Source organism: Pelobates fuscus, chromosome 9 (genome assembly GCF_036172605.1).
Source record: "Pelobates fuscus isolate aPelFus1 chromosome 9, aPelFus1.pri, whole genome shotgun sequence".
In the NCBI taxonomy this organism is placed as follows: Eukaryota; Metazoa; Chordata; class Amphibia; order Anura; family Pelobatidae; genus Pelobates; species Pelobates fuscus.
Window position 1 is genome coordinate 64,438,820 of NC_086325.1, and position 288,358 is coordinate 64,727,177.

Consider the following 288,358-nt stretch of genomic DNA (forward strand, 5'->3'; position numbering starts at 1 on the left):
GATGCATTGTTCTTGTTCTGAATTACTAATTGTTATTAGGAAATCACCTAACATTTCCTTGGTCTGCCCCACCCATGGTAACTCCGCACTTACACCTCTATAATTAAAGGGACACTATAGTCACCAGAACAACTACATCTTATTGAATTTGTTCTGGTGAGTAGAATCATTACCTTCAGGCTTTTTGCTGTATACACTGTCTTTTCATAGAAAATGCAGTGTTTACATTACAGCCTAGTGATAACTTCACTGGCCACTTTTCAGATGGCTGTTAGAGATCTTTCATGGGTCATGGCTGCCTAAAATGCATCCAAACATTCAGTATCTCCTCCCTCTGCATGCAGACACTGAACTTTCCTCATATAAATGCATCTCTATGAGGAGATGCTGATTGGCCAGGGCTGTGTTTGAATTATGCTGATCTGCCTCCTTGTCAGTCTCAGCCAATCCTATGGGGAAGCATTGTGATTGGATCAGGTCATTCTTTCTGCTGATGTCAGCAGACCGCTTGTTTTTCTGAGTCTAACAGCATGCAGAGTTACAGCTTCAGGCTTGAATACAGTAAGAATTTTACTAAATTTATGGAGGCATGAGGGGCCCAGGGGGCTAGATGGTGGTTTAAACACTATAGGGTTAGGAATACATGTTTGTGTTCCTGACCCTATAGTGATCATTTAAAGGGTCCCTCCTTGTCTATTTGAAATGTTGGAAGGTGTGTTATTAAATTATTATTTTAAACATTTGCCTGCTGGCAGCTTGTGCTACAATTGGGCATATATTACAGATTTATGTAGGTTCAACCACAAAAAGCATTTATTTTTCCCGTTTGAAGGTCACCAGATTTGTTCAGAGTGAATGTGGTTAACATTCCCTGTTTGGTAAATATGTGAATCCTCTATTTTACATACAATTCACATCACATTTTCAGTCAACAGGTCAACTAGAATTTAACTGCATTTTCCCCACCTGTTACCAAATCAATTACCTGGCAGTTGGGGTTGTGGAAAAAATGTGCTTAAAATAAGACTGAACTTGATTAAACGCTTGAGAGCCAGTCCATTTTTCAGATGCACACCACTGTGTGTACCGTAAAAGTGTACCCTTTAATTCAGAGATGTTTGTACTATAATGTTATCGAGATTTAAACACACGACAATTCCCAGGCAACCATGAACAATACAACAAGGTTTATAAGCAAACAAAAACATAGCAACTATCTATATCTACACACGTTTGTGTTTCACAGAATGTTATCACTTCCATAGTGTGACTATTCGTGTGTGCGTAATACAATCTATAAGCTGAGCCATTAGAACACTTTTATACAACACTCTGGACTCCAACACGAATTTAGCACATTTTATAGGCCTTGCTGTGTGTTTCTCCATGTTTAAATCTACTTAGTTTTAGTAAAAAACAAAGAAATGATCTGCTCATTTCTGTAGTATAGCCCCAACCCATGGACCATGCATCCCCTCTTCAGAAAACGCCTTCCTGATTCAAAGGTAAACGCTGCAGTGATTGCCCTAGAACCAAATCACTGGCCTCTTTTTTTTTTACCTGAATAGCACTACAAGACTGTGCTAAGGGAAAAGGGGTAGATAGTAAAAGAACAAGGGACGACAAGTTATGTAGGCAACTTCGAATGAGGTTGCTTTGTGAAACTATAAGGCAGGGCGAAGGAGGGGCAGGTTATGCTGCAGAAAGATACAAAACGGATTGTTGTTGTTTTTTTTGGCTTAGTATTTTTTTTTTCTTTTTTTTTCCCTAAACAAAATTAAAGATATTTAAACAGGAAAGAAAATACAGCATGTTGGGTTGTTGCCCAGAGTGTTCATGTATTCCTTAATCAGTAAATACTTCCAGTAACATGTCTTTAAACTAAAATAAATGTGTTTAGAAATCAGCCTGTGTGAATAAGATACATTTCTTATTGTTATTAATTGCATAAATTGTTATTTTACACCTCAAATTTCTCAGAACAGCCCGCCCCTGGCCACGCCCACACACCTCTTTGTCCATTTGAAATTTTGGAAGGTATGTTGGTGATTAGCAAATAAAGATGTAGCCTCTTATGATGTCATCCCTGTTTCTATCAAACTGAGAAACTTTTGGGCAATTTTACAATAGATGGGGCTTCCAAGTGTTTACTGCCTGCCCCGCCCCGCCGCTCCAGATCCAATACTGTGCAAACGACACTCTGCATCATCTGTACAAAGTTCTCTAAAGTAAGCAGGTCAGCCATGTTTAAGTTAATAGATCATAAAATAGTGCATTGGCCAATTTACCATTTGATGATATTTAGCAAGTTCCGATCTCGACTCTGTCAGTAATCAACCCATATGTGTTTACTTGTAAACCACCCATCTTACATAAAACAGCAACTTTGCAAGAAGACTAAACATGAATTTTATAATTCACTGAAATACAGGTACTATAACATCATGGGGTTTATTTACTAAGCAGTGAGTTGCAAAAAGTGGTTGTAAAAACTGGTTCAGAGTAAAATCTGGGATTTGTGTATCATATCTTGACATTATTCACCATTTGGAGAACAAAACCTCTCCCTCTCGACTTGTTGGAATAGAACGCTAATAAGCTATGAGTCTTGACACATTCAATGAACTAAAAATGGTGTTGTAAATATATGAATTAATTACTCCAGTGCAGTAACTAGTACTACGAGGGGCAATAAACCAGTTTACACTCATATTGGCATATTGACTAAACATCAAATTGTAGGGGACTGAGAACTTAATTTGCTTAAAGGGACACTATAGTCACCTGAACAACTTTAGCTTAATGAAGCAGTTTTGGTGTATAGAACATACCCCTGCAGCCTCACTGCTCAATCCTCTGCCATTTAGGAGTTAAATCCCTTTGTTTATGAACCCTAGTCACACCTCCCTGCATGTGACTTGCACAGCCTTCCATAAACACTTCCTGTAAAGAGAGCCCTATTTAGGCTTTCTTTATTGCAATTTCTATTTGTTTAAGATTTTCTTATCCCCTGCTATGTTAATAGCTTGCTAGACCCTGCAAGAGCCTCCTGTATGTGATTAAAGTTCAATTTAGAGATTGAGATACAGTTATTTAACCCCTTAAGACCGGAGGGCGTACTATTACGTCCTTTTAAAAGCGGCTCTAAACGCAGCCGGACGTAATAGTACGCCCTCCGGTTTTTAGTAACTTACCCGGTCGCTGGCGGTCCCACGCCGGCGATCGCGGTTCGGGGGACTCCCAGGGAGCCCCCCGCGGCACGTCCGCCCTCCAGGAGCCCTCCCGGCCATGTGAGAGTGAGGTCCTTGCGAGGACCTCACAATCACATGGCCGGTATAGCTGCCTGCTGCATTGCCAGCAGGGGGACCAACTGTAATGACAGTTGGTCCCCCTGCTGGCTGAAAATCAAATAAAAATGTTTTAAAACAGTGTAAAAATAAATAAATTATATACTTAGATCATATATATATATTATATATATATGATCTAAGTATATATATACACATATACACACATACACATACACCGTCTAGGTGTATTTTAATATTAATATATATATAATTATATATATATATATTAATATCAAATTACACGTAGACTGATACTGATTAAATATATATATAATTATTGTTATATATATATTTATAAATAATATAAAAAAAATTAATATGTAAATACATAAAAAAATTAAATAAAAAAAATAATTAAAAATAAAATATTAAAAAATATATAGATGTGTTTTATTTCGTTCTAACTGTATTCTGATATTAATATATATATATTTATATCAAAATACACTTATAACGAAATAATATATATATCTATATACATAAATATATACGTATATATCACTATATATATACCTATATATAAATAAAAATATAAAAAAAAAATATATATATATATACGTATATATACACATATGTATATATATACATATATTAATTCTACACATATATTTATGTAATAATTTTACATAATTAGGTATCCTAATTAATTACAATTAGCGGGACCTGCCTGACCACCCATGCCGAAAGTATAGGGAATTTAATTTGCTAGCACTATATTTAACCCTATAACTTTCCAAGACACCAAAAAACCTGTACATGGGGGGTACTGTTTTACTCGGGAGACTTCGCTGAACACAAATATTAGTGTTTCAAAACAGTAAAATGTATTACAACCATGATATCGCCAGTAAAAGTGACGTTTTTTGCATTTTTCACGCACAAACAGCACTTACAGGGACGATATTATTGCTGCAATACTTTTTACTGTTTTGAAACACAAATATTTGTGTTCAGCGAAGTCTCCTGAGTACAACAGTACCCCTCATGTACAGGTTTTATGGTGTTTTCAAAAATTACAGCGTCAAATATAAGGCTTGTGTTTAATTTTTTTCACATTAAAATTCGCCAGATTGCTTACGTTGCCTTTATGACCCTATGGTAGCCCAAGAATGAAAATTACCCCTATGATGGCATACCATTTGCAATAGTAGACAACCAAAGGTATTGCAAATGGGGTATGTCCAGTCTTTTTTAGCAGCCACTTAGTCACAAACACTGGCCAAAATTGGCGTTTTTTGCATTTTTCACACACAAACAAATACAAACGCTAACTTTGGCCAGTGTTTGTGACCAAATGGCTACTAAAAAAGACTGGACATCGCTTATTTGCAATACCTTGGGTCGTCTACTATTGCAAATGGTATGCCATTATGGGTGTAAATTTATTTCCTGGGCTACTATACAGTCTCAAAGGCAACGTAACCAATCTGGCGAATTTCAATTTCAAATGTAACACGCTATATTTGACCCTGTAACTTCCCAAAACACCATAAAACCTGTACATAGGGGGTACTGTTTTACACGTGAGACTTTGCTGAATACAAATATGTGTATTTTATTGCAGTAAAAGCAAACAGTATTATGACATTGACAGTTAAAATGTCATGAAGAACGAAAAAAATCAAAAAAAATCTTATTTTCTCCCATTTTTTTCATATTAAATTATGTTTCATAGCTAAATATTTGATATTAAATGAAAGCCCTGTTTCCCCTGAATAAAATGATATATAATAAGGGGGGGTGCATTTAATATGAAAGAGGTGAATTACGGTTGGACAGACATATAGCGCAAATGCCAGGTTTTGTTTACGTTTTGTTTCGTTCACAACTTGTACATTTGGCTGCGGTGTTAAGGGGTTAAGGTAAATTACATCTGTTTGAAAGTGAAACCAGTTTGTTTTTTTCATGCAGGCTCTGTCAATCATAGCCAGGGGAGGTGTGGCTAGGGCTGCATAAACAGAAACAAAGTTATTTAACTCCTAAATGACAGTGAATTGAGCAGTGAAATTGCAGGGGAATAATCTATACACTAAAACTGCTTTATTTAGCTAAAGTAATTTAGGTGACTATAGTGTTCCTTTAAGTTAGTCAAAAAAAATTATAATTTTGGAAAACTCTCCAAACAAGTCAACAAGTCACAGACAGGTTATTTTAGAGATTAAACCCCCAGTGTCAGCAAGGCAATATAGCGTCAAGTAAAGCCTAATGTTACCAATCCAATCACTTCCCAACTAACTGCTCCAAGCTGGGACTGAAGGAGAGTTAGAAAAGTATTCAAAAATGTTTGAATTCACTTACTTTTAGCCTCGGTTATGTTACTGAGATTTTCATTTGCTACAATTTGGAATTTAGTGAATAAACTCCTTAATCATCTTAGATGTGTAGAGTTCAAATGGACAGTGTTCATGTAGTTCATGCCGAGTACTGAATAAGCACATTTTTGGCAGATTTCCATAATAAAAAATTACCTAACTATTACCAATTACCCAAATATTGTATCTGAAATAAATATTTACATAGACCGCTCATAATGTGTTCCTCTGCATTTTTGTCCTGTCTCCCAGCATTTCCCCTGGATAATAGAATTGGTTCCACAATCCTACACACCTATAAACATATAGTGGGATTAGCTGGTTAGATTGGAGATGCACAGTGATTAATTAAATAGGGACTCCAGGTCCCACAGGCTATAGCTGCAACGTGTACGTAAGGTTACAGTTAGGAATTCTGGGAGTTTTTTTTTTTGTTTTATTTATATTTTGTTTTATAACTAACAATACTTACTAAAGTGAGAATTCAAAGTTAATTTCAAATTTAAGGCCAAAGTAGTTTAACTGACGTATAGCTGACAGACCGTTTTTCCAGTTTAGCTATTCTACCATATATTTAAAATTTACTATGAATTATCAGTTTAGTAAATAAACCATGTTAGGCTTTCTATTAAGCTTTACCCTTACTTCTCCTCCCTCTCAACCTGCTGTTTCTGTTGCTCAGCAAACTCTGCTGTACTCCAGCGGTCAGTATATTTGAGAAGTTGCTTAATTCTTGATGTAGACAATTGGATTTCGATTTTTTATTTACGCTATGCAAATTGTGCATATTGATTTTAATTGTCACCTACATACACAGCCATTTATATATTTTAATGTTGCCTTTTTCCACACCATGCTGTTTGTATTTCCTTTTCTTTACAATAAAACCAAATTTAACATTCAAAGTGCTTTTGAAATCTAAGGCCAAAATAGCCGAATTGGAAAAATTCTCAAATCAGCTATGCTTCCAGTTTGGCCTTAAAATGTAAACTTGCTATTTTAATTCCCAACAATTCTCACTTTATTGAATAACAAGTTTAACGTGTAACTCTGCATGTGTTCTTTTCTGAAATTGGATTCCTAAATCATTTTTTCCTTCAGATTATTGATAATAAATTGGATTGGTATACCCACTACCTTTAGATATCACTATGGTGATCTCTTGTGCTGCTACAGTTCTAAAACAATACAAGCTTACTGTCAGGATTTGTTCTAGTGGGTAAACAATGACATATCTTGAAATGTTTTAATCAGTTACAGGGCTAACATTGTTGTCAGATCCAACATAATTTCCTGGTGAAAAAAAATGTCTTGCATTATGTGGAATTGAGATGCATGGAAGAACAATCAATTCATCAGAAAAGAAGGGATCCCAATTAAAATGCCCGAGTTTTCTCCTGTAACGACTAATGAATTGGACAAAGTACAAAAGTAGATGCCCATCGGTATGCAGTTATGTGTCAAGGAGCCCATTGTGAATTTGATAACTCTATCTGTGGCCAGGCATATGAATACAAATTATAAACAATTAAAATGATGAACTGCTAGCCCAAAACATAAGTCCTACATACATCTACAGCGCTACAGAATTTGTTGGCGCTTTATAAATAATAATAATAATAATGATATTATTAATATTAAATTAATTAGTTTAATAGTGTTCAAGTACCGATAGCACTATCCTTTATGGCATTAAGATAATTTTATTTTTATTTTATTTTATTTTTAAAACATCAACTGTCTAAATGTTAGTTAGTTGCAAATGTTTCATGCAAATCGTGAGATTTTATGCACATTAACTCAAAGGAAGGTAACATTACCTACATCTATAGGGAGCAATTCTGGGGCAAAGTTCTATGGTTTCCATGGTGACTGTTCTACCTTTAGAACTTTGCACTAGAGCTGCTCTTTCTTATTAAATCATGTTAGAAAATGATGAGCAGAGGTGGGTATGATCTTCTACTGTGACTATGCAGTTAGTGTTAGCAAAGACTAAACCCCATAAATAACTAAACTAATCCATAGGACATATTTAACCTGGTGCTCTCTATGTGTTACTACATACAAAGATCAGGAGAAGAGACTTACTGTGTGCAGTCAGCTCCAAGACCTGGGATGCAATGATTACCAGAGGCAGGAGAGTAAAATAAGCATGTGTATTGGCACTGTGTGACTGACCCCTACTGGTCGAATTGGATACAACACCAACAGCTGTATTTCGTATTATTCCAGAAGAATTACTAGGGGTCAAAGTGTCAGATTTAGCATCAGATGATAAAGCATCCAGAAAGTAAATAAGCCTGTGAACGTCCATCATTTGTTGCAAACCTCATACAGAAACTTAGAAGAGGCTTGATTTTCCCAAGCAAGCATTGACAGACCACTGTTTTTTTCCATTAGACATGAAAGACCACTCAGAATGACCCATTAGAAAGTTTCTACTAAATGAACAAGTAGCTTCATTCATGTGTTTTCATGAATTAATGTGGCTGCTGTATACATTCTCTCCTTTAAAGCTAGAGTGAGCTCGAGCAATCTACTTCCACTCCCATCTAACCACCCTGCAAGAATTTATAATATAGCAAATGATACAATAAATGGGAGGCTACATTAGGTCAAATCAGTGTAAAATATATAATTTTCACAATTCTGCGACTATATGGACCAAGACAGAATTCTGCACTGTCAAAGACTGAAAAGGACAGACATTCACTGATGGTAACCTTGGCACCCACATTTTGATCATATTTCACATGATCCTCCTCCAGCCTTTTGGCACAAACCACATTTAAAGAAATTCAATTTGTAAATAGTGGTTGACCTTTTAAGACAGAGACTCAGATAATGTCAATGACATTATCTTGGTAACCCATTTTTCAAATGCATAAAAAGCTCAGTGACCCATTCACCAGTTTTACGATGGCATACATTAAATAACACTGTCATTAGACTCTTGTCAGTGTCATATAAGCCCCTGCAATTCTGAGGAAGTCAGTGTTGCAACAATAAATAAAGTGATAAATACGTATTCCATATACATTGTTAACACAATATATCATAAAGATACATGATTTGTACCATGTAAAATATAAAGATATACTCACTTTCCCTCCTTTAAGAGCCATTTTATGGGTGTTGCTGTTCATGTAACACCCACCTCTTGGCCATCCTCTGCTCCACCTCTATTCTTCTTTGATTTGCCCTGCATGGGATGAAATCTCATTAATGACATCAGCATGCTGGCTTCGTTGCCAACGTTGGAACGGAGTGACATCAGGTCACTCTGTTCCTATACGCTAGCCGGTGCTAGAAGCATTGACTGGACAGCTAGGAAAATATATATTTTTTAAATAGTTTTTTTTTCTCTAATCTATCCACTTGATAGCAAATCTGCTAGCACAATGTATAGATAAATATCGTGCTCAATATAATGAACATACATTGTCTGGGGCATGAGCGGTGCCCTTTATGTTGGCAGTTGCATGTGATCTGACAGCCATGATTCCCCTGCTCTGATCAGCTTCATTGGCAAAAGTAAAAGCGATCTATGGCCCATTGTTGCCTTCTGAAATCTAAATGCAGGGGATAAACCGGTTACTGTTTTTAGAAGTCCCTAGTTGGTTCTGATTAAATTAAAGTGTAGACTAGAGGCTTCTGAATTTTTTAATCCAAGGTCACCTGAATGTGATGCACCCCATGAAACTGCCTCAGCACTTTCCTTCCTCCATCTCTGCTTGTGATACAGTTCACAGAATTCGTAAACTTGACATGAAGATTTAAGCCAAGTGTTGATTTTGGTAGCTGGCCCTGATTTTACTGTAACTCACGCCATGGGAAAACACATACTCAATGGTATCCAACATAGAGTTCTGAGACCCACAATGGATCAATGTCATGTTCCCCACCAGGATCTATCACCATGCCACAAACTGATCTTTAGGCAGTCAGTGGGGGATACTTGGCATCATGCAGATTTTTTTTAACCCCTTAAGGACACATGACATGTGTGATATGTCATGATTCCCTTTTATTCCAGAAGTTTGGTCCTTAAGAGGTTAAAGGGGTGTACATAGCTTTGAAACATATTATGTCCTTACTCTTCACTTAAATGGTTAATATTTGAAAGATATTTTGTCCAAGAGATCTCAGAACGGTGACGTCCTGCTTCTGTGGCTGTAATGAAATTCTAGGTCTGCTGTTTCAGATTAGCGTGCCTAACAAAACCAGCACACAGAATATTTTCCTGCTCTTGTTTATACAGAGAGGAAACAAGAAACAAAATATATTGAACAATATGTGATTAATGAGATCCTGCCTAAAAAAAACAAAAACCAGTGGAACGCAATAGTTATACGTGAGCAAGCAGCTCTTGTGTTAATATAAAGTCCATTTACCCATGACCTGCTAATTATTAGGCGTCAGCCCTCAAATGAAACATTTATTATACATCTTGTGAAACATGCTTGGTTCCTGTGGAATATATGGGTACGATAGATTAGTGCATTAGATGTAGATAGATAAATGGATAATTCCTTACTCAAAATGAACACTCTTGGCACTATAACTACTTCAGTGAGCTGTAGTAATTATGGTGTCCGGATGTTCTGGTGCTGCCTGAATGTAAGTAGTAAACCATTTGCTAACGGTTTAAGTACTTACCTGCGGTCCGCCAGGCATTGGTCTCTTCCTGTATGGAGAGCCAGATGCTACTGCATGGAGCTTCATTAGCTATTCTAAGCTAAATCTTGCTATGCAAGGCTGACTCGTTGGCTGAAAGCATTAGATCAAGGGTGGGCAATCTGCGGCCCTCCAGATGTTTTGGACTACATCTCCCATAATGCTCTTAGGGTCATAATGCTAGCAAAGCATCAAGGGAGATGTAGTCCAAAACATCTGGAGGGCCGCAGATTGCCCACCCCTGCATTAGATGATTACTCTCAGCCAATGAGCTAAGACCTGTACCAGTGGGCTTAGCTTAAGGAGAGAGCTTCTGTGTCTCATAGATAAGACAACTTTTACCAAGTGGACCCCAGGTAAATTGTCAAACTGTTAGCAAATGGTGTGACTGTCATGGAACGTCTGGCACCATAACCCCAACACCATCACAGTGGTGGAGTCATCAAGTGATTCTTAAAGGGACACTATAGTCACCAGAACAACTACAGATTATTGAATTTGTTCTGGTGAGTAGAATCATTACCTTCAGGCTTTTTGCTGTAAACACTGTATTTTCAGAGAAAATGCAGTGTTTACATTACAGCCTAGTGATAACTTCACTGGCCACTCCCAGATAGCTGTTAGAGATCCTTCCTGGGTCATGGCTGCCTAAAATGCATCCAAACATTCAGTGTCTCCTCCCTCTGCATGCAGACACTGAACTTTCCTCATAGAGATTCATTGATCCAATTCATCTCTATGAGGAGATGCTGATTGGCCAGGGCTCTGTTTGAATCATGCTGGCTCTGCCCCTGATCTGCATCTTTGTCAGTCTCAGCCAATCCTATCAGGAAGCACTGTGATTGGATCAGGCTACCACTTCTCATGATGTCAGCAGACTGCTTGTTTTTCTGAGACAAACAGCATGCAGAGTTACAGCTTCAGGCTTGAATACAGTAAGATTTTGCTATATTTATGGATGGATAAGAGGCCCACGGGGGCTAGATGGTGGTTTTAACACTATAGGGTCAGGAATACATTTTGTGTTCCTGACCCTATAGTGATCATTTAAGGTTTTCTTTTTTTTTTTTTAATAACACTTTTTTAATGGAATCAATAAAAGCAGGAATCCAAAAGATAATCTGATTTCAGCTTTTCTGTGTCTTTGAAACAATGTTCATCCATTCATCTGAGAGTGGAATTTAAAAAGTTATCCAACTATTGTTGACTTCATTCTGTAAAGCTAAAACAATTAGTCAGTTATAAATAAAAGCATCCTTTGAATAGTCCTGTATCTGAGTTTTTATAGAAAAGGGGGGTTTTAGCTGTTCATAAACATCCAAATATTATCCAGCCAGAAGTTTACTCTCTATTGAATTACTCTGAATATAAGCCAGTTCATGTGGAAAAAAAATAAAAAAAGGTTCATTGTAGAGAAACCGTGCCATTGCAGTGCTGTCCAAAACAATGGATGCTGTTCCCATAGAGAATACATCAACATTTTTCATTTATATACACTGCTCAAAAAAAATTAAGGGAACACTTAAACAACACAATGTAACTCCAAGTCAATCACACTTCTGTTGAATCAAACTGTCCACTTAGGAAGCAACACTGAGTGACAATCAATTTCACATGCTGTTGTGCAAATGGGATAGACAACAGGTGGAAATTATAGGCAATTAGCAAGACACCCCCAATAAAGGAGTGGTTCTGCAGGTGGTGACCACAGACCACTTCTCAGTTACTATGCTTCCTGGCTGATGTTTTGGTCACTTTTGAATGCTGGCGGTGCTTTCACGCTAGAGGTAGCATGAGACGGAGTCTACAACCCACACAAGTGGCTCAGGTAGTGCAGCTCAGCCAGGATGGCACATCAATGCGAGCTGTGGCAAGAAGGTTTGCTGTGTCTGTCAGCGTAGTGTCCAGAGCATGGAGGCGCTACCAGGAGACAGGCCAGTACATCAGGAGACATGGAGGAGGCCGTAGGAGGGCAACAACCCAGCAGCAGGACCGCTACCTCCGCCTTTGTGCAAGGAGGAACAGGATGAACACTGCCAGAGCCCTGCAAAATGACCTCCAGCAGGCCACAAATGTACATGTGTCTGCTCAAAAGGTCAGAAACAGACTCCATGAGGGTGGTATGAGGGCCCGACGTCCACAGCCCAACACCGTGCAGGATGTTTGGCATTTGCCAGAGAACACCAAGATTGGCGAATTCGCCACTAGCTGCACTGTGCTCTTCACAGATGAAAGCGGGTTCACACTGAGCACATGTGACAGATGTGACAGAGTCTGGAAACGCCGTGGAGAACGTTCTGCTGCCTGCAACATCCTCCAGCATGACCAGTTTGGCAGTGGGTCAGTAATGGTGTGGGGTGGCATTTTCTTGGGGGGCCGCACAGCCCTCCATGTGCTCGCCAGTGGTAGCCTGACTGCCATTAGGTACCGAGATGAGATCCTCAGACCCCTTGTGAGACCATATGCTGGTGCGGTTGGCCCTGGGTTCTTCCTAATGCAAAACAATGCTAGACCTCATGTGGCTGGAGTGTGTCAGCAGTTCCTGCAAGACGAAGGCATTGATGCTATGGACTGGCCCGCCCGTTCCCCAAACCTGAAGCCAATTGAGCACATCTGGGACATCATGTCTCGCTCCATCCACCGACGTCACGTTGCACCACAGACTGTCCAGGAGTTGGCAGATGCTTTAGTCCAGGTCTGGGAGGAGATCCCTCAGGAGACCACCCGCCACCTCATCAGGAGCATGCACAGGCGTTGTAGGGACTGGGAGGTCATACAGGCACGTGGCAACCACACACACTACTGAGCCTCATTTTGACTTGTTTTAAGGACATTACATCAAAGTTGGATCAGCCTGTAGTGTGTTTTTTCACTTTAATTTTGAGTGTGACTCCAAATCCAGACCTCCATTGGTTGAAAAATTTGATTTCCATTTTTTAATTTTTGTGTGATTTTATTGTCAGCACATTCAACTATGTAAAGAACAAAGTATTTCAGAAGAATATTTAATTCATTCAAATCTAAGATGTGTTATTTTTGTGTTCCCTTTATTTTTCTGAGCAGTGTATTTGAATTTCCCCCTCCCATGTCGTGATGGGGCAGCTGTTGGTGGAATTGTTGCAGTGAGGTTGTAAGTGTTTGCATTATAAGTTTACATTCCTAATTACACCCATAGCTACACCCACTGGAACGCGTCTGAGAAACAGTGAAAAAAAGCTTGGCAACCCAAACAGGGTTATTCTGTAAACTGTCATTCAAAATTAACTTAAAATGTTAGACCAAAATATCTAAACTGGAGACATTCTCCAATCAAGCAGCTATTATGTCCTAAAATTAAAAAAATCACTTAAAATTCTCGACAATTCACACTGTAGTGAATAATGCTGGCAGTGTGCAGGAACTATAGATAGGTCAGCTGTGGCTGTGTGAAGGGGCTTTTATTCCAAGGCCCACCCTGTACAGCAGCATAACTCACGATTTTCATGTGAATTTGAAGGGATGCAAAAATCTGTGGTCCAATCTGGAAAGTGGGCGGAACGTTACAGAGAAGGTGCTTGACTGCTTGGCATGAACGCATACCAGCCTGACGGACATCGTCCTGGCAAGTCCCACTCAGAGCAAGCTATACAAAGAGCGATCTTTGCAAGGTATTAGTTTCCTCAGTACAGGACGAGAACACCTACCCACCTGCGAATACTTTACTGGCTGGAGACAGAGATCAATAATGTCTCTGGATATGGAACACCCAGGAACAAAATCCAAAATCAGATCATCCCACCCAAATCAGGACAGTTTGGACGATTGTAGCAGTATACTCTCTTACCCCACTAGCTCCATGTAGACACTGGAGATATTGTAAATGTAAAGTGTAACTCTTAAAGAGAGTTATGGGAGTTACATCAGACAACAAATTGAAGGCATGTGGACTCCCCACTTGTATATTTATCAACCTATTAAGTACCTCCAGCATTTACAACACTTTAAATCCCATGGTTTTCAACTCATGTGCCACATCCTACACACTTGTTTTCCTTAAATTGTCACTCCAGACAACTAAAGCACTTTAACTAGCTGAAATGCTTTATGTGTTAAGAGTGTGTCCTCTTTTTTTAATTTTACAAAAAGTGCAGATTTCAATAGAAATTGGCACTTTTATAAATAAACCTTGTTACACCCACCTGACTGTCAGTCAGACAACCAGTCCTGTTACTTCCTGGTTTGGTTAGCTCAGTGGAGCTAAACTCAAGAGGCAGCAATTGCCCAGAGCACCCACCTTTCAAAGACTTCTCATTGAGCTGCATTGGGAAGTCTGTGATTGGACAGCCACAAAGTTTGGGGCGGGGTTAGGAGAGGAGGGTTTTCAAAGGCTGCAGATAGGAGATCTGCAAGTTTCCAAGCAGTTTAAGATATACTCCCAATGTAAAAATGTACATTTAAACACATGCATGTTTTTATTGGGGTATATCTACTAAACTGTGAGTTTTGCTTTCTTTTGTATTTGGTCAGTGGAATGTCCCTTTAAGCCAACTAACAGTTTGTCACAAATAAAGTGAATTCAGTGGTTAAAAATGTGTTTTGGGTTTTTAAATATGTTTCAGCGTTCCCTTCTGGGAATTAATTAAGTCCAATAAGTCAGTTTGGCTAGAAGTTTGTATATATTGCTATTAAGGCTTCGAATAAATGTGACATTTATAAGCTGCTACTGAAGAGAACGTGAAATAAAAACAGTACGTGTGACTTTTTCTCTCATTGAAGTGTTGGAAAACACTGTTGAAACCTTCCATTAATGCATTAGTTCCATTAGCTCAACTCAAATGGCTGTTTTACAGTTATTCACTAAAGTGTGAATTGATTCACAGTGAAGAATTAAATTAGAATTATAGCTGACTATTTTGCCTAATTCAGCTATTATTAATTATTTGAATTATACATTTTAAATTCACTTTGAATTTGCAGCAATTTACACCGTACAGGTAGAGTTCAAAGTGAATTTCAAATTTAAGGTCAAAATAGTCAAAGCAAAAAAAAAACAAATGTAAGTCAGCTATGCTTTCAATTTGGCTACTTTGGTCTTAAATTCGAAATTTACTTTGAATTTTCACTTTAGTTAATAGCCTTGCAAGTTGCCGGAACTGTCCCGGCAGAGTGAATTACCCGTGACAGATTCCAACTTGCCAGGACTGTCCCAGCAAAAACAGGACAGTTGGCAGTTGTCAATAGTCTTGTCCGGTTTATTTACTAAAGTGTGAATTACTCAGAGTGCAAAGTGAATTCAAAGTGATATTTATATATTTGGGCAAGATTAGTTGGAAAACTAAATCTGCAGTGGTCAGAAGATTCATTTTAAAAGCTAAAGGTAATTAATGAGAACATTTTCAGTGTTACTCCAATATAAATAGAAACTCTACTTTAAACTATACACTTGGGTTTATTCACAACTTTATTAATTTCAAAAATAACATATAAAAAGGGTAAGTAGCTAAACTGTATATACAGCTGCTACGGAGATTTTTTTCCCCCCAATATATCTTCCAATATAGCCATGTTAGTCTAAATTTTTCAATCCCCTTGGTAATTCTTCACAATTAGTGGTTTATTAAAAAAAAACACAAAAAAAACCCTACCGTGTCTTGGCAGAAAATGCACATATAAGGCTTACCAGCTCAGTGTGTGGTTAACGTGTTGATACAAGACTAAGAGATATTCTTACACATAACAGCGCAGAACACATGATGCGTATAGAATTATTGTACTAAGTAACAGGAGAACTGAGAGAATGGCCTTCCTAGCCTATTCATTTCATACAATTCAGGTGACTAACAATCTCCACTGCAGATTACATCAGATTCAAAGAATTGAACAAATACTTAACCAAATATGAACAAACATGTCACTTGAACTCTCGTAAATCCTTCTCGAGATTTCTTAGGAACCCGTTTCTTGTTATCATTTCCTCAAACTTATAAATAGATCTTATTTGTAGTCACAGGATTGGTATCTGCTAAGTGTGGGTGACATAAAAACACAACCCCCCACTATCCCCTCCCCCCCTCCCCCCCCCCCAACAAAAAGCAACAACAAATGAAGTCAGAAATAGTCAGCAACCTGGACAAATTCTCAAAATAACTTGTCGGCAGATACAACTATCCATTGTAAAGAGAGGAGCAGGAGAGCATTGTTCTCATTGGAACACTAACGGGAATATTCACTGAAGTGAGAATTCATAGTGATTTTCAAATTTCAGGACAACATAGCCAAACTGAAAAAATTCTCTGTCAGCTATGTTTCCATTTTGACTACTCTGGCCTTTGAAATGCACTTTGAATTCTCGTTTTGGTAAATAATCCTGCAGGAGGTAGTTTATCTTGGGATTTGACTAGAAAAGGCAGAATGTCCTTGTTCGTTGAAGTTATTGCAAGGATAAAAGTTTGTGTTCCCCCCCCTCTACACATGGATCCCAACTGGAAGCAGGATCCACCACATAGCAGACACTTCAAAGAACTTGAGGACGTCCCGCCTGCTTAGTCAGGTCGGTCCCATCAAGTGTGATATCGACAGGCCAGTCAGCACTGTGTGTTCTACCTAAAAAGGCAGAATAGGAGTCTTTGCTGTATCTCTTATTATCATGTTCACTCTACTTCTTATGATCACTTTTTACCATCTTTCTGGAAGACTATTTCACTCTATGATTGGATGAACCAGGACAAGGTTAGCATAGGGGCTATTGGAGTGGTAGCTCCAGGCCCATGTTTTGAAATAGACCATAAACAGCTACAATATAAATGTTCACTTGTTTTCCAGTTTATCAATTAACTGTGAAATAGATTGCTGCCATTACAATAGCACTCCACTCATTGTGTATCAGGACAGTCACTGTAACGTATTAATAGATATCAACTTGTAGGTGTACAGTTTGTACTGTGCATGTTGGCCAAGTTTCTTGATCTGTGTGCAACCTTAAAGCCAGATCTGCTACACTGCAATCACACAAGTGGGAACGTTTGGAGGCCATTGCAATATGACATGCATATAGTCCATAACAGCTACATTCTTTAAAAACATCTGGTGTCTCTATATGAGTAAAGGGACATATTGGCATCAAAACAACTCTAACTTAATTATGTAGTTTTGGTGTATAAATCATGCCCCTGCAGTCTCACTGCTCAATTCTCTGCATTTAGGAATGAAATTACTTTGCTTTTACAGCCTTAGTTACCCCCGCCCCCGCATGTAATATGCACAGCTTTCCTAAAGACTTCCTGTAAAGTAAGGTCTAATTTTTTATTAGCAGCACGATATATAGAGCAGGCTATACTGCTCGATGACAGCGTATGGGTGGTATAATCCCCACCTATGGATTCTTTATGCTTCTTTCTTAAGTTCTAAACATCAATGTAGTCAGGTAAAGATAAAAAAGTATTATCTACTTGAAGAAGCCTTTTTAGGTGAAACACGTTTAGATACTATTTTTATATATACATATATTGTAATAACGGAACTATTTTTGGCACCATATATTCTGACTGTCATATTCCTTTTTTATTAGATTTTATTATTTCCTTCTTCTTCTTTTCTTATCTTTACCTGACTACATTGATGTTTAGAACTTAAGAAAGAAGCATAAAGAATCCATAGGTGGGGATTATACCACCCATACGCTGTCATCGAGCAGTATAGCCTGCTCTATATATCGTGAGTACGTTTTTATCTCCTAATATTGTTTTATTTATAAAACAGAGAGCACTATATTTTATTCTTTTTTACTTTTTGGCTGTATTATACCAACGCTGGACCTCTGACTCATTTGATATACCTATCTACCAGCGCCACTTCACACATCCTTGAGTGGGGATTATTCCACTTCACGCATTCAATATCAGAGCTGGATTTTAGCTCTGAAAAGTGTGAGTAATATTTATTACTATTATCCTATTATTGGGTATCATTTACATACTGTACCATTGGAGTCCTGTTTTTTCCTTTCTTTCTTATATGTTCTTCTGAACTACAAGCACATATCTGTGAAGACCCACCCCATTCTCAAGTGCCTTACACATTCGAGAGGATTGTATCATTTTGGACTTACGTAAAGTTTTCTGGACTTATATCTATTATTTTACTATTTTATTGTTTTTAGGCTCACCCTTGTTTTCTGTTACCTTTGTATTCAATTTACTATTAGGGGATTAGAGGGAACTCCCCTTCCATGTTAAGGTGTGCAGCCGGTTATTAAGCTTTATATATCTTTCTGTGGCAGTTTAGCGCTGACTCTTCTTCCTGTTTTTTCTTAGTCACATGGATGGAAACAAGAGTGAATTAAAAGGACACACTATACACCCAGACCACTTCAGCTGATTGAAGTGGTATGGGTGCATATTCCCAGGGCCCTTAATCCAGCAAAGGTAATTATTGCAGTGATTAATTAACTGTGATAATTACCTTTATGGGCTAACTCCACCTCTTGTGGCTGTCTACCAGACAGCCACTAGAGGGACTTCCTGGTTGCTAGGCGACCTTTGGTTGCCTAACTGAGGCTGGACATCCTCCAGCTATGCATGAGGATACCCAGCATCAACCGAAACCCCATAGGAAAAAATTGTATGCACATTAGTTCCCCCCGTTGGCTGATGGCGGAGGAAGAGAAGAGGCAGACCTGAGCAAGTGCCAAGGGACATCGACATTGGACTGAGGTAAGTGGCAGGGAGGGAGGCACTATAGGGAGATATAGTGCCAGGCACCATAGTTTTCCTTTAACTCCTAAATGGCAGAGAATTGTGCAGTGAGACTACATGGGCATGATCTATACACTAAAACTACTTCATTAAGCTAAAATTATCTTGATGCCTATCGTATCCCTTTAATATTAGTATTTACTTATTATACCCTTCTTTAAAAATCATCTTAACTGCAATAACTCAACACAACACGCTATATACTGAATAGACCCATGTTGCTTCCACTACAAAAGATACAAAGAAAGACATTCACTTCATAGACACTCCATTACAGTGTTGCGCAAATAAAGAAACATGAAAGATATGACCTGCCATTCTGTAAGTCCAGACAAGGACGGGACACTCTAGGTCAGTCACATGACAAATGGCTAATATTATCCTCAACTCATAATATCCTTGTCTTCATCTGCAGACGAAAGGTCTGGTAGTGGATTTTCCATGAGTTAAATTACAAGCTATTAAGTCTGCAATTCCCAGGTGGAAATTTTGTTCCCTTTTTAGACAAGAGCTGATGTCTTATCTACACCTATCTTTCAGCACTGAGATAAAGCCTGATAGAATATAAGCAGCTCTGTCAATGATTGACCTAAGCTCCTGTTGTACTATGGGTGTGCCATTTGTCCCCGTCTCTTTCTCCATGTTAACTTTGTTCAAACCTTTTCTTTGCTAGCCACATTTTAAACCAATAAAGTAAATAAAAATTGGGTTGGTCCAGTTGGTAATATTTATCTAGTTCAGATTATGGATTTATATTACTTTGTAAATCCTCAGGGAGTTCAGATTAACAAATTAACCAGTGTCAAAAACACTATTGAAATTGACCACCATCTCTCTGCTAGCTATTCTACCCATATCCAAGCTCAATTAACATCCCATGCATGTCATCATGGCCAGATGAGAAGACAGAATTGCAATACGGTGGGCATGTGAGCATAACTGGTGATGTCCGCAGTCAAAGTCCCTGCAATCCCAGTAAATATGCACCCCAGGAAGGCAGGTAGCTCCAAAAGGCAGCCAGTATGGATTGCCCACTCAGAGTGCAGCAGAATCATTCTCATACGTACAGGAATACCCTGGTAAATTCTAACGCAGGTACAAGCATGTTTAAATGAGTTCTTGCACTGCGTTATATTGGGTCTTTTCGCTTGTGTTCCCAAAGGTTAGACACGAGATTAAAAAATATGTTGGGACAGGAAACCAAAATTAAGACCATCCCACCAGATTTGGGATAATTTGTTGGTTATTGGAAGCATGTGAGAACACAGTTTGTATGACATTTTTTTTCCATAGCTGCAAGTTTTTAGTTGTTTTTCGGGCATTTTGATTTTAGACTTTCAGAGACGTGTTCTCTAAAGTGTGAATGGTCAGGAATTCAAAAAGAATTGCTAATTTTGGGCAAAAAGTCTGAACTGGAATATTTCCAGTGAGGCTATTGGGGCTGAAAAATAGAAATTCACTTTGAATTCCAGACTGTTCACATTTTAGTGATTAACCATAGCTGGCAGCAATGGGAGTTATGGATGTTGATGCAAGGAGGTGGGGTGGACAAGGAAGGGCAGAGACAATGCACAACAAGACTGCTCATCAAGTAGTTGGATCTGTCCAAAAAGGGGGCATGCCAGCCTGCTATTACTGACAATCTGTAAGTAGAGCTGGATTACAAAGTCTGGTCACCTAATGGGTCTGTCTGAGTTTGGAGCTCAGCTTTGATTGGGCCCTGCACAGCCCTATGCCTCATCACTCCTAACAGCGTTGTGGTCTGTAGCAATACCTTGATGACAAAGAGATCCACAGCCGGCGCTATAAGTCATTGAGTGATCATTCATACCACAAGGGTGTTCTTAAATCAGCCTGTACCTGATATTGGTACAGACAACTGAGCTCCCCCAATGGACCAGCTGGGAAGGGAAGCATAAAAGGGACACACAACAAACAGCCACACTCAAACTGGCCTACACGCACACACAATTCAGCTACCACACACAACACTCAGCCAGCACATGCAGACACACTCAGCCTTCCTCCATACAACTCTCACCCTTCTCCGCACACAACACCTAGCCACCACTTGTACAGCATACAGAAACAGAGACCAGGGGTTTTAGGAGGGAGCCCCAAGTTGTCACCCTCCCTAGAGACCTGGACAATCTTAAACAGGCTCTGCCTTTCTGGCCAGTCATTCTCAAGGTTGTCCATGGTTAGAGTGCTGCTAAAGATCTCTAAAATGTCTGGTGACTCTGGTGTTACTTTGGCAGCTTGAGCAGATCTACTGATGTTCTCCCGCTGCTCTGATTGGGGCAATTTCCCTGGTGTCCCCTGTTGCCGGACACCAGGAAACATACCCAGGATGACAGGTCAGGAGTCTGAACAGTCCAGCCGAACCCGGGACACTTGGGAGGTATCAATAACCATGATAGCCAATACCCCATAGCAGTGACATCATTGGGTCAAGGCTGAGCTAATAGACACAGTGATTGTTTACAATTTGTTCCAGGTAAAGGTAGCAGAATTATGGACAGCAAGGCATTTTGCATCAGAATTTATGCAAGCAGCATAACTAACAAAGCAGTTGGTGTGAACTCATGTTATTTCACAGAGCAATAAATGTCTTTCAACAACTGCTTTTATCTTTACCATCTTGTTATCAGCTGTTCTGTCCATCCAACTCCCTGTAGCCATACTTTCCATGGTGTAACCCCGTCTATTACATACACTTAGCACCTTTCTATTTCAGTACCTGAACTAAAACTGCCATTAATCCTATATCCCAGCCCACCAGCCCCTCTCTTACATTGCAGTCTGTACCTACTGCATAGTCTGCTTTATTTAATGTAATTCTCAACCAGCACAGAAGGCAATGATTGGCTGAGAGTACCGTTAGTAGATTAACATTAAACTGGGGGACAACGCCCAAGCACTCTACAGCGAGCAGTACTGGTTATTTTGGTTAGAGTGCCCCTTTAAAGCAGATCTTTGCCAAAAACATGTACAGAGTCCAGAAGTGACAGAATTCCCCACAATTCATATATCTGTTAGATGGTGGAACCCGGTTGGACACCAGAAGGGGTACAGGTAAATAGCTCAACCTCTTCCACTCTCTCACTATCATTCCGTCTCCTGCCATGCCACACACTCCATAACAGGTATCACAGGCGTCTATTGCATATGTCATAGGAGGAATTGCAAGCAGCCATTACCATCAACTTAATTGTCATTCATTCTATTTCTTAAATACTAAATGTTTATAACAAACTAGTATCTACTTTGTTTCACGTGTATATTTTTACAGGCCTGAAATTTCAGTGAACTCAGTAGATCAATTTTATTTTTTATTAAGCATCTAGTTTACGTCTATTTTTTATTTATTTTTTTAAGATGCCAAAATGGTGTGCCAACAGCCCATGCTATCTACGTTAAATCACAGAAAAATAAAAGAAACCACAGTTTATAATCCAACTGATTCTGGCTTTGGAACATCCTAATTATTTATACATTGTTTTGCCTTCCTGGAAAACTTTGTGAAACTGGAGAAATAGAGTTATGTAAAAATAAAAAGCACAACAAACCCTGAGTTTGGCAGGATTTGGATTAGTTGTCAGGGTTTGCACAAAACAAGCAGGAAACTATATAGGGTCTGATATTTATTAATAGACTAAAACGCATGTTATAAGCAAGTTATAAACATTTATTGTAGGAGAAACAACACTTCTCAAGAAATTACACCACTGAATAACAAATATTACTTGCGCTAACCTGTTTCTACTGAAGTATAATAAACTTTTATAAGTTGACGTCACAACAAATCCTGGCTCTGGAATTGAAGATGATTGGCTGCAACACCATCATGTGACTGGAGATTTCATTTGAGAGCGTCATTTAAAAATGGATACCTTCTGGAGCAACACACACAGCCAAGTGAGGAAGCTCAATTCGAGTGAATCGCGTATTGGCATTGAAAAATAAGGACTGAGTGTTTTTATACTTATTTATTTGTTTTACCATGACTGCAGACCACTTACATTCCCGTTGCCCCCCAATAGCGACAAGACACCTGAGTATTGGATAAGGGCAACGGCCACAGCTTTATTATTCCAACATATCAACTCAGCCAGCTTTATATCACCACCTGTCGGCTGTTGGGGTGACTACCCAACAGACAGATATACCGGATAATTCCAAGAGTCCGTACAGTCTGCCTTCTGCCATCAGCCCTGGCAGCTGCGACTCCCCAAAGCCTTGTCTTGCATTACCTTCGCCACTGCGCTGCCGACCCTGATCTCTATTTGTCGGCATCGCGCCCCCCGCAGACAGCGCCGTTTCAATCCCTCCTTGGATACCCACGTTAAATATATCCAGCCCAATAGGATTCAAATGAACCCCATCTGCCCTCATTAAACTCCGATTGTCCCCTTCCAATTCCGTGTGTCAAACTGACACACCGCCAAGGCATCGAACAAACCTTGAAATCGCAACATTAAACTTCCGCCTAGCCCTCTCCAACCCTTTTGCATGCGGCAAGGCTTGCCAGCAAGGACGGGGGACAATCTCTGACCACACCAAACAACACTCTGCAAATAATGCCATGCACCGAGCCAAGTCCCGCCGTACATCGTGTATTAAATCCACCGTCCTTACCCTCCCTAGGTCATTACCCCCTGCATGGATTACAATGACCACTGACCCAGACACAAACCTGCTGAGAGAAACGCACTCTGGGTAGATTTGGCACCATGACAGACCCCGGATACCCCTCCAAGAACCCTTGCTAACTCGGCTGGGATCCCCAAATTTCGACCATAGGAATGTGACTCTGCCCGTCGAGCTGCCCAATAGATGAAAGAGTGTCCTACAATCCAAACATACCAGGAAGAACACCCTAAAACAGAGGAAAAGTTACAGTAAATGAGGCCGCACGTACAGCTGATACCTACGAGATGACCATCTACCCAAGCTCTGTGACCCCGAATATCCCTAAACACTAGCCTGAGTGGCTGCTCCGATCCTAAATGAATGAGGAGAGAAACCGGTTGGATCCCGACCACAATACTGCAATGCCTTACCCAGCATCGATGCAAACTGAAAACGCATCAACGGAGACCCATCCGCATGAACCAGCAAAGCCACAGACGACTGCCGAATGGACAGATACTGACCAAACAGCCACACCCGGCACAACACCCCACCAGTACGCCCCACCCGCAACCACATGCCCCTTGCTGACTGATCTGTCTTAGACCTACGAATATGCAAGTCCACAAACATATCAGACCAGCGGACATCCGACAGCAGTAAAGGGGGAATTGCCTGCCGGGAAGGGGCCACCAGCTCCCCCACCCGAAGCGCACCAAAGAAGCAAAAAGAGAATGCCACCTGAAACAGCAGACACTCTCCTGGTGATACACAGACGTCCGGAAGAGCCGCCAGCAATTGACCCAGCAAGTCGAAGGAGATTGGCCAACGTCTGTCCGGACCTCTCCGACTCCTCCAACCACGCATAACCCTCTGTAAGCAAAACTCCCTGGTGATGTCCCTCCATCCCAAAAAACGAAACAGGAAAGACAGGGCAGACAATGCCTTGTCTGCCGCCGAACAAGACCTACCACTAGCGAGTAACGCATCCAGATACTTTAAAGTGATCTCCACCCAGGTCGCATCAGACAACAGCCGCACTGACCCATCCACCAAAGCCAACCAACCTACCCATACCGACCTGTATGCCTTCCAAGTAGGGGCAGACAAGGAGTCCGACACCAAGGACATCAAGCCTCCGAAATTAGGTCCCATAAGTAGGAAGGGCAGCGAAGACCCTCGCGATCCGCTTCTGGAGCCGACTCCCGAAACCGGTACCACTGAAACCGAGAAAGAGAGTCATCTACCACGTTCAGCTCCCCCGGTACATGCCGGGCCTGCATCCACACATTACATTGCAAACTAAGCAACACCAGATGTCACAAGAGAGCCAAAACAGGAGGAGACGCAGAAGACGATCGGTTAATCACATGGACAACACTCATATTGTCCGTGTGAAAAACCACCACCCGATCCCGCAGGTCCTCACCCCACAATGCCAGAGCCACCACTATGGGGAAAAGTTCCAGGAAGGTAAGGTTACGCATAACGTCTAACTCACGCCATTCTGGAGGCCACTCCGCTGCACACCACTTGCCCCTAAAGAAGGCCCCAAACCCGACTGAACCAGACGCATCAGTGAAGAGATTCAACTCAGAATTCGACACCGCTTCTTGCAACCAGCACGACCGCCCATTATATTTGCCTAGGAAGGAACTCCATACCTGTAAGTCCGCCCACAGCTTGGCCGTGACTCTGATGTAATGGTGTGGCTCCCTGATACCAACCATCGCCAACGACAAGCGTCGACAGAAAGCCCGACCCATGACAGCATTGATGGAGAGTGAGAACAGGAGCCAGGCACAGCATATCCTCCCAAGCTGGTGTAGTGCCCGTCCGGGCTGTTGCGGTCGGACGAGATTGTGTAAAACTGGAAACACACTAAAAATAAAGAATTATAGGGGCGTGGCCTGACTGTAGGAGCGAGCGGTCGCACTAACCGAGAGCTCCGGGCTACAAACGAAGAAATCTGGGGAATACAACTAAAGAAAGATCCCCAACTATTCACAAAAACCCTCTGAACACGCCCAACACTATGGGGCGGAAAACAAAGAAAACGATCATGGCAAAACCTACTCCAGGACTCACAATCGGAGACATGTGGAGACAAGCTCGAGGCCCAAGTGCGTCCAATATGGCGGCGCTCCATGGAGGCTGTTCGGATTTCGGGTGACACAGCCATCATGGGACCCCACAACTGTTTAATTGAACACGGGGAGAGAGACAAGGGAAGGTGACAACAAACAAACCACCACCATCACCGCACAAGAAACACAGATATCGTTTTTTCATTCTGTTAACCCTTCAAATACCCATATTATTATTGTACACACACACACATATCTCCCTGCGCATACCTCCTTATGACATGGTACCCCTAACTTAGGGACCTTAGAATCCCACTATGCACGTAACCACCCTCACTCAATCTCTAACCACCATCAGAGAATAGTTGATGCAGTCATCGCTACTGTGGTAACATTGATCCCCCCTATTGTTCCTGAAAGCTTGCTGACATACCTTTCCATAGAGTTACGCCTCGGCGTAGACAAATGCATGTTAATTTTTTAAATTTTTACTTGTTATAAAAATGTTACTCTAGCCTACCACGAGCATAGCCAAAACGTAAATTTAGTTTACTTACTTAATCGTACTGCTACACACCTAAGCGGATGTTCTTAACTTGTATAATGTCAAAACCTTAAAATGTGCCTGCTCTTTTTGTGCCCCGCACTCTGAATGTAAGAAAAGCTGGAGGACTGCTCTTGGGGCACCTCTGCTTTGCCTGCGATCTATACATGCACAACAAAAATAAAGAATTAAAAAAAAAAAAAGAAAGCCCGACCCATAGGTAGTACGCGACAAGCGAACGCTAGATGACCAAGCAACACCTGTAACGTTCTGAGCTGGACCTTCCTAGCCCCTTTCACCAGATCTACCATCCTCAACAGAACCACTAATTTTTCGTCGGGCAGGCGAAAAATCATGCGAATCGAGTCGATTTCTTTACCAAGAAACAACAATCTGGTAAGCGGCCCTTCTGTCTTCCCACAAACAAAAAATCATCGAGATAATGCGTAACCGACGCAATACCTGAGAACTGAACAACTACCCATTCCAAAAACGAAGCAAGCATTTCGAAATAGGAACAGGAAATTGCACAACCCATGGGAAGGCACATGTCATAAAAATATGACCCTTGAAACTGACAACCCAGAAGGTGAAAACATTCCGGGTGAACCAGCAATAACCGGAAGGCCGATTCAATATCAGATTTTGTCATGAGTGCCCCATCTCCAGCTTTTCTAACCAGCGACAGAGCCCGATCAAAAGAGGCATACTGGACCCTGCTGAACTCTCTGTCAATGTCATCATTCACTGAACTCCCAGCCAGGTAGGACAAGTGATGAATCATCTGAAAAGAGCCAAAAAAAACAAAGGGGATCCAAAAACCCATGGAAAACACTTCCCCCAGCACCACCGTGTCGTGGCGTCTAGAGTAAAGCTGGAGTCTTCCCCCTTTGCCTTGTCGTCCCGCCCCCCCACCTTAGGCACATGCTGCCTCGCCTTCTTAAAGCAGCGCATTGCGGGGTGAGCCCCTCCACAATGCGAGCACTCATGCCTAAACCGGCAGGAGGAGTACCACCTGCAGTGGCTCTCATTAAAGAGCCAGCACACTCCTTTTTTTGAACCAGCCGGTTGCTCCTGAAAAGGGGGAAGGATGACTGGGAGTCATTATCAGCAGCCATAGGCTACCATCCTGGGTACTAAAATCTAACCCGGGACACGCCGCCATCTTTTGGCATAACTGCTGGTCATACCGGTACCAGCTCTGCCCGCCATAAACCTTATATGCACCCCAAATAAGGTCTAGATAGCCGAACAAGGAAGGCGCCCGCTCCGGAAAACTCCTGGTTAGGATACTAGCGAACATGGCAAAACCTTGCAACCAATTCCCAAACGTCCGTGGGAGTTGCTTGCTCTTCTCCGTGTCCTGGGGATGCCACGACGTGGCCTATCCACGGAGTCCTTCTCAGGAGGGACCAGCGAGAGGAAATCTATAAACTCTCCCTTTAAAATCTTATCACATGTCTCGACTGCCCAAAGGAGACAATTCACAGCCGGGTAGAGGAGGGCAGAACACCCCTCCCCATGCCGGCATTGCTGGGGACTGCACCCCCAGGCCCCTATGTGTCTCGCTGTGCGCAGTGGGTGGCAACCTAGCTACAACCTCCCTATGGGTCTTGCTGCGCGCAGTGGGTGGCAACCTATGACCTCCCTAAGCAGGCGCAGCAAGTCCCCTTGATCCTGATGTGAACCCCCTGCCACGCCCTGCCCCCCAGCTAGGCTACCCCAAGCGCTAGCGCAGGCCAACTCACCGCTGACAGGAGCTGTCACGTTAGCCGGCTCTCCAGGGCAGTCGCCACAATCTCCCTGTTGGTCCTGCTCATCTGAGTCATGTGATCCTGACTCCGACTCCTGTGGGTCAGCTAGCATCCGGCCGGTCCGCCAGTTGCTGGGTCCACTACCAGCTGGGCTGCTGGTAGTGACCATTCTCCGTCTTCCTTCTGGGCCTTCATCAGCCAGGGGCCGGCCCCCGCCACATTGCCTCTCTGGTGCCTCCTGTCCCATGCTGCAGCTCCCTCCTGGCTCTCCCAAGGCTCCAGGCACCGAATTTCCCTCACTTTTGGGTTCCGCGATGTATGCGCACGTGACGTCATCACGTGCGCGCCGCCCTTCACTGCCGGCGTAACCACGCTCCGTACAGCCGTCCTGCGTGATCGCGTCATTTCCGGTGCGGCCAAAAAAAGAAGGGGGACTCCTTGAGTGCTCTTCCCACGCTCCACCATCTTGGGCCCGACTCACCGACATCCTTGCAGCCCGCGGCCGCCACCTGGCAGCCCGCGGCCGCCTCCTGGTAGCCCGGGATCCACCGCTCACCACGCCATCAACGATCCTGGAGATTCTCCTGACCGGACCAGCCGCCTCACCGCCACCTCGTCTCAATGGGCTCGGGGAAAGACGAGTAGGAGTCCTAGACCGCCAAGGCCTCCTACCACTCGCCAGTGATGGGCTCTCTGCCTCCTGCAGGTCCTCTCCTCTCACCTCCTGGGGTAAACCGGCCATCACCTCAGCCAGAGAGCCAGCTCCATGAGAAGAAAGGTAAGCCTGCAGCATCCCAATCAGGGCATCCTTAGACACTGCAGCCATCTTAAGAAATCAGCAATCAGGTAAGACAATCCACTCCTCACAAAGCTGTTCCAGCCTTCTTTCTAGGAATGGTTAGTACCCTCCTCTTGCACACATACTTATACTGTCCCCATATTGCCACAATTGTATCCCCATAAATCCACACCCCTTACCAGGGCCGGACTGACCCACCGGGATACCGGGAAATTTCCCGGTGGGCCGCGGCACCTGGGGCTGGGCTGACAGCCCTAATCATTGATTAGCCTCCTGTGATCCCGGCCGGCCATGTGTGAGCTGTGCAGCCGCACAGAGCCCCATGGGAGCAAGGCGGCCGGCACAGCTCAGACATGGCCGGCCGGGATCATTTAAAAAAAATAAATTGCGGTGGGGGCGGAGCCTGCTGTGTGGCGGGTGCGGAGCTTGCTGTGCGGCGGAGGCGGAGCTTGCTGTGCGGCCGGGGCCTGATTAATGCGGCATGGGAAGCAGGAAGGAGTCCCTGCTTCCCCAACACCCTGCCTCCAGGAGCTCCAAGCAGGAGGTAAGAAGCAGGTCAGTGTGTATGTGTGTGACTGCCTGTAAGTGTGTGTGTGTGTATGTGACTGTCTGCCTCTGTGTGTGTGTGTGTGTGTGTGACTGTATGCCTGTGTGTGTGTAACTGTGTGTGTGTGTGTGAGTGTGTGACTGTGTGTGTGTGTGACTGCCTGCGTGTGTGTGTGACTGTCTGCGTGTGTGTGTGTCTAACTGTGTGTGTGTGACTGTCTGCCTGTGTGTGTGTAACTGTGTGTGTAACTGTGTGTGTGTGAGACTGTGTGTGTGTGACTGCCTGCCTGTGTGTGTGTGTGTGTTAGACTGTCTGCCTGTGTGTGTGTGACTGTGTGTATGTGACTGTCTGCGTGTGTGTGACGGTCTGCCTGTGTGTGTGGCTGTCTGCCTATCTCTGTATGTGTGGATGTTTGCCTCGGTGTCAGTGACTGTCTGCCTTTGTGTGTGTGCGCATCTGCTAGTGAGTGAGCGAGCTTCTGTGTGTGTGTGTGTGTGTGTGCGCGCATCTGCTAGTGAGGGAGCCTGCGCCTGCTAGTGAGTTTGTGTGTGTCAGTGAGCTTGTCTGTAGTGAATCTGTGTGTTAGCGAGCTCTTCTGTAGGGAGCATGTGTGTGTCAATGGGCTTGTCTGTAGGGAGAGTGTGTGTGCATCAGTGAACTTGTCTGTAGTGAGTGTGTGTGTGCGACAGTGAGCTTGTCTGTAGTAAGCTTGTGTGTATCAGAGTTTGTCTGTACTAAATTTGTGTGTGTGTCATTGAGATTGTCTGTCAATGAGCCTATTTGTGTGCATCAGTAAGATTGTCTGTGTCTGTGTGTGAGTATACTTTACTGTATAATTTAATTACCCTGAAAGAACTAATGTTTTGAATTAGAAGAAGAAATGTATCAGTAATATATATATATATATATTGTGACAAAAGTACTCCTTTCCCTTGGTACCTTGTCCTGGGATTGGGATGTTACACACAGTCTTTTCAGGCTTTAGAGACACTTCACACGCTGGATGAGGTAAATTAACTTGCTCTTTTATTGAGGTTCCAAAATAAATGCACAGTAAGGTATAAAGGTAACAAAAATATATCAAACAAAAGCCTTGCTCTTCTGAGCACTAACTAAACAAAATAATTAGCTAACTGGGTTGGATGGCTTGTCCATTTCCCAACATAAACATAAACATAAACAACCTTACTGTTTCAGGTTTTCAGCTCTCTGTTTCCACTCACAGAAACCAAACACAATCTCCCTCCTTCCTTGGCAGGGGAGTACTTAATAGCACTGGTAATTGACAATCCTTTTCAGGTGAGTTAGATTAGGATTCAAACTCTGGAACTGGACTTCTCACCTGTAGGTTACAAGCAACTTCCAAAATGTGGCCCACCCTACTGGCTCACCCTACTCTCCAGGTGCTCCACCCCAGGGCCCAAATATACACATATTTAAAGTGCAACATTCATTATAACATACCACATTTCCCTGGGGCTAATTACACAAAGTAAGAACCTTGCAAAATCTGGGGAGGTATATAGGTTCCTTCCAGCACAATTCCTTGCTTTCGGTCACAATATATATATACAGGGCCGCCATCAGGGCATTACAACCATAACAGTTGTCATGGGCCCGGCGGTCCTGGGGGGCCCGGACTGCTCAGGTCATCCCAGGCCCCACATTAGCTATGTGCACACATATATAGCGATTAACGCTATATATGTGTGCACTGCGGGCCCCCCGCTACCTGTATTCTGCAGGGGGCCCAGCACATTTGAAATATACTGCCCAGCTACTCTGCTCTGTTGAAGTCTCGCGAGCGACACGATCGTCAGAGCGTTGCCACGGGTTACCATGGCAACGCTCCGCACGGCTCGCAAGACTTCTACAGAGCAGAGTAGCTGGGCAGTATATTTCAAGTGTGCTGTGCCCCCTGCAGAATACAGGTAGCGGGGGGCTGCACCATGCCTCAGGACCTCTGGCTCCAGGGCTCCAGCCAATGTGATCTCCCCCCTCCATGGCCACAGGTGAGATACAGGGAGGGGGGAATAAAACATTACTATTAATGGATGGAAAAAAAAATGTAGGCTTTTCCCCACACATTTTGCAGCCCCATACATTTACACACACTATTCACTAACATTTACACACACTATTCACTAACATTTACACACACTATACACTAACATTTACACACATTATACACTAACATATACACACACTATTCACTAAAATTTACACACACTACATCCTTACACAAACATACACTCTGCAGTCACTACACACACACACTACATCCACTATACAAACACACTATCTGCATTCACTATACACATCGCATTTAATACACACAAACACTACATCCACTACACAAACACACACACACACACACACACACACACTCTGCATTCACTATAAACACACACTCTGCATCTAATATACACCTCATACATTACACAAATGTACAATCTGCATCCACTATACACACTGCATCCGTTAAACACACACCACATCCACTACACACATTTTACATCCACTATACACACACTAGAATCAATACATACTGCATCCCTGTGGGCTGACTCGGGGGTGGGGGGGCAGCTCTTTGGGCGGACTCGGGTGCAGGCACCGGGGGGCCCAGACCTTGAGCTGTGTCAGGGGCCCCAAAATTTCTGATGGCAGCCCTGTATATATATATATATATATATATATATATATATATATATATATATATATGCTGTTGTACCTTGCACTCAGGCTTCAAAGTTGTGTGGCCGGATGCATCACCAGGGCTCCAGTATCCCGGCAATTGAAACAGTTGGCTGCAGTGGCGTACATACCAGGGTCGCAGGGGTCGCGGCTGCGACCGGGCCCGGCCCACCAGGGGGCCCGGCCGCCCTGCGACCCAGGTATGTACCCACAGGGCCAGCCTCTTCTGCTGGGAGGTCCAGGAGCCGGCCACCTCCGGGCCCCCCGAGGCTGGCCCTGCTGTCACCCGGCTGGCTGTCGGGCGCGCGAGGGAGCACTGTCCCCTGGGTGCTCCCTCTTCAGCTCCCTCGCGCACCGCACTGAAACCGGAGCCGGAAGATGACGTCATCTTCCGGCTCCGGCATCAGTACGCGGCGCGCGAGGGAGCTGAAGAGGGAACACCCAGGGGACAGTGCTCCCTCGCGCGCCCAACAGCCAGCCGGGTGACAGCAGGGCCAGCAACACCACTGGACCCCAGGGAATTCCCCCAGCTCTCCCACAGGTAAGGAGGCTGGGGGGATTAAATAATAAAAAAAAAAGTTTGAGTGTGTTAGTGTGAGTGTGTGTGTTAGTGAGTGTGTGTGTTAGTGAGTGTGTGTGTTAGTGTTAGTGAGTGTGCGTGTTAGTGTTAGTGAGTGTGTTAGTGAGTGTGTGTGTTAGTGAGTGTGTTAGTGTTAGTGAGTGTGTGTGTTAGTGAGTGTGTGAGTGTGTGTGTTAGTGAGTGTGTTAGTGAGTGTGTGAGTGTGTGTTAGTGAGTGTGTGTGTTAGTGAGTGTGTGTGTTAGTCAGTGTGTTAGTGAGTGTGTGTGTTAGTGTTAGTGAGTGTGTGTGTTAGTGAGTGTGTGTGTTAGTCAGTGTGTTAGTGAGTGTGTGTGTTAGTGTTAGTGAGTGTGTGTGTTAGTGTTAGTGAGTGTGTGTTAGTGAGTGTGTGTTAGTGAGTGTGTTAGTGTTAGTGAGTGTGTGTGTTAGTGAGTGTGTTAGTGAGTGTGTGTGTTAGTCAGTGTGTTAGTGAGTGTGTGTGTGTTAGTGTAAGTGAGTGTGTGTTAGTGAGTGTGTGTGTTAGTGAGTGTGTGTGTTAGAGTGTGTGTGTTAGTGTTAGTGTGTGTTATTGTTAGAGTGTGTGTGTTAGTGAGTGTGTTAGTGTTAGTGAGTGTGTGTTTTAGTGAGTGTGTTAGTGAGTGTGTTAGTGTTAGTGAGTGTGTGTGTTAGTGAGTGTGTTAGTGTTAGTGAGTGTGTTAGTGAGTGTGTGTGTTAGTGTTAGAGTGTGTGTGTTAGTGTTAGTGAGTGTGTGTGTTAGTGTGTGTGTGTTAGTGTGTGTGTCTGTTACTGAGTATGTTTGTGTGCGTCTGTCACTGAGTGTGTGTCTGTCAGTAAATGTGCGCGTCTGTTCATGAGAGTGTGTGTGTGTGTCTTAAGCACATACCTTTCTCCAGCGCCGGACTCCCTTAACGCTGGGGATCTCTCCGTCCCCATCCGCCTCTCAGCTCCGAATGCACATGCGTGGCAAGAGCCACGCACGCATTCAAACCGCCCATAGGAAAGCATTACTCAATGCTTTCCTATGGACGTTCAGCGTCTTCTCACTGTGATTTTCACAGTGAGAATCGCAGAAAATCCTCTAGCGGCAGTCAATGAGACAGCCACTAGAGGCTGGATTAACCCTCAGTGAAACATAGCAGTTTCTCTGAAACTGCTATGTTTTCAGCTGCAGGGTTAAAACTAGAGAGACCTGGCACCCAGACCATTTCATTGAGCTGATGTGATCTGGGTGTCTGTAGTGGTCCTTTAAGTGTATGTGTTTATGCATGCACTGGCATACATACCGTGGTCGCACGGGTCGCAGCCCTGCGACCAGGTGCCCGCCGCCATGTGTTGCGGCCCCAGCCTGCGCAGAGTACGCGCTCGCGCGGGGGGAGGGGCCCGGATCAGTTTTCGCACCCATGGGTTGTGTGTACGCCACTGGTTGGCTGCACTCTCGGATTTCCTTAAAACTTAACTTTTATTGAAATATTTAAGAGAAGATCAACGTTTCAGTCCCTCTTGTGGACTTTCATCATGATCCTGATGAAAGTCCACAAGAGGGACTGAAACGTTGATCTTCTCTTAAATATTTCAATAAAAGTTAAGTTTTAAGGAAATCCGAGAGTGCAGCCAACTATTTCAATTGCATATATATATATATATATATATATATATATATATATATACACCCTACATAGCACAATGACTTATGGGGCTGGCATAGATTTTTTTCCAGGGCTGCTTCGTATCCCCAGTCCGGCCCTGCCCCTTACTGTGTGGCAGCAGTCATGCCTCCCCTTCCTTACAGTACAGGGGATCCCTATATTTTGACAATACATTTGTATAATCAACTTCACACAGTTCCGGTTCTATATGATTCCCAGCTTCAGAAGGGATCCATTTGAGGTTTTGTCATCCCTGAATTAGGCAACAGGCATTCAATTCCAGAGCCAGGATTTATGGGCTCTGAATAAGGTGAGCTTAAGACATTTTTAAGCCTGGGTATAAAAGAAGACACAATACTGTACCATTGGAGTTTTTCCTCTTTCTTTTTTTGTTTAATATATCTACAAACAGGAGATTCACTCGATGGATGGTGGTATGCTACCATAAAGGCATAACGGCGTTGATTACAGAGCCAGTAACTACAGGCTGTGGTGCATGTGAGTGGATCTTATCATTTATTATCTCCAATTCCACATATATTACCATCTGCACTATGTTTGTTTTTGTCTCCTTCTTTTACATATTCACTGCATACCCGTGATATACCAATGTACTGAGGGTAAATATAAAAGCACTAGCACTTTTTTAAGCTCTCCACTTTTTCACTTTTTGTCACATTTATAAAAACTTAAAAATACCCCAAAACATAATAAAAGCATAAAATAACCCCATCCAAACAAAAGGGAATAAAAGTGTAGCTAGAGCTGGCTTTCCGTTCAGCTGGATGGATTGGCGATGGTGCTCCGTAGCGGCTTGCACCTGGTCGGCTTCGTGAAGGGTACCCAATTGCTCCTTGTTGGATTCAAACTTGGGTACGACTGAGGGAACCTTTGCGTGATAGTAGGGGGCCGTTGTCCATGTTAGAGGGGGCAACCCTGGTCGAATCCATGCAGCTTTGTTCCTGCTCTGGGTAGTCTCGTGGATAGTGCCCAAACTGCTTGCACCTGTGGCACTGTACCCCACTGCGGGACGGGTATCTGGGTGCCTGCGAGTTGGAGGACTCCCCCCCACCCCCCCGTGGTAGTTGTGGTGCAGTGTGGGTCATCCGGGGCCTGAGCATTGGTCTGAGGATAGGTTGTTACTGCTTGTGAGCAGGATAGTAGTGGCCTGCTGCCTGTGCTGGGGAAGGTGACCCTGTTCAAATCCCTGAAGCTTGGCTCGATCTTTAAGCACAGTTCCTCTGGTAGTGTACAACACTGTACTCCGATGCATGCTGGGTGTCGGGGTGCTGGTGAGTTGGGGTTGTGCCAGGGGCGGACTGACCGGTCGGGCACTTCGGACATGGTCCGAGGGCCCGGCCGGGAGGGGGGCCCGCCATCAGGGGGCCCGGCCGCCCCTTTAAATGCTGCAGCCGCCTGAGCGCTCTCTTACGAGCCTCAGGCGGCTGCAGCTTTTCACCTCCCCTCCCCTGTAGCGTGGCCGTGGTGCCGGCCGGAGTGATAGGAAGGTGCACACTGAGTGTGCACCTTCCTGTCAGTCCGGCCGGGTACAGGAAACAGAAACTCCTGTTCCGCGCGGAACAGGAGTTTCTGTTTCCTGTACCCGGCCGGACTGACAGGAAGGTGCACACTCAGTGTGCACCTTCCTATCACTCCGGCCGGGCACCGCGTACCGCACAGCAGCTCGGCCACGCTACAGGTGGAGGGGGGGTGGGGGGTGGGGCAAAATGAGAAAGGGAGGGGAGGGGGGGGGGCGCAAAATGAGAAAGGGAGGGGAGGGGGGGGGGCAAAAAGAGAAAGGGAGGGGAGGGGGGGCAAAAAGAGAAAGGGAGGGGGGCAAAAGGAGAAAGGGAGGGGGGCAAAAAGAGAAAGGGAGGGGGGGCAAAAAGAGAAAAGGAGGGGAGGGGAGGGAAGAGAGGGGAGGGGGGGCAAAAAGAGAAAGGGAGGGGAGGGGGGGCAGAAAGAGAAAGGGAGGGAGGGCAAAAAGAGAAAGGGAGGGGAGGGGGGCAAAAAGAGAAAGGGAGGGGGGCAAAAAGAGAAAGGGAGGGGAGGGGGCAAAAAGAGTAAGGGGGGGCAAAAAGAGAAGGGGAGGGGAGGTGGGGGGCAAAAAGAGAAAGGGAGGGGATGGGGCAAAAAGAGAGAGGGAGGGGAGGGGGGGCAAAAGGAGAAAGGGAGGGGGGCAAAAGGAGAAAGGGAGGGGGGCAAAAGGAGAAAGGGAGGGGGGCAAAAAGAGAAAAGGAGGGGAGGGGAGGGAAGAGGGGAGGGGAGGGAAGAGGGGAGGGGAGGGAAGAGGGGGGGGTAAAAAGAGAAAGGGAGGGGAGGGGGGGCAAAAAGAGAAAGGGAGGGGAGGGGGGCAAAAAGAGAAAAGGAGGGGGGGGCAAAAAGAGAAAGGGAGGGGGGGGCAAAAAGAGAAAGGGAGGGGAGGGGGGCAAAAAGAGAAAGGGAGGGGAGGGGGGCAAAAAGAGAAAGGGGGGTAAAAAGAGAGAGGGGGTAAGAATAGAGAGGGAGGGGGGTAAGAAGAGAGGGAGGGGGGTAAAAAGAGAGGGAGGGGGGTAAAAAGAGAGGAGGGGGAGTAAGAAGAGAGGGGGAGTAAGAAGGGGTTAAGAAGAGGGGGGAGTAAGAAGGGGGTAAGAAGAGGGGGAGGGGGGAGTAAGAAGAGGGGGGAGGGGGTAAGAAGAGGGGGGAGGGGGGTAAGAAGAGGGGGAGGGGGGTAAGAAGAGATGAGGGGGGTAAGAAGAGAGGGGGCGGGGGTAAGAAGAGGGGGAGGGGGAGTAAGAAGAGGGGGAGGGGGTAAGAAGAGGGGGGAGTAAGAAGAGGGATGAGTAAGAAGAGGTGGGAGTAAGAAGAGGGGGAGGGGGGTAAGAAGAGGGGTAGGGGGGAGTAAGAGGAGGGCAATTGCCCCCTCCCCTGTCCGCAGGCACCGTGCGGGCAGCCGGCAGGGGAGGGAGGAAGAGAGGACCCGGGAGCTCAGCCTGCATCTCCTCTGGGTCCTTCTTGCGCGAGCACAGATCGTTGCCGCGCTTACCACGGCAACGTTACGGCTCCGGCGAAAGTAAACTCTACCCCTGGAGCTACGGGCTAGAGTTCACTCTCAACACTGTGGTTGCAGTGGTGAGAGTGAACTCTAGCCCCATAAACACACTACCCCCACACACCATACACATTCACACACTGCCCCCACACACACCATACACATTTACACACATTGCCTCACACACACACATACACTGCCCACCCATACACACACAGCCCCCATACTAACATTGCCACACACATACACAGCCCCCCCACACACTATACACATTCACACACTACACCCCCTCACACACACTGCACCCCTTACACATTGCACCACTGCTCCTATACCCTACTACAGCCTCATATCCCAGCAGACCCCAGGTAAGTTGTCAAACTGTTCTTAAACGGTTTGACTACTTACTCTGGGAGAGGGGCCCGGCCCTCCTGGCACCATAACGACTACACAGAGCAGTAGTGGTTATTGTACATGGATTATTTCTTTCAATAATCTCCAAGTGCCCCAGTAGCCAGCAAGCCAGCCAGCCCACAGGCCAGCCAGCCCACAGGCCGGCCAGCCAGCCCACAGGCCGGCCAGCCAGCCAGCCCACAGGCTGGCCAGTAGCCAGCCAGCCCACAGGCCACCAGTTAGGCTTACAGCCAGCAAGCCCACAGCCTGCCAACCGCAGCCAGCAAGCCACAGCCAGCAAGCCAACAGCCTGCTAGCCGCAGCCAGCAAGCCCACAGCCTGCCGGCAGTAGCCAGCAAGCCCACAGCCTGCCAGCAAGCCCACAGCCTGCCAGCCGCAGCCAGTAAGCCCACAGCCTTCCAGCAAGCCCACAGACTGCCGGCCAACAACAGTAATTAAGGTAAGAGGAGCCAACTTGGCCTAGGTATCAGCGAGCTATGTTGTGTTGCTATATTGTGAATAGGAACCAGAGTGTTGGAGAGACCCCCCTCCAGGCCCCATTAGACTCTATTGTAGTCTCTAATGGGACCTGGCGGAAATTCTTTCTAACACACTCTCTAAAGGACACTGAGATAGCCTCTGCTAGAATACTCTCCCCCTCCATGGCCCATTAGCCCTCAATTGTAGTCTCTACTGGGGCCTGGAGGCGACTGTTTCCAGCAGGGACACTGAGATGGCCTCTGTTAGAAAGACCCCCTTCCAAGCCTATTAGACTCCATTGTAGTCTCTAATAGGGCCTGGAGGGGATTCTTTCTAACACACTCTCTAAAGGACACTGAGATAGCCTCTGCTAGAAAGACCCCCCTCCATGGCCCATTAGCCCTCAATTGTAGTCTCTAGTGGGGCCTTGAAGGAATTATTGCACTTTTGTTCCTTGTGTCTAAAGATTGTGTAGGGTGTGGCTGGAGGCGGTGCATGGAGGTGGGACATGGGTGGCGCTTGCTGTGGAGTATGGGTGGGGCCTGTAAGGGAGCCCTTGATTTATTTTGCCCGGGGGCCCTGAGGGTTCTCAGTCCGCCCCTGGGTTGTGCACTTGAGATTGCTGTACTGCTTGGGTCACTGCTTCCTGGTTTGATGCTGAGGGGTCTGGGCATTGGCCTGATACTGGGTCACTGCTTCCTGCGAGTGTCCTGGTATTCATCAGCTTGGCGGACAGCTTTGGTCAGGGTAGTGGGTTTTCTATCTCTTACCCACTCTTGTACTTCTGGGTTGAGCCCGTCAGCTGCGGGATCTCCTCTTCAGTGTTGGCTTGGCTGGCTTGGAACCATGCTAGGGCTGCTCACTGCATGAGAGTCTTTCTCCTGTCATCTCCTGAAAGCGTCTCCTGTATGCTTCGGGAGTAATGGCATATCTCGCCAAGATTACCTCCTTCACCCTAACATAGTCTGTACTTTCTTCATCTGGGACGGCTCTGTACGCCTCAACTGCTCTGCCTGACAGTTTACCAGCCAAGATGCGCACCCAAAGTCTTGCAGGAACCTATCTATATCTTCCTCTGTTTCTACAAACTGTTTAATTGCATCATGGGGAATCCCTGTCTTTACCTCCAGTGTCTGTGTGGTAGCTGACAATCTTTCCAGGGAGCGCTGTTCTGCTAATCAAAGTTGGTTCTCCCGTTCCACCTGTGCGGACATGTAGGCATCTACTTGTGCAAGAGTCATTGTGATGATCTCCATCAGGGGGTTCTCTCTGTAGAAAGCTAGCCGGCATTTCACTTCCCTATTAAATTTAGTCTCCATAGTTGCAGGTGTAATGCTGCGGGACTGGTCTTCCTCTGTTAGCTCTGCTATCAGCATTGCCTTTGTTTTATTGCTGGCTATCTGTCCTCTTCTCTGTGAGGTTTGTATCCCGCTGCTTGCCACCAATTGTGACGGAGCGCCAGTACTCCGACCGAGTACCTCCGCCATGTCTGCTTCCTCGTAGCGATCAGGGCTACCCTGGAGCACTTCATATCCAGTCACTGAGGCATGACTGGGATTACTGAGGGCCGTTTGTCACCCTGGACCAGGCTAATGTGCTTACAGCCCTGGACATGCTTTAAAGGGACACTATAGTCACCTGAACAACTTTAGCTTAATGAAGCAGTTTTGGTGTATAGAACATGCCCCTGCAGCCTCACTGCTCAATCCTCTGCCATTTAGGAGTTAAATCCCTTTGTTTATGAACTCTAGTCACACCTCCCTGCATGTGACTTGCACAGCCTTCCATAAACACTTCCTGTAAAGAGAGCCCTATTTAGGCTTTCTTTATTGCAAGTTCTGTTTAATTAAGATTTTCTTATCCCCTGCTATGTTAATAGCTTGCTAGACCATGCAAGAGCATCCTGTATGTGATTAAAGTTCAATTTAGAGATTGAGATACAATTATTTAAGGTAAATTACATCTGTTTGAAAGTGAAACCAGTTTTTTTTTCATGCAGGCTCTGTCAATCATAGCCAGGGGAGGTGTGGCTAGGGCTGCATAAACAGAAACAAAGTGATTTAACTCCTAAATGGCAGTGAATTGAGCAGTGAAATTGCAGGGGAATGATCTATACACTAAAACTGCTTTATTCAGCTAAAGTAATTTAGGTGACTATAGTGTTCCTTTAAATCATCAGATTATTTCCCTCTCCCCAAACACCAGACGACACATGGTGAAGGCTAAAACACCTACTGCCTTTACTAGACATAGCACACATATTTTAAACCCACAACAGCCTCATTTACATACAATAGTGCACAGAGTAATATAGTACAAGGAAGGGTGGGGCCTCATCTTGGGCCCAGATTGATGACCTGGAAAAATTCAGTTTAAAAAATAAATAAATACAAATTGGAGATTTTGTAGGATTGTCAGCATTGAGTTAAATTTAGTAAATCAATTGCCAGCATAATTTACCATTTAATGAGTAAGCAATACAGACTATAAGCACAATACGCATGTGACGAGACTGATTCCGTTGTGGTTTCCCTTACGAATATATTTAGTATTTTCTATGTCTATGATACACATAACCCTAACACAAGAATGCAGACTATGTAAGCAATATATTTAGATTTGCCTGAAGAATGTTGGAATGAAAATCTAAATTCCTCTGGTTGAGCTATTTAAATTGTTGTGGAATAAGTGACCCTTGTGAACTTGCTCCAGACAGCCCACAAATAGCTGCTAGACTTACTAATCCTGGGCAGACAACTCCCAGCCATAACACGGAATATTATCTTCCCCCAGCATGTGTGTGTAACACAATCTCACTGCATTACTGGGGAGGGGGAGACACTTAGTAAATGCTTTTGATATCTGCTGCATCGGATCACAGTGGAAGGTGTGAGGATTTACTAAACAGTTATTTGGGAAATTAGCTTCTTACTTAACTTCAAAATGCATGGAAATGTTTAGAATCTGACAATTTCATCAAATGAAACGTGTCCATCTGGGGCACAAGAGACTCCCATCCATCCTGCGTGTATTGGAATTGGAAGGTGAACGGTTATTCTCTAACATAGCCCACATTATAAGAGGTGAATCATTTACACTTGGGGAACAAACAAGCTCCTAGGAACCAGTTCATGTGCAGAAGATATATTCCAATACTCTATTGGAAGAGGGAATAACAGATAATAAAATGAATTGCTTTCCCTGACACCTGGGATCTGTCACTATGCCCCCAACAAACACTTAAAGGACCACTATAGTGCCAGGAAAACAAACACGTTTTCCAGGCAGTATAGGGTCTCTAGGTCCCCCCCACCCTCAGGGTCCCACTCCCGCCGGGCTGAAGGGGGAGGAAGGGGTTAATCACTAACCATTCTCCAGTGCCGGGCTCCCTCGGCGCTGGGGAAATCTCCCTCTTCCCAAGTCAAGGCTGAATGCGCATGCGCAGCAAGAGCCGCACTCGCATTCAATCAGTCCATAGGAAAGCATTTCTCAATGCTTTGCTATGGACGTTGGCATCTTCTCACTGTGATTTTCACACTGAGAAGCGCGGAAGCACCTCTAGCGGCTGTCAATGAGACAGCCACTAGAGGCTGGATTAACCCTAATGTAAACATAGCAGTTTCTCTGAAACTGCTATGTTTACAGATGCAGGGTTAACCCTAGATGGACCTGGCACCCAGAACACTTCATTAAGCTGAAGTGGTCTGGGTGCCTATAGTGGTGTAAGTGTTTTATGTGTGAAGAGTTTGTCCTCTTTTTTCATTTTTACACAAAGTACAGATTTCAATAGAAATTGGCACTTATTTAAATGAATCTTGTAAAACCCTCTTGTCTGTCAATCAGACAGTAGTTCCTGTTACTTCTTGCATGTTTAGCTCAGTTAGAACTAACCACAGGCAATTACCCAGAGCACCTGCCTAGCGAAGATTTCTCATTGAGCTGCACTGGGAAGTCTGTGATTGGACAGTCACAGAAAGTCTGGATAAAGGTAGAAGGGGAGGGCTTGCAAGGGCTGCAGACAAGAGATCTGTAGGTTTAGAAAGCAGTTTTTAGATATACCCTAAATGAGAAACAAAAAGCATAACTAAATACATGTATGTTTTCATAGGGGTATATCTACTAAGCATTGTTTTTGTGTTTGGGTAGTAGTGATTCTTTATTGTGGAGACGTATAGGATAAACAGTGGTGCTGTTCTGGCTGCAAAGTGTAATATTTTGAGAACTATTGTGTTGGTTTCCATGGCGATTGCTCTTTATTTAGCTCTTTACCCCAAGGTACCACCTGTTTCTGCCTTGATAAATATCCCTTTATAATCTATTTATTTTGGGATTCTACACATCTATAATAACATTAGTGACAATTGATAGTGCAGCCATGGATAATTAATGGCTCAATAGATGATGATGAGATTGGGGATTAAGAAGGGAATGATTAATGTACACCTAGATCATACTATTTAGATTTTAAAATAAAATAAAAATGATAACGACTCTCCTGGAGTTAAATACCTTGCAGAGATCATGATAAATTCTTATTCCAGAGTTGATACTTAGACGCACGCATATCTCCATTTTATTGTTAATGTCTGTATTCCCCTTCGTCTCGGATTACCTCATTTGAATAAAAATGGATAAAATATTTTGCAGACAGCTCTGGACAAAAAATATGCGGCTTGCTTTGCCAGAATAAAGTCCATTTCTAACTTGGGATATGGGAACGCAGCCTGAGCCGATGTGGAAAGACGTCTGGTGAAGCGAAATAACACAGCTGCCCTTCTGTATGCGGAGAAGACAGGACATTAGGACTTATTGACTAAACGTATATAGAGCCAAGTGGGACACCGAAAGCTGTGTGAGGTGAACCACCCTGTACTATATAATGGATAATGCAGATACGTGGGGTTTTTTTGTTTTTTGTTTTTGTTTTTCTTTTTTCTGGTAAGTCAAATTTTTGCAAATATTTAGCAAATTATTTCTGGAAAGAAAATATGCACATTATATATATATATATATTTTATATAGAGCTTGTTGTGTAAAACCGAAGAAAAGAAAAAATAAATAATGTTTACAGATCCGTAGTATGCATTTCACCGTTACAAAAATGGGAAGGATATTACATTATTAAAAGATTAAAAAATATTCTCAATACATACTCTAGTCAGGAAAATAAAATGTACATAGGAATTATCATATGTCTACCACAGGGGTATTTGTAAGGAAGTAACTGTTAATTTGGGGAATCCGGTCTGATAATGCGAGCAGAATTGTGGGTATAAACAAGCACATTAAATACAGCTATCTGCCAAATCCACGTTTTTAAGGATTTTGTGGTCTTCCATTTTAGTCTTCCTCCCGTCCCCCATTCTACAAGAGTACCTATCCTCCCATCCCACTACAGTCCCTGCCACCTACCTACTATTCACCTCTAAATAGTCCCCAACATCCCACTACAACCCTAATTCCTCTGCTATATACCCTTTCTCTCCACTACGTCCCCTGCCCCTCACTATGGCACCTCTATCTTCCCCACTACTATGCTCCCCACTATAGCCCATATATCCCCACGTCAGCCCCTGCCACGCAACTATAATCACTATCCACCCCACAAAATTCCCTAATGTCCCACAACATCTACAATTCCCCTATCTGTCCTATTACTATCCTCCCCACTATAGCCAATATCCTCTCCACTTTGGCCACAATATCCCTACTACAGCCCCTATCACTACACTATAACAACTACCACCCCCACTACAGCCCCAAATGCAACAAAACAGTCACATTCACACATGCAATCCTACATTCAGCATCCCCACAAACTGCCTCCACACAGATACACACACACTCATACCCTCTCCCAGCTCTGTCCCACTTATCATCCAACCACGTTACATTCACCAATCAATCATAATACAAACTAGTCATATAAATGTGTCAAATCTAATACTCCAAATGTGTGTGTGTATGTATGTGTGAATATATATATATATATATATATATATATATATATAGTGAAGTGGCATTGAGGATACTGGCCTTGGAGTTACAAGGAGGGTAAATCTGGCATTGGTAAGAAGGCGAGGGTTTGCAAAGGCAGCAGACAAGAGCAGGTTTTGCAAGCTGTTTTTACAAATGCAAATGGGGAAAAAAAAGATGCAAAATTAAAGGGATTCTATAGTGCAAGGAATACAACCTCCCCTCCCCCAGCATTGAAAGGGTTAAAAACACTTTCTGTACTCATCCGATTCCCGGACCTATTTCCGTTGGCGCTGGGTTGACGCTTTGCTTCCTCCTACGTCAACTGACGGGGATGGAGGCTAATGCAAGCGCGGCAAGCGTATTACTCCCTCGCCATATGAAATCATTGCTTCAATGCTTTCCTATAGGGATTTTACTGATGCTGGATGTCTGACAGCCACTAGAGGCAGTATTAGTTCTGCAATATAATTATTGCAGTTTCTCTAAAAATTACAATGATTTACATTGCAGGACTAAATGCGACTGGGACACTGCACTGCGACCACTTCACTAAGATTAAGTGGTCTGCGTGCCTTTAGTGTCCCTTTAAATACATGCAAGCTTTCATTTCATTAGTATATCTACTAATCAGCGGTTTTATTTTTATTTTTTTGTATATGGACGGGAAGTGTGCAGGTGTGAATACAGCAGTGACGTTGGCTCCTGCCGACTGAAGGGGTCCTGCCGAAGAAAGATGGCCATGCCCACGAAGGACGGTTTCGGGTAACCTGCTCCCCCTTACGACCATAGGAACACCAGAGGTGATGTCATCACCGTTGAGGATCTTTGCAAATTCTGTGAAGTCCCCAGATGGTGACAGCGCCACTAAGTCCTTGAGCTTCAATGAAAATTATTTGTTTAGTGCTATGTTTGTACACCTGCTACAGTACTATCATTAGGAGCTCAGAACAATTAACCGATTACTGATATTGGGTGAGTTTTGTATCTTTTTCAATTTTCCTTTTTCGTATGAGATAGCTTGAGAGGGACAAGAGAAAGGAGAACATAGAGACTGGAAAGAGGAAGAGACCTGACTCAGATCAATGGAGCTTAGATTTCTGACAGCCCAAGATGGTTTAGATGTAACAAGTTGAGTGAGGGACACATAGGCAGAGCAAGTTAGAAGGTGGTGGTCAGATAGAAGGGGGGGAGGTGGGGGACAAGGTTACTCTTTTCTCAACTTTACTTTGTATTTTCCTGGTTTGTTTTTCTTTTCCTTGTTAGTTTGTCTGGCGTATATCTCCACTAATTATTATGATAGAATGGGTATGTACGACTTGTTGGTACATGATTTTGAAGTTAACTCCATTATAGGATGTCTTTAACCCATTAAGGATCAAACTTCTGGAATAAAATGGAATCATGACATGTCCCACATATCATGTGTCCTTAAGGGGTTAAAAAAATCCTGTAATTTGAACTTTCCAGAAGAAGTGTTAATTGCATTTCAAAAGAACTTAGAAAAGGGGGGCGGAGCCTGGCACTGAACCGGACCAGACGCCATTTCTCCCAGCTGTGTTAATTTCAAACTAAATCTAAGTCTAATCTTGGCAACTATCTACCATCCGACCCTGCAAACACCAGATACTGCCGGGGGACACCCCACAGAATCCCCTGATGCCCTTCCAATACTCCCCGAAACACCTTAAGGTGAAACGCAAGACCGGGGCCTACTGCAGGCCCACAGACCGCGGCCTCGAGTACCTCTGGAGCAGGGATCTTGCTGGAGACGCAGTGGAGTGGTGGTCGCCACATACATCACCTGCCTATACACCCATGGGGCGCAGGAACCAGAAACCCTCAACAGGTAATGCTCCAGAACAGAGGGATATCGGAGCTATGCTCCAGCAGCACACTCCAGCCAAGATGGCAGTCGCCGAAAATCAAACTCCACCAGGGGCTCCCCACACAGCTGCACCTATCACACCTCAGACTCAGAGCCCACCAGAGAACATGCAGCAACAGCCCACAACTTCAGCAGGTACTACTGAGCCTGCAACCAAACAGGACCTCCAAATCCTATACACAATGCTGCAGGATATTCAAAGCCTCCTCACTACTGACCTGCCCATTCTAAAAACGTCTATACAACAACTGACAGGCAGAATAGAGACAACTGAAGCAGGTACTAAAGAGCTCTGCCAAGACACCTCTACCATGCAAGCATCTATACTCCACCTACAAGCAGCCCAACAGGCGCTCTCACTACAAGTAGCGGCGCAGGAAGACCGATACCGCTGCAACCACATAAAGATAAGGGGCATACCGACCACTGTCTCCCAGGAGGAACTACCACACTATGTGAGAAGGCTGCTGCCCTCGGTGCTACCGCGAAAAAAAATCACCATTGCTGGGCTATACCGCCTACCGCCGCCCACCACAACCACTTCTACAACGCCCGGCGACGTCATACTCCGCTGCGCACTGCCACAAGATAAGGGGCAAATAATGACAGCGGTAAGGCTTGCATTTGACCCCACTTGCATTTGAAGACGCGCAATTGTCCTTCTACCAGGACTTCTCCAAAGCCACACTTCAATGGCGAAAATCCATGAACCCGGTCACCACCCGACTACGGGCAGCAGGTGTATCCTACAGGTGGGGAACGCCACGAACCCAAAGGGTTCGTCTCACACAAAGGGACCGTACAAAAACTGACCACTGGGACTGATATTCCTGCATTCCTCGCAACACTGGACATAATGAATGCGACGACAGCCCCAGCGGGATTAAACCGCGCCCACGGATGGGACCCATCCAGCGTGGTACCATTTGTACCAAGGACTGCAGCCGACCATCCGCCTGACACCTGACTGGCAGGGAAGCCACCAGCTCCAACCCAAACCCATTGGAGAGACTCACCGATCCAGCGGCCTTAGGCTGCAAAGTTGTTAAGTTGTAACATTTTGATTTTGGTTCACAGTTATTGCCTTAGACTCACTCATACGAAGACACAAACACTGACCTGGGTCTCCTAGGAATAGAGAGACCAGGCTCACTATATCATGACCAGGCACCCTCGAAGCAATACCACATAAGGCCCAAGTCCGGTTCCATAAAGCCACTTATAACTCGCTACTGCACCGCAAACACCCCCCCCCCCCCGCTACCCTCCTTGGTTAGGGGCAACACCTCCACCACACGGCTAAGCCATGCACGAATGTAGCCAAAGGTAGTCACCCCCACCATAATGGAGGACAGCACACACTATATTGGCACCCAAGTGCAGGAAAACACACGATTTAACCCTAGACCCGTGCATGTTTCCAAACTTGCTCACACATGAGCGAACACGACCGACTTGTAAACCCCTACATTGCCTTAGGAACATGCACCACCCTCCCGGGGCTTGAACAGAAAACACCAATATACCATGTACCATACTCGCTAATAGCCCACTAGGGATCCACCCATGATAAACATAAACAAAAATGTGCATAATTACGATCACTATATATGTGTAACAAGTACAATATCACACTGTTTACTTTGCTAAAAATGTAAATTATACATCTCTGTAATGCAATGCACAACAAAAATAAAGAATTATATATATATATATATATATATATATATAAAAAAAAGAACTTAGAAAAATAGTTCCAAGGTGCAGAGATTGTCACAATAATAGTCACCACAACCCCACAAAAGAAAGCTTTACAACCAAATAAGGCAGGACCAGTCTCCGTCCCATACCATGTGTCAAGCTGTGATCCTTTATCACATAAGGTCGTCCCTTCCTGGCAGTACCTGGCTAATCACATTTTGGGCACTGTTTTCCTAGAGGCAATGTTATAATTTACACAGTTGTATCTAGGCATCAGTAAGGATGCACAGTGTGACATCTCAACAAAGATTGATTTTAGCCAATGGAATCACAAGCATTGCACCAAATACGTTTTTATTAGTTCCATGTGTGCTGGCCAAAAAAAAAAAGCACATTAAGATACAGCTCAGCTTTATTTGGCTTTCTACTATCTGTAAAATTCCAGAATGTCTAAAATTTTCAGTTTAATAGCAAACTTCATTGCTCTCCTTGTTCTTCAAAATACAACAAACTAAAATAATTCTAATGTGGGGGGAAAGTAGGCCTTTCACTAACAGGGTTATTCACAAAGTGAGAATGGTCAGGCATTTCAAATTTAAGGCCAAAATAGTCACACTGATAACATTATCCAAGTCCGCTATGCTTCCATTTGGATTATTTTGGAATTCCCAGCAATTATTACTTTAATAATTAACACTGTAAGTAGAGATTATTTTCTCTCTTTATTTCGCTCTGTCACAGCATTGCATCCCCTCAATTTGTTAGCGTTTTTTGGTGCAGCCTAAAGTGGGCCAATTACTACTATTAACCAGCCAGAATAGAGGATAAACGGTTTTACTTTCTTGTACTTTGCAGAATTCAATTTAGTCTGAAAAGCCTCATGTGAATCCATTTCAGTGGAGTGTTAGTGTGTGAATGTGAAGTGTCAGTATGTGAATGTGAAGTGCATTTATGTGAAGTTTCAGTATGTGAATGTGTGGTGCATTTCTGTCAAGTGTCAGTTTGTAAATGTGGTGTGAATTTCTATGAAATGTCAGTGTGTGAATGTGGGGTGCATTTAAGTGGAGTGTCAGTGTATGAATGTGAGGTGAATTTCAGTGGAGTGTCAGTGTGTGAATGTGGGGTGAATTTCAGTGGAGTGTCAGTGTGTGAATGTGGGGTGCATTTCAGTGGAGTGTCAGTGTATGAATGTGGGGTGCATTTCAGTGGAGTGTCAGTGTGTGAATGTGGGGTGCATTTCAGTGGAGTGTCAGTGTGTGAATGTGGGGTGCATTTCAGTGGAGTGTCAGTGTGTGAATGTGGGGTGCATTTCAGTGGAGTGTCAGTGTGTGAATGTGGGGTGCATTTCAGTGGAGTGTCAGTGTGTGAATGTGGGGTGCATTTCAGTGGAGTGTCAGTGTGTGAATGTGGGGTGAATTTCAGTGGAGTGTCAGTGTGTGAATGTGGGGTGCATTTCAGTGGAGTGTCAGTGTATGAATGTGGGGTGCATTTCAGTGGAGTGTCAGTGTGTGAATGTGGGGTGCATTTCAGTGGAGTGTCAGTGTGAATGTGGGGTGCATTTCAGTGGAGTGTCAGTGTGTGAATGTGGGGTGCATTTCAGTGGAGTGTCAGTGTGTGAGTGTGGGGTGCATTTCAGTGGAGTGTCAGTGTGTGAATGTGGGGTGCATTTCAGTGGAGTGTCAGTGTGTGAATGTGGGGTGCATTTCAGTGGAGTGTCAGTGTGTGAATGTGGGGTGAATTTCAGTGGAGTGTCAGTGTGTGAATGTGGGGTGCATTTCAGTGGAGTGTCAGTGTGTGAATGTGGGGTGCATTTCAGTGGAGTGTCAGTGTGTGAATGTGGGGTGCATTTCAGTGGAGTGTCAGTGTGTGAATGTGGGGTGCATTTCAGTGGAGTGTCAGTGTGTGAATGTGGGGTGCATTTCAGTGGAGTGTCAGTGTGTGAATGTGGGGTGCATTTCAGTGGAGTGTCAGTGTGTGAATGTGGGGTGCATTTCAGTGGAGTGTCAGTGTGTGAATGTGGGGTGCATTTCAGTGGAGTGTCAGTGTGTGAATGTGGGGTGCATTTCAGTGGAGTGTCAGTGTGTGAATGTGGGGTGCATTTCAGTGGAGTGTCAGTGTATGAATGTGAGGTGAATTTCTGTGTAGTGTCAGTTTGTCTGCTGTGTGCAGGCAGTATGGTAATTTGATGGGGTGTGTGGGGAAATATTTTTTTTCTATCGGCATTTTCCCCCTTATTGCTTCTCTCATAATTCCTTTAGTACCTTTCCACAATTTTTTTTCTTTTTCTGCCCCTCTGCTCCTTGCCAGTCGTAACTTAGTCACCAAAACAACATTAGCTTAATGAAGCAGTTTTGGTGTATATATCATGCCTCTGCAGTCCCCCTCCTCAATTCTCTGCCATTTAGGAGTTAAATCACTTTGTTTATGCAGCCCTAGTCACACCTCCCTGCATGTGACTTGCGTGACTCCTATATTATTTCCCCCCCTTTTTTTTTTAAATATATTAATATATTTTGTTGTGGTCGTCGTAATGAGTGCAACCCGATTCGGGACTTGTATATAATAAAAGGCTATTTCCCATGAGACAGTTTGTGTATGAAACTACTGTGATGCATCTGGACGGTTATCTCCGCCAATCAACAAGAGGGAAGACGCCATAATTCAGGATAGCAAGAGGGGGTTCTACAGGAAGTGACGCGGCGGTAAGTACTGCTGCATCACCTCCACAGCCTATAAGCTTACATGTCAATTTGCCCTAATTGAAGAAAACAAAGATGGCGTCTTGGGGGTTACGTTGCAACTGGTTCACATCACTTCCTTTTGAATCCATTATGTGTAGCATCTGTGGATGTAAACTCCCTGCAATACCGCATTAACGATTAGTTGCAGAGCGAGCGCAGCAGCCAATCATGGATATAAACATTATCGCTACCCAGGGATCTTACAAAAAAAAAAAGCATAAACAGAAGCAAATAGTAAATCTAATAGTAGTAATAAGCTCAAAAACACCTGTGAGGTATCCCCTGCACCTTTAAGCATTTAATACACAAACACATTAGGTGGAGCAAATAATATACTTCCCTCTCTGCATAGTACAACCAGCAATGCTGAAAAGATAGAGGGGTATATAATATTGCAGCTTCTCTTTTTAAAACATAAATATATGTGGATTTTATAAACCGCACTCACAAGAGTAGAGCCATATACTAGACCTGGCTCTGGTGTGGATATCCTTAGGATCTTTTCTGGGTGATCCAAATCCCAAAGCAGATAGTATGAAGATGATCCAATGTTCTCCTAGAAATGATAGGTTGCAGGAGACAGGTAGGGTAAACACATTTATTTCAATAAAATAGAAAATTGAGCTTAAAATAATGTCCAAATAGTAGTAGTACTACTGTGTCCATGTATTCCCTTATATACAGCTTGTAGATAGTTTTTGCTGTCTTTTTTCGGCCAGTGGAACGCATCCTGTCTGTCGGTGTGTTCTTCCTGTTACACTACGTCATATCCTGTCACGTGAGCGGAATCGGCACCCTTGGAACGCACTTTGCGTTTCATCCCTCTCTGTGGAATGGCTGAAATTACGAACGTGAAGGAAAGTCTCTAGTGGAACACACTATGCGTTCCACCTTCGTTTTTTCCCTTACTAGCTGTTGTGTATTAAAACTTAATTTCACATAAAACTAATAAAAAAAAAACTATTACAAATGTAATGCCCTAAATAACATAAAACAGAGAAACAAAAGATAAAACCTTTAAAGTTTGATATCCTTAAGTTATACCAACACCAACTAAGCATTGACGTTACTATTACTGCTCAGATGCCATCAACGTCATACAGTTAGAAGCAAAATTTTGTTAAAGTTTTTTTCTTTTTTTTGAATAGTATGAACTTTAATTTTCCTTTAATTTTAGTAGTGCATAGCAGAATAACATCTGCATGTAAAGACACAGTATTATCAATCAAAACTGGGTGAAAATTTTGTGAAGCATAAAAGGTGCCGAAACAGAACTGCACATTTTTATCTTTTATATCTAGAACAATACGAAACACTAGCTCAGTTTTAAAATAAAATGAATGAAATGAATAAAAGACGATGGCGTGGTTGAAAGATTATTGCAATTATGGGGTAGGATAGAATGATAATAGGTGAAGATTACATAAAATCCCTGCTGTTATCGTTAGCCCCGCTGTGGGAGTGTGCCGAATGTACTATAATTTTTTTTTTTTTTTTATTCTTTATTTTTGAGTGCAGGGTTAAATACAGTTGTATACATTGACTTGTTCGATACTACATATCATGTTATACATTTGGTACAGGTAGTCAAGAGGTACTGCACTTTTTTTAGTTTTTAAACAAGATAGGAACGTAGATAATACAGGATATGGCATAATTGTGATGTACAAGGTTTAAACAGTTGAGTGTCATTCTAGGCTAGTTTGTCTAATTTCTTGATGTTTTAGCTGTAACTGGCTCTGACATTGACATTTAAATGGTTAGTACTATGTCTTAACAATGTATGAGAAGTTGAGTAGCTAGATGATGATACATATGCTGAAACCGAGAAGGAGTTAAACCAAGATGATTACTGCAAATTTTTAACAGTTAAACAGAGAACACATTGCTGGCCTATCAACATTGACCCCCCCCAGGAGGCCCCTTTTGGAGTGGAAGGGGAAGGCATTATTAATAGAGGGCCGAAAATTAGTATGTCGGCCATCAGGGCTGCTGGTGTCATAGCAAAAAGGAAAAGGGGAAACCAGGGTTAACACAGCCTATCAGAGGTAAGACATCAGGGACAAGGCAAGTGGGCAGCAGGCATGAAAAATAAAAGATGGAGGGAGTGAGTACTTAGCCGGAATGTCACTTAGTAGACCGGCACTATGCCAAAGGTAAAGTCCCGGACACAATAGGTTTTGAGGCACCTGATAGTATTAGCTGTAGCAAGGCAACAGCTAACCTCACCCTGCAGTAATGATGTGATACTGTGATATTAGAGTCCATGCTGCAGGGGATGGTTGTTTTGCGCTGGGACGTGTTCATCAGACGCCTGTTGACGGGGTCTCGGTGGTTCCCGTGCACCTCGATCTGCCCGGCTGCAATGAGAGACAGCTGCTACTCTGCTCTGTCTCAGAGTGTATGTCTTTCCCGACCGCAGACACAGCACCACCCGGGATCTGCTTTTCTTGCTGCAGACTCCTCCATGCTTTCTGCCTCGTATTGTGCCGCTCTCAAACGGTTGCCGTTGGGGTCGGATAGCTGGGTCGTGCGGTCGGTACAGGGTTATCCCTGGTGTGGCGGGTACTTGTGGGATTCTCCCGCTTAATTTCTGCGATCCCCACCGCTTTGCTGTATTGTGTGTGCGAGGTGCTTGTCGGGTCCTCTTCCGCCATCTTGCGAGTTTGTTTGCTGCTGTTACAGGCTTTTGTGAGGCTTGTGATGGTTGTCGAGGTAAGTGGTTCCCGGCCGTTTTTTGGGCCCCTTGCTGCATTTTGTGCTCGTGCTTGAGCCAAAAGTCTGCAAAAATTCGGTCCAGATTGGACCTTGGGTCGTGTTGTGCTTCGCGGCTGTTTAGGGCCTGCGTGGTCACCGCCATCTTAGATTGGCTCCAAAGCTCTCTGGTTTGCCTTCCCAGGGTTTCTGCCGTGTTGGAAAGGGCTCTCTGGGGTGGACTGGGATCACCCCCACCAGTCCAAGGGGGGGGGGGGGGGGGTTGCGGGGTACCCGTTGGTAGCAGTAGGTCCCCGGGGAGCCCCAGGCTGGGAGGTCGGCCACCTCTCCCAGTCGGTGTCCACCGGGCCGTTTGCCCTCATAGGTATTGCTGGCTGTCTGGTGTCCTCTTACGGGCCGCATCACCGGTTCACCGCTGGGCTTGGTATCGGGATAGTCACTGGAAATCTTGCTTTTGTGCGTTTTATGGGAAAGAAATGCCATTTTAGCAGAGTCTGGTGAGGAGCTCCAGCTCGGCACGTCTTCCCTCCATAGCAGTCAGGCCCCGCCCCCCGTACTATAATTTTTTTAATGAGCATCTGAGTAAAACTTCCAGAGGGTCTCTCCACCATACATGTTAGTATAAAAAAATAAAATAAAAATAGGAGAAGAACAGCGCTACAGTAGTGATCACAGGGGAGAATAGAGCTGTACACGTGAAGGGAAGGGTAACCCTCAAACCCTTCAAAGAATGGAGAGAACAAGATACAACAAATACAGGGTGCGCTAACTAGGACAATGAGAGATAATAAACAAAAATCAGCAATAATATAAAGAGTCTCTTAAAGTACAGCGAAGACCTGGAGTGAATATTCTTCAGTTCTTGCTTTGAATCCTCAGTGGTAAATATGAAATACAAAAGCAAAAATAGAGACCAATAGTGCAAAACCGTTTTAGGAAAGCTGGATCACGAACAACATAGAAGTAGAGAAGTGCCCACTCACAATTTAAAGAGCTATGCCCAGCTCTAGGTAAAACAGCATACGGTGGTATTTAATACTCCCCACATGTAGGATATAACTGGACACTTGGAGGTGTATCCTCAAGACTTCTTACAGCATTCCAGATAAGCGTCAGCATATAAAATACATAAAAGGGGGAAAAACCCAATGGTGCAATAACGTAGGTTAACTACAACCACAGACAACACTGAGGTCCTAAGAGTGCCAACTTACAATATAACCAGCTCTGAGTAAAACAGCATACAGTGGTATTTAAACTCCCCACATGTAGGATATCATTCTAGCGATGCTTGCAGTGCCGGTCTTATGAAATAAAATCACAAGAGAGGGCCCATAGTGTTTACCGTATAAAAATTGCAGAGAAAGGTAAAATGAAATGTACTTACAGTGTTCATTGCAGCCACACTGCTCTATGAACCAGGCGTAGGGCATAGGGAGTGTACACTTGATAAAGCCTGTTTTTGGCGAAACGCGTTGTGTTTTTATAAGAATCCAATAAAAGTATTTTGCACACTTTTATTTGTTGCGGTTTTATCCTGGCTGATTTTTTATAATTTTAAAGATCCAGTACTACAAAAGAAATCCCTGGTGGGGATTATTCCACCTACGCCTGGTTCAAAGCAAGGACTGAAGAATATACACTCCAGGTCTTCGCTGTACTTTAAGAGACTCTTTATACATGTTAGTATGCATATACTCAAAGTGTGTGACATAAAAGGTGTAAAATATGTTTTTGTGCAGTTTCAAAAGGTGAAGTCAGAGTTCTCAAGGAGGATACCGCTTATTAAACGATACAGAGATTGCATGTGATATACTGTTCGATATGAACTGTTGGCTTACCCCATCTTCGCGTTTTTGATCCTGCTTGCTGATCCTAGAAGTCAGTCTTTAAGTCAAGAACAATTTAACATTTTACCTATTTTGTGACTGCAATCGCATTTATTTTAACATCGACTTCTGTATCAACAGTAGAAACAGAGGTGGGAAAGGCTAAACATGATGGGCCTGGGTCATATATATCCCATCACAATATATGGCCAATAAAACCAAATTTCTGTATGATTGGTTTGTATCGTAACAAACCAGCTTTAATTGGTTTTACTGGCAACAACCTGAATAAAGGTTAAGTTTAATTTTTTCACCTTTACCAAGACCTTGGAGTGCTATCATTATCTACAATTATATGTTATTGTGGACAAGCAACGGTCCCTAAAGAGAATTCCTACTGGAGAGCAGGCATATGGAAATGTTTTAAATATATATATTTATAAAAGTGCCCTATTGGGCATTACTGGCTAGGCCTACCCCTTTTAAACCCATAAAAAAAGACTTGAAAACTCACTTGTAAATCTAGAGCTGGGCTTAGCTCCTCTTGCTGCTTTTCTTCTGACATCATCAATAGCCTCATGTGGTCCAATCAAAGGCTCCTTATAACTGGCAATGAAAGAAGGATGGTGGTAGGGCAAAGATTCCCTTTGCTGTCGACCTGCCTGCAAGGGAGACGCTCTTGCTGTGCGCCCTGACAAAAGATGTAAATTTTGCACAGAACTGCCTGCAAGGGTAGAAGCGAAGGACGCCGACAATGACGGGTGTAAAATATGCCCTTAATTGATGGTCACGTCTACCAGCGGTGGAACTAGCGCCCAGCACAAAAGTGCAGATTTCTCTGTACTTGCAGTGTTTTTAGCAGAAATGCTGCACATACAAACTCCTACCACCATAACCACTTTAAATCACCTAGGTGGTTATGGTGGTTGGATTAACCCTTTAAGTGAAGCACAAAAAAATAAAAATAACCTTTTTTTCTGTAAGAGCACAATATTTATTTAAAAAAAAATTCCAACAGAAATCATTCATTTAATAAACAGTTTGTAAAACTAAACAATCACTGTACACAATACACCAAACAAGTCAGACTTTATACATTGGAGAAAATAAAAATGAAGTGTAAATGATTTAAGTGAAAGAGAGAGACACACATGGGGATCTGTTTTACTAAATGGCTAACTGTGATGCATTAATTATAAGAACTGACGTAACACTGACCAGATGGAGACATTTTCCCCACAATCTCCCATTTAGGGACTGAATCCATTTGTTTTATCACTTATGCTGTTGACAACATAAGCACTATAGTACCTAGTATTCCTGGCAGTTTAATGGATTGTATGAGATAAGACAAGCATGATCTCCAAAATTCCTGCATAGCAGGCAGTGAAAAAACACAGAAAAAGAGACACACACACAAAAATAAAACAATCTGCTTTTAAAATTAAAGCAGTCCTTCCGTTACAGTGATTATTATAAAATATTACACCAAATTTGAATTTCTAACCTGTCGGTCCTGTACCATTACCAGAAAGTAATAAGTTGTTGTTTTTTTTTTGGGGGGGGGGGGGGGGGGGGAAGGTTAGTAGATAACACTAGAAATAACAGGTATTTTATGCTTAACAGGCCTCTGACCCTACTCCAGTGTTCTCAGAATGTAAAGCAGCATACTTGTGCGTCATTAGTTCCAAAATACTGTGAAATCACAACCAGCAATATATCTGTACTGCAAAGACACAGCTCTAGAAGTCAGAATTATGGTATTCAAAAAGCAATCTTCCCTGGCTGAACCAGGACATGAGAGTATTTAAAGATGCCAGAGACGCTGTGATGCTCAAAAATAAAAGTTCACATGTTCTAGAATACAATAAAAACCAAACCAAAAGAAAACAGAACACATTTTAATTTTTGATACATTTAAAAAGGAAGCATCACTTGTACAGGTCTCCCTGCTAAATCTGTGGACTCTCTCATACATCTAGACACTTGGATTATAGAATATAAGCTCCAATCATATCACTGAATTATATAATTAATATCTTGGCTACTAAAGGAAGTTGCAGACATTCTGGCACTCATTAGATTTAACACTTAAGAAGAAGAAATGTTAGTCTGGTAAAAAAAAAAAAAAATTCCAAAAAAAATTTAAAAAAATTGATGCATCCATCAAATCCATGTGTAAAATAACACTCTGGGCACCAAGGAAGTGATTATGGTGCATAGAATTTCAAAGCTCTGTCTTGCTTTCTATTGTAAATCAATTTTTGAACAGTTTAACACAGAAATACTGTTCCCAGACTCCTGTCTTAGCCCAAAGCATTAGCTCAACCATCGAAGTGGCTTCTCTCTGACGCACCTTGATTGCTCAAGCCAATGCTTATACAGTGGAAATGCCATTGACTGGCACCTAGGAACACCACTTCCGTGTTAAATCATTGGTGCCAGGAACTTCAAGCACGATTACCATTTCATAAAAATGAAGTGGTTATGGTACCAAGTGATCCTTTAAAAGAGGTGTGGTTTGGGAGATTGATTATAAAACTGAGCTGTAAATATCTATTGCTTTAAGGGGTTTATTCACTGAACTTTCATGATCTGTAAAGAGAAATACAAAATTCAGGCTAAAAGATTCAAACTGTGGCAGAGTTGCAGAATTTTCACAAATATGTTTGTTTAAATATTGCAATTTGGTTTTCAATTCATTACAATTAGCTGTTTGGCAAATAAACTTCTATTAGTTTGGCACCTCCTTTGTTCACGCCATATTCCCTTTAGTCTCCTATGTAAAGGATTCATGTTACTACCGGTAAATCTCAACAAACACCGCTACTTGGCACATGGGTGGCCAACAGGCTGATCTCACCATCTGTTGGAACACTAACTCCCATGATGCTTTTCCAGCCTACAGGAGATCCCATCCCTGATTTAGGTCATTACTTTGCCAAACCTGAAAAAAAAAAGTGACAAGAAGCAGACAAAACATTTCATGTAAGACCCACTAAGCTGAGATCGGAAATGCATGTGTGAAATAATTGGCTTAATTAAAATATCTAGTTTTCAGCTAAACAGTCAAACAATGCAAACAATGACACTTGTGGATTGCAAAAAAATATATATATAAATAAAAATAATTATGGACAGGATCATTAAAAGACAATTTTGACAATATAATATATTGACTGAAAAAACAACAACCTACAGTGGTGGTGGTGTTAAAAAACAAAACAAAAAAACAACAACACTATGACATCTTAAACACTTCAGCTTGAAGTGCTTTAAACTGGCTCTTTCTTATTTTATAAAAGTGGAGATTTCACCACTTCTACACATGGCCCAAGTAACTCTTTCCTGCCTTCTTTACTCTTAGTGCTTGCTCAATTCTAAACACCATGCTTTTCATAGATGGATTCAATGCTTCTCTACGAGACTCTATGACAAGCATTCTACTGGAGCAGAGCAGCGATTGCTCCCAATGCCTCTCTGCGATACGTTTTGGCTAGGCCTGGGAGATCCTCACTAGGGGACGGAGAGGAGCTGCGACGAGATCCTCGCACTGTTTAGAGCTAAGTAACCTCAATTTTAGGACAATGGGCTTAATTCATGAATTAAAAACTCCATTATTAGGAATTTTCAATTCTGCAGTGTTTTGAAATATGATAACTGAAAGTTGTGATTATATCAAAGATGCATTGTACAAGATTCAAATGTAAAATGTGTCAGTTTGTTGATGGGTTTTAGGTTCAGTTTATAGAAAAGGATCACATTTTAAGAAATTGTTAAATATTTACATAAAAAAAAAAAAAAAAAGTGTAGGGAACATGCCTATTTTTACTTGTATTGTTCCAGGAGGCCAACTTTTAATAGCAGTAAAGAAATTGCCAATTCAGGACATGGGGTGGCATCGCTGCCAAGGGCAAATTTCCAGCACACAAACAGAAAACGCTAGGTAATTTTATCACTAAACTTCAAATTGTTGCTAATTAAATCCAAAGCTCTAAATTGATGGACTTTTAATGTTTCTATGTTCTAGTCAAGAAACACACACACTGAATTCTAACTTTATTTATAGCTCTGAAGAAAGTATGAAGGACACAAGAAGATTTCAACCAAACCCTGCGCATGTAAATGTTAAAGGGACAGTAAAACACAATACCCACTACAGCTTATTATTCTCATTATGTATACAGTGCTAACATATGCCACAATGCTTTTCAGTGGGGATAAATAATGCAGACACAGTAAGGGCCTATTCAATAAATATCTTGTTTGCTTAGGCAAATTTGTCTCATTTTAATCAGCTAGATTACCCTGCATCCAGTTGTTAAAATCCCTTTCAGGCTCAACAGACAAAATGCTAACCAAATCAAATGGATCTCCTTGCTGCAATAAGATTAATTTCAATTCAGATCAAATTAACTTAAATAGAATTCCAACCAAATTATATATATGAATGTCTCTACTATAAATAAATGCCTCTAATGTAAATGCAGATTGGGGTGGATGATTATACGGTTAGACATCCTTAAGAATTAAGAAGGTTTGGAGAAGCAGTAAAGTAGTTTAACATTAAGTAATATTTTTTAGACCAGGGGAATTGCAACCAAAATGCTAAATTGGGGGAACTAATCTATATAGGCAACTTGGTTGCAATTTGCCTGTAAATAGTCAAATCTGGTATGCAGAGATTTGGCAGATTTTAAGCAGACAACCGATTTGCAGATGAATGGAAGTGCAAATTCAGCTGAAATAACTCAATCTGCCTTTTGTGAATAGCCAAATCAGTTAAAAATGGTTGAATTGTGATAACTGAACGTCGTTCTGCAGAAAGTGTATAGACACCATGCAAACAGGTAAAGTCTTGACTGTGGTTAAGAGGAAATATACAACTGCTATTTCCTTTTTATTTTATTAATCCAGGTTAAAAGGAAAAGTCAAAAAGGAAAAAAAACATCTGGTGAGAAATACTCGTGCAATTTTGATGTTTGCACTCATTAGATCCAAACACCAAGTATAATCCAATGTTGACCGGAACAATCATGGACCTTAATTCAAGGCATATTAGTATATGATAAAAGACCAAGGTAAATGTCTCTTTTTTCCATAGCACATGTCCCCCCCCCCCAGCCCCCATCTGTCTAAAGCAGACGTCCTGAAAGAATAAAACACAGAGCATACAAAAGCTAGAATTATTATATACATAACTGAACTTGTCTTGAGGTAAGTTTATATAAAGCACATTTACTTATATGAATTACTGTTCCTTTCAATCAATGTAACTGCATGTGCTGCTTGGCGGGCTGGGGAAGCAATATGTGCATTTCATGGACACAGTCCGAGCTGAAGTTTTTGCAGTAAGTTGTAAAGCACATTAGAAAATCAGAGTGCATACAAAAATTACTTCAAAGACAAAGTGCATTCTACTTGCAAGCCAATAAGACATAAACACTGTCCATGGCACATAATCTTGCCCTTAAAAGATTATACCGGGGCATGGATTATCCAATTAATGACCGCTCTATAAAGTAGCTGATGTTTGAAGGGAACAATAGGAAACCTAATGTTGCATTTCACATAGACCAGTCTGTTGGGGGGAGCGTAGTCTGGAGATTATTCAAGCCTAAAAGTCTTGATCACCTTAATAATGCTGAACTATCCATTTGAGAATAAACAGCAAAGATGCTTGAAGAGTACCTATTGTGGGTACACAAACTTATGTTGAGTTAAAAAAATAAAAATGTAAAAAAATAAAAAGAGTATTACTTTTCAGCTGTACATTGTGTTAGCAGTATTTTCGAAACAGAATGAAATAAAAATAGTCGCTCTGGTCAGTTGTCAGTCAATTTCCAGCATACAGAGACAAGATCAAGAAGTGAAAGCAGGAGAACACTCCTACAGGCAGCTTTGCTACACAGCAACTACAAAACATTAGCTGTAGTTGCTGTGATTATTTCTCTAGCGAGCAATCTTTGCAGAGCTATACAGGAGACTGATATTACTTTGTTTGATGTGCTGGGAATCAGAGAGGCAGTGTGCTCTGAATTGGGAATTGATTAGAAACAGAGCCAAACTAGTGGGGGAGCAGACAGTAGATGGATAGTGGCAGTTACATAAGTGCAATACACAAACCTGGCATAATCATGGTAGAGTTGGCACTGGAGAATATGTCAGGATTAAAAAAAATTTAAGAATCAGAACAGACAGGTCCAGTTAAGCAAATAAAGGCAAATCTTGCACAAATAACAAAAGAAAGCAGTAATTTTACTCTTCGTGCAGGTATTGGATACTTAACCCCTTAAGGACACATGACATGTGTGACATGTCATGATTCCCTTTTATTCCAGAAGTTTGGTCCTTAAGGGGTTAAAGGGCACAGTTCATGTCCCAAAAAACTTGTGCTCATCAGATTGAGCATAAGATTTTATCTATACATTGTGCTAACAGTTTGGCTGGAAAATGTATAGATTTGGAGAAAAACCCATTTAAAAACATGCACGTAAAGGCATTGACTGACAAGGGAGGGCAGAAGAGACCTCCCAGAGGAGGTTTCTCTGCTCTCCTCCCATAGCAATCACAGCGCATGCACTGTGGTTGCTATGGAAACCCCGGTTAGGGAATATAGAAATGGAGTGACGTCACTTTACTACGTTTCGATGCCGACAATGAAGCCAGCATGCAGATGTCACAGATGAGATGTGCCCTACTTGGGGAGGTGTCCCAAGCAGGGCAAATCAGAGAAGAACAGAGGTGTAGCGGAGTACGGCCAGGAGGTTACGCCAGGAAGTGTAACACCACGACACGGCGTTGGAACAGAGGAAAAGTGAGTAAATCTTTCCCTTATACATTGAATATTTATGATATATGGTGTATGAAATGTATGGAAGCTACTTTCGGCAAGTCATTTTTTCCATTACAGGTTCACTTTAACACCATTTTACGGACGCCCACTTTTGTTACGTTTAATCCACACACAAAATAATGTAAAGGTTATACATGTGACAGGGATATCTGTGGAGATAAATGATTAAAGAAGAAAGAAACAATTTATAAGGGTTGTCCTTTCTTATATGGCCTATTTATATACGCACACACTATTCTACGACCTGTACAAATATATACAATATTAACAGATGCAGGAGTGGGTCAGTATCATACAAATAAGCTCTGAAGGATCGGAATGAACAGTCTCCTTTCATTTGCTTTGCAGATGGAAAATAAATACAAGGGGATTTCATAATCTCCACCATGGTATTGCAAAATTATTTTGTGTCATGAACGTGTAAAGAAAAACTTTGGAATGAAAAGTAATTTTTTCCCCCCCTTATTTTCCTTAAAACAATTTTTGGCTGGAAACACTGATTTATTTTTTTTTTTTTGTCTTCTATAAAGGCGGTAAAAAGTAAAAAAAAAAAAAAAAAAAAAGAAAACCACCCAAAAAAAATAAGCACAAGACAAGACAGACACATTCTGACTGTATGTGTTTCAGAAGAGAAGCCAGACAGGCTCTGTTTGAGAGAGAGGGGTGTCTAGGTTTCAAATCGGCTACCCATGGTTTGCCAATGGACGGAGTTAAATAGAGAGCACAAATTGCGACAGTGTGTTGCATATTAAATTTAAGACCCTTTGCCAGCAAGAGAGTTAAACATGGCCAATATTAACAAAATTACAATATATTATTTAAACCAGGTTTAGTCAACCAAAGGCTCTTCCACCACTGTGGAACAACAGCTCCCATCATGCTTTGACAAAGAATCATGGCTATTGTAGCCCAGGGCAAAATAATAATTAAACTGGTAATAAAGGGTTGTTATTTCACAACCACCTCAGAGCTACCATTGACTATACTTAAGCTAAACATTAACAAACTAAACACAAATATAAATGTTAAATTAACCCCACATAATATTTCAAGTAAAAGGAAAGTATACGAGGATAGACATGTTCATAATTATTGGAGATGTTGTGCAAATACTTTTTTTCGATGGCTTCACTTAAAGTGCAAATGGTTTGAAGAAAAAAAAATATTAAAAAAAAATATGAATTTGATCTTTAAAGTTGAGTCAAACAAAAGATATTCCTCCTATGCCATATAAACAGCATTTATATAGCTCAAACAAACAATCTTAGCCATGCATTAGGAAGTACAATATAGTGGCAAGATTAAATACACAAACGAAAACTCCATTGCCAACACAGCCAACCAGCCCAAAGACTCTACATAGGGCTAGGCCTCCTGGTGACTTGAAGGCTTACTGGGGGTTCACATTCCTCCATGACTAGACGTGTTCCTCTTATGATAAGTTCATGATCTCCACTAGCAAGCTCTCGATCAATTGCATCCTCCGAGCTGTTACCCACGCCCCTCCTTGAACTGTTGGAAGTTACAGGATCCGTGCTCACAGTGGAATCTCCATATGTTAAACTTATATCGCCATCATTCAAGATGAGATCCGAATCATCATCATCTTTCAACTGCTCCTGGTTCTAAAATAAAAAAAAAAAAAGATTGTACTGGTATCAATTGGAATTCATGTTTAAAGATCATCCTACCAAGTTGTAAACATGTAACATACAAACACTGTAAAGCATTCAAACATCAGGGTTGCAGGCCAAGCTTCCAATAAGCAAAACATCAGCTTTTTGTGCTTCTCGGCTTGAAAAACCAGCAGTAACTTAGTTAGTGTCAATATAGAACTTTCCAAAATTGGTCCCTATGCTTACTTACAAGAGTTTGCTCCATGTACAAGCTACACCCTCTTCCAGAAAGAATATGTAAACATCAGATTGTATTATAGGCACAATGTTACCAATCCCCACATATCTAAAGGAAACAGGGGGAGAGCCCCCTCACTTTACACACCACATCTGTATGTTAGACTACATCCTGCAGACTATAACTAGTCATTTCCCTCACTACTGGAAATGAGGTGGGCACAATGTGGATAGTATTGGGGCTGGTAGAAAGCTCAAAGAAGGTGACAAGATAACAGTGAAAAAAAAGTTTATAATCAAGTTACCAATTTAAGCCCAGTTTAATTCTGTCAGGCCAAAGATTTTGTGCAGAAATCACGTCAACAATAGCAATAGCCCTCATACATTTATACTTGGATGTGCAATTGAAAAATACACATTTGAGCTAGATTGCAATGATTAAGAAATGTAGAATTGAAGAGGGTTGTCATGGTGTGCAAACAGATTTATGAGAAACCAAGAATGCCAGTCTGTCTTTTGTGTTTTTTAAATTTCACATTTTGTTTTAACATGAATGTGTTTACCTCATAAGCTTGTGGACTTGTTAGGCATCTGGCAATTGGCCCACAGCAACTGGGAAGTGTTGCCGTAAGTGGTGGCCCACTGTGTGTCAAAAGAGGTTTGAGATAACTGTGCAACTTAAGGAAGAGTAAATAAATAAAACATACCATAGCAAAATCTTCTCTAGGAAGTAGAATCTAACTCTGTATCTTTGCATCACCCTAAATAGTGTCCCCCTCCCCCCGCCACACAGACACACCACCCTGTTACAACCTATACTCTGTATATCATAGATATGCACTTCCCAGCTAGTTTTATAGCTTGGTATCTCACTGTGTAACTATGTCCCGATCCCGTAAGACTATAAGCTTGTTTCGGAAGGAAAGTAGGTTTTTACTAAATGTACTTTACAGCTTTACAAGCAAAACAATAATGTATGAAAAAGCAACGATTTCACAAACTCTTGACTTATTTGCTGCAAACACTATTAACCGTTAAGGATACTTGTGATCAAAGTTGTACCACAATCTAAAAAGCCAGGCACTCTCTGTTTTCGTACTCCTACGTTCGTTTTCAGGAACCCCCTAAAAGTAAATGAAGGTTACGATTTTAAATCCTTTAATACATCTGATCTACACATTATTTTATTAATATTACAAACACAAATATACATATTCAACATATCTATATATTTTATAAATATATATATATATATATATATATATATATATATATATATATATATATATATATATATACACACACACATACACACACACACACATATATACTCAAAAGAATCCCCTTTGCTTCACAAAAGAATCAAGGATCTAAGGATAACAGATGCAAAATTGCAGATGCAAAATAGGTGTGTTAAGAGAGACATTCTAGGCACCATAACCACTTCTCATTGAAGTGGTTGGAGTGCCCAGAATCCCCTGGCACTGTCCCATGTTCAACAGTTTTTCAACAATTTCCCCATTTAATAGGGATCTCCAGTCCCTCTCTGCTTCTCAGGCAAATGCTTACACATTATTCCAAGCAGTGGTGGGTGGCACTGATAGGCTGAGAGCGTCACAAACTGGTATGGCTATAGTGGCATTATATCCCGCATTAGCCAGTGGGCAGAGCTACGGGCAGCCAAGGACTCTTATTCAGTGTCAAACTGATCGAGATTGATTTCATACTAAACAGTTGCATCAATGAGAAGAAGTGATTATCTTACCTAGTCTACCTTTAAGGATTTTATTACTGACACGGACATTTGTGTAAGTGATTTTGTTGAAGCAAAGAATGTCTATTTATTTTTTTAATTAAATTGTTGAAAGTGCTCCATCCCAAGAGCCAATGCCCAATTTAGATTTGTAGCTACAATGTGACTAGACTTTGCTTTCATAAAATAGCAGTGAGTACTGTGCTCTCCAAAGCCTATTTGTCCTCTGTACTATATTAGTACAATATTAACAGGGTTATTCACTAATATGAGTATGCAACGTAAATTTCAACCATAAGGCCAAACTAGCCAGATTCTGCAGTGAGCGTCCAGTATCCCAAATATGCTTCCACTTTGGCTTTACTGGCATGACAACACACCATGTATCAGGTAGTACAGGAAGAAATATTTTATTTGTGTTTGACCCTGGAGGCCTTATGAAGATTACTACATTAAATCATCATGCACACAAATATTTCAAGAGCTTAAAAATATATATTTTGTTCTTCCCCTGTGCAGAGTCAATAGCTCAAACTGCAAACACTGTTTGGAATGCTGTGATAATTTGGGATGTATACAATCCTAGCCTGTATCATGTTATGTAGCTCTGCTGGTATCTAGTGTGATTAAATCACAAAGCCTCAGGAGGGCAAATATGTGACATCTCAGAGTGCCACCCACACATCTGAAAAATAAAAGCATGTTTTACCAAGTTTTTACATTTCTCTGGAGTTAGATCACAAGTTATGTTTGTGTAATCACTCTGGAAAACAGATTTTGGGATAAACCTTTAGACGTAAACTCAAGTTTGAATTTTCTCACACAAATACCAGACAAACTCATCTCATCTATAGATATTTGTCACATTCCTAAACATTTGCCAAATGTCTGAGAAGAATGCAGAATATAAACTCAAATGTGAATTCTTTATTCTTTAATGTGACATTTTAAATATGCCAAATGTCTATGGAACACAAATGCCACAAGTCGGAAAACCATTAAACAATAGGGAATTTAAAATATATTATATAGATATTTACCATTTGGTCGTGGTCTGCATCTACACCCACCCTGAAAAAGAAACAGATTAGGTTATTTATATGTTCTAATGATATATGACACAAAACATAAACGGGTACTTCTTCCTAAAAATGCATCTGCTATTACCTTATTGTGCCTACAATTTTTCATTCAATGACAAAATAAGGCAGGTTCCTACAATCAGTCTAATCTTATTGTAGCAAGTATATTTTATATATGTCTTGTGTCACTGTGACAAAACATAGTGCACTATCCTTTGTTTGAGAATCGCAAAACGAATATAGATTTTTTTTAGTCCTTTGTATGAGGGCATTATTTCTATGGTGATCAATTGAAACACCAAAGGGGGGCGGAGCCTGACTAGCGAGCTCTGCATGAGCTCCTGCTGTACAGACTCAAACTATGCTGCTATCTCGGACTACAGTGCTGCGATTTCCTAGGCCTGAGAAATCACTACTGCCATGGACGCTTTGCAGAGACCCATACGCGGCATAGGGTGCAGACACCAGGCGGAGGTTTTCTCAAACCTACCACAGAGCTGTACTTAGATTCTTTTTTATAATTTCATACTCTGTGCTTTAATATCCCTGCTATTTGCATTTTTGTTTTTAATATTTTTATTGTTTTCATAATAGAAACGCATATATCAGAATGATTTGTGGTAAAGCAAGAAGTTGCCCACGCAGGGGCGTAAGCATCTGGAAATATAGGTGCAAACATTTTGTCGCTTACGCAGAAGCGGATTTGTCATAGCTTGTATAGAAAAACATAGTCAGCGAGGGCAAGTATGTGCACCAGGGATACAATGTAGCTTTACAGTTGCATGTTAGTGCGTATTATTTAACATAACCGAACATTACATAAGCCTACTACACATAGTGTAGTCAAAGTGTGTCACCATATATGCATATCTCAGAATGTTATTTCCATTGAAATCTGAGCATTACAACAATGTCAAGATAGTACATTTATTTAATAGCTATTTATGTCAGGTGATTCTATTCGTGATGTAGTTGGTAATGAACTGCAGTCGCCTAACATGTAGTAGTGACGCTGACCTTTATCTAACTGCACTTGATATGACAGCGTGTAAAAGAGCATTAAATGTAGGCTTATGCGGTCCACTTGCTTTATAGGATCCGTGCAAGCATTTAGGCACGTATGCTGTGTTCACGCAGTATAGACTTTTAAGCGTCTGGTGTTTTAGTTAATGTAATAAAAGGAGCGAGTACAGAAAAAATCTACACAGAAGTAAAAAATGTTCTTGCCTATAGCATGCAGTATAAATCCTATTCTTGTACCGTATTCGTCCTTGTATTAGGTGTATTTTTTTTTTCGGTGTACCTGGCGCTCAATGTGCGGCTGGGAGTATCTCAGTGGTTCGTGTACGCTGAGTATTGAGTATCTCTCGGTGCTGCTGTGTTGCAATCCTATTCTTGTACCGTATTCGTCCTTGTATCAGGTGTAGTTTTTTTGGGTGTACCATGGTGCTCAATGTGCAGCTGGGAGTATCTCAGTGGTTCGTGTGCGCTGGGTATTGAGTATCTCTCGGTGTTGCTGTGTTGCAGCCTGCTTGAATGTCTGGTTGTCTTTACGTGCAAGTGCCGTTTTTGTATCTCTGCCGCTAAGGCCTATTGTGTCAGCTCTTGGTGATAGCGTAGTGTGGCTCGTCTATTCGTGTGGCTGATTCGGTTCCTATGTGTTGTTTCCCGTTCGGTTATGCTGATGTCGTGTACTTATTGGTGTTCGGTATGTGGTGCCCTTTTTTGTTTGTAGTATCCCTTTGTGGTAGGTTTGTAGAGCGCTAGTTAGGTGTGTGTGTGTGTGTGTGTGTGTATGTATGTATGTATGTATGTGTGTGTGTGTGTGTGTGTGTGTGTCGTTACGAACTGTTAGGCTTGTGTCTCCTGTGTGCGTTCTTCTCTCCTATGCTAACTGCGGTGTCGTCCCTCTCTGCGTCTCGGTTGTCTGTGTGTCTATGTTGGGTCTTGTTTCTTGTGGCTCTGTGTAGGGTTGTGTTGTTCGTAAAGTGTCTCTCGTCTGTCCTGTTGAGCGGGGGTGGCCCGTTTAGGTCTTTCAGTCTCTTTTTGCTTCTGTGTCCATCTCGTGTGGTGTGTTAGTGGGTCAGGTCAGGGTTAGGTACGGGGAGGTGGGATTGGTGTTTGGGTGGGGGGTTATACGTGTTTCCTTCCCCTGCCCCCCTCCGCCGCACCCCTCCCGGTCTCCCAGCCGTCCTCTCCCCTCCCACGGCCCCTCCGGTTACTGCGGGGTCAGGCGTCGTTGAAAGTCGTTTGATGTGGTTATCCTCATCCAGTGAAACCAGCGTTTGGTGCATCGGTCTCTGTGTTTCGGGGTATTTGCCTTCATGTCCTCGTATTTCCTGGTGGTTTCTACCTCTTCCACCCATCTCGATATCGGGGGTATGTTTGCCTGCTTCCAATAGTTGGGGATAATTGCTTTGGCTGCGTTGAGCAATCGCGGTATTATGGATTTGCTGTATGTCTGCGTGGCCATGCTGGTATGATGGAGGAGAAATGCTGCCGGGGACCTTGGGAGCATCTCGTCCGTTACTTCGTGTATTATGTCTCCAACCGTGTCCCAAAATGGCTTTAGCCGTGTGCATGACCACCAGACATGCAGAAATGTGCCTGCTTCCTCCCCGCATCTCCAGCAGGTGTCTGGTATGTCTGGGTTCCTAACGTGCAGTGCCGTTGGTGTCAGATACCATCTTGTAGGAGTTTTCTTGTAGGCGAGCTGAGCTTGGCATTTTTTGTACCAGGGCGAAGCATTTGTCCCAGTCTGCTTCCGACATGGTCTCGTCTAGGTCTTCTGCCCAGTTCCGTATGCAGGGTGGTGCCAGTATGTATCTACTGGTGGTCAGTATTGTGTATATCTGTGAGATGGCTCGGGGAGTTTCCGTGGCTTGTGTGCAGAGGCGTTCGAATTGTCTATTTGCATTTTTGTCTCCTACTCTACGGTTGGAATTGCATGCTACCATTTAAGGGCATTATGCCCTCAATCTTTTTGTTAAGTTTATTCTTCTTGATACACATGCTTAAGATGCGCCTTGTTTAATTACATACATCACCTTACTCTGTCATGATTAGAGGGCTTTCTCTGATTTAAGCTTAAATCAGCACAGGAAAAATACTAGCTCAGTTTGATTCCTACAGTTTTATTCTTTTGACCTCTACACATGATGGCAATTAACTCCCAACAATACTGCAGTGAAACAACCTAGCATTACATTATATCACCTGAAACAAAAAAGCCTGAATAGTCCAAGTCTCAGCTTGTCTAATCTCAAGTGTAGTCCATAGCGATGTATGTGCTAGGCAGAATTTGTACAGTGAGGCATGTCTACTCAGCAAATCTTCTTATGGACATAACTACCTGTATAATCAATTAGTTGACATCACTCAGTGAAAGCTTATGCCTAATCTACTTTATCTTGTTTTATGTTACTTAATTTTCTTTAAAAATTGTGCAACGTATTTCCATGCCATGCACCAATATATATGATAATGATTGTCTGCTGATGCTGTCGTGGCATTGCAAACTTGGTTGTAACTACCCGCACTACAAAAATAAAGAATTTATTAAAAAAAACAAAACACCAAAGTGATGTGGGTGTTGTTCAGCCTAAAACATTGTACATGTCAGACTGTGTAGTCTGAGATTATTTAATGCATGATTTGTATGTAACTCTAAAAGGAACACTCCAATTAGCATAATCGGTAGAGAATGCTGTAGTATTAGTGGCTGTGGTGTCCTTCAAACAGAATGATATTACATCTCACCTGGTACCTAGAACGGTTTGACAAATTACTCTGGGAGGGCTGTAGTGTTCACAGAGTTTGGAGTGTTCTTTTAGATTTAGATTGCAAGCCTCATGAACACTATTGTTATGTCTGCATGTGTATTTGTAGATAAAATTATTTTTTGTGATATTACTCCTTTTTTCTCCCTACATTTTGGGAAATATACAGTATGAATTTACCTCTCAATGTTCTCTAGTTACCCAGGATGGAGCACAAGGAAAAAAACTTTTTTCTTTTCAAAAAAAGCACAATGGTAGCGCTTAAGATTTCAAAAGGTCGCTTAATTTTTGCTACCACACACTCTCCGTGTACAAAGATATAAGGTGACACCTAATGGCCAAATGTGGACAAGCATGGGTAGAATGAGATATATATATAGGTTTCTTTAATTAGATTATAAGTGATCCTTTAGAATACTCAATATGAAATGAATCAAGTGGAATGGATGCCGATCGTCCTGTCTGTGAGAATGAGCCAGTAAGAGAGTCCATACATTCTGGGTATGCCAAATGAACTAAAAAACAAGGACTTTTTGTTTAATGCATGGCACCAGCATGAAAGGTTTCAGTACTCTCCTTTACAGATGTTACAGAAGAGGGGGGCAGGAGGGGAGGTTGTTGCTTTTACAATGGAAGAAGTTTTTTTTTTTTGTCTCAAACTTCACCAGGTCCTCTCCACTGCCGGGCAGAGATTAAAAATCATAGAATAACAAACACGGTTTGTTTTGTTTGTTATTTTTCCTTTTTTGTGTAAGCTTACAAACTGAAGGTACCGTATTCACTCTAATCTAATGCGCATTCACATTTTGAAACCTGAAAGCAGAAAAAATTATAATTCAGGCGAATGTAATGCGCATTTGTACGAGGAGATACCGGGGGGTGGGTGTGAAATTCACATCGCGACATAAATGCAAAGTACAGCTTTACTGTACACAGAAACCAAGTCTTGCATTCCTGTCGCAGCAATGTGAATTTCGCCCCCGTGAATTTGCGTTGTATGTCTGTTGCATCTAATGTGCCACTTGTACTTGAATTTAATGCGACATCAAATCTAATGTTCATTAACATTTTAGAGACTTTATTTTGCTATTAAAGGAGCGCATTAGATTCGACTTAATATGGTAATTTGGTCACATTGGGCACATATAATGCAGTGTATAAAAGTATTGCTTGAAATCAGCTTGTTCAGTAAATAATAGACTACATTTACTTTTTAAAACCATACTTTTTGTTACAAAGGGAACTACAAAGTCTGTATATGTTAAGAACATGTGAACTATAAGAATTAGCTTACTGGGCGAACAACTGCCCAAATCAACATCATCATGTAGATAAAGGTTATGAAGATTAAATAATACAGTTAAAATATGTTTAAATTTCCATTTTTAATGGGGAGATTAACATAATTGTTTCCTTACCTTATATTTAAGCATGATAACATTGCTGTTGTGCCCCCACCAAATACCCAGACCGTGAAAAATACAATTAGAAGTGTTGTGGAGAACATCATTTGTCTTGCATAGGTGGCAGTGTCTCGAAACGCCAATGCAAAGGCCATTGCTCCACGTAACCCTAGAAATTAAACATTTTCAAATTAATGGATTTACATATTTGGCAACTGGATATTTAAAGGGATACTATAGGCATCAAAACAACTTTAGCTTAATGAAGCAGTTTTAGTGTATAGGTTATTCTCATGCAGTCTCACTGGCTCAATTCTTTGTAATTTAGGAGTTAAATCCCTTTTGTTTCTGTCCATGCAGCCGTTGCCACACCTCCACTGGCTGTGACTGATACAGCCTGAGTGAAACAAAATGGTTTAATTTCTAATCAGATGTTTACTTGCTTTAGAAGTTTTTTATCCTGTTCTAAATTGAACTTTAATCACACACGAGGCTTCTTCAGGATTACAAGGCTATTAACAGAGCAGGGACTAAGATTCTAAACAGAATGTGCAATAAAGGCAGTTTAAACATTAGATCTCTGTTTACAGGAAGTGTTTAGTGAGGTTGTGTTAGTCACATGCAGTGAGGTGTGACTGGTACTGCATAAACAAAGTGATTTAACTCCTAAATGGCAAAGAATTGAGCAGTGACACTGCAGGGGGCATGATCTATACACCAAAACTGCTTCATTAAGCTAAAGTTGTTTTGGCACCTATAATGTCCTTTAACTAAAAACTGGAGAAGGACCAAGATGTTTATGACAATGTGTGGGTGTTTTCTAGCAAGATGTTGAGGTACCAATTGTAAACCTTACCATAAAGGAAAATAAAGCACCATAACAACTTTAGTTTAATGACGCAGTTGTAAAATATAGGTCATCCTTCTGCAGTATCACAGCTCAATAATCTGCCATTTCGCTTTTTTTCTACAGTCCTAGCCACACCTCGTCTGGTTATGATTTACACAAAATTACACACAATTCTCCCTAAAGAGATCTATTTTGTAAGTTTCTGTTATTTCATAATGTGTTTAATTAGTTAGCATCTCTTACTCTTTTAATTGTGTGCTAGAGCCTGCTGCAGCCACTTGTGTGTGAATAAAGTTTGATTAAAAGAGTAAGAGATGGGAATTTCTAAAGAAAACACACTGTGCTGTAAGATTCTTTGAAAAATTAAACCTTTTCTTAATAGAGGCTGTGTGAGACACAGCAAGGGATGGTGTGACTACAGCTGCATAAACAAAGTGACTTGACTCCTAAATGGCAGAGAATGTAAGAGAGAAACTGCAAGGTGTGATCTACACAACAAAAACACAACTAGCTCTATACATAACCGAAGTAACATCAAAAACAAACAAAGATGAAGGTCATGCTAGTTATGACCTGACGTTTCAGGGCAGATAGGTTATCACTACATATTATTAATTGATTAGACTGATTTAAAAGTTACTTTTCCTCTGCGTAGGAAACGCAGTCACGTACATGCGACATACTATGTCTATTATGTCATCACTGTCTATTATTATTGGATTACTCTGTTACGAATGTTAGCTTTCCTCTGCGAAGGAAAAATCGTTCTTTACATACTTGCTGTATCAATAAAGATCTATTTCAAACAAAAACACTCCATCAAGCTAAAAGGTGTTCGAGCCAATATGGCTTTGAGCTGAAATGTACGCATTAAGTGAATGCAGGTCCCCTAAGATCCAAACCAAAGCTACACATGGAGTTAGTTTAAAGACTATTGGAAGCTAAAGGAGAGCTTCCAGCTAGATACATTTTAAAGGTATTTTTCCTGTTGACCTGTTCTTGTGTTTCCTCTTTATACCATCACTATATAACCGTGGCAATAGGTATTCAACATTGTGTGGAAAAAAACCTCAGATTCAGTAGATATGTAATTTCACTTGAAAATCTTCAGTAACGTAGTAACGAGTGAAAATGGTTACATTTCCAAGGCCTGTGTCAATTATTGTAGCTAAAAAAACAAAAAACAAAAAAAAATACCCTAGCAAGATCAATGAAGCATAAATTATGGCAAGCTGCATAGAATGTCACAGGACACAGGTAATGAAAATGGAGAGGAGATGAAATGATGCAAAGAATGATTGGCATAAGTATTATGGGGGGGGGGGGGGGCAGGTGTGCATGAAGTGGCAGTGGGATTGGGATAAAGAGAATCTCCAAAAAGATGGAATGAATAGGTGTCATCTGGGACTGCTGATTTTATTAAGGGCTACACACCTCTCTAGGTATTGGCCCAAGTGATGTGCACACAAATCATGTATATTTATTGGGATATGCAGTCTAAACCACTGTTTAGCATGATTATAGCCATGCCCGTATGGGTTTGTTCATTTAGTAAGGTTTACGGTCAATGCAGAAATTCTGAGAAACTCTCATTAACACTGTGTGCCACTTGCTCTTATACCTGCAAACATCATCATATGCTGGAAGTTTGCCCTAATTTTATTTCTCCGACCCAGATTAAGTAAAAAGGAAAGAGGGTAAATATTGGCTGCTCTTCCAAGAAACACAGCAATCTGGATAATAGAGGTTAAGGAAATACATACTTATTTTATTAAAAATATACATTCTAGTAGCATTGCTACATAAACTCAATATATGGGTCTCACACATGCCCGCTATATAGGGCAAACATTCAAACTGTGAAATGTTCATAAGATGTTACATAACATCTTTATAATCTATTCAGTGCCATTTCAGAAGGCATGTATACAATTTTATTCTATCTCGCAGCTCTGTATTAGTCCCACTGAGATGGACAGCAGAACGGACATCCTCTGCCAATATATACATGCCCAGGTCCCTACCTCCCCGAGTAGCAGCTACTTGTATTGTTAGAGGTTCAAGAGTATGCTGCAAGAAGTCCAGTTAATTTTTGCTGGACAGAGAGTTCTAAGAGATTAAAAAAAAAAAAAAAAAATCTAACAAAAACAATAAAAAAAAAAACACATATGAGGATCCTAATAGATGTGCCATGGGAGATGTTTGCCTACTTCCACTGCTACAAAAACAAACACAGAAGCAGAAATAGAGGAGAGATATACCAAACAAAAGTTGATTTAATCAAACCACTAGATCCACACACCAGTGGGACATTCCAAGGATGCCCCAGGGCTTACCCTATAATACAAATAGAAGAAAAAGATAGCACTTCTCATGTAAGTTTTTTTTTTTGTTTTGTTTATAATGGTCTGATGGTATAGGTATTAATTGATAAATGTATAATACAGCTTTTTTATTTTTGGGTCCATTATCTTACCACGTCCTTCCCATACTTTTATCAAGGTGGCATAGGAGTAGCCTCATAAGGCTTGTACCTTGGATTTCCTTCAGTTATATTATTTACCCTTAGTCTAACTATGGTTATTAGCATCTATACTGTTTAAATATCCAAGTGGCTATTCTCACACGTGAAGTGCTATCTCTTTCTTCTACTTCCACTGCTAGCAGTCAATTGACAGAAGCAGCAGGGACTTTAAATGTGTATATAGAATTTTGGTTTGTTTTTCTAAATTATTTGTGCAGACGCAAATAAAGCTGTATCACGTCATATAAAAGGATACGTAACAATGAACTGTGAATTCGAGGAAGGTAATGTCATCTTAAGTTTCTGGAGTCACCGAGTTCTCCAGAACCCCTTCATGGCATTATTTTCCCATAATACACAGTTCTCCGATATGGGTCCTATATGTACACATTAAAAATAGTGGTCTCTTTACCTATAATGTGACTTTTTTGTTTAGGTAGTGGCTGTAACAGGGTAATTTTAATAACCTGAGTGCAACCGGAAGGCGTTTTGCAGATACATTTTTTCACAACACTCCAAAACACAAAAGTTTGTGTCTCATTACATTGTTACCGTCAGGAAAAAGGATACAAAGGCACCAACAATAAATGTAGGATTGAAGATGTGATTCTGGAAAGTAAATAAAGCCAGACCCATATAGGAAAAAATGAAGTTTTCTGCCAAAAAATTCAAAAGCTCGAAGAGCTGAAAAGAAAAACAAGAGGCAATGATTAGTAAACGACAGTTTAGATGCTATTGACAGTTACATGTTAATAAAACAGGTTTTGGTACCATGCCATTTCACAGATATTGTGTATTCCACCCATTGGCACATCGTGAGACAATATAGCTACATTATTATCTCCATTTATATAGCGCCAACAGATTCCGTAGCGCTTTACAATATTATGAGAGGGGGATTTAACTATAAATAGGACAATTACAAGAAAACTTACAGGAATGATAGCTTGAAGAGGACCCTGCTCAAATGACCTTAACAGTCTATAGGAGGTGGGGTATAAAACACAACAGGACAGGAAATAGCAATCAAATAAGGTGGAGTAAAGCGGAGTTGGAGGAGAGAGTAGAGTGCTGCCCTTTAGGAGAGAGCAAGAGACAGGTATGTGAAGTAGAGGTTACTCTGGGAGGCCATAACTTTCCTAAAGAGATGGGTTTTAAGTCACTTCTTAAACGATTGGAAACTAGCGGAGAGTCTGATGGCGGTAGGCAGGCTATTCCATAGGAAGGGAGCCGCCTGCGACAAGTCTTGCAAGCGCGAGTCGGCAGTACGGGTGCGAGCAATGGACAGGAGAAGGTCACAGGCAGAGCAGAGAGACCGAGAAGGGGCATACCTATGGATCTGTAAGGAGATATAAGAGGGGCTAAGATTATTCAGTGCTTTATAGGTATGGGTTAGCACTTTGAATTGTCTCCTATAGTATACAGGAAGCCAATGTAAGGAATGAGGAGGGTGAGGTGTGAGAGGACCGACTAGAGAGGAAAATCAGTCTGGCGGTGGCATTCATTAGACTGTAGAGGGGCAATAAGGCTTTTGGGAAGACCAATCAGGAGAGGGTTACAATAATCCATGCGGGAAATTACTATAGCATGGACAAGCCCCTTGGTAGCATCTTGCGTAAGAAAGTGGCGGATGTGGGCTTTGTTTTTAAGTTGGATTTTACAGGATTTGGCAACATACTGGATGTGAGGCTCAAAGGTGAGGCCAGAGTCAAGTATGACGCCAAGACAGCGCGCTTGCAAGGATGGACTTATGTGGATACCACTGACTTGAAGGGAGAGCAAGAGAATAGGATCAGTATTAGGTGGAGGAAAGACAAGGAGTTCAGTTTTTAGAGAGATTGAGTTTCAGAAAGCGGGACAACATCCAGTCAGAGATGGAATAAAGTCAAGCAGTGACACGTTGCAGGACGGCAGGGAAGAGGTCCGGGGAGGAGAGATATATCTGGGTACCATCAGCGTACAGGCGGAAGTGGAATCCAAAAGAGGCCATAAGTTTGCCAAGAGAGGCAGTATAAAGAGAAGATAGAAGGGGATCAAGGACAGAGCCTTGGGGGACTCCAACCGAGTCAGGACAAGGGGAGGAGGTATCCTTGGAAAAGGAGACGCTGAATAAACGTTGGGAGAGATAAGAGGAAAACCACAAGAGGACAGTCACAGAGACCGAGCGATTGAAGAGTTTGAAGAAGGAGAACATGGTGTCAAAGGTAGCAGAGAGGTCAAGAAGAATTAGTATGGAGTAGTGGCCTGTGGATTTAGCTGCGATTAGGTCATTAGTAACTTTGATAAGAGCAGTCTCCGTAAAGTGGAGAGGGCGGAAGCCAGATTGAAGAGGGTCAAGGAGAGAGTTGGAATTGAGGAAACAAGACACGTCTTTCCAGAAGCTTTGAGGAAAAAGGGAGCAGGGATATGGGACGATAGTTAGAGGGGGAGGACGGGTCAAGATATGTTGGGTTTTTTTCAGGATAGGTACTACAGTGGCATGTTTAAGGTCAGCAGGGATGACACCAGAAGAGAGAGAGCAGTTGAAGATGTGTGTTAAGAAAAGCACAAGACAAGGGGAGAGAGCTATGAATCCTCACTCGATAACCCCATTTTTTTTTTAACATAAATAGACCAGAATCCTCACTCCATAACCCAATTTTTTAAAATCACACAAAATAATTCTCATCGGGAGAGCAGGGTTAACAAAATCATTAAACACTGTATTTTACGTCTTCTTTTAAAGAATGGAATGACTGACTTGTCAATCAATGAAATACTGACCGGTGCAGCCTGAGACTGGAGCTAAGCAGTCTACTGCTAGACAATATACAAGTAGACATACCTGTTTTGTTCTGAGTTGAGACTCTGTTGATAAGTTGTTATAGGTATAATGCGCCTGAGTAATGCCACAAAACAAAACTGCAACAACACCTGTAGACAGAGTCAATAATGGTTAATATCCTCTATCACCCATTTCCCAACACAGCAGAAGAAATTCTAACACACATAATACATAATGAGAACTATAATAATTAGGAAATACATATAGAGAGCAGTTTTTACCCAAAAGCATTCAAGGTTCTCAATGCATAGTTTCAGTCTCCTGAAATGACATTAATTTCAACAACCTTCAAAAGATGAAAGGCAAGAAATAAAACCAATGTCCAATAGGTTAAAACTGGTAGACAGGGGTAAAAAAAAAAAAAAGGTATGTGCATTAACCAATCGCACTCTCTGTGTCATTTAAAAAAACAAAAAACAAAAACACAAACACACTCTAAATGCATGACACCTCATTAAGCTGAAGTAGGTAATTTCTGCCCATACAGGAAATTCTAGTCTAAGATTCAACTGCTAAACTATTACAATTCTGTATCATTAGTTCCTTTTTTCAAATAGTATTTTACACTTTCATGATTGATGTACGACAATTTATTATGGGAAAAGCACTCACGGTATATGGAATGCCAGAACATAGTGTATACATGTCACTGTACAATTTTGCATTAAATTAAAAACACAAAACTAAATAGTACATTTAGCTCAGCATTGCTGCCGCCCAGGAGTAGTGGGAGCTTGAGCGCAGGACTTGATTTTGTGTATTTGCCTTTTGCATCACACAGCCATGTTACAGCCCACCCCATGTGTTTCCTATTAAGGGTTAGTAAGTATGTAGGGGTTTAGAAAAATACCCCTCTCTGTCTCATTAGAGATTTTCTTTTGCCTTAAGCTGAAGCAAGCAAGGTGAATTGTTAGTGAAGGACCCACCTAAGAGGTTTGCCTTGACTTGGTAGGTGGGCTTACACCTGATGGCCATTGGAGTGATACTAAAAATCTCCATTTGTTTAAATATGCATAGGGATCTGGAATAGTGCGCAAGTAACTTATTCTTTGGTTTTTATTAAGCTCAGCATACCTTTCAGCACTCCTAAAAATAATCCGGATAAGGAGTTGAATTTAAATTCAGGGTAGCAGCCTGGAATGCAGTTGAATCACAGATTTTAGCAATGCAATGTGTTATTATTGTATGTTGGTAATGCACGGACAGAAGATTGAATTCGCCATTAAACATATTTAGAACTAACATTTATTGTATTGTTGTTTGTTTTGTCGTGATTTTCTTAACTAAACCAAAACAATTTGAATAGAATCGTGTAATCCAGAGTGAGAAAATCTTGGAGAGTTGAATACTTTTTCAACTTTTGGTCATCTAATTTTTGATTGACCATTAATGTCCAAGCCTAACCTCACTCGCTGTGAGAGGGAGCATTGGAGATAAGTAAAGTATAACAGTCCCAAATCCCCAAACTTCCCAAACCCAAGTCCATGAAAATGTGGATTGCTAGGAAAAGAAATAATCTGGTCTTATTATGAAAAAATACCCTCGGTCCCTAAGGGTTTAGAGCAGAGAGGTGAGAAAATTAAATAAAAATGCATTGTACAGGGCAGCAGAAATGATTTAGCTTGCCTGCAGGTAAGAAAATAATATTTCCCCTCATACCTGTGTAACCACATGCCTCAGCAAGGAGAAAGGTGCTCCAGGACATCAAGAAGAACAGACCCGTCTCTAAAAGTGGAAACTCACGCAGTTTGGTGAACTTTGTGACGTAAAAGTTTGTCAAGGCTCATACAGAACACACATTTGTAAAATGAGTTTTAGTCTAAAACAACAGCCTAAGCACAAAAACACAATGAGGAACAAAACAAAAAAATAACTGATTATGTATGGCTATTAAATGTGTACATATTTATTTATTTATTTTAGAGATTTTGAACATTGTGTTTGCAAAATATATACATATATATTTTTATAGTTTTTTTTTTTTTTTTAGAGAATACACCCAGTGATTTAATACACAATGCAATACGTTTCTTGCATCTATTACTGAATGTTTGCCAACGTGGCCAAACTGGTCCATATGGTACATTTCTGTTTCTTAAAATAAAATTTGACAAAAAAAAAAAAATCTATAAATTCTAAATCTCTATTAATACCTTTTAAAAGAATCTTGAGAAGAGGGGGCGGGGCCGGGCCGCCGAGCTGAGCGGTCGCAGGACGGATCAGCTCCTGCTAAATTTGACCTTTTTAGCCTGTAAACCATGCTTTAGGAGGGAGTGAATGGTCCGCGACTGCGACCCCCGATGTCCTTGGGCTACCAGAGCTGAGGAGAGGCTTGCTCCTGCAGTTCTAGTCCCTCAGGGGAGAGGTCCCTGCGGCCACAGGCGAGACCTTACCTGGCAGTGAGTGGAGTGGACGGCCGCCGCACCACTATCCTGCCCACTGGAGCCCGACAAGCACAGATACTGCCGGCGGACCCGGTCCCGACTCCCCCCCCTCTGGACCGGGGGGGTGATCCCGGTCCTCACCCTGAAGCAGGACTCAGAAACACCACAGCGCACGCCCCAGGCCTAGATCCAAGATGGCGGAGGCCATGTGCGCAGACACAGAGCTGCAGAGCCTGATGCAGACACCACTTGGTCCGGCGCGCAAAGCAACGAGCACTACCCGACCTCGGATTAGACGGGCAGGGCAAAACCTAAACATGGGGCCGACCGCAGGAATAAGGAAGCGGACAACACATAAAGGACATTACCATAAAAGCTCTGGCAAGTATCGGAACAACCACCGACATCCACACCCGCGCAAACCCGCTGGCGGCACCGACCGGAAAAACAACACGTTGGATAGCAGCCTTAGACCTGGGCTATTTGGGTGCCCTGGCGAGACAGAGCTCCACCTTCTGGCTGTGAGGGAGAAGCTAAACGTGCCACCCAAAGAAGGGACTATCTACTTCAGCACGTGAGTGGCATCGGGTGAAGATTTTTGCAACCATAGGGACTCTTTTCACCACAGCTGAACATGGTCCTTAATCACACTCGTTTTGCATCCCCTGATTTGTGGTTCCCTGCAGCACTGTATTGTTTTGTTTTTCCATTATTGTCTCTGTCCTATCTCCGCAGTCTCCTAATACAAGCAAGACAAGTGCCCTGTGGGTAGTCAGACTACTGTCATGTCTCCCAAGCGTTTCATGTCACATAGGTGCAGCACTAGATTACCTAGATTACCTCTCATGTAGTCAGCCAGCGCAATGTATGTCTTATGTTAATTAGGTGAATGTACCTGCAATGTTAACTCTACTGTAACCCTTATCTCAAACTCGTAACCCACATTTGTAAAAAAGCTAGACTAAGCCAGTATCACACAAACTGACTGTTACTTGAAGTTGCTCAAAATTAGCTGAATAGAAATGCCAGCGATGTTACCTGAAGTTAAGAGACACATTCAGATGTTTAAACCCTCTATTGTTTATTGCTTGAAATACCTCTAAACAAAAATTGTGCTAGATTTCCCATGTACCCTTATACTGAAATGTGTATAATGCGTTGGAGGAATGCCTTTGGGGTACCTCACGACCATCTGTTATAAGCTTATGCACGACAAAAAATAAAGAAGTAAAAAAAAAAAAAAAAAAAAAAAAAAAAAGAATCTTGAGAAGAAGGGACTTTTAATGCTTTGCTAAGATTGTAAGTGTTAAAGGGAAACTCCAGTGCCAGGAAAACAATCAGTTTTTTTTCTGGCACTGCAGGTTCCCTCTCCTCCCTCCCACCCCCCAATCCCCGGTTGCTGAAGGGGTGAAAACCCCTTCAGTAACTTACCTGAGGCAGCGACGATGTCCCACGTCACTGCTTCTCCCTCCGCGCCACTCCTCCTTCTGACTGCTTGGCCGGTGGGCGAGAATGATCCCGCCCACCATCCGAGAGACCTAATGCACATGCGCGGCATTAGCACTCCCCATAGGAAAGCATTGAAAATGCATTTCAATGCTTTCCTATGGGGAAATGAGCGACGCTGGAGGACCTCACACAGCGTGAGGACGTCCAGCGACGCTCTGCACAGGTTCCTGTGCTAGGAACCAGGAAGTGCCCTCTACTGGCTGTCCAGTAGACAGCCACTAGAGGTGGAGTTAACCCTGCAAGGTAATTATTGCAGTTTATAAAAAACTGCAATAATTACACTTGCAGGGTTAAGAATAGTGGGAGTTGGCACCCAGACCACTCCAATGGGCAGAAGTGGTCTGGGTGCCTGAAGTGTCCCTTTAGGCTGCAAGAAGCAAAAGAGACACATTACACACGTAATATGTAGATAAAAGACCCCATTATATTACATAGATATAAATTTATGGAGAGAAGGATATCAATGCTGTAACCACTCCAGTAGCTGCTCCCATAGCGAACGATCCACTGAAGATCCCTAAGAATATTCCGACAGACTTGAGCATTGCGGTGATGTCAAATGTGTGAGTGTTTTCTCCAGCGGGACGATACGCTCCAATTGATCTGCAGGGAAAGATACATTTTAAAGAAAGTCTTCATGCCTCAAACATTGAAGATCTACTGTTACCGTTTATGTCAATCATTTAGCATATGCTAAACAGTAAAGGCTCTGATACTGCCTTGTATGTGCATGTCAGGGAGATCCATTCATAGAGCTAGAGGCTGAAAGGTCAAATTGGAATCCACGATTTTAAAAAGGAGATTATGATAATGGTAGGAAAGATGAACCCTTGAAAAGTTTGATAGACAAAAAAAAGTCTATTTGTTTAGCAGGATATAATCAAAGACAAAAAAAAAGGTTTTGTGGTCCCTAATAAACAAGCCATTCTTAGACCAGACTTCCTGCTTGGGGTATGTGCCATTTTGCTAAACTGTATGCACAATCACCTAGGGCAACAGGGAACTGAGATTATAGTTCACTAAAAATAATCTCAGATTTATCTCAGACTCCTCCTTGGTGTTTACTTGACAGTTCTAGCAAACCAGCCCAAGTAACAATTTCCATTGTATTGTCACAGACTCTGCTCCAGGAAAAACTCAGGTCTAGATGGGTGAAGAGAACAATTGTGTTTTTGGTTTCTTTTATAACTTATAATTAGCAAAGAGTACCTCCATTTTTCTCTAAGTATTCTCTATACACTAGATAAAAGGAGGAACAAGAGGTAAGTAAAAACAGGAGCCCCGGAAGGCCTGAGAGCTTTGGATCCAATGACACATATATTGTTTCATGCTTTCCTCTGAAGGAACACTGTATTACAGAGGGTGCTGAGATAAGACATCACATCCTGATACCATGTGTCAGAATGAAAGTAGAGCATCCCTGAGGGAAGACACACTGTGTTACACAGGGTGTTTCAATAAAACAAAAAAAAGCCTGGCAGTGTGTATCAGGATTAGAACACAACATACCATAGGGAAGACAGATCTGTGAAACTAGACAGAGAACGATGGCTCCTCCAGCTACACTGCCAGGGATTTTCTCAACAAAAGGAGTGGCTCACCATTTGGATATACATTCAATGGCTTTATTTTCTATCAAGTTATACACACTAAAGCAGGAAGAGGTACTGACCCACTCAACCTTCCAAATAAAACGTCAGCTCTCGTATTTCTGCACACCATAGAAATGAAATTTAGCTATGGTTTGGGCTATTGTTTATTTATTTTTTTACTTCTTATCAAACACCTCTCTCTCATATAATGATTTACATCATACACGAGGATGTCACCGCACAAAGTAAACCGGTTGATATCCCAGGACACCATGTGCACACACAGCATCATGGGAAAAACGATCCATAGGATGCACTCTTAAAAGAGTTCAGAACCAGGTGGTGAAGGCACCGCAAACAGAAAAAAATAATCTATCGAGCAATCACTTTCCTGGCATTTACACCACTGAATAAAACATGTAAACCCACCAATAACGTTTTAGTTTTTGCCATTTTTTTTCCATGTGATGCTTGAGTTTTCTTTTAAAATTTATATGAAAGAAAATGAGCAAATTTTATCACAATCCAGTTCAGACAATGCCAACATTGTAAGGAAGAAGGAGAAACAGAAACAACAGCAGATATATATCAAAGTGTTCTGAAAAATAGAGCTTAGGATTATTTTATTTTGATAGCATTTATTAAAATTATCTTTAAAGTTACTTTTTTTCTTAATAGTAAATTCCGACGGTTTTCACAGAAATTCCCATTTCAAAAGTCTGCCAAATTGAAAGTAGCAGAAAAATTGCGCTATGTTTTGCTGAAAAACTCGTAAATCCCCATAGTCAGTGAAAAAGTGGCATATATTTAAAAATGGCACATATTCAAATATGACATTTAGGGTGAAAACCAGATGAAACCAAAAATGTGCCAAAAAAAAAAAAAAAGACTGAAACTTGTCGGCAACACTTTGATAATAACAAAAAAATAAAACACTGAATCAACGAATAACAGGAACCAAGATGGAGGTGTACAGTTACTGGATAAAGAGATGTGGATTGTTACATTCCATTTAGTTTTTTCCAATAAAGGGATAAGTAAATATAATAGTACAAATCCTGGGAAGTGACCGATCCCCCTGAATGGCATCCACTGAAAAGGTGACGGCTGCTTTTTGAGGTTACAGCACTTATTGGTATCCTGGTTATTCTTAGAATAATTCCAAATACAACCACAAGTGTGGGAAAAACCACAGCAGCATGGATACAGTATATATTCCAAAATATGAGGCAGAAGTTTCAAAATAAATACAGTCAATCAATATAAGTAGGGAGGGGGAAACAAGTGACTTACGAGGACAATACTATGGCAACTGCATCGTTCAAGACACTTTCTCCAAACAGAAGGGCATACATGTCCACATCAACTTGAAGCTCATGGAATATAGCAAGAACAGTCACTGGAAACAGACAAAGAAATACACATGGGGTTAGCTGGTTTAAAATAGTCTTTGGATTTCTTCATAGGGCGAAATCTGTGGGTTTGTGGTAAAGAGAGGTTTTGACGTAGCTTTATATATTTTCCAGTTCTAATCACATGTCTCTGATATAAAACAATCTGGAGCCAGGGCTAAATTAAGAGGCGGGTTTCCAGATATTGTTTAAAACATGCTTTTGCTACCAGCAATTCTGAGTTACGTTTTCTTTTTAGAATTTGATACTTCACTCACAAATAAAGTGAATTTTTGTGAGTATAACCCTGAAAGAAATTCTATCTATTCTATGATCTATTTATAAAATAAAAATGGGGGGAAGGGAGGAGAGGCGTGGGCACTTGAAATCCATTTTTTTCCCCCCAAATAAACACATTTATACACATCATCTCATACAGTCTGCCTCGATCAGGGATCATAATAAATGCATGTACAATTTTAGTTAAAGTCACTGTTTAACAATTCTTGGCGGGCTCCTTATTTTAAAAGGTTACATCAAACACTATGACCACTACAGTGATTTAAAGTGTCAAACCCTTCTTTCTTAAAGCTGGAAGCTCCGGAGTTAAACTCAACAGTACAGCATTTAGTTTATTGACTGGACTCAATCAGCTGATCCTCTCAGCCAATGAGCTGGCCCTTCTCAACAGGGCTTATCTCAGGAAAGCTAAGGAGACACCCAATAGGAGCTTCCAGCTCTCACTTTTGGCTGCAAGAAGACAAGGAGCAGCATCCGGCGGACCTCCAGTAAGAAGTCATACCATTCCCCAGCAAGAAATCAAACCTTTAGAACAGTTTGACAACGCACATTGGGAGGGAGGGGTGGTGACAAAATACCATAACCACTAAAGCTCTCTGTAGTGGTGATGGTGCGTTGAGTCTTCCTTTAACACCTCAGCTACTGAAAAAACTCTGCAAAATATACTCATGCTTTATAAACAGCAGATACAAAACAAAGGGCACATTATAACAATCAGTGTAAAATTTGATCAGATAACAAGACCTGCTAAAAAGCCTTCTAGAGGATAATTAAAACCTGCTGTATATTAATGATGAGCGGAGTAGCACATTAACACACACCTGGGTCAGTTGCAGATATAATAGCACCAAAAAATAGGCAGTCTGTGAAGTAAAAATTTCCTGTGAGGGTTCCTGTCACCTGCATCAGTTTGACACAGCCATAAATGAGAGATCTGGGAAAGCAAGAGATGAAAACAGAATTTCAGGTGCGTTGCACTGTCCAGAAAACATGATTTACTTGCTCCCTCATATCACACATTTCTTTTCCAACTGCATTAAAGGAGCACTCCTAGAAGCATAGCAACTATAGCTGAAAGGGACACTGTAGGCACCAAGACCACTTCAGCTGATTGAAGTGGTCTGGGTGCAATGTCCCATATGTCACTTAACTCAGAGTATGTAATTATTGCAGTTTGAGAAACTGAAATAATTACCTTGCAAAGTTAAGTCCTCCTCTAGTGGCTGTCTACAAGCCAGCCCCCCTCTAGAAGGACTTCTGGGTGCTTCGATGACTTTTGGGCGTCTAAACGACACTGGACGTCCTCACGGTATACATGAGGACTTTCAGCGGCATCGGAATCCCCATAGAAAAGTATTTAGTAATGCTTTCCTATGGGGAAATCCTAATGCGAACACGGACATTGCCGCGCATGCGCAATAGATCTCCCCTGACAGCTGACTTCGGTGGGGGAGGAGCACGGGCGAAGCCTGACCCAGCACCAAGGAACATCGGCACTGGATTCAGGTAAGTGTCTGAAGAGATTTTAACCCTTTCAGCAACGTAGGATGGGGAGCAGGATTCTATAGTGCCAGGAAAACTGCTTTGTGATCCTGGCACTAGAGAATCCCTTTAATGCTAGAAAGTCTGCCATGCAAATGTACATTTTCTTTATTTGTAATTGCATCTTATGCAGCCTACATATACATACAGCATATTAACTAAAATTCCCAAAAGAATATACCTATTAATCTCAAATCGATAAGCCAGTTAAGACGTATGGTAAAAAAAAACCAGAGTACTCACCCTATAACGCAGCAGGATATTGCTGTGCCAAGAAATGCATAAGCGAGAATGGAGCCTAAATTTCTGAAGAAATGCCTCTAGAACACACAATGATCACACCCAGTTAGACATTCACTCCATCCAATAAAACAACAAACAAAATTACAATAATATTTGCATGTATCAAAAGGACATATATATATATATATATATATATATATAAATGTATTTAGTTTTTTGAAATCTTCAGTTGGTGTCTAAGCAATTCTGCATTATAGCCTTCATAGTCATTTGATACCACTTTAAGAATGAATTTGAAATGTAACCCTGGGACCCCACTGCTGAACTTGGAACAAAAAATACAAAACAAAAAAAAAAAAAACATGAGTGGCGGGAGTTTTATTTTTTTGTTTGTTTTTTGTTTTTAAATATGTTCATATTTTATTGTAGTGAAAAATTGCCTGTCCACTAAGCAGAATAGGCAAAACCCACAGATACTATATGTATGAAAATAAATAAAATAAAAATATATTAAAATAAAATTTATCAACAGCACGAAAAAAAATCTAACCCTCTGCATACAGCAGAATAAATCACGTTATTTCATTATGTTTTGGATTCAAGTACGTAGCTTATTTTGGACTTCAATAAAAAAACTTCCACATTTTAAAAACATATTTAAGCAATATTTAAATCTATTAAACTTGTACCTTTAACAGAACAGGTTTGAGCAATAAGGAACTACAAATACTGGAAGCAAAACAAGCAAAACGTTTGTGGTAATGAGTCATAAACCAAAATATCAAAATAGCATTTTCACCATATAAAAATCCATAACACTAAAAAGAGGAAGAGAATAGTTATGTGTAGAGAACGGAGGTGCAATACTTAGCTGTTGTAATAAAACAGACGCAAACACATCTCATGTAGCAATAACACTGATGGTGTATGAAGTTATATGGTTCAGAAGGCAAATATCTGAAGATGATGGAATTGTATTTCTAAGTCTTATTTCAAACAGTAAAAGCCACATGTAATTGATGGTTTTAACATATAATTTCCTTAGAACTCTCACTGGACGAGCTCTGGATGTGTTACACTATATACACTTAGATGTTTCAACAAATAAACTCAGCTTCCAGTTGCCACATATACTCTGACTAGAAATATACTAATATTAAAATTTTTGGTAACTACAATCTCCAACATTGAGAAACAGATAAGCAAAATATACAGGTACATGTAAAAAGAGGAAATAGAGTTTTATGGGAACAAGAACAATGTTCATGCAAACATACATCCAGCCCAGTAAGTAGGTATAATGACACAGAAGGTGAAAGAATAGTGTAATGTATCCAAAAGGACATCGCTAGATTAATATGTATGTCACATACTTTCGTAAACATATACATTAGACTAACAAGGTAGAGTCAGGTTGTTGAAGAACAAGGAATGTAGACAGATAGATGGGGTAAAACAGCTGTACAGAGACTAGTGGTTTAATTTTCAAATCAGATGTTCACTTGCTTTAGAAGTATTTATCTCCACCTCTGTACACTGAATTTTAATCACACACAGGATGTTTAGCAAGCCATTAACAGAGCAGGAGATATGACATTCTAAATTAAACAGACTGTGAAGTAAAGGAAGTGTAGATATTAGATCTCACTTTACAGGAAGTGTTTAGGAGGTGCACATTACATGCAGGAAGGTATGACAAGGGTTGCATAAACAAAGTAAACATTTTTTATTTCCTGACAATTCCCAGTTTAGTAAATAAACCTCGGTTTACATTCTATGTGGGATTTAAACATGGAGACCATTTCACCTACTTACCCTTTTCAAGCTATAACCAGCGTAAAATATAATGGGCGGAAGGAGAATATTGAAAAACACCTCGGTATCAAATGTAACCTGAAAATAAAGGAAGAAAGTACATTTTTGATTCAGATCTAATATGCTATTTTCTTAGAGTCAATAACACATTTAGAATAAAACACATACACTGAGTGGACATGTATAAAATTGTTATACAAGTGTTTTCATTAGAAAGGCAGAGTAATTGCAGCACTAGCCAATGTCAATACACTGGCACAAAAACAGGAAAATTGTCCAATATATTTTAGATGAATTTGTTGTTAGAGGCGGTTCCAAAAAGTTTTCCTGACATGGCACAAGACTTCCAAGAAAATAAAGATATAATACAAAAATAAACTGAAAAAACAAACAAAAATACCAATCCTCACAGGAACACTCTGGGAACCATAACAACCTAATTAAAAATAATTTGTTACGATGCCATGAGGTCCCTGGTGATGGCTCACCTTTAGGGGTTAAACGGCTTGTGAATGGTTTAACCCCAAAGGCTGTGTTCCAGCACTGGATTCTCTCTGCCCACTGTCCTTCAGTTTGCTGAAAAGCTTCAAAACGGAAGATTACGATTGATGCACTCAGCCGATCAATGACTCTCCATTCACAAAATGACTTGAGAAAGGTATGTATTTTTCTTAAGTCGTTTTTGTGAATAGGGACCCGCTGACTGTCTGAGAGTTTTTAAAGCTTCCCATCAAATGGATAGAAAAGGAGGAGAGAGATCTGGCACTGGAGCACAGACTTCGGGGTTAAATTGTTTGTGAATGGTGGTTTAACCTCTAAAAGTGAGCCAGGGACCTTATTTCGATGAAGATGTTCGGGCTTGTGTCAAGAAATAGAAACTGAAGTTATAAGAGATTCCTTAATTCCAATGTCCAAACAAATTATGTTTCCTCCCTTTAACTACATTTTAATTTTCCTATTTCCTCCTACAAAACACTCCCCTCCGTGCCCCCCCCCCCCCCCCTCTCGCTCTACGTAGATATGTTCTGCTCTTGCTTAGGAAATGTAAACTTTACACTATCAACCATAAACTCTAAACCCCAAATGGTCTGTATTTTCCTGTAATATTAACATTTATTACTTTTCCTCACTTAATTTGTAACTATTTATCATCAATATCAGTGTATACCTCTCTCAGCACAGTATTACAATAAGAACTAAATCATATTTGTTATGCAGGTTGTCAGCCTTGACTTTTCAACAAAAATAATATATATATATATACATACATACATATATATATATATATATATATATATATATATATATATATATATATATATATATATATATATATATATATATATATAAAAATTAAACACCAGGGGTTACTCCTTCGTAGGACCAACAGATTAGGAGTAAAAGAGGGACCATGATCCTTCACATGGAATAAAAAAATTGAAGCACTGTGCTGGCCACAAAAACACCATGCTCCAGCAATTTACAGAAAATCGTCACATCTTTACTAGCATCGGTTTTTGGGGGAGCGGGGGGGACAAAGCCTAATGCATTTCAGACCCAGAGGTCCTTACTCATAGAAAGGACGTATGAGTTTCTTTCCTATCCTAATGTTTCTAATACCCCACCTCCTATAGACTGCAAGCTCATTTGAGCAGGGTCCTCTTCAACCTATTATTCCTGTCAGTTTTCTTGTAATTGTCTTATTTATTGTTACATCCCCCCCCTCTCAAAATATTGTAAAGCGCTACGGAATCTGTTGGCGCTATATAAATGGCAATAATAATAATAATAATAATAATAATGAGTAAGGAAGACACTATAAGTAAGGACCTCTGGTTCTAAAACATGCTAGGCTTTGGCTCCCCCATGTGGTGCAGTTCCTCATGCTGATTATATTCCTACTAATAAAGCTGCAATGATTTGTATACTCTGCCGGAACATAGTGGTTTTGTGGTAACCAGCACAGTATTTTCTTCGTCTTCTATCTACCCATTAGAAGTAGTTTGGTGAAGTAGCTCAGTTTGTAGATTCCTTGACTACAAAGCCGGTTCAAAAATGCAAGGTCACAGGTTCAAATCCTGTCTGGGTCAACTCAGTCCTTCATCCTTCCGAGGTTGACAAAATGATTACCATTAATTGGGTAATAGTAACATTTATAACTATTTAGCGGACGATTTGGTTAATTCCGAGAGCGTGCTTTGAGTCCCACTGGAAGAAAGGCGCTAGATAAATACTAGTTATCTGCCATTTTTTTTTCTTTTATTCTACCTTCACATGGCTGTGCTGGAAAGGAGGACATTATTAATAGGTTACTCCATGCTCTGTGTTGGAGAAAAAGTCCAATCACTGGCTTTTCTCTTGAGAAGCTTGTGATTGGACCACGCAATGCCCTTGCTTATTTCAGATAGGGAGGGAGATTGGTGCTGGGATCTTCGTCCGGCTGGATTACAGCGCCGGGTGTCTTTATTTTGGGTGGGGGGTGCCTTTTAGAACGCCCAATATATTGTAAGCCCCCAAAGGCAAAGGTCGAAAGGGTTGGAGTAACCCTTGGATCTTGTGTATTCTTAACATATAGATTACAAAGAAGATACAGCGCATTCACTCATTCATTTACTAAGTAGCAACTTCAAAGCTCACAGAAATATAAAAAAAAAATAGATTTGACACCTGGGGAGGTGGGGGGCACCATTATTTACAAAACATGTTCACATGTCTTTGTAAAGACCATACAAACCCAGAGGCAAAACAAAAATTAGACTGTGAAGGATTTTTCATGTATTTGCCTGTGGGCCCTCAGTTAAACCTTCTCCCTGCTGTTTAAATGCCTGTATCTGTTCAGTTCAATATGTATGTACCACTTTAAGAACATTTTTCAAAAGTTGACAGTTGGCAGTTAACTCCTTGAGCCATTATTAAATTGGCAGTTGTCTCCCTGAATGGTGTTTCGTCTGGTTACTGGGGGATTTGGGATATTACCTTCTATACCAGCGGAGATCTGGGGATTTAATATTGCAGTCCCGTTACAACTGGTTGGCAGCGGCGGGATTTTCCCTTCTACTTCTGTTACAACAAGCTTTCCAAGCAGACACTGGGAACAGTGAATGGAAGGCTGGTACACCCTGCTTAAAAGAGATACACTGAAAGAGCTACTGGAAGCTCGTGGAAGGATTGCTAGCAACAAAACCAAGCAGGTCATTATAGCAGAGTTAATGGAGCTAGACCGAGAGAACTTGGTTGCAGCAATGCCAGCTGTACAAGAGATGGAGACACCAGTGATTCAGGAGGAGGAATCACCAGCCAACAAAGAAATGAGGGAGAAACTAGCATGGTTCGGTCCGAACCCAACGGCTGACATTATTCTGAAAGTAATGAGCCTTTTAGCGGAGGAGGCTAAACAAAAAAGAGACGCAGAGCTACAATTAAAACTGGCAGCGGTCCAGCAGGAAGCAGCACACTCCCCAAACAGTGAGTACAACACAGCGGATACAAAGAAAATTCCGTTCAGCGCTTTTAAAGCTTTTGACGAAAAAGACTGTGAGATTGATAACTATTTAGCAGATTTTGAGCGGCAATGTAACCTGCACCGGATAGCTAAGGAAGAATGGGTTTCAATATTGTCAGGAAAGCTGTCAGGCAAAGCCTCTGATGCTTTCCGGGCTGTACCAGAACAGGAGATCCATAGCTACGCCAGGGTTAAAGAAGCACTCCTGGCCCGTTATGCAGTAACCCCAGAGTCCTACCGACAGAAGTTCAGGGACTCACGCAAAACCGCTAAAGATTCCTACGTGGAATGGGCATGCCAGTTATCCCTGTCGGCCTCGAACTGGGTTAACAGTAGCCAGGCCGCCACCGCGGAGGAGATTTTGCAACTGATACTCCTGGAACAGTTTTACAACCATATCCAGGCGGATGTCAAAGACTGGGTGAGAGACCGCAGGCCCCTGTCTCTACCAGAGGCCGCCAAGTTGGCGGATGAGTATGCGGATACTCGCAAAACTAACCAAGTCGCACCACGGGTACAACCTCCAAAACCTTCAGTGCCATCACACCCACCAGCAGCCCGATACCAACCCCCTAACCGACCGGTGACTTCTAACTCTCGCTACCCACGACAGGATGTCAGCGAGCTACGTTGCTTCCGGTGCCGACAGCTGGGTCACATCCGACAGAATTGCCCCATGGTCAACCACACCAGGTCAAATTGGTCTCGACCTGTGTACCAGCAACCACCAGCAGCAGCCCATTGTGTAGATTCGACTTGGGGTCCCAAGGAGCTGGGTCAGGAAGAACCATTGGGCACCCTTTACGAAGCCCTCATGGTGCAATCCACCGTCACAGACAATCGGAAACACCATTGCCAACTGGTCATGGTTAACGGCAAGACAGCACGGGGATTAAGAGACAGTGGTGCGACCATCACGCTAGTACAACGACATCTCATTAACGCATCGGAGAAGCCGGGGAAATCAATTGCTGTGAGAGTGGCAGGGGGGGGAGTGTATCGCATTCCTACCACACAAGTACACCTGGACTGGGGTGCGGGAGCTGGCAAAGTTCAAGTGGGCGTAATGAAAGACTTACCCTCTGAAGTCGTGTTGGGCAATGACATTGGGCCCCTGACTTCGGCATTCGCCTCAACCACCGCTCAAGAGGCCCACGCAGTAACCACCAGAGCACAAAGTCGCGCTGCCGAGAGCCACCCGCTTCCTACTGAGACCCAGGTAAGCCAACCCGACCTACCCCTGACTATAGAACCCCTTCCCTGGGACACCCCAGAAGACTTTGGGCGGGAAGTGACCGGAGACCCTTCCCTCAGAAAGTATCGAGAGAAGGCCAGGCGGGGAATGGGGGGGTTAGAGAAGGAACAGTTTATCTGGGAAAAAGGCCGCTTGTACAGGCTCACTGAGACACGGGTTAACACACCTGGGCCTAGGCAAAAACGCCAGCTGGTAGTTCCACGGAAATACCGGCGGGAGTTATTGAGAATTGGGCACGACGTTCCTCTGGCAGGACACTTGGGAATACGCAGGACGGGATATCGGGTAACCCAGAACTTTTTCTGGCCTGGGGTATCCGATGACGTCCGGGCGTATTGCCAGACGTGCGAGATATGTCAACGCATAGGTAAGAAGGGAGACCACCCAAAGGCTAAACTGGTCTCCATGCCCAAAATTGAAGAACCGTTCACGAGGGTAGCCGTGGACATCATAGGACCCTTGGCCCAACCTAGCCGCTCCGGCAAACGTTATATCCTCACAGTGGTAGATTACGCCACCCGTTACCCCGAAGCGGTGGCCCTTTCTAACATACAGGCTGAGACGGTGGCAGATGCGCTAGTCCGGATATTCTCCCGAGTGGGCTTTCCCAAGGAGGTACTGTCCGACCAAGGTACACAGTTCACGGCCGAGGTAACCCAGCAGATATGGAAAGTCTGTGGAGTTAAATCCCTGACTAGTTCCCCATACCACCCCCAGACTAATGGCCTGTGTGAACGCTTCAACGGGACGCTAAAGCAAATGTTGAAGTCGTTCACGGGGGCGTACAAGGATTGGGAGCGGTTCCTTCCACACCTTCTCTTTGCCTACCGAGAGGTGCCGCAGGAATCAACCGGATTCTCACCCTTCGAACTCCTATATGGGAGGCGGGTGAGGGGGCCTTTAGATCTTATCAAGGACCACTGGGAGGGTCAGACGGAGATTGAGGGGACCCCGGTTGTACCTTATGTGCTGGAACTGCGGGACCGCATGGAGGAACTCGCCCAGGCGGTGCAGGGAAACCTCCGGGCGGCCCAGCAGCGTCAGAGGGTATGGTATGACCGACGGGCTAGGCACCGGAGCTTTCAGATCGGCCAAAAAGTCATGGTGCTAAGACCGGTCCGAACAGACAAGCTCCAGGCCGCCTGGCAGGGCCCCTACAAAGTTATAGGGCAGATATGCGACACCACCTACACCATAGCTAGCTGCGAGGATGAGGATGTGAAGCAAACCTTTCACATCAACATGCTTAAGGCCTATCAGGAACGGGCAGAGGAAGTGACCGCTATCTGTGCACCAGCAGGGGAAGACACAGAGACACTACCTCTTCCCGACCTATTGGGCAGCAACGAAGGGAGGACCCAGATAGAGAAAGTCCAACTAGGCGAACAGCTGGGACCACAAGAGAGGGCTCAAGCTGTCCGCTTGCTAGAAACCAAACAGGTCACATTCTCTCAGGAGCCTGGGTACACACTCCTAGCCGTCCACAAGGTGGAGACTCCAGGGCAAGCACCCCTGAGGCAGCCCCCTTACCGTATTCCGGAAGCAGTCCGAGAAGGGATGCGGAAGGAAATCGATGAGATGCTTCGGCTAGGGGTAATAGAACACTCGGAAAGTCCTTGGGCCTCGCCGGTAGTCCTAGTACCAAAGAAGGACGGGACAACCCGCTTCTGTGTGGATTACCGGCGACTCAACGACAAAACAGTTTCTGACGCCTATCCAATGCCGCGGATGGACGAACTGCTTGACCGTATCTCTGCAGGGAAGTATCTGACCACAATTGACCTATGTAAGGGATATTGGCAGATTCCCCTAGCAGAAGATGCCATACCCAAGTCTGCCTTCATCACCCCGTTCGGCCTATACCAATTCCGGGTTATGCCATTCGGGATGAAGAACGCCCCGGCCACCTTCCAACGGATGGTGGACCAATTACTGGGAGGTCTCCAGGACTACGCATGCGCCTACCTGGATGACATCGCCATCCATAGCGATACCTGGGAAGCGCACCTAGAACATGTAGGGGTAGTATTAGATAGGATAAAGGGGGCCGGGCTGACCTTGAAACCAGACAAATGTCATTTGGGTATGGCGGAGGTACTATATTTGGGCCACCGAGTAGGATGTGGTAAGCAACGGCCGGAGCCGGCTAAGATCGAGGCCGTTGCCAATTGGCCCACTCCCCAAACCAAGACACAAGTCATGGCTTTCTTGGGCACAGCCGGCTATTACAGACGCTTTGTACCAGACTATAGCGCCCTAGCCAAACCCCTGACCGACCTGACCAAAAAGAAGTTACCCCGACAAGTCCTGTGGTCCCCGGAATGCGAGGTGGCTTTCCAAGCACTAAAGAATGCTCTTGTTAATGCTCCAGTGTTGGTTACCCCAGATCCTAACAAAAGGTTTATTGTCCACACAGACGCTTCAATGTTTGGACTGGGGGCAGTACTAAGCCAGATCGGAGAGGATGGGGGAGAGCACCCGGTGGCATACCTGAGTCGGAAGTTGTTGCCAAGGGAGGTCAGTTATGCCACCATTGAGAAGGAGTGTTTGGCCTTGGTATGGGCACTCAAAAAACTCACACCCTATCTCTATGGCCGGGCCTTCACCCTCATCACGGATCACAATCCCCTAGTTTGGCTCAACCGGGTCTCAGGGGATAACGCCCGTTTGCTGCGCTGGAGCCTGGCGTTACAGCCCTATGACTTTACTATTCATTATCGCCCAGGCAAGCAAAACGAGAATGCTGATGGACTGTCGCGCCAAACGAACTTGGCCTCAGATTAAAAACTTTGGAAAGACCCGTCAACCCTATTGGACCAGGAAAGGTCCAACCGAGTTGCCGGAGCAGGGAGAAAAAGGGGGGCCATTGTGAAGGATTTTTCATGTATTTGCCTGTGGGCCCTCAGTTAAACCTTCTCCCTGCTGTTTAAATGCCTGTATCTGTTCAGTTCAATATGTATGTACCACTTTAAGAACATTTTTCAAAAGTTGACAGTTGGCAGTTAACTCCTTGAGCCATTATTAAATTGGCAGTTGTCTCCCTGAATGGTGTTTCGTCTGGTTACTGGGGGATTTGGGATATTACCTTCTATACCAGCGGAGATCTGGGGATTTAATATTGCAGTCCCGTTACATAGACCAAATGTATAAAGTTAAAGTTTAAAAAATTAGATACACCTGACCATCGTCCTTAAAGACATACAAACCAACACACCACCAGTGATACATATATCCGAGCATGTCCTGCATCTCAAGCTTAATTATGAGCGTTAACCCTAAAAGTACTTATACAAGTCTTTTGTATAGAGATTATCAGGACATTAAATTATTTAAAACATAAACTTTAATACATTCTCTGTTAACCAGGCTAGCGGTATTCCCGAGCGTGACTCGGGGTTAATTTTCGCTGCCAAAAGCGGTAACCCCGAGTCACGCTCGGGGTAGATAACAGAGCTGGCAGCGGAGTCTCCTTACCTTCTCCTTGCGATCCAGCTATGTCCCCGCGCTGTGATTGCCGGTGAGAGCCCCGGCGGATGCCTCCATCTGACTTCCTGGTTCCGTCTCTGTGAGCCGCAGAGGCTCATGGGGGCGGAACTGGGCGGGTAATTCAAATGTTTCAAGCATAAAAGTGACACACACACATAAAGTTAGGTGATACAGTGAAATCCTGTCAGATTACATTGTATCACCTCAGATTTGACACAGTATCACCTCAGATTTGAAATTTGATCATCCTACACTGCCCTTTTTGCTGTAATTTCTGCCCATAAAATAAATTTTTTACCATGGCATCAAAGCTTCACTTTAGCATCTCCAAAGCGGGTTTGGATCAGATGAGTGACAGCGGCACAGAGCCCCTCGCAGAATTGAGCGACTGCGATAGCGATTCGTGGCAAGATTCGTCATCCAACTCTGACAGTGACCAGAGAAGTGGCGACAGCGACGATTCTGCACCCGAGCTCAGTGATGTGCGCACTTGGTGCCTTATTGATTGCGGTATGGATGAGGTACCGCCGCCAAGATTTCCGTTTACTGGATCACCTGGGATGAAGGTAGACGTTGAGCACAATGATCCTTTGGCATACCTAAAATTATTTCTCACAGATGACGTCATTGAAAAGATTGTCACGGAGACAAATCGCTACAACGAGCAGCAGACAGCTACTCTGCATAGCAAGTTTTCCAGGAACAGAAAATGGGAACCGGTATATTATTTATTAGATTATAATTCATGATTTTATGTTTCGAACTTTATCACATCTGAGAGTACTTTTGGTCAGGTTTAAGAAAGTAATTACTGGCCTACAATACAGAACACCAAATTTCCATGCAAAAAAATGGTACCGCTTTTGGTACAAAATTCCTGACATAATCATACCGCCAGGGAGGTTAAAAACATTATGCTCAAAATCAGGAGTAAATAATAAATAAATAAGTATTTACAATACTATGTGTAGGCAGATAGAAAAGATTTGATTCCTCTTAGTGTGAACTAAATAATTATTAGCAGAGTGAGCTACAAGTAACAATTGTTTCTAACTTGAATCCCCGGAGAAAAAGCAAAAATAAATTATGGTTTGTTGGTAACAATGTTTCTTTTTATGTTATCACTCTATAAGAGCTTTTCTCATAAAATTGCCCAGGGGGAGACTCAATTGTTTTGGCTGAATGTGCATCTAAGACATTCCATATTTGCACACTTCAACCCTATTTCAAATCAGACGGTGTATACAAAAGGGACCCCACAAAAATAAATATTAATAAATCCCTCATAACCCTTTCTTGTGGGTACCCACTACGTCTTCAAATGTAAAACCAATCCAAAAATCAAGCTCTGTTTTATATTTCTGTACAACTGCAGAGATTATCTAAACTGTGACCCCAAATTCTATCGTTCGTGAAATTGAGCATAAGGTTTCTAAGAGAAGGTATTGTCCTTATAATTATCTCTATACAAAAGATTTGCAATTGCTGACCATTTTCTTACATCCAATAAAACAACTATACCGGAAAGAAGGATAAGATAAGTTTAGGTCTGCATCCTTTTCAACCTAGTTTTAGCATTGTTCTCTTCAGCTCTCTCTTTTTGATTCACATTATTTTCGGTTTTATATAGCAAAGCTCAGAAAATTGTTGGTAAATAAAACTCTGCGTTTGAAGTCTCCGCATTGACCGCAAATCTTTAGGCTTTGCAGCTTGTGCAATGAGTTCTCGTCAAATCAGAGAATCGCTCAGTTCAAGGGACAATCCGGGCACCAAAACATCTTAATTGGATTGTAGTTGTTGTGGTGCAAGGAGGTCCCCAGGCACCGGTTTACTTCAAGTGGTTAAACTATATCCTACAAGCTATTTCTGCCGCAGTCCTGGGCTTGAATCAGGAAGCCTTGGACTGGGTTTCGCTGACAGGTTGAGAACGTCAGTCATTAACACTGTGATTTTTCCATGTACCTGCTTATTTTACACTGTGCTAATCTGTGAATTGTTCCCCAGAGTCTGCCTTCCTTCTACTAACACCATGTTGAGCAGAGAGCTAGGAACAAGGCAAGGTGTAAGCAAGTCAAACGAAACATAAAATACTGCAGATCGAGGCAGTAAATACCAGTTTTGTGCTGGTAAAGGATTCCAGATGGAGCAAGATTTATTGTGAAGTTGAACCTTTAAAAGGCTGCTTATAGTAACTGCAACAGCTCTTGTGAGATCGGAAAGAGGAAAAACAGATTAAATACATTAGTGATTACTAATCTCATACAGTTTATTAACACATTGGCTGCAATAAAGAGGATCTGTTTCATTGTACATTCACCCCTAATGTACTTTCAATTAATTAAAAATCTATGCCATTTAAAGTGTACAGGGTTGTGTGTCAACTTGGAATGTTCTTACCTTATCCTAATCTGCCAAAAAAAATAAGCAGCTACATTAACTACATTGGAGTGAAACATGGAATGCTTGCCTTTGGCACCTGACATTACAGCCCTGACAAGCATTTGAAAGAAAGTATGGATAAACAATTATATAAAAATAAATACCTACCATCTGAGTCCTGAAGCAACTCGGTATAGTTAAAGTGACAGCAGCAATCAGAGCTTCACATTCTGGTCTATGGGGTCTGATCTACATCCTGTTCAATGGACTCTATGTGATAAGAATTTTATTCCCAGAAGGATTTCCACTCATAAAGTATGAGTGAAACTGCTCTATAAATGACAGCAGCCTTACTATCTTGTAAATTCAGAAATGTGCAGATCCGTCAACCGAGCATGCGCACAGTCACGGCTCAAACCTCTTTCTGGCCACACAACATTTTTACAAATTGCAAATAGACAATGGGTAACTAGGCTTCCAGCTCTCTCACACATTCGAGGGTGGAGGTCATAATATTGGTACAGCGATATGTACAAAATCACTACAATAATAAGCCACTCTGAAAGCCAAGACTACTTTCTGCATGATAATATAACACAAGCCATTTATCAGCTGATGCTGTAATAGTCATGGTAGGATATCACGTGACATGGGTGCTACTTCTTGCTCATAAACTGCATTGTAGCAGGGCTCTATGGCAGGAAAAATGTAGTCTTTTAACTGTAAAAATAATCAAAACCCTTTTCTGGGAAGCCCAGGCCCATGAATGCTTTCCACCACAATCCAGTAAGAATAATAGAACACAAAAAGACAAAATAAAAGCTTTAAAGGGACATGCATCCCTTTAAGAAAACTGTCTCATTCAAAAGCTTTAGCTGTGAATAAGACCGTTGCCTCACTCTGCAGGTTGAAAAAGCAGGTAAATATGATTTAAATATTTACTTGCTTTTTATTTCTTATGCTTTCCACACCCACTCCAGGGGATCACTGATCTACCAGGTGTCCTAGCCCAAGAAATGCTGGGAAAGTATATTGTGCATGTCTGACAGATTTATCTCTCAACCTTGCAACATCCTGACAGGGGGAGACGAGAGGGAGTCTGATCAGTGTAATTTATACAGAGCAGGCTCCAGTGTAGGGCAGAAGAAGCTCACCTAGCTGAGAGACGTGCCGAACAATGCAATCTGACTAACTTTATAGTAAATTTATAAATTTTTATTACATACTTTTCAAGTATTTCTTGCTTTATTTTGGTTTATGTGTTTATTTAAAGGTGTTTGCTTGCTGGTTTAAAAAAAAAAATAATAATTGTCAAGTAATGCACGTGCTTTTACCTTCAAATACAAGTAGTAAAAATGAAACTATAATAAAGAATGTTTACGAATTATGATATGTAATTCCGATCCTTCTCCATTAATGGTAGGACACCAGACATCCTGCTTTGACTTGAGAATAAAATGCAGTCAGCTGCATGTCCTTCAATTTGACAAGCAAGTCTGATCATGTCCTTTCATGAGAAGAAATGGTTGAGTCATACTGAGATGAAAATCTATGGACATTAATTACTGAAATGGCCATGGGAGGCTCTTCTCAATCAGTTAGTCATTGCTTGATTAAAACAAAATTGAGAGGTATAGTATTTACAGTTTTATTACAATAATCTCATCCCCACCAAAAACATATCCTCTTGAAATTAAAACTTCAGCAAATAAAAAAGTTAATTCACAGTGATCTGTAAAGTCACTAACCACAAAGTAATCTCTATCGTGGCACTTGTGAAACATTATGAATGGAGCTATCGGTAAGATGACACCAGCCACTACTTAAATTAACCTGGAATGCACTTTCAGTCATGTGACTGTACAGCAGAGTTTGACGGGATATGTTCAACTGTCTCATTAAAACTAGTGAGAACACCAGTGCTAACTGAAAGATATTCGCCTTATTTATGGTGCTGAAAGAGTTTGAAGCAGCAAATGGCAAAAATGTTGCAAATGCAGTAACTCCAAGTATTCTTTGCCTGTTTATATGCAATGTCTACAGAATACAATATAAATAAAATCCGTTACACCGTAGAGGATCCATTTAGATGTAGACTTTTAATAACAATCTAGATACATATTTTTCTTGATTACTTTAAAGCCATTAAGTAGAGTGCAACTCTGATGTGTAAACCTCATTCACTTGGGTTTTAAACGCAACTAATGAAAACAATTCACTGTTTTCAACCTTTGTAATATCTTGGATTTCCTTTCAGATACTAGATAAGCAGACCGCGCAGGTCACTGCAACAAAGAACTGCTTTTTTCAGGCTTACAGGTTTATCTAGAATCTCCATCACATTCTTGGCACTCCAATACAGTAGTTATGCAACTCCAGTCCATGGAGGTAAATGGGACATTGTTTTTTTATCGCTGCAGTACTGTGAGAAAATGTTGCTGGCTGCAAATTTTCTGTTCAGAGCATTTGTTCTCTTCGCTTTTCTTTCTACAGGGGTTTGTTAAACACTTGGAGTTAAACTGGAAGTCAAACGGGGCAATATTACGAGTGCATTTCTTACCTTCCGAAGCATTTCATTGTCCTGCACATTGTTGAGTTCCTTGGGACTGATTTCACCCTTCAAGGTATACTCATAGAATTTGCCGCTGACATTCATTATCAGAGTGGCAGGGCTGGTCTGCAGCTCACAGCTCTCAGTAACATTGTTCACGTCGCTGGGAACATGAATTCCGTATCGCAGTACCACGCCAACAATAAGACCTGGACAGTAAAAGACCACAACACAGATTAGCTATAAAATGTAGTTCAGAATCAAAAGCATTTTAGTGAAAAATCAGATGCCGAATTTCACAAATATTTGAATATTGTATTTACAAATTGTTTGTACATTAAATTATTTCTTCGCTAAACATGGAGAAAAATCTTGCTTTATTGGGGTTATTTTTGTGTTGATTTAAGCAAATTAGTCTGTTAGGAAGGTTGGCTGTAGTAGAATTAAAAGGAACAGAACAGTATTTCAGGTGGAAGGGGTTTTCAATCACACTTTTTCCCCACCATAACCTATCTGGATTTTGCTTCCCAAGCACTACCAAGCCTCAATAAGCAAACCAGTAACCAACCTCATGCTAAAGAGTTGCATTAACAACGAAAAAGCTGTCCATGAGTGGTTCACTGGTTTTGCATCTTTTCCTAAATTGTGTTCCAATCAGTTGTATACTGCAAACACAGATTAAAAGGAATCCATGTTTAAAATGGAATGAGGCAAAAATGTGATTCTTTGTTAAACTAATTTGCATATGCCCACCCAGAATCCTTTGCAGTTGTAACAGCACTGCAGAATTGGGATTTCTGTGGGAAAAGCAAGTCTTATTTTTTTTAAATATAGTTATAATAATCATGTTTGTGTTCACGGTCACACACAGATCACTACCCTTTGGGTTTTTGAATTATGATGATGCCTCATATTTGCCATTATTATTACCGCAGTTCTGTTTATTTACATACTTCAATTGGAGAAAATAGGTTAAAATGTGTTAGAATGTTTTGCCAGGGCCCAGTCTCAAAGGGATGACTCAGTGGAGACCACTTGTAAAATTAGGAGGCGGCTTTGAAGAAATTTGGGTTTTTATCTAATTACCCAGACTATATAGACTGTTTGGTTGCCAAGTTTATTTAATAACCACTATTCAGACAGCTAGCAAGTGCTGACAAAAGTAGATTCAACAATTGAGAGGGAAAAAAAAATAAAAAAATGAAGCACTTGACTGATGGATTGCAGCAATTGCAGTGTATGTACTGTATCTCTGCAATGCTTCTAAACAATATACATTTAAAGCGGCTGTTTCACCATCTGGGGTGGCCATATATTTCCTTGGCAGAGCTGCTTGCTGAGGCATTAATGCGATCATCCCCATACTGAAAAATGTCAGACACTGCCCTGAGGAGTAGACAGGGAGAAACAGCTGGCTACACACCCAGGGCTCTGGGCTGAATAAGAACAAATCTGTATCCACGTCTGGGAAACTTTGCTAGAAGGAATGCCTAATTTATAACAGACTCCCAGTGCCCTATGCAGAAGATAAGGTGGCAGTGGAAGAAGTGGCTTTTTCTCTGACAGTGACTACAATGATGGGTGGCGGCCTACATGCGGCCTTCCCAAAATGTCTGACAGCAATGCTGCACAGGCTCACCTTCATCTCAAGCAGCTGGGAAGCCGAATTCCTGCAAAGATTCGACAACATGTGCCTGCAGTATTGGAGAAGCTGGGAGGAGCGGCGAAAGCCACCTAAGAAGCCTGCACCCATGGTGCAACCTCCAGACAGAGCTCCGGTTCGAGAACCCAGAAGGATCATGTAACTACCAGAAGCCCACTCACAGGGAAGCAACACAGTCACCCAAACCTCTAAAGCCCCCTTCCAGAGACGGGGAGAGAAGCTTACAGACATGGGAAACTGGGCCCTGAAAACTGACAACTGCACGGCAACACAGGAGGCGAGAATTCTCTGTGGCATCAGCTTGTGTCCGGTCCGACCATTACGGGCATAGGCTGAGAGGACTATATTTAACTGGTCGGAAAATATATCCAGGCTAGGTACTTAAATTTAATTTGGTTGTTTGTCTTCCCCCCCGTAATTTTGACTTGAATTCATGCATTCTCTAAGCCCCCTCGCCCGACACCAATGTTGAGGTTTGAATATAAACCCGATATTTACACAGCTGGGTGGTCTTACTTCTCAGCATACGCTGGCATTGTTAATTCATGGCCATAAGGCACTTGGTCTGTTAGCCTACGCAACAAGTGATCATACCTTTTGTTTTACCCTGTTAATCCTTCTCAAGCCAGCACTAACAATGTATGTATTTTTAGTATGCATGCTTAGCACAAAATGTGTGTAGCCAGCTCATAGACTTAGGGTACCCTATCCAGCCATTTATCTAACGTGCATCATTAGTCTTGTAAACTCCATGCCTAGCTTACGCCATGTGGCATATTTTATTCTGCTATATTTTATGCATGCCAATTAATCTTCCCGTACGGAATTCACTCATTTGAGTGCATGTCTCTAGTTATATCTACAACCTGACATGTCTGAATAGTGTTCAAACATGTTGTTTAACTTGTTTATTATTAACATAATGTGCAACTTTTTCATATGCCGAGGCAATGAATCTGCATGTAGATATGAGAAACGCCTGTGAATGTTGTCGCGGCATCATAAGCCTGTTTGTTCCTCTTTGCACAACATAAATAAAGAATTTTAAAAAAGGGGGCTTTATATCCAATAAATGCTCATGGAGCTCACAAATAATGTTATACTTAAAGTGTATATTGCATAGTGTTCTTTATTACTGTGTCAATGTATGTGACATATCTGTACTGATCTATAAAATAACCACAAATAAATTTCCCTGTATACTGGCATCTGCGGCCTAGTTGCCTGTTCCAGCAGTGGAAGCATCTGATCCCAGGTCGTGGCAGAGCTGCTTGCGGAGGCATTAATCCTTCAGAATCCCCAAAACCTCCACCTCTGGTCTACACTGACTTGCTGACAGCCTCTATTTAGAACTTGGGTTGGCATCAGGCTGCTATCATCCCAATACTGCAAAATGGCGGACGCTGCCCTGAGGAGTAGACAAGGAGAAACAGCTGACTACACACCCAGAGCTCTGGGCTGAATTAGAACAAATCTGTACCCACGTCTGGGAAACCTTGCTAGAAGGAATGCCTAATTTATAACAGACTCCCAGTGCCCTATGCAGAAGATAAGGTAGCAGCGGAAGAAGTGGCTTTTTTATTTTTTTTTTAATAGGAGAAGTCCATTATTCGAGAGTTACAGCATAATTTACTAAACTGAGAATTCTAGGTAAACTTCAAATTTAAGGTTAAAATAGCAGGACTATGCATTCAGTTCAGCTACTCATGCCTTAAATTTGAAATTCACTTTCAATTCTCACTTTGGTAAATTACCTTGTTAATGAACACTCCATCATTAAAATATATATTTTCAATGTTAACATCCCTTCAACAAACCAGCCGAAAACAAACCAAGTAGCCCACAAAGGCTCATGGCAGCTTGATTCCTTTAAGAGGTGATAGTCCAGTGCTTGAACACAGGAACAAATCAGAGTGTGTGTTCTTATCTGAATGTTTTTATTAAATTAAACATTATAACATGCTATGGTAACAAGAATGCTATATTAACAAAAACAAAAACCACCAAACCGTAAAAAAACTAAAAGCAGGGTCCAAATTAATCAACTGAGTCTAGGACGTGTCCCCAGTGTATTGATGATGGGAAACCATTCTGATAGTTTCTCTACTCCCAAAGCACTGTACATCCTGATAGCGCCACTGCACTTGACATCATATGTAGGACATGTTAATTGTTAAAATAATTTGGCCTAGTTCAATGCACGCCTGATTTCATCCCAACCCATTCCGTCTAAAAACCACAGAATTTTTTCCGATGGTAATGTAACCTCGTTCAAGGACTTGTTGATAAGTCAGCTCACAAACACATGACTTCACTTGGAAAATTACACACACCAACGTAGCAACCTCGTGGAGCTTCACCTAATCTAAAATAAAAGAACTGCTTTGAATCTAAAAACATAAAGATATGATAAGCAGTAAATCAGGTGCAAAGTGAAGTTTGCTTTAGCCAAAAAGATAAATGAGATCCTAACAGAAGATAATAAAGTTGTTAATCTTGATAGACTTAAGATGGGTTATGCAACCAGCGGCTCAACTACAAATCCAGTCATCCTTAGTAGGCAACTATAAGTTGCCAAAATCTGCCCATATTCAAAATAAATCAGCAATTGAATGCTCTACACGATAAACCAACCCTTTAGAAATATGAAGTTTTAACCAGAGTTAAGACACACATGGCCTAAATTACTCGATAAAGACAGAGTTTCTGTCCAAACGTTGCTGCTATATTTTGGGTGCCAATTAAAGGACACATTAGGACATGTGTGCTTTTGGAACAGGCCTAAATTTCACACTGATTAAATAAATATTTAAATAGAAAAACAGAAATTCTACTTTTTAAATGTTAAATAAATTAAATTATATTGAATTGTGGAATACATTTTTGTGGGGGAAAAATTGGACAACATCAGATGCAGCAGCCACCTTACGTAGAGCGAAGACCCGATAAAACACCCTCTATTTCAATACATGTAAAATTAAGGTGGGCTATGCCTTTAAATACACTATAAACATTTATTACAGTGAGTAAAACTTATATATATATATATATATATATATATAAATAGATTAATAAATGTAGCTCTTACTTAGCTCTTTTGCTATAGAGATACATTTATTAATCAATTTATATATTTGTTTTACTCACTGTATTAAATGTTTATAATTTATTTAAAGGCATAGCCCACCTTAATTTTACAAATACAAAATATATATCTATAGTTTGTTTAGATTTACTGAAAAGGGATTTTAATAAAGATGTTCCACCACCACCAATATGAACCATGAACACAAATAATTATTAATTTGTGGGCTTATCACGTTACATAAACTTACGAATTTACCATATTCATGCCACAGCAAAAACTGATATTGCTCAGATAATGCAACATTTCTCCAGTCTTCCCCTAACTAGTATTGGTTTTCCTGTGCCCAATGTTGCCCAAGTTTCTTGTTATTTGCTAGCAGGCATGGAAAGGTTCCATGTGAAATCAGACATCAGAAAGACAGCCACAAGAAATGCTTCCATAGCTTCAACCGAGTGAAACTCTATTATAGCTAAAAATGACTCAAATGACAAAATTACTATGGGGAAAGAATCGGATTGGGTGAGATCATTAAGACTGTTAAACAGAGCAAAGGCCAGTGTGCAGAGCGATATAAGGAAAGCAAAACTTACCTTTTTAAACCCCTGCAAGGGGAGCTAAACACCTATAAACGTAGGAGGAAACACTATACGCAGGCATAGGGAACCTTCACACTCCAGATGTTTTGGACTACACCTCCCATGATGCTTTGCCAGCATTATGGGTTTCAGAGCATTAGTAGTGCACAACATCTCGAGTGCTGAAGGTTGCCTACCCCTGCACCATAGTACTAGAAATACATGTTTGTATTCCTAATGCCAGGAATTTTTCATTCATCTTCAGTTAAATCAAATTATTTGTTGCTAATCTCAAAAGCGTCACTGTGTAAAATTGTCACAATAGGCACCCAGGCCACTTCAGCTCATTGAAGTGGTCTGTGTGGAGTGTTCCATATCCCTTAACCCTAGTGGTAATTTTTGTAGTTTCTGAGAAACTGCAATAAAATTACCTGCTAGGGTTAACCCCTCCTCTAGTGGCTGTTTTTTTTAGTGACCTAAGCAACATTTTTTAATATCACCATGTTACCACTGAAAACATTTACACATTATCTCCCTTCTTTTTCTGATAGTAAAGTGGTGGAATTTTAACACCACGATAAATCTGATGGTCTTCTGAAATGGAAATTTCTGTGAAAAAAATACAATGAAAGTAATGATGGAACACTTTGATAATTATATCCTTGTATCCATTAGCTTTATTTATAATACAGAGAGGAGAAAGGGACTTGCAGTATGTCAGAGAAATTATGTTTTTCCCTTTAGAGTGTAACTCCTATAAATCTCAGGCGCCCTGTGACATGTATGTGGTAGTTCTTCGGTAACAAAGAGCCAAGTGTATGTATTTGTTTTTATAGATGTTATTGAGTGAGCATATGCATGCAGCACACCTGTACATCTGACTTTTACAACCGCTGTGATGACTGGAAACAATATCTGTATACCAGCTGTACAGCATGGTAGGGGTTAAACCAGTTTTACATTAAGAGTCCATTATACTATCACAATCAATAGTTATTTTTTTGGTCGCTATTGGCTTGAGCAATTATCTCTAGTGACAATTCCTGTCAGAAAAGCAAAATGTCAACAAGGGATCCTGAAACCATCCATAAACCATATGTCTACTCAATGGCATTATTCTCCCTAGATACAAGGCAAAATGAAAAGTATCCTCCCTTTACAGAGATTAAATAAAATGTTGATAAGGTTTTTATGTCACTACAAAATTATTAAACCAGACAGCAACACATGTTGTCTCCTGATTATTCCTTCATACTAACTGATATAAACAGGGTTACTCCCTACAGTGTAAATTGTTAAGTCAAAGTGAGCTTATTAGCTAGGCCAAAATAACACAACTGAAAAGACAGACACTATGCATGTTCAACAAATCATACTTTATAGAATAGATCTTACAGAAGTGTTAGACAGCCTGGCATGAGAGGGAGCACCCACTCTACACTACTCCCATAATTCTCAGGCAGCAAATGTCACATTGCTGCTATCTGTTGGGTCAGTTATGGCCAGGATCCCCAGTGCAGTGCAATATACTTTGTGGTTGGAGGTGCCAGTGAGCTCTCTGTAGGCAGTGTGAGCACATTTTGCCCAGTTGGTGCCAGGGCTGGCAGGCAGGGGTGTCCAGTGTGAGCCCACTGTTGGTGCCAGGGCTGGCAGACAGGGGTGTCCAGTGAGAGCCCGGTGTACACTTTGTGCCAGGGCAGGCATGGTGTGGGCACTCCAGGCTGGCATGGTATGGACACACTGGGCTGGCATGGTGTGGACTGGAATGTGTGGGCAGACAGGTCGGGCACGGTGGAGGGGCGCTCTGGGCTGGCATGGTATGGGGGGCACACTGGGCTGGCATGGTGGAGGGGCACACTGGGCTGGCATGGTGGAGGGGCACACTGGGCTGGCATGGTGGAGGGGCACACTGGGCTGGCATGGTGGAGGGGCACACTGGGCTGGCATGGTGGAGGGGCACACTGGGCTGGCATGGTATGGGGGGGGGGCACAGCTCACCGTAGATCGTGGCCAGGCCGGTCTCATGCAGGAAGCGGAACCTGCGGTGTTTGAAGAGCCAGATGGTGAGGATGGTGAGGGTGAGCAGCAGGATGAAGATGAGCAGGTTCACGGTGTCCTGACGGTGGCTGGCCTCCACCTGTTTCTCGGTCACGATCTCCTCCATGGCGCTGTCCTGAGCCCGGCTGGAGCCACCGAGTAAACACAGCACCGCCAGCAGCCACCGGGAGCCCAGCCTGTCTGTGCCGCACGCCGCCATGACGGGGCCGGTCTAACCGCTCCTCCAGCAGGATGCCGGGACAGGGTCAGAGAGCAGAGCTGGGACTTCCCGCCCATGCAGGGAGGATCCTCGGCTCCTGTCATTCACCCCTTCACTGCCGGACAGGCCTGAGCATCCTGTAACCAGGCAGGGATGGCCTAAAGGATCCCGGGGCAATAAGACTACATCTCCCATGATGCTTCTCCAGTCTCGCGATTGACAAAGCCTCATGGGAGTTGTAGTTCTTTCCCTGCTGGGCTCTATTTTTTCCAGACCCCTTATGTACAGAGTTGGTATCACTCACTCTGCTTCTGCTTCTTCTTCTTCTTCTTATTATTATTATTATTATTAGAATTAGGGAGTGACTGGTCTAACTTCCTCTATATTTGCATTTTGAGATTATTTAATTACATTCCGAGTAATATAAATGATTCAATTATTTTTATTGAAGAAAACTGGAAGCACCCATTAATGTTGTTATGCAGATGGTGTTATTTTTTATTTTTATTTTTTTTTTTTTATTAAAAAATGTCAGCAGAGCTGTAGCAACGTGTATTTATTTTATTGCAGTTAAGGTATGTGAGTTCTTGTCATTGCAACTATTCTATTTACATTTCCATGATTAATTTCTGAACATTTCCATGTTAATAAATAACCCAATCAGCAAATACATTCCAGACATTTTACATACAATACTGTGGCCGAGATCAATGGGAGATCATGAGTGCGGTTTAGTCATTCCCCTACCTGCTTCCAAACCAACTTTAAACACCATCACCTCGTTTGGATCAACAGCAAAAACAGATGTGAGAAAGGCTGACCTTGATGGACACACGTCTCTTTCAGCTATGTAACTTCTGACATACCTCCCAACTTTCCCGGATTGGGAGAGACAGTCAAGAACTTAGGCTCTCTTCCCACCGTCTGGTTGGGACACTAGAGACAAAATCCCCATAAAGAGTAGCATCCTTTGCTTCGCTCAATTACATCAGACGTACTCAAGGACTGTCCTGAGTATCGTATTATGCCAGGATAACACACCTCCTTTTCGGACAAGGTTGTAATTTTTACATGACAAACTAGACCCTAATCCAGCAGAAAGAGGGCATCCTCAAAACAGCTCCGCTACACCTTTGGAAGATCCAATTCTCCCAGCAAACCAATGGGCTGTACCCGCTATGCTCAACATAGAGAAGAATTGAAATTAACACACATTGTCTTTTAAAATAGGCACAGCCCTGGAATGGAGGGGTCTACGGACTACAGTGCTTAAAGGAACACCATAGTCACCTAAATTACTTTGGCTAAATAAAGCAGTTTTAGTGTATAGATCATTCCCCTGCAATTTCACTGCTCAATTCACTGTCATTTAGGAGTTAAATCACGTTGTTTCTGTTTATGCAGCCCTAACCACACCTCCCCTGGCTATGATTGACAGAGCCTGCATTAAAAAAAAACTGGTTTCACTTTCAAACAGATGTAATTTACCTTAAATAATTGTATCTCTTTCTCTCTAAATTGAACTTTAATCACATACAGGAGGCTCTTGCAGGGTCTAGCAAGCTATTAACATAGCAGGGGATAAGAAAATCTTAATTAAACAGAACTTGCAATAAAGAAAGCCTAAATAGGGCTCTCTATACAGGAAGTGTTTATTGAAGGCTGTGCAAGTCACATGCAGGGAGGTGTGACTAGGGTTTATAAACAAAGGGATTTAACTCCTAAATGGCAGAGGATTGAGCAGTGAGGCTGCAGGGGCATGTTCTATACACCAAAACTGCTTCATTAAGCTAAAGTTGTTCAGGTGACTATAGTGTCCCTTTAATGTAGGGGCTCTTTAACACAAAATCTCTTGAGCAGGCAGGTGGATGTGGAGCTCTGATTCTCTGTCTGGCTACTGCTCCCTAGCTGCTTTCCATGTCCAGTCTCTTCATTGAGTCTCAGCCAAGAATGGAGATACCACATTTCAGATAGAGGTGCATATGGTTGCCATGTATCTATCTTTGTGCTCCTTCGGCTACCAGCTTAGATTCAAAGAATAGTCCAGGCAGGGTGAATAGATTGCCAGCATTAGGCCCACAGATGTTTGGGGGCTAAAGAGCTGGGCTGCAGGCAGCGTGAGTGCTCTGGAAGAAGAATACACACTAACAAATAATACTATTTGCAAAATAACAAATAATACCATTTGCAAAATAACAAATAATCCATTCCCTCAGTCTATATTTTCTATACAGAGAGAGGTTTGTGGCCACCGTTTCCTGCCTTCCCCCAGCCCCTGCACAGAGCACAACTAATAGTTTACAGGTACAGGTAGGAGCTAGGGACTGGAAGTCTATATTTATAGTATGTATGTACTTGTTTGTGTCTTTACCTGTGTGTGTGTCATTGTCTTTATGTATGTGTCTGTGAATGTGTATGTGTCTTTATCAATGTCGAGAAGTGTATGTTGCAGGTATTAAGGGGTAATGTGTTGGAGGGGTCAATGCTGGGGCTTTGGATAGCGGGGTCACAAACTTTATTTTTGGCGTAAGCCCTGGGATATATTTTGACCCTTGCAACACCCCTGCTTTCATGGTTTACTATGAAAACTAATAATGTAATTTGTCAGTTTCTATACATAAATGTATTCTCTAAATTTTACAATTGTGTAACTAAACATATTTTTACATTTGACAAACTTCCAAAAAAAATTAATGCAAAAAGCAAACCTATTTTTACACATTTCGTTATTGAGTCTGAGATTTAATGGTTACAGGTAGAAAAGGTTTCATTCAACACCTAGAGGGGTATTGGAAGTTTCCCATCCTGTTTTTTTTACTCTGGTCAATATTTATTGAAGCTTCCAGAAGTACACTGTGGTATTTTGTTTAATAAGTTTTGAGACGTGGTACAATGACTTCTTGCAAGTGACGTGCAAAACTTAGATAATATTAGATGAACTGTAATAAAATCTCCGACTTTGCCAAGTGTTTGCTAAGTATTGCAAGCATGTTGTGAAATGACCACAACTCAGTGTTTAATAAATACCTGTGCATATGCACAAAAGTCCTGTTCACACCGACTTTCTTTTAAAGGGGAGCTGCATACTTCCCAACATAGGGAGTTATGAAAATTGGGATGAGGTAGGCAGGCCAGTGACAAAACCTGTGTCACTGGCGCTGCCCAAAGTGGTGGACCTGCTCAAGACTTTGGGAACTGCGATGTTGGTATAGGAGTTTAAATTATAGACAGTTGGGAAGCCATGGAGTCAGTGGTGTATTTTGGAAATGTGCTGCCCTAGGCATGACAAAATTCACACACCCTCCTCCCCAATCTAAATTTTCCCTGCCCCTCCCTGTTTAAGACGAACACGCAGTTTCACTGACTGACACACTCACTCACTCACAGACATACACTGACAGACACACACACACACACATTCACTCACAGACACAGTGACAGAAAAGCACTCACTGACAGACACACAGTAACAGACACGGAAACATTCACTCACAAACACACATACATTCACTGACAGACACATTCACCGACAGACACATACATTCACTCACAGACAGACTGACAGACACACACACATTCACTCACAGACACACTGACAGACACACACACACACATTCACTGACACACTAAAAGACACACACATTCACTGACAGACACACTGACAGACACACACATTCATTCACAGACAGACTGACAGACAGACCCACATTCATTCACAGACACACTGACAGACAGACACACACACGTTCACTGACACACTGACAGATACACACACATTCACTCACAGACACACACATTAACTCCCAGACACACTGACAGATACACACACATTCACTGACAGACACACTGACAAACACACACACACACACACACACACACACACATTCACTGACAGGGAGACACACACATTCACTGACAGACACCCTGATACTGACACACTCGTACACATTCAGGGCCGTTTGAAGGAATTTGGGGGCCCCAAGCAAAACAGACATGGAGGCCCCCACATGCACGCTCAAGGTCTGGGCCCCCCGGCGCCTGCACCCGGGTCCTCCCCCCCCCCCGAGTTCGCCCACAGGGATGCAGTGCCTGCAGGGCCGGTGCAAGGATTTTTGCCACCCTAGGCAAAAGTAAAGTTTGCCGCCCCCCATGTGACATCACAGTGCCCCACCCATATGATCTGCCATGTTAACTAACACAGTGCTGCAGTGCCGCCATGTTTACAATAAAAGGCCTGCAGGGACAGGCTATAGACACCAGAACCACTACATTAAGCTGCAGTGGTTTTGGGGACTATAGTGTCCCTTTAATGTGAGGTAAATTAGAGATTAGTGCAACGAATAATATACTAGATTGCCTACTTACAACCAGATGAGGATGATGAAGGGCTTCAGCTGCCGTCTGGCTCCACTGGTCTGGTGTAGAACAGGCTCTCTGGAGGCGGTTTGTAACTGTGGTCACAAAAATCAATGTTCTGGGAGAACGGGAAGCAGCTCCATTTTTTGAGGGCCATTTACACAGCTCAAGGTCTGGGTCCCAGGGTCCACCTTCATGTTCCACCAATGAGTTTGTTCACAGGGGTGTGTGCGTGTGGGGGGGGGATGTCCTGATGTGTGTAAGGAATGCATTGTGTGAATCTGTGTTCGTATGTGTAAGGGCTGCAAGGTGAGTTTGTGTATGTATGGGATGCAGTGTGTGTGTCTGTAAGGCAGTGTTTCCCAACCCAGTCCTCAAGGCACACCTACCAGTCCAGGATTTAAGGATTACCCAGTTTTGTCTAAGGTGTTTTTAGAAAAAAAAGAAAAAACACCTTAGACACAACTGGGTCACCCCTAAATCCTGGACTGGTAGGTGTGCCTTGAGGACTGGGTTGGGAAACACTGCTGTAAGGGATGCACTGAGTGTGTGGAAGGGGTGCATTGTGTGTTGCTGTGTGTAAGGGATGCATTGCTTGTGTATGTGTGTCTGTGTGTAATGCATTGTGTGTTTTTCTGTGTGCAAGGGGTGCATTGTGTTTGTGTGTGTGTGTGATGGATGTCAATCTCTCCCCCTACCCCCGTCAATTTCCTTCTTCTCCCCCTCCCTCTCATTGCCTTCTCCCCCTCCAATTTCCTTCTTCTCCCCCTCCCTCTCATTTCCTTCCTTCTCCCCCCCTCCAATTTCCTTCCTCCCCCTCCAATTTCCTTCCTCCCCCCTCCAATTTCCTTCCTCTCCCCCCTCCAATTTCCTTCCTCCCTCCCCCCTCAAGTTTCCTTCCTCCCTCCCCCCTCAAATTTCCTTCCTCTCCCCCTCCCTCAAATTTCCTTCCTCTCCCCCTCCCTCAAATTTCCTCCCTTCCTCTCCCCTCCCTCTCCCTCTCCCCCTCCCTCAAATGTCCTCCCTTCCTCTCCCCCCTCCCTCAAATGTCCTCCCTTCCTCTCCCCCCTCAAATTCCTTCCTCTCCCTCCCCTCCCTCAAATTTCCTTCCTCTCCCCCCCCTTCGAATTTCCTCCCTCCATCTCCCCCCAACATTTCCTCCCTCCCTCTCCCCCCCACTCCCTCAAATTTCCTCCCTCCCCTTCCCCCGCTCCCTCAAATTTCCTCCCTCCCTCTCCCCCCCACTCCCTCAAATTTCCTCCCTCCCTCTCCCCCCACTCCCTCAAATTTCCTCCCTCCCTCTCCCCCTCACTCCCTCAAATTTCCTCCCTCCCTCTCCCCCTCCACCCACTCAAATTTCCTCCCTCTCCCCCCCACCCACTCAAATTTCCTCCCTCCCCCCCCACACACTCAAATGTCCTCCCTCGCCCCCCCACTCACTCAAATGTCCTCCCTTCGCCCCCCCCCACTCAAATTTCCTCCCTCTCCCCCCCACCCACTCAAATTTCCTCCCTCCCCCACCCACTCAAATTTTCTCCCTCCCCCCAACCCCCCACCCACTCAAATTTTCTCCCTCCCCCCCCACCCACTCAAATTTTCTCCCTCCCCCCACCCACTCAAATTCTCTCCCTCCCCCCCCAACCCCCCACCCACTCAAATTTTCTCCCTCCCCCCCACCCACTCAAATTTTCTCCCTCCCCCCCACCCACTCAAATGTTCTCCCTCCCCACCACCCACTCAAATTTTCTCCCTCCCTCCCCCCCCACCCACTCAAATTTTCTCCCTCCCCTCCCCAACCCCCCCCTCCAATTTCCTCCCTTCCTCTCCCCCACTCACTGCACAGTCTTCCCTGTCGGCTGTCCCTGACGTCGGCTGTCCCTGACGTCATCTTCCGGCTCCGGCATCAGTACGGTGCGCGAGGGAGCTGAAGAGGAAGCACTCAGAGGAGAGTGCTCCCTCGCGCGCCCGCCGGGTGTCAGCAGGGCCAGCCTCTGGGGGGCCCTGAGGTGACCGGCTGCTGGGCCCCCAGGAGAAGAGGCTGGCCTAGTAGGTACATACCGGGCCCCCTGCGACCCGGTATGTACCCACTGAATGTGGGGCCCGGACGACCTGAGCAGTCTGGGTCCCCCAGGACCGCATGCCCCTGCCGGCTCTGCTTGGGGCCCCGGGCCAGCTCAGGGCCCCAAGCAGTTGCTTGTTTTGCCTGTCGGGTAGCGACGGGCCTGTACACATTGTCTCCCATACTTACAATCTATATATATATATATATATATATATATTATTTTTTTATTTTAATCCACCCAATTTCCCTGCCTTTGGGAGAGCTGGAGTGGATTCTTCCCTGGGATCCAGTGAGGCTTGATGGGCTGGCTGCTCCTGCGCTTGCTGCTCCTGTTGGGCTGGCTGCTCCCGGGCTGGTTGGGTGTGCGGGTAGGCATCGCCCGCAATGTGAGCATCTGAAAGTCTTGGGGGGCCCACCGTGAAAGAGGCTAACAGGGCATCTGCCAGGGCATTTGAAGTGCTGTATTTTTGCCGCCCCCCTAAAAGTGCCACCCAAGGCATATGCCTTGTTAGCCTCGTGGGAAATACACCACTGCATGGAGTGGTTACACTTATGAATTCACAAAATGTAAATAAAATTTAGTAGAAATCCTCACTGATGTATTTTGCTCTATCCTGGAACTGAGCACCTTGGCTCCCTGTCAATCATTGTTAAAAGCACTACAGTTTTCTGACTGTGAACCCAGGATTGTTTACTAGAGTGAGAATTATCATATTTAAGGCCATATTAGCTAAAGGTATACTTCCAATACAGCTATTTTTGTCTACAATTTAAAATTCACTTTGCAATCCATATAATTCGCACTTTAATGAATGACCCTAAATATAAGGAGAAACAGAAACAATGGGATTTAATCACTTAACTTCAGTGTAAAAAGCCAAGCTGTTGCTGTGTGACATGTCATGATTCCCTTTTATTCCAGAAGTTTGGTCCTGAAGGGGTTAAAGAACAGTTGTTTTTGCTTCAATGTTGCCATTTGGATTTCAACTATTCATTGTCTATCACTGCTGTTCAAAGTTGCACTGAAAATATAGAAGTGTTCATGTTATATGAAGTGCCTATGGATTGGCCAGGCTAAGTCTCAAATAGACTGTAGTGGTGTTATGGTACTTTTTAGCAGTAAACCAAAATGTTTAAATGTCTATCTGTTCCTGTCCAAATCAATAAAATGAAATTGCGTATATACGCTGAAGTAATTAAGTCTGACACACAAGGTTCAGGTTAAAATAACTTCGAGAAAATTTATTGGCAAGTGCTTAAAAAGCGGACGCGCAGGCCCTTTTAAGAGACATTTTACGTCATCATTGATTATTAGAATATCAGCAAATAAACATCATTAATTGGATTAATTGTTAAGTGTCGGGATTAGTGTCCTCCTATCAATATTATTAATTGGCTCAAAAACTAAGTGGTTAGTCCCGTGTCCACCCACCAAGAGGTGGGATTGTTCTGGACGCGGGTGGGGACAAGGGGGTCTTGAGCGTCATTTTACACGGTCGGTGATCTCAGGTCTCGTGGCCAGGTGCAAGGTCTCTTATGAATAGAACATTTCATTACTACTGTGTTCTCATGGCCTTCAAATTATACTATGTTGCAAGTTTAAGGAAAAGTCAGCAATTCCTGTGTTAATCATGTCTTTATAGAAAATACAGTCTTTGTCTATTGTATTAGATGTGCTGGGAAATTCTGTCATGTAAGGTAGTTTTAAAATGAACAAGTTAGGTTATGAGGACAAAATGGAGGATTGAAGAAGTCAGGTTAGGAGGACAAAATGGAGAATTGTCACAGTATAAAGTTAAAATGGAGTTAGTGCAATAATTCAATACAAGTACAATAAGGATTTTTAAATAATCCCACATCAGTCCCCCCTATGAAATGTTAGATTCTAAGAGATAAAACTTTATTAAGTTAGTACCAGGAAGACGTGTTAACCCAAAGGCACAGAAACCCCGTGGCCACTAGCTAGGTGTTAATGCAAAGTGCAAGACTGTCCCTAGATCTGACCCTGATAGGCTAACTCATCCGTCAGTATGGCTCTCGAACACTTCACACCCATGGGTGTCCCATGGCGGCTAACCCACCACTTCTCCACACGGGGCCTTTACCATTCACTGACAGATGCTGTCCCTAAGCTAGTCCCTTCCTAGAATTCCTGCACTTTATCAACAAAAGGGATTGTTTGCAGCGGCAGACAGGGTGAGTTGATGTCTTGGAAATCTTGGTCATCAACTTCGAGATGGGTGAAAGTGGGTGCCGCTTGGTCAACAGTCTTCATGAGGGATTTTCTCAGACATGGGAGGATACAACAAAAGAGAAGAGCAAAGATAAAAAGAAAAATTAGTATAGCCATACCAATATGCATTAAAGCCTTTTGCCATCCTGTCATCCAACCAAACCATCTTTCCCAGGGATCTTTTATCCCAGAATTCCTTTTTAACTCTTCAGACAGGTCATTTAATTTCTCTATGGCTAATGTAACTTTACCATTAGGGCCTGTGTTTTCTGGGATATAGGTACAACATGTCATGGTGTCGGGCAAAATTTTACAAACCCCTCCTTTTTCGGCTAAGATCATATCTAGGGCCATTCTATTCTGGAAAGCCATTTGGGATGTGGCCTGCAACTGTTCGGCCAACCCCTGGAGGGCGTCTCTGGTATAATTAACAAAACGCTGTTGATTATAATAAATGTAATTTATCCAATTTAAATTCTTGTTTGTGGTAACTATGGCAAAAAGTGATTCAAATCCTGCAGCAACTTCATCTCTTGCTTTAAACTCATTGGGCACCCCCCTAGGCACTCCAATGGCATCAATATACACATGAGGATCAAAACTTCCTTTCACTGGGGCGTCACGCTTAACCTTAGTGTGCCTGGACTCATGGGTGACGAGGTGTGTGTCAGAGATGATATGTATAGGCATAATGGCTTTAGCCAAAGTACACTCCCCCCACCACTCCTTGTCCATTCTGGATCTTAGCTGTAAATCCCCACACAACCAGTAGATATCCCCTAATGACCTGGTGTGAAACTGCAACAAGTTCATAGAGACACTTCTGTAGGTAGCACAATACCCCTTAGAGAAGTTACCCAAGAATTTACCAATTCCATCATAATTAGCATAACAAGTGTAATTACCTTTATACACGGTAATACCATCTGGGGGTTTGACATCCTTGGTTAGGAGAGGATACTCCTTTGTCCATGCAATACATATGGACCTGTTAAAATCATAGTGATAGGCAAAAAGGCTTAAAACACATTCCTCTACATCTACTGGCAGGATTAGAGGTACAGTACCCAGGTGAGGCCGGGCACCGCCACACACATAACATGCAGTCTTATTATGCTTATTAGCATTATATTTCATCCATTCTAACCATAAATTTACATCATTAAAACCTGTTTCAGCGGCCATGGTATCTTCAAAGGTGGGGTTAGCAATGGCCATCATGTCTTGAAAGGTCTGGATATGAGGTTTTAATGGGTTAGGGACCATATGGGTAGCCCCTTGCCACTCAGAAGAGTTGCACATATCTTTTAGGAAGAAATGCCCTAATTTACGGTAGGAACCCTTTTTCCAATACATTCCCATCACATACTGGTCTGCATCCGTTGGGCTTGGATGTTCAATGTTAAGGATTAATTTCATTGGTGTACCCCCCCCAGGCTTTCTCAAAGTCATTCTCTGGAGAAGGGATCTACCTTGATCATCTACTTTAGATAAGGCACTTTTTGGTTTGTAACCCCAGGCAGGTCCGGCATTCCATCCCGCCGCCCCCCAATGGTTACAATTGTGCCCCCATTGCTTGTCAACTACACAAACATATGGGTCTTTTGAATGAGGGATATCTCTGTAGATACTCTGGATTTGTGATGTGGGGAACGGGCATTCTACAATATCACAATAGTCAAAGGTGTAAGTAGCCACATGGGTGCATGATGAATTGTACCAGAAGGTATACCCACTAATATCTTTGGTGATGGCTACTTGCTGGGCCTTTATGAGGCTAATTAAGGAGAAGGTGTACCAGAGGTACATGCTTGTGCGGTATCTGCTTCCTCGGGGGCTGGAGATTTCTTGCAGTGGGAAGCGTGGATCCAATTTGGCCTACCGGCCAGTTTGACGGAGGTTGCGGTAATCAGGAGGACTTGGAATGGACCGTCAAATCTTGGTTCCAGGGTATTTTTCCGCACAAATTTCTTGACCAGAACCCAATCTCCGGGAAGCAGGTTATGGGTACCTGTATCCAATTCGGGATCTGGAATTGAAGAGAAAACTTGGGCATGTATTTTGTTCAAGGCACTTGCAAGTTCAGTTACATAATCTACTAAAACATCTGATTGGAGCTGTAACTGCTGCGGATAATAACAACCTAGTCTGGGTGCTGTCCCAAATAGAATCTCATATGGGGACAGTGAATGCTTCCCTCTAGGTGTGTGCCTAACACTAAATAAAGCTATTGACAGGCTTTCTGGCCAAGGCATTTTCGTTTCTTGTGACATTTTTAACATTCTGGCTTTTAGAGTGCCATTCATGCGCTCTACTTTACCACTACTTTGTGGGTGGTAAGGGGTGTGGAAGGCTAGGGTCACCCCTAGAGCAGTCCAAATTTCTTTAGTCACTGTTGCTGTAAAGGCTGGGCCTTGATCACTTTCAATGACTTCTGGGAGTCCGAACCTACATACTATCTCTGTAAGTAGGCGTCTTGCGGTTGTTTTTGCAGTGATATTGGCCACTGGGTAGGCCTCTGGCCATCCTGAGAACATGTCCACTATGACTAGTGCATATTCATGGGGCCCACTCTTGGGCATTTGGATGTGGTCAATTTGAATTCGCTGGAAGGGGTACATGGGCTTTGCCAGGTGTTTTGCAGGCACCTTGATTGGTCTTCCTGGATTGCATTTTGCACAAATGACACAGGCCTTACAGAAGCTGCTGATCAATGTTGTGATTCCGGGTGCTTCATAATACTTCTGTATGAGGGCGGCCATCAATTCCTTTGACAGGTGTGCAGGCCCATGTGCCCATTGGACAACTGCTGGATATAAATTTTTTGGAAGACAAAATTTGAAGTTGTTGTAATATACTCCGTCCTTTTGGACAGCTCCTTTCTTTTTCCATTTCTGGATTTCTTCAGGAGTGACTGCAGCTTGCTGTTCTCGCAAAATTCGCAAATCAGTAGGAAGAGTTTGCAGAGCAAAAATAGGGACTTCTTCTTCTTCTTGTCCGGACACTTCTTCATCCACTTCCTGCAGATCCCTGGCTGCTAGCTTAGCAGCCTGATCAGCCAAATGGTTGCCCTTTGCTTCATCTGTATCCAATTTCCCATGGGCCTTTACCTTCAAAACGGCCACTTCTTTAGGGAGTAGGAGGGCATCCATTAGCTCCTTGATTGCAGTACTATGCTTGACTGGTGTACCGGCGGTGGTAAGAAATCCTCTTGTCTTCCAAATTAGGCCGAAGTCATGTGCCACGCCCAGAGCATATCTTGAATCTGTATAGATGTTGGCACGTTTTCCTTCGGAAATTTTGCATGCTGAAGTCAGAGCCTGTAATTCAGCTTCTTGCGCAGACATTGCTGGCGGTAAGGATGATGATTTGATAACTTCATCTGTTGTGGTTACGGCATATCCTGTATGATATCTTCCTTCTTCATCAGCATATCTTGAGCCGTCCACAAACAGGGTAAAATCTGGATCTGGTAACGGATTCTCATGCACAGTTGGTAGGTGCACTGTCTCCATTTTCATCTGTTCAAAACAGTCATGAGGTGTTTCGGGGTCATAATCATTCACTATGACCAGATCTTGAAATTCTTTTTCTAGGAAGTGGCGTGGCCATGCTTCCAGAAGGTCAGTTGTTGGGTATTTGACAATACCATTTTCCTGTAGCTGCTCTTCATCCATGGTGGCCCATAACTTTGCCATGGGCCCAAGATCATTCCATGACCTTGTCTTCAATTTGGTAACAGGAATATGTGGGATAGCAGTATCCCAATGGCGGTAGAGGTAGTTAAGTTGTTGAGGTAGTTGGACCAAGACCATGCTATTGCCTTCAGAGTCACAATAGAAATCTTGAGCAGTGAGCTTCACATCAGTCCAGTGGTAAAGCTCATCTTCATAGCAAGGTTCGGGAGTAATGTTTGGTTTGTACCACATGGTACAGAAGGCGTAATCTGGGCCTTCACAGAGAGGCTTTTCATCTTCATAAAATGTCAAATGTGGATGCATGACTTTCTTGATACATCCACAAAGCAGGTAAATATAGGTTTCATCCGTGATAAATCCATAATAGATACCCCCCTCAGGGAGTGGAAGAAGAGTGGATGGGTTAAGAACTTGACATCTTTGGATGGAAATGTTGTCAGGTAGAAGAAGATGGCACTGGAGGCGTAGGTGTCTGGCTGGAGACACGTGCTTGAGCTGGACTTGGTTGATGATTGCAGAAATGTCATGAGGGGCCAAAACAACCAGAGGGTGGCCAAGGACCAGGTCTGAGGTTCTTTCTATGAGCTCTCTTGCAGCAAAAACAGCCCTGAGACAGGAAGGAGTCCCTCTGGCCACAATGTCCAGTTGACATGAGAAATATCCAATAGGCCTCTGGCGGCCTCTTAAGTCATTAGTTTGGGTGAGAACTCCTGTTGCGTGGCCTTGTCTTTCAGAGACAAATAATTTGAAAGGTTTGGAGTAGTCAGGTAGGCCCAAGGCAGGAGCAGAAGCAATGGCACGTTTGAGAGCATTGAAATTGTCCAGAGCTTCATTAGACAAACAGAAAGGGTCAGACTTAAGTGCGTCATAGAGAGGTTGCATGAGCAGGGAGGCTTCTGGGATCCATGCTCTGCAATAGGAAATGAGGCCTAGGAAGGCATGGAGAGATTTTGAAGTCCTTGGAGTTGGAATATCCAGTACAGCTCTTACCCGGTCCCGAGTAAGATGTCTGGTACCTTGAGATAGGCAATGTCCAAGGAAAACTACTGAGGGTTGGCAGAATTGTAGCTTGATGAGCGAAGCTTTGCATCCTTGTTCTGCCAAATAACAAAGAAGACTAATTGAGCACTTTTCAGTAGTGGGTATATCATCTCCACAGAGCAGCAAATCATCCACATACTGGAGCAGAACAACTTCTGGGTGCTCAGCTTGCCATGGGTCAAGGATGGTGGCCATGGCCTTTGCAAATTGACTTGGAGAATTTTGTGCCCCTTGGGGCATGACAGTCCAGGTATACTGTTGCATCTCATGGGTGAAGGCAAACAGGTATTGGCAGGATGGGTCCAGTGGGACACTGAAAAAGGCATTTGCTAGGTCAATGACTGTGAAAATTTTTTGCAGATGGTGGGACTCCAGAGAGCAGAGTATGGTGATTTGGTACAAGAGGGGTGTCCAGGACAGTGGCTTCATTGACGGCACGGAGATCCTGAACCATCCTGTACTTCTCTGGCTCACCTTTTGGAGTTTTCTTTTTCACAGGAAATAGCGGGGTATTGCATTCAGATTTACATTTTACCAAGGCACCCTTCTCCAAGAGTGCCTTGATCTGGGTAGAAATGGCTGCAGCCTGTGCTGGTTTTAAAGGATATTGTGGTTTTCTTGGTAACTTAGCCCCTGGGATAAGCTTTACCACCACAGGGGGAACATTTAGGTGACCCATGTCCTCTGGGCCTGAGGACCATAACTTGGCGGGCACCTGTGTTTTTAGTACCTCTGGGAAATTGGACCTTAATTCTGCTGCTTTCTCACGGGGCTTTTCTAAATGCAGCATCAGAGGCAATGAGCACAAGGCTGAGGTGTCTGATTCAGATAGGGGTGTAGACATTTCTACCTGACCGTCTGGGGTAAAGGTGATGGATGCTTGCAGGCGTGAGAGAACATCAGCACCTAACAGGTTAATTGGGCATGTGGAGGATACCACAAAGCGAGCAAGCAGGCTAGATCCAACTCGTAGTGGAGTTGTTAGAGGGCTATGCCTTGGCTGGCCATCCACTCCAACACAAGAAACATCAATATTGGACAGGAAGGATGGGTCTGGCAGGTCTTGTTCTCGCAGAACACTACGGGCTGCACCTGTGTCAACCAGAAATGTGGTAGGGTGGCCTTCAATGGGCAAAGTCACTGTGGCAAGTGGCCCCCCCTTATCCCCTGTAGACACTGCCATTACAGGGGTTACAGACACAGGCTTGCCAATTTCCTAATCATCGGGTTCCTCAATTATCGGAACCTCTTTCTCGGCCTTGGGGGCCGGGACAGGCCTGGATGGCTTTCTTGGCTCTCTCTTGGGTTCTGGACAATCACTTTTAAAATGTCCCTTAGCCTTACAATTAAAGCAATGGCCATCCTCCGGTCGGACGCCCTTGGGAACAGGGGTAGAGCGGGAGACCATGAGAGGAGCTGAAGTGGGTCTTCTTGGGGTCTGAGCAGATTCTAACCCTCTGGCAACTAAGAGCAGGGTATCCAGAGGAACAACCTTATATTCTGGGCGGGCAGCAATAATTCCCTTGCGTATAGAGTCTTTATACCAGACAGCATTTGTGAATGAATCTTGTCAGTAAGATCAAACCCCAAATCTGTAAACATTTGATACAGTCTTGCATGAAACCTTTCCACTGATTCTCCTTTATCTTGCATAACATCAGTAAGGCCAGCAGCCTGATCTGCAAGTTTGTCCTTGGCCCAGTCTCTTAATTGGCTACAAAAAGTTACTCCAGAGGGGTAATCAACGTCACTGCTGAGCAGATCTGTACTGAGGTGTCGGGCCATGCTTGGCTAATATGCATCCCCTGCTTTAATAGCACAAATGCTCAGTAGATCACGCCATGCGGCGGAATAAGTCTTTTGAATTTGAACTATCCCTCGGTAGAAGGGCATAGGCTGCTTTTCTGGGTCAGGGAGTGATTTCATTAAAGCACTAGCTTGAGTGGGGTTGAAAGCAACATATTTAGGAGGGGCCCGTTCTCCCCGACCCTTGTGTCCGAAGGGGTCATCGATAGAACGATGAGCTGAGGCTCCCGCAGCAACCTCCGATGAGACATGGGACACCCTGTCCTCCTCTTCGTCGTCGAATTCTATGATATTGGCTCTCTTACGCGGTGCAGGGCCCGCGTGAGGTGAAAGGATCGGGGGTTGGGAAAGAGCCCCAGATGCAGGGGTGGCTAGCGAGTCATAACCTGGGGACAGGTAGTCACCGGGGATTACCGGCATCAGGGCTGAACTGGGGGCCGCCATATTGGAGGCGGGGAAAGAGGTTGCATTAGGATTAAGGGAAGAAGTGGCGGCCATGTTTGATATGGGCACTTCCGGGGCAGACTGAGCCGGACTGGGCATGACCGGAACCTGGGGAGTGGTTTGGGGAAAGGGAGGGTAACCGGGGTAGGGCAGGGCCATGGGATATGGGAAGGGGTAGGGCCAGGCAGGGGAGGGCAGAAGAGTAGGGTGGGTAGGTACAGTTAAGGAAGTAGGGTATTGGACTGGGGTGGAGCCGGTTATGGGAGGGGACAGGACGGGATTGGTAGGGATGGGTGCAGAAGGAGGAGTCGGAGCAAGGGAGGGAGGGGTAGTTAGTTGGGCGGATGCTGACGGGAGGGGATTAGCCATGGAGAGGGATTGCAGGGAGGAAATGGCAGATGAGATGTTAGGATTAGACATGGAAGGGAGTGTGGGGATGGATGAGGATGATGGGACTGTTAGAGAAGGGGAAGGGGTGAAGAAAGATCCGTCAGAATTCAGGACCGGGCAGACAGGGGAGGTGATGGGATGGGATTCGGGAGGATTGGGAGTGGGGAACATAGTCAGCTGGCTATCACCTATTGCTGACTGAACCTTGGGGATAGACATCCCCTGGGCGCCATTTTGGGGCGCCGGCTGAGGGTAAACCCCAGCAACACAATTCTTATGATACACAAACAATTTCACACCTTTGTGATTTATCTCTTCCTCAACCCAACCTTCTAACTGAATAGCCTTCGCTACTCTGTACCATGCTTCAGCAGTCTTTAATAAACCATTATCTGTAAGAATGCCTTTCATTTCTGCCAGTAACTTGCGCCAACTTTCTGGTTGCAATCTTCCACATGTCGGTACAGCAATTTTACATACTTTTGCAATCTTTTCAACACCTTTAACCATCTCTTCACCCTCTCTGTTCTCTACTAAATCACATGCTAACCAGCCCTTGCTGGGCTTATCTAAATCCTGTCCCATAGTCCCTTTACCCCTATACCAGCGTCCTAGATATAGAGAGAGAGAAGGAAAATTGAACAGGAACGTCTACAATGCTCGACTGCCACCCGAGAACCGTGGGACTTTCTCAGGTGCGTCTTCCCAAAACGTAGACCAGTCACTGAATCCGCCTACCCGGGGTGGTAGACACGGATTGGAGCGAGGTGAGAAGTGTGTGACCAATCACTTCTCTTTTAAGAGGAATGGGAGTGGATAGTATAATAATATAGAAAGTGTAGAAAAGATGAAAGGCAAGGAAAAAAATCCTTAGAGACAGACACAGGAGTTCATGAGACTCCTCATTAAACAAACAAGACAACAATACAGTTGAAATACAGTGCATGCATCACAGTTCAAATGAAATCAACAGTAATTCCTTTCCTTTACTCGTGTGCTTACTCCAAAGTCACCTCCCTCAATCCCGTAGTGTCTCCACTACCTGCAGCCGCGGAAAACAACTGACACCGGTCCGAGTTCCGCCAGCCTCCCTCGATACAGCAGCCCACTAATAGTGTCTGCGCTACCCTCACCCTTGTAGTGCCCCTATAAAAACCCACTTTATAAGTCTCACTACTCCGTGGCGATGAAAACAGCAATGCCTGCCCGAATTCATCCACCACAAATAAAAAAAAATTGGAATGGCTCCAGCTCAGCGCTCAAAGCTGGAGGGTACCACCACTCTGCAAGCAGAGTAACGTGCACAGAGAAGCTAGCTAGGCTATCAAAGTGACACAAGAAGGATCCCCAGGAAACTATGAGTCTACACAATGTCCACAGATCCAACACACCTCTTTTTCCCTACAGCCCCAGCCACGAGGCTCCTAAAAGAGTTAAACAGGAAAAGATGACCCCCAGGAACACATCCACAGGTCAACCCCCCTTTTTCCCTACAACCACAGCACCGTGGTTCCTAAAAGGGGTAAAACAGGCAACAGAAGACCCAGGCAAATCCCCTCAGGTCCACCCCCCTTTATCCCAAAAGGGGTAAAATACAAACAGATAGACAGATATTCTGAAGACCCAGGCAAGTCCCCTCAGGTCCACCCCCCTTTATCCCAAAAAGGGGAAAACAAGCAAGACAGAACCCCAGGCAAATCCCCTGCAGGTCCACCCCCCCTTTATCTCAAAATGGGGAAACAGGCAAACAATTCAAACACACCCAGGCAACAGATAGACTACAATGCAGGTAAACAAGTGAGTAACGAGGCACCGGGCAAGATATTACCTGTCTTTGATGTCCTCCCGGGAAGCAGTCACAGACACGTGGACGGGTCAATCAAAGGGGCCGGAACATACCGGTGGCTCTGCAGAAGTCTCTACCGTGTACCTGGAGGTGATCAATCTCCTTTCCTTCCCCCTGGATTCCTCCGTCCACCCTTGTCTTCCTTAGGACGGCTCACCGGCCGGACATAGCCCGATGCCCCACGTTGGGCGCCAAAGTTGTTATGGTACTTTTTAGCAGTAAACCAAAATGTTTAAATGTCTATCTGTTCCTGTCCAAATCAATAAAATGAAATTGCGTATATACGCTGAAGTAATTAAGTCTGACACACAAGGTTCAGGTTAAAATAACTTCGAGAAAATTTATTGGCAAGTGCTTAAAAAGCGGACGCGCAGGCCCTTTTAAGAGACATTTTACGTCATCATTGATTATTAGAATATCAGCAAATAAACATCATTAATTGGATTAATTGTTAAGTGTCGGGATTAGTGTCCTCCTATCAATATTATTAATTGGCTCAAAAACTAAGTGGTTAGTCCCGTGTCCACCCACCAAGAGGTGGGATTGTTCTGGACGCGGGTGGGGACAAGGGGGTCTTGAGCGTCATTTTACACGGTCGGTGATCTCAGGCCTCGTGGCCAGGTGCAAGGTCTCTTATGAATAGAACATTTCATTACTACTGTGTTCTCATGGCCTTCAAATTATACTATGTTGCAAGTTTAAGGAAAAGTCAGCAATTCCTGTGTTAATCATGTCTTTATAGAAAATACAGTCTTTGTCTATTGTATTAGATGTGCTGGGAAATTCTGTCATGTAAGGTAGTTTTAAAATGAACAAGTTAGGTTATGAGGACAAAATGGAGGATTGAAGAAGTCAGGTTTGGAGGACAAAATGGAGGATTGTCACAGTATAAAGTTAAAATGGAGTTAGTGCAATAATTCAATACAAGTACAATAAGGATTTTTAAATAATCCCACATCAGTGGTTATGGTACTTATTTAGGTACAAAAAAATCCCAACCCAAAATAAAATAGCTTCCATCTAATGCTGCAGAACAAAACGGAACAAACACAGTATGCTGGGACAAGATAAGACAAAAATTCCAGACTGTCCCACCAAATATGGGACTGTTCTAGAGCCATGCCTTCTTAAAGGAAAACTTTAGTTTTAGGAATACAAAGTTGTATTCGAACACTAAAGCGTCCCTTTGTCCACCCCCACCTGCATAGGTGTTAAAACCCCTTTAACCCCTTAAGGACCAAACTTCTGGAATAAAAGTGAATCATGACATGTCACACATGTCATGTGTCCTTAAGGGGTTAAACAATTACCTGATTCCAGCACCGATGTGCCTCGACGCTCCTCCTCCACCGATGTTGGCCATGGGGAGAACCTAATGCGAATACACCACAAGAGCATTACGCCATCCCCATAGGAAAACATTGTCTCTGTGCTTTTCTGTCGGGTTTTTGAAGGTCCTGGATGTCCTCATGCAAAGCGTGAGGATGTCCAGTCTTTTCACATAGTCAAACTCAGTGAAACAGCAGGAAGCACCTCCAGTGGCTATCTAGTAAACAGACTCTAAAGTCAGTATTAACTAAGACTAAAACTAAGTTAAAGGCACACTGCAGGTCCCCTCTCCCTCCAACCACCCATCCCATGTTGCTGAAGGGGTAAAAACCCCTTCAGTGACTTACCTGAGACCCACCGCCGATGTCCCTCGGTGGTTGTTTCGGGTCGGCCCACGCTCCTCCCCCGCCAACGTCTTCTGGCGGGAGAGACCGATCGCGCATGCGCGGCCATGCACGCGCATCAGACCTCTCCATAGGAAAGTATTGAAAATACTTTCAATGCTTTCCTATGGGGATTTTAGCGACGCTGGAGGTCCTCACACAGGACATCCAGCGACACTCTAGCACAGAAAACCTGTGCTAGAAACCAGGAAGTGCCCTCTAGTGGCTGTCTAGTAGACAGCCACTAGAGGAGGAGTTAACCCTGCAAGGTAATTATTGCAGTTTATGAAAACTGCAATATATACAGTTGCAGGGTTAAGGGTAGTGGGAGTTGGCACCTAGACCACTCCAATGGGCAGAAGTGGTCTGGGTGCCTGGAGTGTCCCTTTAACCAGTTATTATTGTTAATATTCGTAATAGTGTGTTTAAAGAGCTACTGAATATGCTGGCTCTAAACTATGTAGGAGTATCATGAAAATGGATCCGTGGATGGCAGGCACTGATTGGAAAAGTCCGTGTCTACAACATGCCAGAACACAGCTGCCAAACACAACATGGCCGCCACCTCCGAATACTATGACTTGCAATAGGGCGCGCGTCATCAGGACGCGCCGCTACTACCAGGTGACGTCACCGCCAGCGACCGCCGGCTGTTTGCAGCATCGAGAGGGAAGGCGCTCCGGAGTGATGGCGTCTTCGATCTGGAAGGGGCTGGTAGGGGTCGGTCTGTTCGCCTTGGCACACGCGGCCTTCTCCGCAGCTCAGCGTAAGTCCGTGTCCCGAACTGTCTCGGCCGCCGGTGGAGGAGCTGCCCTGCTCCCCCTCCCCCTCTCCCCGGCTGGATCCAGCTCATTCATGGGGTATGGCCTGCTGCTGGCCTGCAATAGGCATCGTCTGCGGCTGGCTGAGGGTCATAGGAGCTTTAATACCGCACCTCCCCCCTCCCCCCTCCCAGCTCTGGAAGAACGTTTTAACCATAAATGAACCCCGAGATCGGTGTAATGATCAGCACAAATCAAATGGGTTTCTTTATCTTTAATATGACAACTGGAATGCAGCTCTCTAAGTGTAATAATGCAGCCCAATTATATAATTCAAGCTAATGGTAACATTTTAATAAAGCTATTTAAAGGAACTCAAAATATATCATTTTTTTTTTTAAAGTATGATGAGTTTCCTAGGAGTTTTGGTCCGCCCCTCCTCCCCCAATTTTTGTTTTAAAAATACATTTTTATAAAGCAGGTAAACTCACCTGTAACCCAGTGCAGGGAAACAGATGTTGAGATCATAAACACATTGATCTTTATCCAGTGCTTTATCCAATGCTTCTCCAGGAATTTGAGACATATAGAGCATGATAGACAATGGCCACAATCTGCTTATAAAATATATATTTTTTTTTATGAGAAGCATTAGCTGCGTTCATGACACCAGCAGTCCTTCATAAATTGGAAAATTTCAAGGAAGAAGGTTCTAGTGTGTGTGTATATACTTGACAGTGTTTGACGTGTTTTCAGGTAGATGTAAATATTGCTGTTTTTGAGGAGTGAAGGGAAAGCATCTGTACCCCAAAACCACTACATAAAGATAGAGGTTTTGGTACTTAAAGTATTCTTGAGGAGGGACACACACACCGTATTCTGCACTATTGAATTAAGAGATGGAGGTTGCAAAGGCAAATATAAGTTGTTGAGAATTAAAATTAAATATGTTTTTAGAAAAATTCTTATTACCTATGTTTTTAATTTTACAGTTTTATCCCAAGTTTGAAGTACACGTTGAATTATCAATAATTTACAGTTTAGTATGGCGAGCATTCAGTGTCTTCATGCAGAGGGTGAACACTGTGGTCAACCGTCTGTCAACGTTTGCAAAATCACAACACAAGGTCCTCTCCAGCCACTAGAACTGTGCTTAGGTACATGTGTGAACACTACCTTTTCTCAGTGAAGGCATTGTTTACAAATCAGAACAGTTAATGTGCAGCAGGACCACTATATTAAAAGCTGTAGTAATTATGGTGCTTATAGTGTCCCATTAAGCATACAAAATGATAACTGTGTCACTCTTCACATACATTTAAATATCTAAATCCATTCTATACCTATTTGCTGTGAGCTTACTTTAAAAAAAAAAAAAAAATGTAATTCTTTATTTAGGTGTGCATGGCGTAACATAAATGCATTTATATCACCTTAGCATATGTGGTTATGCAGATTTTTTTTTATTTTATTCTATCACGAGTGTGTCCCTAATGAGCTTCTAATGATCATGATGCGTAAGTACACTTGTGTTTTCTGTCTAATCCTAGGGAGGGTGGTGCAAGAGGTACATGTTCTGAGGGGAGTTCAGGTAGTTGCGGACCACTTGTGTTGGCTCTGTGTGATTAGGCTTAGGAACATGTACAGGTCTGTGGGGTGAACCTAGATTGAAGGCCAGCGACATTCTGCAAGTGAATGCTGTTTGTGTGTGTTGTCCTCCTCGTGAGAGGGGGGTGTCTACCGTTGTGCGTGGCAGATCTCTCGGTGGAGCTAGTGCCCCTAACCAAGGGGGCGGTGTGTTCGTGCGGTACAGTGGCATGCTATATATGGCATTGTGAAACCGGACCAGGGCCATAAATGGCACTATTAAGCAAGTGTGTGAGTGAGATATGGTAAGCCAGGGCTCCTTATTCATAGGCGTCACAGGCCCATTATTGTGACACCGTGTGGGTGAAGCTAATAAGCGAAAACATAAACATCAAACCAAAATCATAACGTTAAAACTTTGCAGTCCAGAGCTGCAGGTTCAGTAAGTTCCTCATGTGGATTTGTCGTGACTGGTGGTGCCAATGCAGTTCAGGTGTCAGACAGGCTGTCGGCTGCAGGTCTCTGCACAAAAGGTACGACATTGGCCGGGTCCCATCCTGGAGCGCGGCTTGGGTCCGCTGGGGCTGCCGTCACATCCTGTATGCCCAGTGCTGAGAGGAACGCTGGGATATCAGTCCCTGTGGTCAACTTGTGCATGGCACCCTTGTGGGAGACAAGGAGGGATCTTGGCGCCTCCACCTGTAGTTCACTCCTGCGTCCCGCAGTCAGGTGGTGAGAGGGCTCCTGGATTTCCTCCATTGCAATGTGGTTTTGGATAAGTCCTGGTAAAAGGACTTGGGAGTCCTCAAATATAAGTGGGGTCTTGTTCCTCACCACTGCCATGATGTGTCCTTTGTCTTGATGTAGTGTACATCGGGGTATGACGTCCCCGGGCACTGTGGAAGTAGTTGTGGTTGGCGTCGGTAGGTGATATAGCCCAGCGATGTTGATTTTTCTTGCAGTGGCGGGTGGCAGCACCATGGTTAGCGTGGCAATTCTTCTCCAGGGACAGTAGCAGGTATCCCCCTGATCTTTATGTGGTTGCAGCGGTACCTGTCCTCTTTCGCAGATAATTGCATTGATAGTACCTGTTGGGCTGCTTGTAATTGGAGCATGATGCCTGCATAGTGGAGACTCTGTGTGAGGCAACCACAACTCCACCTTGTCCCCCAGGAGGTCACTGTAAGCCGGCTTGTAGTAGGACCCGTACTTGCGTTTAGTTTTTGGTTGCTTCAGGGAGTATATGAAGGGCAAGATATCTCGGCGATTGTGTTTTCACTGTCGGAGCAGGGAGAAATAGCGTCCTGTCCGGTCTAGTGCCAGGCTTCGTCGTCCCCCCCCCCTCCGAGCTTACTTTTTTAAAACCCTTTCTCTAATACCCTTTTAGCTGTCAGGGAAATCAATTTTAGTCGTCCTGATAGGTTAATATAATAGGGACAATTGATTCAGCAAATACATATTGACCAAATAATTAATTCCAGTGTTTAATTCCTTATTTTCCTTGCTGTTAACTTGGGTGTTTGGTCATTAAACCCTGAATTTCTAAGTGAATTGAAAAAATGCTAATTTAGAAAAGTGCTCCAGCATTGCTGTTTTAGCCCACAGTGCGCGACTTGATTTTCATTTCACTAAAATTGGGTTAAGTAAATAAACATGTAGGTGTAATTGTACTTGTTATCCTCAGTCGTTAACGTTACACATCAGCAACATCCTGAATTTGCAGTCGGAAAAAAATACCCATAAAATAATAAAGATAAAAGTCACTAGTTACAGAGCAAGATTGTTAGAATGTTGCACATTTAGAAACAAGAAAGTATATTTTTGCTAGAGCATTTTACACTAAAACAATCTAATCTTCTCTTTTCCTGACATTTCACAAATGTGCTTGCTCAGAGTGCTTCTTCTCATTGTTTATTCGCCAGGCTGTGCTACAATGCATACTGTATTTCACAGCATAATAGCCGCCAACGCATAATGGTAGCACCCTGATTTTTCAGTCAACAAATTGGTTCAAATCCAATTCATCACGTAATAGTCGCATAACTGACCATTGTTGTTTTTGTTGTGAGACATTCTTATTCTTGAAAACTGATGGCGAACATCCTACTAATCTTATACTCAAGACAGGATTTATTACCTATCAGTTTATTGTATTTTAGTGCATTTTACCTATGTAATGCATTAGGAAATGTGCATGTTCTTAGCTAAAACAGGAGGACGGGGATCAGGATCAGAGTTTATGTAATGCATTAGGAAATATGCATACTCTCAGCAACTATAGTATTATCAGCAACTATTAAAAAAAACAAAACCCAAAGCGTCACATAATAGTCGCATATAATATCGCAAAAAATAAAGCTTCACATAACTGTTGCACACAGCATAATGGTCGAACCCCCATTTTTAAGGAAAGGAATTACAATCGGTGACCATGTGGTTAAATGTGCTATTTGACAGAGGTTTTACGTTTAAACATGCCCAGCATTGTTGTTGTGCTGGTTACATCGGAGCTAAGCAGGCAGTTTCCCTAAATACATGTTTTGGTGTATATTTTATTTACGTTATTTATACTTCTTCTCAGAAGATTTGTTCTTGTCCACTCTGTAGGTACTTCGTATATAGAGATCCAATATATGTTGCACTATATAAAGTAATCCATGGTGCTGGTAAGTTTAAAGCACTGAAACTGGACTGCAGAGTTCCACAGATTTATAGATATTGTGAAGACGTGTTAGTCCTCCTAGTGGTGAATTTTTAGATTCCTTTATGTCCTATTCTGAGTTATTGGAAATTTGTACACCTGTCCAACATGACTACTTTTCTGTTCCATTTCATATTTGAAACCCAGGACATACTTGAAAGTGAGAGAAATCTCAATGTATCCATCCTAATTTATAAATAAATATATAGGCATGTGTATATAATGAAAATTGATGAGAATAAAATATTCACCATTGTTTAGTAAAGTGATTTACCTTAAAGGGGCTTTCCAGGCACCATAACCACTATAGCCAATGGAGGATTCTACACAGATGGGAAAATCCTCACTGCTGGAATATGCAGTGTGCAAAATAGTCTGATGTGGAAAAAAGATTTGTTTAGAAATGTCAGCCTTAAGTTTAATATCAAAGTCCTGCCAATACACCAAACATCTGGCATTCTACCTCCATTGAATTATTAGGCAGGGAAACTGCATGTGTGCATGAGAAGCTCGACATACTCATGGGGATGGATTGGTGCACTAATAAATGCAAGTGTCCTCATATCTACGATGGCAAAGTCTTGTGTATTAAAATCAATCCTAAAGACAGAGCAGGGGGCTTGACTGACTTGAAAATAACTGAATAGACATTTAATTTTGCTTACCCAGTGCTTACAAAGATAATTTTTGGATGCTCCCAAACAGTATTTGTTTAAATCCCCTCTGCTAACATTCAGTGTTTTTAACTCTAGATCGTTCCTACATGCGACTTACTGAAAAGGAAGACGAGACACTACCAATAGATGTAAGTATGGTTAATAATAAATTAGGATGTTCTATGACTTTAATAATGTTTCTGGATTTCTTCTTTTGAATTAAATAGTGTTCCTTCCCTAACATGACCCTCTACATACTGCATTCCATGTGTTAGCCTGGCTGGGAGTTTTAGTCTGCTGTAGTTGGTGTTTCTAATATGACATGTCCACTGATATAAAATAAATGAGCACGTTTACACACTATTACAGTTAATCTTGGAAACCACTGTATTACCCTTAGTGTAAATAAAAATAGAATTGTGTTTTTATTATACTATAGATACACTGACCAGATTTATATTGTGTGTAAATGTACTGAGAATCTTAAAAAAAACAAATATGTTCTCTGGTTGAATTGCAGATAGTTCTCCAAACCTTGTTGGCTTTTGTAGTTTCCTGCTATGGCATTGTGCATATTGCTGGAGAATTTAAAGACATGGATGCTACGTCAGAGTTAAAGAATAAGTATGCCTTCATTTATATCTGTCTATCTTTCTCTCTTTCCAGTAAATAGATTAATTGCTTTAATTATACAGTGTATCGCATATCCTTTTTTTTTTTTTTTTTTTTTTTTTTTTTTTAAAACTCAACACATACTAGTTGTTCTCAATGTTCAAAACATATGGATGCTTCAAGTATTCTCTTTGAGTTCACTCTTCCCCCAGTCCCGTCTCTGCTGACCCCCTTATAAAACTCTTTATATCTCTTCCACCATCTTTTTTTTTCTTTTCTGCATTAAGGACTTTTTTGTTCTTACCCCCTCAATTTCAGTTCTCCTTCTGTCTCTCATTTCTCTATCCATTTCCTTACCAATGCCCTCAACCACTGTATCAGTTTTATTGTTCCCCTATCCTCCCTCTACCATACAAATTAGTCCTAACTGGTCCTCTATTTCTTATCTCCTCCATATTGGTAAACCTTCCCTTGTTGCAGTTCCACATCGTTCCCTGCTTACCCTTGGAAGAATAGGTTAAGCTACTCAAATTTTTAGTTTTTGAACAGACATGGTGAGGGGAATGTGGCTCCCGGAGGGCTCCATCTGGCTTTTGTGAAGGATTGCCTGACTATGCGCTTGTCCTTTTGTCTCAGACTATTGAATAGCCTAGTAAACCTCTAATGCATGCTAAAGAACAATGCTGTGCAGAGGTTAAAATAAATAAGGAAATAGTATATCAAGTAGTGTAATCCTGTAATATACAATTAAATCTTACTCTATTAGCCAAAGTTGTATATTAATGTAAAGGAAATTAAAATTTTCAAAATTGCAGTGTGCGTGCAAGAATAGTGTAATACAGACTTTAGCTCAGTCTGAAATTTAATAGGAGGTTTAGTGTATATAGTATAATAAGAATAGAGAAGGAAAATGTTGCCGGTGTCAATATACTGGGTTGACTAATGGCATTGTAAATAACATGATTACTAATTTTTTTTTTTTTTTCCTTCAAAGAACCTTTGACACATTAAGAAACCATCCATCATTTTATGTATTTAATCACCGAGGTCGGGTCATGTTTCAGTCGCCCGATTCAGAGGATTGTCACCAAAACCAAGCTACATTTCCGTCCAATCCTTCGCTGAAGCTTCGAAAACTAGAACCGATGAATCGTTAAAAACAGATTTTTACTGATCATAGAACAGGACATTGAAATAACATTGGAGTCCCGGATGTAAACAATTTTCTTTCCTTTTTTTTTTTTTTTCTTTTTCTGGAGCTGTATCTATATTGATCTTCCAGACTTTATAAAAATTATAAACGAGGACTTTCTTTGTACACCTAATAAAGAGGACTGTATTGCGGATTTGCAATGCAGTGTAACTTATTGCTACAATTATGCTGTGAAAGATGTCTTTTAACTTGGGAAAATATTAAACAATGCTGCAGCTGGTTCATCTTTTATTTTTTTTTTTTTTTTTTTTTTACTTTTTGATTGCTTAATTCATTGGGGTAGTTAATGCTAAAAACTAGATCAATTGTTATTTAATTTATTTTTTTTATCTATAGAAATCAAGATTTATGTATGTGGCTTCGAAAATATTTTTCTTCCGTAAATACAGATAGCTATGTGACCTTTTCTTCAGTTGTAAAAAATAATCTGCAAAACACCTTCTTTACACTGGGGAAGGCTGTGCTACCAGTATTTTTATTCTATACATCATTCCCGACACAATTTTACTGTAAAACTGGTTCTGGGTCATTCTGAAACAAGAATGCATGGGGATAATTAAAGTTATTCACTAAAATTAGAATTGTCAAGAATTCAAAGTGAATTTTAAATCGAAGGCCAAATTACCGTATATACTCTAGTATAAGCCGACCCGAATATAAGCCGAGACCCCTAATTTTACCCCAAAAAACTGGGAAAACGTATTGACTCGAGTATAAGACTAGGGTGGGAAATGCAGCAGCTACTGGTAAATTTCTAAATAAAATTAGATCCTAAAAAAATTCTATTAATTGAATATTTATTTACAGTGTGTGTATATAATGAATGCAGTGTGGGTATGAATGAAGTGTGTGTGTATGAGTGCAGTGTGTGTATATGAATGAAGTGTGAGTGTGTGTGATGCAGTATGTGTTGGTGGGGGGTGGGCATTTTGATTATTGTTATTTTATTAATTATTTTAATCATTTTTTTGTTTTATTTATTTTATTAATTATTTTATTTTTTTTTTGTTATATTGTTATTTTTTTAATATTATATTTATTTTTTTCGTCCCCCCCTCCCTGCTTGATACATGGTAGGGAGGGGGGCTCTCACTCCCTGGTGGTCCAGTGGATGGGCACTGTGTAGGAGGGGGCTGGCAAGGAGCTCTTACTTACCTCTCCTGCAGCTCCTGTCAGCTCCCTTCTCCTCCGCGCCGGTCCAGTCAGCTCCTCCTCTGTCAGCTCACAGTGTAAGTCTCGCGAGACTTACACTGGGAGCTGACCGAGGTGCTGAACGGACCGGCGCGGAGGTGGAGGGAGCTGACAGGAGCTGCAGGAGAGGTAAGTGCTCGCTGCCAGCCCCTTGTCTGTATTATGGCAATGTAAATTACCATAATACAGACATTGACTCGAGTATAAGCCTAGTTGGGGTTTTTCAGCACAAAAAATGTGCTGAAAAACTCAGCTTATACTCAAGTATATACGGTAGCTGAACCTGGAGCATAGCTGTTTTGGAGACTTTTTACAGTTTGATTATTTTAGTTTTTATTCACTTTGAATTCTTATTTTAGTCAATAACCCTAATAAATATCTGGGATGGCTGTTGGGTTTTATTACAGGTATATGCCAAGTTTTCAACATATTGAGCAAAAGTAGAACACAAATAATAGGTACATTTTTATCAGTAACTTGAGAAGGATTTATCATGTGGCCTTCCACTGTTATATGGAAATAAACTCACAAGGCAGGAACCTGTAAAGTAAGGCTCAATCTTCCAGCGTTGTGGGATTTAGGTTCCCACTCCCTTCTTTCTACTGCCCAGAGGTGGTGAATAAGGTGATGTCCTCTCACAGGTAAGTTGAAATAGTAAAAAGTGCTTTATTATTAAAGTGCACAAAAAGTATAAAAAACACAAGACCTTACGGTTAAAGGAAATCTTGTAGAGATTGTCTCTGATAGCAAAACGCGTTTCGCCTCCTATGGAGGCTTCCTCAGTTGCTGTGGGTCCTTTCTGTAGGTTTTCTTTATATGTGGTTTGAATTTCGCGCCCTTTTTCCGGCTTGAGTGCTTGATCGCGGTATTTTTTACTTCCGCGTTCCACGGGTGGAACGCATTGGTTCGGTCATTTCCGGTTTCGGCTCTTGCGTTCCAACGGTGGAACGCATGCGTTATAATTCCGATTTCTCTGTATTGGGACGTGCTTCTGCGTTCTATTTGGTTCCATTTTCGGCTGGTAGTCCATTTTGCCCTTAATGAGTCCCATAAAAAGCTGGCAGTCCATTTTAAATAATTTTCATTGTGCAAATAAGTCTCTTAAAGCGGAGTTTAAATGGAGAGAATAAAATGTAGTGAATACATATTCTAGATACAAATTTTACATAAATATAATATAGAAAAACTTATAAATGACCAGGAAATATAGAATTATACACTTTTAAAATTACTATATAGATCTGGTTAAAAAAGAGAACTAAATGGATAAGACATATGAATGAAAAAGTGCTAATAGTAAGGCAAGAATAAAATAAGCTTAAGAGCATTCCCAAAATAGACTTAAGATCAAAAACCTTTATAAAAAAACTTGCTTTAAAAGGAACTGGATATTTAAAAGTGACAAACCTCAAAATCTAAATTAAGGCCATTGGGGATAAGGGTTTTAAAAGTATATATAAATTTCATTTCTTCTTTCCCTAATGTTTTAATATAATTTCCCCCTCTCCAGTCTCGTTTCACTTCCTTAATCCTACAGAAAAATAAATTCTCTGGGTTTTGATTATGAGTTTCTTTGAAATGCTGCGACACACTATGGGTTTCCAAGCCATTTTTAATGTTCCGAATGTGTTCGGCGATTCTAACTTTGAGAGGTCTAATGGTTCTCCCTACATAGAGCAGATTACAAGGGCATTTTAAAATTATAAAATACCCTTGGAGTGGCACGTGAGATGGTCTTTTATAGTGTACGGTTTCTGAATAATACTCTCCAAGTCTTCTAGATGTCTTTTTGTTTGTTTGGTTGTTCTGCATGGGAGACATGTGCCACAACCATAGAATCCTTTAAGATCCTGAATAAAATGCTTAGGTTTTGTGGGTTTTAGGTGACTCTTAACTAGTATATTTTTAAATTTTTTTGGGACACCAGTAGCTGTCACCATAAACCCTGGCTAAGAAACGCCCCTAGGAGCCAATTTTTAAGGATTCGCCGCAACTGTAAATTAGACAGTGACTATTCAGAGCAAGCCCAGTACATTAAACAGCAATTTATGGAAAAGGGATATAACGAAACAGCTTTGAATCAAGACTTAGAAGATGTAGGCAAACTAAAAAGAAGCCAACTTATCCAATACAAACCAAAGAAAATACAAACCAACACCAATGAAGTTCCTTTCATTTGTAACTTTAACGGACATAATAAACGTATACACAAGACAATAAATAAACATTGGCACCTATTAAAAGACGATCCAATTTTATATAAAATTTTACCTTCAAAACCTAGGATCACATACAGAGGAGCAAAAATTTTTAAAAATATACTAGTTAAGAGTCACCTAAAACCCACAAAACCTAAGCATTTTATTCAGGATCTTAAAGGATTCTATGGTTGTGGCACATGTCTCCCATGCAGAACAACCAAACAAACAAAAAGACATCTAGAAGACTTGGAGAGTATTATTCAGAAACCGTACACTATAAAAGACCATCTCACGTGCCACTCCAAGGGTATTTTATATATTTTAAAATGCCCTTGTAATCTGCTCTATGTAGGGAGAACCATTAGACCTCTCAAAGTTAGAATCGCCGAACACATTCGGAACATTAAAAATGGCTTGGAAACCCATAGTGTGTCGCAGCATTTCAAAGAAACTCATAATCAAAACCCAGAGAATTTATTTTTCTGTGCTATTAAGGAAGTGAAACGAGACTGGAGAGGGGGAAATTATATTAAAACATTAGGGAAAGAAGAAATGAAATTTATATATACTTTTAAAACCCTTATCCCCCATGGCCTTAATTTAGATTTTGAGGTTTGTCACTTTTAAATATCCAGTTCCTTTTAAAGCAAGTTTTTTATAAAGGTTTTTGATCTTAAGTCTATTTTGGGAATGCTCTTAAGCTTATTTTATTCTTGCCTTACTATTAGCACTTTTTCATTCATATGTCTTATCCATTTAGTTCTCTTTTTTAACCAGATCTATATAGTAATTTTAAAAGTGTATAATTCTATATTTCCTGGTCATTTATAAGTTTTTCTATATTATATTTATGTAAAATTTGTATCTAGAATATGTATTCACTACATTTTATTCTCTCCATTTAAACTCCGCTTTAAGAGACTTATTTGCACAATGAAAATTATTTAAAATGGACTGCCAGCTTTTTATGGGACTCATTAAGGGCAAAATGGACTACCAGCCGAAAATGGAACCAAATAGAACGCAGAAGCACGTCCCAATACAGAGAAATCGGAATTATAACGCATGCGTTCCACCGTTGGAACGCAAGAGCCGAAACCGGAAATGACCGAACCAATGCGTTCCACCCGTGGAACGCGGAAGTAAAAAATACCGCGATCAAGCACTCAAGCCGGAAAAAGGGCGCGAAATTCAAACCACATATAAAGAAAACCTACAGAAAGGACCCACAGCAACTGAGGAAGCCTCCATAGGAGGCGAAACGCGTTTTGCTATCAGAGACAATCTCTACAAGATTTCCTTTAACCGTAAGGTCTTGTGTTTTTTATACTTTTTGTGCACTTTAATAATAAAGCACTTTTTACTATTTCAACTTACCTGTGAGAGGACATCACCTTATTCACCACCTCTGGGCAGTAGAAAGAAGGGAGTGGGAACCTAAATCCCACAACGCTGGAAGATTGAGCCTTACTTTACAGGCTCCTGCCTTGTGAGTTTATTTCCACATACTTCCCTGACGATTTATAGGAGATTTAGACAATATTGCACTATTGTGTTTTTTTTTGTTTTATCTCTAGGTTGTTTTAAATTCGTTTTAAACAAGAAGATACTCCACCTTATATTGTATGTATATTCTGTTTGTTGTGAGGGCGAAGGGTACTCACTAAGGTGTATGAGAATCTCTTGGTTTATTTTAGCATATGTGTGTTCCACTGGTAATACTGTACTTCTTTTAATTTCCACTGTTATATGCCATATACAGTGTACAAACATTCTACTGTGTAGCATGTGAATTACAGTCAGTTATTCACTAAACACATTGTGAGTTGGAAAATATTTCCACATTTTTATATTTTAGCCTACTCTTCATATTTAAATAATTACAATTTGGTGTTTAGTAAATGGCTCTTAATGGGAGTATTAAGTGAAAAGTTGACAAACCTTGCCTCCTTCTTCTGTAAAATAGTTCTAAGTGCATTCCTGACAGCAGCACAGGGTGAAAGTACAGATCGCTATTTGTAATTTACTCTGCAGTTAATTATTGCCTTTAAATCCTTTATGAACAATGACCAGATAGAACCAATCTAAGGTGATTCTGTACCTTGAGTGTATTGATGGCCCCTTAATTACATAAAAAATTAAAAAAGCTGTCACAGCCTGTCTATAATATTGGAGGAACTGAAAATGGTAGAGGTCATCTGTTTGAACCCCTTTAAAAAAGTGCCTAGCATAGGTCTCTCCAAAATTAAAGACAACCAACAACTTGTTTTGAGGTCAATGAGCAGACTGTGGACCCAAATGGGTAATACCTGCTATAAATCTTTATTGCACAAAAAGATTCCTTCTGGTACATACAGACTCTTCAAGAAATATGGTATTGGCATAGCAGTAAAGCTCAGGTAAGTTATATTAGCAAAGTATATTATTCTAGTAATAGTAAATATTAAGTAACTCCTCATCCACACAATTACTGGCTATTTGATTAGCACAATGCGTAGATTGGTTTTAAAAGTGGCACCAAGTAATATTAGGCATGATGTGCCATTTAAGGAAACACACTAGACTGACTTACTCTTCCAGAACAGAGTTTGGTCCTGCAATCAAATTCTTCTGGTAGCAGCATTTGATTGGAGGAGTGTGATGTTTGCCTGCACATGCCTCATTCCAATTCATTGCTTCTCATGAGTAATGTCAGCATCCAAGACGATCGACAGAGGAGGAGCTGGAAGCTGCAGCGAAGGAGTCTCAGTGCTGGAAATTAGGTATGTAATTATTTTCTTAAAATTTGCAGAGCAAAGGAGAGCGGTTAATGATCACTTTGCTGTAAGGTAAAACTATGTAACATATGTCTTGGAACTATAGGTTCCCTTTAATTTTCCCTTCTTCCTAGATTTGAAACTCTGCATGCACGCCAGGCTTTGAGTGTTAAAAGATGATTTATTTCCATGTATGTAACGTGATATAAAGCACCCCCCTCCCCCCCCCCCCATATATGTACTTTCTCTCTTTATTACAATGATGGTCATCAAATGGTTGGACACAAATGAAAGGCAGCAAAGGAAGTGCAAACTGACTTTAGCGTAAAACAGAAGCTATGCATGGCATTTTGGCTATTATTTGGAGTCATACAATAGAAATAACTTTTTTTATATAGATAATACAGTGGCCTACAAACAATAGAAGAGGAATATTATTGGCCCAATATAATAGAAGAATTTTATTCAAGGATTGTAAACAAAATTGTATTTCTATGCCAAAAACCATTACAAGTTCAAGTTTGCCCTGGTTTCTTGAATGCATAAAACTTAGTCATCAAATATAAAGTAAGAATGAATATGCCACCTGAGTAGAATCAGTTCATACTACTACATTCTATTGCAAGCTTTCAAAGGTTATGTCACATTTTAAAAGACGAGTTTTTATTATCTATGAGAAGCCATTGTAGACCAGAGGTAGGCAACCTCCAGCACTACAGATTTTGTGGACTAGGCCCCCCCCATAACGCTGGCAAAGCATGAAGGGAGATGTAGTCCGCAATATTTGGAATGCCGAAGTTTCCCATACTGGGATCCAAAAGTGGGTCTTCAGCAGTAGGAATTGGCACATTGACCACAGGCAACTGCCAATAAATTACTTTAGCAGCACTACATTCCCCAGTATAATGGACACAATTTTATATTGAACTTCAGGTCTAAATCTGAGCTCAATGGTTAGTTGATGAATGGGGTTGCCAAGCCAGTGCTGTGTACATAATTTCTGCCTAGGACAAAAATGTTTTAAGAAACACTGATTTAGGCATTGGCATAACTAGGAGATACCTTTTAGATTGTAAGCTCGTGGGCTATCTAACCAAGCAATTTGTATAAAAGAGCTCAATTGTTAGATCTCAGCTCACGGCAGAGCCCTCTTTACTTTTTGTATTTGTCAGTACGGTCTTCCTTAATTGTACATCGCAGCAGAACATGTTGGCGCTTTATAAATGGCAGTAATAAGTGTCTGCACAAAATGTATTCATATAACAATTACAAGCATACATTTATTATGTGGTTACATGCATATGACTAAGATTTGCCTCTGACTCTTGGGTCTTCAATGTGGTTAGTTTGATATTTTGACAATAAATGTTCCTGCAGATGTGGTTACAATATTGGACTCTTTGCATTTACTCAGCGCAAAACATACCAAAAAATGCTGTATATTTCATTTGGTAATGAGTGCTTGTCCAAAGACTGACCTTTCTCATCAGCTTTGTGATTTTAGCAAGGGTTTCTGGGAGTCGAATTCAAATCCTCTGCTTTCTACAAGTCATGACATTAGTACAGCAAACATTTTTGGTATAAAGAAGGAAAACACTAAGATAGGCAGAAAGTTAAATATTGCTCCAAAATGTGCTCAATCCATGTAGTTTATTTTTTTTTATCTATCATCTGAAAAGTTGTTTTACTGTTCTTCTGGTTAAAAGTTAACTTTTTTATTTAGTAAAAATATGCAAACCCTGTTGATGTCTCTACTGAAAAATCAATGCAAATTTCTTTCAATGCACCTAATAAAACAACTGTATGTAAGTATTTGTTTTTCATTTCTGTTTATCCCTTTTATGATTTGTGTGACTGTCTGTTAGATGATGGGACATACTTTGATAGAACATCAATCTCTTCAATGAACTCTGGGAATCTATAAGTACTGCGTGTTGTAAGTGGCTGGCTCAGCATCATGGGAATACTAGTCCACAGCATCAGGACGTCTAAAAACAAATTGTCTATGCCTTTAGTAGACTGTTTTGGTATCACGTTGTTGGTTTGTGTTTGTTAAAATATATATATATATATATATATATAAAAATCAAAAAATTACCGGCACTCATGGGCTTCTTTCATCCGATTTATTTTAGGTGAAAATAGTCAGGTCGACGTTTCAGCTCCCGATCGGAGCTTTCATCAGGACACCAAAGACTTTGGTCTTTGGTGTCCTGATGAAAGCTCCGATCGGGAGCTGAAACGTCGACCTGACTATTTTCACCTAAAATAAATCGGATGAAAGAAGCCCATGAGTGCCGGTAATTTTTTGATTTTCTATGAATTTGGAACTTGGCACCTGGCAGCATTATTATTTAGAGTTGGAGTGCAAGAGTTTTTTCAATTTGTATATATATATATATATATATATATACACACAGTACAGGTGTTGTACTTTTCACTCTCTCCTAGAGGAAAATAGTCAACAAGAATCTAAACATGAAACAAAAAGACAGTTGATTGAACACAATGAATTTTGTCTGTAAGCTTGTCTCCCCCATCTTTTTTGGTAACTCACAACACAATGTTAACACACAGTAACAAAATAAGAACTGTACTGTAATGTGATCCTTGCATTGCCAAAATAAACTGTTCTTAGGTTAGGTTTATGCTTGGATGAGAAAGACGAGTACAATTCTAAGTGTTTGGATCAAAACAGGCCGGAAGCTGTTTTCAGCATAAGGAAGTTAAGCAGAAGGGTTATATCATCACTCAACATTTAGGGGCCCAATGGACCTAGAGTGCATTCAATGCATGTCTGCGAGCACATACTCCCTTTCTGACTCATTTTGCAACCCATTGGAAAGATTGTATTATGGCATCATCAGTTTTTTGGTTACCTTTCCTAACTTGCATGCAATCAAAGAATGCTAAAAAAAAAAAAGCAAGCTGTCTCTGCATGTTCTGGTGACAGCTCAGTAACATTCCCATTTTGTGTAATGAGTCAATAGATATGATGTCATATCACATGCTGTTATTATCGGGAATAATTACATGAGTGGTACAACAATGGGTCAGGAGAACTGTCTCGGGCACTGGGCCATGCAGATGGAAGAATTGAAGGGACAAGAGAAGACTGTAGGGCAATGGGGAAGTGGCAAAATGTAAACATGGGCTGATAGCAATGGGAAGGAATTATTGGAATACATGGAATAGTGCAACAGCAGGCGAGAAAAGAGTAAAAGATCCAATCAGTGAAACCCAGTGACATGGCAGATAGCAGAATGTGATTAGCAGGGGGAGTATTGGAAAATGAGGAAGTAGTGAGTGCAATAGGAGGGAGAATGTGTGTTAAAAGATTGAAACCAAGATTGACAAAGAACATTAAGAGTCTGGGAGCAATAAGGGTGAGATAATGGAGAAACGATAACAATAAAAGGGTTGGACAATGCAGAACATGAAATAAAGGTGTAATACAACGAAAAGGAGACTGGGGGACAATAAAAGAAAGGATGAAAATGAGAGGAATATTAAAGAGGAAGATAAGCGCAATGGAAATGAGTAAACTCTACCAAAGAAAGTGGAATTAATAATGAAAGAATGTACAAATGTTTATACGGTGTGAACACATAGTTCGAATCATGCTGTCATTGGCTGAGCCAGCACTTACAGCTTCTCATTGCACGACACATGACAGAGTGATTGCCCACGCTATCCAGGCATTTGTATATATATAATAAAAAAAATAATCTCATTTTGATGTGGGTGCATGTGTGTGTGTGTAGGCTTGTGAAACCACTTGAGAGCAGTATGCCCCCCCCAAAAAACTTAGCAGTGCACTTATAGCCTGTTTTAGCAATAATTCACTACAGTAGTCTGCTTAGTGGCCCTTTATGCACTGCCTTAGTTTTAATATTATTACTACAATAAAGGGTCCACTTAGTTTAGGGGGTTTGGCTAGGGAGATGTAAATATATCCCCAACTGGATCGCCTTGCTTTTTTTTCCCATGGAGTGGGTTCTTTCAGTGAGAGCAGCTCCCCTTGCACTCTGCAGCAGTGCTGTTAGCATGTGATATCAGATCACACTGCCCAGGAGTGATGGAGAAGCAAGAAGCAACCTGGACCAGTCCGCTCTCACTGACCACAGACAAGTCATCATCCATTACTAAAATGTCAGGAAAACAGAGATGGCTAGAAACATACAAAGCATCAGTTTCAAAATGTGTGTGTGTGTGTGTCCATCTGGGAATTAATGAATGTGTCTGAGAGTGAATAAATACATATAAGAGAGTGTGTCGGGAAGTGATTGTGATTTGACTTATGTGGGCGTGTTTGTGTGTGTCTGACTGTGTCTGGATGTGCATGTGTGAAAAAGACAAGCATCACTAGAAACATGTAAAATATCAATTTCAAAGTGTGTATATTTTTTTTTAGCAGTATGCGAGTGCGAGTCTCACAGTATGTCCAAGAATGTGTCTAAATGTGAATTTGTGCGTCTGGACACGTGTGCACGTGTCTGCCTGTCTTCGGGAGTGAGTGTGTTTTAGCAATGTATCTGAAAGGGAGTATATATGTCTGGCAGTGAGTTTGTGTCTAGATAGCAATGTATGTCTACAAACATGTAAGATATACCTTTCAAAGTGTGAGACTCAGTGTGCAGCTGACTGTGGGTCTAAGATGAAGTGTGTGAAAACAGGATTGTCTAGGGCTCTAGGCAATCAAGGTGTGTAAACTATTTACTGGAGAACCCAGCAATGGTTCAACACCAACTGAGGTCTTTATCAAGCTACCCTCCTTAGGTATAAACCCTATATACATGGAGTTTATACTTGAGGATGGTAGCTTGATAAAGACCGCAGTTGAAGTTGAAACATTGCTGGGTTCTCCAATAAATATGCCCGATTTACACACCTTGATTGCCTAGACCAGGGGTAGGCAACCTTCGGCACTCCAGCTGGTGTGGACTACATCCCCCATAAGGCTCTGACACTCCTAATGCTGGCAAAGCATCATGGGAAGTGTAGTCCAAAACATCATGTTTTCTCTACTATTGACCAAGGCCCAGCCAACTTCAGGTCCTGTTAACCATAGGGTTTGTAGGTGGAGTTCGGGAAACCTCATTTCTACAATAATACCAAGTGTGTGCCGGGACCTATGTGGATGTGTCTGAAAGTGTTATGTCTGGGAATGAGAGAGTGTGTGTCTATCAATGTGTCTGGAAGTGAGTGTGTGCATCTGTCAATGTGTGACGGAGTGAGTACCGTACATGTTTCTACAGACCCTTCTGTTTTCCAGACAAAGTATAAAATTTAAAGTGTGTTGATATTTATGTGTGTGGGATGCATATCTATACATTGTCTCTGGGAATGTGAATGTCTATGTCTCGCTTTGTATGTGTCTGTGTGGCTATGACTGGAGAGATAAAGGTTGTGACAGCAGCCTTAGCCATAGGTAGTTGAGGTTCAGCAGGAAGATGCATAAAGAACACATTGCAAAAACAAACACTTGCTTAAGTCGCTAGCAAGCAAAAGGTAAAATAAATAGTTCTGACTGCATGTTGTGCTGCACTGTGTGCATGTCTGGCAGTGTGTCTGCCTGGCAATGTTCCTGGGAGTGACTGTGTGTCTGAAAGGAAGCTTAGTTGCTTCCTGAAGAATTGCAGTGTGTATAAAGTTACACAAAGTACCTGTTGCCTTATATACCTGCCAAAGGTTGCTGTCCACCCCCACAGGGATCCTCATACAAACAGCAATTTTATAAGATATTTACTTTTCATGTATGACACTTCTGAGCTCCTAACAGAGTCTCAAATCTTGGGCCTTGAGTGCGTATCGTATCATTTAGGTGGACAGTTTTTGTGAAGAAAGATTTTACAATACAATAACACAAAATGAGAATAAAGCAAAGAATTTAACCCCTTAAGGACCAAACTTCTGGAATAAAAGGGAATCATGACATGTCAGACAAGTCATGTGTCCTTAAGGGGTTAAACTAAAGACATTTCAGAGAAACTGCTATGTTTACATTAGGTTTAATCCAGCCTCTAGTGGCCGTCTCATTGACAGCCGCTAGAGGCGCTTCTCACTGTGATTTTCACAGTGAGAAGACACCAGCGTCCATAGGAAAGCATTGAGATGCTTTCCTATGAGACTGGCTGAATGAGCGCGAGGAGATTCCCCAGCGCCGAGGGAGCAAAAGGTAGCAATTTAACCCCTTCCTCACCCTAGAGCCCGGCAGGAGGGGGACCCAAGGACCCTATGGAGCCAGGAAAAAAAAAAAAAAAAGGAGTATGTTTTCCTGGCACTATAGTGGTCCTTTAAAGGTATTCCATAGTGCCAGGAAAACAAAGTCATTCCTAAGGTGCCCCCTTCCCTCCCGTGCCTGAATCTAGCGCCAATGTCCCTCGGCACTGGGTCAGGCTTCACCCACGCTACTCCCCCTCCGGCATCAGCCGGTGGGGGAGATCTAATGCGCATGCACAGAAATGGCCGCGCTCGCATTAGGATTTCCCCATAGGAAAGCATTATTTAATGCTTTCTTATAGGGATTCCGGTGACGCTGTTAGTCCTTATACAAAGCGTGAGGATGTCCTGCGTCATTTAGACGAAGTACCCAGAAGTCCCTCTAGTGGCGGTCTGGTAGACAGCCACTAGAGAATGACTTAACCTTGCAAGGTACTTATTGCAGTTTTCAATTACCACTGCAGAATTAACCCCTTAAATCCGGAGGACGTACTATTACGCCCTGCAGGAACCGGCTCTAAACGCCGGCGGGCGTAATAGTACGTCCTCGCCATAATGGCCGCCCACGTGGCCGGCGCTAATCGCCCGCTGCAGATCGCGGTCGGGGGGGATGCCTGCCCCCCCAGGCAACCCCCCCTGTGGCCGGTGACCGCGATCTGCAGTCTCTGATCGCAGTGACAGGCTGTCACTGCGACCAGTATTCAGCATGTGTCAGCCGATTTCAAATCGGCTGACACATGCGGCCGGCGGCTTTCCCCTTCTGCAGATCGCGGTCGGGGGACTTACCTGGCCCCCCAGGCAGTCCCCCTGGGGTCAGTGACCGCGATCTGCTAAGTCTGAGATCGCAGTGACAGGCTGTCACTGCGATCTCAGAGCTCTCTGATCGCAGTGACAGCCTGTCACTGCGATCAGTGTTACATGTGTCAGCCTATTGGCTGACACATGTAACTGGCACAGTGATCCCCCTGCAGATTGGAAGGGGGGAGTGCTTGTACCACCCAGGCACTCCCCCCTGTGGTCAATTACCCAATCTGCAGGAGGTGATCACAGTGACAGGCAGTCACTGTGATCACTGATCCTGTGTGTCAGCCAGTGATGTGAAATCACTGGCTGACACTGTCTCTGCCCCCTGTCCTGTAATAAAAATAAAATATTAGTTAAAAAAAGAAATAAAAAAAATGACAGTTACAAATAAAATATACTTAGATCATATATATTATATATATATGATCTAAGTATATATATATATATATATATATACACATACACACACATTTACACATACACGACGTGTATTTAAATATTAATATATATATATATATTAATATCAAATTACACGTAGACTGATACTGATTAAATATATATATAATTATTGTTATATATATATTTATAAATAATATAAAAAAAATAAATATGTAAATACGTAAAAAAATAAAATAAATAATTAAAAATAAAATATTAAAAAATATATAGATGTGTTTTATTTAGTTCTAACTGTATTGTGATATTAATATATATATATTTATATCAAAATACACGTAGAACGAAATAATATATATATATCTATATACATAAATATATACGTATATATCACTATATATATACCTATATATAAATAAAAATATTAAAAAAAAAAATATATATATATATACGTATATATACACATATGTATATATATACATATATTAATTCTACACATATATTTATGTAATAATTTTACATAATTAGGTATCCTAATTAATTACAATTAGCGGGACCTGCCTGACCACCCATGCCGAAAGTATAGGGAATTTAATTTGCTAGCACTATATTTAACCCTATAACTTTCCAAGACACCATAAAACCTGTACATGGGGGGTACTGTTTTACTCGGGAGACTCACTTCCATGCAGGTTAGTTATATACTCACGTGGAAACATCAGTTTCCTTTTGGCCACACAGATTCAGTACTAAAGGAATTGTGATCCTCTTTTTCAAATAGAGAAACAGAGGATACTTCTAGAGTAGAATATTTTGTAGGCAGGATTATAACACGTTTGTTAATTTGTATTGCCCAATAAGAATTGCTGCATGCCTTTATTTTGAAGTGTCTGGATACATGAGGAGGGGTCATTTTTCTCCAAGGACTTAACACAAAACGGAGAACAGACAATTTGAACTGCAGAAATGTATTCATACACCAAATAAGAGATTATTAACCACAGGACCATTTTCTGACTGTTGGAATGTTCAGGAACAGGGACTGCACATATTCCAGAATATATTTTTGTTTATGTGATCTATGACATGTATTCTTGCAAGATTGAACCAACCACAGTCTGGTGAATCCATGAACTCACCCTTACACAACCCACAAAGTTGTTGTGGCATCTTAATGTCACAGGAAACTTCACCAGTTTTGACTTGAGAAGAACATTAATTAGTACTTAGAGATTCCTACAATATACTATATTTCGTTCTTATGGTTAACTTCTCTGGATCTTCTTTTATTCTCTGTGTAACTCACTCTTCCACCTGTAAGTCCATTTCCTCCTGTCCTATCGACTTGCACAGTATATAAGAGTACAAACTCTAACCTAAGTTATCGTTCCCAGTACTGCTACCATTTTCTTTTTCCTTTAACAGCTCATTAACCTTAGATAAACTCTTCAGTACAAAAAACAAAAACCCTTGAGGATTATATTATTCAGATTATACCCCTTTCCCCACCTTTTATGATCGTTGTAGGGCTGTCATTTTTTCTTATATTTGCACTCTTGCTTCTAATTTGTCATTATTTCTTAACCCCTTAAGGACACATGCCATGTGTGACATGTCATAATTCCCTTTTATTCCAGAAGTTTGGTCCTTAAGGGGTTAAACTAATACATTGTATTTTGCATTTGCCTCCTGTATTGTACTGTATCCATCTGTCATTGTATTTTGCATGTGCCTCCTGTATTTGTACTGTATCCATCTGTTCTCTTATTAAAATTGATCTATATTCCTCATAAATCCCCCCCCCCCCCACTCAAAAAAATTATAAAAATAAATAAATAAAAACTTTGTGGATGCAATTTCACTTTTATCCATGTACTGTTTCTTTTTACATATAGTGGCACTATTAAAAGTGCAATGCCATTTTTCTTCTCATTATTTTATGTGACATTTGAATAGATAAATACTAGTTTAAAATCATAAGTTTCATGTTGAATTATGCGTAGTTAATGGATTTAGTTTATTTTGCAGATGCTTCAGCTGGCAGGGACAGAGGTCTCCCACTATGTGCATCAGGCAGTGAGCAAAATGCACTGAAACACTGCTGCTTGTTAAAGGGATTCTCCAGTGCCAGGAAAACATTAGTTTACTGGCACTGCAGGACCCTCTATTGCCCCTCTACCTCCCACCCCCCATCATAAGTTGCTGAAGTGGTTAAAACCCCTTCAGAGACTTACCGGAGTCCAGCACCGATGTCCCTCGGCGCTGGGTCAGGCTCCGCCTGCGCAGCCGTCAGCGGGAGAGACCTAATGCGCATGCGCAGCAATGGCCGTGCACGTGCATTAGACCTCCCCATAGGAAAGTATTTAATAATGCTTTCAATGCTTTCCTATGGGGATTTCGTAGACGCTGGAGGTCCTTATGCATAGCGTGAGGACGTCCAGCATCGTTTAAAACACTTTTCGTGTTCTATGAACACGGAAGTGTCCTCTAGTGGCTGTCTAGTAGACAGCTACTAGAGGAGGACTTAACCCTGCAATGTAAATATTGCAGTTTATGAAAACCTCAATAATTATACTTGCAGGGTTAAGGGTAGTGGGAGTTGGCACCCAGACCACTCCAATGGGCAGAAGTGGTCTGGGTGCCTGGAGTATCCCTTTAACCCCTTAAGGACAGATGACATGTCATGTGTGACATTTCATGATTCCCTTTTATTCCAGAGGTTTGGTCCTTAAGGGGTTAAAGATGGTGTGTGCATGCAAAATATGTGAACTTGACAAATGACTTTAGAATTCTATCCTTGCAACTATGTGAGCACCTATTCGGCAAGTGTATTCTCCACCTGCATGCAAAAAGGATCACCTGGTGTTTATCAATGAAGGTAATACAGAACTGATTTATCATTCAGGATTCATATGGAACGTCCAGGTATATAATCCTGCTGTGAAATGCATTGTTACCGTTTTTGTGCCAGTACAAGTATGTCTTTACAAACTAACAAATTATGAAATTCCAGTTTTCTCATGGAAATTTCCACCAATGTAAAAAACAATAAAAAAGTTTATTATATTTATGTATAATATATTTATATACAAGTTCCAAAACCTTTTTATACAAGATAAAATATCACAAATTACTGAGCTAATAACAATACTGTTCAAAATATTTCTTTTGTTATGAACATTAAAAGGAAATGCATGTAAAAAAAATAAAAAGAAAAAAAGAAACAACAACAAAAAAAAAAAGAAGAAAAGAAAAGAAAGAAAGAAAAAGAAAGTTTCCTTTTCTAGTGCTTCCAAAGCACAGCGAGTGCAAGGCCACCTGACGAGTCTCCGTCCTGCTCACAGGATGAAAGAAGTCGGGGACCTGGGGAGTCTCAGGTGCACTTTCTTAAAGTCTGTAGACAAAACAGAAGAGAGTCTGAGGTAGATTGTTTAGTGACTTAATGGGAATGATACAGTCACAGGGCTGTCTTTAGCTTTCCTTAATACAGAATGGCAGTTTTCTTTTAAGTGTCTCATACAGCCTATTCTGATACGACAAGACCATGTCTCGGGAAAAGCTACCTCATGTACTCGCAGGCACACCATGCAGAGGTCACCAGCTAGACCTGCCTTATGGTGGCCTGTGCCACAGCATTGTTTTGCCTTTTGCTCCCTCAAGTGCTCTCTACAGCATAGGAAATGGTCTATACTGACAAATGTGTAAGCTCATCACCTGTAGGAGGGCCACTACATGGTTATTCTCCAGCCTGTTCAGTGGGCAGCACCCTCCACACAGAAAAGGCCTCATAGTTCATGGTATGATGTGAAGCTCAGAGCTCAGCATCTCTCCGTCACTTGTACTCCGTCTCTGGCCAGAAAGTGTCCTGAGGTGCAAGGTGTTGGAGGTCGCCATGTCCTCTCTCTTTCTTCTGCGACAGCAAACTCATCCCTGGTCCTCGGTTTCCAGGCTTACTGTTATCTGCTGTTTACGTGATTCACACTGTTTGGCAAATCAGTGGAATCCAATTCAGATAGCATTCTTTCAAGATGCTGTATTAAGACTCGTTTTTTAAACCTGTGGAATAAAGCACAAACAATGAAGAAGCTGATTGTGAGATGTTTGTTTCCCCTTTAAATACTGATGAGATACATATTAAGTCTGTTGTATTCCAGAAGTACATCCTACGAGCTATAATCATTCTGAAGACATATATGGGAACCACAACTATTTAAGGGAATATTCCCAATAATCATAACCACATTTGCGTCTGCATACGTTTGGGTGCAAATAAATCCCATCTCCCTTAATTTTGAACATTATGCCTGCAGCAAAATGCAAAAACTACTGCAACTACACTGTGCGCTAGGCTAGGACTCAACAACATGTAAGGAAACAACTCCATACATCAAACTGCAAAACGATAGTTTGATAATACAGAAATGGAGAAGTGTACACCAGATTTTAAAAAACAAAAAACAACACACCTTTTATTAAAGTGGCTCTGTCTCCTCAAACTTTCCTTTCTCCTATTGTTTCCTTTTCTCTTCCTCTTTCAGAATCTGTTCTTCTTTTCTGCATTGCTATTTCTTTACTATTTTGTGTTATGTATTTTTGCTACCCCTGACAAATGTGACAACAGGATGGCGCATAAGGGAACACTTTAGTATTAGGTATATAAAGCTGTATTTCTAACACCAACATGTTGCTTTGCCCCCGCTGGCCACCCCCAGCATGGTAGAGGGATAAAGAACCTTTGATTAATTTACCCGATTCCTCCGCATTAATCAATAGGGGGACATAATGGCTATGTGCGGCGAATGCTGTGCGACCATTAGGCCTTCCCTGTAGGAAACCTTTGCCTATATACTTCCCTAGTGTTTTTCTTGACGCTGGAAGAGAGCACCTCTAGTGGTTGTCTGGCAGATAGCCACTAAAGGCAGTCTTAGTACTACAATGTTAACATTGCCGTTTATCTACAACTGTAATGTTTAACATTGCAGGACTAAAGGTGACAGGGACAGTGCACCCTGACCACTTACAAAAAATGAATTGGTCTGGATGCCTTTAGTGTCCCTTCAAAGCAAGCTCCACTGCCTTTGTCAAGCTAACAAAGGGTGAAGCTCGTCTTAAGCTCCACCCTTTGTCAAGATTGCCAAGTGTAGGAAAAATACATAAGAAAGTATTCCCACGTTTTTTTTTTGTTTTAGAGAGAAATAGATCATAAATTAAGAAAAGAAGAACTGATTCTGAAAGAGGAAGAGAAGGGGAAGCAATAGGAGAAAGGTAAGTTTGAAGTGACAGAGCCACATATCAACACAGTCAACACATTAAAGTCATTTTCACAACATGAAAACTAGGCCAAATTAAAACATAAATAATAGGCACACTGCAAGAAAAAGCAAACAATAACTCAAGATAATCACTTTCATTGTTAAAGCTTGGACAGTCCTTTGATAAAGCAATGGGTTATTTGCTAAATAAATTGCAGTAGGTTTATTGTTTAATTTGTGCTGCTGTGTCTTTGATTATATTATGTTTACATTTCGATTTGGCTCTTTTCAGATTCAGCCGAATAGGACTTTTCTATTCCTTGAATTAACTTAAGTAATATTTCACATGCAATTTGGTGTGCGGTTCTGTATTTTTGTGATCGTTGGCTGAAAAGGCATTGGTAAACTGTATGTGCTCTTCCATATAGTTTCCCACGATTGCCATCAAACTTCTTTTAGAAATCTGAGTAGTTGAGTTCATGCTTTTCGCTATTCAAGTACTGAACGAACTACTAATCACACAAACGTCTGCTAGGCAGCAATTTGTTGGGATATTCACTTTTCCACCTTCTGGTCTCTAAAGAATCTACAGGTTTGAACCAACATTCAAAAGGAAAATTCAGTTTGTGTTTTTTTCCCCCTTTTGATTCAGTTAATGCATTCTCTCCACAAAGAATTAAAAAACTCCAGAGTGGAATAATATATACCCCAAATAGCATAAATATACCTTACATTAAACAGTATATAGTAGTAAGCTCTGTCTAGACCAGGAAGAGGGAGCTCCGCCAATCAACTAAAGGTTATAAGGTGCGGTGGATTTTGAAAACCACTAACATTGGTAGCAACAGTCCGTAAGGAGATGGGGAAAGGGAATCTACTAGCACGATAAGCTATACATTCATACAAGTAAACATGAGCATACATTGTTATGGGGTAAGGGGCTAGAAGCGTCCCTTTTTGATAGAACAGTCTTTCTCTTGTTGTGTTGTTAAGTTTAATAAGAATTTATCATGGCTGTACTGACCTTGCTGCTTCTTTCATAGTAAACTCAATAAAAGTCTTTTGTACATCAAATGGTCCTTGTACTTCTTCAAGTAGGGAGAAGATTTTTTGATAATCTGAGAAGCAGAAACAAAGAAAATGGTTTATTAATTTTTGACAAAAGCTTGGCCGTTCCAGAAATAAATAGAGAAGCTTAATAGAATATCTGTCTATACAGATATACACACAGCATTAACATTTCCGCTCACATAGTAGCCATCAGAAAGTGCAAATAAAGCCCTGGCAACTGTGCCACTGTGAGGATCTCCTGTGATGTTGAAAGGCAGCAATTTACCATGACAGTTTTAGCTTTGGCCCTGCATTATTTTCTCCTACCCACTAGACCAGGCTTCCCCAAACTCCGGCCCTTCAGATGTTGCTGAACTACAACTCCCATGATTCACTGGCTATGTATTTCAAGGATCATGGGAGTTGTAGTTCGGCAACATCTGGTGGGGGCCAGAGTTTGGGGAAGCCTGCACTAGACAGTCACTATGACCTGAAAAAAAATTCTGCTCCTGGTAGTGCACAGGTGCTGCATGATTTCCCTTTGCTGAACAAGTTAAACGGAAAAGTAGGAAACCAGTAAATTAAACCCCTGTAGAGTACATAGAAATCTGCTGTTCAGCCACCAGCCCTCACTCAACACAGGCAACACAACATGCAGGGAATACTACAAGAGATTACAATGAGCAGCCAGTATGCCTCCCACACACGCTCCCAACCTTTTAGAGGAGAGAGATCAAGTAGAAGATAACCTTTAAGCACAGTGAAATTAAAGGACCACTATAGGCACCCAGACCAATGCAGCTCAACGAAGTGGTCTGGGTGCCAGGTCCATCTAGGGTTAACCCTGCAGCTGTAAACAAACTGCTATGTTTACACTAGTGTTAATCCAGCCTCTAGTGGCTGTCTCATTGACAGCCGCTTGAGGCGCTTCCCACTGTGATTTTCACAGTGAGAAGACGCTGCCGTCCATAGGAAAGCATTAAAAAATGCTTTCCTATGGACTGATTGAATGCACTTGCGGCTCTTGCCGCGCATGCGGCGGATGATGTCGGAAGAGGGAGGAGAGTCCCCAGCGCCGAGGGATCCTGGCGCTGGAGAAAGGTAAGAATTTAACCGCTTCCTCTCCCTTCAGCCCGGCGGGAGGGGGACCCTAAGGGTGGCAGTAAAACCCTATCGTGCCAGTAAAATTTGTTTGTTTTCCTGGCACTATAGTGGTCCTTTAATAATGTAATCGTCCCCTATCTTCGCTGTGATGACCTTTTAAATGATGTACCCCTTGATTACAATTTAACTATACCTTGTGCTAGCCAAGTTGCTTGCAAATATATAGCTAAAAGGTTATAGAGCAGCAAAGGCTGCAATTATAAAGTCCACGCAAGCACCCACATGGAATTCTGGGATGCTGCAAAATTGATATGGGGCAAGGAGACTTCAAGTATTGCTGACTTCCTATTAGCAAGATCACATTACAGGAGGAGGCTGGCAGTGACAAGTAAGTTTTAGGCTTGGCTAGTAACGTAGGTGTGTGTATTTAATAACATGTTGCACATAAGTAGTTTGAAATATTGTTGATGCCAGAATGCGAACATTCTTCTTATCTTCAATGAGACAATAGGAGTTCAGACACAATATACTGCTGATAGCCCATTCCAATAACATAATTTAAAGGGACACTATAGTCACCAGAACAACTACAGCTTATTGAATTTGTTCTGGTGAGTAGAATCATTACCTTCAGGCTTTTTGCTGTAAACACTGTCTTTTCAGAGAAAATGCAGTGTTTACATTACAGCTTAGTGATAACTTCACTGGCCACTCCTCAGATGGCTGTTAGAGATCCTTCCTGGGGCATGGCTGCCTAAAATGCATCCAAACATTCAGCATCTCCTCCCTCTGCATGCAGACACTGAACTTTCCTCATAGAGATTCATTTAATCTCTATGAGGAGATGCTGATTGGCCAGGGTTGTGTTTGAATTGTGCTGGCTCTGCCCCTGCTCTGCCTCCTTGTCAGTCTCAGCCAATCCTATGGGGAGGCATTGTGATTAGATCAGGCCACCCGTTCTGATGATGTCAGAGGAAGTTCACAGGCAGAGGCAGAAGCTTCAGACTTGAATACAAGTATGATTTTACTATCTTTAGGGAGGCAAAGGGGGCCAAGGGAGCCAGATAGTGGTTTTAACACTATAGGGTCAGGAATACATGTTTGTGTTCCAGACCCTATAGCGTTCCTTTAAGGGGTGGGTCCAGCTGTTGGAATGGGGACATTGTTCTATTTATTAAAACTTGCTTTGAAAAGCTGGATGTGGAAACAAGCTTTATAAAATAAAAACATGAAAAGTATAGTAAAGCAATGCTTAATAACCATCTGAAAAAATAGGAACAAAAAGAAAATAAGATGGCGAATCAATCTAACGAACCTGTCTGCCTAGCCAGCACCACAATCACATACAGCATACATGTGATGGAGACTTGAGACAATTTTCAACCATCTTGCACAAATTGTCTTAGAAACAAAATAAGGGATTAGGAAATAAATATATTGCTAATAGAATGGCAAAGCTCGCAACAACAGTATGAAACTCAAGTTATGGATTTAGTAAATATCATTAATAGTCACCACCACAGCAACTCTCATCGTGGCACTGCTAATAAAGTACTTTAAAAATTCAAACTCCACTTTAAATATCTATTAAGCCTAAAACTGTAATTACAAATAAATAAATAATTATATCTATCTCCCACAAATGTCTTAACCAAGCAAAACCTGTGGTGATACATTTCAATAATTTCTTTAAATGCAGCTGTACGGACATCTAGGTATCATAAAACCAGATGCCGCCTTATGAATTTAGATTTCATTACTTACTTCTTCCAGGCTTGCGAACCTCTTTCATTACTTTAATTTTAATATCTGCATTTGTCCCTTGTATCATACTTTGCATTTCTTTCAGAGAGATTGGCAGGGGCATTGTAGATGTGCATTCCTGGGTTGTTAAAGCATCCTCAAGAGGCATATAGCTTTCCAAAGGCCCTTTAACAAGTGCATTATTAACAGTCTTGTGTTCTAAACTATCCTCTTGTAAGCAACTCAGTTCGTCAGACACAGAATCAAAGTCATTAAGTAGCATATCTTCATCTGACATTGCAGCCTGTACTATTAGTGGGGACAAGCCATCCATCTGTTTTTCCATAGGCTGACAGTTATCCGTTCGCTCTCCATTACCTTCTGGAATTAGTGTGTTAGCATCTAGAAAGGTAAAGTAAACAAACATCTTATAAGACACAGTCATTGGGAGTGCTCAATATATTTAACACCTCAGTGGTACAAAATTGCAGAAGTGCAAAGTATGTTGCCTCAATAAAAGAAGGCCGTTTGGGAACAACTAAAAATAACATTATTTTCAAACGAATCCAGGTGGGTACCAGTAAGCTTGGTGATGGAGTAGAGGAAAATGGATAAATGGATGCGTTACAATGTCATTGTGCAATATTATATTCTTGCTATCTGATGATTGTGATAGGGGAAATACTTCAACACAACATGAATATACCTGTTAATCATCATAGATGCCAGTATTTGACAAATATTTGTACGATGTACAATAAAGTCATAACTTTACATCAGGTAAAACAATCTCCTAGACCGACAACGAAAAGCTAAACAGGGGTTTATTTACTAAACACAGATCTTCAAAATTCACAAATTAGGGTAATTATATTAATTAGGCACTGAATAATTATAGGGATTGTATTCAAATATCTAAAGTAAATTCATAATACACAGGTATGGAAAATAATATAAATGAATGGTAGTTGTATAGGGTACTTAAAGGACACTATAGTCACAAGAACAACTACAGCTTAATGTAGTTGTTCTAGTGTCTACAGCCTGTCCCTGCAGGCATTTTAATGTGCAGCACTGACGTTCAGCATCTCCAGGCTCTGCATGTAGGCACTGAACGTTCTTCATAGAGATTCATTGGTTCAAGGGGATTGGTAACATAAATGGCGTTTTTACATCTATAGTGTCAGGAATACAGGTTTGTATTACGGATACTATAATGTCCCTTAAATAGAAGATAAATTAGCCATTAAAAATAAGTCAATCCATTAACTAGACGCAGTAAATTAATACTTAAATATGGAATATATTAATAGGTTTTATGGATAAAACCGATGTAGATTATAATCAAACAGACAAAGCATTAAAAAGTTTACTTAAGAATATTTAAGCTCTTGTGTAGTTTAAAGCAGCTGATAAAATACTGGTGTTCTAGAAATAAAGATACAAAATGTGTATTAATATACTGTAACTATGTACAGTAATAGAATTCTCACATATTGCAAATGGTCATTGTAACAATTTATTTTTGAAGGGAGTATGAGAAACAAATAAAATGGGGTCTTGGAATCAGTGAGATTGAGCGTGCAACGTACTTGCATGAATGTAATGTACTAATTTCATTATCACATTGTGCATCTATGTCTCGCTTCCTCAAACGTCGGCCCTCCAGATGTTGCTGAATTACAACTCCCATGATTCTATGACTGAAAAAAATAGGCCGAGAATCATGGAAGTTGTAGTTCAGCAAAATCTGAAGGGCCAGAGTTTGGGGAAGCCTGATCTACGTCATGTGACTGGAGAACCCAAAAGGGGAGAAACCGATGGTCAGCTGTGAGGACATCGGCGAAGCAAGACGCATATCCACAAATTCTCCAATGAAGTAAAGAAAATGTCTATTTATATGGCCCAAGGGGGAGGGAGGGGGGGACTATTTTTTTCTATTTATGCTGTAAAGGTCCCTGAGGAAGAATTTATGTTCTAATCAAAATATGTAGGACCAGTATTGCTTTTTATTTTAATAAATATATTACTACACATTATTACCCGTGTTGAAATGAAGCTAAATAAGGAGCACGTGAACAGGAGGTGTGGATAGCAACAGCCCCCACGAGGGAAGGTACCAGTGAGCACAATATCTCATGAGTGCAATTATTACAAGCTTGTGTGACTTTTTCTAAATAGTATTATGCTATGTATTCTCTTAAGCTATAAGCTCAAAGTATTGCTTTTTTTACTTCACGATATGGCATAGGCTGAAGAAAATACAAGATGACTACATGGCAGATGCAACAGGCCCTAACTAATAGTCTGGTAGGACACTTCTCTTTCTATCTATTGCATCTCCAACATTTTCATACATCCAGTGACCTTTGAGCATACCTCTCAAAATTGGGTGATTTAAATGCAGGACATAAGGGGTGGTTTACCAGCATAGTAGGTAGGTTGCCGAAAAAGGGGATAGACTAATTAATAGTCAGCTAATGCAAGGCAGAATTATATCCGCTCTGGCTAACTCCACTCAGAGGGATACATGTTGGCCAACTATTTGAACTCACCTTTTTTTCTGGTATACAACTGCTGTAGACCTCTACAACATACTGATCTTTACTGTATATCCTTTTTTTTTTTTATACAAAAGTAAAACATTTTCCAACCCTCCTATTTTGGCCTTAGCTTTGAAACTCTGCTGCCAATTCACCATAGCGTACTGTTAAAGTGGCGCTGTCACCTCAAACTTACGTATCACCCGTTTCCTTTTTTAGTGCTCTTTCAGAATCTGTTCCTCATTAATGATCCATTTCTCCTTAAACAGAAGATAGGAATTACTTTGTCTCATGTATGTTTCTTACATTTGGCTATATTGACAAAGGGTGGAGCTTAAGGCAAGCTTTATCCCTGGTTAGTTTGACAAAGAAAGTGGAGCTTGCCTTAAACTCCACCCTTTTGTCACAATTGTCAGGTGTAGGTGTAATACATAAAACAAAGTAGTCCCTATCTTCTCTTATGTTTTAAAGATAAATAAATCAGAAATTAGGTTGGAATGAGCATGTTCTTGCTCTATCCTAACAGGGGAACGGTCTATTTTAATGCCAAGAGCAATTAATAATGTTAAGAGCAATAATAATTTTTAAAAGAATATCCTATTTATATAATACATTTGCAATGTTAATAAAAATCCTTCAATTTATTTGCATTAAAGATATAACACATTATCTATAAAAATAAAATACAGGGGATTAAAAAAAAAAAAAGTTTACAGTCAATCATTCTTTTATTAAGGCAATTGCTTGTTACAAAACATAAACACAGAAAGTGACTAAAAGCAATGACAAATGGTGCATAGTCATATGTGCAACGGGCTCTGGACCTCCTGAAGATCTGGTAAATAGAATGCAGCTTAAGAATCTTCCTAATCCTCACAAAGTGTGTATGTACCAGAGCCTTAACCTCCACTTGGGAAAGTGCATGCGATAGTTGTGGAACATTCTGTAGTTGAATCAGAGGTAGGTTGCCATCCTTCGTTAACACGGGGAGCAGCTTAATTTAGTTTTCTCCAGGAAGCTGCATACAGCATGTGAAGCCGAACCAGTGCAGTGTATGGCAGGTCTCTAGTTTTAGAAGAGCATGTAGCATCCGCCATCTTAATGTCGCTCAGACATTGGTACAACTCAAGCTCCAACAGTGATTTTGGTACAACCTCAAGAGTATACTGCCAGGATAACCCTCACTAGTAGGGGGACAGGGTCCATGCTGTATTTGCTTGTTTCAGGGTAGATGAAAGTAGAGAGATTGTCCGCTTCTCCCTCGTTTTGTCTTACAAGCCTGATATAAGCCTTAAAAGCCTCCCTTTAGGGGACCGTCTCCAATTTTCATAAAATGTCTCCATCAATGAGCTTGCAGGCATAATAGGTATCACTAGTAGCATGGGTCCTCAATACCTATGGTAATAAGTCGTCAAAAAAGGGCAGTATATAGCTTTATCACATGGCGTTCTGTCAAGCTGTGACTGATCAGTATGGCAGTCAGGCCCCGCGCCCAATATAGGGGATTTTTACCCCATTTCTTTCTCTTTAACTGTGCGCAATTTGCAGACAGAACAGCAAGACTTTGCACTCTGAAGATATAACATAATATCACGAGTTTGCATATTAAAAAATCTAGTGCGGTTTCAATTTCTCCTTATTTACACAGGCTAGTGTTTAACGTTGAGCAACAGTATTAACTTTATGCAGAAACAATTATAAAAGGCAATCTCCGTAAATTTCTATTCATTCTGCCATCCAACTATAAATGTCTTACCTTTGTGTATGGCAATAGGTTTAATAAGGTTGTGAGGAGTTGGGCTTCCTGATGCTGTGGGAGGTCCCTTTCCTCCTACATGATTGGTTATTATTGGTGGGGTCTGAGGCCTTCTGAGCAGTAGGGGAGACATGCTGCGCCTCCTTTTTAGGGAAGCAGGGGTATTAGCCTCACCAGGCCGCTTTGTTTTATTCTGAGGCCCAGCTACAAACTCATCCGCTTCATCAATCATCATACCCTGGAATGGACAGGAGAAATTAAGGTTTATGTAGTGTTTTTGAGGCATGATCGTACAAGTCAACTTGTATGAACCGTAGGACAATATTGATACAAATCTTTGTAATCTATTGATAACTACAGACAAGTAATTTCTTAAATTTGCCTAAATTAAGCTTGATTCCTACTTTTTAAACCACAAACATTTTCAGATTAATGCATAATCTCACATTTCTAAGGTTTAAAAAGTAGGGATGGCCATAAGCTTGGGGAACATTAGGTAGCTAATGTTTAAAATGACATTATCATTTGAAGAGTCTTTTGCAAATATTCCTTGAGGTGACATTTTCATTGCATGGTGGAATTTGGATGGATAATAGTGAGATATATACTTATCTAAAGCTCCATACCTCAGTGCCATCATCCCTGCCTATCCAAATGATACTAACATGAGCCATTTCATTTTTATACTTTTGTGCAAAGTTATAATTGAGAGTGAAGTTTATTAAAGGGTTACTTCAAGCAAGATAACTACCCCTGCTCAGTAGATATCTTGCGGTCTTTAGCAGGGTTTTGAGAATCTAAGCTAGATATAAATGCTTTGAATAGCTGTAGGTTAAGAAAAACTCCAGTGAGTTATCTTGTATATCAGAGAGGAACTTGGCCAACACATTTTAATGGACAGATCTTTGGTGAATGCAGCCCCATGAAGGGTTGGGAGGAATATTTACTTTCTAGGTTTCCTCAAAGAAAGTTAATTACTTGAATTATGTAGTGGCCCATGATCTATTTTACCTTCTTATCCTGCTTAAAGGGATTTCCAAAGGTGTGAAGCCTTTTCGGTTGATCAGGATCGATCTCACGAAGAGGTGAAGGCATAAGCTTCAAGTATTCTTGGTAATTGCCCATTTGAGCAACAGGAACACTATGGAGACAATCTGCAAGTAAATCAGAAATAATTAAAAAAATTAAAAAAACAGCAAAATAACCCTCCACAAAACATTAAATCTTGTATTCTACAACATTTAAATTTTATTTTGTTACAAACACCTTTCTTTAATCTCTTAACTCATAACAGAGAAAATAAACTTGGAAATAACTGTAAACATGACATAAATGTGTTTATCAGGTACAATCTATATTGAACACAATTTTTTTTTTTTTAAACCATAGATCATTGAAAATACATATACAAGTATCAATCAAATAGTGGTTTTGATCCTCCACGTTGGTTTTCATCTAGAACCTAGTTCTCCTACAAACTTGCCAATGCAGCTCAATGATAAGTCTTGGCAAGGCAGGTGCTCTGGGCAATTGCTGCCTCTTGAGTTTAGCTCCACTGAGAGTAATTCATAAAAGTGCCAATTTCTATTGAAATCTAAACTTTTTGCTGAATAAAAAATAAAAGTTAAAAAATTTTCAAAAAAAGGGCACACTATTCACACAGAAAGCTTTTAAGCAATCTTAAGTGCTTTAGGGGTTTGGAGCGTCCCTTTAATTTTTAACCTCTATAAAATGGCGTAGCGAAAATTGTGAAAGTTTAAATATTTACATAAAATCCATTTCATACAGCCAATTGTTATTATTATTGTCCTAATGTACAGACTCGTGTTTACCCATTGTGAAGTAATCCAATGTATTTAATAAAAAGTACATAGAACATTTTGAAATTTTAACGACACAAATATTAGTATACTATGCAGTGAACACTGTACCTTCATCCTGTCCAACAATAAGTTTATGAGTTTTTAGTAAATTGGTCCTCATCCTAGTCAGCTGATCTAATAGATTCTGGCGCGGAATGTCATAAGCATTTCTGTATGTCTGAGGCTTCAGATCCTAGTAAGGAACATAAAAATCATTTAATAAAACAAGTTATAGGTTTTATTTGATTAAAAAATAATAATAAAATATGGTTAAAATTGTGGGGGAAGGGAGATGATCTAAAGCATACCTTATTAAGTAGCCCCACTTGAAAGCCAGAGAACTCTTTAACATTTAATTCGGACAGTCTTAGAGGGGTTTCACCACAGATCCCTTGTAGCAGCTGTTTGAAGTTTCTGTTATGAACCAATGACAGACTTGTGGAGTTATTTTTCACTTTAATCCCGGTCTCCTGCGGGGCCTTCTTTCCAACAGATGATATTATTCTTTCAGACTCTACTTTGGTCTAAAGGAAATAAGGCAAAGAGATAAAGAAAAAGATAATGCCTAGGACCTCCTCGCACCAGAACAACTTCATTGCCTGGAGTGATCCTTTAAGAAGTTCACTACCTGTTAAAGAACACATATTCTGAAGAGTATGATCTCCACTTATATACCTCCTTGCACTGTGATGAATATCCTGGAAAATTGAAGCTGTGTGGACAGCAATTCTCTTAATGCTTGGCCAACCATTTTAATAGTTATAGCAGCATTCAGCTAAAGCTCTGTGCCTCTCAGCGGCCGGGTCCGAGGTCTCCTGATTATAGTTCAGACCTGCATAGGAAGTTAAGGGGCAGAACGATCGAGCACCTTAACGTAAGGTGTGCGGGACCTCATTGCATTATAACAAAGGGGGAGGGGATGTTATAAAGTCTCTTTCCTTTCTTTTGGAAATTACCCTACTTTTGGAAATTGACTATTTTCATGTATGAGACCACCACATTTTGCTTCCAGTGAACAAATTAATTACTGTCATTTTAAATGAAATATAAAAAATATACAAAGTAAAGACATGTATAAAAATTATCTTTTAAGATCCAAACAAAAGGCACGTACGATTTTTTTTGAGAGGATCCATTTAGTACCTGCATTACGTATGCACGTTGTAAAAGGCAAAACATGTTGCACAGAAGATAATGTGTGCACAAAACCCCCCCAGAGAAAATAGAAGCTATTTGGTTATTCAAATATTACCTGTTGGCTTAGTTTTTTTAGATATGAAATAACACTATAGCTAAGACCACAATCCAGGTTTTCTGATATCAAGTTGGGAGCTCCCATCATGCGCAGTGCTTTCTTTAGTGGCTGTAGAAAATAAAATTAAAGCAGAATTATTCATATTACCAATTTCCATAAAATACATCAAGAAAATCAGATTATTCACAAAAATATTGAAAAGGGTCAACGTTGCAAAGAAATCCAATACTGAACTGTATCCTAACATACTAAGAACCAGACATATTTTTCTGGTTAATTTTTCACATGGTCTCTTTATTGATCTGTGGTTTGTGAGGTTTTATTTGTATTTTTTGGTCCAGCCAGATTCTCACCTTAAATCGAATGGGCTACACCAGTGTGTATCATTCTGTAAATTCCCCAAGCTGATGTAGACCTACCACTCGTGTGGGCCTATGTAAGCCACAGTCTGGTAGATAATTATGGGAGTTGTAATTCAATGACATCTGTGGGTCACCGCAAAGCTATATAATGTAATCAAGCCAGTATATGTGCCTTCAAAGAATGCATAGGTACTTATTGGATGCACATCTCAGTGATATGTACAGGGAAAGGGCAAGTTAAATTAGGTGCTGTATAATTTCAAATGCATGCTGTAAATAAATGAGACACAGCAACATTTATGGAACTTATAAATGGTGCTTATTTAAAATACTGTTTTTTTAGATGAGCATGTCGCTTTGATGCAGTTGATATGAATGAAAATGTAATATTGTAATGTGGTATTGTCAACATGGGCTTTTCTACAGAATCGCAGGAAGGAAATTCCGAAAAGGATTTATAGCCCTACCTAATGCAATATTTTTGGAATACTAATCTTTCACTGTGGGAAAAGTAATCCCAAATATCAGCTAAATAAACGTCACCATATTCAAGGAGTGGCTGTAGAGAGCTATTTTTGTAGAAGTAAGACTAAAGAGAAACCCCCCCCCCCCCCAAAAAAAAACAACCTAAATACTGACAGCTTAGTGGCTATGCTTATAACAACTGGTGCTTTAGAATTCACGGAACATACATATTTCTGTAAACCTGTTAGAGGAAGACTGAGGATCCAGTCAGTAATGTGAAATAAAAAACACTTAACTGCCAGTTTGATGAGGGACAATATCATTTGAATCACTTGTATTTCTGCTTATGTTGCCCTTGTTACACCTCCAGTGGCTCTGACTCACACAGCCAACATAAAAAAAAAACTGAATGGTTTAATTTTCAAATCAGATCTTTGAAAAATCGACAAATCCCAGGCACCAGGTCGCCATGGCGACAAAAAAAAATTCGCCCTGGCGCCTGGGATGTGCCAGCTCATATGTGCCAGATATTGTAGGCGGCCGCCCTGGGGAATGTGAAGGCGGGCGGCCGCCCTGATGATCATTGTGGGCAGCGCGCGAGGGAGCAGTACTCTGCCTGCAGCTGCTCTCTGCTCCCTCGCGCTGTGTAATGATGTCGGGAGCCAGCATATGATATCATTCCAGCTCCGGCATCATTACAAAACGGGAGCAGAGAGCAGCTGCAGGCAGAGTACTGCTCCCTCGCACACAGGAAGAGTGCAGCCCCACTGGACCCCAGGTAGAGACCCTCTCAGCTCTCCCAAAAGTAGGGAGGCTGAGTGGGTTTCAAGTAAAACAAAAATGTGTGTGTGTGAGAGAGAGAACCTGTCAGTGAGTGTATGTGTGCGAGCCTGTCAGAGTGTGTATGTGTGTGTGGACGCCTATATGTGTGTGTGCAATTCTGTTGTCAGCGTAAGAGTGTGTGTGAGCCTGTCAAGAGACTGTGTGTGTGTGAGCGCGCGTGTGTGAGCCTGTCAAGAGACTGTGTGTGGGAGCAAGTCTGTCAAGAGTGCGTATGTGCCTGTCGAGTGTGTGCGCGCGCGTCTGTCAAGAGTTTGTGCGTACAAGTCTGTTGTCAGCGTGAGTATGCGCGTTTAGGTACCTGCCCCCTCCGATCGTTTTTACTCACCTTTTATTCCCCCCCATTTTCTCACGCCGTGCCAATTTCCCCATGGCTGAGATTATCAATCTTTATGATCTCAGCTGAGCCAATGCTTTCCTTTAGGAAAGCATTGGAAGTATTTTGTGCATGCGCAGCAAATGTACCAATCCGCATCTCTTCATAGAGATGCATTAAATGAATAAATCTCTACGAGGAACATTGAGCACCTCCATGCAGAGCTTGGAGATACTGAACCTGGTTTCTGCACATGGTGACTGTCTGAGTGACTGTCACTAGAGGGGTTACTGAGCAGCAATGTAAACTCTGCCTTTTCACAGAAAAGGCAATGTATACACTAAAATGCCTGCAGGGACAGGATATATACACCAGAACAACTACATCAATCTGTAGTGGTTCTGGTAACTATAGTGTCCCTTTAAGTATTGCATTTTCTCATTGAAAATGACTGGCTCCTAACTTGTTTAGCTGGCTCCTAGATTCCAAGCAAATTTGTCAAGCCCTGTCTTACAGCATAGTGTGTTTACATTATAAGTTTGTATCTCCTGCTCTGTCAGTTGAACACACATTGGAGGGTTCTGCATGCTATTACCTGAGCAGAACAGAACACATTCTAAAATCAAAAACACTGTGCAATAATGGAAGATTAAAATTAGATTCTTCTTCACAGGAAGTGATTAGGACGGCTGTGTAAGTCACAGGCAGGGAGGTGTGGCTGGGTCTGCAAAAACAGGATTAAACTAGAAAAGCTAAAATGTCTGGGGAAATTGTGTGAAGTGTTCTTGCCTCCACCAGCAGTCTACAACTGGAGTGGGCGGAGTAACTGTTATTATTTATTTATATAGCACATTTAATTGCAATGTTGTTGCCCAAAGTGCTTCACAGTTACACTAAAACATACATTTATAAAAACATTAGCAGGTGTACAAAAGGCCCTGTGTCTATGACATCACCTGCTGCTCCAGCCTGGCACATGTCAGAGTATTTTGGCGGTTGCTATCTTCAAACGGTCGTATTTTAAAAAACTATACATCCTACAGCGAAGAGCTTTATATTGTGAGAATCACAAGACCCAGACATACATTTTGTATGTCTCTAAAGTATTAAAAATGAAGGCACAGTCGCAGTTTAGAAATTTTCCTTCAAGTTTGAGCTGGCTAGAGTGAAGTTTCAATGAATGTCAATGGACGGCGTGAGTTGCAAACAAATGGTCATATTGTGAAAACTATCAGGACTATGGCTTAGCCGTGGACATTTCTAGTGGATAGCTGAACGTTTTGATATAAGATTTGTGTAGGTGGGCTTGAAAATGAGGGAGTGGTGGCAGTTTAGAAATCATGTCCTGATTTTTCAGCTTTTGCCAGCTCCCACTCTAGTTTTGAACATTTTGCCATTCATTACTATGGGACCAATTTCGCCACAAGAACGACGATATTCCGTGAACCATTCGGCTAAACGTTCCACAAAGTAATAGCAATCCAATCGGGAACAATCCGCACGTTTCGGTATATTTCTGTCTATGTAGTGTAAAAACTGTGGGAGGAGTTAGGGTGGTAAATTTGGCTATAATAATAAGAATAATATTTGTGAGATAACATTAAGTGGTCTTGCTATTCAAGAACACTTACTAATTCCAAACTGGTAGATAATTGGGCAGCTACACTGGAGTGGCAAGCTCCATAAACAAAAACCACTTCATTAAGCTTAAATTGTTTTGATGCTTAGTTTCCCTTAAAGGAACACTATAGTCACCTAAATTACTTTAGCTAAATAAATCAGTTTTAGTGTATAGATCATTCCCTTGCAATTTCACTGCTCAATTCACTGTCATTTAGGAGTTAAATCACTTTGTTTCTGTTTATGCAGCCCTAGCCACACCTCCCCAGGCTATGATTGACAGAGCCTGCATGAAAAAAAAATGGTTTCACTTTCAAACAGATGTAATTTATCTTAAATAATTGTATCTCAATCTCTAAATTTAACTTTAATCACATACAGGAGGCTCTTGCAGGGTCAAGCAAGCTATTAACATAGCAGAGGATAAGAAAATCTTAATTAAACAGAACTTGCAATAAAGAAAGCCTAAATAGGGCTCTCTTTACAGGAAGTGTTTATGGAAGGCTGTGCAAGTCACATGCAGGGAGATGTGACTAGGGTTCATAAACAAAGGGATTTAACTCCTAAATGGCAGAGGATTGAGCAGTGAGGCTGCAGGGTCATGATCTATACACTAAAACGTCTTCATTAAGCTAAAGTTGTTCAGGTGACTATAGTGTCCCTTTAATATGTGAGGACATCTTAGAGTTCTGATTTTCTGTGAAGCCACCCATCAGGACAGCACAAAAAAAAACAACAAACCCATATCTGACCATAAAATTACAACATGTGCCAAACACTACAGGAAACAGAAGACTATACACATCCTCTGGTTAGAGAAGGAAAACCAGAATTATTTAGTTGTTGTTGGTCTTTTTAACCCTTTAAGACCGGAGGGCGTACTATTACGCCCTATTTTAAGCGGCTCTAAACGCCGCCGGGCGTAATAGTACGCTCTCCGTTTTTTTTCTTACTTACCCGGTCGCCGCCATCTTCTTGCAGCCCCCCCGGCCATGTGAGAGTGAGGTCCTTGCGAGCACATGGCTGGGTTAGCTGGCTCAGGTATTGCCAGCAGGGGGACTAACTGTAATGACAGTTAGTCCCCCTGCTGGCTGAATTCAAATAAAAATAAAGTTAAATCAGTGTAAAAAAAAAATAATAATATACTTAGATCATCAGTTTTTACCAATAAATGGAGTGCTCATCATTTAAAAATAATTCTGCTGGGCCTTTTTTGGAACAAGATAATTGGAGGTGCTGTACTGGGTGGCATCTATTTCCCCTGACCTCATTAATTCCGGTTGGTACGAGTTTAATTAAATTGCCCATAGCTGGCAGTCAAGAATGTAACTCTCAGCAACCTCATGTAGATAGACATTTTAGTCCTGATGGTGACAAAGATAAGGGAACACCCACACTGTACAGGTGTGAATCATGCATTTTCCTTCATTCAGGTCAGGGAATAATAATAATAATACTGCTCAGATGATAACTTAATCTGTGCTGTGTCATCTACCCAGCGGAATAATGACTACCTTAAACAAAAAAACAACCCTTTTTTTTTTTTTACCATTAAGAAGTATGGGGGCATTGTTTTCAAGTAGTTTTCAAAGGCTTGACGCCACTTCAGACTTGGCTTTAGTTTGTGCACCTTGAACAAATCATCTGGAAGAGAAACAGCCAATGAGACACAACAAGCAGATATAGAAAGAAAGCAAACCAACTTTTAAGCAAACCATCTACAATGAGTGGGTGTAGTCTACACTAAAGACAGATGTTTATGTAAGAGCAGAATTCTCCACAATTTATTTCACAATTATATGCCAGTTACATGCTTCCCTGGAAACCTTTAAAATAAGGTGTTAACTATTTAATTAGTCATCGTGGAGATGCTACGTAGTATCTTGACAACCAAACGGTTCTAATAATGGTCTGGGTTAAAAGTAACATTTCCATGCTTACAAATACCCTTAATTGTGCCACCTGGGTTGAAGCAGAGTTCAAAAATGCCATACAAGCGTAATAAAAATCACTGTTGCATCTCAAGAGGATGACTCAGAGTGACTCTTAGAAGCTAAATTTAAAAGATGAATAAAAACCTGAGACTCGGGTTGTGGCTATCCACGCCAAACAATATTTACACATTTTGGAAAAAAAGGACATACACTCGTCTGAAATATTCCGAACATTGGAACATTTCATAATGAACAGAAACCAGAACAGGATGCTCTATGAACAGTATAATGGACTATATGATATTCAGATAAGGTTTTAACATAAAATGTTGATCGACTTCTATTGAACAGAAATATTGCAGTGTGAATAATTTTGATGTTAACGTCACATCACTCATGTAATTATTTGTAGGGAGAAGACAAATAGCATGAACATTTTAAGACACTAAAAATGTTCAAGCCGCAGGTAGTTTTAATACAAAAAAAAAAAAAAGAAGCAGCAACGTTTAGACCTGCTAAGAGGTCTTTATCAAGACCTTGACCAAGACCTCTTAGCAGGTCGAAACGTTGCTGCTCCTTTTTTGTTCTATTAAGACTGCCTGAGGCTTGAACACTGAGTGCCTGGAGAGTGTCTTGTGTGGTCTTGTCGTTGTGAGATTGCTAGTTCTGCTCTGGAGCACCAGGTGGCTGCTAAGATTGAGTGTGGCTCCTATTGTCATTTATGTTAAATAGCATGACCAGCAATTGCCCAGGAAGTGTCTGACTTACCTAGCAATGGAAGTAACACGGGGTAATTATATGGCATGACAAACAAGTTCACACACGTCAGTGTGGTACTTGCTTTTAAATACCCAAATGGCTGACCAATTTCACTGTACTTTCCACTGTTGCTGACAAACACCTGCAATGAAGAATCAAATAATCTGTTTTATCATCTTTTTGAAAGACACATAATTAAAGGGGACAAACAGTAGAAGATCAAGCTGTTGCAGCTGCCATATCATTTTCATAATAAAAGCGTAACCCATTCAATAACAGAGGAATGTACAATGCATTGCGTTATTGCAAGAGAAGACTAAAACCACTTTGTATAACTAGAAACAGTGCTTCCCTTTAAAGTGCGACAGAACATTGCATGTTTTGCTATTCAATATGCACTGATCACCCAACAGGTACTCAAAGAGTCAATATAAGTGCTCAGACAGCAAACACATTACCAAGACACATGTCAGCAACAATCACTGTTGCTAAGATGCACATGGGTACATCTATGATATGCATAGTTACCAAGACACCTATTCCATTTTCTAGCCCTGGCAGTTGATTAACTGTACCGAGAACTTAGGCCTCAATTTAATTTGTTTGAATAAGAATCAGAAATAATTCCATTTTGTTAGAAAAAAGAAAGAAGAAAATAAATAAATACAAACATTTCAAATGATTTATCTACAAAATGACTTTAATTGTAACTTCTGCAGACAAATAATTTGAAACTTTTTTTTTCTACTAAAAGAATGGAATATTTTCTGATTCTAAATTTAAATAATTAAACTGAGGCCTTAATTCCTATGTTTGATCAAAAAAAACTGAGCCTTTTTCTGTCACCTTCAAAGCATTTAATAGAAATGATCATTTTATCAAGTTTTCAAGGAAACAGATTTGTTTAAAAAAAAAGTATATGTAAAAAATAAAATTTAAAAATAAATAAATAAATAAATAAATAAATAAATAAATAAAAAGAGAAAAATAAATCTGTATCTTTAGTAGATGACAGGATCCTTCAGGCAGGCATATACATACATCTATGGTCTTCCCTGCAGTGGGTGGAGCAGAGAAGACCATGGAGTAGGGATAGGCAACCTCCAGCACTGCAGATATTTTGGACTACACCACCCATGATGCTCTGCCAGCATTATGGCTATAAGTGCATTGTGGGAGATGCACTCCACAGCATCCGGAGTGCTGAAGGTTGCCTACCCCTGCCATATAGACATACAGGGTAATTCACTAAAATGAGATTTCAAGGTGAAATTGGAAATTTACGGTCAACATAGCCAACTAGGAAGATTCGCTAGGTCAACCATGCTTTGGGTTAATCTGGCCTTAAATGAGAAATCCACTTTGAATTCTCACTTTAGTAACTAACTCTGTGACAGTCTGACCCAAGTCTGAATGATCCTGTCATATACTATAGGTAGAGATGAGTTTTTTTTTTTTATATTCTTTATTTTATCGTGCTCATGTAAAACATGGCGGTAGGCAACGTGACAACAGCTTCGCCAGCGATAAACATAACATATTAAAAACAGTAATGGGCGTATATAGACATTGCACATTTTTGAATAAGGTTGCATTATTATAAACATACTTGATGCTCGTCTGTGTGAGCCTATGTGATTGTGCTGTCAGGGTTGAGTGTTATATGTGTGTCTTTCACATAGGGGATCCACCCCTGCTTTTCCGTTTTGCGCTTATGCTTTTTTTAAAGGGCTCGTCTAGGAATCGGCAGGGGGTGGGTTGGTGTGGTTACTCGAGTGTGGCTGGGCTATAGCAATAAGAGCCCGGCGTTGGTCGCTTCAATAAGGGCTACTGCATGTGGGGGCTCATCGTCTGTCTGTTTGGTTGTCCGCCTATGTGTCACGAGTCCCATTATCTGTACTTGGGTGTAGCAAAAAGCGAGACGGAGCAATTTTATGTCAGTGTAGGGAAGGATTTGCTGGGGCAATATTAAAGCTAACATCAGGTAAGTGTCAGGAGCGATCTGCAAAAACAGCTTAATAAAAAACAACAGACGTTTGCGGACGTCTTAAACTGTGTAAAACATGGTTATCGTTGGTGGTGGGTTAGAGGTGTCCCCTTGGAGTATATAGTCCCGAGTGTCTCAAGTCGGCGGGCTGGCCGGTGTTGGTCCCAGAGGTTCCCTCGGGGTGAACTCCCGTATGGTAGCTGGGTTGATCCTGGACAGTCCCGATCTTTTTGGGAGTGCAGCTTGGAGTATACCCGCAGATGTCAGGAGTGATTCCAATTCTTGGTAGCTCTGTGCTTTATGTGAGGTCCCGTTAAAAGTGAATAATGCTGCTCGCGGGGTCCCCCATCGGTAGGGCAGCTCTCTGGCGCGGAGGTGTTGTAATAGCGGCTGCAGTGATTTCCGCCAGGTAAGCGTACTCTTGGAAAATATCCTGGAAAAATGTTAGTTTGCTGCCCTCAAACAACAAAGGGAGTTTTGCCCCTCAGTGTAGTTAGGAGTGCTGTTTTGTCCGATATGCTCTGGAATCGTAAGATGAGGTCCACGGATGCGGTTGCTGGAGCTCAGGTCGGCTTCGGTAGTCGGAACATCCCGTCGAGCCTCAGGGACTTCGCCTGTTTTGGCGGGAGCAGGGCACCCAGGAGGCGCCTGATGTAGTGGGGTAGCTCAGTGAGGCTCACCGAGTCAGGTGTCCCTCTGATTTTCAGGATGTGGCGCCTCCGTTGGTCCTCCAGTGCATTCAGGCGGTCTGCTGTGGCATGTTGCTGCTCCTTTGTTAGATCAGCTACTTGTTGTTCTACCGTTGTTAATCTGGAGTCCTGGGTGCTCATACAGGCCTCCAGCTGGGTGATTTCCGACTTGGCCCCTTCTATGGCTGCTTTATAGTAGGCCATGTCTGCAGATAGGTCTTTGCGTAATTCAACCAGCATTTTATTTAAGTTGGCTTGCGGTGACCGGGTCTCTGGGTGTGTTGGGCACCGTGTTGCGTTTTGGTGTAGGCCCGAAGGACGCTCCCTCCATCAGGTCTGTGTCAAAGTCCTCTGAGGAGTACGAGGCGATATCGTCCTCCAGCGCCATCTTGGACCATGCGGCCTGTTGTGTGTTCCGCAGCATTTCGCCGATATCCCGTCCGGGAGGGCTTTTGTCAGCCTTAGTTTTCTTGGACTTTCTGCCCATGTTCTACCTCTCTTTCGTGGTCGGGGTTACAGGTAGTTTCGCGTGTATATTTCACCCTTTATGGTTCTTTTAAGTTAAGAGAGATGCGACCACTCCGCTGCGCTGCTGGCTCCGCCCCCTGTTTTTTTGTTTTGTTTTTTTACACAAGACTTGATTTTTTCAAATCGAATCAATTTGTTTCAAATTTTGATCAAAGGATTATTATATTAAAAAAAATAGTTCTCAGGTAACCGCGACCCTTTAAGTGAGAATTTATATCTGTAATGTATTATATGAATACTGTGATGTCATTCTCAGATTTCAGTGCTACTGTACTGAAATTGTTTGGCTCCAACAATAATAATATAATATTTAAAAAAAAAAAAAACACTATACCAAAAAATAGCTGAAAGGAGGGAGTACAGATGCCATGTAATAGCATAACATATAATAAGCAGAATATCTAAAATGACATTAATTGCATTTAGGAGTAATATATAATATCAATTTTACTACATAAATAACAGATTAGCCGTTTTATATTATTAATGTAACTCAGTGTCCACTTAAATGAAAAAAGGAATAATATGATGACACATAGAGAAACAAAGCCGTCTCAATAACTTTAACTCTGAGCATGTTTCCAGCACCCTTGTCCTCTTATATTAAATAATGCAAATAAAAATTAAGCACTCATAAAAAAAAAAAAAATAAAAAAAAAATTAAATGACGGAGTTAATTTTAAAAGGTAAATGTGCGTTTTCATTTTTGAGTATAGCATTTCTTTTTAAAGTGTTAAAAACAATACGAAAATGGCTCTTGTTGAAAGGCAGACACTCAGGGAAACCTACCTGCCAGCAGGTGTGGGGAGACTTTCTTTCTAAGATATACTGGGTTAACGGAGATGGCTCAAGCTCATATTTGTCAAATGGAAGTTTGTCAATCACCATGGGATCACAGTCCACACAGGAAAACCGCAAAACAGGGTGAGCAGAGCGAGGGGGCTGCAAGAGAAAAAATATTGTAACACAGAATGTGGCAACATGTAATAATCAATACTCTCCTTCTGTTAGCTGTAAGAGAAACAAATACATTTTGTGTAGGTAATTAAATCCTTTCTTGGCACAGACAACATTTTAAACTTGGGTAATATGGATAATTAAAGGACTCAAGACAAATAAGATGCTTCAGCTTTCTAAATTTCATTATGTGTCTCGAACCAGTAATTTTTTTTGACTGTTTACAATAGTGCTGACTTTTGTGGGAGTTATATGCACTAAATAGTTAAAAATATATTGTATTTATAGGCCCTTTACATTTAACAGTCAAACACTTAAAAGGTGCCATGTAAACACTTGCAAATTTTTTTGTTATTGTCATTTATATGCACCTTTGCCACTTTAGAAGTATACATATTGCAACCTTAACGTAAAAGCAAACTTTTTTTTTTTTTTTTTTAACGACAAAATTCCCTTTGTAGAAATTCATTTCCTTCAGATTTTAAGCTTATTTGAGCAGGTCATCCACTACCTCCCACTCATGCAAGTCAAACCTATCTTGCTGAGGTTTCTTGTTTGTGTCTTCTACCTATTGCACTTGACCACCGAATATGTTGGTGCTTAATAAATGATAAACACAAAGTATATTTTATAATCTATTTAGCGCTCTAGAATTATTTATATTATATATTAAAACCACACATGCATTCACTAAAACAAAATTAAATACGTCATTATTAAATAGAATTAAATAAACGCTACATTTAACTTTCAGAGGCAGGTCTCTGAAAGTTAACAAGCCCAGTCGATGAATGCCTTGGAGCAGATTTATGCACTTACCAACATTGGGGAGTTTTGATCCGGCCAAAAGGATTCAGGAATTGGCCAATGTCCAACAGGAACACCAGTTTTTGGATTAGGCCGCACATAAATTAGCTTATGACAACTATGCCACGCTTGTGGAGCAAATGAATTAATAGGCCTGACAGAATCCGTGAGTCCTTCTGCAGGAATAAAAAAAGAAAATAAATAAATAGGCTTTTCTGGAATAACTTTGTTAAACGAAAGTCTGCTGCATTTCCCTTTTTTAGAGAAACCTCTCAATGGAAAGTTCTTAAGCACATGACACGAAGTAGAAAGACAAATGATATGTTATGATTCCATAAAGCCAGTGGCATTCGGCAAGAATGGAATCTGCTTACAATCAGCAGTTTATTATTTTGCTAGTCTGGAAGCTGTCACACAAGTTAGACCACTTTAATCCTTCAATGGTTCATCCAAGCCTTCAAATGGATTACTCTATCATTACCCTTTCAGAAGCGTTCAGTACAGAAAACAATATGGCCACAGTGTTGTAGTGAAAACAAACTCTGCAGTGCATAGCTCTAAAATATATAAAAAAAAAAATTTAAATTTTAAAAAAAAGATCATCTTCCATGCACTACTGGGGAGTACCCTGCAGCGTCTTGGCAACCAAGCTACTGGTAGCTGGTGAATACAGCAGTGTTCAGACAGCCTGCAGACACACTCCGCTTTAATTTGAAGACTGCCTGCTTAGGGATCTGTCCCTCCCCCTTTGGACCAGTGGGGGATATTCCAGTCCCCACTGTTGTACCATCGGTGTAAAGTCGATATACAGCCCACAGCTGAATTGGAGGCTTGTGGCCTGGTTCACAAGATGGCTATCCCGATAGGACATACAACCGGAGATACTCCCCTGCAGCCTTCACTACTACTGGACTCACTACTCCTGAATTTTGACCGCATATGTACAACCTTCTGGACTAAGCTAGGTGAACAGGGACTTCCTTCCACGCATGCAGGCCGAATCGCGGCTCCCTAAACCCGTAGAGCTGGCCAGCACCGCATGAGCGGCCTTCCCCCACATGTTCCTGGATGGGTACCATGGAAGAGACCTCACAAACTGCGCCGCGGTCCGCACCTCACCAGATTAAGCCTCCTGCTTACTGCTGCACACCTAGATACCAGGCACTCCCACATAACAGTCTTCTACTCGCTGAGCCTTCTCACCTGCAATGTCTGCGGCTCAAAACCCACAGAATGTGGACGCAAGCTCTTCCGACGAAGTGTGTCATCCAGTGGCAGAGGCTATCCCACCACATGCGTACATGGGCTGACCAGAGGGACCTCATTGATGGCAGCAGAGGAAGGGACTCCCCTTCACTGGGAATCGGCTGATCAGTATACACACCTAAATTGCAGTGTGGCCAGTTCAATCCTGACCCTATTTTGCAACGTTCCTGCAGTTGTTAAATCTATCACAGTTCCCTAATTGTTCTTCAGTGAATATCAAGACCCAGTGGCTCATATTAGTAACTTGCATTTCTCTACAGTTCGAAGCTATATATAGTGATAAATAAGTGTTCTTCTACTCATGATTTTACTACCTTACAAAAAAATGTGCAGATCGCTCCTGTTTATGCTGATACTTTTTTCATGTTAATAAGCAATATCATGACTGCTAATATGCGATCTTTGTCATGCACAAAAATAAAGAATAATAAAAAAAAAAAATCTAGTTTGTTACATATCAATAAAAATATATTCCAAAAACCAGGAAACACAGCCTAAAAAAGAAAATCATGTTTGTCTTTAAGGTTACTCTCGAATGTGAAAAATAAATAGATTTCCATATTTATTTAGATTTTTATTGGTTTTAAGGAGAATGTGCCTCTAGTGCATATCTACCATTGTTGCCCCAATGCTTTCCTATGGGGTTTTCCTTCACGCTGGATGTCTTCATGCCAGCGTAAAAAAAAAACACCCAATGTCGGAAGCTCCTCTAGTGGCAATCTGATAGACGGCCACTAGAGGCAGTCAGTCTCAAATGTAAACAATGCAGTTTCTCTAAAACTGCAATGTTTTACATTACAGGACTAAGGGGGGACAGTGAACCCAGACCACTTCAATGAGATGAAGTGTTTGGGTGCCTATAGTGTATCTTTAATAGCAGGTTTGGTGCTTAGAGTGTCACTTATCTAGAAAGCTGTTCTATGTTTATATGCAACACACTTCTTCATTTACAATTAACTTCTACGTTTTTAAATTAATGAAAATGAAGACTAAATATGAATAACCTTAGAGTAACATTATTAACTTTGATAATACTATGTTGCTGAGAAGGATAGCTCAGAGCTGTATCATACATATGTTTGTTGTGTCTTTTTAACAATGTAATTCATGGCATTGCTCTTTAGTCAGAACTGCTACTACTAAAGTGAAAAAATATAGAATTTGATTTATTGTTTCAAGTATTTTGAGATAGAGAGATTTTAATATTTTGACAAAATATTTTAAAACTTTATCTGCAAATATTAACTTATTTGAGAAGCTTATAAAAAAATAAATAAAAAAAAACTGCTATTAAATTGCAGCCATATTTACAAAAACATCTATTATGTACCTTCTCCATTGGGTGCAGGGTCAGGACCAGTTTTCTCAAAGTTGATTACAACTCCACTCTGGACCTTCTGAACCAGAGATTCTAAACACTGGTTTAACATTCTCTGTGTCCGTACACAGTAAGAACGACCTATAAGAAAGAAATTGGATCAATTTGACATTACACTGCATTGTAAATGGTAAAGTTAATGTTAAAAATGAAGAAAGGCTATTATACAAAAAAAAAAAAATGAAAAAAAAAAAAAAGGATGTCATTTGGGGGCACACGTAAAAATAAAAACAAGACAATTATTATCCTGGATTTAGATTCCAGACAATGAAAAAGTCACATTTCCATCTAATGAGGTGAAGTTTTTACAGTTCTGGCATTTCACATAGTTGCAGTTAAATAAAGGGAGAGGTTGAGCAGGAGTTCGATGGTCACCTGTTGCCATAATAAGAGTATGAACTCCGGCAGGTAAAAAACACTCTTTAAGGAGAAGACCTGCTAGAGGTCTTATTCAAATCCTTGGTCTGAACACAGTTATAGGGCCGAGTTCAGTTGGGTTTATTTGCTATGACAACCAAAATAAAGTGCAAAATTGGTACACAGGTCTCATGCTGCTGATGGGTCGATATCGACAGCCCTGCTAGATAGCAGTATTGACTCACCATCATAACTTTTACTGTAAGCACGACAGAAAAAGTTTGAGGTTTTTAACTAATAGCATAGACTCCATGTCTTACAAATCTATTATAGCAGTAGAACGACTATACATTGTATTAACTAAACTTGTCCAGTTGAAATCCTTTATTCTGAAATCAATAAAATCTTGACAGGTTAAAACAGTCTCTTCTAGAGAGATAGCTTCATAGATCACCTTCGCATGAGTGCTCCAAGTGACTTTACTAAAAAGATAAAAACAACAAGTAACGAACTTCTTCAACAAACAAAAACTAGTGTTTTGAAACACTTTAACTATAATATACAAATCTAATAACTTTTTTGTTGTCCAGCACAAAGATTCGTACTTGTTATTTATTTCTGGTCGTTTGATCAGCTATAGCAAACCTCAGGCTGTTGTACTTTAAAATGAACAGTTTCTGCAGCCTGAGTTGCATGCCTCTTAAATATATCTTCACTCCACACTGATGGATGCATGTGGTCGGATTGGTTCTTACTTGACAACTACTGGCTTAATTGTGAAATTAGCACATAAGGACTAATTAATAAAGAACACATAATCACATTTGAATTGCAACCATTAGGTAAATAGGACAAGATTGATCCTTTGTTTAATTAATATTTGCCAAAATATTAAGTCCATAATATATGTAGAACATGCAAGTTCTTGTTGCCTCTCACTTCGAACTTGTAGACATTAGTCAGTGTCTCATACCTCCCGTAACTTCACACATCTGAGTAATAGCGGATTCATCGGATGGTACACTTCCCAGCTGCTCTGGTTCAACAGACGATGCTCCTGGTAGGCGAAGTACCAGAGCAAACAGTCTCTGATCCCAACGGAATGGCTCTTTGGTGAGTTCACTTCCAGGTAAGGGGGAATTTAGTGGAAGATGAAGCTGGAAAGGAACAAGAATATGGCAAATGGTTTAATGGCTCAGTCACAGTAGACAAAAACTAAAAGAAAGAAAAATAAATTATTCTCACATATCTATAGTTGTCAATAATTTATATTTCTATTCTAACAATTTATACTCTGTTCCATAGGTTATGGTGTAAAATGGCCTCATTAAAAATGAAGCAATGATTCCCCTGACCATGCAAATTGCCATCTCTAGGAGTGTTCTACTGATTTACTAGAAGAAACCGTAGCCATACTCTGATGAGCCACAACATTAAAAGCACCGGCCTAATATCGTGTAGGTCCCCTTCATACAGCCAAAACAGCTGTGATGCAGCGAGGTATGGACTCCACCATGTGTCCTTTGGTAATTGGCACCAAGACATTAGGCTGCAAGTTGCAAGGCCGGGCCTCCTTGGACTGGAGTTGTTGTTCCAGCCCATCCCATTCGTAACAGACTGAGATACACTGTGTGTTCTGACACCTTTCGATCATGGCCAACATTATATTTCTCATCAATTTGAGCTACAGTAGCTCTTCTGTGTGGTCAGACCAGACGGGCTTGCTTTTGCTCCCACGTGCATCAGTGAGCTTTGGGCACTAATAACACTAACAAAGCACTCTGATCTTTTTGCTTTCCCATTTTACCTGCTTCCAACAAACGAATGCAGAAAGTACATTGACTGTTCACTTGCTGCTTAATATATCCCACTTCTTGACCAGTGCCATTGTAAGGATATAATCGATGTTATTCACTTCACCTGTCAGTGGTCTTAATGTTGTGGCTGATCAGTGTATATCTTCATTCATTGAAACCAGGAATTGAGCAACTAATTTGTTGAGAGCATACAAGCATGGCTATTACCAGCTTAGATTGGGGTCTTATTAATGTTTGCATGTAAATATCACCGCATCTGAGTTCTGAACTTAACACAACATAAATAATTTAAACCAATGGAAATGCTATGATTGGTTAATAAATGTCTACTACATCATAGTCTGAGCACTTTCTGTGGAACTTCAACGCTTAGCAAGTATACTTTTTAAAAATTATTTAATAGATTTTTTTTATTATTAAAAAATCTAAAATTATATATAAAAACATATTAAAGATATAGATATATATATATATAGTTTCCATTGTTATGATGTGGAGTATTCCATACACTCTCCAGGCTTGCAGTGGTGTGTAACTTTAAGGCCTGGCTAGTAGCAAATGACTTGAGATTTTAAGCCATGATCTACATAAAGCATTAAAAAGGTATGAACAAAAGCCTGAATTCTTATTCTCTCTCATTCCTGGGAAATCTTCTTTGACTGTGTCACAATTTCCTTTCGTTTTTGAAAAACTTGCTAAATAACGATTGACAAAAATAAATAAGTAACAATAAAGCATAAATCAATGGCTTACGTCACTAAGCAGGACAGAAAAAAATATTAATCTAAGTGTAAGTAATCGAACAGACCTACTCATGCTCGCCTTTACTCTGCTCGACAGCCGCCAACCACAAAAAGATAGTGGTTTAGTTTAACAGTTCCTTTACAGACTCACCTCGTCTTGAACACTAGACGAAACTGTAAGTTTGTTGCCGTCTGTGATGGTAATTAAAATGGATGGTTCCAGAAAGAAAGGATTTCGTCCCTTTAAAATAAGAAAAATAACATAATTGAGATTAGGAATATACTTTATTTTACAGTTAAAAGGAATAGAGAAAAACCCTAGGGTCCAAAATTTCCACTCGCCCTCTCACCATTGAGGAGTGAAAATGAATAACTGGAATCAAGATTAAAAGAACACTACAGTGTCAGGAATACAAACACTATAGCATGTGTGGCTGTTTAGGCACCCCCTCAGCTCTGTTTAGTCCACAGGCTTTGAAAAGGTGTTTTTACTCACCTTTTCTCCCACGGCGCAGCAATTCCCACATCCGGGCCCACCTTTATGGCTGAGATGATCAATCCTGATGATCTCAGCCAATCCAATGCTTTCCCTCAGGAAAGCATTGGGAGACTAGGGTGCATGTGCATCTATCTATGGGGAATGTTCAGCGCCTTAATGCAAACAGTGGAGATGCTGAACATCAGTGCTGCACACTTTGCAGCACTAACACAGTAAGCACCTCTAGTGGCCATCTAAGTGATGGTCACTGGAGGGGTTACTACACAGCAATGTAAACACTACCTTGTTTCTAAAAAAAAAAAAGGCAGCATTTTATAGCCTGTCCCCGCATGATTATTAATGTAGACACCAGATCCACTACATTAAGCTGCAGTTGTTCTGATGACTATATTGGTCTCATACCACTGTGTCGAAGGAAATGAATAGAATACAGTTGTCAAAAGCTCCAGGACCAAAGCCCAGCTGTAATTAAATATTTATTTTCATTATGGAGAGTGTTTATGGTATAAGGAGAAGAAACAATAGTGGTTGGATTTGCAAGTTCCTTTCCTGAAGGATGCAGCAATTAATTATTAAGTTGCTCAGGGAATTTGAGGACATAAAAGTTTATAAATATAAAAATGTTAATATTAAATACTAGGCTGCCCAAGTATTGAAATCTAAAAAAATCCAGTTGGAGGTAAACACAATAGACGTTTATAAATACATGGTGTCACATCTGGTTATAGAAGATGCTATTACTTGAATCAGGGAGGACAGGTTTGAAGGAATGTTACATAAATATACAGAAAGGTTGAAACAATATTGCATACGGTAAATATTTATTCTTAAGTAGGTTTAGTTTCCTGTATCAATGTTATGATAACTCATCACACCTTGGTGTTCAGAGATGGCCAGTTAAAACATACAGTGCAAATGGGGCTAAGAAAACCCAATTGACCCAGTGTGTGATTTCACTAGCTCAAGGTTCAAGCACACTGCTTTCAGTATAATTTTGGTCTTAAGAGGGTTATAGAGCACTGTTCTTTCAGTGTAAATTGGAGATGTCTGAAATCAAGTATAGTATGTGTCAATCAAAAATACAAAACCAAAAACTTTTCAGAACCCAGGAGACTATCCTATATGTTGCGAGTCTCTAATCATGCTGTTAAAGCAAACAGGGAGAGACACTTCACAATATTAATTATGGTGGGTAGAACTTGATCACAGAGAGAGGACACCAGACTGCACAGCTACTGTATTTTTCAACTCAAATATTATTATTGCTGCCATTTATATAGCGCCAACAGATTCCGTAGATAGATATCTCCCTAATTGAGACTGATCTTAGCGTGATTTTGCCTGTGCTTGACTCTTCTCCAACTGATCGATGCCTTTCTTATATGCGACATCGGCAAAAAGCTACTAAACAGGACATTCAAAAATCTCCTGAAGGATACTAAACTCTTGGTGACAGATATTGCAGTGGTAAAAGCTAACGTCCAAACAGAGTAGAAGCCACGTGGGAGGATGTTTTGGACATTCGTCAAAGTATATCTGCACTAACGGAAAGCATGCAACAGGTACAGTCAGCCCAACATATCATCACAATGCAAGTGGCTTTGCTAGATGACTACAGTAGGCGCCACAATCTCAAAATCAGAGGAAATCCTGATGTAATCAACATGGAAGAACTATGCATTACTTACGCTGTCTAATGGCATAAATTCTACCTCCTAGCTAGGTCAAGAAGATCATATTGGATAGGGCCTATTACAAAAATAAATCCTTATTAGCACCATCATCAGCTGCACATGATGTCATTGCAAGATGATCTGGATTCACGGAGAAGTGTGAAATCATGGCAGCCTTTAAGGGCAAAACACATTACTCGTTTGAGTTTTCTACTCTTACTACATACAACAACCTCATCTCAGTGGAGAAGATCACAACAACCATTGACTCAACGGCTCCGAGAACCTAACATGGAATACAGATGGTCACCACCTAGTTCTCTCTATCCGTTACCCATAACAGAACTGTCCTCAAAATCACTTCTATAAATGAAGCCTCTACCTTCGTCACATCATTGGGGCTGACAGCTAATCGCCCTACACCTAAACACTCCTGAAACCCTGCCAGACTACACCCTTTCATATACAGAGGTGGAGAAGACTCATGCGTAGGGACCCGAGTGGAGAAAGAGCAGGAGACCAAGCAAACTCCCAAGCAGAATTCAGTTATGTTCTTGAAATTCACTGTTTTCCTCCTGTTTTATATTAAACTTATCTTTCTAATCGTATACCACGAGTACCACGTTCAGCCTTGTCGCAGAAATTTTTGTAAGGGCTGAGAAACCATGGCAACAACCCATCCTCCATCCCTGCCACCCACTTGGTTAGGGGTCAATCCACTTGGCTGAGATTAGGATGATTAAGCACTATAATGAGTAATCATAATACTTCCCATGTGATCCAACTGTCCCAACTGTACTATAGGTTTCCCCTGCGTCAAAATATTTTTTACTGGCATGATAAATGTATGATTGACATGTGAGGTCTTTTCCTATCCAATGAACCCACATATGCCAGGCTAAGATTAAATTAATAGGGGATATCAAACAACACCGGAGATGAATTAATAGACCAGAAGTATTTGAGGGTCTAAGGGATTTTAAAATAAAAACAATCGTGACTATCCTAACATTACCTTTCTTAAATGTACAATGGAACTTCAGAAGAGAGTTTCAAATAAGTTGTACTGCCTGAGTTGGACAGATCAGACTAGTAAGTATTCTAAACTGGACAAACTAAGCCTGTTCCGGTCAGAAGACTTAGAGATAATTAGCATGATTGGGGCATTCAACACAGCACACAGTATGTAACAATATGAAAAGGGTGCAAGAAGCTGGACTAACCACTTCCCCTAGTTGTCAAATATACATATAACCATCAATAAATGCCAACTGCTCACCTACTAGCTTAAATAAAAAAGTTAACTTTAGTTGATGGCACATTAAAAAAAAATATATATATGTGACATATGTACACATTCTGTTCCATTGAATATATCTTACCAGTACAAAAAGGATTAAATACAAATAAATCAATCTGATTTCTACAAAACGTAAAGTAATACTGGTGTACACAATCAATACATCGAAGGGAAAGAAGGATAACAGAAAATACAAAGTAAATACAATGGATACTGTAGTATTTTAACTTCACAAATAGTGTGAACAAGACATGAAAAGCACACTTTACGCTTTACAAACATTATTTGCCGAAGTTACAATACAATTGCAACACATTCAGCTAGCACAGGCTGCAATGCACAGGAGTCAGTGGAGAAACTACAAGTGTCACAAAGGTCACGATCGTGGGGGCGTGGTTACGGCGCCGACTAAGATGGCCGCATAGAGGGTGAGCTCCGCTCCGTCCGACCCCAACAAAGCTCTGAAAAGCGACACACATGAGCCAAATGGGTCGCACTAAACGCCCGGAACAACCCCAGACCCCCAGGAATCCACAGCAGGGGCCCCTGGACGGGTTTCTCCTCCCGCAACAGGGCGCAAGCGGAGAGGGGGAAAGCCCCAAGATGGCGCCGACAACCCCCACGGGGACGGACAGCACAGCCCTCGCAAGAATCGAGGACAGGCTGAGGAACCTAACGGACTCTATGGCCACTAAGGACGACCTGAAAGCCCTTACCTCCACTATACAAGAGACCTTTCGAGCTGAGATAGCAGGACTCCGAGCAGAGGTCTCATCCCATGCGGATCGCATTGCCCGCACGGAGGAGGCCGTTGAGGCCCTCACAACACATCAAATGACCGCGGACACCGCAATAGCCCGTCAGGGTACAATGCTGCTCTCGATGAGACGACACCTTGAAGACCTGGATAACAGGGGCAGGAGGTGCAATATTCGCATTAGAGGAGTGCCTGAGACTGAAGGTATGGCAGAAAATGCTATCGATATCCTTACAGAACTTTTTCAGACCATCCTGCAGCCGACCTCACCAGAACATATCGAATTTGAGAGGGCACACAGGGCTGCTAGGCCCAGATCTGCAGAGGATGGACCGAGAGACCTCATATGCTGTCTCCACTCCTTTCCCGTTAAAGACGCCATTATGAGGAAGGCCAGGGAGAGACCGACATGGCCTTATAGAGACACACAAGTCACACTTTATAATGATCTCTCCCCGATCACCCTAGAGGCCCGGCGGGCCCTCCGCCCTGTGACTACTGCATTGAGGGAACGTGACATCGCCTACAAATGGGGGTTCCCCTTCGCCCTCATGGCCAGGCATCGCAATGGATGGACTTCTATCCGGTGGCCCGAAGATGTTCCTCGATTCATGGGAGACCTAGGCCTTCCCCCTCCTGCTGTACCTAACTGGATCCTGGGCCCGGCGGCCCCCCCGACGAGACCACCGAGACCGTCTCGAAGAAGAGAAGCCCGATCCCCTTCCACCCAGCCCTCCAGACGGCGTCCCAACCCGACTTCTCCGGAAGAGTAAGACCTGCTTCATTCTCCCTGGACCCTGGTTCTGTGCCGTACCCTGACACTGCTCCCGAACCCCTCGTACAGCTATTGACTCCAGCCTCCCAGCTAACCTGGCCCTCCTCGAGGCAGGTTCTAATCACAGGTACATTGGGCCACCCTTTTTCTTTTGGGGGGGGGATGGGATATGGGATACCCATGGGCTGGAGACCCAGACCCCGGGGCTCATTCCAACCTGGCGGAGGTCTGCCGGCACCGCTCCTTACGGGGGCTTTCCCACTGTTCCATCCGAAGCGGAACCTCCTCACTGGGACTGGGGCACGATGGTTTGGGAGGGGGGATACCGGGGGGGACTGAGCCACACAGCTACACCCCATGGAATATGGACTGCACCCTGAGAGGACCGACTCCCATGACACCACGTAGATATTGTTTCCCTTTTTTACCTCATCTTCTCTGTGTTGTATAGCCTTCTGGCCTAAAATGTTATAGATGTGGGGTGTGGGGTGGGGGGTGTATGGGGGACATCGTGCAAGATCTTAGTTCTATCCCTCACATCACCCGGTTACGAATGTGTCCCCATCACCGGGTGACGTAATGCTGATAGATCGGGTTGGAACGGCCAACATATGTATACTGGTAACTGCTCTCGGGAGTGGGTGGTGGGGTGGTGGGCATGGAGGGAATGTTGTGTGTATCCAGACATGACTCCCCCCCCGCCCGAGTAACGCTCGTTGCTGGAGGGGGGTGAGGTGGCATGGTGGCGGAGAAGCGACATGGGCTATGCATAGTACCCTAGGACCTCTGACCCCCATACTGCCATATAGATATGATTTTTTTGTCAATAACGTTCTCCATTTATTCACTCATATGTATTTGCATTATGTTTTCAGGTACGGGGTGCGGGGTGGGGGACAGCACTGGGGTTGTTTTACACGTTCCCTGCAATGTTGTTTTCCCCGCATGGATGTTGCAGGCCCACCAGTGAGGTTATAGTGTTATCGTGGCTTTCCCACCCACCCCCACTCCCGACCCACACACGATGCCAACCAGGCTAATACCCGGCACCACCCTCACCCCTTCCCCCCCCCCCCCTTCCCCCCCCCTCCCCCCCCCCTCTTTTTTCGAAGAGCCACCTCGGGGGACCTATATTATTATGTTGATCCACGCCTAGGCTTACACCTTAGGTTTTGCTCCCCTACGCATGCTGTTCTTGCATTGCTTTACTACGACCATGAGACCGTGCACTGGCGGGACTGGCATCTGCTCAATAGTATGTTAAACCTGTCGGATAGACGAACCCATTATCTTTACACCAGCTGGATAAAATGCTTGTGATTGCGTTACTTGGGATGTCACGGAGACCTCTCCCCCCCCCCCCCCCCCCCCCCACCGTCCTGTGATATGGGACACATGACTACAATCTGTATAGGGGTTTTGAGAGGTCCACGGGGGCTGGGAATGGGCACGCTCACGTGCAGCCGGCCTCCTCACACTGGCCCTATGCTGCTAGGAAGCATAGACGTCCCCATTTATTATGCTCAGACACGCTTGACTCAATGCTTGCAGAAAGGGGCCGGACGGGGCGGACGATACCTTCACCTGTTAGACCTACCCTCTTGGGCGGAGCCTGATCCGCGCTTCCCACACCATACACTCGTGCTACGAGTTGAGCAGCTAGGCTGTGGTTCCCCCCCTTCCTGGGCAGGTACCGGAACGAGGCACCACTAGCACTAGTTGCAGCACGAGATCTACTATCCATATCTCTATCTTTTACTAAAAGATCGCATTAGACACTAAAAACTCCCTTTTTCTACACTAGCCCTAAACGGGCGCCATCCTCCTGGGATCCGGAACCTGGTCTTGACTACTTGACCCTACCCCGTCTGTCTCCCACCCCTCCCCCCTTTGCCTTTTTCCCCTCTCGCCTCCCCCCCCCTCTTTCCCTGGCTTGCGTCAGGACGTCGAACTCAGCCGCTGCACCCCCCTGGGAACACGACTTAGCCCAGATACAGAGGTGTCTCCGGCTCTTAACCATAATATATCACGAAAATGGCCTACCGCGACTCACCTATTAGGATCCTCACACAAAACTGCAGAGGCCTTAACATACCCGAACGAAGGTCGCACCTTCTGAGGGAACTAAAGAAAAAACACATATCAGTTGCCATGATTCAGGAAACTCACTTCAAGTCGGGCGCGGCGCCCACACTCCAAAATAGACACTACCCACATAACTTCTTCTCCAACCACCCGACGGCCCACAAGGCAGGTACGGCTATCATCCTGGCTGCCGAACTCGAGTTTAAAGAACTTGAATGTGCTCAAGACTCCCAAGGACGATACCTTTTCATCAAAGGGATTGTTGCTGATAAAATATATACCTTTGCTAATATCTATGCCCCCAACCGGCGGCAAGCTCCATTCCTACGAAACGCCCTACATCTACTGGAAGACTTCACGGATGGTATTCTAGTTGTGGGGGGGGACTTCAATGTACCCTTAGACCCATTCCTGGACTCCTCCTCGGGGCATAGCTGCGTCCCACAGACCAGCTTACGATCTATTCGCAGATCCCTGGAGGAGCTACGGTTGGCCGACTGTTGGAGAACGCTCCACCCGTCGGACAAAGACTACACCTACTACTCTGTCCTCCACAACCGCTACTCGCGCATAGACTACCTTTTCATCGCACAAGAAGGTCTTACCCGCCTGCTTAGATCCGAGATAGACCCCGCCACATGGTCGGATCACGGTTCGGTCTGGATAGAGTTGGAGTCCCCCCTGTTCCGCCCCACATCATGGACATGGAGACTCAACGAGGCACTCCTACTAGACCCCACCGTGAAGGACCAGATAAAGCAGGACCTTGAACACTACTTCAGGGAGAACGATACAATCGACGCCTCTCCAATATCCGTGTGGGAAGCCCACAAAAGTGTCATCAGGGGGGTACTTATACGCATCGCCTCGCATAAACGAAAAACAACTATGATTGAAATGGCAGACCTATACCAGAAGATATCATCACTAGAAGGTCAACATAAACGCTCACAGCTACACAGTGTCTATGGGGAATTGATGGAACACAGGAGGAGACTTAAGGAGCTCATCACTAAAAAACACCTTCGTACCATACAACGCACAAAGGGATTTTATTATGCCCATGCCAATAAAGGGGGGAAATACCTAGCAAGGCTATTAAAAGGCCCCATGCCTCGCACGCAAATACGGAAACTGCGTTTAGCTTCCAACGAACTGTCCTCTTTCCCGCAAAAAATAGCCGATGAATTCAGAACATTCTATCAAACTCTCTATAACCTACGCCCACCCCAACAAGGAGTACAAGACGGAAACCACGATAGGCGCATAACGGAATACTTGTCCACCACGATCACCAATATGATAAACCAAGACCCAGCGAACGCACTTGACGCCCCGCTCAGCGTGGAGGAGTTAGCGGCAGCCCTCAAAACGACCAAGCCAGGCAAAGCCCCGGGACCGGACGGCTTCTCGTCCGGATATTATAAAGGATTCTCTAACCTTTTGTTGCCCTGGTTGACGAAGGCGCTCAATGCGGTAGGCGAGGGTGGGAACCTGGGTGCGGAGTCCTTAGCAGCTACCATCACAGTTATGCTTAAACCAGGAAAGGACCCACTACTATGCGGCAACTACCGCCCCATCTCTCTTCTGAACGTTGATACCAAACTGTTTACAAAGGTCATGGCGAGCAGATTGAACCACCTTCTGCCGGACCTAATCCATGTGGACCAGACGGGCTTCATCCCGGGACGAGAAGCGAGAGACAGTACCCTTCGCCTGTTCTCCATCCAGCAACACGCCAGAATGACCAAAACACGACTATTACTTCTTTCAACAGATGCGGAGAAAGCATTTGATAGGGTCGACTGGAAATACATGCTGGCAACATTACAACGGATGGGATTTGGGCAGAGATTCCTGGCCTGGATATCGGCACTATACAGTAATCCACGCGCTACCGTGAGAGTCAACGGGTCCACGACCGCGGACTTCGCGATCAATAATGGCACGCGCCAGGGTTGCCCACTTTCCCCCCTTCTGTTCGCAATGTCATTAGAACCGTTACTCCAGGCGATCCGCATGAACCCGGACATCCAAGGGTACACATGGCAGACAACAAACCACAAGGTAGCCGCATACGCGGATGACCTTTTGTTTTTCATACAAAATCCCAGGACAACTCTTCCTAATCTCCTCTCAGAATTCGACAAATTCGGCCGCATTTCAGGCTTCAAACTTAACCTCTCCAAATGCGAAGTCCTGAACATTACAACCCCTACAGAAGAATATATATCCCTGGGCCAGCAATTCCCCTTCACATGGTGCCAAAGCCGAATGAAGTACCTGGGAGTCTGGGTAACCACAGCCCCGGAGGACTCTTACCGATTCAACTTTGACCCCCTCCTCAAATCTGTTATAATAGACCTGAAAAGGTGGTCTCATCCTCATCTAACATGGCACGGCAGGATAGCCGTGATCAAAATGAATATCTTGCCAAGGATCCTTTACCTCATGCAGACGATTCCACTGGCTATCCCAAGCACCTTTTTCTCCTCCCTAAAAACGGCTATCATCAAGTTTGTGTGGCGCGGAGGACGTTCCAGGATCCGACATGATATCCTATGCCGCCCAAGGCCCCGTGGAGGGCTTGCCCTTCCAGACATCAAGAAATACCATCAGGCTACGATAATGCAACGGATTCTGGACTGGCACCTCAGCCCAGTGGAAAAACAATGGGTCACATTAGACAGGGGACTAGCGGGGCCGTCACTTGAGGTGGAGGTTTGGGGGAACCCAAAGGGACGAACACCCAACGAGGAAGAAGGAAGCCCGATTCGACAGACGTTACTTGGTTGGAAGTCGCTGAGAAGTGCGAGCCACGTCTCACCCTCCCCTAGTCCCATGATCCCACTCACACACAACACGGAGGTTGCTGGAGGTATACCATCGGGTGCATGGCCCATTTTGAGCGACAGGGAATATATCCCCATCTACCAGGTCCTTGACAGGGGCAAATTACGTGACTTCACCTCTCTCATGGGTACACACCCCGGGACACCTATCGCGGTACTTAGGTACCTACAGTTGCAACACTACTACAACTCAATTCCACACAGGGATCGTCTACACCGAGATCTCACCTGGTTTGAGGGCCTTTGCGACCGAGGCGAGCAACTAGAGCATGCAATCTCGACATTATACCAACACTTGCTAATAGGAGACTCGACCCAGGCCACCACTTTTCAACGCCAATGGGAAACCCAACTTGGAAAGTCACTAACCCCAGCACAGTGGGACACGGCTTTACTCTGGCAACAGAAAAGCTCTATGAGCTCGTTTTATCAGGAGGTTAATTACAAACTGATTTCCTCCTGGTACAGGACCCCGACCGTACTCCACAGGATCTATCCATCGATCACCCCACTGTGCTGGAGATGCCAGACGGACCGCGGATCACTTATGCATATCTGGTGGGACTGCAGGGACATCGTTCCATATTGGGCGATGATTAAAGACGCTGTTTCCGACATATTGGGAGACATCCCGGAATGGACCGCGGAACTAGCCCTACTTCACATATCGCCACTGTCTATCCGGACATACAAACGATCCATACTACGCCACCTACTTAACGCCGCTAAAGCAAATATCCCAGCACATTGGAAACAACGCGATCCACCTACTAAGAAAGAATGGATCCGAAGGGTTGAAGATATATATGAGGCGGAAGGCATGCAGGCCTCCCTGACAGGCCGTGAAACGAAACATCTAGAAATGTGGCTCCCATGGTTCACATACATCACTCGATATAGACAATCGGACACCACTCCCGCAACCTCTAGCGGAGCGGCACAAGCTGTGGGACCCACTTGACGCAACCAGACCCCCTCCTACTTATCCTCACCTTCCCCCCCCCCTCTTTTTCCCCTTTCTATCCCCACCTATCCCCTCCTCACCTTCTTTCCACCCCACAAGACTCGGACCGGAGGACTGAGACCAGGAGGTCATAAACCAGATTTTAAGGGATATAAAACTACACATACAACACAATACACCTTTAGGGAACGTATACTCTTGACTCTCACAGGGCTCGGACACACCCCCGTGCTCTGGGAACAGGAGCTAAACTTAGCAACACGCATCACCCCGACTAACCCTGAGACGTAGAAAGGCCTAGGCCCACAGCACACAACGCTAACCATATAGACATACACCACACTCAAAACTGAGCTTAGCTGGATAAACAGACCACCACTTACTCATATGCACTAAAGCGAGCTTGCTACACTATCAATGAGGACGACAGGTCAAAAGCATACTGGGACTCTCGCATTTCACAGACCCTGACTGGAGGGTTGGGAAGGGAGACCGTAATCTGACCCACTTATAACATGGAGATGTTGGGGTGCACCATGGGCACGCCCAATTAGACTCTCGACTATGATTACCCCCACCCTCCAGGGATCGCCCTGAGAACCTTACGCCGTCCCGGGAACCCACAGTAGAAAGGGATTGGCGGGTCACCTACTGATCTGATCCTTCGACATCCCAATCTAACGCTTTCACCCTGTCCGGTGCCTCTGACACTGCCTACACCGCATATGTTTATATTAAGCTCCCAGATTACTATGTCTAATAACGATACGTAATAGCTAACGACATATCATTGTATTGTATGATACTTCCAACTTACCCTGAAAATGTCATCCTGTATGTTACCTTTCTCCCGTGAACAATGTTATTGTACCATTTATCTCACACTTAAGTTATTCTTTTTTCATACGGAGCCCTGCGTGCCTCCTTGCTGATACTAATGCTGAGACATCTGCATTTTGACTTACTGTTTATCTTATAGTTGTTAGAAACCTGCGAGTTTCACCTGTTTACTCATACTGATTGCCTTACATGACATATGATTACTTAATAAAAAGATTTACAAAAAAAAAAAAAAAAAAAGGTCACGATCGTGACTAGTCTCTAGAGTTCTGCCAAAATCTTTTGCAAAACCATTCTTTTTTTTTTAGTGCAGTGCCAATTTGGCAATATATTGACTATCGCATTTTTTTTTTCCAGTGCCATAGATATTTTCCCCATGGTTGACATGGTTTCAAAAAGGAGTGTGACAGGGAGCGGCGCCTGGCAGCCGCGCTGAACGGTCGCACACACTGTGAGCTCCGTGCAATCGGGCTCCTAAATATGCGATAATTACAAAACTGCGACTCCAATCCTACACATCCCTGGACACCACGGTGTCGGGAGACAACCCCAGCTCTTAAACCAGCAACGTTTCTGACCGTGATCGGCAGGTAACCCCGGAGAGGGCTTCGAGGCCTACAAGGGGCCGACTAGCAACGCACAAGAGGGAGGCGGCTGATCTCTCAGCCTGCTATCGAGCACTCAACTGGGAGGACTAGCATGCAACCTCCCCCCCCCCAGCCGGCAACTTTCAACAGAGTCTCACTGGTAAAGCTTCCGCTACTACACACTGGGGACAACCCACCTGCCATGGCCAAGATGGCGGACACCTCGTGCGTCTCCTCACCTCGACCTACACAACTAACCCTGTAGGAGAAGCTAGACGCCCTGCTCGCCAAATTCTGGTCCACACTAGCCACACGCCGGGACAAGCCTGCTGAAACCCAGCCAGAGCCAACCTTACCGCTTACATCTGAGCAGCCCACGACTCATGGGCGACGCTCTGGCGCAGCAACGCCACTGAAGACAAAGCGGTTGCCACATAAACACACCCGAAGGATCCGCCCGGCAAAGACCAGTGACCATCCTAAATCTTGGTCCCAATAGGAAAAACAACCGAGACGCAACTCACTACCTCGGAAGACCTACATTATCCACAACTACAAGCAACTCCCTACAGGGCCTCGAGGTCAGACCACAGCCCCAAATGGGATTAATGGGACTGGCGATATGGACTCTGTCATGGCCCGCAGCCGGTGGAGCGCCGAGGCACGGGACTGGAATGCCTCTATTAGCCGGGACAGTATCCATCCTATGACAGGAGTGGGCTAAACGTCGGGGGGTCATACCCCTTCTTCTTTTGCAACCTGACATACCAACGGCAGATTTTCCTAGTTAGTTTCTGTTATATATTATTTTCTTTGCTCCAGTATGAAACAACACGCTACAACAAATGTCCATATACTGCTAAAACATGCCGCTGTATCTTCCAAACGCAACACAGGTGTAGTGACCTACAGCACCCAGTGAGCACACCTAGCTACTACAGTCTGTTAAGCAGGCTCTTATATCATATTTCATTGTTTAAACGTATGTTATAAATCAATATACTAGAGGAGGACTTAACCCTGCAAGGTAATTATTGCAGTTTAAGAAAACTGCAATGATTACACATGCAGCATTAAGGGTATTGGGAGTTGGCACCCAGACACCTCCAATGGCAGAAGTGGTCTGGGTGCCTTGAGTATCCCTTTAAGGGGAAGGGTGGGGGATTAATGTAAAAGGGTGAGTGTGGCAGAGTGTGACAGGATTACAGGCATTAATGTGACAGGATAAGTGTGGCAGGGTTGGGGAGAAGAGTGTGACAGAGTGAGAGTAGGTGAGTGACAGAAATAGGGGGGTTAATTTGACAGGGTGATTGTGGCAGCATGAAGGGGCCTGCTGTGGGGGGAGTATGGTGACACTGCGTGTATGAGGAATGGTGACTGTGTGAGGGGGTGACAGTGTGTGTGAGTGAGTGGTGATACTGTGTGTGTGTGTGTGTGTGTGTGTGAGGAGTGGTGATACTGTGTGTGTGAGGAGTGGTGATACTGTGTGTGTGTGTGTGTGTGTGTGTGTGTGAGGAGTGGTGATAATGTGTGTGTGTGTGTGTGTGTGAGGAGTGGGGATACGGTGTGTGTGTGTGTGTGTGAGGAGTGGGGATACTGTGTGTGTGTGTGTGTGTGTGTGTGTGTGGGTGGAGTGGTGATACTGTGTGTGTGTGTGTGAGGAGTGGTGATAGAGAGGGGGGGATGATGCCGTAAGGAAGGGGGTGATGTATAAGAGTAGAGGGAGGGGTGCAGTGTATTGGATTTGGCAGCACTGTATTAGAATGGGGGGACGGGCAGTGTATTAGATTGTGTCTGCATGGAGGCGGTGAATGCTCCTCATGGAGATACTGACTGGCCGTGCAGCTTTTTGCCACACATGCACAATAGTCTTCCAATGCTTTCCAATGGGAAGAACACGCTCGTAGGACTGCAACATCAACAAGATAACGTTTGTTCTTGTACAGTTGTGCAAAAACATACATTCACCATTTCAGTCATATTACCAAAATTTTCTCAATATGTCAAGGTAGTTGGACTGAAACACTGGTTATATGCAAATGCACGTCTTCTTAAATTAAATTTTCTCTTTTGTTTACTTTGAAGCCCTATGAGCTTGAGGACACCCAGTGTCAGGCAACATTTTTTATACTGTACTTTACTATGAAAACTGAAGTTTGGGTTTTTTTTGCGACCCACATAAAACTTAAACCTTGTATATTTGGCCGGTGTTAGCCTTTGAGTTTGAGCATGCACTACATCCCCTATAGCCACACACTTTACATCTCTTAGACACAAAAGGTAAAGTTTTTTGTAATTATGTTACGGGTTACTTTATTTTTTTTCTACATTTCTGGTTTAAATATATGGCTGTGTCTTATAGTCTGTAATATACGGTAAATTACCACAGGGAATACTTTTAATGCTCCCTCATACTTCTGGTGCTCAGGAATCAGAGTGCTGGACCAGAGAAGCCAAGGTGCAAACCACACACTTCTCCACTGGATCACCAGGGATGCAGTCAGCACCACACTGACCAACAGGGATGATAATAATGCTAATAATAACAACAACAACAACAATGTATTTAATCAGGAAAGGTACATTCAGATTACTCTGGTTTTCAAGTACGTCCTCAGGATGTTACCTTAGCCCAACATCCAGGGGTTGTTACTCTAATGTCCCCATCCTGTATAATAAGGTAAGCGGGAAAAAAAAAAAAAAAAAACCACTGCCCAAATACAAAAGAAAGAAAAATCTATTTTAGAGGATGTACCTTAATTGAAAACTTACATGCATTTTATTCATTGGGGGTAGAGCTAAAACAGCGTGCAAAAGCTGCAGGACTCTTGTCCGAAACCGTTGCAAAACCTAACCCTGCAAAGAATTTCTGTGGCTGTCCAATCACAGACTTCCCAATGCAGCTCAATGAGAAGTCTTTGCAAGGCAGTTGCTCTGAGCAATTGCTGCCCCTTGAGTTCAGTGTAACTAAGCTAACCAAACCAGGTAGTAACCGGACCGGTTGTGTGCTTGAAAGCCAAAGGGTCAATTTCTATTGAAATCTGCACACATTAAAAAAAAAAAAAAAATAGGGCACACTTCTCACATAAAGATTTTCTGTAAGCTAAAGTGCATTGGGAGTCTGGAGTTTATTAATGATATATTATATTTAAAAAACAAAAAACAAAAAAAAACACAAATCACACTTGCACAATCACACTCAGCCTAGCCCTCATCCACAATCGCATTTAGCAAGCCTTAAATACAAAATCACTTAGCCAGCCCTGAAATTTTTATTTTTATTATTATTTTTTTTTTAATGGGACTCAGCCAGCCCCACCCTCAATCACATTGAGACAACTCTACACACAGTTATAGTCAATTAGCCCTCACACACAATCAAATTCAGCCAGCCTCACACAATCACACTTGGCCAGACTTCCCACTCAGCAAAACCCTATACACAATCACACTTTAACAACTCCACAAACAATTACATACAACCAGCCCTCACACACAATTATGTTTAGCCTGCCAGCTACAAACTACAAATCACACATCACACGCAGCCAGTCATCACAAATCATTCTCTGGTGCAGTCTTGCCAAAGCATGAGTTGGCATTTGATATATGTTAGGAGGAGTTGTTGTAGGCTTTGATCCAAAGCCAGGCCTAAGCCCTAAAATGTAACGACTAGATAACCATCACCAGAGCTGGACATAGGGTGTCATAAAAAGTGTTGGTGCGTATGCTCTGACTTTGCGTTATTCAAAGGACAACGTAATTTAAGAAAATATGGAGTGGACAACACATTGCCAGGCCAAACCCCTCTGATCCACCCAGGGGTCTGGCCACTTAGAAACTAGTTTTGAGATATATAATGAGGATGTTGGATTATCCGGGGAGAGATTTTGTTTTTCAACAACTACTTGGAGACTGAATCTCCCACATGAATTATATAAAATCGGTAAATATATGTAAGGATTTGTTGTGTTTTCTCCTATTTTATGGACTGTTTTTTGCAATTTGTTATGTGTTTTTGTATGTCATTTATTTCTGTATTTTTGTACCCAGCACTGTGAATCCTTTTTGTCACATTAAATGTTTACTTATTCAGCTTATGTCTTTGTTCTCTATGAGCTCACCCTTCTGAGGAAAGCTCAGGTAAACACGTTACCAAACCAAAAGGGTTAATTATGTCTGATCAGTAAAGCAAGGTTGTGATCCTATAATTCTACTGTGTGTGGAGTAACCTAAAAAGCCCATATATAAAGTCTTGGTGGTGGCAGTAAAGTGTGTACTAGGGTGTTAGTGTAGAAGGGATTGCAGGGGTTAATTTAGTGTAACCAGGGGTCTGGTGTAATTAACCCTTTCACTTCCACACTCTCCCCACTGTCTCGGCTGGGCCAATAGCCCGCGTTCATGACAGGTGCATTGCGTGAAGCGACAAGAGGGGACAGTCTTTAGTTTTTGCAACAGGGCCCAGTGGTTCCCAGTTACACTCAAGCATAAGATACAATCCAGGGTGCCTCCAGACCAGAACAGCACAGCTCCTCTAAAGATAACAGATAGTACGAGTGAAAGGGGCACACAAGGCATCATTTTCAAACCTTTTTCACAGTTTCAGCCAATGAGCTGGCCCAAAACGCTAGACCTTTCTACAGTGGTACATTAGAGAAGGCTCCAGTAGACTCCCAGGAAACTCCATGTAAGTTCTCAAACCATTCGTAATTGGTTTGAATACTTACTATGGGAGGGCACCGTGGCACTTCTAGTTTCATAACCAGTACAGAAGGCTGAAATGATTATGGTACTTGCAGTGTTTCTTTAATAATGATTTACGTAATTCCTGAATATTATTGGATTAAACTTTATTTTGCAAGGGTACTGAGCCAGTGTTTAAGACGCCAAGGGTGTGACATAATTACTTGCCACATTACATTTACTGAAATTGCAAAGAAAAACACACCATTACAAATAAAATACTGACAAGATAAACAAACACAAAAAAAGATAAAGTCGGCAGGAAACCGATACAGAACATACACTGAGACTTTGTTTTCTTATCTCCGGTCTGTGTTACGTACCTGTCCGTAATTGTCGATTCCAGACACCAATCTATTCAAATTGAGTAAATCAAATGATGACCTCAGTGCTTGACCAAGGGTTGTAAGCCCCACTGCTTGCAGATTCTTTAGTTCATTCATAAAGGTTGCATGATTTTCCTTCCAGCCAGCCTTTTGAAAATAAAGAAAAATTCAGAATAAAAGTAATTAACATACCGGTGAGTTATATACAAAGGTCATTATTTGAGCAAATAAATCAAAAAGAATTGTTTTACTTTTGTTAATGTAAATAAACAAATGAAATGCAATATACAAATTGTAAGATCTGAGGATTGGCTTACTAACGTTTACACCATGTTAGTTTTTTTCCCCCAAAATTTTTTTATATTGTGAATGCAAGATACAAAATAAAACGGCACGAATGCTATCAACAGCTTAAAAGCAGTCATGGGTTATTGACAGCTGGAAAGTGACATTACACCATGTTAGTTTTACGGACTGCAACCAAAATATTCATAGCCATTTTGGCTGCTATTTCAAGCCCTGGGAGAATGCACGGTTTCAGACATAATTAGTTTAAAAGGTTACTCCAACCACCATGACCACTTCAATTACTTTTTAAAAAGTCATGGTGGTAGGAGGATGTGCAGAATTTCTGCCTTTTATGCTGTACATCCAGACATAAATCAGATTTGTGCTGGGGTCAAGTTACACTCGTGACTTAAGCCTGGAAATCTGTACTGTGCTGCCCAATAACAATTCTGTGCAAACATTATGTATGTTGTCGGCACAGCCATGTAATCAGCTTTTCTATTGCCAGCAGCACACCTGCCAGGGAAAGCTTGCTTTCGTGTTCCTCCTCCCTCCATAGCCAATATTTTTTTGTTTCCATGCCCTCCACCCCCAGCTTCTCTATGAGAGTATTTGATTGAGCCGTGCAGGGCGATTGGTGATGTCGGAAGAGGCGTGGAAGATAGCACTGGGAACTTCACCGGGGGCTGGATTCCACGCAATAAAAAAAAACAAAAAACTTTTTTTGCAGGTTCTTTTGCGAAATTTGGATGGAGATCTAATAAATAAATAGTCTTATAGGGCATGTTAACGTTGATTTTCTTTTCTTTTAAATAAAGGGTTACAGTATCCATTTGACTGTCAGTAACTGTTTTGTTTAATACAAATGTCATTGTTACAGTTTACAGTACAAAGAACAAGGTTGCAAATTGACAGGGTATATTACAAATCAAATAACTTAACATAACCTCCCCCAAATGCAAAAAAACAACAACCAAAAAACGCAACACAACCAAACCACCACCACCAACTCCTCAATCTGATACATACTTAAGATAACACACACACTTATAGATGCTGCATTTTATGTGTGTGTGTCTATCTATATCTCTATACACATATACGTAAAATGCAGCATCTATAAAGGTTTCCTAATATAGAAGTGATGCTTATAACAACAAGAACAGATGTGTAGGGAAGTGATCTATAATTGTAATATTTTCCTATCCTTCACCTTGCCTTTTCTACTTTCAAACACTGAGCATAATTAAGACTGCAAAGCACCAGATGCATACTAAATTTGGAAGTGTTGTTTTTTCCGAAGGAACAGACAGCTTAGTAGTGTGAGCAGTTGCTGGAAGACCCCATGGCTGCCTAGCACAAATTATATATTAAATCCACAAAGGTTGATATGGTGAACTTACATTACATATATTTACTTCAGGCAATTTAATTTGGAAAAACTGATGCAGAACACAAGCATTGTGATCAGCTCCCTACTACCATTTAAAATGCAATTATAGCATGGATTTCTTAATTATTGGTCTGAGTACCATGATTTAGAATCTAATCCATATTTGTGATTTGTAATAGTGATATAAAAGAAAATTCTCTACTTCCACAAATTGCTGTGGATCTTCCTCACCCTGTGATTTAGTAAAGGGAGTTGTATGCACTCTTTGAAAGTCAAAAGATTAGCATAATGTATGTATATATCAGTGTGAAAGAGAGAGATAATTGCAGTAAAATAATAAAGAAGGGTATATAATTGAGGGGTCCTGTAGACATTAAATCACAAAAGCAAAAGGGAGAGAGTGAGACAGAGACTTGCTTATAGGAAAATAAAGATTTAAACGGATGTTTGAACATAAAGCAGTTACCGTATATACTCGAGTATAAGCCGACCCGAATATAAGTCGAGGCCCCTAATTTTACCCCCAAAAAACTCGGAAAACTTATTGACTCGAGTATAAGACTAGGGTGGGAAATACTGGTAAATTTCTAAATAAAATTAGATCCTAAAAAAATGATATTAATTGAATATTTATTTACAGTGTGTGTATATAATGAATGCAGTGTGTGTGTATGAGTGCAGTGTATGTGTGTATGAGTGCAGTGTATGTGTGTATGAGTGCAGTGTATGTGTGTATGAGTGCAGTGTATGTGTGTATGAGTGCAGTGTGTGTGTGTATGAGTGCAGTGTGTGTATGTATGAGTGCAGTGTGTGTATGTATGAGTGCAGTGTGTGTATGTATGAGTGCAGTGTATGTATGAGTGCAGTGTGTGTATGAATGCAGTGTGTATATGAATGAAGTGTGAGTGTGTGTATGTGTTGGTGGGGGGGTGGGCATTTTGATTATTGTTATTTTAATCATTTTTTGTTAGATTATTATTTTATTAATTATTATTGTAATGTTTTTTGTTATATTGTTATTTTTTTTAATTATTAGTATTTTTAATATTTTATTATTATTATGTATTTATTTTTTCCATCCCCCCTCCCTGCTTGATACATGGCAGGGAGGGGGGCTCTCACTCCCTGGTGGTCCAGTGGCATTGGTAGTTCAGTGGGGGGGGGGAGGTTGACAATTACAGTGTGGGGCTGACAGTTGGGGAAGCAGCTAATGGGGGTGACTCAGCGGGGGAGGCAAGCAGGCTATGGAGGTGACAGAGGGGGAGGCTCCACACTCACATACCTTTTTTAGTGCTACTTTCCCTGGTGGTCCAGCTCTCTGGTCTGCAGCTCCGCCAGGTGTGACCTGCAGACCATGTTCTCGCACACTCCTGTCAGAGCGTTGCCGTAGTAACCCACTACAACGCTCTGGGAGCTCGCGAGCCTTCCATTACATGGTCTGCTGAGCTGCAGGCGCTCTCCTGCAGGGGAGACTGCTGGATGGGCTGCACACCAGGGCATGCCGCCAGGCCCCCTGTTGGTGTTGGGTCCTCGGATCAGTCTGCCCCAAGACTATTTAGGCAGCCGGCTAAATCGCCTGATTAAAGAGACGCCTCGTTGCATATCTATGCAACAGAGGCTGCCCGAGGCGGCAAAATATCGCCCCTGTTAAAGTGCCACCTGGGACCATTACCCCAGTCTGTCCTATGGACGGGTCGGTCCTGGTTCTCACGCTCTGCATGAGAAAAGCATGTGCATTAGAGAAAGGATAAGGGGAGTAAATAAAGGGGTTTTAACCCTTTATTCAATCAGACAGGGGGTGTGATAGTGTCAGTAATACAGCTTTGTATTCCTGGCACTATAGTTATTCTTTTAAACTCTTAGGATAACTAAACTGCATCTTGTTACATCCACCAATCTCCTAAAAACAAATGGCACAAATTCATAAATCACGGGAGAAAATATATTAAAATAGCTGAAGCACACTGCTACCTCAAGTCTATATTGCCCAATTCAGACATACTGAACTCTTACAGAACCATCTAATGTTACAAGTAAATAGAAGGCTCAATCCACTCCAGGTATGCCAACATTCCAAAGAGCTCTGAGCCACTTGTTTATCTATGCACGCAACATGTTCTTTTATTAAATGTTATAATAAAAGGTAGCACAGAAAGCAAACAAGGGAGGCCTTTAGTACCATCTCAGGGAAGTTACAGACTACATTACATATAAATGTGGTAACTTGAAATTCAGGTGGGTATGGTGATCATTTCAGATAATTCTGTACCAGTCAGCACTTTATATCATAATAATGTACCATATAAGGGGAGGGGGGAAGGGTCAGGTCAAAAGGGACTAAGATGGGGAATGAATAGCATTACCCATAACCACAGTTTTTTTTTTTTTTCAAAAAGCACAGAGAATGCTGCAGTAATACATATGGGGTCCAATTCTTTTCTCAGTATGTATTGTAAAACCTTGGGCCAGACAAATGAGTGACTCATCCCAGGACAGAAGAGCAAAATCCAATTTCCAAAATGATACTGGTCTCATCTTCTCGCAAATGGCCTGGAAATCAGGATTGCACAAATAATGCAATTTACATACTGTATAACCTTTTAAATGATTTGTTCAGTCACCATTTCCTCACTTGTTCTATAAGCTAGATACTTCTTATAATCATATGCAGATGTTCGTAAATTACTGCCTATTTGCATTGCAATGAAATCTATAGCCCCCTATAATTTAACTCAAAGTAGTTTAACAGACAAAGAGTGGGATAAGACTGCAGCCCGTGTCAAGAAGCAGGTATGGCACTAAAACGGATCTCGCTTTCCAATCTTTCCTAATGATGCAGATCAGTAGGCGAGGGCATTGTAAATAATGAACAAGTAAACTAGCATGGACTGACAGAGACTGTTTCTGTATCAGTCAATGAGCCTGTTCTCCAATGCGCTCAAGGCAAAGTAAAATTAGATTGTGGCTTCCTAGTCTGTTAAATTAGATAGACTGTGCTGTGTGAAATAACTCAGTCTCATTATAAAGATTTGCTTATCTTCAGTGAGTGCTATATATCATAAACTTAAAAGCGGATGTTAATAAATAGGAGTTTTTTTGTTTAATAATGAGTCATGATTAAGATTTATACAGGATTGGATGAAGTCATACTTAATCTGTTTTTCTGCTCCCAATAAATATATCATACGGCACTAGAGGAAATTACACCAACTCCCCATAAACCTGCATTATATCATTACATTCCAGACACCAGAGAAATGGTTTGAACCTGCACTCTATCAGGTCAGTAAAACATAAAGCCACACCATTAAAGCTATGCCAATAGCTACAGAGTGGTAACATATCTACGAACATGCAGAACAGCAAATATGGAACTAGAATTAATGTAGAATTCAGCAGGTTAGAAGGACAGAGTTTACCAAATGTACTAATTGTTTTCGGAAGCACAGTCTTTAAAATAATCTGGTGATGGCAGCAAGATAACATTTGGTGTGGTGGATTGATGAGACTGGGGTAGCGCAAGACTGTCCAAAATAGCCGTCTAAAAAAAATGGCTACTCTTACCTTCAGGTTTACCATTTGTTTAACTACCATCAAAGCAACATTCCAGAATTATGAACAAACACTTATTTTTAATGGAGTGTTAAAAAAATAAAATAAAAATGGTTTCAGATTCAGGGCCTAGATCATCTCCTCACAGCAACTCCATCTCATCGGGCAAATGATAAGCACGGAGTCCCTACGGTGCTTCATCAATAGAATGCTTCACATCCGCTGTGAGAGAGTTCTCCAAACAAAAGAGGAAAAGCATCCCCCAACCACCCGATTGATATCTTTATAAACGTGCTAAATTAATTTGAAATCTTATTTTTCATAATATTTTCTTATATCTTTCCATACAATTACTTTTAAATTACAATTCATGTATTCACTATTTCAACACTTTTTACATATTTCCATACATAGAAATACATATGTATTTACATGGATTGCAGAGTAACAATACATACAATAAAATCAAACTCATATTCGCTCAACCCAAGAAATAATTTTTACTTTTTGTTTTGAAATCTTAACTTTTAAAAATATCAGAAAGAGTTTGGTACCTTTGGTTAACCTTAATGCACGTGCTTTAGGGTCTAGTGTTTCCTTTAACCCTTGTACAGACCACAGCCTACCTACAAATTAAAGGTTCAATGGAAACAGAAGACTGCTTTAAGGATTGAGAAGAAGAAAAGTGTTAGAAAGTTTCATCAGAAGGGAATATATTTGCGGTGTTTATTAGAAGGTGGAAAGGAGGATAATGACGATTAAAGGGATACTATACAGCTCAAATAATAAAAAATATTCCCTGTTAGTATGTAAACCCCCAATGAAAACAAGCGTGTTTAAATATGCATTATTTTCAATGGTGGTATATCTAAAAATGACTTTCAAAAGCAACGGATCTCTTATCCAGAGCATTTGAAGCCCTCCTCTTCTTCAGCAGCTCAGACTTTCTGTGACTGTCCAATCAGTGCTGCTCAATGAGAAGTCTTTACTAGGCAGGTGCTGTGAGCATTTGAAAGATGGGAAGAGAGTAGTTTCGAGCCTGTTCTGGGTATCCTTTTAATTAGGAAAATGGCAAGCATTTAAGCATGATAAAACCTGAACACTTATCTCATATCTGGATTACAGTTTCTGAGGTTTTTATTGAGTTTCAATGCCAAGCCTATATGTTATCTTAAAGAGACACTTGGAAAAAGAAAAGAGAAGAAGTGGAGGCTGCAGTACCTGATAAAACAAGAAATGGAAAAGAATAGAGGTCCATAAGTAAAAAAAAAAAAAAAAAAAAAAAGTCTCCAAAAGGGACAAGACCAACAACAAAATAAAATAGTACTATACACACAACATCTATAAATTAAAATAGCAAGGAAGCTGATCCACACAATGGACTTGATACTCCTGGGAAGTAGAGAGATACTCCCAGCCGTATGTCCGTCGGTCAGTTTGGTGAAAAATAGACAAAAAGTATTTGTTTGTTAAATACACGCTGGGTGGTCAGTTTGACTCTTGCTGCCTGTATATTGCATCTATGTAACTGAAAATCGTCAGTATAGTGATCAAGGAAAAATGTATACGAAAAGTAACTGTTGGTGGGACCCCTCTGATGAGCTGGCCCAGTGAAGCGTACGTCAGGGGCTTTGGGGCACTGCTGGCTCCACACTCTCTACCTGTAGTATCTGCCGATTTCCTGGAACATTTACCTAATAGATTCCGTTTTTTTGCATCCGACTTTATTTAATTTAACAATTTATTTCTACATGGATTTCGTTGTGACTCTTGGACAAGTGGGTGGTGTTTTATCTATATACAGGTTTAGGGTGAGATTTGGGGTAAGGGGTGCCCTCGAAGGCACAGTTGGGATAGAGACACTCTCCCCCCTCCCCTCTCCTGGTATAGTTTTGCCTCCATATAGGAGTTATTAGACCTCATCAACACAGGCATTTCTTCACCAATACCCACCAACAGTTACTTTTCGTATACATTTTTCCTTGATCACTATACTGACGATTTTCAGTTACATAGATGCAATATACAGGCAGCAAGAGTCAAACTGACCACCCAGCGTGTATTTAAACAAACAAATACTTTTTGTCTATTTTTCACCAAACTGACAGACGGACACACAGCTGGGAGTCTCTCTATATTTCCCAGGAGTATCAAGTCCATTGTGTGGACCAGCTTCTTTGTATTTAAAATTTATATATGTTGTGTGTATAGTACTATTTTATTTTGTTGTTGGTCTTGTCCCTTTGGAGACTTTTTTTACTTATGGACCGTTATTCTTTTCCATTTCTTGTATTATCAGGTACTGGAGCCTCCGCTACTTCGCTTTTCTTTTTCCAATTTAATCATAGGGATTATCCCCCATTTAGGAGGTCTGCACAGGCAGATTGTTCATTTCTTCTTTTTCTTTCTTCTGTTTTATAGCAAGCTTAAAGAGACACTGTAGCGTTAAAAATATATAAACATTAAGCTATAAAAATATATATGAAACTAATGCAGGCTTGGAATACTAACAGTTTTTCAACAGCTAAAAAATTAAATTAAAAATAAAAACACATGTAAAAAGCAGAAGTTAGAAACATTACAAAAGTGGTCATGAAATAAAGTGTGCAGTGCAGTATACAGTTTGTAATTTAGAAACATTGTGGTATTTATTGAACATTGCTGGCAGCAGGTAAGTGCATGAGTACAATTTTGCATAAATTGTAACGGATTGGTCAACAGAAAGTCATACGAGCAGTGTACACAGTAAGAAGCCAAGCTTTGTGCCAAGCCTGGTGGGAAATCAAACCACACGTGGCCTTTAAAAAAAAAAATAAGGAACATGCACATAAAATACTTATTTTGAAGCACTATGGCATTGGTTTAAAAGATTTTGAATAATGATTTCAAATAAGTTTATATTTTGGCATAGAGTTAATATGTCCAAACATTAAAACATTTTTCAACATATTAAATAATTTTAAAAGCTTCTCAAAAAAGAAGTGTGTGGCTTATTGAGGAGTTCTTTACTTTTTTCATGATGATGTCAAAGTTATAATTAAGACAGAAGCATGTGCTCGACATTTCAGCAATAATTGCCTATTAATCACTAGCTTAATCTATAGATTATTCATTTGTTTTGCAATTGCAAAGACGCAACCCAAAAAGTTTAGTGCTTCTTTGTTAAAAGGCTATACCAACTACTTTAATTGGTGTACAGTCAGGGCTTTTAAAGAATGCAAAGATTTCCTTGGCTCATATAATTTATTACTTTAATTTATTATAACATGAAGATAAACATTGCAGATTTTATGATATTGTATCTAAAGTTACACATTTTTGAAAAGCTGAAGCTGCCTCTAACAGGAAAAAACAAACCCTGCTTAACTACTCATTTTTATTTTGTACATGAAAAGCGGACTTTGATGTCATGTATATGGTATATCACGCCATGTATATGATAACAAAATGCTGATTTGGCCTGGCTCAGGTGCAGATTTTTATCTTCTCAAATCAGCTATTTTGCCTAAATATTTCCTACATGTTTGTCAACTCAGCACTATCGGTTTATAAAAAAAAAAAAGTGCCTGCAGTCTCATTTGCTAACCAATTAATAGTCTGTAATTTATCCTTAATTGTCTTCCTAATCCTTATAGTGACTTTCACCTCAAATTTTTTCTCTTCTCTTCCAGAATCTTTTATTCATTTCTGTTTTCTTATTTGCTTTTAAATATAAGACAAACAAGCCACAGTTTGTCAAGATTGTCATTGTCAAATGTAGGAAAAATACATAGACAAATAATCCCTACTTTGCCTTTTGTTTTAAAGAGAGATAGATAATAAATGAAGAGAAGAACGGATTTCTGCGAGAGAAAGAGAAAAAGGAAACAATAGGAGGAAGGAAGATTTGAGGTGATAGTGCCACTTTTAAGGGTCTCGCTAAGCCCCAAAACATCAAGAGAGGAATTTGACTTCCTACTGTACCATCCAATAACTGTTCTGCAAGCACATGCCCACCATGCATTTCTCCCATGATCTCTCATTGGCCCCCCCAAACCTAGATGAGCACGTGTGTTGGGATATTTTTGCACACATTTCACTTCACAAAACTGAGAACATCTTTGTTATGGCTGTTATCAGTTCATTGACTAGTTTCAGTCATCTAATATGTTGAACTGAGGATGGGGGGGAGGGGTTAACTACTTATCCCTTAAAATCCTGTCCACAAAATGAAAAAGAAAAAACAAAAAGAAAAAACCCTAGGCCAATAAAAGACTCCTGAATCGTGGAGGGGTGTGCCAGGGCAAGTGATAAAATAAATAACTAAAGATATTTTTTATTCTTCTGTTTTTTTTTTTTTTATTAATTACCTAATAAATAAAAATGGGGTTTGTTTCATGGCGTCCAATTAACAATTCTTCAGACAACTATTTTATAAATCACAAGTTAAACAAAGGAGAAAAAAAAATAGATGGTTTTAAAACATTTTAAAATATATATATATGGGATTAATACTTGGATATGTGTTTAAAAGATAGATTCCTACAACTTCTAGTATTACTTTACAATAATTGTCTTAATCATCTTTGTGTCACAACTTGAGGGCTTCACATGCAAATGAGAAGAAAAACAGTTATGCCAGGTTGTTCGTGTCTCTCTCTCTCTCTCTCTCTCTCTCATATATATATTTAAAAGCACATGATAAAGATGTTAATTTCTCTATTGAGAAAAGATTCCATCCAAAAGTAATATACCCAAAATAGTAACATGAAACGTGACATGCGTCGCTCAATATATTGCAGCACAAACCAAACTGGGCGACTACTTTTGAAAAATAGTAATCTGCTGAGATAGATGCACTTTCTACATGACTGCATAAAGGAATAAATGCAGTTTTTCTTTAAAGAGCCTTGCATGCCACAATGCCCCCCTTCTTCCCCCATAATAAGCAGGAATGTCACAGGGGACACGCATTGCATCAGTGGCGTGCCTACATTCCCACAGCCCTCTTCAAATTAAAATCTAAAACTTGCATTCTTTGAGCATTTCCACCAGAGGTAATGTTGGCTGATTTACACAAACTGACTCTTGCTTAGAACGGATTACAGGTGTCCGGATGATATGGACCTTCCTCGAGCCAAAACTAAAAACACGGTGGGCTTGAATAGTTTTTCTATTTTGGCTATTTTACAAAAAACTTGAAATTCACTTTGAATTCCTGACAAGTCGATAACACTATTGGTGTTCTTAGGATTTCCTTAAATGTGATTAAGTTTTTCCTTGACATATTTATCACAGAGTTGTCAACTTATTTGCTGAAAGGATGGAGCTAGGGATAATATACAAATATACTGCAAATAAATTCAAAGAAGTGGAACCACAACTTCTTTTGTAACAAGTGCTTGAGGTCAATGAAACCATGGCAAACTCATGTTTGTGTACTCTCGTCTGAGAGTTTCATAATTCATACCTCCTAACATTTCAGATAGCCAGAGACATATTTAAATGAAGGAAACTACTGTTAAACGTGGCTAAAGGGTGAGGCATAACACACTTCAATGCTATTTATGCAACAGGAAAGGTGATTGATAACCAAGTTAAACTGGGCTATTTACACAAACATTTATACATGCCATCACGGTCTGCAAGAAAAAAAGTTTGTTTTTGTTATTTATTAAACAATGATAGTTTTCTAGAAAACAAATTGTTTTGACAAAATGTAATGCTGCCACATTAAGGGTAGAGCTGCAAATTTATTTTGAATACCTATAGCGCTCTAAATAAGTCTTTGTATAGCTATATTAAAGTATGTTTGGCTTGTAAGTAAAGTGCTTTTTTGAAAGGAAGAATTTTTTTATTTTATTTTTTAAACCCACAGTGAAAATGGGTCTCAAAGGGACACTATAGGCACCCAGACCACTTCAGCTCATTGAAATGGTCTGCGTGCCAAGTCCCAGGTCCTTTAATCCTGCAAAGACAATTATTGCAGTTTTTAATAAACTGCAATGATTACCTTTGAGCGTTAAGTCCAACTCTAGTGGCTGTCTACTAGACAGCCACTAGATGGTCTTCTGGGTCATTAAGTGACTTTTGGTCGCCTGACACTGGACGTCTTCACACTATACATGAGGACAACCAGCGTCACCCGAAACCAAATAGGAAAGCATTATACAATACTTTCCTATGGGAGAACTACTTTTACTTAACATTAACTTTCCAACCAGTAGAGTGTACCGATCATACTAGAATACCTATAAAAAACAAAAACAGAAGGCAATTGATGCCTATATTCATAGATTTGTCTACTGTTGTTATCAAATCATTGTTATGTAAATCTTGTTCCAAGCATTTTATTCCAATCAGCGTGTTCTTTATTTTATGAACGTGGAAGTAATGCGTTCATGTACATTTTTGCTCTTATTTATCGCCCCCATATAGTTAGAAAACATACTTTCATTGTTTTACACTGTATCAGAAGCATCCTGAATTAATGTTTTAAACATGGTTTTTCATTGCAGGAAAACCTTTGTTCCCTCAGTACTGGAGACCAACATCTTCACTTCTGTCACATCCTGCTGCTTGCTGAAACCTGTAGGAGGTTTGGCACGGCCAACTTACTGAACCTGCTCAACTCTTCTTTCAATAGAATCCTTAATGTCAATTGCACGAGCAAACAGCATTAAATGTCTGGCTAAACAGTTAAAGGGATACAGTTGGCGTAGAAAAGGCATTAAAAATGGAAAAATAAAAAGACTCGCACCTTTAAAATTCCGGGTGTGCCAGTAAATACACTTTACTTGGCTCTACCGAATTAACGTTTCTGTTCTTTTTTTAATGCTATTAACTTCTTTTGATCCAATAGTATGTTGAAAGTTTGTTTTTTTTTGTGTTTGAACACTATAAAATGTGTTTTATTGTATTGTTAGCTTGGTAATTGTTATTTTAGGAGCTGAAACGTTGCAGCTTCATCCATTAAATCTGCCTGGATCTTAGATCGGTGTCCAGTCTTTTTCTTTGTTAGCAAATATACTACACCCAACTGACATTAGGAAGCATGTGCTGGGGGTACGACTAGCCTGGGCAGAAAAGTGCAAATATCTCTATGTCCAGCCTTGTAAGCAGAAACGTGGCACATACAGACTCCTATTACCACGACCAGGTCTAAAATGGTGGGTTGAAAAGTTGCCTTTAATTTAGTAAAATAAAGTCACTTTTTAAAACTTCGGCTGTTTACCTGGGGTCCCTACTATATATATAAAAAAACTAAAAAAACAAACAAAAAAAACCCACAAACAGCCACTAGAGCTGGTCTTAAGAAGCAATGTAAACACTGCATTTTCTAGGAAAAGGCAGTGTTTGCATGGCTGAGACTCCAGCGAGAGAGACTGTTCCTCAAAACACTAAATACATAAAGCTGTGATGGTCCTAGTGATTAGAGTGCTCCTTTAACCTTCTCAAGGTTGCAATGGTTAATGTGATGTGAATATTGATCTCATTCCTTATCAGTTTTTAAAATGGTTACATTTCCTAAAGCAATCAAGCACCAGAATGTACTTTTCTCACCACCGAAGTAGTTATACAGGGAGTGCAGAATTATTAGACAAATTAGTATTTTGACCACATCATCCTCTTTATGCATGTTGTCTTACTCCAAGCTGTATAGGCTCGAAAGCCTACTACCAATTAAGTATATTAGGTGATGTGCATCTCTGTAATGAGAAGGGGTGTGGTCTAATGACATCAACACCCTATATCAGGTGTGCATAATTATTAGGCAACTTCCTTTCCTTTGGCAAAATGGGTCAAAAGAAAGGGTATAAAAGAAGAAAATCTAATGACATGGCCTCCTTGTTCACCTGATCTGAACCCCATTGAGAACCAGTGGTCCATCATCAAATGTGAGATTTACAAGGAGGGAAAACAGTACACCTCTCTGAACAGTGTCTGGGAGGCTGTGGTTGCTTCTGCACGCAATGTTGATGGTGAACAGATCAAAACACTGACAGAATCCATGGATGGCAGGCTTTTGAGTGTCCTTGCAAAGAAAGGTGGCTGTATTGGTCACTGATTTGTTTTTGAATGTCAGAAATGTATATTTGTGAATGTTGAGATGTTATATTGGTTTCACTGGTAAAAATAAATAATTGAAATGGGTATATATTTGTTTTTTGTTAAGTTGCCTAATAATTATGCACAGTAATAGTCACCTGCACACACAGATATCCCCATAAAATAGCTAAAACTAAAAACAAACTAAAAACTACTCCCAAAAATATTCAGCTTTGATATTAATGAGTTTTTTGGTTTCATTGAAAACATGGTTGTTGTTAAATAATAAAATTAATCCTCAAAAATACAACTTGCCTAATAATTCTGCACTCCCTGTACAATATTAACACAGTGTGCAAACGTTCAGCTGACACTCTAGCTCCAATGTTGTGCTATATAAATTAAATGGACTTTCAACCCTTTTCGGTGGTAGTTAACGTATTTCTCATTCTCAGGTCTCCTACCTGAGATCTAGAAGTTTGAGGGTTCTGCGCAGTATCTTAGCGGTTTCTAGAACTGCACTTTTCTGGACAGCAACCTCAGATATCCCACCTGAAATCTGTTTAAGCCACTCCCCCAACTTGGGGATTACAGCCCAGAGTGCTCCTATCACAACTGGGACTATGTCAGGGTATTTATATCGGCAGACATTTTGTGCTATGATAGAAATTAAAAGTGTATATTGTCAGAGTCACTCTGAACAGAGCAGACTCCATTTTGTTATTTTCAAATTAACAAAAGACACAAGATTTCTATCCCTTCTGTAAAACTAACCACTTTGCCAGAGCTAAAGGAATGCTTAGTATATACAAACCTGTTGATAAGAAATGAGAACGGGGGATGGACAGACTGTCTAAATGCCAATGGAATATAATCAATTCTAAACCCAGACATTTATGACAGAGAAGATTAAATAATTTAATTTTACTTTCGATATTGTATAACGTCCCATTGTAAATTTAGAGGTCAAACTTAGTTATAACGGTCATATTAGAAATTATAGCAGAATTTGCCAGACACATAGTCTGAAGAAAGCCCAAAGAAACTCTTTGAACTGACAGAAAACCTAAATTATAAATAACCATAAAGATAAGCTAAATGACGTCAGAATAGCCACCAGGAAAAGTTAACTCTTTCCTGGATAGGAATGTTTAGTGGAACGAGACTGCCCTCTATAGACCAAATACTTAAATTGCTATCTGGAAGGTAACCACACCTCCAGTTTTCTACTGGTCTATCACCTAGTGAATTTTCCCTTTAAAAAGTCAAGACAAAGGGAAGAGAGAGGTAAGCAAGAAGGTATGCAAAGGAAGCAAAGAGGTGAGCAGTCGGGGGCAATGCAGAGAAATCCATGACAGATATCCACTCCAGGGCACTCAGAATTTATTACACACCAATCACACATCCATTCAGTTCCTGAGACTACCTACTCATCAGATGAGAATGTCTACTCAACTGGTAATTATACTGGTTTCATTTAAAGAATCGAATTTAATTAAAATTTTCTTATAGCATGATATATGACTGGATAAATCACGATCAGATTTCGATATTTAGAAATCTTAGTTACTAAAGAATATATAATTAAGCATTTCATTCTGCAGATGAAAAAGAATAATTATGTATTTATGTGATTTATCACATGTTAGCATATCGTGATATTTATCCAGGTGTATTGATTTGTCCTAAAATAAGATAAAATCTGTTTAGGCAAGTTAAGATTCTACTTATAGAACATGGTAGATTACTCTTATTGGATGGTTCCAGGAAATGACTAATGATCTGGTATAAATGTTATTTTATTTAAAATCACATGAGAATAGGTCTTAATTACCTAGGAGGTCTAGCCAGCATTGAAAGGGTTATTCTAACTGTCAGCTAAAGTTTTATGGCCTTAAGCTGCAAGCTCTGTGTGTGTAAGTTTCCCTTTCTTTCCCTGTGAAGTATTGTCATAAATCTTCTCTTGACAGCTAATGTTGTAGATTCTATACTGTAATAACCATTGGAATGCGTATTGCCATTGTATTACATACTATGTAATACTGAATATTCATTGATTATTATCACACGTTACATATTATTATTTAAATTGTCACAATAAATTGTATCTATTTTTATAACAAATTGTGATTTTATTTATATGGAATACATTTCACTTACACGATAACGATCTTTGGGATCTGAGAATTGAAATAGTGGGCAATTCTCAACTGTTTACTATTATTATCCCATACATATCCCCACAACTACTACTGCCGTCGCTCCCTACGTCCTTTCTAGTTCCTTTTTCTTGATATTATGGTCACAAGGTACTGCCAAATCCACCACCACGATCTTCCGTTCCTCATCTGCAACCGCAAAGTCCCATATGATTTTAGCCTAGTCATTCTAAACTACCCTTTGTGACACCTCCCATATGGCAGGGTCAATTTATATTCTGTACAGAAGTTTCGGTACACAATCCCAGCAACTTAGTTTTGCCTCTTCCCAGCAACTTGCAAATAAGTACTGGATTGTCTCGAAGGTCTGTTTGCAGAGTCTGCACTTTGGGTCCTATCAGGTGTGGTAGATCCCTGCTTCTATTGTTCTGGTCCTGACTGCCTGTTCCCGAACTGCTTGGATTAATGTCAGAGCACGGTCTTTCAGTCCTGCTCTTTTCAATCACTGATTGGATTTCACAGTGTGAATAACATCTATTATCTGCCAATGGCACATGATCTTTCATGCTGCGGGGAGGCAGGTGATAGGTAGTCAATTTCTATATATACACATACACACAATTTGTGAAGAGGACATCATTTCCAAATATTTCCGCTTCTTTAAAGTCTGGCAATGCAGGACGAGGGAAAAAGTATTGAGAAATAAATCTACTTGGTATTGAACAGCGTTATGAGAAGGCTGTAAGATTTATGTTTCATTAATTTGGCATGATGAACTTAGGGCAGACATTTAGTACTTAAAGTTTTCACTGTAGAAGCATTAGCCAAATAAGGTTTCTAATTCAATATACTAATGATTAGTACCAGTCTTACTCAATGAAGCAATTAATTTTGCTTCTAAAGGAATGCATGATAATTCAAATTCAGTTTGTCCCTAGTGTAAAAGGGTGATAATGAGTATGTGAAACTAGTTAGAGGGGTACAGTACTAACTGCCAGATGTAGGGAGAGAAGACCACTTGGCTCAACAACTTGTTTCCAGGTAAACGAACAGGCCTTCCTAAAGTCAATCGAATCATGGTGTAAAATGAACAGGGCAGACAGGACTGCTAATTTAATATTCACAAACCTACGTGAAAGAATGTTTTCAGTACTCTTATTCAAAAATGCTACCAATAATGTCATGAAGGGTTATTCATTAAAGTGAGAATTCAGAGTGGTTTTAAAATTTCAGCAAAAGTAGCAAAAAACTTGATGCATTGCAGACAGAGATATTTTTTTCCTCCCAGTTTGGGTATTTTAATTTTTTTTTTTTTATTTCCTTGGCATTTACTTTGGATTCTCACTTTATTAAATAACCCTGACAATGTTCTTTTCATTGCAGCAATATTCTTACCGCTCCTCCGAAACTAAGAAGAGTGCAGATCTAGTCCATTGATCTCTATACAGCTCAATACAGAACTTAGATTAAATGTCAAATGGGTGGACCTTGTACCCCTTTTCATTTTACCAGGCTCTCATATAGTTGATTAATCAGCTGAATTAAACATTAAATGAGGTAGAATGTGAAAAAGAAAACGTGCAAACCTCACCACTGTGGTCATTAAGACTAAGCAGATTAAGTCTATATCAATCAAGATTCCAACAGGTCACAAATTCTCCATTTAGATTCAGAATTGCTTTGCTACCTTCTTCTGGTGGCAACAGTTACCAAGGAATGTATTCCAAGAGATAACTCAGAACAAATCACACATTTGGTTTTACGGTTTGAAATATGACTAATCCTCAATGGAAAAATCAAAGTATTCTCAAAATGGAAACAAAAATGACAAGTGGAAAACAGCCAACATTGGCACAGTTGACAATCACATATTGTATGTAAACAAAATGTACATCATAAACATCTGTTTGTGGCGCAAATAATTATAATCCTACGTAGTACAAAAATATGGCTGAACGTTTTTGAACTCAACAAATACTCACGGATTTAGACAATTTGAGATAGGAATTTTTACCAAAAGTACCCAAATAAGGCATCAGTTATCTGTTGGAATCAGCATCAGAAATGATCAAATTTTAGAAAAAAAAAACCTTTTCAGATGATCTAATTACAAAAATCACCATTAAAGTCTGTGACTTTTGTAGAAAAATAATTTTTAATTATTTTTTGGGGGGAGGGGGGTGGAAGAGGGGGGTTCTTCGAATGATTTCTAAAGAGGATTCAAAAAAAATATATAATGAAATTGAGGCCTAAATCCTTTGGAAATTAATCCCCATCGGTTTAGAATAAAACCAAATATTCAAGACACACAATGGGTTTCTTTCGTTCAATTAAATAAGTGCCATGCTTAATTTGATCGCTCTTGCATAATATTATATTAGCCAATGACCCTATCCAAAATTAACTATACATAATATCAAAGTCCACTGATTTCCATCAGCACTGGCAAATTATATTATATAAAATGACCCAAGGAATTATAGCCACCATTTCAGCAATATAATGGCCAAATATAACGAACAAAATTACACCTTCCCATGTAATGTTTCAGAACTATTTTACAAAACGAAATTAGAAATCTATATCTATAAAACCATATTTTCCTGTTTTACTGTGTTAGCAACACACTTGCTCCAATCTATTCCCTTATCAACTCGACAATACAGCAGAACATCTGCCAATTAGAGTTACGTAAATGTCTTTAAGAGAAGCATCTTTTTGAACCAGAGATCATCATGATTGATGATCTCAGAGAGGGCAGATTGGGCTGTAGTGATGAGGATGTTGTAAGATATTACCTTATCTAAAAAATATTTTCAACAGTAGAGTGTTCCTTTGAAGTAATACTCAAGACATCAAAATTACTTTCGACCCATGGCATAATTTAGGGTTAAAGCAAAACTTCTTACACTTTTCAAATCCTAGCCAGGCCTTAAAAATTATCCGCCACTGCAACCCTTGAGTTTAGTTAGATAACCAAAACAAAGTCATGAATGTATTAGAGGAGCATACATATTTTCTACGGCAGAGCTCAAAATTTTCACTTGCCTACTAGCCATTTGGGAGTGAATATTCATTGACCTCCAGTACCTGTAATGATCCTCAGTGCTGCCTAAAAACATCTAATTCAGGGTTGTGGAATTCCTATCGCCTGATCCCTGGGACTTGTTCTGGTGCAGGGAATTAAGTTTGTTTTTTATTCTTCCAGCCCTGCCACTTGTTGGGGGGAAATTGGGGTCACGTCTGTCAGTATCTGTTCTGTACCTCCAGACCTCAGTAATCACTCCCATGTAATAAGGCACTCTCTAGTGAGACAGAGCGCTGTAGCCGGGATTCCCAGCATTGTCTCTGACTCACTGAATGAACAATTACCAAGGTTTTCACCTGCTAGCGGTACAGACTCCCACACGACCATCAGGGAGAATTAACAAATTTCTGATGAGGCCAGTATGTTTTAGCCAAACGGCGTACACATTTTGTTTCCAATGTTTGTAGATGCCTCCTCTCATCTGGAAAAAAAAACAATTACTAGGTTTTAGGACCACCTTCATGGCTGAGTACTTACAGCTGTGAGAGGTAAACAGCAAGTAGAAATTGTGTAGTTCATTATTAATTAATCCACGCCATAATTATCAATTATCCATGGCTCAACAAATCTTTTGAAAAGGTTTGTTTCTGGCTGATAAATAAAGGTGTTCAGTTGTTCAGTTAATGGACCACCAGGAAGTATAACTGACCCCCATTGGAACCAAAATGCATCATAGATGCCTCCCTATAGAAAGGCATGCTAAACAAAGCACCACACACACACACTACATACAGCCGGCATACACCATGCACATATGCCACAGAGTCAGCACAAATTATTAGAAAGGCAGGGACACTCAAGGTAATTCACAAAATTTTTTGCAAAATAAATCCCAATGTCAAAACTAAGCCAAAAACAGCAGTGACTAGCAGAGTTGGAAAAAGTTTCCAGGTCAGCTATTTTTGCCTCTGTTTTTCCATTCAGATTTTAGCAAATAGTTTAGAAAATAGCCCTGTCAATGTCCACAGCTGGTGTCTGGGTCACTAATGTTTGTGGTTTAAAGGACCACTCCACTCCCATTTATGGATGAGGAGTATTCCATAATAATGACAGAATATAAAAGTGCCAATAGAAAATCTTTACTTTTATAAATAATGAAACACCTCCTCCTCCTCTGTCAAGCAGCCAGTGGAGTTTCTTCCTGCTTCCATTAGCTCCCCTGAAATAATGTAAATTGCAGACGTGCTCTACTTGAGTTCATAAGAAAAACACAACATGAACATGAGGCCAAAAACATGACAGTGCCCCTGGCCTCATCCTATAGCTAGGAAAGCCTTATTCCTATTCCACGCATGCTTAACCCCTTAAGAACACACGACGTGTCTGACACGTCATGATTCCCTTTTATTCCAGAAGTTTGGTCCTTAAGGGGTTAAACTCCTCCACTGTGTTAACCTCTACCACTTCAGCTGGAAGGCTATTGCACGCATCTACTACCCTCTCAGTAAAGTTCCAAGGATAAGTAGGGAATACATTTCTCCTTATTAAAAATCACAATTGGAAGTAAATTGATTCTAATAGAATAATAAAATACAGTACTGCAAATGGGAATTAAAACACAATTGCTAATGAAAACATTAATTTCAAAATGTTTCCATTTTTAAATAAGAGTTCTCCCACCACTATTGTGTCATAATAAAGAAAAGTTTGCCGAACACGTCTCATAGCATAAAGCAAATCATTCCCGTCCTACGCAGAAGGATGGAGGCTAGCTACTTTCCTTACATCCATAATAAAGAGTAAATGTGCACACCCACTGTTCCAAAATAAATCTACTTTTCTTTACTCCAAAAAACCTACTTGCACCAAACCAATGCCCTGTCTCTTTGTTCTAATAATATAAGCCAGATACAAGCTAAGAAATGTACAATGCAGTTTTTAGTCACTTGTAAATTCCCTGATAGTTTAGTTTGTTTAGAGAAGTACAAGCATACCAACGGCCCTACAGACCGATTCCCATTTACAAAAAAAAGAAGAATATGTGTTGTGTCCCCTCTCCAGGGGTGACCATAGGAAATTTCCCAAGAGATGATAATACGGTTATCTAAACAAGCACTCTCACACACCTTTAAAGGGACACTGTAGGCACCCAGACCACTTCTGCTCATTGGAGTGGTCTGGGTGCCAACTCCCACTACCCTTAACCCTGCAAGTGTAATTATTGCAGTTTTTCATAAACTGCAATATTTACATTGCAGGGTTAACTCCACCTCTAGTGGCTGTCTATTAGACAGCCACTAGAGGTCACTTCCTGGGTTCTAGCACAGGTTTCCTGTGCTAGAGCGTCGCTGGACGTCCTCACGCTGTGTGAGGACCTCCAGCGTCGCTCAAAACCCCATAGGAAAGCATTGAAATGATTTTTCAATGCTTTCCTATGGGGAGACGTAATGCGCATGCGCGGAATTTCCGCGCATGCGCATTAGGTCTCCTCGGCCGGTGAGCGAGATCAGTCTCGCCCACCGGCCAACGTAATCACTAGGAGGAGCGTCGCGGAGGCGGAGACAGCGGCGAGGGACATCGCCGCTGTCCCAGGTAAGTCACTGAAGGGGTTTTCACCCCTTCAGTAACCGGGGATTGGTGGGTGGGAGGGAGAGGGACCCTCCAGTGCCAGAAAAACTAATCGTTTTTCTAGCACTGGAGTTTCCCTTTAAATCAACATAAGAGCAATATTTGGGGGCTTGCCCTCTATTGCCCCATGGTGCAAACACCAATATCCTCATCTCTACTTGCAAGAGAACATCTTATTCATATGTACCAGAAGCAGTCAGAGCATATGCTGTTGCACAGGCCCACACAGCTTAAAGGGGAGCTATAGGAACCAAAACAACTATAGCTTAATGAAGAAGTTTTGGGGTACAGATCATCCCATCTGCAGTCTCACTGCTTAATTATCAGTCATTAAGGAATTAAATAGTTTTGTTTATGCAGCTCTAGTCACACCTCCCTGCATGTGACTTACATAAACTAGAGAGTCATCTAATGTTTACACTTCCTTAATTGCACATTCTGTTTAATTTAGAATTTCATATCTCCTGCTCTGTTAATGGCCTTCTAGAATCTAGACCCAGCGGATCCGCGTGTGTGATTTAAGTTAAATTTACAGAGCAGGAGATAACTTCTAAAGCAAGTGAACATCTGATTGTAATTTAAACCAGCCAGGGGAGGTGTGGCTAGGGCTTCAGAAACAAAACAAAAAAAGATATTTAACTCCTAAATGGCAGTGAACTGAGCAGTGAGACTGCAGAGGCATGATCAATACATCAAAACAGTGTCATTAAGCTCATGTTTTGATGCCTACAGTATCTATTTAATATTGCTGGAGGTATGGGATCCATGTCGTAGTGGAGGGTAAGCCAACTAAAAGGGGCCAGCTTGCTCAAAAAGCGGATGTGTCAGCCTGGCACAGATGCACACCAGGCTGTCTGACAGTCTGACTGGCTCCACTCTGTGCATCCCATAGCGCTGCTGAAAACCTCTGATACTGGGTTAAATGCCCTGTGGTTACTCTATGCACATCAACCAATGACGTGCTCATGCTGGCTGGCGATATTTCCTTCCAGGAGGCAGGACACCAAGGAACAAACCCGAAACAAGGGAGCTAATGGAAGCAGGATAAAACACCCAAATTTGGGATGGTGCAAATTAACACAGGAAGATTGAAAGGTAAGTGGCTTCTGTTCATATCTCATAAACCTCTTCTGGACAACAGTAATTAATAATAATACAGCATTCGCAGTTATATCAGTAAGACCTTTATTCTGTTTGATTTTTCTGCCAAGCAGTAAAATGCATACCATGTCACACAGGCAGTGCAGTTTTTACTACCCTAGTGCCCAGTCCCCTCTCAAAATGGTTATAGCAACTGTTTTAATAAAATATCTGACTTTCATAGTATGCTGTTTATACACAGGCATTCCTTGTTGGATAGAATTGGTTTAAAGTTTAAACCAATGCGATCCAGCAGGAAAACTGATCCAAAACATGTACAATTTAGACTTGGATAACAAAAACCCTAAACTCTATGTCAGTAATTTATTGATACATCTGCAGAGTTGTACTTGGGGTCTAGAGTTATCCTGGATGTGCAGAGGCCAACCAAAGTTTAAATTTTCACACGTTTATTCTCATAACGGATTTTCCACAGCTATTAAATGAATAAATTGATTAGAGAATTCTAAATTAACGGACAATGAAACTCACTTTTTATTATATTTTTGGAATCAGTGAGAATAAAATTAATCCAATTCTCGAACGGTTTACACCCAAAATAATTAAAATCCTTGGTTCAAGCATAAAGATGGAGTGAAATTATGTGATTTTTATTTTTAAAACATTGTAAAGATGTGACATACTAACAGGACGATTAGCACAAGAACGCAATAATGTGACAAAAGTATTATCACCTTCAAATGCAGTTTCATTAATAGCCACAAAGGATTTCATTTATTACACAAACAAGTCAAATGACATGAATGCTTTATTATTGTGGCCTTATAATGGGCTTACAGTAGAAAGGTCAATGTAATGATGAAAAAAAAAAAGAAAAAAAAAATACGTTTTCTGCTGAAGGATGAGTTACTGATATTTCAAGCCATTGAACGGTCTAGAAAACATTTGGTTTTCACTGGCTGGCTGGGAATTGTCTGAACAGGAGCAATCATTAACATTCTTTCTGACAAATGTCAGAGGAGAGTATAAAAGTTTAGTGAGCTTTAGAAAATGGCACACAGATTCCGAATACGGAATTAACACAAAACCTAATTACCAGTAAAATGTGAAGCAATGTTAGCCAGCGAATGCGTTGTGACATTTTAAAATGCAGCACTTGTCATACGAGATACTGATACTGTACAGATTTAACACATGAGCAGCCCTGGATTTAGCTACGAAACATTTAAAGCAGCCCCTGTCACCGCCTGGAGTCTGCATCATTTGCAAACACCTCTGATGGTGACTGCTCTGCATGCAGTGCAGGGGAAGGTTAATTTTATGGCAAGACAGGAGGCTTCATATTTGCTTTAGCCTTCTTTACTGAACCTCCAAGCAGCAAAGAAATATTTAACAGTATTGTAAAATAATTCAACCAATCAGAGTGTATATCAGTATTATATAACATTGTGAAGCTCCTCCCAATTCCTCTTTCTTTGCTGCTTGCCTCCCAGGTGAGTCTATTCCAATTATTGTGCTTTAACTTCATGCCCTTAACCCCTTAAGACCGCAGGACGTACTATGCCGTCCTTATTTTGGTGGCTCTAAAAGCCGCAGGACGGCATAGTACGTCCTGCGATCTTATGTACTTACCCGGTCGCCGGCGATCCCACGCCGGCGATCGCGGTATGGGGGACTTACCTGGGAGCCCAGGGAGTCCCCCTGCGTCCTCTTCAGCCGCCCAGGGCCATGTGATCGCGAGGTCCTTGCGAGGACCCCGCGATCACATGGACGGCATAGCCGTCCAAGGCATTGCCAGCAGGGGGAGTGCCTGTAATGACAGGTACTCCCCCTGCTGTCTGAAAAAAAAATAAAAAATGTTAAAACAGTGTAAAAATAAATTATATATACTTAGATCATATATATATTTATTATATATATGATCTAAGTATATATATACACACATATACACACATACACATAAATATGCATACACTGTCTACGTGTATTTTAATATTAATATATACATAATTATATATATATATTAATATCAAAATACACGTACAATGATATTGATTAAATATATATATAATTTTCATTATATATATATTTATATATAATAAAAAATAAATATATAAATATGTTAAAAAAATAAATAAAAAAATAATAAAAAAAATAGATAAAAAATATATAAACATGCGTAATTTCGTTCTAACTGTATTTTAAAATTAATATATATATATTGATATCAAAATACATGTAGAACGAAATAATATATATATCTATATACATAAGTATATACGTATATATCACTATGTATATACCTATATATAAATAAAAATAATTAAAAAAAATTATATACATATATATATACACACATATATATATAATAATTCTACGCATATATTTATGTAATAATTTTACATAATTAGGTCATTTTATTAAATACAATTTGCAGGACCTGCCTGCCAACCCAGGCCAAAAGTTCAGGGAATTACATTGTCTAGCACTATATTTAACTCTGTAACTTTCCAAGACACCATGAAACCTGTACATGGGGGGTACTGTTTTACTCGGAAGACTTCGCTGAACACAAATATTAGTGTTTCAAAACAGTAAAATATATTACAACGACGATATCGTCAGTGACAGTGACATTTTTTGCATTTTTCACACACAAATGGCACTTACACTGACAATATAATTGTTGTGATACGTTTTACTGTTTTGAAACACTAATATTTGTGTTCAGCAAAGTCTCCTGAGTATAACAGTACCCCTCATGTACAGGTTTTATGGTGTTTTCAAAAGTTACAGAGTCAAATATAAGGTTTGCGTTTCAGTTTTTTCACATTAAAATTCGCCAGGTTGCCTTTGAGACCGTATGGTAGCCCAGGAATGAAAATTATCCCCATGATGGCATACCATTTGCAATAGTAGACAACCCAGGGTATTGCAAATAGGGTATGTTCAGTTTTTTTAGTAGCCACTTAGTCACAAACACTGGCCAAAATTTGCGTTCAAATTAGTTTTTTGCATTTTCAAATATTAACACTAACTTTGGCCAGTGTTTGTGACCAAGTGGCTACTAAAAAAGACTGGACATACTCAATTTGCAATACCTTAGGTTGTCTACTTTTGCAAATGGTATGCCATCATGGGGGTAATTCTTATTTATGGGCTACCATATGGTCTCAAAGGCAACGTAACCAATCTGGCGAATTTCAATGTAAAAAAACTGAAATATGTAACACGCTATATTTGACCCTGTAACTTCCCAAAACACCATAAAACCTGTACATAGGGGGTACTGTTTTACACGTGAGACATCGCTGAATACAAATATGTGTATTGTATTGCAGTAAAAGCAAACAGTATTATGACATTCACAGTTAGAATGTCACGTAGAACTAAAAAAATTAAAAAAATTCTTATTTTCTCCCATTTTTTAAATATTTTTTTCATATTAAATTATGTTCCATACCTAAATATTTGATGTTAAACGAAAGCCCCGTTTCCCCTGAATAAAATGATGTATAATAATGGGGGGTGCATTTAATATGAAAGAGGTGAATTATGGTTGGACAGACATATAGCGCAAATGCCAGGTTTTGTTTACGTTTTTTTGGATCACAACTTGTACATTTGGCTGCGGTCTTAAGGGGTTAATACATTTTGCTTTCTTTCCTTGTGTCTTTGATACAATTTGATTATTTATTAATTATAGTTTTATATCATTTATTTACATTTAGCATATATGTTCTTTGGTAATTTTCTGCATATTACAATTCTTGTCTAATCTTTTTATTCTCGTTAGTGTGTCTCTTTAAGTCACGGATTTCCGTGACTTGCTTCTGCCTATTGTTGATTTTTCCCTTGTGTTCCATAGCCGCGGTATTTCCCGATTTTGGTGGGACCGTGGCTTAAAGTTTGCCACCTCATCCATTCACTGCCGCGGACTCCATTTCCCAGGAGTCCGCGGCTCAGTCATTTTGCGCCCTTTTCAGCTCCCCGCCCCCCTCGCGTCTTTACTTACCAGACGCGCTTCCTCCGGCCTTTTGCTGCGCGGTCTTCTCGTTCCCTCGGCGCACTTGCACCCTCTATCGCCAGATCCGGTAAGTACAACATTTATTTATTTTCTAGCACTTTTAAAGTGCCAACCCCTTTACAGTTTTTCATTTCGTTTTTTCTTTTTTTCAAAAGGCCTTGTGGATGACCTTTCTTTCTATTGCTCGGTGTATGAGTATTTACTGTGGGTGACCCCCACCTCTATTGCCACTCTTAATTATCAATAATAATATAGGTGTCCTCACACCGTTATTCAAGGGTGACCCCCACTGCTACTATTCAGTACTTAAAGTGACCCAACACTTGTTTCATGCTAAGGACATAACCACCTGTCCAACTACTTTAGTGGTGAACCCCACTTAATATTATTATAGTGGTACAAACCACTTGTGTATGTTTAGTGGTAACCCCACTATTTATTATTGTGCCGCCCTTTACTCATTTATTGTGCGAATATTTGGGTGACCCCCAATTTCAAAGAATTTATTTTACACTGTTGGGTGAACCCCATCTTATACAATATATTTTTTTGCTTAGCTTTGACTATTGGTCAGATTACTATAAAGACAACCATGTCCGATAATACCGAGCCAGCAATTTCACAGGAACTTAGAGCTTGGCTGGTCTCAACCATTGCCGAGTCTATTCCCAAGGCGTTAGCAGCCTTCCAAGAAAGGACTTCTACCGAAGTCAATCCTACCACACGCTTACCCTCTGACTCCGAGGACTCTCAGCCCTCAGATCAGGAAACCACACGCAAGCACCCCTGGAAAGGGGATAGTAGGTCTGCTGGCAAGGCTCCTGCCAAGTCCCTGAAATTGTCTGCCCCTCAACCCGCCCACGTAACCACCGATTCCTTAGAGGGCTCTGCTTTCCACACGGGCGATAGGGTTGAGGATTACTACCTTGACTATTCTGATGAGGACCCCTCAGCAAATGCGCTAGGGGATACCCCATCGGAATTTGTCAAGGAGACTTTCCTTATACCTAAAGACTCTGATACTAAAGTACCTACCCAGAAGGGAACCGACTCAGATATCCTTCTGGATGCTTCGGGTGTCCCCTTTTTTGACCCCAGAATCATCAGACATTCACGATCAGCCGAATGGTCTCCACCAGACCATATCACTAGCTTCTGTAAGATGTGGTTACGTAAACCACTTGATAAGGAAATCAGGGCGAAACTCAGAGCCGAGTGCCCTCGACCAACCATCCCAAATAAGGTAGCTCTCACACCAGAGTTCGACCCGTTATTTGTAACCTTCCTAAATAAGACAGGGAAGGATCCCCGCAAGGGAATAGAACAGGGCCTCAAGACAGCCCAAGATAAACTTCTGGACATATCTGGTCCAATCGTCCAAATCTTTATTCTGGCAGACGAAGCCATAACCAGTGGGGAGTTTGATCCCAATACAGTTAGAGAATGGGCCCAGAGAGCCTTATGTCTCCTGGGCAACGCAAATGTGGCCATATCCACAGAAAGGCGCAGGGCGGCACTATACAAACTAGATGCTAAACTAGCCGATCTGAGCTCCCGAGAACTGGGACCAGAGGCCAATGGTTTGTTATTTGGAGACTCGTTTATGAGGGATCTCTCCAAGCATGTGGCTGTATTTACCACACTCAATAAGGCCCAATCCTCCTTGTGCAGGGTTTTTCGTTCCCAGTCAACTTGTTTTTCTGGGAGAGCTGGACGTTTTAGAGGCCGAACGTACAGCAGAATTGCCTTCACAGGCTACAGGCCTCGCCCAACAGAAAATTACTGGCACTCAGGACAACCCACCCCGACCCTACCACAGACAGTTATTCACAAATAGAGGATCTATCCGGGGACGTGGTTCTGCCTCCCTACGCGGACGAACTGCTCAAGGTAATCAACCTTTCTTTTTTAAACACACCTATTGCAGGTCGACTAATCTATTTTTTCCCACAGTGGGAGTTACTGTCACAAGACCTATGGGTTCTGCACACAGTCCAATGGTTCAAAATAGATTTTCTTTCCACTCCAGTCCAGGACACACCTCCTACACCACTACAGATGTCCACATCAGACAACCTCACATTGCAAACCGAATTGCATAAACTTCTACAAAAAGGGGCGATAGAAAAATCCCCATTTCCCCAAACTTTTCTCAGCAACATATTTCTGGTACACAAAAAAACTGGAGACCTACGTCCAATCATCAATTTAAAAGACCTGAATCGCTTTGTAAGGTACCGTCACTTCAAGATGGAAGGCATCTATCTTCTTAGGGACCTCCTTTGCGTGGGAGATTGGTTCTCCAGATTCGATCTCAAGGACGCATATCTCACAGTCCCAATTGCTCGCAACCATCGAGCTTTTCTTCAATTCTCCTGGCAAGACGAAATCTGGCAATTCACATGTCTCACGTTCGGCCTTTGCTCCGCACCATGGGGTTTCACGAAACTGATGAAACCAGTGATGGCGTTACTCCGATCTCAAGGGATTCGGTCCATCATTTATTTGGACGACATTCTAATAATGGCTCAGGATTCAGACCTCTTACGCAAACACACGGACATGACAACAACCTTGCTACAAAACCTAGGGTTTGTGATCAACTTTCAGAAATCGGCCCTGGAACCTTCTCAAAATGTTCAGTTTCTCGGATTTCTGATAGATTCCGTGCAGGCGATTTTACAGCTCCCCTCCACAAAGGTCAAATCTATAAAGAAAGAGATCCGCAAACTGCTGTCAGCCCACCAGATTCGCCTACGCGACCTGGCCCACACCATAGGTCTATTGTCCGCCTCTATCCAGGCCATTTAACCGGGACCTTTACACTACCGAGCCATGCAACGGCTCAAAACACACTACCTACACCGCTCCACTTCTTACGATCAGTACATTTTCCTGACTGACGAAGTTCGGATAGAACTTCACTGGTGGCTTCACAACATGGAAGCATGGAATGGCAAAGCCATTTTCGTATCGCAACCAGATTTAATCCTGGAATCCGATGCCAGTCTCTTGGGATGGGGCGCCACGTGCGCAGACAGGTCCACCGGAGGGCTATGGTCCCCCTCGGAACGAGCACTGCACATCAATTGTCTAAAATTGATTGCAGGGTCCTTTGCGATTCGCAGTTTCGCAAAAGATTGTTTCAATTGTTCACTAGTACTGCGCATGGACAACGTCTCTGCAGTGCGTTATGTGAATCGGCTAGGGGGTTCCCGGTCCAAACTACTGTCAGACCTTACCATGGAACTCTACCAGTTCTGCCTAGAGCAGAACTTATCCATCAGAGCGGAATATCTCCCGGGCACGGACAACCTAGTCGCAGACTGGTTCTCTCGCCATTGAAGAGATGTGAGGGACGGGCAATTGGACCCCCGCTTGTTTTATCAAATTCTTTGTCTTCGCGGGCCCCTCACTCTGGACTTATTCGCATCGCGACTGAATCACCAGACCGAAGCCTTTATCAGCTGGCTTCCAGATCCTGGGCAGTCGATGCCTTCCTACATCCTTGGCCGGATCCAACGCACCCTTTACCGGGTCAGAGCCCTAGTAGTGACAATAGTCATTGTCACTCCGTTATGGAGAGCCCAGACTTGGTTCCCAACCCTGTTAGAAATGTCAGCGAATTGTCCGATCTTACTGCCCCGATCTCCCGATATTCTCATTAATCCAGCGGGGCATTGTCACCCTCTCGCCCTCCAAGGACGGCTCCAACTTGTAGCTTGGGCCGTTTCAGGGGATCCTAGAATGTCTCAGGACTTTCGGAGACAGCTCAGGTACTCCTATGGGACTCCTGGGCCCCAGGAACTAGACGAGCTTACCTCACTGCATGGCGAGCATGGGTCAGCTGGTGTCTGGAAAGGGACACCGATCCCTTTTCAGCTCCTTTGACGATAATATTATATTTCCTGTCTACCTTATTTGATCAAGGCAAATCCTATGGATCGATTAATGTTTTTAGATCAGCCATATCCGCAGCACACGACCCTATTGACAACACATCAATAGGAAAACATCCTTCAGTTTGTAGACTGTTACGCGGGATCAGGCTAGCCAGACCCCCTCTACCTAAATATTCCAATCTCTGGGATGTTGCTCAGGTTTTCTCCCTTTTGGACTCATGGCCCTCTAATGAGAACTTGACGCTACGTCAACTCTCTGCCAAACTAGCTCTACTCCTATGTCTAGTATCCTTCCGTAGGGTCTCAGACATTCGCGCATTCGATTTACACGCTATAGTCTTCTCGCCGGAAAGCGTTACTTTTCGCATCTCTAGACGCACCAAGACTAATTCTCTCTCCGTATTCTACCCCTACTTTCCGAATAGACAGTCACTCTGCGTGGCGCTTTGCTTAAGGCACTACATAGCTGCCACGACCACTCTGCGTCCCCCTACAGGACCCCTTCTAGTGTCCTACGTCAAACCACACAATCCCACAGTTGCACAGTGGATCAAATGGATACTAGCCCAAGCTAACATTGATCCCTCCTTTGGTGCGCACTCAGTCAGGGGAGCAGCCGCTTCCTCAGCCTTTCGTGCAGGTAGCTCTCTTTCAGACATTTTGTCGTCGGCAGACTGGTCCAGGGAATCTACCTTTCGTACATTCTATTTCAAACCTAGATCACACGCGGCATCTTCCATTATACAGGAGTGTTAAAACGGCAAATGTGAAGCCTCCTGTCTTGCCATAAAATTAGGGATTATTCTAGCCCTAGTGACTGAATAATCTAAATTTTATTAACGACAGGAGGCGAATATTTTCCCACCCTTGTCTTCAGTACCATGTCGACCCACCCTGAGGTAAGTTACTATCTCTTCCTACTCGATATGTCTCACACAATTCACTCATCATCATCTGTCATCAGTCAGGTTTACATCACAACACTAACCAGTAATATGATATACTTCAGATCAGTTCCAATGAATTACATTGAAATAATCTGTCATTCCCTAATATACGTGCCATAAACTTGCACTCACATAGTATGAGAACCTATACTCTCATGGTTTTTCTCTCTTCTCTTCTTTAGTGTGAAGACCCCTAACGCTCATAACAGGTGGATTCAGCAACCCACTCAAGGTTTACACGGTTGAAATCAGGATCACGACTTAGTCCACAGTTCCAGTTTCCAGTTCGGTTTACATGGTTGACACTCAAATACTGTCAGCCACAACAAGAAAGAGGAATTGGGATGAGCTTCACAATGTTATATAATACTGATATACACTCTGATTGGTTGAATTATTTTACAATACTGTTAAATATTTCTTTGCTGCTGGGAGGTTCAGTAAAGAAGGATAAAGCAAATATTCGCCTCCTGTCGTTAATAAAATTTAGATTATTCAGTCACTAGGGCTAGACTAATCCCTAATTTACTTACCTGAAGCTATCCCTTGCAGCTTTATGGTCTTCATGTGGTGGGTCGTCCCTAGCTCCTGGTACTTCATTTGCCAGGAGCCCCCTATCTTTGTTGTACTCCAACACATGCAAGAGTTCAAACCGGAGGTCTATAGATGATCCTACAAGATGGCAGGAGCCTCCATTGATAATACCTTCCCTCACAGATGGTGGGGAAGAAATGGCAAAACTTGATGGCAGTAGCTCCACCTTTTGGCAGATATAGTGAATATACCCAATTCAAACTAGTCACTAGTTTGTTTTGCCATATTTTACCTGACCTGGAAATTCAGTGAAATTTTTATAGTCAATGTTAGTATTTCATGAAGACTTTATCTTTCTTTTGGGAGGGGGCTGGGGGGGAGGGAGGTGGGACAGAACCACTTTAATAACCAAGTTACCTATTTCAGGTAATGAACATATATTATTCTTCAGAGTGTGTGCAGAACAATCTAGTCTACAATAGATCATTTCCAGCTAAGGGTTAAATTGCCTACAAAGTGCTTATCCCAGATGATGCCTATACTAAATGCCTCTCTGCCTCTTCCTCTGGCACCGGTTTTAATGTGGACGCCCCTTGCACTAGGCACAGATGATCTCACTGGCCTAGCTTTGAGAAAAATAAATTTGAAATGTATGTACCTTATTCATGTATTTTTCTCAATGAGAATCCGGTGGTAGACAGACATTGGCTGGGGCTCTCAGTCCATAACTGGTGTCCAGTGGAAGGCTACTGCATTGAAGCCAAAGTCGGAGGACAGGCTTTGCCTGGAGCATCGTGTTTAAACTGTTTAACCCCAGTGGATACCTCCAGGCACCATAACTACTTAACTGAAATGAAGTGCTTATGGCAATATATATATATAATTTTAATCACTTTTACATTAATACCATATGGTTATGCAATTAACAAACATGCTATCACATCTACATTAAACTTCCAAAATGTGTCTAGATAGCAGAGATGCTACAGTTCGGTGCAAAGAAAAAAAAAACTAAATGTGAGAAAATGCCCTTCTGTTACTGGATGGATGTGTGTACTATATGTATTCTCAACCTTTTTTGCCCAGATAAACTTGTACCATAGATTAATACACACACATTATTTAATTTTATTTTTTTTAAATTGCCTTTTATCACCTACATTGTTTTACTTTTTAAAACACACACTCAGAGACTCCTATTTGCTGTTCCCCGAGTTCTGGGAGGTTTCATATGGAATGGGTATAAGTTATATGTACTCACACAATGGTATTAGCTTTTAGATCCGGTCTGCATGGTGACCTTCAGTACAATAGTAGCAGCCCATGAAATTAAAACAAGGGCAGGTAACCTTCACCATGCATGTTGTGGACTACACTGCCCCAGAAGCTTTGCCAGCAATAGTGTTTTAAAAAAAAAAAAAAATTTAAAAAAGGACCTTACAATAATACACTGGTACAATACCAAGAATTCTTACGTTGGGGGGGTTTGGTGACTCGTGTTTCTGTCTTGTGGCTTGTAAGAATTCTTGGTATTGTACTCTTTGCTTCTGTTATTGTGTTTATTTTTGTCTTATTTTTCACTAGAGTACTTGTTGTACATAATAAAGTCAGATTATATGGACTGCTTGAAGAGGTCAGTGTGCATTCTATATGATATAGATATTCAAACATTTAAGGGAGTGTTTATATGGTTTGCACCTAGCTCTTTAATACAATTGTGTCTCTCCATGTGTTTTTGAATACATTTGTGTGCAGACAACTTTAAAATTTACATTGCTGGGCTAATAAAATATACAATAAGAGTAGCTTGTAAAAATGGAGGACCTTGAGTTTTAAAATTGAGAAGTCAAAACCGTAACACTACCCTTCTGTCTGATGTAGAGAAAATAGCTCCTGCTGACAGCTTTAGCAGTGCATTACACTGCCTTAATCCTGCCTCTCCGAAACTCCATGTGCTTACAATAAAAAGGTTAAAATCTGCTTGTTGGAGGTTATTCAGTACCCAGCCAGAATACGACAGAGACTAGGATTTAAACAGAACACACTTCACTAGTGCCACATGTGTAATATGACATGGGAAGGCATTCATATTTTTGCTCACCATAAACATATAAAATTGTCATATATAAATAGTGTTTCTAACATGCATTAGGATTATACTTTGCATACAAATGTATCTAATGCTTTTGTAGCACAAACACAAATCTTGGAAAGAAAAACAAATCTGGGACATATGGCGAAAGAGGCAGGCTAATGGTGCAGCATTCTGCAAAACATTGGGATGTTTTTGCGCAAAAAAATGTAATAAAATTTGAGCATGCAAAAACAACATCATATTAACCCCATAAGGACACAGGGTGTGCTATGTCACCATCCAAAACGTTGTGCTTTTATGCCGCAGGACAGCTCAGCACGCCCCGCAGATCACTTTTATTCTAAATATAATTAGACTTTATTAATGATATACTGGGGGACCTGCCCGACAACCCAGGCAGGAATACCAGAGAATTTAATTTGCAAGCCCTATATATCTGAGCTTGTAAGCTTCCTGTACATGTGGTGTACTATAGCACTCAAGAGACATTGAACACAAATGAGTTTTTTAGAGCAGTAAAACAAATAATGAGGACGATAGCATCAACGAAAGTGTAGTTTTTGTGTGAAAAACGCAAAAGCAAATATGAACACTAACTTTGGCCAAAATTTGTGAGTACTAAAAATAAAAAAAAAAACCCATTTTGAATACCCTGAGACATACAGTCTCAAAAGCAATAAAGGCCCTGAAAATCCAGCAAGTTTCAATGTGTAAAAACTGGAGTGGGCAAGTTATTTATTTGACCCTGTAATTTCCAAAACACCATGACACTTGTTCATGTGGGGCATCACAGCATACAAATGTTTTATTGCAGTAAAAGCTAAGAGTATTGTGACATTCACAGTTAAAATTCCATGCATAACTTGGAAAACATTTAATTTCTGACACTTTTTTTTTAGATTTTATTCATATTAAATTAAGTTTCATATATAAATATTTTATGTGAAGTTAAATCCCTATTTCGCATGAACAAAATGATATATAATAAAAGTGTGGGTACACTTAATAGGAAAGTTAAATTATGGTTGAATAGACATTGAGCTCAAATTATAGGTTTTTGTTTTGGTCAGAACAGAGAAATTCCTCCATTCTTAAAGGGTTAATGTATTAAAGTCGTATTGGTATCTGGAACATCCTGTTATGGTGCTGCACACAAGACCGTTTTAAAAATATATTTTTGGGCTTCACAAGTACAATCCTACAGACTGTAAGCTCGTTTGAGAAGGATCCTCTTTAACCCATCGTTCCTGTAAGTTTTTTGTGATTGTCCTATTTATAGTTGAATCCTCCCTATGATAATAATAATAATAAGCTAGTTTTCCATGGTAAGAACGTATTTCAACCGGGCATTGGCCCGCTTATCTCTTAGAGCTGCTGAGTCAGAGTATTCAGAATGCCACACTCATAGGGTCACATTGGCAACACATGTGGTGCAGGGTTACACAGTGTAATTTAACTTCATAAACAAATTAAAGGAACTTGATTCGACAGACCAGCTTCTCTCAACCTTCAGGAGTGTATGATAAGCAATAGGTGCTATATAGCACATGACTGCAGAGTCAAAGCAAGTTCGACATATCAGGCTTGTTTCTTGTTTACTTATGCTGGCTTCAGGAACTAGATCATCATGGTCAAGTTTACTATAAAGATTACACAGGGCAGCTGCGGGAACCAATTATAATAAAAAAAAACATATATATATATAAAAAGTGGAATTTTAAGCTAATATTAAAAGGAACATTCTAAACATGTATTCTTGATGTTAAAATAGCTACTTAGGTGTCCGGCCCACACCTCTGTGGAGAAATAAGGTACTTAAACTCACCCTTTTCCCCCGCCTCCGTGGCTGAGATCAAGAAGTCAGCCAATCCAATCCTTTCCCATAGAGACAATGTAGGCTATTGCACATGCACAGCATCAATCAGCATCTCTTAGAGATGCATCTCTATGGGGAATGTTCAATGCCTCCATGCAAAGCGTGGAGACACTGAATGCCAGTGATGCACCCCTAGTGGCTGTCTGAGTGACTTCATAAAGATGTTCCTAGGCAGCAACGTAAACCCTGCCTTTTCTCTGAAAAGGCAGGGTTTACATTAAAAAGCCTGCAGGGACTGACCATAGACACCAGAACCATTACACTACAGTGTTCCTTTAACAAGTGGTACAAAAGGGATAGTATAAGAAGAAAGAAAAAAGTTTGCATTTCTTACAATAGAAGAAAAGACCCACCCCCCCCACCTAAAAAAACAAAACAAAAATACACACCTTAACGAGATTAAAACATTGCATTTCTCCTGTTATATATTTGTGTGCATACAACTCAGGTGACATTTTCATTAACAGGAATGCACAAAGAACATCAGACATAGGAAAAGGAGATTTTTTTTGACAAACCGAAGAAAGTCATTTACTGTAAGAAAAATAGCTACTTAAGCGAGCCTTTAGAGACTCAATGCTTTTGCTCACAAGGCAGAACATCTAGTGCTACAGAAGTCAAATCAAGACATTACTCGCCAGAACGCATGACTGAGATTTGGATTTTTTTCCTATTTTGAGCAAAGATGAATTTCTGTTTTTACTTTACAAAACATGTGCATAGTTCAGTATCATTAAATTCAATTGATTTTATAAGAAACCATGATGGATTAACTGCATACATAGAAAGTGAATTTCACCACTACAAATGCCTGCCCAGTGCTACTTCCTTAGAGATGAGTGGACATTCAGGAACGGGCTGGAAGCAACTAGTCATTTAAGCGGCATGAAAACCTAAGATAAATCTGCTAACAAGTATATTTAATTTATGGAGGAAGAAAATAAATAAATAAAAAGCCATTTTCTCAGGCCGTAACAAGTCTAGTTTAATCATATAGTTGAGCCATAGTAAAAAAGAAAGATCACCAGCTGATGTGGAATCACCAATCTTCCAAAAGGAACAGGAGTATGTCTGTGACATGTTCAGCATCACAGATGGTGTTGTTTCACGACAGGGTTGCGGTCAATAAAGTGCTTCTGATATAGAGAACATTAAATTAATCTAAAATTTCCTTACAAATATGTTTTTGTGTTCACTACTTTAAAGAGGAACTTGCACTTTTTAACTGTTCCACTTCCTCTCATCTTATTTAAATGTATTGAAGCATATACTGGTGTTAGGAGTGCAACAGACCAGTTAAACAAAAAAACTTCAGGGTGTATATGCTGCTATCTTCCCATAATGCTCTGTGAATGTACATGCAAGTTTGGGCATTTGTTTCTGAAGTGCTGTATGAGCACTGTAGGCTTTCCATAGTGTAATACACTTGTAAACACCATCACTTCTCTGATATGTATGACAACAAATGCCAAGTTCTGCCATAAAAGACTGGAAAATTATGTAAACTATTTGCTTGAATAAAAACCCTGCAGATGGCAATTCCTATTTATTATACTTTGAAAACGTTTTCTTGGTAAAACATTGTTGTTCTTTGGTTGTAGAAAACAATATCTTGTCCAAGTTATAGAATCATAAAGTGTTGAGAAATGCCAGTTTCCACCACAAACTTTTAAAACATGGCTTGGAATAATGGTGTTAGCGCTAATAATTTACACCTGAAATGTGACATAACACAGTGATCCAATGCACGCGTTTGCCACACAACCCGATAGTCATTTCACACAAACTACATCAGAATTATTTTTATATATTTATCAGTCTGTTACCGATTACTTGTGAGGTTGTTGATTCCTAGCCATCAACACACCTGGTTCAAGCAAGTAAATCCAGACATACATAACCCAATACCAGTTATGCATTGCTGGAATTCTACACCTTATACTAACAAGACAGTACATATAGTATCAATGTAACTTGCGCACAAATGGTACGATGTGTTGGCCTCCTGGTTAACACATTTAAGAGTTAAAATAAAATTAAGGAGATACTTCTAAACTGGAACATTAGTGCATGCCACCTGCTGTTAGGCTTTGGTACTGCATACCAAAACACCTGTGTCATTTAACTATCACTGTACCAGTTGCAGTGAAATAAAATGTCATCTAAAATTTTAGTTGTGAACAATTGCCTATGGCAGGCAACGTTCAGCACTCCAGATGTTGTGGACTACATATTTCACAATGCTCTTACAGCCATAATGCTGACAAAGCATCATGGGAGATGTAGTCCAGAACATCTGCAGAGGTTGCCTATCCCTGGCCCTAGGACAGGCTTCCCCAAACTCCAACCCTCCAGATGTTGCTGAACTACAACTCTCCCATGATTCTGTGAATGAAATAGACAGGCTGAGAATCATGGGAGTTGTAGTTCATCAACATCTGGAGGGCCGGAGTTTGGGGAAGCCTGCCCTAGGGAATAGTTTAGTAATGGGGCCAATAATTAATGTAAATATAAGATTCCAGATTGTGAGTTCTTTGAAATTATGAGGGAATTATTAGGTGAGGGTAAATGATTTGAACACTAAAATTTCAAAAAGGAGTTTTAAAAAAAAAAAAAAAAGGCTGAACTTGATACACATTACATGATGCCACACATGGCTACATGTACCGTACAATTGCTGCAAAAGACACACAGCTTTTCCTGTCACTGGAACAAAGGTTCACTGAGCTTCTCTTGCCCATATGGATTTTTTTTCCAGGCCTACTACATGAATATACTCCCACCATGCTGCCATCCCAGGAATTCATATTCTCTCCAGAGAGGGTTTAATACTCCCCTAGTGGCAAGCACCATACTGGAGTCAAAATATGTTGGGCAAACGATTTTTTAGTTTTCATCATCTGATACCAACATTAAACGTTTCATGGTTTCCCTTTCAGTTTGTTGACATGTCTTAGCAGAATGACCTACACAAACAAAACTGTCTGCATGCATTGAAAGCAGGTTCATCTACCCCGACGAGGAAAGACTGATTTAGTTGTACAACTGCTCCACCCTTAGAGTACTATGCTACCATGAAGTCCAGAAAATCTGTACTGATCTGAGATCACCTAATAAGTGAGATTATACTATGCATATTGTGAAGTATGCTTTTTACAGTGCTCTTTATTAAGGCCCCACAAGCAAGGTAAGATATAAGCTGACTTAGCTTTGTGTGCAAACTACAAAATGTAGCTTATTAAAAATAAAATTTGCAAAATTCAAGCTGAAATTACATTCCTCTAAACCAGCTAGATTTTGCAGAAATGTTGAAAAATCAGTGTTTAGTGAATAACCTTGGGTGAAACTCTAAAACTGGATTTAATGTTAGCTCATTGAGCAGGGCCCTCGGCTCCCTCTGGTCCTGTGCGTCCAAATCATCTGGTTACAAATACCCGTCTGTTAGTGAACCCATTGTACAGCGCTGTGGAATTTGTTAGCGCTTTATAAATAATTGCAAATACAGGTCAAAATAGCCAAGCTATAACTTAGGGGGAACTTTTATTTATTTTTACACAAATCTGCTATTTTTGTCTAAAATTCCCCTTCAGCTTTGCAATTAACTACAATTTGGTGAATAACCCTGTCAGCTAACAGGTGCAGTGATTGAAATACTAATTGCAAAATATAGGCTGAAATAGCCAACCCATGACGGTGACATTTTTGCCTTATTTTTAGGATTTACTCCAATTGAAAGGTTTAGTGGATAGCCTGCTCTACTTTTATTATTATTATGCTGCCAATCATTGTGTTGCCCTGATAACCACGCCCACCAGCTGAAGTGTAGAAAAAAAAAAAAAAAAAAAAAGTAGTTCAGCCTAGGGCTTCGTCCACCAACCAATCGCCGGCTGGGCTCCTTGTGACGTCACATAACCCCGCCTACCAGCGCGCTCCCCCCTCCTCCATCTCAGGCGCCTCAGCCCCATACAAAAGCAAGATGTCCGCCATCTTCACAAGGGCTGCGAAGCCGACTACTCCCGCCGAAACACCACCCCCCCCTCCTCCTCACATAACCCCCGCCTGGGCCTGGATCCCCCCTCGCCCAGAGAGAAGGGGGGGTGGGATTGTGACAGTGAAGGCCTGGTGTCCCCCCCCCCCGGTGAAGGGAACCGTCACGGAGTCGGGTGTTGGCGTCGTTACCTTGATGCAGTATGGAGGCTCGTCATATGTAACCAGCATGTACCTGTCGCCCCTACTAGCCGGATCCCGGGCTCGCAGCTGCGGGGACACAAACAACAACAACAAGGGGGGGTCAGTGAAACGACATGGATGGTTAGAGCAACCCCCCCCCCCCCCCAAAATAAACTAACCCCCCGCCATGCCCCCCCCCCCCACCCGGGGGGGGCTCTCTGTGACCAGGAGGGGGAGGCTGCCTGCCTTCAGTAATACAAAAAAAAAAACCAAACACAAAATAAAAGAATTCCTGTTACCTTCATAAATATCTCAACCGCGCCTTTGGCAATATCCAAATAGGTCGTACCCAAGTAAGTCCGCTGGTTCATAGAGGCGGACGTGTCTATGAGGAAAAGTAAAATAGGCATTTTTAGCGCATACTAAGGCGGGATAGCCCCCTGACGGCACCGCCAGCCTGAGCTGCCCCCCTCTACAGTGCGGTTTATTGCCCCCGGGGGTGGCCTGACATGTCGCTGTGAGGGAGGACAGGGGGGGTTAGTTGGAAGGAGTGTATGGGATCCTGGAGCGCCCAGGACAGGCCCGCCCGTGGCACCGCTCACTTGAGCTCTGAGTCTCTTTCCCGTGTTCACTGATAGATAACTTCTCTCTCCTAGCCCTCGCAGGCGCACCACGTGACCAGCCCGCGCCCGATTGGCCGACCATTCCCCCAGCCCTGCGTTAAATATTCATGAGCCTGTCACGACCACGTGACCGCTCGCTTCCTTACTCGCCTGACAGACTTTTTTTTTCTCGTCTTCTTCAGTTTTCTTTTTTTTATGCCCCGCCCCCTTCTCGTCACGTCGTGCATATTCATGAAACTAGGGAAGCGCAAGGTGTCACGGGAAACGTAGTTTTATCGTCGGCGGCCATTTTTGTGCACTTTGCAGTGCTGGGTTATTCTGCTGATCACACTTGACATGCCACTTTTTTTTTTTTCTTTTTTTTTTAACCCGCTGGTGGAGGGGGGAAGCAGGGCTATTTATTATGATGATTTTGTTTTTGGCAGTGTGTGTTTTTCGTCTCACTGCCGTGACAGTTTTAGAGATTTATTTGTTGACCTCATCATGTTTACCAAGGGCAAATAGACTGTATGAAAAGTAGCAACACGGGCCCTTTACAAAATGTAGACACTGCTTTGGGCAGCATTATAAATAGCAGTGTGCTATACACGTGTGCTAAATTATGCAATTCATTACAGTGTACTGTTTAAAGCAGCCAGGCCACCCCGTAACACTTGGAGCGTTTTATAAAGATGGAATCTTTTAGAAAACGCTGACATAGAGTTTGAAGTATTAAAAAATCAACACAGGCAGAAGATATAACACAAAGTATGGACTACTTTGTCTTATGGTAAATTCTCATGTTGACTGGCTGAGATACCTCTGTCTGGCTTTGTCACTTCCTTGCTAGTGCGATAATATCTGTGGAGGCTTCCATGGCTATCCAGGATCAGTTTTGTACACTTACACATGTGCAAGAGTACAGCGCTGAAGTGGGCTCCATGGCGGGTGAAGCGCCAGGAGCATGAATATCGAAGCGAGCGGTACCTGCGGGGGACCACATCAGGTGAGTATAACTGCACCCTTTGACCACGCTAAGCAGCGATGTCACTTTAATGAAAGCTTTGTCAAATGTTTCCAATATGAAAATTGTAGCCTAAAGTATGAAAATAAGTTCCCAACAATTTGTTCTGTGAATAACCCTGTTGAGAAAATACTCCGGTCCATAACGCTCAAATATAAATATATATATATATAGCAGGGCTATGTAAGACCTGCGGATTGGGTGACAGTAAAAAGCTGACTCTCTTAGCATGAGGCAGCGCCAGGCCACTTCTGGTGCAATTACCTCTACAGTTATTAGTCGATATGGTGCTTGGACTATTCCTTTAAAGAAACACTTCAGACATATAATGCACATCTCTGACATCTTTCATATTTTCATCCGTTTAGAAAAGTTCTGATTTAAAGTACTCAGTAGTAGAGTGTTACTTTACAGGGGCACTCCTGACCCCTAAAGCACTTTACACCCCTTGGCTTTGAAGCAAACGGGTCCTGTTACGTCCTGGTTTGTTTAGCTTAGTGGAACTAAACATAAGAGGCAGGGAATTTCTTAGAGCACCTGCCTTGCAAAGACTTCTCATTAAACTGGAATAGGAAGTCTGTCATTAGACAGCGACAGAAAGTCTGGGCAGGAGAACTGCTGATTTTGCAGGCTCTTTTTAGATATAACTACAATGAAAAAAAAGAATAGGTGCATGCACGGTTTAATTTTGGGGTATATCTACTAAACAGTTATTTATTTATTTTTTAAGTGAAGTAAACTGCCCTAATCCCCACTACATCCCCTTACCCCCACTACTGCCCCTATCCCCAACTACATCTTACCCCCATTTCACCTCCTACTCCCCTAACTCCTCACAACTGCCTTTATGCCTTAATAGCCCTAACCCCACACTTCATCTTATAACCCACTACATCAGCCCAAAAAACCCTACAACAGCCTTTATACCCCACTGGATAAAGGCTGTTGTGGGGGGTCAAGCTCATATTTCCCACTACACCTCATATTCCCTATTACTGCCCCAATCCCCAACAACAGCTCCCCATCCCTCTACTACAGCTTCTAATGGAGAGGTGTAGTCATTGCCATAGAAACATGCACTTCTGGACTTCTCATGTGTAAAGGGGAAGAGCTAGTAAGTTGACCACGCTCACCTGGGTGGCGAAAAAAACATTCTGCACCCAGGCGTTTGTGACCTTAGGATCAGACCTGTTCTGATATACTTGCCAGCTATCTGAAATATCCAAGAACAGAACCTAAATTTGTCTGTTGCCTTAGTTACTTCCAGTTTTTTCACATTTTTTTCCTTCTTTTAAGAGCTTAGCTGCCATCACTGGGTACAGCCAATAAAGTTGTAAGGGGCTTGGTGGGCCCAGGCCCTATATTCACAGTGTGTGTGTGTATATATATATATATATATATATATATATATATATATTTATTAATAGTTTTAAAAAAAAAACACCTCACTTAAGCAAAAATAATGGGCGTTAATTACAGTATATGACTATACATTGCATAGGCTTGCCAAAATGACCATATGCCCCATTTCTGACAGGTCCTATACTAGTAACCTAATGCTTGTAATTATGAGGTTAACCCGTTTGCTTCCTTCTGGGGCTCTGTGCAGTGTAAGGTTAAATACGCCTTTCAAATTACTATTATATGTAAAACGCCAACGAATTTCGCAGCACTGTACAACAGGTGGACTAACAGACAAGCATTTGTAACAAGGCGAGTTGGACGCACAGGAACAGCAGATGTAGAGGGTCCTGCTCATGCAAACTTACATTCTAGAGGAAGGGGGGGGTTAAGTGGCACAAGAGGTAAGGGTAGGATGTGTTCATGTATGGAGAAAAGTAAGTTTCTAGAATAGTTTACAATGAAGGGTTACTTCCCTTGGAAATGAGCATCAGAGGTGAAAGTACTAACAGCGTGTAGACACAGATCTTTGGCAGAGCGTAGGGGCCTGAGTTGGGAGAGACATCACCAGCTGACAAGGAGAGGAGCAAAGCTAAGGGAGTTGGCCTGGACTCTTGAATATACTATATATGAAACCAAGAGGGCTGCACTCATCTGAATATGCATACATAAAAAGGGTGCTGCAGAGGCCGATTTATACAACATACAAGATCCAGCGCACTCACTAATTCTATATATTTATATGCACACCTGCAGGTTGCGTGGCAATTTCTGAATTGTATAGCTGGGGGCGGGTGACTTCCGCTACCACCTCCAGCTGATCCTCTCTTGAGCCCTTGCCGTGAGTTACCGTGGCACTGCTCTGAAGCTAAACATTACAGGGCTCGCAAAAGTGGGAGGGGACCTGCCAGAGGTGGAAGCTGGAGTCTCCCAGGCTCCTCCCTTTACTACATAAGACAGCAAGCTAGGTGCCTGCACAGTACCACTAGACTACCAGGGAATGTAATGTTCCCCTCCCTGGCCACAGATAAGAGACAAGGAGAAGGGAATACATTTATAACATATAATTAAAAAAAAAACTGCTCATCCCCACATAACACAGCCCCTGTCCTACCCCACAAATTCATACACATTGCAGTAACACACACACTCTGCATCCACTATACATACACTCTGCACCCACACATTCTGCATCCTTTACGCACACATACACTGCGTCCTTGTGGGCGGATCAAACATAAACAACTTCAATCTTACAATGCACATTCCAGAAAGCCTGGTTACCTTTCATGCAGGTAACAAAAATCAAATAATAGTAACTTTACAAAGGGTTTTCTTTGTAACGTGAACAACAGCTGAGTGCTTATTTTCTTGTCCTGTAGGAAACCATAGCCTAAGAGTTTGGTCCTTTACTCAGGAACCAGTAGTGTCTGTGTAGTTTTCCCACAGACAATTGATTGCAGTAGTACACGTACCAACAGCAGAACACTCAGAACAAAGTCATCTGTAAAGAACAGACCTGACCTTCATAAAAAAACATTATATCATACACACAGGCAGAAAGCAGAGGACAGGACATGCTTTCAGAATCAGTGCATCAGTGGCTGCTTTTAGCATAGATATTACAGTACTTTTAATTAAATGACTAGGACATTGGGAATCCTCTATATATAATAGATGCATACCTCAACCCGAGAAAGTTAAGGAAGCATTTTGGAAATCCTTTGCCCTTTTTATTTACAGTCGTACCCAAACGTTGGTTTTGGCACACCACAACCAACTTTGCATTATCACGGCCTTTGTCCCCCACCACAAATATTAAGGCTGTGTCCTGGAGATATGGATATTACACTTGAGCAGCCCCCTCATCTGGGCCGTTGCTGATTGATTGATCCTACCCAAGCTTCCTCTTCTAATTCACTACCTTGGTGGGCCCCCTTTATTTACAGGCCTACCTGAATGTTGTTTTCGGCACTCCACAACCTATTTTGCATTATCGCAGTCTTTGTCACCAACCACAAATATATATATATATATATATATATATATATATAAACTGTAAGATCATGACATGATGAGGTACTCATAATCTCAGTACTGTAACATCAGGGCTCAAAATTTTAACTTGCCACTAGTCATTGGCTACTAACAATTTAGCTCTGCCGAGTAGACATTCACCTCTAGTGAGCATACCATGGCTTGCAGTGGCGAGTAACTTATAAAACCAAGCTAGTAGTGTAGGACTTCAGATTTTAAGCCCTGTGTGTACATTATTAGTTAAAACATTCATTATGAAGAATAATGCACAGAAGACAGAACAGACAAAATTTGAAAAAAATAATTGTCTCATTTAAATAACATGCAAATCATCTAAAATATATATGTCCATATATAACGTGATTTTCTTTTAGGACCCGCAGGTGCAAGAAAGATTTTTGTTCCCTCTAGGTAAGTGGCGTCACTTAAATATAATCAGGCATTCCTGTTTGCATTCTGTGAATATATTCATTCTCATTGTTAACCTGTGTATAATATGTGATCTTTGCAACGAACTTTGGATAAGGGAGCTATATATAGACTAACTATATATAACATTTTACTAAGAAGACATGGAAAAAGGTGTTTTGTGGTATTGTGTCCCAAAATGCATCTTTAGTACATAGGCATTATGATCACCTTTACTATATAATAAATGTACTTTAAAATACTTAATAAAATGTAATGTGTACTTTGCAGAGTACAAAGAATACATTCTCAAACTACAGTGCATACCAATGACAATTTATTTAATTTCCTGTCTCTCCATGACAGCACATCCCCCTATGCCTCTGGTTACAGCGATAGCTTGCCCTTATGCAATGTAAGTCTACAGTGTGTTGGTGATGTTTTAATCTATAAAGATATGTACTTCAGATGCACATTGTAGGGTGTGATCAGCCTTTTCTCAGTGGGCTCCTATTACTTAAAGGACCACTATAGTCACCCAGACCACTTCAGCTCAATGAAGTAGTCTGAGTGTCAGGTAACCCAGGTTTTAACCCTTCAGATGTAAACATATCAGTTTCAGAGAAACTGCTATGTTTCCATTGCAGGGTTAATCCAGCCTCTAGTGGCTGTCTTCCTGACAGCCGCTAGAAGATGCTTCCCCGACGCTCAATGCAAAAATCGAAAAATGCTTTCCTATGGGTGTCTCTGGCCACGCATGCACATTCGGCTCCACTCAGGAGCTGACGTTGGAGGGGGAGGAGAGTTCACCAGCGCTGGATAAATGTAAGTGGCTGAAGGGGTTTTAACCCCTTCAGCCTAGCGGGAGGGGGGCCCTGAGCGTGGGGGGACCTAAGGATTAGATAGTGCCAGGAAAACGAGTTTGTTTTCCTGATACTATAGTTGTCCTTTAACAGAACAATCAAAGCACCATAACTACTACAGTACTCTGCAGTGGTTATGATGCCAGGAGTATACTGGACCCCCATGGTAAGTTTGACAGCTTCAACCAGCAATAATGTAACAGGTAAGCTTATATTTTAATGGCCACTTGACGGGTACCCTTTAAGGTCAATAATCAGGTATAAATTAAGATTATTTAAATGTGAATAGAGCTTTGCTATAGTGCAACAGTAGGTTTTGTTCTATGAATTTGGGCTGAGGAATACTATAGCCAGAGGCAGCTCTGTAATTAGGCGATTTAGGCGGCAGCCTAAAGGCTTCGCGCTGGCTGGGGCCTCCCGGCCACCTTACTCTCCTTAGGGCAGACTGTGTCAGGTCCTCTCCCATCTGCGCAGAGAGCCAAAGCCTCCAACCTGCCCAGGGAGAGAGCCAGCACAGTCTGCAGCTCTGCCGGGTGTGAGCTGCAGACTGTGAAATGTCTCTCAATCTCCAGCCAATCGGAGCGTTAACGCGGGTGACTTCCATATACACAATATACCGCAAGCAGCCACCACACACACATACGGTCCCAGACCCAAACATACACATGCTCACAGAAACATACATTCACATACAAGGATCCTCACTGTCAGACACACTCTCTCAGGCACATATACAGGTAGACAATGCCAGACACACTCGGAAATACACACAGCCAGATAAATACATATTGTGACTGTATGTCTGTATTAGTCGATATTTGTGTCTCTGTGCATCAGTGTGTTTGTGCGTGTATGCATGTGCATGTATCAGTGTGTATATGTATTTGTGTATTAGCGTTTATATGTGTGCATGTATTAGTGTGTGTCTGTCTGTCTGCAATGTGAGGGTGGTATGGTATTTGTAATGCAAAGGTAAAGTTGCAAGCAACGTATATATTATATGCATACATACATACATATACAATACATAGGGAAACACATATATGATAATATACATGTATAGGATTATAGAATATGTGGGGAAAATGTCTATGACATTGTTTTCTTTTTTTTTTTTTTTATTCTTTATTTTTCAAACGATAGGTATAGCAAGTATAATACAACTTACAGGCTTGCGGAGAAGCCAATAATGAAGATAACATTCTTGGAAATACAATATGTAACATGAGCTCACATGATAAGCCTCTTTTGAATCCCTTTGTGCCTTGACTCCCATCGAGGATTTTGTGTTTAATCCAGGCAATGTAGCTTAATAAGGAGCCCTAACTCTACACACATCAGTAACATCTTTAGGCATCCTCGTTTCTCCGACTGTGTAATCATGCCTGGGTGATGAAAAATTAAAAAATTAAGAAAAGAGAAAAAAAAAAGGAAGAACAATACCCTTGTAAACCAAGGGGTGAGAATAGACATATGCAAAGAGGGTCAAAGAGGTGTGAAATAAGAAGAAGGAAGACAAGAGGAGAGGAGAAAAGTGAAAAAGAGGAGAGAGAAGAGAAGTAATCTGAGAGTGTGGGGGAGGTGCGGGGGGGGGGGGAGCGAGGCCATCGGAGTCCAGGTCACCACGGAGTCTCTGCATTGCTGGTCCCCAACTTTTACGACTTACCGATCCCGGTCAGTCTCCACTGGAATCCACTAAACTATTGTCCCATGGTTCCCAGATCCTATGGAAAGTCACGGTCGTCCCTTTTAATCTTGCAGTCAGGTCGTCCATGATTCTGCATTCTCGTATTCTGGATATCACCCCTCGAAATTCTGGTCCCTCAGGGGAGAGCCATGCCGTTGCTATTGCTCTGCGCGCGCTTAAAGTTATCGTGTGTACCAGTTTCTGCTCTTTTTTTGTCCACCCCTCAATTGATCTGTTTAACAGGTAGATCCATGGGTCCATGACCAAAGGTTTGCCAAACGTCTGTTTCAGTACTCCACTGATTTCCAAAAGTTGTGTATTTTCGGGCATTCCCACCACATATGGATGTACGTGCCTCATATTCCGCAGCCCCTCCAGCAATCGTCTGTATCTATCTTACGCATTTTGTGTAATGTCACTGGAGTAGTATACCACCTGAGCATGGTTTTCCATGACTGCTCCTGTAACGTGACGCATATGGAAGTGTTCTTGTTTGCTTCCCATATCTCCTGCCATTCGATTCCTTCCAGTTCTTCCCCTAGGTCCGCTTCCCATCGATCAGTGAACTTCAATTGACCCCATTCCTTAGTTTCGGTGCTAAGATGAGCATATGGAAGCATGATCATACCTGTGGGGGCGGTTCCATCCATACATAATCTCTCGTAAAAAGATAGCTTTCCTTGGGCCGCTGCTTTAATATGGGGTCGTCTAGCGAAGTCTCGTATCTGGACATATCTAAAAAAATCTGCAGGGGTTAAGTGGGTACTTTGTTGGAGTTCTTCAAATTGTATGACTTCCCCATTTCTATACAGTTGGTGGATACGTTGTAGCCCATTTTTTTCTGTTTCTGAAGTTTCTAGGGGCCATTCCAGGAGGGAACTCTCTGTTTCTGAGTATCGGAGCCATAGGGGAGGGGGGCGATGCAAGCCCGTATTTGACATTGTTTGCATCCCATAATCAAAGTGAATTGAGAATGGCCGAGCATGTCGCTCTTATCATAGGTCGATGTTCCTTCGGGACCCACATCATGAACTGAGGGACGTCAAGTCCTACCAACATGGATTCGATTTCCACCCACCTCCGTTCCCCCATTGGGGAGTGCCACATGGCCACCTGAGTCAGTTGGGCCGCTATGTAGTAGTAATACAGGTTCGGTAGTCCCAAGCCCCCTCTATCCTTTCGCCTATACAGGACTTGTCTGGCTATCCTATGTCTCTTATTTTGCCAGACAAAATCCCCTATCGCCCTTTGTAACGGCACCAGTTGAGATTTTGTGACGCGGACAGGAAGAGCCTGAAAGAAAAATAGGATGCGGGGGAGGATGTTAATTTTTACAGAGTTAATTCGCCCTATCCAAGAGATAGGTTTATCCGTCCACTTTTCCAGATCTCCTATCAGAACCTTTAGCATGGGGTCATAGTTACTAGTGTATAAGCGTCCTGGGTCTGCTGTTAGATGGACACCTAAGTATTTTAAGGAGTCCTGTACCATCCGAATTAGATAGGTTTCCTTTATCAGGGCGGTAGCAGCTGCCGTTAAGCCTATTGACATAGCGCTAGATTTGCTTTGTATCCGGATAGTTCCCGTATTCTTGTATTACGTCCTGTAGTGCCGACATTGACTCAATCAGGTTCGTGACGGTCAGGAGGACATCGTCCGCATAGGCGGAAACTTTGAACTCTTCATCGCCTACTTGAACACCTCTGATATTTGGATGTCTACGTATCGCCTGTAACAAGGGTTCCATTGCCATCACGAAGAGGAGTGGAGAGAGAGGGCACCCCTGTCTGGTTCCGTTGAATAGTCTAAATGGCTTCAGTGGGGCCCCCGTTATCGGTATCTGGGCCCGTACGTCGTGATACAAAGCTCTTGTAACTCGCATGTATTCTTCTGGAAAACCAAGATGTTTCAGGACCGAGAACAAGAATTGCCACCTGACCCTATCGAAGGCCTTCTCTGCGTCAATGGAAACCACTAGAGAAGGTGTTCCGGTGGCCACTTGTTTCCAGATGAGGTCGACGCTCCGTCTGGTGTTCTCGAATAGTTGCCTACCTTGTATGAACCCGACTTGATCAGCGTGAATGAGTGAATTCAGTAGCGGGTTCAACCTATCTGCTTGTATTCTCGCTAAGATCTTTAAGTCGTGGTTAATCAATGATATGGGCCTGTAGTTTTCAGGTTGGAGCGGGTCCTTATCTGGTTTGGGCAGTAGGACTATAGTGTCCAGGGCCATCTCAGGGCCTAGGTGTCCTCCTTGCCTCAGGTGGTTGAAGAGAGTCACCAATTGGGGTGTGAGCTCTTTTATGAAGGTCTTGTAGTACGTCCCATCGAATCCATCCGGTCCCGATGCTTTGTTACCCTTCAGACTTGATATGACTCTGTCGACCTCTTCTTCATTGATTTCCGCTGCTAGGTTTTCGCTGCCTCACCTGTCAGTTTGGTCATACCTAAGCCGTCTAAGTAACGTAAAATGTTGTCCTCCTCTTGTCCCACTTGGGAGTTCCCGTCCGGTGTGTGATTGTACAGTTGTCCGTAGAATTCCTCAAAGACCTTCAAAATGTCAGTTGGTGTAGTTTTAGTTGTGCCATCCGGATGTCTGATGGCCGTAATGTAGGACCGGTTTTGTCTAGGCCGTAGCGTCCTGGACAGGAGCGTGTCCATTTTATTGGTCTTGTCAAAATACGTCCGTTTCGACCATGTCATGGACCTGGCCGTGTCGTCCATCAGCAAGGTATGGATGTTCCTTCTAACTGCTTCCAGCAACCCGTATGTCTCATTGTCCGGGGCTGATTGGTGTTTCTGCTCAAGGTTCCTTAGTTGTCTCAGTAGGTGTTCAAGCTGGTGGTGCTTCATTCTCTTCTTCCTTGTAGCCAATTTGATCAGGGTCCCCCTTATCACCACCTTGTGTGCTGCCCAGACTGTGCTTATGCTCACGTCCGGGGTATTGTTTGTGTCAAAGTAGTCTGTTATGTCTTTTCGAAGTTGTTCGAGTATCGTCTCGTCTCTTAACAGTGATGTGTCTAGTCTCCAAGTCTATGGACTTGCCATGCATAGGTTACCCAGCATGATAGAGACGTCCGCGTGGTCTGACCAAGAAATATTTCCAACCACCGATCCCACTGTCTTGGACATGCCCGTTGCGTTGACCAAGAATAGGTCTATCCTGGAGTAGGTTCCGTGAGGGGCCGAGTAAAACGTGTAATCTCGATCTCCTGGGTGTTGTGCCCGCCATACGTCTACCAACCCCGTACCTGCTATGAATTCTTTAAGCATTCGGTCTTGGCCTTCCCTCCCCTGTGATCTCGGGCCTCTGTCCCTCAAGCTCCTATCTATTGCCGGACACGGGGCCGCGTTAAAGTCTCCTCCCATGAGAATAATGCCATGCGGTAGTGCCGCAACCTTATCTCGTAACAAATTCCCAAAAACAGCATCCGGTTGATTCGGGGCATAAATATTTATCAGGTGAATGGTGTGAGAATGCAAGGTGCCCGATACAAAGATGTATCGTCCTTCCGGATCGGCATCCTGGGTTGTCATCTGGAAGGGGCAATAACGGCTAATAATGATGGCCACTCCGTTCCATTTACGATGCGATCTGGCTTCAAATGAGCCAGTATAGGTGTGGTCTCTCAGTCTAAAGTTAGCCTGTTTAGGTAGGTGGGTCTCTTGTAAGTAAGCTATTTCCGAGTTCATCCTCTTTAATTCCTTAAACATGAGGCGGCGCTTCTTAGGGGCGTTAAGGCCCTTAACGTTTAATGTGGTGACCTTGATCTCCATTATGAAGTAGGTTTGTCTCCACTAAACTGCTTTGTCTCTGTAGCTTTTTGGCTTGTTCCGACTGTGTGCCAGAGCAACCCCATGGTACCATCTGCCTGCCTGCCACCCCCACCACCCCCGAGAGTAAAGATATAGAATAGGAAGAGAAAGGAGGATAGGAGAAAGGAATAAGAGAAGATTCACAGTGGCATCTGGACCTTGTCCGATGCAAATGCAATTCTGGACTTACTAATTGCCAGAATGTCGTGGGTAACGTGCACCCACTTCCCCGCCACGATCAACGTTGGGAGGAAACTGAGGATCCCTAAAGCTCCTTCTCATACGCACACTTCCTATCATATTTTGACCTCTAGGTTTTACTGCAAGCGATCACTTATCCCTTCCCAATTCCCCTTTACGTTTCCACCCTCTGCGGTGATAGTTGTATAAATTCCTGGGTACTGATATTGAGTGTTCCTGCCCCTCTTATCCCCTCGTAGGTCGGTGAGGATCCCGGTCCCTCCCCCGATCAGTCCTCACCACCCCCCCAACTAGCGGGGCCCCCTAAGACTGCCAGCGGCTGAAGCTTATCTATGGGAGCTGCACCCCTGCCCCCCACTCCGCCCAATCCCCACCCCCTGGCACTATGTGTTCCACATGCCTCAATACTCTGTAAGACTATCGCTTTCCCCAGGGGGGCTGTAGTCTCAGGATAACTACTTGGGAGGTACCAGCTTGAGGTATGTAGTATCATGAGGAAGTCGGGGGACAGAGAGAAGTTAAGGCGGCCCAGACTCCGCCCACCCATCGAGGCCACTATACGGTTGCTACTTCCAGACTGAGGGAATTTTCACCCCTCTCCTGACAGGGGTGGGGCAGAGGCGACTATGGCGTACTAAGATTCCATTCGTGGACATTTTCATACATTTTATACCAGTGACCTCATGTGCGACTTAAACTCCGTCGATACAACACTCCCGTTTAGCAATACAGAAAAGAATAAAAATACAAAAAAGGAACATATACCAATGTGATACACATACAGGTAACATTGTAACGAGTATATACCCCTACACGCAGGATCCAGCCAAACAGAAGACAGCACAGAGGAGAGATACGTCTACCGGACCTTAGAGTGGCCGGACTCGACGTAATAGGAGAAGACAGAGTCAGGAACGATCCGAGGTCAAGGGCACAAAGAGACAGCGTAAACGAAAACTAGCCGGGGTCTGGTACACAGGAATCAGCAAGCCGGCAAACAGTACAGACAAGGATAAAGCGAAAACGAAGTCAGAATACAAAGCCAAGGTCAAATACGGAGAAACACAACTGAACACAACAAGCACTAAAGGGAACTGTAGCAGAAACCACGATAGGGCAAGGAACTAAGGGAAAAGGGTGAGTATAAGTAGCCTTCAAACTAATGTGATTGTCTCCTGTCACTTCCACACCCCCAACAGGTAAGTGCATGGGGTGATTGGCATGACTCCATACTCCACACCACTGTCTCTTTAAGAGCGCGCCCGAGACTCGCGGCGCACTCTTAGCTGCAGGCGGGACACGTGACCGCATCTCGCGGTCACTGCCCGTCTTCCTGTTAGGAGAGTCGGATGAGCCGCGCGCGGTTCGTGCAGCCGCAGGACCGCGCGCGGCTTGAAGAGAGGACCGCGGCCGGCCCCCGGATAAGGTAAGTACCGCTACAAACATATAACCGTTCAACTTGTTTGTAGAAAAGTGCTGCTTATGTCGGGTGTGGGGTATCTTGCCTTCTTCTTGAGGAGGTGGCTTACATTCACGCTACTTGAACCATAGGACCATTGGTACCCACCCTAATGGAAACATTCGTTTTAAGTGTGCTAAGTGGTTTCCATTCAAGCCTAGCAGTGTATCGGCAACAACATATGCATTTTTAGAAATTGCCCCTCAGCTCAGAGGCCCCCCTTGTCATGTAACCCACTCATCCCTTGGGGATCAAGAATATACCATTGTAATATCGGGTAGTTGGGCATATACTATGTGGGTGTGGGTCCTGTGGTATCGTGGAGTTTGTGTTGTGATTTTTGGGGTAATTCGCATTGTAGGCTTACTGACTTAAAGTTTTGTCTTTTTTTTAAATTTTTACCAGTGCTGTGTATTTTTCATTGCATGTGTTATGTATCTTGTTTTCCCCTTCTTTTCTCATGGGGGGTAGCATGGGGCATCGTCTAAATTATTTCTATAAATGTTTTTTGTTTGCCTTTGTTTTTTTTCTGGCTGCAATGTGATTTTTGTTTTCCCTCCCCCCCTGCAAAGATAGACAGTAAAACTTTTTGTTTTTCCCCTTTTTTCATTTTTCCTTTTTTTAAAATTATTTCCCCCCCTTCTGCAATGCGATTACTGTTTTTACCCCGTCTTGCAACAATATACAGTATATTTAATTAATTTTTCCTCTTTTTTTTTTGGGTTGTTTTTTCTTTTTATTTTTTTCCCTTGCCTTCTTTTTCTGCAATGTGATTTCTAATTTCCCCCCTCCTAATTTTTTTGTTAACTATTGTTCTAAACCCTTCACCCCTGTGTTATCGTGCCACTGTATGAGTTCCGGTGTAATTAACCAAGTGGAGAGGGGGGGGAGGGGCAGGAGGGAGAGGGGCGGGGTGGAGGGGGAAAAGGGGGGGGGGAGTGGGGACATGACACAGGCCCAACGGGACTCAAGAGGGGTGTGCTTCGGGGCCCACATAGTCAAAGACCTCAAGAATGCCTGCGTATGGCTGTTAGTAACCCACCGCATATCTAGCTTATGGCTGCGTCGGGAGAGGATCTTTACGTGCGGGGTGAACCTCGTTGGGCCAATAAAGGCCATCGCGGTCGTGGTAGAATAAAGGGACACACCCCAGGGGGAGAGCAGCTATACAAAACTAAGTAAAAACGTATTGAACCATAGTGTCATTTTGAACCTTAAGTCCCTCTTGGAAAACCTAACAATAACCGTCGTGCTCCCGAAGCTTGAGACTGACGGTTGGTGCCCTGTTAAGGTGATCCATTCAGGGAGTGCATGATAAAAAAAATCACCCCCTTTCCCCTCCCAATCCGGCTGTTTGTTGCCCTGCCTGTACAGCTGTGTCTTGACCAAATCCCCTCATGGATGAGGTGTAGGACAGGGTCCCCCCTGCTACCCTTGTGTAAGGAGTGGGTGGCAACGCTCCGGGCCCACTTAACAGACAAACCCCCACGCCTAAAACTGTAGATAAGGTGATAAGTCGCGAAGTGGGGTGCAGAGAGGCAGTGTCCCAGGACTGAAACAGGGGCCCCCACCCAGTCCCCCCCCCCAAACGAAAACTCACACATCAACTTCCCTCCGGCCCAGCACCCCAAAGAAAAAGAAGGGCAGTCTGTGGCAAAGTAATACGATACCATTCGTGGTTAGCGGTGTCCTCTCGCTCCTGCTTCGCGCCACTCCGTCTGCAGCTGGGGAAGGCCCTCCGGAAACATTGCGACGTTGGGAAGGTCGGGTGGCGGTTGGATGCCAAGGCTACGGAGCAGTCGGTTAGGGTCTCCTCCCAGAGAAAGAATGTGCGCCCGGTCTCCACGGAACACCATCAGCTTAAAGGGGAATCCCCACGCATATTTGAGGCCGGCTCCCCGCAGAGCTTCTGTTATGGGTCACCAGTCCCTTCTCCATTGCATTGTGGAGGGTGCTAGGTCATGGTAGAGGGATATCACCGCTCCCGCGTGCCGGATGGGCCCCTCGCGGCTCTTTTTCATCAGTGCCTCCTTAGTTCCATAGTATAGGAAGCGGATTATGACTTCTCTCGGAGTATTTACATCATTTCTTTGGCTTCTCAGGGCCCTGTGCGCCCTTTCCATGTGCCAATGCGCCTCTGGAATGTGTGGGAGCAGCGGATTTAGGATGGTGAGTACAAGCCCCTGTAGGTCATCATCGGTACCTTCGGGCAAGCCTCTCATGCGGAGGTTATTCCTCCGAGACCAATTCGCCAAATCTTCGAGGGCAAGGTCTGTTTCCACTAGGTGTGCTGTTACGCGTTCACCCGCTCAATCACAGCATTATGGGCCTGTGTTGTTGCCTCCATGCGGTCTTCGAGTTTCGCGGTGCGGTCTCCCAAGGCCCCAATCTCGGCCTGGAGAACCACGGTAGATTTGGTGATCTCTCCCGCGAGGAAGGCCCTTACTTCTGCCAGCTTTGCCAGCAGTGTCCTGGTCACCTGGGAAGGCCTCTCTATCGGCACGAGGCGATGTCTGCGGGGATATACCTGCGCCATCTTGGGTCCCGTGAGTAAGTCGAGGACAGTTCCTCCAGAGTCGGTACCCCTCTTCATCTGTTTCTTGGGGAGTCTCTTCTCCATGTTAGAAATCTCCGTGGGGGATATTTCAGTGTAAAAGGTTGCTTTTGTTGGCTTTTTTGGCGCGTTTGCCTGGAGCTCTAGTGAGACATGTCTAGTCTCATCGACGGTCAGACCACGCCCCCGACATTGTTTTCTTATCTGAAATTTTATTATTTGGTAAATTATTTTTTAAAAGCCCAACCAAAATGTTAATTTTGTTTCAAATAACCACTTTGCACTTGTAATTATTTATACATAACTGACAGGCTATACAACCATACCCAGCAATCGTGTATAAATGATTAGGAATAGTTGCAAATAACTACAGTCAAAGAGCTCACAAAGCAGCGGCATAGGAAGCCGTAACAATGCTAGCCTCTAGATCTTCTTCCAGAGCCTCTTCAGCCTGTCCTTCTTCATCAATTAAATTCAGGCTGCGACTCCCCAAGCCCGTGCGGGCATTATTCATTTACCAAACTTGCTGGCACAGGAAACACGCAGCTGTGACAAAATGAAAAACAGAGAAAACACAACACAAACAACAATTCCAGAGTGGAGGGTGGGTGGGGAAAGACACTGCCAGGCTCCCTTGGCATTGTTCACCAGTAGTCTGGTAATTTTCCCAGAATTCCCAGCTTCAAACTGTAAAACTAACTGTATCCATTTGGTTGCTATGCCAACCCCATCAGGGCAGCAGTCATGCTCCCCCCTCCCTATTCGCTCCGGGGGTTGGCCTTTATGTATGGGTGTTTGGCAGTGTGTATTGGTGTGTATTTTGGAAGAGTGTGTGTATGACAGTGTATGTGTGTATCTGTGGCAAGCGGTATCTTTTTAATGGGCCCTGAGATCTTTGATGGAAACCTTGCATGTCCCAAACACAGCAATGACATGTATACCTTTGTTAACAGTATCTGTATCACCATATTGACCAGAGTCACATTTTGACACTATTTCTAACCCTATCCTTTGTAACCCTAATTCTAGTAACCCAGGCCCTATGAAGACTCACAATGCACTGTTTGGTACCCAGATAGAGTGATTGCCTCGAGAGCCGGTCACAGTGATCACATTTCCTTCACTGTCAGCTAAGACAAATGATTACTATGATTGGCTCCCATGGCTATCACATAGCCTGGCAGCCAGTCTGTAACTATCGCTGGCTTCCTCACTAGTGATCTGTACCAATTCAAGCGTATACTGTGTATAGCAAGCATGTCAAACTCGCGGCCCACTATGAATATCTTTGCAGCCCGGCAAGCCACGAGTTTGAGACATGCTTACTAAGGCAGAGTAGGCACCTGCTCTCTTTTCATTGCAGGTGCCTACTCTGCTAAAAATTTACCCGGCCGTGGAGGAGAGGTCCCTGGCGACAGCGAGGGAGCTCAGTCTTTCTGCTTCTCATAGCTCCCTCGCGCACACCCTGTAGTGATGCCGGGTGCCGGAATATGACGTCATTACGGCACCCGGCATCACTAAACTGCGTGCGTAAGGGAGCAGTGAGGAGCAGAAAGACTGAGTTCCCTAGAGAAGATCCCCACTGAACCCCAGGGAGAGGCCCCACACCAGCTCCCAAAGGTAGGGAGCAATAAAGACAATTTTGTTAGTGTGTGCAAGAATGTGGAAATGTGTGTGTGTCTGTCAGTGAGTGTGTCTGTCAGTCAATGCATGTCTGTCAGTGTGTGTGTCTGTCAGTGTGTGTGTCTGTCAGAGAGTGAGTGTGTGTGTCTGTCAGTGGGTATGTCTGTTAGTGAGTGTGTGTCTGTCAGTGTGTGTTTGTCAGTGTTGCGATGGCCACGGCTGGTGTCAGTATATTTATATCGGCAGACATTTTGTGTTAAGACAGAAATTAAAAGTGTATACTGCCAGTCACTTTCAGAACAGAGGTGACTCAATTTTTGTATTACAAGGCTAAGACAGACACAAGAATTATTTCTATCACTCTATTCATCCAAGTCTGAGCTAAGGAATGCGTCATGTAAACAAGACAAGTGATAAGGCATGATGTCTAATAGCAAAAATGGGGGGATGGAATACTAACCCAATGACAAATGTATACATAATTATAAATACATATACACACTATCCACTTATTACTATTATTATATTATCATATATTATTAGTATTAGTTCATAGACTGTTCATGGATAAATATCAATGAAGAAATATAATTTTATTTAATAATCTTAGTGGAATAGAAATAATCTTAAACACAGCTTCACACAAGAAAACCAGACACCAATGACAGATAACACTAAGTAATTAATTTTACTTTCTAAATAATACAAATAAAAATACCTAACGAAATCCCATTGTAAGAAATAGTGTGAAATTAAGGTTAGGAGTGGGGGGGGTGGGGCCGGACCGCCATGCTGAGAGGTCGCATACAAAATGAGCTCCTGCAGAAAAGCGACATTAATGCCGGTCAAAAAGCAAATAATATACCCATCTGCAGTCTAGAAGCAGCGGTCCTGCGGGCAACGAGGCACTGGTGCTGAGGTCACTCTGACCACAAGCGTTCTGACCCCTGAGAGGGCACATCGGCATAGCTGCATCTGAGGCCTACCCGGGTGGTGAGTGAGGTGGACGGCCGCTACCTCACTATCCTGCCCTGTGGTTTCCCTTTGGAACTCTGACGCCACGCAGTACAGGTTTTGTTCCCCCCCCCCCCCCTTTGGACCGGTGGGGGTTATCCCGGTCCCAGGAGACTGTCCCCGCGACCCGCAGCACCTAAGTCACAAAGGGCCCCCATAACCAAAATGGCGGAAGTGGTAGGCAGACCTGAAATGGCGGCAAAGCCAGAGACCACCATGTCACAGCAGATCAGAAGTCTTGAGGCTATACTGATCGTTGAAAAGCAGAAGGGCTCATTAACACAGCTTAATCACCACTTACTGGCCTACAAACATGTGGGATTCCAGGCTCCTGCGGCACTGTACAGTCGAGACCTGCTACCCGGTCCCTCACCATGCAGCGCTGATAACCCTGCCGACCTGCATGACACTCCTGCGTTCCAGCTGCCTCCCAGGGAGGATCGGGCAGAAGCAAGACATCATACACTGGGAGTGCACTCACCCCTCTCAGCACACATAATGCTGGACTCACTCCTGACATGCCAAAGGTTTTGCAGATCGGGGGTTGGATAAGCCTGCACTGTCTGGAGGTCTCTCTCAAAGTCTGGGATGCATTCAGCGGAGATGGCTACTGACAGCCCTGCCATCTATGCAACCTGATGTATTCTCTCTACACTCTAAGCAGTTAAAACTACTTGCATAGCTTAAGCTTTTTTCATCACCTACTCTCCTATTAATTTAGCTCAGCATTAAGTTTCTCATGTCATAAATCACTACAATTGTGCTGTTTATCATATATGCAAATCCAGCACTGTAACTGTTCTAACATGTCTTGAACATTAATGTTTTACCTACTCTGTGTTTTACTACTCAGACCTGTCGTTATTACACAAAAACGTAGGTCACTCCCTTATGCACAATTAAGCATAATCATATGAATGCCTAGCTATTACTGCGATGATACTCTATATAATAAGCATAACTTAAATATATTCACAAAGCATTTTAAACTTTAGAGTTATAGGACTAGCCAAGTATAATGCTACTGACCGCTGAGACAAAGGCTTTTCTGGTAACCTTACCTTTTTATTTTTCAACATTATGAAATGTGCATTGTTCCTTATGTCACTCAATTACTATACTCTGTTTGATGTTGTGCATGCACCAGCTGTTGTGGCAGTGCATCCTTGTATATCTAACCTATGCACAAATAAAATAAAGAATTATAAAAAAAAAAAAAAATTAAGGTTAGGAGGTGTCAATTCTAAAATGACGATTGAAATTACAGACACGAAGTCTGGGATAAGACTGGAAAAAAACAAAGAAAATGCTTTGAAGTGACATGTCCTGTTATTAATAGCAGACATAAAGATAGCTGTAAAAGACGTAAAACGCAACACCAATTTTAGTTAACCCATTATGCAAAAAGGCAAATGGACCCCCTGACAAGAATTTTTGGGTTATGTAATTGCACCATCTACTGACCAAAATCTAGATGATAGTCTGTAGGGAAGACACACCTACAGTTCCCTATTGGTCCTATCAATTAGTGACGTGCAGAGAGAGACATTCAAAAATTTGTCTCTTTGGGACATTCACACTCTTTGAACCACATTCAAACTCAAGAAACAACACTATCTTGGACACCTAATTCTTACTATTACCTTTCCCAACTAACAAAATTTCCGAACTATTCCATACAATCTTCATTATACTTGCATACAAATTCCTGGGACATATCTGCACATCTGAGAGAAAATCTACAACCTAACTGGTAATTATGCTGGTTTTATTTAATTAAATTAAATTATTAACATTTTACTAATAGCAGGAATATTTATCTGGATAAATCTTGGTCAGATTCCAATCATTAGAAATCTTAGTTAGCTAAGGAATATATGGTTGTAAAAATTCCATTCCTGCAGGTGGAATAAAGATAACGATATATTAACTGTACATTTGCCAAAATGTTAGCATGCCAGAATTTTATCCAGAAATATTGACTTGTTCTGGAAAACTTAGGAAAGTTAAAATTCGGCAAATGTAAAATCTGGTAGAATTATTCTTCTTGGATGGTCCTTAGAATGGTCAAATGATCTGGTATGAACATTACTTTAATTGTAAAGTTATAACATAATAGGATATATTGCCTATGAGGATTGTAGCCAGCAGTGAAAGGGTAAATTCAGTGTGGTCTGATGGTTAGCCAAAGTTTTATTGCTTTAGGCTGTGCTGTGTATTCTATGGGGTTCTGTCTTCTATGTGAATTTTCTAAACAGTGCCCTATCAAAAATCTTGTTAAATTGTTGACAACTGGTCGCTTTTAGCTGTCTGTATTGTGTTTAAACCATTGCCATATTGTATGCCTATGCTATACTAATTATTCACTGATAGTCACGCATGTTACATATTATTATTTTATTATTGTCACAATAAATAATATTTTTATAATTAATTTGTGATTTACTGTGTGAAGTAAAAATCCTCTAATGAGCTTCCTCTAGGATCTAAGAGAATTAAAAATCGTGAGTAATTCTCAGCTTTACATTATCATTATTCGGGGACAGTGCCAAGATATCAATTTTGATATATTAACAATGGAAAAATTCGTTTTTGACAATATAAGTAAGGCTTTTGCAAGATGGTCAAAACCATTGTGTGGAAATCTATTCACAAACCAGACTTTACATAGGACACAAGGTCATGTGTTTAGACTGGAAGAAAGAAGATTTTGTCTAAGGCAAAGGAAAGGTTTTTTTACTGTGGAATTTTTTACTGTGGAATTCTCTGCCTGAACAAGTGCTTTTATCAGAGTCGATACAGATGTTCAAACAGCTACTAGATGTATACTTGCAAAAACAGAATATTCAAGGATATAATCTTTCAATGTAGGGTAATAACAGCTTGATCCAATGATAAATCTGACTGCCATTCTGGGGTCAAGAAGGAATTTTTTTCCTAGCTTGTTGCAAAATTCAAAGTGCTTCAAACTGTTTTTTTTGCCTTCTTTTGGATCAACAGCAAAAAATAAATGTGAGGAAGGCTGAGCTTGATGGACGCAAGTCTCTTTTCAGCTATGTAACTATGTAACTATGTAACTATGCTTCACTATATAACTTAAAATAATATAGTTTCTCTGAGAAAGATTGAAAAGACTTTTTCTCAAAACTTAATCTTCCAAAATTAAACCCTGATAAATTACTAAATTTAAATAAACCTATTGAAGCAGAGGAAATAAAGAAGCAATTGCCAAGCCTAGTAATGGGGAAGCACCTGGTCCAGACGGATTTACTGCTTACTTTTACAAATCCTTTGAAACCATAATAACCCCTCTATTATTAAAAAGTTTTTTAGATATAACAACCTCCAATAGTTTTTTCTCTGAAATGCTGAAAGTTACGATCTCCCCAATCCCAAAACCCAGGAAAGATCCACACTATATATCTAACTACCGTCTGATTTCTCTCATTAATCTTTATATAAAAATATTTTCAAAAATCCTAGCAGATATATTGACCCAGATAATTTCAGATCTAATCCATTTAGATCAATCTGGCTTTATAAAAGGAAGATCGGCTAGTGATAATATCCGTAAAATTCTGAATATGATGATAGAAGTCGGCAAAAAATCTATCTCTATAGTTTTTATAGCAGTCGATGCCGAAAAGGCATTCGACAGAGTAAATTGGACATTTTTATCAGCCACACTTTCTGCATTTGGGATTGAGGGATCTTTTAAAGATCTAACAATGTCTTTATATTCTTCTTCTATAGCAAAAATGTATGGTAATGGTTTAGATTCTGCTTTGTTTTCTATTAAAAACGGAACCCGACAGGGATGCCCATTGGCACCCCTTCTTTATATTCTTTCTATTGAGCCATTGGCAGTATATATAAGACAGCATCATAACATAACTGGGGTGAACTTAGGAAATCAGGAACAAAGAATAACTATGTTTGCTGATGATATAATTCTGACTTTAACAAACCTAGAATCTTCTATACCATCCACACTTCATTGTATAGAAGAATATAGTAGATTTTCTATCTACAAGATCAATATGCAAAAAACACAGCTCTGCATGATAACCTACCAAGCTCACTAACAAGCTCACCTGAATAATAACTGTAAATTTAAATGGTCCAATTCTTTATGTTATTTGGGAATAAATATAAATTTTAATATTGAAGAATAGACCACTGTTAATTATACCATACTCCTTAGAGAATTTAGAAATACAATTTTAAAATGGTCTAAATTACAAATATCTTGGCTTGGTAGAATAAACATTACTAGAGCATATCTACTTCCAAAATTAGATTATCTCCTTTGTACTATCCCACTTCAATTGTTCCATGGTCTATTTGTATCTTATGTTTGGGGTAACAAAAAACCCAGGATTGCTCTTAAAGTTATGACAGCTAGATTAGCAGAAGGAGGTCTATCCTTTCCGAATATATGTTATATCCACGACACAGTAATGTTTTCACACTATTTAGAATGGTGAAATAATAATTCAAAGCTGAAAGCATGGTATATATTTGAAAAGAGCTTATGTAATAGCTTTGACACTTTCGACCTTTGGATTGATACACTTTTTTAAAACTTACCTATTGATAATTTAATTATCTCCCATACTTTAATCTATAATACCAATAAAGAAATACTTTTTTGCTCAAAATCAAATTTCCTCAAATGCCCCTTTGGAAATTTTCACATTTTTCATTCAAGATCTTAATTTATCTGGTTGGTTAGTTAGAGATGGGATAAAAATTCAGGACCTATGCGATATCTCTGGTATTAGCAGCTTTCCAAGTATAAAAGAAAAAATTGGAGTTGTAAATAAAGAATATTTCACTTTTTAAGAATAAAAAACTTTCTTTATAAGGTAACTATAATTAAAGATTCACCTTTTGACAAGATCCTTTTTGTAGAGGTTAAAAATACATCTTCAGCAGTTAGAAGATCTTTGGAAGTATTAAACCAACAAGTAAAATACAATACGATCTCTAGATGGGAAACCAAACTAAATAAATCTTTTTCATGCCAGGATTGGTCAAAAGTATTTGAAGCTTTAAGGAAAACTGTCCATTGTACAAATATACAGGAAACATAACTTAAAGGACCACTATAGTGCCAGGAAAACATACAAATTTTCCTGGCACTATAGTGCCCTGAGGGTGCCCCCACCCTCAGGGTCCCAATCCCGCCGGGCTGGATGGAGAGGAAGGGGTTAAACACTTACCTTTTTTCTCCAGCGTTGGGCTCCCTCTGTGCTGGAGACTCTCCTCCTCCTTTCCCCGTCATCGGCTGAATGCACATGCGCGGCAAGAGCCGCGTGCACATTCAGCCAGTCTCATAGGAAAGCATTCTCAATGCTTTCCTATGGACGGTGGCGTCTTCTCATTGTGAAAATCACAGTGAGAATCGCGAAGCACCTCTAGCGGCTGTCAATGAGACAGCCACTAGAGGCTGGATTAACCCTAAAGTAAACATAGCAGTTTCTCTGAAACTGCTATGTTTACAGCAGAAAGGGTTAATCGTAGGTGGACCTGGCACCCAGACCACTTCATTAAACTTATCCATAGATGGTATATGGTCCCTACGAAAATATGTAAATTCCAAGCTAACTCCTCAAATATCTGTTGGCGTTGTAATAGTGAATGTGGCTCATTCAAACGTATGGTGGGACTGTCAGGAATTGGATATTCTTTTTTTTTTTAAATTCTTTATTTTTGAGTGCAGAGATAATAACAAGCTTAATCAGTGACATGTTTAGTGTACAATAACATTTCAAAACATGTGATATACATAGTCGAGAGGTACTGCACTTTTTTTTTTATGTCGAGTAGGTACATGAATTAAACAAGAAGTATTGCAAGATAAAGAAGTAGTTATAGTTATAGTCGAGTTGTGTAACATGCTAACTTGTAAGTTTAAGATGAATTGAGTAGCGTAGTTGCACATTTTTTTGTAAGATAGTCAAGAAAAAATAAACGAACAGTAGTCAGTGATGTGACAACAAAACTTGTGATGCGAGAGCAAGCTATACTGGCTGACTATACATGCGTTAAAACGATATGACACAATATGAAACAGTGGGGAGGCAGCGTCAGCCCCACTCAAAATGTAAAATAGGTTGCTTATCCGTTTGAAGCTACAGCGTAGGTTAGGTGTACTACAAGTATACATGCTAAAGCAAGGTTATGCATTGGACAAGGGAAAATGCTGCTTATTAAGGGTGGCAACTCTGAGCTGCATCTTATGAATGTTAGTCCCTGTATCAGTTCATCCGATGCCCGACCTCTCGAGGTCATGGGAGCTTGCATGCGGTGCAGAGAGGGTCAGTGGACGTGATGGATGTCGCTTGTGGGAGTCAGTAGTCTGGGGTAGAGTTGCTCGTACGGTAGAGGGAGCCTTGTGTGTGCCCCTATTGCGTCTTGGTTGTGGTCGCAGTTTCGCCACCCTGTGTGGGTAAACTGATTGTTTGGCTCTCCGACGTTTTCTCGGTGGTTTGGGCTTCCCCTGGAGTACCATTTTATGCTGCGGGTCAGGCGGCGGGCGGCTTGGCGGGTGTCCGGAGGTGGGCGTTAGCAGGGCCCCCTGCCTTAATCTGTGCTCAAGCTTAAGCCAGAAGTTTGTAAATATTAGTTCCAGGCTGGACACAGGGGCTTGTACCTCATATTTGCTCGGCAACCACGTGGTCGCCGCCATCTTGGGTGGATCTCCAGTTTGTCCCTTGCTTGTTTCCGCCATAGCTGGTAGTACTCCCAGTGGTGGACCGGGATCACCCCCACCGGTCCGCGGGGGGGGGTTACGGGGCACCCATTTGTAGCAATCGGCTCGCGGGTCGCTCCAGACTGGGAGCTCGGCCGCCGCTCCCGTCCCGTGCACACCCGGCCGCATGCCTCCACGAGTGTAGCCTGCCATCCGTCGTCCATTCTCGGGCCGCATTACCGGTTCACCGTACGGACTAAGGGTCAGTGCGTTGCTTGGGGTCATTTTGGGTCGTTTTTCGTGGGTCCAAAGTTACCATTTAGTTGATTTAGCTTAGATCAGGAGAGAGCCTCAAGCAGGCACGTCTTCCCTCCATGGCAGTCAGGCCCCGCCCCCCAGGAATTGGATATTCTTAAACTGGAAATATCTAAACTTTTTATTGATTTAAAATTAAATATTACGCTATCTCCAGAAAGATTTTTTTTCCATTTAGTCTTCCCAAAAATTTAAAAAATTCTCTCAATATTTGTCTATACATGTTTTGATGGCTGTCAAACTGTGCATTGCTAGAAAATGGAAAAAGAATATATCTCCCTCTATAACAGAGATTAAAACCCAGATTCAATATCAAAGTCTAATGGAAAAGGCGGTGTATTTTAAAGATAATAATATCAGCTCCTACAATAAGATTTGGGGGAAATGGTTTGACTACTATAAAGAATAAACTATCTACGCCTTACTTAAATTAATAACCCTGGCATAGATGCATTTGTAAGATAAAACATGGATAATAACTTTCCTGAAAATGGTTCTAGCTCTAAATGAATATTTTAGAGAAGCGACATTAACTCTGTCCACCTCCCAGTTCTCGATGGCTGACCCGCCGTCTTTTTATGTACCTTTGTATGCACTGTAATGTATGTACTCATATGTTGATGTTTATTCTATGATGAAACGACTATTATTGTTTAATACTTGATTAATTCTACAAAATTATAATAAAAAAAAGTGTAAAAAAATTAAAATAACCTTAAAGTCAAACAAATTAAAGTCAACATTTTGTGAACATATGTTAGGGGGGTCGGAATCTAGGGTACTCTTTACTACTGGTTTGCATTTTTTATGGGATATATCAATTTATCGGAACTTTAGTACTGGATACAAATTTCTGTGTGTTCAAGAGCATGGGTGTAGGGACGCATCACCCCCAGCAAATCATGCAGGGGGGAAAGGTTATGGAGAAATCCCCCCCAGCTCCGCCATCCCCCCTCATGCTGCAGCCGCCCGAGCGCTCTGTAGAGAGCCTCAGGCGGCTGAAACTTTGCCCGGGCTGGTGCGTCCATAAGGGCGCACCGCCCGGGCGCAGCATGAGGAGAGGGGCTGACAGGAGGGAAGTGCTCAGCGCTCCCTCCTGTCACTCCCTCACTGTAGCGTGGCCGAGCCCTGTATGGTCCGCGGGTACAGGGAGCATCTGTCTGTGTGCACTTCCTTTTAGTCCGGCCAGGTACAGGAAATAAAATCTCCCTGTACCCGCGGACCATACAGGGCTCGGCCACGCTACAACAGAGGTAGGGGAGGGTGGGGGGATAAATTGACGGGGGGGGGAGAGAGAAATTGACAGGGGGGAGGGAGGAGGAGGAAGAAATTGAAGGGGGGAGGAAGAAATTGACATGGGGAGGGAGGAGGAGGAAGAAATTGAAGGGGGGCGGAAGAAATTGACAGGGGGAGGGAGGGGTAGAAAGAAATTGAAGGGGGGGAGGAAGAAATTGACAGGGGGAGGGAAGGGGAGCCACTAAACGGTAGGCTTAACCCAGCAATGTAAACATTGCAGTTTCTCAAACACTGGGCAGGGACACTGCACCCCAGACCACATCATTGAGATGAAGGTGTCTGACTATAGTGTCTTTTTAAATTCACTAACCAAATTTCTCTAATTGTTCCCCCCCTTACAATATAAAGAGAAACAGGGAGTGGCAGAAATATCATGACAGAGACACAGATAGTTTAAGACACAAATATGAAAAGACATACAAAGCCACTCGATTGACATTATGTATATATCTCTCTCTGCATCTAGGTACATGAATATAAAGGTAACAGAAAACCCAGCACTGTGGTTAAAGTAAACTCAGTAGAGCATTGTTTGATCACAATCACACATCACAGACATGTCAGCAGACCTGTTTTTCCACAGACTTCCTCAGCACACAATGCTTACATTGCAACAAGAGAATCTGGCTGTGGATATGAAATGAAAGCCTGGCCCTGCACTATCTAACAGTCTGTGCTGTGTTTCAGAAGCGTCTTGAACAGAATACGTAAAGATGTCCACATGCAAAAGGGATACAGAGATTAAAAGTAATCATTGTGAGGCTCATTTGCATATCCTTACCCAGAATCCCTGGTTGCAGAGTGAATGTCGAGCCATAGGTCTGAGGGGATGTGTGAGAAAATAGACTGGCTGATTAGTCTGCAATAAAGAGAGCGATATGAAGTAAACAGTGAAATAAAACACAGAGACACACACAAAGCCAGAACATAAAGAAATCTCTGCAGAGAGATTCAAGCGCACATAAAGACATCACATAGAAGACAATTTGCTAACGAGTATCAGGATTCTGCTGCTGTATTCCCTCGAAAAATGTGATTTTGTTCAAAAATACAGCTTCAGACAGGATTAAAGGGATACTTTAGGCACCAGAACTTCTACAGCTTAATGTAGTGCTTCTAGTGTCTAGTGCCTGTCCCTGCAAATCGAGCAAATACTCTGCTAACATTGTTGCCTAAGTCCACCTCTGATGACAGTCACTCTGACAGTCGCTAAAGGGACTTCCTGCAAAGATTGCATATAGACTCTGAACACATAGTAGAGATGCATTGAATCAACGAGGAGACGCTGACTGGCGCAACATGGCGATTTATATTTTTATGCCTAGACACTAGCCTCCCAATGCTTCCCTAAGGATGCTATCACTTTAAAGCAGTAACATGATACTTTATAAATTTCAGTTTTTTCAAAATGCCCGTCAATAGCTTTCCTAAGCACTGTAAAAAGGGCACGTAATAATTACATAAACAAACAGATGATAATTATTGGGTTTTTGTTGCTAACGATAGCAGTGCAGATATTTTTTGATGCCATGGCTACATTGTTTCACAGGCCCTGAAACTTAGCCTCTTGTGACATCAATAAAGAGACACTGTGGTGTTATTATTGTGGTTGGAGGGATGGGGAGGGGGAGTTTGCAAGAAAACTACAATAGGACGTAATAACACCAGTCTAAAAATGTGACTAATTTCTAGGTTACCAGTAATAAAAAGGCTGGTCAACTTAAGCAGCTTTAATGATGCAACATTAGAATGAGTTGCTCTGCATTTGAAACAACATTCTCAGACGCAACCTGTTCATACTGTCGTCTCTGCAGAACATGTGTCATGTGTAGCGCCAGATGCCCTGATTTGCATAATTTGCCCCGATTTGTGCTTAAGCTATCTGGGTGAAGTCTACTTATTGTTCCTCTTGACACTCTGACCCTTACATTATGACCTTAACTTGCCGTCTTTGACAACATTTGCACATGACTGTGTCCTTTTGTCTGTCTTGACTGATCCTCATCTACCAGTCTGGATCTGGCACAATATTTGGTGCTCAGCCCTCGGGAGCTCTTGCATATCTTAACATCACACTGATTTTCTTGCTGCCACAAACAACTATAACTCGCCTCACATTAGACAAGTTGACTGCGTCTATGAAGTGGTGACACAGCCAATGATTTATTCGCCAAATCAGGATCTGAAAACAAAGCTGGATAAATGCAATACAAGTGCACTCGGGACTTGCTTCTGTATAAGCCCTGAACTTAATTAATCATGATGATAACTTCTGCTTAATCCGATTAATAAAGAGGATGGCTCATACTAAGTTTATAGTAGCAAAAAAATATAACAAGTTATGTATAAACCCTGCATGTGATCCAAAAAGATATGAACCATGGGTCAAAGGTTTAGCAAGAAAACATATACATAACAGTCAACATTGACCTCCTGTAAAGTGGACGGTCCAATGATTCAAATCACCCAAAGGGGCAGAACTGCCCAAAAAAAGACCTCTCAAAAAATAGGCATGTATGCTAATGTTAATCATGTAGGCCAGTCCCATGAATGGGGGCCCATTCTCAGAGTGCTGTTAAAGTGCTCTCTGCATGATCCTAGTGCCTTTGGCATAGTGAGCATGGAGAATGATGTGCTCAAACTTCGATTACTAAGGACAGTTCACTGGTAGCCCTGAATAAAATAAATTTGGGAACAAACAGCGGAACAGTATCCTGAAATAGACACTGTCCTGCCAAAATCGGGACATTTCGGAGGCAGGTATATGTGAAAATCTATAACATGGATTTTCAAGTGGCTGACTAAGGCTTTGAGGCTTGTGAGGGCCTTAAAACATAAAAAAATAAACTATTTCAATCTCTAAATTAAAGATGAGTACATAGCTATTCCTTTACTTACCTTAAAGAAAATGTTTACAAGGACATTATGTACAGGAAACACAATACAAATTCACTATAGTGAAGACAGATGTACTCTCGATTCAGAGCAAGGTGGAAACCTAAAAGATGATTCCGATGGCCATAAAAGTCGCATAAGGGCACTTTTACACTATACACATAGGTGCTAGATTTATAGTGTGACCTAAAAATTAGTAGTGCTCACAACAATAACATGATGGGGAGGAGGTCCAAGAAATCTGAGGACCTTGAGAGCTGGTGTCTGCTGACACGCCAGTTTATTTCCATCATTAATCACCCGGAGGACACACCTCTGGACAGATCGCATGAGTTGCTTATACTTAAAATAACCAGTCAGCTCCCACATGAGACTTATTTTGTATACACAAATTAAAAATGAAGGTCTATCATTACTAATGTGAGCGCTCCATTTTGTTTAAGGCAAAAGTACAAAAATAGTCAAAGTTTTGGCAAAACACAATAATTTTGTCATGTCACTCTGCACAAACAAAATATATAGTGCATTAATTAGAACAATTTAAAAAGAGAGTGTGTCCACCAAGTCAGTCAAAAGAGATGTGTCCACCAACTTCCACATGACCAACATCATCACATATGTAATACATTTATCTAAAAGCGCATACCATAATGTGCTAATCTTAAAAATTACCAAACACCATCTAAAACAATAGGAAAAATTATTGAAAAAGATGCAAGCTAGGATTGTTTAGAGAAAACCCTCATTTAGTAGAGGTGCCCATAACAATATCTTTCTCAGAAGCAGAGGCGCCACAATACAGGCAGCCTGATTTTCAATGGATGGTCTTTAACCCCTTAAGGACACATGACATGTGTGACATGTCATGATTCCCTTTTATTCCAGAAGTTTGGTCCTTAAGGGGTTAAGTAAAGATTTTTTTTTTTTTAACTTACATAATAATAATGGCAGTTCACACTCTCTGCATCCCAAATGGTTCCTGACTGTACAAAAAAAAAGTTAGGGACACTATAGTGACCAAAACAACTTCACCTTAATGAAGCAGTTTTGGTGTATAGATCATGCCCCGTGCAGTCTCACAGCACAGTTCTTTGCCATTTAGGAGTTAAATCACTTGTTTATGCAACCCTAGTCACACATCCCTGTTTGGGACTCATGCAGCCTTAATAAACACTTCCTGTAAAGAGTCATCTAATGTTTACACTTCCTTTATTGTAAATTCTGTCTGTTTAAATAAGATGTTAATAGCTTGCTAAACCCTGTATGTGATTAAAGTTAAGTTTACAGAGCAGGAGATAGAAACTATTAAAGTAAATTACATCTGATTGAAAATAAAAACCATTTTTCTTTTTCAAGCAGTCTGCGTCAGTCAAAAGCCTGTGGAGGCGTGGCTAGGGCTGCATAAACAAAAAACAAAGTGATTTAACTCCTAAGTTACGCAGTACTGGAGACCGTATCTTCAGAAGGATATTGATACTTTAGAGAGAGTTCAGAGAAGGGCTACTAAACTGGTTCATGGATTACAGGATAAAAATTACCAGAAAAGGTTAAAGGATCTTAACATGTATAGCTTGGAGGAAAGACGAGACCGGGGGGATATGATAGAAACATTTAAATACATAAAGGGAATCAACACAGTAAAGGAGGAGACCATATTTAAAAGAAGAAAAACTACCACAACAAGAGGACATAGTCTTAAATTAGAGTGGCAAAGGTTTAAAAATAATATCAGGAAGTATTACTTTAGACTCACACACCTCCATCATCATACACCTTTTCCCACGATACCCCTAACATGCTCTAACCGAGATGTACGCACTCAGACAATACATGACCCGCCACGTAAACCATATAACCACTACACGAGCCAGCCGGGATCTAGGAGCTTAAACGAAGAGACGGGACCCTCTCAGACCGGCTTCCCCCCACGACACATCGGGGCTGGCACGACACACCCGTAGAAATCATGAGTAGGAGCACGTGTAACTGTTAGGGATCCTATGCACTACTATGTTCCCCCGCTAACCCTACTTTGCTCCTGTACACTCCTTAACCGTACAGTACCACTCCCTTTCATCACACTCAACAACCTTGAACCCACTCGGGTTATACCACACTCTGGCACACCACACTACCCCACACTCTCACACAACCCATTACAACACATACGAACACAAGGCCCAGTTGCCTATAGATCTACCCGCCTAGACCTAGCCCGCAGTTGATTGATCCTGGGAACTAACATAACTAATAAGAGCTACGATGATGCGCTTCCCGAGAGGGAACGAGACATCACCTGACACTGGCGCTCTACTGCTACATGAACCTGCAACAGTAACTGTTAATATTTTATGATATGTAATGTATAGTATTCAGTTCTTACTATGTTAACCCTGCTCTTTATACTTACGATTTCCCTGCGGGCCTGCGTGCCCAAACTTATCTACTGATATACATAACTATTTTCCTCAATAAAATGTGATTAATAAAAAAAAAAAAAAAAAAAAGGAAGTATTACTTTACTGAGAGGGTAGTAGATGCATGCAATAGCCTTCCAGCTGAAGTGGTAGAGGTTAACACAGTAAAGGAGTTTAACCCCTTAAGGACACATGACGTGTGTGACACGTCATGATTCCCTTTTATTCCAGAAGTTTGGTCCTTAAGGGGTTAAGCATGCATGGGATAGGCATAAGGCTATCCTAACTATAAGATAAGGCCAGGGACTAATGAAAGTATTTAGAAAATTGGGCAGACTAGATGGGCCGAATGGTTCTTATCTGCCGTCACATTCTATGTTTCTAAATGGCAGAGAATTGAGCAGTGAAACTTCAGAGAATAATATATGCACAAAAACAGCTTTGTTAAGCTAAAGTTGTTTTGATGACTATGGTGTGCCTTTAATACAAACTAATTCACATTGATTTATTTTTGTTGTACTTATCTCCTTTACACGTGAAACTTAATAATTCCCAGTTGAGGTTACACAAGTAATAGAAAGGATCCCTCCACCCAGAAAAGTGGAGATAGGGTCAACAATTTACACCAATGTTAATTATTTTATTAAGGTAACAAACAGTCAGTGCCCATTTTTATAATAGAAGTACTAAAAATGTTCTCTTACCCTCTCAGCTCAGTATTGTCATGATTGTGTATATTACTTTGTATACATGATCAGTCCATTAAAGAAAACTTTAGAAATAAGACCAACACAATAATTGGATGGTTACATAAGCCTCAATTTTATATTATCAGTACTCTTGGAAAAACTAGCCTGCGACCCATACGCAAATTATCACACTCTATATTACATGTCTATGTGTCCAATATGCTCAGCATGTCTCTCATTTTGCTAAACTGGACACTTTGACATATTAGTCTTGCAGGTTTAATATACACTAAAAAGAAGACTGTTCCATCAGGAGTATAAGTCCCTATTGTGTTCGACAACTACTCATATGCTTTACTTGCTGTTCTCTTTTCGGTAATGTTTTACCCAATGTCAAGCCTGGTTATTATAAAAATTGTGCAGTTTTATTCTATGCCATATTTCTGTTAACCATCTGCTATTGTGGCATTACCAGCATGTTTGTATTCTTTAATGCACACAAAAATAAAAAATAAAGAATTTAAAATAAATTTTATATTATCAGCAAAACCTAGTTTAAAATGATTGACTGGATTCTGTAGATATTTTTTATCATATTTTGACTGGATTTAATGACAGATGAAAGTCTAACAGCTAAACATGATAAATGGGTTCCCTCCTCACAGGAGGACATTGTACAGCAAGCATGTCAAATTCAAAGTCTAGCACGGGCCAAATAAACAAGGTTTAAGTTCTTCTGGGCAGCAAAATAAAAAAACACTTACATTTTCATTTTTTCATTACAGAATAATAAAAAAAAAAAAAACAGCATTCCCCTCTACTAAATCACAGCACCCCCACCTACTAAATCCCAGTCCCCCCATTTACTAAATCCCAGCACCCCTCTCTAGCCAGCAAGCAGACTCCATTCACATTGCTGCTGCCAGTGCCAGTAGGCGACTCCGCAGTCCGGCCTCTGGTATACCCCAAATGGCGCCGTCCGCACCCTGTGCCAAAGCGGATCCTCCCGCTACTTCTTGAAACCCTGTGAAGGTGGAGCATGTTGATGTCATCGTGGAATGTGACATGGTGTTGCATGCCTCCGTGCACCTCCAGGTCCTCCACTGTCCAGCCGCGGCCATGGCAACACTGACCGACACACACACACTCACTGTCACAATATGCTCAGCATGTCTCTCATTTTGCACACACTGACACACACACTGACACACACACACAGACAGTCTCACTGACAGGCACACACACACTCACTGACACACACACTGATAGACACACACACTCACTGGCAGACACACAAACACACACACACACTGATAGTCACACAGACACACTCACTGACAGACACACACACATACACACTCACTGACAGACACAGACACACACTAACTGTCATAGACACACTCATTGACAGACACACAGACACTCACTGACACAGACAGACACACACACACTCACTGACACACACATACTCACTGACAGACACACACACTCACTAACAGACAGACACATACACTCACTAACACACAGACTGACACACACACACTCACTCACTGACAGACACACACACACACAGACAGACACACACTCACTGACAGACACAGACAGACACACACACACACTCACTGACAGACAGACACACACTCACTCACTAACAGACACACACACACACACACATTTACAAATTCTTGCACACACCCACATCATTGTATTTATCCCTGGGGTCCAGTGGGGATCTTCTATCTGGAGATGTCCTTCCTGCTGCTCACTGCTCCCTCATGCACGCAGTTTAGTGATGCCGGATGCCAGAATATGATGTAATATTCCAGCACCCGGCATCACTAATAATGGCGCGTGCGAGGGCGCAGTGAGGAGCAGGAAGACTGAGCTCCTCCAGCGACCTCTGAGTCCCGGCCGGGTAAATATTAGCAGTGTAGGCACCTGCAATGTGGGGAGAGCAGGTGTCTACTCTGCTTTAACACTAAGCATGTACTCTGTATGAGCTTGCCGGGCTGCAAAGATGTCCACTGTGGGCCTTTTTCGTCCCGCAGGCCGCGAGTTTGACATGCTTGTTGTACAGGGTACAAGGGTGTCAAGTGGAGGCTCCAAATAAATATACAAGGGTGGACATGCCATTGTCCACTCCCTCAAATTGTCATCAGTTCTACTCCTCAGTGGCTAGTCGTCCCCAAGCCCCTCCACATAAAAGTACCTTAACTACTCACCCTAATGCAAATAATAATGAGGAGGGGGAGCACATAAAACTAAAACCTATAAAAAAAATATATACTCACCCTTTCTTATAAGGGCAAATTCCTGTCACAACTTTTAAAAGAAAAAACGGATCACAAACAAACGACAATTTTTTTTTTTTTTTTTAAATATGACGCAATATGCAACTGGTGGGCTCAACGCATCTGCTTATTAGGTATAATTTAAACAATTACTTTCATACAGCTAATGTGTGATTCAATGCTGACCTATACTTTAATAATGCCTGGGAAATGTGACTATATTCATGTTTAAAATTGATTTTGAAAGCTTGTGACACAAAGTGCTACAGAAAATGTTGGCGCTACATAAATCCTATTAGTAATCATAATAATAATTTATCTCTAAGACAAATATGTGTAATTTATAACTAATTTTTAAATTGGTATTTACCAGTAAAATTATAAGGTTATTTTCTTCTGGGTGCACACCCTCATGAAATCTATTGCACACGCTTATACACACCCTGTGATGAATAGGCCACAGATGCTTTTACATGTTTGCACATATTAGTCTGTGTTCTACATTGAGTTCCCTGTGTTATGTTGATTTAAAGGGACACTAAAGACACCCAGACCAATTCATCTAATTGAAGTGGTGATCTGGGTGTAGTGCCTCTGTCCCCTTAACCCAGCAATTTAAAACATTGCAGTTTTATAGAAATTAAATGTTTACATTTCAGAGTTAGGACAGCCTCTAGTGGTTGTCTTCCAGACAGTCATTAGAGTCGCTTCCTCGATTCACACAGAGTTTAACGCTGGATGTCCTCACACTTTGCCTCCTTACGTTCCCCAATCACCATGATGGAGGAGACCAATTCAAAGCCGAGGAACCTTGGCTATGGAATCAGGAAAGTGAAAAAAAGTGTTTTAACCTTTTCATGACAGGAAGGTACACTATAGACACTATAGTTAGGAATACAGTTTTGTATTCTTAACACTAAAGTGTTCCTTTAATACTTTACTGGAGGATTAAATCCACATTTTCTCTCCTTTCAGGTTATTCAGAGTGTTCTTTATATAGCTTGCATGCAGCAATAAACTTATCTTCTTTTATTTTGATTTGGTATTTTATGCAGGGATTTTAATTTTGATATTTCTGTTTTTTGTAATTCATAAACGTGTTTCCTTGAATCACAGCTTGACAAACAAAATTTTCAATGTGGATAGGCTTTATGTTTTTCAAAATCATTTACATCCCATGCTTTAACGTCTGTCTTGTGATGGAATGATATTTTTTGTAAACATATTTGTCATATTCTGTACTATTCGATCTTATATTTTGTTTTCCATTATGGTTTATGCGACACGGAATGGAATCATTCATTTCTATAAATGTTCTTCACTAAAGCTCACCCTTTTGATGAATGTGTTAAAAGTGTTAAATATTTCTGAAAATAAATTCCCAGGCATTACAGCGTCACTGTCATTCATAAATTGGAAATGTTCTTTTGAAAAGCGAAGTTGACACTTTTGACACTCCCCAAAATGCGTGCTTGCTTGTGTGCCCTTAGTCCCCCCTTTAGCCTTCTTACCCATCCCTTTTCCCCTTTTGGATATCTTACCCCCTCTTTGTGTCTCTTTTCCTTCTTGCATATTGAATCCCATGTTTGTTATTCTTATCCTTTTTTCTTTGTCTTTGTCCCCATTTTCTGGTCTCTTACCCCCTCTTCTGTCTTTTAACCCCCTCTTGAATGTCTTACCCTTTTACTGTTTCTTATCTCCTTTCTACCCTTTTTGTGTCTTTTACAATTCCTTTTGTGTCTCTTACCCACCTTTGTGCATCTCTTAGCCCACTGTGTCATTGACCTCTACCTGCTCTGACAGGAAGCTACTCGCTGCTCATTCTCCATCCCTTCCAGGGACAGCATGCAGCTTAATCCTCTACCTGTCAGTCCAGGAAGAGGATAAAGATCCTTTAACCTGGTCCACGAGGCCACGCAAAAGAGAGTGACCGGTGGGAGGTGGAAGCCCTGTGCACCTTTCTCCCATCTGTCACTCAGACAATTTGCCACCTGGACCAGTATGCCCACATGTGTCACCTTATGGTAGTGCCCATCCTGAAGGGAACCAAAACCTGGCTTTCCTATTAACATTTCCCATATTCAATGTAGGCTAAATAGATACATCTTGGAATAATCCGACCTCCCTGCCTGTGGTGGTGGAGTTGAGGTGTGTTGTTTTGGTTATCTTAACTTTCTCTCTCTCTTTCTATACAGCCATTTTGTTTTCAGATCTTTACATGTGCCCTGACTTTTACATGCTGCTGTGTTCATACATCTCTGCTAAATTTCAACACTTTGATTGCTTAATCTTGATTGTTTAAGGTAAGGTATAGGGCTTCTTTTCACCTGATAATGCTATCAGAATGTTTAGCTTGTCATCACTTCAGCATCATTAACGACTCTTGGTAATCATTAATGTGTCAATAATTATCAAACAACAGATTTCAATTACCTTCATTATATTAAAGGTAACTATTTTATAAGCACCCATCCTTTACCTAAACTTTCCAGTCAGAGGGATTTAAGTTTTTAATTAGTGATGCAGTTTCCTGGTTTGGTAGATCTATTGTGTTTAATATAAAGCTTTTCTCACGTCTTTTATTTGCTAAGGCTTTTTTCACCTCTCTTCAAATTTGAGAAATTCATAGCATGAGAATGGGCCACATCCTAAAGTCAACCCAATTACACCAGCTAGGTTGGCGTGTGGTAGATTGCACCTATTCCTGTCACGGGTGTCATTGCCCTAACACATACGAAAGAGGATACCCACAAAATGAGGGTCCAAATAGTCGTATTACCGGGCATTAGAGTGGCCAAACTTAACATATTAGAAGATAGAATCAACGTTTGGAATGGTCGAGGTCAGAAATACAGCAATACGGAAACACAAAAAACGAGCCTGGTCAGGATAACAGACATACACAGGTCAATACACAAGCTAGGTCAGGATACCAGAAGTTCTCAAAGTCAAAACGAAGCCAAGGTCAATAACAGGAAATGACAAAAGAGTTGCTTGAAGCACTAAATGTGTAACTAAACCGAAACCACGATAGGGCAATGAGTAAGGGCCTAAACAGGCTTTATATAGGCTAACAAGTTTTCTGATTGGTCCAGGCGTGACATCACAAAATCAAAATAAGGACACGCCCTTGGAGCAGGCAGCATCTGAACAACAGGTTTCCAGCCGCATCACCGCATGGATCGATCAGGCCGCACAGTGAGAGAGCAACTGCTCGGCATGGAGCAGGTAAGTATCGCTATAATTCCCAAGACGTTTACCAGGTATGTCATTTATTGAGAGTGGTATATATGATTATATCAAGTCTTGACCAGAACTTCATCACCCTCCCTTTATAATTTACCTTCTTATCAAAGCTGGTCTTTGGCAGGGCCAGATTAAGAGCCCAGTTGGCCTGGTGCTGACAATTATGATGGGCCTAATTACAAAATCTTATTGACCAACAACACTAAAACAGTCCTACCTCTTAAGCGTCATGTATCTGATGGAGATGGTGCTGGAGGGAAACTCATAGGATGCAGCTATGAGAAAACACATACCCTATGCTAATCTCACGCTTTCATCTTTCAAAACCCGTCCCATACCATACCCCCTAACAGCAGTGTCCAGTAAAGCAGGAAGTCTATGGATGGGGTAAAAGGGTGGGCCACTGACACAAATCACATAACCAGAACTGCCGAAAGGGGTGAACATACACAAAAAGGAGACATGTTTGTGTCCCCATGTCTCCCAGTCCCTTAGTGTCTGTGTCCCTATGTCTCCCAGTGTCCCCATGTCACTAGGACACTAGGGGACATTGAGAGACATTGGGACACTGGGAGACATGGGGACACTGAGATACTAGGGAACACTGGGAGACCTAGGGACACTGAGACTCTTGGGGACACAGAGACATAGGGACACTGGGTGACTTTGAGACATGAGGGGACACTGGGAGACATGGGGCACTGAGACACTGTGATACATAGGGGACACTGTGATATATAGGGGACACTGGAGACTCGATAAAGACCTGGGTACAGGTCAAAACATTGCAGTGTCCAATAAACCTGCTTAAATCTATCACAGTGAGTGCCTGATATTTTTTTATTTATACTAGGGGACACTGAGACACTTGGGGGCACTGTGAGACATGGGGGCACTGAGATACTAGGGGATTCTGAGAGACTAGGGGGCACTGAGACACTATGGACACTGGGAGACACCTGGTACACTGGGAGACATAGGGGCACTGAGACACTCTGATACATAGGGGACACTGGAGACTTGATGAAGACCTGGGTACAGGTCGAAACGTTACGGTGTCCAATAAACCTGCTTAAATCTATCACAGTGAGTGCCTCAGGATTTTTGCTTTTATACTAGGGGACACTGAGACACTAGGAGACATGGGGACACTGGGAGACATTAGGACACTGAGACACTGGGAGACTAGGGACAGTGACACACTACGGACACTGAGAGACATGGAGATACTGGGGGACACAGGGAGACATGGAGATACTGAGATACTAGGGACACTGGCTGGGAAACATGGGGACATTGGGAGTGCCCCATATCTCCCAAGTCTCAAAGTCACCCAGTGTCCCCATGTCTCCCTGTGTCCCCCAGTGTTTCCATGTCTCTCAGTGTCCCCATGTCACCCAGTGTCCCCTATTGTTTGTATCCCCATGTCTCCCAGTGTCCCGATGTCACTAGGACACTAGGGGACACTTAGAGAAATTAGGACACTGTAAGACTTGGGGACACTGAGATAGATGGGGACACAGAGACTAGGGCACTCTGGGAGACTAGGGACACAGACACTAGGGACACAGAGAGACACTAGGCACACTGGGAGACATGGGGACACTGAGAGACACCAGGGACACTGGGAGTCACGGGGACACTGAGACACTAGGGACACTGGCTGGGAGACATGGGAACGCTGAGAGACTGTCCTCATGTCTCGCAGGCTCGAAACTGCTGTCTGGACTCTCTGTGCAGAGCTGCTCTCCTGTGGATCAATGAGTAGATAGAGGCAGGGAGGGAGATGCTGTAACTTCTTATCCCTGCCTCTCTCCGCACAAACAGCGACCCCTACTGGCTGGCGCTGGTATTGCAGAATAATCTCTGTTTATACTGAGACAGACATTTGTATTGCCAGCACCGGCTAGGCAGCCTCAAATACCTGGGAAATACTTCTGAGAAATACCTGGCAACCATAAGAAATACATGAGAAATACCTGGCAACCCTAAGAGTAGTGTGTGTACAATGGGCCAATTCCAGGGGCCTGGGCCTGGAGCTGCAGTTCCATCAGCCCCTATGTTAATCCGGCCCTGGTCTTTGGTCAGATACTATCTACTCTTGGTTCCTTGTTTTCATTTAGTCTTTTTTTCCTGTCTTCTCTTTCCTTTGTATGTTATTTGTTTTTTGTCCTTTTTTTCTTTTTCTATAACCCACTTCCCTTCCTTATAATACAATTGTATTTATTTAAATTCTCTCTCATTATTCTTGTATTTAATTTGTGCATACTTGTTTGTTTTGTAAAAATGTTTGACATATTTGTATGATTGAACTGACAGCCTTTTAATTTCTGTACTATTTTTTTTTTTTTACCATTTCTCATTCTTTTTTCTGTATCCCATTGCTGACAATTAGAAAAAGAAATATGTTTACAAAAATAAAAAGTTTTTTTTTAACCAAAAATAATTGTTCAACATGGTATGTCTCTGCTAATGTTTCATAAAAATACTTTTTGACATTCAGATTTTACACGGGCTGGACCTTATTGAATATTGAATACCTAAGTGGGTGGTAAACTCTATTTCTTAATTTTATGGATCAGTGAAACAATTGATTTACCATATTTTTGACAAGAGAGATCTGACAAAGTGTACCTTGGGTAATCTCTGCAAAAGAGGCGGCAGATTAATACTAGGCAATTTAATACAAATGCAGTTTTGATTCAAGGATATTTAAAACCATAGTTTGTGCCTGAAGACAATTCCATTGATTGACAGGAAACAAGGTACTAGTTTTGTCATTACATTTTATTAACTGGTCACGGGCTGCCTTGGGTGATATTTTATTGTCATAGGCTGTCCCTTGTCTATTCAAAAATACTTCCAAGCAAAGAAAAAGGTACAGAACAAAATAGAAGATAATAAAATTTTTTCTTAAAAAAGCTCTAAATGAACCAACATAGTAACACCGATGGCATTGCCATAAGCTGTGGTGAATACTATACCATTCTATTATGATTAGTTTCAAAACTTTCCTATTATTGTTTTTTGCCACACTTCTTTTTAAGGAAAACAATACTGAAACTTGTCTTGCATAAGAGTCATTTACTTTTTCGAGATTTTCTTCAGTAATCTCATCATGTTTACTCCCATATTTTAAGCACAAAAGCCAGTGTGCAGCTTACATAAGGTGTGATGCTGGGTTCTGCAGATGGTTTGTAGTGAATAGGAAGCTTTGTTAAATGAAGTAACTCATCTTCTTTTTGTATCTGTCCTTGTAATTATGATGCCTTGGACTTTTTAATTTATTTTTTTACCCTTTTTCGATCAGAAGTAGTACAAAGGAGGTCTCTGTGTCTGGCTTAAAATACGAAAAATAGGACATGTCGTAGATAGCTGATGACATTAACCCATTACAACAAGATGAAGAATACGGCAAGTTACATTTTAATAACTTCAGCCATCATTTCCAGCAAGACTGTAACTAATAGCAGTAATATAAAACAAAAGTAGCACTGATACACATAAAAAAAAGTATATGGCAAGGACAACTTCAGGTGAGGAATACAATTTATCTAATACACTGTAATACATAAAAATCCAGAAAATTCACCTGTCTTTTTATACACATATATATATGAAACGTCATACATATAATCTAGCACAAGGTTACTTCTAAGGAAAATAATCTTCACTACATAAAAGTAACCCTGACTTCAAGATCTAAGTGAGTGAATTGTCCCAGGTTTAAGTCTTAAAGTCAATACCCTAAGGGGGTGCACAGATTTTAATCTGCTGAGTTCATAATCCTGCCTCTCTGATTCCTCCTCTGTGTATTCATCATTGGCACATTGTCATGTTCCTGAGCAGGATCAGAGTGGAGACAATTGCCAGGTTTATGGGTTGAAACGTTGTCTTAGACATAACAATTCACTTGAAAGTAAGAATTAAGGCAATATGCCACAAAAAAAGGATACTTTGAGAGTTGAAACAGAATAAAGGCAATATGCCACAAACAGGATACATTGAAAGTAAATGAATAAAGTCTTTTATATACAATTAGGTTTGAAGTTATTTCCAAGTACATTAATAGTTTGTGGAATGTCACACTGGATATAGCTCTGGTAAATGTGAGTAGAATAAAACCCGTACAGTATTGTATACATACCTCACTATATACTGTACCATTGGAGTCTTTCTTCTTATGTCTTACATGGACCTCTGGAACTATGAGAGCCCAACCCTCATGAACGTCTAATTTCATCCAGTTTGGCTGTTCCTTTTAAGACTTTTACATTTTCTTTTATTATTTTATTTGTATTTTATGCGTTTTATTGGGTATTTTATCCTTGTTAATATTTTGGTATATTCCAATTTTTATTAGGCGCAACTTACTCCCTATTATTTATTTTTCTGTAAATTGTGGGGTATCAAGAGGGAACCCCTCCCACTGCCTTACAATTCAATATCTATTTTTTTGTGATTCTATTTAGCGCTGATCCTTTCGTGAAAACTATCTATAACTATTTATTAGTTTCTGATTTTCAGCCAGAGTCGCACAAAACAAGCCACAACTCACTGACCATTTTACTGCCAGTAATGCTGTGGAAGTCATAAAAAAACCAGGTGAGGCCAAACGATTGTCCAGGGTTACTGTATCTCTCGTGCAGAGGGAGCTTGCTGCCATTTTGGTTCTGGACTACCCTTATGGGTGGGATCAGTCTGATATAGATATAGTTCTCTTTGTAATGGCACAGGTAAGCAAAAACTATTTTGAGACCTGAGTGAGCACTAGCCGAATGGCAAACTATTTAGTATGTCTTATCGTCAGACCCAATCTGATTTACTCATTAATTTTATAATGTTAAGCTTGATAGGCCAATACTGAGGGCTTAAAAATGCTTTGTTTATGATATTAATATGATAGAAAAGTTACCAACTTAATATATTCCAAAAATACTTTGCAGTGTGTGTGTTTCTTTAAGATACCTGTAGCCAGACATTTCAGTGTTGGTTGTATTATCAGTTTCCTATGTTTTACGCTAGTTTAGTTCTTATTTGTCCTTTAATTGTTGAAACTGATTAACAAGGAATCCTTAGTAACCGTTGGTTACACACGTCATCAAATCAGGGGCGGTGTTTGTGTTTGCATTCTTTCTGCTCGTGCAACATTTTTTTGGGTCATGCAGCAGAAATGAATCCAGTTATATGTAAAGTAATCTTCATCCGGTGGTATTGCATTTGTGGTCAGGAGGAAATAGTCTGTTTGTAGAATTAAAAAAGCACATAACAGAACAAATAAAAATGTATCTATGTATGACACATTATGACACCTGGTAGATTATTTAAAGAATTAATCCAGACACAATAACAACTACAGCACATTGTAGTGGTTATGATGCCAGTAGTGCCCTCCAAGAGTAAGTAGTTAAACTGTTTAAGAACAGTTTGCCAACTTACCTGGGATCTGCCGGGATAGGGGCTGTACTAGGAGATAGGGGAAGTAGTGTGTCTGAGAGGTGCAATATGTGTGTGTCTGAGGGGTGCAATATGTGTGTGTGTGTGAGTAGTGGAGTGAGTGTGAGGTGTGCAGTGTGTGTGTGTGTTTGCATGTGTGGGGTGCAGTGAGTGTACAGGGGTGCATTGTGTTTGTGATGGATGTAGTGTATGTAAAGGATGCAGTATGTGTGTGTGAGGGGTGCAGTGTATGTGGGGCAGTTTGTGCATGAGGGGTACAGTATGTGGGGGGCAGGTTGCATGAAGGCTACAGTGTGAGTGTGAGGGGTACAGTGTGTGGGGCAGGTTGTGTGAGGGGTACAGTGTGTGTGTGGGGGCAGTGTGTAAAAGGGGTACAGTGTGTGTGAGGGGTTTGTTTGTGTATATGGAGGGGCAGTGTGTGTGTGGGGGGGCAGTGTTTGTGTATAGAGGGGCAGTGTGTGTGTATGGGAGGCAGTGTGTGTGTATGGAGGGGCAGTGTGTGTGTATGGGGGAATAGTGTGTGTGTGTATGGGGGTAATTGTGTGTAAAGGAGGAGTTAATGTGGGTCTGTGGGGTAGGAGGGCAGATAAATATACACTTTTATAAAAAAAATTTTTTATTAAAAAAAGAATAATTATTATTTGAATATCCCCCCTCTCTGCTTGCCTTTGCCTGGGAGGGGGGACATTTCCTGCAGTCCCTGGTGGTCCCAGTGGTGAGAGGGAACTCTCCATCTCAATCTTCATCTCTCTTCTTCAGGCCTCACCGTAGGCGTGCGCACGGGGTGTGCCGGGTGTGCCTGGGCACACCCTTATCCCCGCGGCCCACCCTATGTGCCTCCATGGGCTGGTGAGGGAGATCATAGATCTCCCTCAGCGGCCCACAGGCAGGAGAGGACCTGGGGAGCTCTAGCCAGCAGCTCCGCCGGGTTCCTCTCACGAGGACTCTAGCCTGCTGGGTAGCCTCTAGCCTGCGTTGCTGCGGCAAAGCTCAGATCTCGCGAGAGTGAACTCTACCCCACAGGCTAGAGTTCACTCACCACTGGACCACCAGGAGTGGCAGCAGCACAGTCCTCCCTCCCTGCAAAAGGTAAGAAGGGAGGGGGGATATTAACTAAACGGTACCCCCACCCCACACAATACACAAAAACAGCACCCACACACACCATTACACAGCACACACTAACAGCACCCTCACACATACATCATTCTTACACACACAGCACCCTTACACACACACACACACACACAGCACACACACATACTAACAGCACCCTCACACATACAGCACCCACACACATAAATCACCCTTACACACACACACTAACAGCACCCTAACGCACACACAGCACCCTTACACACACACACACACACACAGCACCCTCACAAACACACACAGCATCCTCACACACACAGCACCTTCACACACACACACAGCGCATTCACACACACAGCACACACACACACACAGCAGTGTGTGTGTATGTATATATATATATATATATATATACGCGGCGTGTGTGTTTGTCCTTTAGGGTCCTTATGCAATAGGCTGTGCACGCCTATGGGCCTCACCTTACACTCCCAGAACCAACAATACAGGAGCTCTGCATTTTTTCTCAGCACTGAGGCTCTTGTAAATTGAAACAAACTTAATAAAAAATGAGCTTATCTCCAGGAAAATGTACTCTAGTTTGTTGTGTTATGATGATCTCAGAAAACATCTGCCACACGTTTGATGTGACAGCAATGGCTAGCCACCAGCAATCGTATCAACAGACCCAATCTTAATTACATTACCCCAGTAATGGTTCTGGCTAATCCTCCACTGACTACTGCATGATACGTGTACATGGTTTGTGTGTCTGGCACACACCTGCTGAGGCTCTGCTCCTCCATTTTGAAGCAGTGTGCCTCCATGTTGTTATGTGTGTGCACTAGATGCTGGCCAAGTGGCCATCCATCTTGTCTCTAGTTTAGTGCATCTTTCATGTTTAAATATTACAGTAGGAGACTTTAGTCCCTAACAGTAAAAAATAAATTCCACCTGATGTCAGTGTAGTCAGATAGAGATGTCCCGAACAGTTCGCTGGTGAATAGTTCCTGGCGAACATCGCTTGTTTGCGTTCGCCACTGCGGGCGAACATATGCAATGTTCGGTCCGCCCCCTATTCCATATCATTGAGTAAACTTTGACAACCCCCCTACCTGCCGCTCGGGGGTGGGGGAGGGGGGGTTGTCAAAGTTTACTCAATGATATGGGGGGGGGAACCTACTGTCCTCCCCCCGGCCCCCACCCCTGAGCTGTGGGTGGGGGCCCTAAAAAAAACAATAGGGTGGGAACTTCTGTCCCCCCCGGCCCCCACTCCTGAGTGGTGGGTGGGGGCCCTAAATACTAAGAAGGGGGGGACCTAATGTCCTCACCCCTGGCCCTCCCCCTGAGCGGCGGGTGGGGGCCCTAAATACTAAAAAGGGGGGGAGACCTAATGTCCTCCTCCCTGGCCCCCACCCCTGAGCAGCGGGTGGGGGCCCTAAATACTAAAAAGGGGGGGGACCTAAGGTCCTCCCCCTGGCCCCCACCCCTGAGCGGCGGGTGGGGGCCTAAAAAAAATGTGTCCCCCCCAGGTGACTAGGGGTCCCCAAACCCCTAGTCACCCCCCCCTCCCCCCCAAAAAAACAAATTAACCCCCTACCTACCCCCCTCACCCTAAAAATAATGAGGGGGGGGGGACCTTTAACTAAGTACCTGTAAAAAAAAATAAAACTTACCATTCAATGTTTTCTTTCTTCTAAATCTTCTTTTTTCAGCCCCCAAAAAGGCCAAATAAAAAACCATAATAACCGACGCAATTAAAAAAAAAATAAAAAAAAAATTAATCCATGTTCACCCGGCGAGGGCTCCGCGCAGACTGAGCTCTGCAGGGTGGGGGAAGGCTTATAAAGCCTTGCCCCGCCCTGCAATTAGGCTCAGAGCACTCTGATTGGTGGGTTTAAGCCATCCAATCAGAGTGCTCTGGCAGGTAAATGAAGAGACTGACAGGTAAGTCTCTACATTTACCTGTCACAGCACTCTGATTGGTTGGTTTGAAATCCACCAATCAGAGTGCTCTGTGTCATTTTATACAGCGTGGGAAAGTTCTTCGGAATATTTAATATATTTAATCCACCAATCAGAGTGTTATGAGTAAAATTACAGTAGGTCCCCCCCTCATTATTTTTATGGCCCCCACCCACCGTGCAGGAGTGGGGGCGGGGGGGAGGACAGTAGGTCCCCCCCCTCATTATCTTTATGGCCCCCACCCGCCGCCCAGAGGTGGGAGACAGGGGGGAGGACAGTAGGTCCTCCCCCCATTGTAATTTATGGCCCCACCCGCCGCCCAGGGGTGGGGGGCGGGAGGACAGTAGGTCCCCCCCTCATTATCTTTATGGCCCCCACCCACCGCTCAAGGGTGGGGGCCGGGGGGAGGGCAGTAGGTCCCCTCCCCATTTTAATTTATGGCCCCCACCCGTCGCACAGGGGTGGGAGCCAACAGATTTTTTTTTGTGTTTTTTTTTTTTACAGTGAGCAGCCACTGGCTGCTCACTGCTTACTAGACAT

General features: G+C 41.8%; 4 protein-coding genes across 8 annotated transcripts in view; 1 reads left to right on the forward strand and 3 right to left on the reverse strand.

Annotated features, from left to right (window-relative positions):
• Positions 1-7,796, reverse strand: part of FHL1 (four and a half LIM domains 1) — a 78,200-nt gene extending 70,404 nt beyond the window's left edge. The window contains exon 1 of the mRNA XM_063432030.1: positions 7,751-7,796. The gene's annotated coding sequence lies outside the window, so the exon portion shown is untranslated. The remainder of the gene's footprint in view (positions 1-7,750) is intronic.
• Positions 7,797-61,111: 53,315 nt separating this feature from the next.
• SLC9A6 (solute carrier family 9 member A6) lies at positions 61,112-109,652 on the reverse strand. 2 transcript variants are annotated; one of them, XM_063432027.1, is made up of 16 exons: positions 109,304-109,652; positions 101,989-102,188; positions 88,807-88,884; positions 86,992-87,068; positions 86,028-86,140; positions 84,809-84,914; positions 82,380-82,526; positions 79,690-79,790; positions 78,031-78,119; positions 75,777-75,890; positions 74,304-74,415; positions 71,848-72,001; positions 66,609-66,639; positions 64,860-64,939; positions 64,379-64,484; positions 61,112-63,587 (listed from the first exon to the last, which is right to left on the reverse strand). In XM_063432027.1, the coding sequence occupies exons 1-16, from the start codon at positions 109,560-109,562 to the stop codon at positions 63,318-63,320; spliced, it is 2,037 nt and encodes a 678-aa protein (XP_063288097.1). In that variant the 5' UTR covers positions 109,563-109,652; the 3' UTR covers positions 61,112-63,317. The 2 variants fall into 2 exon arrangements, with proteins under 2 accessions (XP_063288097.1, XP_063288096.1); XM_063432026.1 differs by having other exon boundaries at positions 79,690-79,795; positions 82,385-82,526; positions 109,304-109,651.
• Positions 109,653-114,356: 4,704 nt separating this feature from the next.
• LOC134572801 (integrator complex subunit 6-like) lies at positions 114,357-241,440 on the reverse strand. Of its 4 annotated transcripts, none has more exons than XM_063432007.1 (20): positions 241,069-241,365; positions 240,779-240,856; positions 201,039-201,188; positions 183,792-183,881; positions 182,054-182,237; positions 180,676-180,804; positions 178,092-178,255; positions 177,105-177,257; positions 173,121-173,253; positions 171,968-172,062; positions 166,813-166,923; positions 165,869-166,084; positions 165,630-165,753; positions 164,710-164,852; positions 163,699-163,936; positions 159,421-159,801; positions 156,527-156,620; positions 153,965-154,306; positions 153,479-153,644; positions 114,357-114,372 (listed from the first exon to the last, which is right to left on the reverse strand). In XM_063432007.1, exons 1-18 carry the CDS (start codon positions 241,177-241,179, stop codon positions 154,207-154,209), a joined length of 2,694 nt encoding a protein of 897 aa, XP_063288077.1. In that variant the 5' UTR covers positions 241,180-241,365; the 3' UTR covers positions 114,357-114,372; positions 153,479-153,644; positions 153,965-154,206. The 4 variants fall into 4 exon arrangements, with proteins under 4 accessions (XP_063288077.1, XP_063288078.1, XP_063288074.1 ...); XM_063432008.1 differs by lacking the exon at positions 114,357-114,372 and adding an exon at positions 241,372-241,440 and having other exon boundaries at positions 153,384-153,644; positions 241,069-241,154; XM_063432004.1 differs by lacking the exon at positions 114,357-114,372 and having other exon boundaries at positions 153,384-153,644.
• On the forward strand, positions 129,763-136,900 carry MMGT1 (membrane magnesium transporter 1). The gene is made up of 4 exons (XM_063432003.1): positions 129,763-129,916; positions 134,952-135,004; positions 135,376-135,479; positions 136,462-136,900. Exons 1-4 carry the CDS (start codon positions 129,838-129,840, stop codon positions 136,622-136,624), a joined length of 399 nt encoding a protein of 132 aa, XP_063288073.1. The 5' UTR covers positions 129,763-129,837; the 3' UTR covers positions 136,625-136,900.
• Positions 241,441-288,358: the final 46,918 nt, after the last annotated feature.

Coding starts and splice junctions, on each gene's coding strand:
- SLC9A6 (XM_063432027.1), bottom strand. CDS start 109,562: ATGGCGGCGTGCGGCACAGACAGGCTGGGCTCCCGGTGGCTGCTGGCG. Junction 102,189..109,303: donor CGGCCTGGCCACGATCTACG/GTGAGCTGTGCC, acceptor TTTACTGTCCAG/GTCTTATTGTTGGCGTGGTA. Junction 86,141..86,991: donor ATATCCTGCTGCGTTATAGG/GTGAGTACTCTG, acceptor TTGCTTTCCCAG/ATCTCTCATTTATGGCTGTG.
- MMGT1 (XM_063432003.1), top strand. CDS start 129,838: ATGGCGTCTTCGATCTGGAAGGGGCTGGTAGGGGTCGGTCTGTTCGCC. Junction 135,005..135,375: donor ACGAGACACTACCAATAGAT/GTAAGTATGGTT, acceptor GTTGAATTGCAG/ATAGTTCTCCAAACCTTGTT. Junction 135,480..136,461: donor ACGTCAGAGTTAAAGAATAA/GTATGCCTTCAT, acceptor TTTCCTTCAAAG/AACCTTTGACACATTAAGAA.
- LOC134572801 (XM_063432007.1), bottom strand. CDS start 241,179: ATGCCTATTTTACTTTTCCTCATAGACACGTCCGCCTCTATGAACCAG. Junction 240,857..241,068: donor CGGTTGAGATATTTATGAAG/GTAACAGGAATT, acceptor GTGTCCCCGCAG/CTGCGAGCCCGGGATCCGGC. Junction 163,937..164,709: donor CCTTTAAGCAGGATAAGAAG/GTAAAATAGATC, acceptor TGTCCATTCCAG/GGTATGATGATTGATGAAGC.